Here is a 213,545-nt window from a genome sequence, read left to right on the forward strand (position 1 = left end):
CACCACCCCCACCACAGAGTGGCTAAAATTAGGGACTGATAATATTAAGTGTGCATGAGGATATAGAGCTTTGTACAACTGCTTGGCAGTTCCTAATGGAGTTTCACGTGCTCTGTGATCCAACAACCCCACTCCTAGATGCACACCTAACAGAAATGCATGCACAAGGCACTCAAAGACACATACAAGAACGTCCTCAGCAACATTAGTTACAATAGCAAAACAACCGAAAACTTCCTGAATGCATATCAACAGAGAAATGGATAAATGAATTATGTTATATTTATTTTATTTATTTATTTTTGAGCTGGAGTCTCACTCTGTCCCAGGCTGGAGTGCAGTGATGCAATCTTTGCTCACTGTAACCTCCACCTCCTGGGTTCAAATGATTCTCCTGCTTCACCCTCCTGAGTAGCTGGGATTACAGGCATGCACCACCATGCCCAACTAATTTTTGTATTTTTTAGTAGAGACAGGGTTTCAACATGTTGGCCAGGCTGGTCTCGAACTCCTGACCTCAGGTGATCCACCCCCCCCTTGGCCTCCCAAAGTCCCAAAGTGCTGGGATTACAGGCGTGAGCCACCACGCCTGGCTGGTATATTTATTAATCAAATACTACACAGCAATAACAGTGAACTAACTGTGGCTACAAGCAATAATGTGGATAAATTTTACAGGCATAATTTGAGGAAAAAGAAATGAGATATGATAGAGAATATGCTATATGGTTCTATTTACATAAGGCTCAACCACAGGCACAATTCATATACAAGTGATACAGCAGTTTACTTTCTGGGGGAGGGAGGAGATAACTGGAGGAGGCTGAGCTGGGGGCAGAGGTGCATCTGAGGTTCTGAGAATGTTCCAGAGCAGGCTATCTCCACCTTGGCACTAGTGAAATTTTGTTGGGGAGACTGTCCTGGGCACTGTGACATTCCCGGCCTCTACCCACTAGTGCCGGTACCACGATGTCCACCCCACCCACCACCACCCCCGCCTCATTTTGGAAACAAAAATGTCTCCAGACATTTCCAAATGTCCCCTTGGGTGGAGGAGGTACAAAATTCCCCTGGTTGCCCTGTTTGATTTTGGGTCGTGGGGGAATTAGGGGTGTGGGCTCATTTATGGAAATTCCTTGAGCTATACACATATGATTCATCAACTTTTCTGTACACATATAAAGCTTTTAAAGTTTTTAAAATAAAAAAACAAGTCAATGAATGACTGAAAGAACCAGTAAGTTTTCCAGCAATCCGAGACAATAGATAGAGTGGGGTTTAATGTCTTGTTCACAGACAAGGAGACTGGGATCCAGGGTGGGTCAGGGCAGGGGGCCAGCAGGATCCAGGAGGGAACTCATTCCCTGACTTCTCCTCCGCTTCCTTCCCCCATGCTCTCACGCATTCTTGCTCCCGAATACTAGCCAAGTCCCTACAGAGGCTGATCCCGTGCAGGGGCTCGGTTGGACCTTTAGCCTCAAACTCCCGTGGTGGAAACAGTTAGGATTGGTGGACGCTGCACCCAGCATCCTGCAAACAGAATTCTGAAAACTGATATCTCATGCAAACAGGATATCAACTTTTGTCAGAAAGATCAAAAAGAGCTTGAGGTTTTTCTTCACAGCCTCAGCCTTGCCTCTCCCCCTCTTGCTTTATCTCCTCATTTCTGTGTGCAGGCGAGCTTCTTGGCCTAAGGGCAGGAAGAGATGGCAGCGGGGGAGACGCAGCTCTACGCCAAGGTCTCCAACAAGCTCAAGAGCCGCAGCAGCCCCTCGCTCCTGGAGCCCCTCCTGGCCATGGGCTTCCCGGTGCACACCGCGTGAGTACTGCCCAGAGACCCCGGGGCCCAGCCAGTAAGGCTGGTGCCAGACCCTGCTGCGGCCCCCGGCATGGAGCTGCAGGGGTGTAGGGTACGGCTTCCTGCCAAAGCAGTGCACCTTGCAGGGTAAGACACTGCCTCTTCACAGGGCCCTCTTCTGCTTCTCGTAAATGAGGTGATCTTGACCAAGCTTGTCCAACCCACATGAGGCCCAGGACAGCTTTGGGCTTAAGCCATCATCCCACCTCAGCCTCCTAAGGCTGCCCTGTTCAATTTGTGTTGGCTGCCCAACACAAATTGGTAAACTTTCTTAAAATATTATGAGATTTTTTTTTTAGCTCATTAGCTATTATTAGTGTTAGCGTATTTTATGTGTGGCCCAGGGAGGCACAAGAATACCCCTGATATTCTTGACCTTTTAAAGACCAGCTCGGCTGGCTGACTGGGGGACCCTGAAATTTGTGAAAATCAGAAGCCATGTATTACTCTGGGTGCCCCATTTTGGGGGTTTGGAGGAGATTGGGGCCTGGTTGTAATCTCTTTGTGTGCAGCTCAGTGACTCTGAAAGTGGCGTTTCAAGATATTCAAACTCTAACGTGAAAGGCCCCAAAGCCCGCTGAGTCTCTAACACTGGGACCAACTGTCAGCAGGGCTGTGCTTCCACGCTGCCCGGGGAAAGTCACTTGTCCTCAGAGACAATCCCTTGAGTGTCTGATAACGAAACAAATGGGTAGGAAACTTCAGACACAGTGTGAGCGCGACCCTGCTTACCCAAGGGAAAGGCCTGCATGTGGAAGAGCTTAGCCTTCAGAGTTACCACTCTCGGAGAGGGAGGCCACGACACCAACATTGGGTTACAGCTTTCATGGCAAACCAGTGCCTTAAATCTGACCCATTCATTTTTTCACATGGAAAAATGTATCAGAAACACACTTTAAATCTGACCCATTCATTTTTTCACATGGAAAAATGTATCAGAAACACACTTTAGGTAACTTTGGGTTGGGGAAGGAGCTAAACTTTCCTTCCACACTATAACAAAAGCTTGGCCAAATTGGGTGAAGTAACTCTGAAGCTAGACAAACCCATTTCTTCTCCCCAAATCAGGGCTTTGTCGTCACTGTTATGTTCAAGCTAAGCCAGGGGCCTTTGAATGGGGAGTGGGGTCAGGCATGTGCAGGGCGGCCACCGGGCACCGTCCAGGCATTACAGACAAGGCAGCTTTTGTCCACTGCTCACCACCCAGTGCAGGCAGGACACTGGGCCCAGAGAGTGCATTAGTGGCGGAGGTGGAACCCGAACCAGCTTTCCATGCCTTTGAAGGAGTCCACGCTGGATTTTACTACTAAACGTATAGCATGGACTTCTACTCAAAATTCCTTCCAGTTTAAACATTAAGCACATGTTGGAGGAAGAGAAATGTGTGTTAATTTCCCCACACCAGAGCACCTCATAGTAAGTGCCCTGCACCAAGGCTGCCTTGTTCAAACCTCTCCAGGTGGCCACAGCCCCATCGGTGCCCACCCAAATAGCAGCATTCGGCATCATGTGGTGGGTTCCTCATGGACGCCCGCTGTTTCCAGTCTGCATTCCTGATAAATTACCTTTGCTATATTCCATTCTGTTTCATTTGGTCCAGTTCTGCCCAATTCAATGCAATGTACTTACGTCCCGGGTTACCGTGATGAATAAGACTCAGTCCTGTGTTCAGGGAGTTCTTGGTCTAGCAGGGGAGAGCCGTGGGTGCAAGGGGACTGTGTAAGCCGTAACAAGTGCCTGCCTGGGTGCTTTGGAAAGGGCTGTTTCCCAGCAGAGAGGTGTGGGAGGCGAGCCTGGGGATCAGGGTCGCTGATGCTGGGGTGAGGAAAGCGTGTGTCCGAGCCAGGGGCACGTTCCGCAGGGTGGGTCCATTTGATCTAGGCAGTGGGGGGGGGGGGGGCAGGCCAGGGAGAGGGATTGCAGGAGCGGGCGGAGGTCAGGTCCTCAGCCCTGAGACCCCGTGCCAAGGGCTGAAGCGGGTAGCCAGGGAAGGACAGTGAGGGGGAGGTGTGAGCTGGTCAGCATTGTCCAAAACCACGATGGCAGCACTCAGGGGACAGGCGCTAGAACTTCCAGCTGGAAGTTCAGCATCAGGCCCTCTTCAGAGCACCCCCCAAAGATCCTGGGTGTGCAAGGCCACACCCTGCCTCTCTGACCCTTTTCCCAAGAATGGGCGACGTGACTTTGTGTCTGTGTCTGCTCTTCTGCAGGCTGAAAGCGTTGGCAGCCACGGGGAGGAAGACGGCGGAGGAGGCCTTGGCCTGGTGAGTGCAGCTGCTTCTGTAGACCCAGGGGCGTTTGGGCTGAATTCCCTGTGCCTAAGGACTCCCTCCCACCAGGGCTGATACCAGGAAGAGCCGGGCGCCTCTGGGTGGGATGGGGCCACTGCGGAAGTGAAACAAAATAACCTCCCTGCCTACCCATAGTGCACTGAGGGAGGGGCACAGGGCTTTGGTTAACCATGGAAAGAGAAAGAGAGAACTCTGAACAAGGCTTTCTTCACTTACAAACCTGATTCAATCCAATTTGACTGCCAAGAAGAACAGGTTCATGTGCTTTGTTGAGTAAATGGGGAAGACATGATTGTTGTGTTGTGATAAGCACGTAAATGAGGGTAATTGTTAGAATAAAGTAATTAGGTTAAAAATGGTAACATTTGGGTTTATATTAGTACTGCTAATATTCAGCCTATTTCAGTAATTGAAGAGCAGGCTGGGATTTTGCATACTTGTGTTTGATTATGTCCTCCTCAACTGCCTACTACGATGGATAAGATTGAGATAGATAGGAGGATGTTTGTGTTTATTGATGGAAAGATTTGAGACATAATTGACATCTTTGCTGATAGAGACTAGCGGCCACCATGCTCTCGGGCTGCCTCTGAGGGGAAGGGAGTTTACTGGTGGTCATGAAGCCAGGTGTGTGGGTCTAAGGGTGCCAGGTGTGTGGGTCGGGTGAGGGCTCTGATTTGAGGTGACCTCACCAGGTACCAGCTGCGTGAGTGATTCTTCAAGCCACCCACTGCCATGGGCCTGTTCTCTGCTCTGGGGATGGAGAGGAGGGCCACCGTTTCTCTAAAACCCTCTCCTACCCGGATGTGCTGTGGGGAGTCCTTCATCCTCTGCCCTGAGATAGCCACGGGGAAAATCAAACAATAAAAACCAGGTCCTGGGAGGCTGGAGTGTCCTCTCCAAAGCAGGAGGGCAGATACTGATCCTGGGTCTCTGAACGTGCAGTGTTCCCAATGGGATGCCCCCTCCTCCTCCAGAAAGTGTAGGCCACGGGCAAAATGGGCAACCCCTTCACAGAGTCCACTAAAGCCAGTTGCCAATTTTGGATCAGAAACAAGCCCACTGCTGTGAAGGGCATGGCCAGCACCTGCCCACTGCAACCCAGTCAATAAGACTAGGAACCCCACCAAAAAATAGGGAGGCAATGGGGTCCCCTAGACTGTCAAGAGCACCCCAACCTCTCACTAGTAACCAGGGAGGTGGTGCAAATTAAGATATCATTAGAGCAAACAAGGTAACTCCAAGTGTTGATGAGGGTGAGGGAAGCAGGGCCTCACACGTCACTGGTGTCACTGAGGAAGGCAGTGCTGGGTATCTGCCAACCTTGGCAATATGCACAGCCCACCAGCCTCCGTCGTGCGTCTAAGCAGATTCCCTGGAGAAATGCAAGGAGCCTAAAGAGACATGTACAAAGATCTTGATTGCAGGGTTATGAAATGGTTTTAAAATAAAATAATTTAGATGTTCATCAATGCGGGAATGAACAAGTGCAACATTGTATATGTATACATGAACTATTACACAGCCTTTAACAAATTCGCGCTGACAAACTTCACTAGACACGTGTGTATCAACAGGGATTAATTGAAAAGACATGGTAGAGGAAAAATGCCAGTTGTAGAATAATTTGAATAACAGCTTATGATTTATGTAAAACAAGTGCTATCTATAAGTCCGTTACTTAAATTTCTGGGAGAAGGCAAAGCAGCTTCACCCTCTGGGTGAACCCTGGAAAGGGGGAGGGTGGGAACCACGATGGAGAGGAGTGGCAACTTCTTCTGTGATTTTTATTGAAGAGAATATGGTCTTGCGTAAGTTCTGTTTCCTCTAGTGATTGAATACTACTTTCTAAATTGAAAATTATATCACAGGCACTTTGCTGAGTAATTAGAAATTCTTCCAAACCATGATTTCTAATGAATGCACGGTAAATAGATTTGCTATCAGTTATGGAGTTTTTCTTCTTTCTTCTAAATAACCCTAAATAACCTTCTAACTTTCTTCTAAATAGCCCTAAATAGATGGTTCATGTGCAAAGTTTTGCCTATACAGTACTTTGTGCTCTTTCCTCGGGAGAAATTTCTGGAAGTAGAATTATTAATGCAAAGAGTGTGGGCATTTTAAGACTCTCAATACCTATTGGCAAATTGCTTCACATAAAAGTTGAAAGGTCTGTCCTTAAGTCCTGCTGCATCTTTTACACATTGAGCAGAACTTTTATCCTTTTTATTGAAAAAATCTTTGTGAACTTGACAGATGAGAAAAATGCCGTCTCGGAGCTATTTTATTTCCATTTTTATTGTTAGTGACAATGAACTCCTATGTTGGGTCATCCGTCGTTTTTCCTTTAATTTAAAATAACTGTCTGCCTGAAATCCCAGCCAGTCAGGAGGCTGAGGCAGGAAAATTGCTTGAACCGGAGAGGTGGAGGTTGCAGTGAGCTGAGATTGTGCCACTGCACTCCAGCCTGGGTGACAGAGAAAGACTCCATCTCAAAAATAAAATAAAATAAAATAAAATAAAATAAAATAAAATAAAATAAAATAAAATAAAATAAAATAAAAACTGTCTGAATCTAAAGAAACGCAGCAGCTACCTAAATTTTGTCTAGGTTTTTGGTTTTGGTTTTTATATGTAATTTGAAGTTTGAGGTAAAATACAAATGTGAGGTTTTTCCACAAAATTTTCCCACACCATCAAGGAGATGCTGGGCCCACGGATCATTGGAAGACCAGGTTTTAGGTCTTGCTGTCAACTTTCTTTCATTTTTTCTACCTTTGACTTTGGAATCAGACTAAGGTGGGTCTGAGAGCAGGACTTACACTGACCAGGTCTGTGCCACACACAGCTGTGCCGCAGTGCCTCCCACCAGTAGGATGGCTGTGAGATTAATTTATGTCATGAGCATATATGATGTCTTCAGTGTGCCCTATAATTCTGCATTGCTGTCATTGTCATTCTGTTGTGTATCCTCAAAGGGGAAAACTCTTTTTGTTGTGACAGTGGGTGATGCCGGCTTGCTCTCTGTTGCAGGCTGCATGATCATTGCAATGACCCTTCCCTAGACGACCCCATCCCCCAGGAGTATGCCCTTTTCCTCTGTCCAACGGGGCCCCTGCTGGAAAAACTTCAAGAGTTCTGGAGAGAGAGCAAGCGCCAGTGTGCAAAGAACAGAGCTCATGAGGTCTTCCCACACGTGACACTCTGTGACTTCTTCACGGTGAGTCAACCCAGTGTGCCTTCAATGCTCACGGCAGCTGGAGGCATTTTTCTGTGCTAACTAGGCCATGATGGGACAAAGTTGACTTATTTAAATGGGATAGTCCAGAACTGCATCATTAGCTGGCACCTTCATATGAGCTGTCCTTTATTTTCCTCTTTGCCTTCATCTGGTCAACTCCTATTAATCCTTCAGAACCCAACTCATTTATCCTCTCCCCTTTTTGAGTCTTCTCCAGCTCCCCAGGCAAAAGGAGTTGCTGCCCATTTTCTCGTTCATGTGTCTAGTGGCACTTTTGTATCATACGGGCCATGTGTCTGGTGCAGCACCGCATCCCTCACCAGACCGAGTCCCTCAAGGGAAGGCAGATACCTCACTCATCTTTGCACCCCCAGAAACTAGCACAGCCCCTAAAACAGAGTTTGTGCTTCCAAAATGTGTGGTAAGTCAACTCAAGGATGGGTGATTGTTGGCTACCCACAAATGCAGAACTTTTCCCTGTCTCAGGGACCAGCCGTCTGATTCAGAAAAAAAATGGCCCAGTGGGTAGCTCCACAGCAAAACACAATGGCCCAGCAGGCAGCTCTACAGGGGCACCGGGAAGACAAGAAGAATGTGGGAGCTGCTCAGGAGAAAAGAAGGAGAAGGGAGAGACAGACAGCCACTGCTCTACTCAGCTCCGCCAGAGGGGCTTAAGGAAGGGCACACCCACTTCTGCTACCGCGGCCTGGCCCCAACTCTGCTGTTGGCAAACTGATTTGTTCCACCCATTTCAAGGAATTCCATCAGGGCCCAAGGAACCCTCCATTCCAACACCAGGCCCCTCGGTGCTGGATGGAAAGGAGGAATGCAAACCTCTGAAGGGAAAAGATTTCTGGAAGATGTCCCAGGAGAAGCAGTACCTTCCAAAGCCTCCAACCACCACCCCGGATTGCCCGAGACTTGCAGGGATCCCCAGAGCACAAGACTAAACCTGGAAAAGCCCCAGAAAAATCGAGAGAGTTTTCCCCCTACATCGACATCAATGGTACTTGTGACAAGCTGACTCCCTTCTGGTTCACCCTCTGGAGCCAACGGGGAAAGGCAAGGCAGCCCAAGCCATGTGACACAGCTCAGAAATCAGAGCAGGCCTTGGCCCCCCACTCCTTCCCCAGCCCACTGAGGTGCAAGCACACACACACACACACAGATAGACACAGAGACACACACATAGCTCACACACATAGACACACACAGATTGACACAGAGACTTACACATGCACACAGATACACACACATACATGCATACAGACATACATAGATATAGACACACAGACACACACAGATAGACACAGAGACGTACACACGGCACACACAGATACACACACATACATGCATACAGACATACATAGATATAGACACACAGACACACACAGACATGGAGACGTACACACGGCACACACAGATACACACACATACATGCATACAGACACACACAGAGACACAGATACACACAGACACACACAGATAGACACAGAGACGTACACAGCACACACAGATACACACACATACCTGCATACAGACATACATAGATATAGACACACAGACACACACATATATACATGCATACATGGATACAGACATACACAGACACACACAGATAGACACACATACACACTACATGTACATAGGTACACATGCAAACAGATACACACAGATATACACACACAGGAATACACAGATACATGCACATAGACACACACAGACACACACAGAGACACACATTAGATAGACACACATGCACAAACACAGACATGCACATACATGCACATACATAGACAAATGCACACATACAGACACACACATAAGCACCACATGCACACATATGCACACAGATACACACATGCATACACACAGACACACATATAGACATACGCAGACACACAGACACACATAGACATACGCATATGCAGACACACACACAGACACACACACATATAGACATATGCAGACACAAACACACTCACACACCTCCCTCTGTCGTTAGCTCCTCCCAGTCCCCCACCCCAGTTCTGGCCTGGCCGTGGTTAGTGGAGCTCCCCTCACAGGCAGAAGAGTGTAACGGAGACTCACTGTGTACCTTGATGCTGTAAAATGAAAACACTAATCTTCCGAAGTGTGATATTGATCACAGCTACACTTATAACATGACTATTCTTGAAAATTACATATCTGAGGCCAAGAAACACAATGTGAGACGGATTCAGGAATGGACATGTGTTCACTGGGTGGTTTTGTGTTGAGTGCCGTTGAGGGTTGCAGAGAAAACAGACAGGGAGGAATGTCAGGCCGGCCTGTCCATGGGGAGACGGAAGCTGCATTAAACACTGTGATCTGGCCTCATACTTGGGCTTGTAAGAAGCACTGTGGGAAATTCCGAGGGCAGCCCGGTGCTGGGAAGAGAAGGGATCAGGCCAACTCCCGCCAGGAGGGTGTGGTGTCTGGGTTTCCCCTGTGGTCCGATGTGGCCAATGGCACTGGGAAGGTTTTCAAGCCCAGGAAGCAGCCTCCCCAGGGCGGTAGGCAACACCGAGCCCAGATGTCAGGAGAGGCTGCGTCTGGCTGGAGGATGGGGGTGGGAGCCCCGTGGGCAAGGCTGTCGGGCCAGCACCTGTCGGGCTCCGTGGGCCTGAGGGATTCTCCAGGTGACAGAGAGCCTGCGGCCTCAGGGGTGGGAGCTGCATCAGAAAGAGGGTCCTGCAGCCACTCAGGGGGCATCAGGGAGGCCGGGCCAGGGGCTGTGCAGGCTCAGGTCCTCCAGGGAGCAGACCCCAAGGCAGAATTCCCAGTGCAGGAGACGCACAGGGGAGAGACTGCTGGTGAAGGCAAAAGAGGAGGAGAGGGTTGGAGGCAGGCAGAGCCTCAGTGCCTTAGAGGAGTCCCTGTGGAACCCGACTCAGTGCTCAGCCGTGGAAGAGAGGGTGGCCCCGCAGCTGGAAGTGCAGCTGAGTCCCGCTCACTACAGGCTCTGAGCAGTGCCTGGGCAGCCTTGGAGTCTGCTAGAAACCTCCAGAAGCCAAATCATGCAAACCTGAGCAAAGCAGTGTGCCATGGGACTGAGGAAAGGGCCTGGCAGGTGATGAGCACGTGCCATGGAGGGAGGGGATGCAGTTCAACGACCAGGGGATTTCCAACCTGGGCACCTAAAGGAGACTCCAACCTGCAAAGAAACTTACCTGAAATATTTGAAAAAACCGAGGTCCAGGTATAGAACAAATCCATAACCCCAGACACAAAGGGACGCAATAAATTATGTTACAGCGCTTTGAACAGAAAAGAATCTCACTTTAATTGCTGCCTGATTGTTATTAATTAAATTAATAGATGACTTCTGATGAGAGGTGTGGAAACACAGGCTCTGTCTCTGTCCCCTTAGTGTGAAGACCAGAAGGTGGAATGCCTGTACGAGGCGCTGAAGAGAGCTGGAGACAGGCTCCTGGGCTCCTTCCCCACGGCCGTGCCTCTGGCTCTCCACTCCTCCATCAGCTACCTCGGCTTCTTCGTCAGTGGCAGCCCCGCAGACGTCATCCGGGAATTCGCCATGACCTTCGCCACGGAAGCATCTCTCTTAGCAGGTGGGCAGCCCTGGCCAGTTGCAAACACAGGGCTGGATTCACAGTGAGTGAGCCCTCTGTGGCAGGGACTAGCCCCCGGCACATGGATGCAGTGGGTGGGTTCCAGGGGAGCAGAGCCCAGCAGCAATGGTGGGATGGCTGGGTGGGCTTTCTTCCGGGCTCAGTGGCTGCACCTGTCCTCACCCAGGCACTTCCGTTTCCCGCTTCTGGATTTTCAGCCAGGTGCCTGGACATGGCCCTAACCTGAGGCTGAGCAATTTAACTAGAGCCTCCTTCGTGAGCCACTACATCCTTCAAAAATGTAAGCCATTAGAAAGCTTCCGGACCAGCTTTGGTCTTCTCTTTAGGCGGGAATAGCCTTGTTCTCATTATGTGGTTTTTAAAATGCTTAGCTATATGCCAACAGCCTGGGAAAGTGCCCCAGAAGGGTGTGCCAAGCATCAAGCCTGAGTGGGTGACTGTGACGGGGTTGGAGGCTGGTGCACACAGGGAGTCAGGGCCTCCCCACCCCAGCCTTGAGTGGGAGACACACAAGTCCTACGTGACTTATTTCTGTATTTTCAGTATGAGCTTAGTGCTCTCTCCTTGGCCTCTCCAGGGAAAGATTATTTAGACTCATATTCAGAATCATCAAAATTCCCTTCTCTCCAAACACCAGCCCTGGCCTGGAGACCAAGGCTACCATTGGGGTTTAGTGGAAAGGATTGTGGACTTGACGTCAGAAGATGTGATTTTTTTCTGTGTCCCTGATGAGTGGCATGACCTTAATCAAGTCATGTCCACTCTCTCTGTCTCTTTTTCTTTCTCTACAAAACAATGAGGGCTCTCACTCTTCAAGAACAATGTTGCCTGAGTCTGTGGCCCATCCTGCCATAGTTCCCGGGACACAGAAGGCACTCAGTATTGCTGAGATTTGCCGACTCTAAAATCTGACGAGGCCGCAGTGCCTTGGTGGGAGGGCTCCCCACTTTCTCTCTCTGGGAGCGTGTCTGTCTGTGCTCAGACATGTATGAAGCACAGATCCTGGCCTGTAAATCCATCCCTGAATCCTGGGCTTCCACTTGGATGGCAGCTTGTGAGTCTGGAGATCGAATCTGCTGAATAATTAGAAAGTCGCCCCCGGTCTTTGTGGATTAGTATCCTTTATCAAATGATGGCTCTTTCACACCCAGGCCCTCCCCCAGTGAACCTCATTGGCAGCATCTTAAAAACAGGAAGACTGAGGCTGCAAAGGGTGAAGGGCCTGCCCAAGGTCCTGTGGTGTGTAGAGCGGTGTCCCCTAAAAATGTTTGTCCACCAGGAACTTGGGAATGTGACCTCACTTGGGAATAGGGCCTGTGCAGATGCGATTGGTTGGGAGGAGGTCACACTGCATTAGGGTGGGTTCCCGTAAGGGTAGAGGCCGCACAGAGACACAGAGAAGCCATGTGCCGACTGAGGCAGAGACTGGAGTGATGTAGCCACAAGCCAAGGGACGCCTGGGGCCACCGGAAACTGGAAGAAGCCAGGAAGGACCCTTCCCAGGAGCTTTCGGGGAGAGCACAGCCCTGCCAACACCTTGATTTTGAACCTCTAGTCTCCAGAAATGGGAGGCAATACATTTCTGTTGTTTGAAACCAATCTAGTCCCCTAACCAGGCTGGCGGAGCAGGGACCTGAACCCACCTCTGTCCTGCTCCATGCTGCCTGGGTTCATGCTGGGCAGCCCCACTTCCTGTGGGAGCCAGCGTTGACCTCACATCTACGCCCCGACCCTAAGCAGGCTGTGTCCTGCCCTTCCATGGCCCATGCTCTCAGCCTGACACCGAGGGGGTGGAGGGGACTCTCTCAGTGATGAGTGACCAGTCACTGCTCTGAAGTGGCCGAGGTCCCTCTTGGGGCAAATGCATGAGGCCCCCTTGCCCGCGTTGGTCCTCCCCAGTGAAACGTGCCCATAGGCACAGGTCCGCAGAGAGAAGGAAACGCAAGGACCCGTTCAGAAGTCGGTGTGACTCACTCTGACGTCAGCAACCTGCAGTGGGTCTTTCCCAGGCCACACTCACTCGCATGGCAAGGCGGTCCTCCCCGACTGCTAAAAACAAAAGTCAGGAAAGGAATTTCCCCACCACCTACACACTCATGCTGCTCCCCACCACCTACACACTCATGCTGCTCTGGGCTGTGCAGCCTCAGTGCCCCAGCTTTCCTAGAGACCGTGGGAGCTTCCCATTTGCCTCTAAAGGCTCACCTCTCACGTGGGAGACAGCAGTGAGCCCCAACTTCGGGGCTCCAGGGAAAGGCTTGCATCAACCTTGACCTTTTTTAGGGGGTGAGCAGATCCTGTTTGTAAGTGCCCTGCCGTGGAGTGGGGGCAGGGTACGTCTGTGCACCGACACGGCGTCTCTAGCAGGAAACTTTAGGTTAGGAGGCTGATTTCCCACTGCAGCCTTGGCGAGCAGGCGCTGCCGTCCTCCAGCAGATGCTGCTGAAGCAGAAATTGGGCAGGCCCAGAGGCTCAGTCAAGGTCACCCTGCAAAAGGGGGCAAAGTGCAGCCTAAAACTAGGTCTATCTGACACCAAAGTTTGTGTTGTTCCCGTCAAGACACAGACCGCCTCCCTAGGACATAAAATACTTTGTGGCTCAACTGAAATCAGATCCTGGCTGCTTTGGTGATGCCAGCTGCTCTGCTCAGACTGACCTGAGAGCCCCTGGCAGGACCAGGGAGGGCTAGGGCCACAGGGGCAGAGGACACCCAAAAAGACCTGAGGCTCAACCACTCCCAGGACTTCCTGCTTCACCAAAACAAGGTGAACCTTAAAGACACTGTGTGTTTTATAGTTTTGTTGCCTAAAGAGTTTTCTTCTTGAAACTCTACGATTAAACAAAAAGCCGTTGAACTGGAGCTCGGGCCTGCAAGTCCAGGCCACTGGGTAACGTGCACACCCCGGGGAATGGAGGAGCCGTTTACTCTGTGCATCTGAATCGTGCATTCGGGCAGCTAGCCTGCAAACCGATAGGCCCCCGAGACCCTGAACCCACATCTCCATATCGTCCTCTTTCCTACTTCCTGGAAAAATCTACAGGGATCCAGCCATCTCCTTTATGATGTGAGTTCTGAGCGGGCCAAATGAGCTCTGAGTTCTGAGAGCCCTTGCCTTGTGGAGGAAGCATGGAGGTCGGAGGAAGGAGACATTTAGGTAACGGTGTCCTGGCACCCTCTGTGTTTCCCTGATTTCACAGACTGCTCCGTGAAGCCTTGCACCAAACAGCTGCATCTGACCTTGGCCCACAAGTTCTACCCCCACCACCAGAGGACGCTGGAGCAGCTGGCCAGAGCCATCCCCCTGGGCCACAGCTGCCAGTGGACCGCAGCACTCTACTCCCGAGACATGCGCTTTGTGCACTACCAGGTGAGAGAGCTGAGCAGGGGCTCATAAGAAGCAGATGAATGGGCTGGGCTCGGTGGCTCACGCCTGTAATCCCAGCACTTTGGGAGGCCGAGGCGGCGGATCATGAGGTCAGGAGATGGAGACCATCCTGGCTAACATGGTGAAACCTCGTCTCTACTAAAAATACAAAAAATTAGCCAGGCACGGCGGCGGGCACCTGTAGTCCCAGCTACTCAGGAGGCTGAGGCAGGAGAATGGAGTGAACCCGGGAGGCGGAGCTTGCAGCGAGTGGAGGTAGCATCACTGCACTCCAGCCTGGGCTACAGAGCGAGACGTCTCAAAAAAAGAAGCAGATGAGTGAACGGCCACTCACCTGACAGCATGTACCCCCTGGAGCCCTCCAAGGGAGATATGTTAGTAGCAAGGAAAATTTCTATTGCTTCTCTAAAGCCATTCTCTTTCTTGTGCAATTTACAACCAGCATTCTTTTATATGTGAGTTAGAGATGCACAGACAACAAAATAGAAGCATTTCCAATATTAGAAAAGGAAGCTGGGTGTGGTGGCTCACACCTATAATCCCAGCACTTTGGGAGGCTGAGGCAGGTGGATCACTTCAGGTCAGGTGTTCGAGACCAGCCTGGGCAACAGGGCAAAACGCTGTCTCTACTAAAAATACAGAAAATTAGCCGGGCGTGATGGCACGAACCTGTAATCCCAGCTACTCGGGAGGCTGAGGCAGAAGAATCACTTGAACCTGGGAGGTGGAGGTTGCAGTGAGCAGAGATCGTACCGTTGCACTCCAGCCTGGGCAACAGAGCGAGACTGGCAAAAAAAAAAAAAAAAAAAAAAAAGACAGAAAGGAAAGGACTATTGTAAAGATCTATGAATACATGTTTTGCTTATTAATTCTTTTTTATTTATTTATTTTTTAAATGTAGGGGCCATGCTAATCTTCTCTGCAGCATTCCAATTTTAGTTATATGTGCTGCCAAAGTGAGCACAATTCACTTTAAAGAATGATTTGAGTGAAACCTCATTCTGGGACTTCCTGCCCATGAATCGATGGGTTTAGAAACGAAGTGTGTGATGCTCCTTTCAGACCCAGAGAGCACGTGTGAATGAATCCACCATGTTCTGTATCGTATGAGGTGTCAATAACCTCACACCGAGGAAGGCGGATGTGAAAGTCTGCTTATGCCTTCAGATCTTTTGTAGACAAAAAAGTACCTAGATGGATGGATGATGGATAGATCCCAAAATGTATCTCTTTTTTTTTTCTTTTTTTCTTTTTTTTTTTTTTTTTTTTTTGAGAGGGAGTCTCACCCTGTCACCCAGGGTAGAATGCAGTGGAGTGATCTGCGCCCACTTCAACCTTCGCCTCCCAGGTTCAAGTGATTCTCCTGCCTCAAGCTTCCCAAGTAGCTGGGACTACAGGCACCCGCCACCATGTCCAGCTAATTTTTGTATTTTCAGTAGAGACGGGGTTTCACCATATTGGCCAGGCTGGTCTCAAACTCCTGACCTTGTGATCCACCCACCTCGGCCTTCCAAAGTGCTGGGATTACAGGCGTGAGCCACCGCGCCTGGCCCCAAAATGTATTTCTAAATCTATCCAAAGAATTCTATGCTGCGTTTCATTACATTCTGTGCTATATATTGCCAGACAAAGCTTTGGATGGAGTCTTGGAGACACAGAACACATTGGAGGGGCAGAAAGCAGGAGGTGGCAGGTGATAGGCCTCCTATTGCTGCCATTTTCCAATGTAAATCTTTGCTCGAGACGTGAAACCCCTTTGCCTCTTTTCTAGACCCTGAGAGCCCTATTCCAGTACAAACCCCAGAACGTGGATGAGCTGACGCTAAGTCCTGGTGACTACATCTTTGTGGACCCCACGCAGCAGGACGAAGCCAGCGAGGGCTGGGTGATTGGGATCTCACAGCGGACGGGCTGCCGGGGCTTCCTGCCGGAAAACTACACGGATCGAGCCAGTGAGTCTGACACGTGGGTGAAGCACAGGTGAGTGCTGCCTCTGGCTGCAGCCCCGTCATCTCTCTCTGAGTTACTGTGTGAGAGTGCCCACCTGCCAACAGTGTGCTTCTAGACCATTCCATTATTGGTAAAATTGCATTCTGTATGCTGACAAAATTATTCCTGCAGGTATATAGTAAACATCTTGGTTCGTCCCTGGTTTTCTGATGATAACATTCAAAAAAGAATGAATTACTCTGCATTAGAGTAATTTGAGATGGTAATCCCCAAATTACTGCAAAATACTACTTCTTTATCACACACATAATAAATTATACTCAGAGGTCCTGAGCTTGGGTTTATTTATTCTTCTGCTCCGTGTATGAAATGTAAAGTCCTAGGTCGTATTATTAGTTTTCTATGACTGTATAATAAATTACCACTAAAACAAAGTGCAATTATTATCTTATGGTATTTATGGGTTGAGAGTCAGAGTCCAGCTTCACTGGGTCCTCAGCTCGGGGTCTCAAGGCTGTAATCAAGGTGCCTGCCAGGGCTGGGCTCCCCACTGAGGCTTCACACCCTCGCCTGAGCATACACAGTTGTTGGTGGGAGTGATTTCCTTGAAGCTGTAGGGCTCCTGGTGAGTTGCTTCTTCATCAGCTGAAGAATCTCTTAATTTTAGCACCTTTTAGCATCATCTGGTGAGGCTAAGGATTTTCAGAATCATCAGATACTGGTTCTTTTTTGTTCGATGTTCTTCCCTCAATTTATCTCTTTCCTCTCCCGCTTCACTATAAATAACATGAAGAAACCAGGTGATACACTTAACACTTTGTTTGGAAATAGCCTTAGCTATGTGACCAACATCATCGCTTACAAGTCCTGCTCTCCATGGACAATTTCATTAAACTCTCTGGCACACATGGGAAGGATCCTCCTTGCTCCGATTTCCTGGAACACCTGTCACATTCCTTTCTGAGTTCTCCCCGGAGGATTCACCTTTAGCATCCCTATTTCCTCTAGCAGTCTGTTCATGGTGATTTGGGCTTTCTCTGCTGTGCTACTCAAAAGTCTCTTAGCCTCTACTCGCTGCCAAGTCCCAAAGTTGTTTCCACATTTTAAGTTCAGAAGGTTTCCAACTTACAATGGTTTGGCTTAGGATTTCATAATGTTACGAAAGTGATATGGGTTCAATAGAAACTGTACTTCAAGTGCCCATACAATCATTCTGTGCTACATTTTCAGTACAACATTCAACGAATTACATGAGATACTCAACACTTGATTATAAAATCGGCTTTGTGTTAGATTATTCCGCCCTATCATAGGCTACTGTAAGTGTTCTGAGCGTGTTTAAGGTAAGCTAGGCCAAGCTGTGATGTTCAGTAGGTTAGGTGCATTAAATGCATTTTCAATTTATGATGGGTTTGTTGGAACATAACCCCATCTGAAGTTGAAGAACATCCACTGTTTGTTAGAGTAGCACCCCATTCCTGATACCAAATTTAGTAAAAGTTTAACCAGAGATGCAGAACCAGTCACTTTCATACAATATATAATACATATAAGTATATGTACAGTTGTCCCTTGCTATCTGCAAGGGATTGGTTCCCGGACCCCCACAGATACCCAAATCCTCATGTTCTCGAGTCCCCGATATAAAATGCTGTAGTATTTACATGCAACTTATGCACATCACCCTGTATCCTTTAAATCATCTCTAGATTACTTGTGATATGTAATACAGTATAAATACTATGCAAATAGTTGTTATACGGTATTGTTTTTTATTTGTATTTTTTAAATTGTATTGCTATTTTTTAATTGATTAATCTTTTGAATATTTTTGGCCTGCAGTTGGTTGAATCCACAAATGCAGAACCTCCAGATACAAAGGGCTGACTATACATACATAGTATTTTATATTATATACACATGTATCACACACATATATATATGGAAAGGTATATATGTATACACACATCTATATTGATTTACTACAATGAATTGCCTTATGGAATTACTGGGGCTAGCTAAGCAAGGGCAGACAGGCAGGAAGGGAGGAGCCTACTTAGGCTGAAAACCCATGGGCAAGCTGAAGCTTGTTGTCCACATGTGGCAGTTGGAAGGACCACCCGGGTGATGGGAGAGCAGTCACAGACACAGCTGCTATTGAAGTCTCTGAGTGTGAGGAAAGCCTAAGTTTTTAAAAAAAAATGCCTTCCAACTGCATAAGTCAGACCTGCTCAGAATAACCTTGCTTTTGATTAATTTAAGCTCAACTGATTAGGGGTTCTAGTCACATTTGTAAAATCTCCTTCCAGCAGCACCTAGACTAGCATTTGATGGGATAGCTAGGAAGGCTGTGTGTGATGCTTAGGATGGCTACTGCCTCCCTTCCATCCTCCAGCTCTCATGAGAATGCCTCTTGTAGCCCACCCTGATCAGACATGTGCTAAAAAGGAAGTCTAGGAACTGTCGTTCAGTCTGGCCAAGTTGCCACACCATAAAGCCATTGCAAAGTGTTAAGGTGGCTCTTGTGAGCTTTTTCACTCTCTTCTCCCAGGTTCCAGTTAGGAGAGTGGAGAGAGCAGGCAGAGGTCAGAGTACACATGGTGAAAAAAGAGAAAAGCTGCTCAGCCTCATGGGTGTGCCTGTTGGGGTGGAGCTCTTGCAGGTGTCAAGACTGATGGTTGGAACAACTGAATGATGAGAGTGGGAGGAGAAGGGCAGAAATACACAGAAAAACCCTATGTTGTGGTTCTGGGCTTCCTGGCACCTTCAGAGCTGTGTGGCTGGGGAAGAGAGCCTGGAAAAACACCATCGTGGCCATCCCTCTGTCTCCAGGCAGGAGGTCTTAAAACCATTTTATATTTCACTCATTTGTTTAATTCTCTCCTAAAATGCTCCACAGCTTCTCTAGGGTTCCCCTCACCACCCTGACAAATAAATAAATCATTAAGTTGAACACAGATGTATCAGCATCTACTCAATCTATAGATTTTCAGATCTGTGCTGGACATTTGCTGTGGACTTCTATTTCCAGCATCTATACATCCAGGGAATTATTTTCTGTACCCTTCCTAATGAGATTCATGCACATGGCAAAACTATGAAAATTGTGACGTTTTATTTGAGTAGTCATTAAAAGCTGCTTAAAAATTGTCAGAGGCTATATGGATAAGCCTCTGTGTGGATAAGACTAGCATTTTAAGTAAATTAAGAAAGAACGTATTTTGAAGAGCTGAAATAAATGATTGCATATTGGTCATTTTTATCCAAACCCCCAAAAAAGAAAAGAAAAGATGGTTTAATAGTACCTGATAGAAGCTCTTGGTGAAATGATTAGAATTTGCAAGAAATAGTAGTAAAAATAATGGAAGTATTGTCTGAAATATTTATAAAAGGAGATTTGGTGACTATGGCTGATTTCTTTAAGTATTATATTTCTTTTTGCTAATTATTCATACACTGAGATTTGTATAACAAGCCAGGGACAGTACCTATGTCCCTGGGCTCCCCCACTAAACATAATAGCCACTTGACATTCAAGGAGAGCAGATTCCAGCCAAAGCCCCACAGCTGTGCATACATGACATTCCATATCATCTTCTCTTGAGGCCATTTAACTTCTTACCCTAATGAATAAGAACTTAGGACCACAAAATGCAAATGTGGGATGAAAAATGCAGCCGTAGTCACACGTCTTTATTTATTGATGTGTTGACTCCTAATCCACTTAAATCTATTTTAAGGCAGCTTAAGAGATGTCCAATAGCTTTGCACACTAACATCACCCCCTGTGCCTGGCTCTGTGCCATGCATTTCCCTTACTAACTGATTTACTTCTCCAATACCCCCTGGATAGGCACTTTTATTGATCCATTTTATAGTTGATGAAACTGAGACACAAAGAGATCAACTCACTTGCCTGTGTTCACACAGCAAGTGAGCAGAGGAAGCCGGATTCCAGTCTTATACCTAATCCCACGCTTGGGCTTTCAACTATGACCTCAACTGCCTATAGAAGAGATCATTAAAATTTAAAAATAAGTCCATAAATTAAATTATGACACATCCATACAATAAAATATTTGCAGCTTTAAAATAATTAAAAGGGAGAATTTTATATATTGATTTGAAAAAATATGCAAGATTTATTGATAAATGAAAAAAATAAGTTGCAGAACGATGTGTATGGCATGATATACTTGTGGGGGAAGGGGAGAGAAACACATAACTGTCTGTAAATACATGTGCACAATATGTATTTCTATACATGTGTATGCCTAAAGGTTCCCTGGAAGGGAGAGTGTCTAGAAACTTCTAACCATGGTTACCGGTGGGTGTTGGGAGTGGGAGCCAGGAGAATGGAACAGAAATGGGAGGGAGTCTTTTCAAACACGACCATTTCATAATGTTTAAATGTATGAAGCATATAAATGCATTACTTACTCAAAACATAAATTAATCCATTTTAAATTTCAAGAAGAGAATGTAAGAAAGCTGGGTCAAAGGGAGAGTAAAGGTGGAAAAGCTAGACAAAGCCAGGGCTGAGGTTTGTCCATACCATGGCGTGCGCTGTGAGCTCCCAGCTCCGAGCTTTCCCACATCCAGTGAGAAAACAGACACACATTCAACCAACAGTCATGGCCATCCCAGATGCGTGCAGACCAGCGGTTCAGGAGAAACACAATTTGCTGACATAGACATGTCCGTGGGTCCAGGGGCCACATCAAAATCACAGGATGTGGGTGCCACAAGGGATTGTAGAGATAACCGAAGGCAGCTCCCCTGCTTGAGAGGTGAGAAGACTCGGGCCCAGGAGGCCAGGTGACGTTGTACAATCAAGGAAGCTCTTGCTTTCTTGCAAGCTCAGTTCACCACCTGATCCAATCAACAGTTTAAGGAATAGAGAGGAGATGCTGGCTATGCCCTAACTAACCATCTCAATTTCAGGAGGGTTGGGGCTCCCCTGTGGCCCCGCATCATTTAGCATGTCCTTCGCTCTCTGCCCGGGATGGGAGAGTTTCACAGTCACAGAGGAACCACAAAGACTCTGCAGAAGATGAGTCAGCGGCTATGATACTTTTCACTTCACAATTAATACATCAGACACCTGCCATCAACATAACCATTCCAGCTTTTATGCCTGACATTTCTGGGACTATTCTTTCCAGAGGAACTTTCTCTTGAGAATTAATCAGTATTAACAAAAATTGCAATGAAAGGAAAGAGAAATAAGCACTGGGCTAGGTGCTGTGGGTTGTCTGATTGGTCCTGCTTTGGAAGCACCCTCATTGTGGCTGGGGGAGCATCAAGACACCCTGACAAGCTGTGATCTGTGCTTATGGGCCAGTGAGGCAGATGACGGGAGCTGTTGGACTCCACTGTGCTGGCTAAATCTTTTCAAACTGCTGAAAATCCTTATTAAACATCTAAAGCTTTCAAAATCGGAAAATGATCCTTGAATGTCTCCACACATCACTGACATATTCATTAGTGGAAAATGGGGTCAGACAGCAATGTCCAGAGGCCAGCTGACCCACGGACTGACAGATAGCTGTGCAGATGTTGAATAATTACTTCCTACGAGCCCTGGTCAGGACTCACACTTGCACGATCCAAGCAGCAGAACCACTGGCATTAGAGTGCCTGGAAACAGACCTGCAGGCGCACCAGGAGGAATCCCCCTGCCCGCCACAGAGGGCACCTTTCCAGGTAAGAGTCTGCAGCTCTGATGAATAGTACTTGTCAATTAACACACCAGTCACCCATCACCACTATAATGACCCCAGCCTCAGCCTCCGTGCCAGACGGTGCAGGGATTCTTTGGACTTATCTACCGCAAAATCACACTGTAATGTTTGTCCATTGCTTTGAAGATCAGAGATGGCCTGGAGAGACTGGTGATGGAGGACCGTATTCACAAACCACAGCAGCTTCCAATCCTCTGTCCAGGAGAGCAGAGGGGAGCACCCCTGTGGGACAAACAACAGGGGGGCTTGAGTGTGAGGGCTCGGGAGAATAAGTGCCATCCCCCAGTCAAGATGAGGACTTTCCCAACACTGAAGACAGACACAGCAGATTACTTCAAAAACCTCAGAGCAAGTTTACAGCAAATATCTCAGACATAAGAAAGGTACAATTAAGGGCTAAATTGCATTCTGCCAACATTCATATGTGGAGGTCCTGACCCCTAACACCTCAGAATGTGAACTTATTTGGAGACAGGGTCTTTAAAGAGGTGACTAAGTTCAAATGAGGGCATTAGAGTGGGCCCTGATCCAATATGTCTGGTGTCCTTATAAGAAGAAATGAGGACACAGACACACACAGAGGGACAGCCTGTGAGGAAACGAGGAGAAGTACCTGTCTACAAGCCAAGGAGAGAGGCCTCAAGAGAGACCAGCCTCAATGGTGGCTTGACCTCAGACTCGCAGCCTCCAGGACTATGAGGGCATCTGTGGCTGTCGTTGAAGCCGCTCAGCTGTGGGACTTTGTTATGGCCGCCCCAGGAAATGAACACAGGGACGTAGTGATGCAACCCCCAGATGGCAGCTATGTCCTTTTAAGAACCAGGGAGAATTCAAACACATCTGTTTCATGGTGTAAGTTACTGTCAAGAGGCTCTCTTAAGTCAAAGAGAAAAATGGAAATGTGAAAATGCTAAGCTCTTTTCTTTCTCCTTCCGTCACCCATGTTCACAGCATAATCTTGATTGTATTTCATTTGAAAGACTAGCAAAATGCACTCCGTTTCTCTCTGTAAACCTCACAGATGTCATCAGTTGATAGCAAAGCCCTACTGTCTGCAGAGCGAGCCGCAGGGAGGCTGTGGGTGCCCTCGCCTTGCCCTCAGGAAGGGGAAACCAACCAATATTTCCTGTGCTAATGTGGGGCTATGAATTGTGCCTCACTGCTCTGAGCATGTTAATTTGAAGAGGAAACTGTCGATTGTTCCAATGAGACTATCTATATTCTTGGTCTACTTAGGATCAACTCAAGTGTGCATTTCCTATCTAATGGCATCTGACAGCTTGAGAAGATGCAAAGTAAATTGGCCTGGACCTGCCATAGTTTATAGATGGAGACAGGGCAGGTAATAGTGTGAGAAGATCATGTGTAACGCAGATGCTGAGATGCAGAAGAAAAGATGCCCTTCCTGGCTCTGGACGGGTCTCGGTGGAGGAGTGGGAGCTACTGCTGGTTTTATGAGAATGTGGGGACTTGAGACCTCTATGGGAGAAATGCAAACATTTGCAAATGGGCTGGATAAATAGAAACATGCCCTGTGCATGGCTGAGAACAGTAAACTGTGGTGGTGTGTCAGTTCCTCCCAGAGTGGATCAAAGGGGATGGTGTATTAGTCAGGGTTCCCCACAGACAGAGACAGAGACAAAGACAGAGAGACAGAGAGTGACCGAGAGAGAAAGAGAGAGAGAGATCTAGTTGAAGGAATTGGTTCAAGACTGTGAGCCTGGCAAGTGCACAATTTGCAGGGCAGGCTGGCAGATGGGAGACCCTGGGAAGAGTTGAGGTTACAGCTCAAGTCCAAAGGTGGTCTGGAGGCAGGATTTCCCCTTCCTCATGGGACCCCAGTTCGTTTCCTCTTAAGGCCTTCAACTGGTTGGATGAGACCCACTCACAGTGATGTGTCGAGACATTCAAGGACCATTTTCTGATTTAAAAAGCTTTAAATGTTTTTAATAAGGACTTTCAGCTATTTAAAAAGATTGAGCCAGCACCATGGAGTCCAACAGCCCCATCATCTGAAGGGTGGTCTCTGCTTTACTCAGCCTAGTGACTTAAATGTTAATCTCATTCTAAAAAAATACCTTCACAGTGACATCTAAAATAACATTTGACCCAATACCTGGGTACTGTGGCCTAGCCACGTTGACATGTAAAATTACCCATCATAGACGGTGATCATTGTAATAAAACAAACACATCATCCACACTTCCTGAGTCCTGAGCACTTTGCACACGCTACTTCATTTTGTGCTCATGGGAACCTTTCTGCTGAGGTTGTCCCGGACATTCTCAAGTACATACATGACCAGATGCTGGGTCTCCATGGCAACAACATGGTCTCACTTCTGTTCAAGCCGTGCTTTCCTTCCCCTGCAGGATGTACACCTTCAGTCTAGCCACAGACCTGAACTCCAGAAAGGATGGTGAAGCCAGCAGCAGATGCAGCGGGGAATTTCTTCCACAAACGGCAAGGAGTCTTAGCAGCTTACAGGCCTTGCAGGTAATAGAACATTCCCTTTTTTCTTTTAAGTAAACTAAGCAAAACTACACTTTGTATTAACTTCACGGTGGACACAGCTTCGTAGGTGTAGCTTTTGTTCCATAGACACATCCTCCCTGCCCTAGAGCGTGGTCAGCAAGGGGGCCTCCCAGGTCTGAGGGTGCCGGGGGTCCTGCCCTGGTCTGTCTGCTCTGGGCAGACAGGGAGCCACCCCTTCATGGCAGAGTGCCCCACCTTGAGCTCCTCAAGGCAGCTGAATCCCGAGTTCTCATCCCATTCCCTCATTCATGAGCCAAGAGGTCCCCAAGACGTCACCTGCCCCGGTGCCTTGGCCCCTCATCTTTTGAGGCAAAACTCTCCATAACCTGGGGGTCAGCAGACTCAGGCCAGGGTCCAGGGCACAGCAGGGCACCCCGAGCTGGCCACCCTCATGGGGCACATCCAGGAGTGCAGGCTGCCAGGCAGGGACACCAAGGAGCAGGCAGCCCCTCCCTGAACGCAAACAAGTGACATCACATCCCTGATCCCTGTCCTGTGATCTGAAGCTTCACACTCCTTACAGAGGAGCCCTCAGGAAGGGGCTGTACCTGCTGCTGGCCTTTGTCTGGTTGCCACAGTAGTGAAAATGCCTCTCTGTCCTTGTTCTTCCCAAATTCGTCCGCCTGTGCCCTGCCATGTGCCGCACACGTTACTTTAGGATCTCTCATCCTTGCTATCCCCAATCGACACAGGAGGCGCTATTCCTGCCCCCTACCCATTTTACAGATCTGAAAACTGGGGCTCATGGAGGCTAGGAAGCTTGTCGGAGAGCACACAGACTCCTAACCACCCTCCCATCAGATTGTTGGAAGGATTATGTGAGATGGGCCATCCAGTGCCCACCACGGCCAGGCCCCTGGTGCGGAGAAACTATTGTGCCCAGAGGGTGGGGTCACAGTAGCCAGGCTTATTCCCTAGTCCCCAGGGCCCATCCTGGTGCCTGGTCCATAAATCTCCAGAACAACCAAAGGAAGGCTCTGCCGGGACTTGTCAGTGGCTCACCCTAAGGTCAACGCTCACCCTCTGTTACGGATTGAATTGTGTGCCTCCAAAATTCCTATCTCGAAGTCCTAACCCCCAGTCTCACTGAATGTGATTGTATTTGTAGACAAGGCCTTTAAAGAGGTATTTAAGGTTAAATGAGGCAACACAGGTGATGCAATCTGATCCAATCTGACTGCTGCCCTTATAAGAAGAGGGGATGAGGAAACAGACACACAAGAGGGATGGCCCTGTGAGGACACAGGGAGGGGACACCACCGGCAAGCCCCAGAGAGAGGCCTCAAAAGGAACCAGCCCTGGCAACACCATCATCTCTGACCTCCAGCCTCCAGGACTGTGGGAGAGTAAACTTCTGCTGTGGAAGCTAAACAGTCAACCCACACGCAGCGTCCCTGTCGCCATTTGCACCTCCTGGCAGCTGGTGCAAATCAGCCCAAAGCTAAGTGGCCTTGGCAGGTCTTTGCAGCCTTGGTGGCTAGGTGAGGAGGCCTTTTCTTGAGAAATCAAGAATGTGTCTCTGAAGCTGGGTCCATGAGAAATGGCGATCAGCGTTCACCATGTGAGAAAGGCCCAGACTTGGGAGAGCCGAGACTCCCCAGGGCTGTGGCCTGGGGATTATTTAAAAAGCTTTAAATGTTTTTAATAAGGACTTTCAGCTATTTAAAAAGATTGAGCTAGTACCATGGATTCCAACAACCCTATCATCTGGAGTAAAACAGAGACCATTCTGTTTTACTCAGCCTAGTGACTTAAATGTTAATCTCATTTTTAAAAAATACCTTCACAGTGACATCTAAAATAACATTTGACCCAATACCTGGGTACTGTGGAGAAGTACCCAGGTATTGGGTAGGGGGAGAGCCTGGAATGGAAGTCTCTGCTCGTAGCTCAGCCTGTGTCTAAACCGTGCTTTCAATGGCTGAAAACAGAACATGCATCTGCCTGTGAACTGGCCCCCCTCACACGGTCTTCTCTATAGGGATTTCACCCCTTCCCTACAGTAAGAAAAGACAACTGGCCACAGGTCTGGTAGAATCATGGCCCCAGAGATGATGCCCTAATCCCGGGAACTTGTGCATGTGACCTTATTAGGAAAGAGAGTTTCTGCAGATGGGATTGAGTGGAGGGTCTTGAAATGAGGAAATGATCCTGGGTCATCCAGGAGGGCCCTAAACCCCATCACAAGTGTGCTGATGAGAGAAAAGCAGAGGGGATCTGATACAGCAGCAGAGGAGGCCATGCAGCCAGAGAGGCAGAGACTGGAGCAATGTGGCCACAAGCCAAGGAACACCTGGGGCCACCAGGAGCTGGAAGAAGCAAAGAATAAATTCTCCCCTAGAATGTCAGAGGGAGCATGGCCCTGCCAACACCTTGACTTTGGACTTCCAGCCTCCAGAGCTGTGAGAGAATAAATGTCTCTTGCTTGGCACCGCCCAGCCTGTTATGGCAGCCCCAGGACACCAATGCAGCACCTTCTGTCTAGAGAATTGGTGCAGCCCTGCCTCATTCCATAGATCCCAGGGGTCAGTCCATTCCACTCCCCACAGGGCTTTCTTTTGCTTTATCATCATATTCCTGTGGCAAAGCTCCACAGAAGAACATTTAAAATGCTCTGAGCTCTTCCAGGAAGAAAATACCCCAAATCCAAAACTTCAGCCCGCAAGTTGAAAACTTCAGGGACTTTGTTACTAGGCAGAATGAGTTTCCAAGAGCATGCATGCTTTGCAATCTACTTGCAGATCAGCTCTCTACAGCTCTCTAGGATGTTTTAATATTCATTCTGGGATAGGGGCGGTGGGTGCTGCCTCTTGGTGTCAGTGTAGGCAACCTCTGCATAACCACACTTCACATGCAAGAGAGCAAGACAGCAAGACAAACCTTCCCCTGAAGCTGTTCCCCAGGAGATGCATGTTTCTATCCTGAAACAAACAACTGAAGTTTTCCAATAAGGGAAAGCAATACTATTCACTTGGCCTTACCGTATATCCGTTTTGAAGACTCAGCCCAGTGACCCTAAGAAAGTGTTTGCATGGTGACTGCAAACGTTCTCACTGGCTCACCAATCCCATAGTTTATGCACCTACCAAATGTAGCCAGGGCCACCGAGAACTGTCTGGTCCTGATAAATTTCAGCAGCTGGAAATTCTGCATCGTCCGGGCCAGCGTGGACTTCACAAGGGATCCACAGGATCTGGCAGGAGCTGCCCGTGGTGCTGACCCCGAGAATGCTTTCAAGGCAGGTGAAATTGGCCCCCACCCTACTTTCTGGTGTCCCTTCCTTCCCAGTAGTTTCCAATCACTTCCCTAGGTACAGGGACACCACGGGGGACCACTCTTGCCAGAGCGAGTGGCCAGTTAGTGCAGACCCTTGAGACTGGATCACTGTTCACAGAAGAAAGTCCAGACAGGAATGATCAGCTGCACTGGCCAGGTGGAAAATGAGTCCCTTCCTCCCTGAGGGTGTTTGGATGTTAAAGCCATTTGCATTTTCCTCTCTAGGATTTGGAGGGAATCAGGGCGATGCTGGGGCTGGTGTATGAGGGTTTATGCAGACAAGGCTTACCTCTCCTCACCTCTCTTCCTTACCCTGCTCAGTAGGAAAACACACACAAGAGCTGCCCTCTCATTTTAGCCCAGAGAGAGCTGTGTGGCCAAGAGGGAGCAGGGCAGGGATAGTGCCTGTCTGAGCTGCCTCCTGCCCAGGGGTCCTCCCTACCCCGTCCATCCCTGGTCGCCTGGGCTCCAGGCAGGATTTGGTCCCCAGAAGGCCCCACAGCCCACCTCCCGTGGCAGGCCGTGTTCGCTCTGCCCCCACCATCTCTGTTAATGACTCATCTTTCCATGTTCATCCCTTGGCCCAGGGAGACCTGCAGCTCCCTAAAGCAGGGATGCTGTGGACTGCAGCTTCATGGACCAGCATGTGACATGCTCCCCCCTGCGGTGCCATGTCACAGGGAGGTTGAGGCATGAGTCCTGGGTGCCAGAGGGCAGCACCACTGGGCCTGTGTTGCTGCAGGGTTCCCCACCTCTTGCTCTGAAATGGACCCCCCTGGATAGCCTGGGCCTGGCTCTGGGGCTGGGAATGTAGGTGAAGGGCCGATGTCAGCTGGCACATTAGTGCCCTCCAGGGAAGCAGCCGAGCCTGGTGTCTCCCTCCAGGGTCCTGGTGCAGGGCTTATGCTCCACGCAGCTGTCCTGGTGGCCTCTAGCTGGCTCGGCCCCTAGCACTCTGCTCTCTGGTCCCAGGGGGGGCATCCTCAGCTCTCATTCACTCTCTTCATCTCATTTGCTGTGGGTTCCTCTCAAGGCCAGTCCCTCAACTTGATCAGCCCTGCACAGCATGGGGAGAAGGGTGGCCTAGCCCCTGAGGACAGAGCCCCCCACAACACCATCCCACACAGTGGAGGCCCCTCCCAAAGGGTAGCCAGCCTCGCTGCCCCAAGCATGACCTTTGGGCTACTTCCCCAAAGCACAGGCTCCCCAGAAAGAGGGCGGGCGTGAGCCCTGTAACTGCAAGGCTCCAAGGCCATCCTGCGGCTGCCTGAGGCTGGGGAGGAAGGTGCCAGAGAGCTGCTGTCCCTGGCTCGAAGCTGCTGGCCACCGCCAAGGCCAGTCTCATGCCGAGAAGAAGTAAATAAACTATAAAGTACTGTTTTCCTTTAGCATTCAGCCAAACAGAGAATGACCAGCTATGGGAAAACAGCAAGGGGATGGATGAGGGCTTCTCCCCTTGGTGCTCAGAAGCAGAATTCATACCTGGGAGCCATAAAAGGACGGCCCCTCAACAGGTCAACACCAGGGCAGTCCTGGAGGGTTTCTCAGAAGAAGTGTGCCAGCAAGAGAGGAGACTAGATATATAGATAGGTAATCTATACTATAACAATACATATTATAATATAGATAGGGATAATGTCCTAAGACGTCTCTATGGGAATGATAAGGACTTAGAAAAGACAGAAAAGTAGAAAAACGGATGTGTCATGATAGGGGCCAATCCTGTCTCTTTTCATTTTCTTGATGTTAGAATGCCCAGAAAATAAAACATTGGAAGAAATTGAAGAGATTGTCAATTTCATGTCCTCTTTCATTCTAATGATTTGGGCAAAATGGGCTGAGCTATTGACTAACGAAGGAAAAGATTCCCTCGCAGTTGCTGGGTGACTGGGAGAGCTGCCATTGGTGCAAGTCCAGTGAGTTGGATGTTAAACTGCATGTGCCTTGCTTCCTGCCCCACCCCCCAGGCTACCGTTGCAAGGAAGAGCGTGCTGGTGGTTCGCCACGGGGAGAGAGTGGATCAGATCTTCGGGAAGGCATGGCTGCAGCAATGCTCCACTCCTGATGGTAGGTCACACTCAGGCGGGTCTACGGACAGAAACACTGTAGATCTAACCAATGAGATCTCCTTCTTAATGACCTTACATGGCACCAGATCCCCTGAGGCACCATTCTGTAGAATGACCATGTGTAGACTGTATGTGTGGAAAACGTGCCTGCTACATCTTCCTCCAGGGGTGTTCCATGTATGCATTTGAGTGTCTGTGTTGGAACCTCTCCAACCTAATCTTAACTGATGTAATTTTTGGCTATGCTGCTTAACAGATGGACGTATTCTTGAACATGCCTCTTGCACACCCCAGCTTTTCTCCTCTGAATGCCAGGAAGTAAGAATAGTGCTTATAAATACACATACCCACAAGCCAACCTCTGTATTGATGATCAATGTCCACATCAATGCTAATCTCCTAATAGGAAGCCTGTAGTGTCACAATTTCTAAGCCATGACCCATTACATAAATTAAGGCATTGAATGTAGTGACAAAATCAATTCACAGTTGCTAGGTTAGCCGAACCCTTTTGGGATCCCCCTCCAGAAGCCCAGCAGACCCAAGAAAGTGGTAAATGAGTAGGGAAAACCATTGGCAGATGACAATCACACACCAGAAAAGATTCTGAGCAGATAACATCATGATCAAGCATATTTCCAAGAACTCACAGAGCTAATAATATGGTCACCTCTATAAAACAAGATCAAGTAAAGATACAAGAGCTTAAAGCAACAATAAGACAATAGGTGGCTATCAGGATGCATTAACAAACATATAAGAAACTTTTTTTCAATAAAACAGTTTTTTTAGCTATTGAATTACTGAAGCTATAGATTGAACTGACACACCTTGTCCATGGTGGGGAGAACCAATACAAAACAATCAACACCAAAAATAGTTATTGAACTTCATAGAAAAAGAAAAAATATTTGGTCATCTGGACAAAAGATCAAGTCACTTATAAGGGAAAATATTTTAAAGGCACTGGAAATCCCCATCTGAAAGGAAACTCCTGGTGGATCTTTTCCCAAGGTAGAGAGGCCCTTGATAAAGTGAAGAATTACATCTAGTTTGTCTGAATTTTGTATATTGCAGGGTTTAATAAATCACAAGGAGGTATAGCCACGTCCTCCCCCAAGGTGACCAACCTCAGGGAACACAAGGGAGATTTGGGGGGCTCTACTGGCCTCTCCCCAGCTCAGCTCACTTTTGGCCCAGGCACCCACATCCTCACAGGGCCCCTCACCTCACCCCATATTCCACACAGACTCTGCTCCCATCAGGACCTGACCTTGCCCCACATCCTTGTCCTCTCCTGAGCTCTGCCCTCTGCCCCCAGAGTGATCACAGCTGAAGTGTCAATGACAGCAAAATACCTAAATGGAGTGTCTTGACATTTTAGAGGGGGATCACAGATGCCTTTGAGAACACAATGAAATTGATGGACTTTCTCTCTGATTTTAAAACTGCCTTTCCCAAGAGCTAATGTTGGCATTGAATAAACACCTCTAAAATGCAGTGTTCAAACAAGAGTCTCTGCCCATGGAAATCCCAGGGAGGGAGTCTTCAGAAAACTCCTATATGGAAACTAAAATGCAGGCATGAAAAATTGCCCCCCGCTGACCCCTGCTGCCCCCCACTGCCCCCTGACTCTGGGTTTGTGCAAGGCTGTGGGCCAGGATGAAGGGGCCTGGCATATTCTGGGGTGCAAAGGGCAGGGCCTGCTATGTATGGCAGAGCAGGTCTCAGGAAGGTCAGTGTGGCTGCTGGAACCTCCTAATAACCAGGAGGCTTGGGGTCCCTTTGGAGAATGTGAAGGCAAACCAGAGTGCACTGGAGGGAGCAGTGTGTCGTGGTGTCCTGTGTGAGGATAATCAGTCATCCTGACGTGGTGACATGAGACCAGTGCCCCGACTCGTTGACCACTCCCTCTTGAGTCAGACTCTGGGCTATGGGTGTTACCTCACTGACACCTCGCAATCGCTACTCTTTCCCTGTTTTTTACTGATAAGAGAGATGAAGTCATTTATTTCTGGCTGCACAGTGAGGAGATGGTGATGCCAGGATTTGCTACCAGACTGTCAGATCTTAGAACTCAAGGTCAAACTCCACGTGAACCCTGGCACCGGGCAGCCTCTGGTGGGAGACAGTCCCAGTGAGCCCACTTCCAGCCTGGCTTCAAGCAATTGACTAAAGAATGCACAACACAGGCATCTCCAGCTCAAGCACTCTGTCCCCTGAGCAAGAAGGATACGTTTAAAGCTAGGGGGATGGATCATTGATGCCAACTTCAGATTCTTACCGAGTTACACTAAACTAGTCATAGAGACACTTTATCAGGTTCTTCATCAGGAAAATGTAAGAGTGAATCTTCATGGGGCATTTTGGGAGGACAAAGAGGGTTGCATAGTTCCTGGGGCTGAAACCTAAGTTGTCTGCATTTGAGAAAATGTTGTGTGCACAGCTGAGCAGCACTTTCTTCTCAAATTGAAGCCACGTTGCAGAGAATGTTCAGAAACAACACAGTTGACAATAATTTCAATAATAACATTGCTGTTAGAGTGGGTCTTGGTCTTGGGAGTTTTGTGGAACAAATCTGTACTAACTTGATGAAACTGAACGTCTGATGCTTATTTATACTTCAGGGAAATACTACAGGCCAGACCTGAATTTCCCCTGCAGTCTGCCAAGACGGAGTCGTGGGATCAAAGACTTTGAAAACGATCCCCCATTATCATCGTGTGGCATTTTCCAGTCCAGAATTGCAGGTATGTTTGAGGACTGTCTAGTAGGAAAGGTAACAATAACAGCAACACTGATTATGGCTAGCAGGCATCCAGCCTGAGCCCTAGCTACACACCCTTTGATACAGTGTTAGCTTTGTCTCCAGTCTGCTGAGGAGGCTGGGGCACAGAGAGGTTAAGCAACTTGCCCAAGGTCACACAGCAAGAAAGTGGCAATGTAGAGGTTTGATCTAGGAATGGATGATTCAGGAAGTTGGCAGGAATGAAAGAAAGGCATGGAAAGAACAAGAGAGGGGAGGAAAAATCAACAACCAAGGAGCTCCAAGGAGCTCACTTTTCAAATGGAAAACCACATCCTCTCATTCGTTGGTTTTATTTCAAAATCTGTCACTTTGGGCTTTTGTTTCATGTCTGGCGGTTCTGCTTCTACGTGACTGAGTTTATGTAAACAGAAGAGACCATTGAGTTCATCGAGTCTTCATTTCCTAAATTCAGAAAATGGAATCCAGAGAAGCAAGTTACACCAATGGTTAACTGCAGAGACCCCCACGGCCCACTCGCCCAGGGCCCCACTCAGAGGTGTGCTCAGAAATGTTTACCCACCTGCTCCAGGCAGGGTGGGAAGTCCGAGTTATAGAGTTATAGAGTTAGTTATAGAGTTATAGAGTCATGGAGTTATAGAGTTAGTTATAGAGTTAGAATCATAGAGTTATAGAGTCATAGAGTTATAGAGTTAGAGTTATGGAGTTATAGAGTTATAGAGTTGTTATAGAGTTATAGAATTATAGAGTTAGTTATAGAGTTATAGAGTCATAGATTTATAGAGTTATAGAGTTAGTTATAGAGTTATAGAGTCATAGATTTATAGAGTTATAGAGTTAGTTATAGAGTTATAGAGTCATAGATTTATAGAGTTATAGAGTTAGTTATAGAGTTATAGAGTCATAGAGTTGTAGAGTTATAGAGTTATAGAGTTATGGAGCCATAGAGTTATAGAGTCATAGAGTTATAGAGTTAGTTATAGAGTTATAGAGTCATAGAATTATAGAGTTAGTTATAGAGTTATAGAGTCATAGAGTTATAGAGTTATAGAGTCATAAAATTATAGAGTTAGAGTTACAGAGTCATAGATTTATAGAGTTAATTATAGAGTTAGAGTCATAGAGTTATAGAGTTATAGAGTCATAGTGTTACAGAGTTATAGAGTTAATTATAGAGTTATAGAGCTATAGAGTCATAGAGTTATAGAGTTAGTTATAGAGTTATAGAGCTATAGAGTCATAGAGTTATAGAATTAGAGTTATAGAGTTATAAAGTCATAGAGTCATAGAGTTATAGAGTTAGTTATAGAGCTATAGAGTTAGAGTCATAGAGTTATAGCACTTGCTGAGTGCAGTGGTGAGAATACTGCACTCCCCGACAACTGATTCCAGACTCCCAGTGTGAGCTCCCAGGACACTGAGTCGGGAGGAGATGGTGGTCCCAGGCCTCTGTCCCTGGCTTGCAGGTGACATTTTCTGTCTTCCTCTTCTCTTCTCTGCATGTCTCTGTGCACAGATTTCCCCTTTTAGAAGGGCACTGTCACACTGGATTAGAGCCCACCCTAATTTAATTGATTGAGGTGCATACCCTTATTTTAACTTATCACTCTGTAAAAATCCTGTTTCCAAATGAGTCACATTCTAAGGCACCAAGGGTGAGGACTCTAACATGTTTTTCAAGGGAGGGGATACAGTTCAACCCAGAAGAGCCTCCACTGAAACCTCGCTCATCAGCTTTCAGGCTGTGCAATTTTTGTGCTGTAGGGACTCCCATATTTCCCTGAGAGCAGGGCTTCCAGTATCACAGGGGGAAAGGCAGAGTACAGGCTTTTCCTTCCACGAGCTTCAGTGGGTCTTGAGTTTTCTCAAACGACCACAAATGTGAAGCCCCGCCCATTTCTGAGCTCACAGTGGTGCAGATCCAAAGCCCAGGCCCACGAGGCTGCTTCTCTGCTGAAGGTCTTAAAGCCTGAAGTCAAGGTCTCTGCTGGGCTGAGTTTTCATTGGGAGCTCAAGTCTCCTTCCAGACTCATTCTGCTGTTGGCCAAATTCAGATCCTTGCAGTGGGAGGACTGAGGTCTGTTCCTTGCTGGCTGTTAGCTGGGGGCTGCTCCCAGCCCTAGTAGAGGCTGCCCACATTCCTTGCCATGTGGTCCCCTCCATCTTTGCAGCCAGCAATGGAGAATGTTTTGCTGAATCCTTCTCACTTCACACTTCTCTGACTTTTTTCCATGACTGGCTGGAGATAATCACTGCTTTTAATGGGCTCACCAACTTGTCAGCCCCACCTTGGATCCCTTCCCTTCTGCCATAGGATGTAATTGTCCCAGGAGCAACAGATCATTCTGGTCATGGGTTCCACCCATACTTGGAGGCTGTGCAGGGTGTGTCACACCAGGGGGTGGAAACCCGGGGCCCTTTGAGGACCCTGCCTACCACAGGGAGCACATGGCTCATCTGCCATCAGAGGCTAGAATTATGAAGGGGCATTTTCTGCCTTTTTCACTATTTTCCAGGGGACGCGCTACTGGACAGTGGTATCAGAATCAGCTCTGTGTTTGCCTCCCCAGCCCTCCGCTGTGTGCAGACGGCCAAACTCATCCTGGAAGGTCAGTGAGAACCTCGGTGAGCCTCTCCTACTGCCTTGACCTTGGGGCTATTCTCCAAGGGGAGTGGGAAGGGAGTGGAGGTGGAATTGGATGACTGGCAATGAATGCCCACACCAAAGTCATCAGGCAAGTACGAGCCAGCCCTCCAAGGATGCTGGCAGGCATGCTGGGTCCGTGAGCGTGTCTGGAATACCAGGACCGTCAGACCAGTAGGGGCTGGTGTAGCTAAATGCCAGGGCCTGTCCTCATACCGTTTCTCTTTGGCCTCCGTCAGCTAGGCATTTTTAAAATACACCTGGAAAGCGGCATTCGAAAACCTTGAGAGCTGGGAACTGCTACGGTTCCTTGTAAGTCTGAATTGCATGACCCTTCCCAGGGCAATGCACTGGGCCAGTGGAGCTGTCCAGCGTCCTCAAGGGCTGATGTGTGTCAGGAAGTCCTGGGCAGACCCTTCTGCAGCTCCCATCTACGGGAAGAAGAAAGTTCCTGCCCATAGGAGAGCAGCTTGTTCCAGAGGCCTGGGCTCTGCCTTCAGCCTGAACCCTGTCCTGCTCCTCTTTGTCTGGGAAGAGGGATAAGATCTCGGTCCCCAGGCAGGGACTGGCCGTGGCCAGGAGCATGGGTGACATGCGAGAGAGCATGTCGCCTCCATGGTGACAAGGGAGAGGGCAGAGCACACAGACACAGATGCAGCAGGAGGGCAAATGTGGGGGACAGGGCTTGCCTCGACTTTCTCAGAGACCTAGGAAGTAAGGCCACCAGCGGAAAGTGGGGGCAGGGACTGTGGGAAGTTTGGGGTGCGCCGAAGGAATGAATGGCTGTCAGGCAGAGGGGCCCAGGACATGGGCTGGGAGATGCAGAGTGACCGCTGGGCAGCACTCAGAGCCCACCCACAGTTCATGAGCATGAGTTTAAATGGAGATGCATCAGCCGGGCTAGGGGGTCTCTTCCAGCTTAGACCGGGAGTAGGTGGAGAGTGGGATGCAGGTAAGGGCAGGGTTGAGCTGTGAGTACGGTGGAGCCAGAGGGGACAGGAAGACTTGAGGGCATAGTGAGGGGGTGACCGTGCCCATGGACTTTCAGCTGGGTCAGCGAGGAGGCCGAGCACGGGGGAGGTGAGTGCAGGAGAAAGGAGGTGATCTGAGTGAGGCTCAAGGTCCACGAGGGGGCTGCTTGGAGACAGCAGAGTTTGGCACTGCACCATGGCGGGGCTGCAGTGGCTAGAATGACAAGTCCCAGGTGGAAGGAATGGATGCTCAAGGCAGGGAGGAAGCCACGTCCTGCAGGAGGTGGGCAGGAATGGAGGGGCCATGGAGGAGCCATCCCGCAGATGGTGGTCTTGCTGGGACTTGCACATGGGGCCACATCAGAGCCGGGGCCACGAGGGGCCGGGACCTTCACAGGAGGAGCCGTTGGGACAGCAGTGGATTCAATGCACACATGTGCATTGCCGGTTCCCATGTCCTCAGATCCCCTTCGCCCCGTCAGAGACGCTCCCTCAGAGCACCTTCAAATCCAGGTGCCCAGGAAGCCCCAGCCAGGAGCGGACCTGGTTCCACCCCGGAGCCTCTCAGGCTCATCATTCCTGTCCTGTGCTCTCATGAACTTTCCATCCCATAGTCCAGTCCTAGTTTCACGAGGCACAGAAATCCATTGTATCAGCATGGAGCATCCACGATCCACCTTCCACACACTTAAAAATGTCAAGACACTTTCTGCCCACCTCAGTCTTGCAGCTTCATCCTTTCATTTCCCACCCAACTGTGGCACAGGACCCCACCCCTCTGCACGGCATCTCGGGTCACAAGACAGAAATGCAGACTTACTTCACTTTGCCTTGGAGGTTCCCATGTTGATTGCATCACGGCACCTCTGGGCTCTCAATGAGCCAGATGAAGATCAAAGAACAATATCAGCTTCTTTGACCAAACCACGAAAGGACTCGCGAATCCCCAAAGGCCTGACGGCAGTGTAGCCGGAGGCCAGAGGCAGCTCCACCCGAGGGCAAGCAAGGCTTCCACAATCCTTGTCTCTCCTCACAACGCTGGCATGCACATACACAGCACACACATCCACACACACCACACACACACCACACGCCACACACACACTACACACACCCACACACACACCATGCACACCCACACACCACACACACCCACACACACCACACACACCCACACACACTACACATACACACCACACACCACACACACACCACACACCACACACACCACCTACACCCACACACACCCACACACAACACACAACACACACACCACACACATAACATACAACACGCTGAACACACATACCACACACACACCACACACCTCACACACACCACACACATACACACACCACACACACGACACACACCACACATCCACACACACACCACACCCCACACACACCCACACACCACACACACAACACACACCCACACACACACCACACACACCACATACACCCCTTGGGGTTTCACTTGGGGGCTGAGTCACAGACCGCAGAGGAGGAGGCTGTGATCTTTGAGAGCCATGACCCCAGCCCAGGTGACAGGGTCCCGCGATGTCCGCCTCTCCCTGTTCCCATGCTCACAGCAGCAGGTCCAGCCTTCGTGTTTTCAGGAAGGCCTGAGAAACAGGACGTGGCCTTTCCAGCTCTGCGCTTTGGGAGGGACGAGGGTGGCAAGATCAGAAATGTGAAGGGGCAGGGTCTCCGAGTATCTGGGGACCCTTCAGTGTGAGGGTGGCTCTTAATAACTATGATGGAATAAAGCAAAATTGATATATAGCAATTTCATCCCTGGTTGTTTAGGATCAATGTATTTATAATTAACCAAACACCTATAATCATAAGATGTGAACCAAGCAAGAAATGCACACAAATATATGACAAGAGGGGAACAGGCCTGTGCCTCAGTTTCCCCTCTTCTCCCCTGTCGCTGGTCTTTGCACCCCACCACTCAATGAGCGCATTTTGTTGGAAACCACCTAAGATGCTGCTGTTCTTCCACTAAGTTTCAGAATCACTTTGGTTTCTGCCACTGGCTGGCCGCCCACTAGCAGGCCGTGCGAGAGTCCCCAGGTCGCCTGTGCCTGCCAGGCCAGCAACAACAGTCTCCTCTCACTGGGGCTTTTACTGCCTCAGCCTGCAAGTTTCCCTTCTAGTGAAAACCTTCGTCTTTCTTTCCCTACCCAACCTCTCTCACCACGATAACAACAACGAATAAAAAAGGAATCTCTTGGCCAGCCTTTGTAATAAAAGAATACGACTGACTGAAAACACTTCATAATTTTATCTTTTTTTTGTCATTGTTCGTGGTTCCTCATTAACACACTTATTCCCATTTTTGGTGGATTTTTTTACTTCTATTATTTGGGTCACTTGCATATAAAAAGCTTTCAAAAATGTCTTTTGCCAGCAATAATGTCAAAATCTTTAATGTGATCTCTCAGTGACCTTTAAGTGCAGATGATGATGATGGTGATGATGATGGTGATGATGCCTGTTTAAAGGGCATGGGTTTATAAATCCTCTGTTAATTCAGAAAAACAAGGACACCCAGTCTTCTTTACAAGGCCTCAGACATGATCAACCTGCTTATCAGATGGTGTCTGAGATGCTAAGGTGCTCAACTTTGTTTAAATTCAATGTCAGAGAATGTCCACATGAACCATTTCACAGCCAAGTCCACAAAACACTGGCCTGCAAGAGGTCTTCAAAGGAAAGAGACCCATGGCCACACCTGTCTGGGAAGCTCTCACACTGTTCCTTCATCTTATTTGTTCACAATGGAAATGAGCTCTTCACAGGCTTGGGGGAGATTTCGGGGGCCTGGTTTATCAGGGAGGACTTGGGGGCCCAGTTGATGGGGGAGGACTCGGGGACCTGGTTGATGGAGGAGGACTTGGGGGCCTGGTTGATGAAGGAGGACTCGGGGGCCTGGTTGATGGGGGAGGACTCAGGGGCCTGGTTGATGGAGGAGGACTCGGGGGCCTGGTTGGATGGGGGAGGACTCGGGAGCCTGGTTGATGGGGGAGGACTCGGGGGCCTGGTTGATGGGGGAGGACTTGGAGGTCTGGTTGATGAAGGAGGACTTGGGGGCCTGGTTGATTGGGGAGAACTTGGGGGCCTGATTAACTTGCTTTAACTCTCTTTTCTAAGCATGCTTGATGAAAGAGCTCCTTCCATGGACCTAAAACACATTTGAGGAACTGATTTTATGTCCAGCATTTGAGTTCAATGACATCTTCTCCATTCCCAGTGAAAACATTCAGGTCTTTTTTTCCACTCAAAAAGAGATGGCCTTACTTTATGGCTCTTCCTTTAATCAAAATATAAAATGCCTGGGAAATGTGAGTTGCAGGGAGTCAGAATATTCCAGAAGATGGCTCCTTCCATTCTTCACCTCTTGCCCCGTCTGTGTAAGTGTTTATCAGGAAAGTGCCTCATGAGGCCAACATTCTTCATGATGGGTCACATCTTGTCCATTGATCATTGGATCTGCCATGTTGGAGGATGCAGCCGGTGGGCTGGTTTCACGGTGGAGCTGTGCTGGGTGATCAGGTGAGCCCCAGCCTAAGCCTGCTGCCTGGGACACTCACCAGCTCCTGGAAGACTCTGGCCCTTCCTGGCACACAGGGGGCCATCACTCCTCTGATACCTTCCCACTGCTCGTCAGTTTTGACTTCAGAAATAGCACAGCTATGCCTAATCACAGAACGGTATTTGCCAAGAAGAAAATCACACTGTTTAAAAGGCATGATTTAGACGTGTGTGTGACGGTCTGAGATCTAAAAGGAGACTTATTTATGCAAAGTCAGGGTGGATGTTGAGGATGATAAACACTTGTATTCTGTTGAATCCAGAACTCAAACTGGAGAAAAAAATCAAGATACGAGTGGAACCTGGAATCTTTGAATGGACAAAATGGGAAGCTGGCAAAACCACCCCAACCCTCATGAGCCTGGAAGAGCTGAAAGAGGCAAATTTCAACATTGACACTGATTACAGGTATGCTGTTCTAAAGTTCTCTGCCACTGGGGCTTTTCCAGTTATTGTTAAAGAAAAATTTCATGACACTGTTAAAATGGTAAGAAAGACTTTATTCAAGAGGGACCACTGCAGTGGGGTTTTGCAGCAGGGGAGAGAGGTGGGGCTCAACTCCTAATACAAGGAAAAGAGGGGAGTTATAGCCACAGAGCAGGGTGGGGGTCAGTGGATGGAAAATTCCTGAGAAGGTGGGTCATTCTTGCTAAACTGACCTAAATGGAGACTCTTGCTGAAGGCAGGCCAAGGTGATCAGACATCACCTGGGGGGTGGTAGAGGATAAGGAACTTGATCAGATGTCGAAGGTAGGAGGTTCTTGCTAAACTCACTCTGCAAGAACAGACACAGAAGCCCAAGGGTCAAGACCTCATTGAGAAGAAGGTTCAGAGGAGCTGGACTGGAGTTTAGTCAAGGAGAGAGTCTTTGTCATTCTCCACCCATGTCTGACTCTGCCATCACAGAGCCCTCCTGGTGTTGAGTAAGAATGTGTGCTGGAGATTGACTGTCAGTGCTTTGCCAGTTTTCAGCACAAAACTGGAGCCTGCCTGTTGACCATGAGCCTGCCTTGAGGCAGAGCCATCCTGGAAGAACGTTCTCCTTCCCCAGCTAACTGCAGCTGAGCCTTCCTAATCCCTACGAAAGTGCCAGGGCAGCAGCCTCTCCTTCTCATCCTTCCAGGCCCGCGTTTCCCCTGTCCGCCCTCATGCCGGCCGAGAGCTACCAGGAGTACATGGACAGGTGCACGGCGAGCATGGTGCAAATCGTCAACACCTGTCCACAGGACAGTAAGTGCCTCACCATCCTCAGTATGAACAGCCCCTGGGGCTTGGGGAATTATCTCTGAGATGGAAATTGGCCAATTTTCTGAACCTATGAATGCCCCTACTTCTCCTGCCTGCCCCCGCCCCCATTCTCCAGCAACAAAGTTTTCATCACTGCTGCTGCTGCTGCAGTAACCGGGTGCACAGACACACACTCCCCTGCCGCCCAGGCCCTGGGACCCCCCATCCTGGGACTGAGTGCTGATGGGAGGGGAATGATCTCTGAGATGGAAATTGGCCGATTTTCTGAACCTATGAATGCCCCCACTTCCCCTGCCCGCCCCCCACCATTCTCCAGCAACAAAGTTTTCATCACTGCTGCTGCTGGTGCAGTAACCGGGTGCACAGACACACACTCCCCTGCCGCCCAGGCCCTGGAACCCCCCATCCTGGGACTGAATGCTGATGGGACCCAGGCCAGCAGGGTCACACAATCCACCCATGTCCAAGGGATTTGAGTCAGCTTCCTGGGAAACAAAAGAGACAGAGAGAGAAAGAACAACCAACTTCCAGGTGGCGCCCCCTTCCCTGACCCATCACACGGGTCTCCTAACCCTCCCGTGTTGCTTTGTCCTGGATGAAGCATGCACAGAAGCGCTGACTTCCCACGCCTTCCCCTGAGCTGGCAGGGACAAGCGTGTCTCCTGAGGGAGACCCACTCGGCCTGTGGTCTCCAGGTGTTCTTATCTAAAGCAGGAGTCGTAGCAGGCTCGTGTGACAAAATAACCGGCTGACCTTTCTAAAGTGAATCAGGTCTGGCTTGGGCGTCAGCCACCGCTACATCCCAGTCTGTGGCTGACGGGGCCCAGGCAGCCAGCGACCACAGGGGGTGGCTCAGCTCACTTCCTAGGCCTCCCTGAGGCTGGTGGGCAGCTGCTGCGTGCAGAGGAATCCATGAGCGAGGGTGGGACGCAGGCATCACTGAGCGGTTACCAGCCACACTACTTCTAGCCCGGGGGTCTCGCCAGGCTTCGGGGCACTCTGAGATAGCTCTGCCCCCCACCACTTTGGGGACCCCAGTCTAATAAAAGGTGCTCTCTGGGGCTGCTTTGACCTGGAGGTGTTCTTGTTTTCCACAGCGGGTGTCATCCTAATTGTGAGTCACGGCTCCACTCTGGACTCCTGCACGCGGCCACTGCTCGGGCTGCCGCCCCGGGAATGTGGGGATTTTGCCCAACTCGTGAGAAAGGTACGCGCCCACTCTTGGCTCTTTGGGCCACAAAATCAAGCATCCCGAAGACACAGGTTTATCTCATCCACTTCTCGGAATGAAAACAAGTGTCCGGCTGACCCAGGGCCACCAGGATCCACGTGCCCCCGGAGACTGTGCCCACCGGCTCTTATGCGAAGGGTGACTTCGGGCTGGGGCTGGTGGATAGGTCAGTCAACCTCATCATCATTGGCCACTTGCCAACTTTTTACCAGTCAGCTCATGCCATGACCCCTTGCAGCTCTCGTAGAAAAACAGACGGTCCAGGAAGGAGTAAGCAGTTTAGATGAGGAGGGAAGAAACGACTGTGGGACTCGATTCTGGCCTCTTCTGGGGACCTGGGGCAGGGCGGCTGATGGATGAAAAGGAGCCCCTTGATCCTCTTGCCCTTGGAGTCACCCAGCATGGAAGAAGCTTGAGCTGGTTGTAGCTGCCAGAGTGCTCAGGCTCTGGCAAGGGCCTTGTGAATGACAAACAGAGGATAACGCACACGTGACATCTTGGACAACCTTGATTATCACTCAGCAAAGCCAGAGGGTGATGTCCAGTCCATGGGTGAATTGAGGCAGGCAAACTCAGGAGTGCAGATCCCACCCCAGTCCCAGCCCTTCCCTGCAGATCTACTCAAGGCTGGACTCACCACAGTCCTGACCTTTTTATGAAATTCATCAGTCCACTGGTCAGTGCCCAGGCAGCACGTGCAGCATAGACAATGCCTGTCATCGGAGGTGCTTGAGGCCCTGACCTGGTTTCTTCACATAGCACTGCCACAGGACCACACTGGCCACAGCTTGTTTGCCATAAGTTGTGGGCAGCAGTGGGGGTTGCTGAGTCCCCCCAAGAGGTCAGGGGCTTCAGAGGAGCCCAACTCCCGGGCCCAGCCCAGTGACACCAGCCAGGTGCCTGCAGGAGGGCTTAGCTCTCTAGCTACGCCTGCCTCAGCAGCCAGATGAGAGGTTACGCACATGAAGAGCATGCCTGCCGTGGGTCATTGTCACTCAGCAATTAGGCATCAGACACCCGAATCTCCCTTTCTTGCTCCATTTTCCTCTGCACCTGAGTAGAAACATGCTTCCCCTGCAAAATGTCTCCAGGGTGGTGTGTCCCAATTATGATCCAGACATTTCCGAGCGCCCTGGATTCTTGAGCCACCAGGTGAGCATTGTCCAAATAGGGCAGCTCAACCCCCCTGGGCCACACTGGTAGAGGTCTGCATGGATTTTCCTGGGGACTGTCCGGGGCAGCCCCGGCACCACCTGCTCCCAAAATGTTGCTCTTGCTTCTGCAAATGGGTCTCCCACACATGCGCTCTGATGCATTCCTCCTGTCCCTGCCCCGCTTCCCACAGTCCCATATACACATACCAAGCCTCCAGCCCCAGGCGCTCCTGGGGGCCCACGTAACCAAGGGTGGCAGCACTGCACACACCAGCTGCTGACAGTTCCTCAAACCCATGAGCCTTTGTGGCCAAAGCTCCACCCACTCCTTGGACCCTTCACCCCCTTCCATAGATGCCAATCTTGAACTTCCAAACTCCTGGACTTTCTTATGCTGGTCACGTGGCGTTCACCCTGCCCCTACCCCAAAATAAGCTGGACTTGCTCATGCATATCAGAAAATACAAAGGGGGGGCTCTACCAAATGATGGGCCCCCAAATCAGGGCAGCTGGAAAGGGAGCACTCAGGACCCTCCCCGACCAGCCCATCACCGCCCCTCGCCCACAGCCTCTGCAAGCGTGAGGAAAGAATCACCCTAGGGTCAACACCAGCCTCACTCAGACCCCCCTGCCAGTTGGCATTTTTGTAAATTTCATCTGCCTGAGGAATTTCTAGACATTAGAAAGAGGAAGGAAAGAAAGAAAAGAAAAGACAAAAACAAAAAAGGCTTCACCACAAAGCTCTGTTCTCACACATCCATTTCACAGATGAAGGGATGGAGGTCTAAAGGTTCACTTTGTGCTTTTCTTTTGGGTCTGAAAACTCAATGTCTGTGTCTTTTTGTGATGCTGAATATGAGAATATGAGTCACTCCTTAAGTGGTGGATGGCAATCTCCACCTCAGCCTGCAGACCTTTGTGGTGGGGGCTGTTCTACTCATTGTAGGATGTACCACCTTGTAGGACCTCTACCTGCTAGGTGTCGGCAGCACCTCCATCCTCAGTTGTGACAATCAGAAATGTCTCCGGAATTACCCAGTGTCCCCTGGCTAGGGGACATCCCCCACGGGGCACCGCCAGGGCAGATGTTGGTGCCATTCAATGGTGGCAGTGCCAGCCTGGGCAGTCGCAGACCCTCCAAAGTAGAGGTGTGCCTGACAGTTGGCTTTGGAGCTAGTCTGAAATTGATGGACTTGCTATAAGATATTAACAAGTGATTTAAAACTCTGTTCCAGATCCCTTCCCTGGGCATGTGCTTCTGTGAAGAAAATAAAGAGGAAGGAAAATGGGAGTTGGTGAACCCACCGGTGAAGACCCTGACCCACGGGGCGAACGCAGCATTTAACTGGAGGAACTGGATCTCAGGCAACTGAGAGCCACGGTGATGTTGTCATAACCTCAGAGTGGAGAGGCAGAAACCATGTGCAGAGGCTGGGAGATGCTGCTGTTTCCAGAGGCGTCTTAGTCTCACCCAATGTGATTTGTAGAAGCACGAGACGCACTTTTATATCCCGGAATATTTCCCTCCGGCTTTCGCCTTTGTAACTCCCATCTGTGGACCCATCGTCCACCAGCCCAGCTGCGGGGAGCACAGGGCAGGTGGCTGGGTGAGGATGCCGCCCTGCAGCATGTACACCGAGTGTCTGCAGCTGGGGACACAACTGCCCGGGACTCTAACTTCCAGGAATTAAAGACTCACCACACACGAAGGATCTAACCACTTCATTTTCCATGGTCTAATCATTAAATTCCCAATCGTTTTTTCTTTTTCTGGGTCCATCACTCTTTAGCCATATCCACATGGGCTAAAACAGGTGTAATAGTCAATAAAATGGTCCCAGAAAACCATCGACCAGGTCAAAACTGGGTTGCTGCTCCGTGCTGTCAACATTCATGTTACTATGTCTCTGTGGTTGCTGTAACCAATGACCACAAACCTGGGGGTCATGGAAAGAACACAAACTTTACACACACACACACACACACACACACACAGGCACATACACACATGCACATATGCATACAAAGACAGGCACACACGAGCATGCACACACACAAACACGTGCACATACACATGCGCACACACATGCACACGCACATGCACACACACGCAGGTACACAAGCATGCAAACACACATACACATACAAACGCGTGCATGCATACATGCACACATGAGCACACAAACACATGCACACACTTGCACACATGCACACAAAGGCATACACATGCAATGCACACACACAAACACACATGCACACACAGGCACACACACGCTCACATGCACACACACACACGCTGACTCTCCTACGGTTCTGGAGGTTGGCATTTTCTCAGCAGGCTATGTTTCTTCTGGAGCCTCCAGGGGAGGATCCTTGCCTTTTCTCACTTTTAGAGGCCACCTGCATCCTCCCTCCTCAAGTACAGCGGCGTAGCAGCCTCCAAGCTCTCTCAGTCTCTGCCTTCACAGCCACATCGCCTTCTGCTTCTGACTCTCCTGCCTCCCTCCTACAAGGGCCCTTGTGTTGACACTGGGCCCACCCAATAACCCAGGATCAATTCTCATCTCAAGAGCCTTAACCACACATGCAAAGTCCCTTTTGCCACATAAAGTTGCATATTCCCAGGTCCCGGGGATTAGGACATGAACATCTTTGGGGGTTATCCTGTAGCCTGCCATAACATACCCCAATCCTTCCAAGCACAGCGGAGCTGCCCGTACAGGGCCTCGGACATAGGGATTTGAGACACTCCCCTTGCAGGCCTTTTTTGGCTTCTCCTATTCTTGTTTCTGATCACGTAGAGGAGAGAAGAGGACTTTGCCAGTGGGAGAAGTAGGCTCCCCCGATTTAATGGGGCCCCAAAAGAAGGGCCACGAGCAAAGTGGAGTCTGTCCATGATGGTGATGCTGAGGAAGCTGGTCCAGCAGGGGATGGGGTCTCCCCAGTGGGGAGTCTCATGCCCCAGCCCACAGGTCACACCTGCTCCCACAGCCCACACATGTGGTGCCTCATGCTGCAGGCAGAGATCCCAGCACGGTGTAGTGACAGTCCATCGGTCTTTCATCTCTTCTAGCCCCCTGATCCAGTGCAGGTGTTATTTCATGATTGCAGTTTGGGGCTGTGGTGGTGGCTCTGTGAGTGCCTTTTATAGTGTGAATGCAGAGACAGGGCAGGAAGGACCCATGCTGCACCCTCAGCCTCCCCTGTGAGCACCCAGGCAAGTGGAGGGCAGAACACAAAGGGAGCTCTTGTAGAAATAAAGATGGTGAACACCCCGGGCTGTGACAAAAACGGCCCACATTGTGTAGAATGCACAGGAGGCCAGACCCAATAAAAGTTTCCTTGCTGTTTTAGTCAATCAAACACGACCTCCTGAGAAAAAGACGCATCTGTCTGTCCCTTGTTTTATTTCACTAATGATGTAGTTTTTCTGTGTCCAAACATAAAGAAGTTTGAAGTTGACACAGCCACAGAGAGCAGAGCATGCACCCCACTCACAGGCCTGCTTCGAGTCCAGGCCATACCGAAATGACGTCTTCAGGGAGATTGTTCTAGACGCATCCCAGCAGATACCGACTAGAGAAGAGATGGATTCACTGGGATGTAGGTGGCTGGGCAGTACGTCCTGCAACAAATACACCCCACCGCTGGGCACCTGGGTGGTTGTTCTTTCTCCTCGGCAAGTGTGTGGTTGGGTCCAAGTCCCTCCTGGATACCACAGTGCCACGCTCGCTAATCATGATGATGAATTAAAGTGCTGCAAGTCAAGGTATGGCATTGAAATCACAGTCACGTGTTCAGGTGGTCTGTAATGAATCTCTGGATTCACCTTCTCAGGGGTGAAGCTTCCAGGTCCTCCACCCTGGGCAAAGCCAGACACAGGTAATTCCCCTCTCATCCTGCTGGGCTGCTCACAGGTTTTGCAAGGAGAATGAGATGGGTTTGAAACTCAGATCTCCAGATCTCCAGATCTAGTGTGCAAGAAATAGCATTTTCTCGATATTCTATGCTTCTGGTTCTGTCAGACCCTCATTCCACCCCCAAGGCAGAGGACCCCAGTTCAGTGGTTCTGTTCCTCCAGAAGGAACCATTCGCTGTATGGACTGAGCCTTGCGGACAGAGCTGGGCTGGAAAAGGGCAGAGACGGAAATGCCTGGTGGGATTATCATGATTGGGTGTAAACTGTCTACTCTATGAACCAATAGGAAATCCCAAAAAAAGAAAACAAAAGACACTCTTTTTTCCTTCCTCTCCCTGGGTGGGTCGCTTTGGTGTTTGTGAGCCAAGTCTGACCCCTGCTGACACCGTCTGGAAGTGGACGTCCTGTCACCAACGCCATCCCAACCCATGCCCCACCCACATTCTCTTGTTGACTTCCTCACTGTGTGCTTGAAAAAAAAAACAAGCCTGGGCCAGGCATGGTGACTCATGCCTGTAATCCTGGCACTTTGGGAGGCCAAGGCGGGCAGATCACGAGGCCAGGAGATCGACACCACCCTGGCCAACATGGTGAAACCCCGTCTCTACTACAATACAAAAACGTAGCCAGGCGTGGTGGCGCATACCTGTAGTTCCAGCTACTCAGGAGGCTGAGGCAGGGGAATCGCTTGAACCAGGGAGGCGGAGGTTGGAGCAAGCCGAGATCGCGCCACTGCACTCCAGCCTGGCGACAGAGCAAGACTCCGTCTCAAAAAAAAAAAAAAAGAAAAAGAAAAAAACAAGCCTGAAAGGGAATTCTACCAGCGTTCCCTGAGGCTGAGCGGATGACAATGTTGTTTTGCAGCTTAATGTTCCCCTCCGAGACCTGGTTCTTTGGAAAGATGGAAAGTGGTGAGAAGGGGGCGGAGCCGGCCTCAAGCTGGGCAGCCAAGGGGGCCAAAGGCCTAAGCCAGTGCCTGTCTCCAGGCTGCAGCCTGTGGTGCTGAAGAGCTTAAGGACAGGCCTGGGACCACCAAGCCAAGCACTGGCCCTGGCAAACACTGCTGCACTCGTCTAAGAAGAAAGAGCTATCATAACCGTCCACCAAAGTACATCTTATTTTAGAACCAAATTTGAGACTTTTTTAAACGTGATTCATATTGGTGCATATTATGGGCTGAGTTGAATGCTCCCTCCCCCACCCAAATTCAACCAGCCAACAATTCTGCAAGGATCAGAAGTCGGAAGAAAGGAAAATGGCAGCATCGAATGCACAGCCACAAATCCCAAGAAGGCCCCAGGAGCCTGGGAGTGGCTGCGGAGGAATTTAGGGCTGGATGGCCCACAGGACATGGTGAGAACCACTACCATGGGCTGAATTGTGTCCCCCTGAAAAGCTATGTTGGAGACTGATATGGTTTGGTTCTGTGTCCCCACCCAAATCTCATGTTGAATTGTAATCCCCAGTGTTGGGGGAGGGACCCTAACCCTAACCCTATAAACATGGTATTTTTTATATCCTCATATCCTCATACCATATTTAAACCTATGGTAAGCACCTGCTCTTCCACAGGAACAGCAGATAACTGGAAATCTTAGAGGCCTTCCCAGAACTGGGGTTCATCAGAACATGGGTGGCTCCTGACCCATCACTCCCAGACCCAGAGCTTATGCACCATAGGGGAGAGGTGGTTCAGAAGGGATGTGCAGGACAACTAAAGTACAGTAACATCGAGGTCGCTTGACCTGAGGGCAGGACCTATGGTAAGTACCTGCTTTTATGTAGGTATATACAGTAAAGGGAGCAGTCATAGCAGTGGGGGAAGGAAGGTGATTAAATAAATGACACTGGGACAACTGGATCACATTTGGGGAAAAGAAGGTTGGAATCACTCCTCATTCCTCATACCAAAAAAAAACATCAAAGATTTAAATATTTAAAAAAAAAGAAATCATGGGCCGGGCGCAGTGGCTCACGCCTATAATCCCAGCACTTGGGAGGCCAAGGCAGGTGGATCACTTGAGGTCAGGAGTTCGAGACCAGCCTGGCCAATGTGGTGAAACCCTATCTCTACTAAAAATACAAAAATTAGCCAGGCATGGTGGCAGGCACCTGTAATCCCAGCTACTCAGGAGGCTGAGGCAGGAGAATCACTTGAACCTGGGAGGCGGAGGTTGCAGTGGGCCGAGATCACACCACTGCACTCCAGTCTGGGCGGCAGAGTGAGACTCCATCTCAAAATAAATAAATAAATAAAAATAAAAACTATCATAGAGTTAAAAAGTAAAAGGTAAGCTGGGAAAGCTCTGTGCTTCTCATGCCGCCCAGTTCCAGCCCACCCCCTCCAGGAAGCCCTCCTGGCCGCCAGCCCACCTTGCTGCCCCTGAATCCCAGCTCAGGCGTCCTCTGCACAATTCATGTCAGTCGTGTCTGCCTTGTCCTGTTGTTGCGGTCTCTCATCGTCTTGTCTGTCACTCCTTCCCAGGGGTTGCAATAGTGACCGTGTGCCGGGCTTCCAGGCAGCCCCAAGTCCAGTGGGACCAGTGACCCCCCTGCAAAGCTTCTCTGCTCCTATAGGCCAGGATTTCCCAGCCTTGGCACTATTGACATTTGGGGCCAGATACATCTTTGTCAGAGGACGCCCTGTGCATTGTGGGATGTCCAGCAGCATCCCTGGCCCTCCCCTACTGAAGCAGCAGTACGTCCCTCACCCCAGCCCACCAGTTGTGATAAACAAAGATGTCTCCACATGCTGCCAAATGTCCCTGGGGGAGCAGGATCATCCCCAGCTGAGAAGTACCGATGTATTCCCTTCACAGGTCTGCATGGAACCCTGGCCTCAGGGCTCCCACCAGGGCACTCAGGCATAGCGCGAATGGGCACAGGTGTGTTAGGAGTCTGGAGTCGCACATGTGCACTCCTGCTGAGCAGACAGACCTTTATGGAGACGAAGGTTGGAAAGGAATCGGTGCACATCTCGAGCTGAACACTTGTGTGATGCTGCTACGGAGGAAGTCCGAGCAGAACTGGAACTTTGCGGACACTGCCCCTGGACGTAGGTGTGGGCCTGGGCAGGGGGAGCCACGCGGAGGTGCGACCAAGTCCTGCACGGACCTCACTGCCTCCGTGTGATGTGGTGGCTGTGCTGTGAGGGCAGCTGAGCCCTGTGTCCAGCCTCGTAGTCCTCTTGGCTGGCCCCACACTCAAATTCTAGAACATTTAAGTGCAGTGCACCGTGGACACCACGAGGCTCCACACTGTTGGACTCCAGTCCTTTAGCCCAGCTGGGAGCAGCCCTGACACAATAATTCTTCAACAGAGGCTTCTCCTTAACCCTGTCTCATGCTTCTCCTCTCCCCTCATCCCCAAGGCCGACAGATGGTGGCTGCACACACATTCAGGAGATTGCAGGAAATAATTTCCAACAGCAAATGAGACATTAATTATTCAATGCAGATAAACATCAACAACAGCGCTTCATCCAAAGGAATTCCACTGGGATCCAGGGGCTCTGAGTTGGAGCCCAGTTCGGTCCTCTACTCATGGTGACCTCAGACACAGTCTCTGTGTCTCGGGCTCACTGCTGTAAAATCATGCGGCCTGTCGATGGGTCCATGTCACTTGCAGCATCTTAGTCCTCATTCTGGAGGACACGTGCCCTCTTAGCAGTGAGCCCTGGAGGGGCTGACTCGCAGTGTCTGCTGTGTTTTCCAGTTTCCATGATGTAAATGCACCAGGGCTGATTCTGGGCTGCCAGTGTTTTGACAATTGATTTGCAGACTGCGTGAAAATTTAAAACTCAGCTCTCTTGAGCTGATATGAGCCACCCCAGCCCACCCCTGCAGCAGGCACGAACGTTAGTTTGCAGGGAGAGGCCAGCTGAGCTGCTGCACAGACCTGCTGGGATCATCACAGCTGTGCGCTTCAGGCCAGTGCCTCTTCCTGTAAAAGGAAACAACATTCTCTCTACAGAGGATGGAAGGACAGAAGGGCTGAGGCCCATGTGCAGGCGGGGTCAGGAGAGAGAGGAGGCCAAGTCCCTGGGTCTAGGAAAGACGGGTGGGTGGAGCCAGGCCAGGGGCACTAAGTGGAACGCTGTCTGCTCCCTGCGGAGCACTGGACAGACTTTTGGTTCCAGGGATTCATCCCGAGCTGTGTCTCTTCCGGGATCCTTGGCCAGCAGCGACTCTGGCACCTGGAGCACACCTGAAGAGAGCCCCCAAGCTCTCGCCTCTCTCCAGCCCTGCTATCCAACCAGATGTTCCCACTCCTGCTCCTCCCTGCCTCATCGCCTCAGCCGCCCGGGGTGAGCCACCTACTCTCCCAAGGCAAGACACAGCCGGCATGCTTCACACACTCACCTTGAAGTTCAGGGTTGGAAGGTCAGTCCATCCAGCTGAAGTTCACTGCTAGAGATGTAATTGAATCAGCCCTGGCAGGAGCATTTGGACCACAGGAATAGGTAAACACGGCTGCGAGTCAGCCCCTCCAGGGCTCACTGCTAAGAGGGCACATCGTGTCCTCCAGAATGAGGACTAAGATGCTGCAAGTGACGTGGACCCATCGACAGGCCACATGATTTTACAACGGTGGGCCCGAGGCACAGAGACTCTGTCCGAGGTCACCATGAGTAGAGGACGGAACTGAGCTTTAACTCAGATCCCAGTGGAATTCCTTCGGATGAAGCGCTGCTGTTGTTTATCAGCATTGAATAACTAATGTCTCATTTGCTGTTGGAAATTATTTCCTGCAATCTCCTGAATGTGTGTGCAGCCGCTGTCTGCCGGCGCGTGGGGGGTTCTTCATGAAAAGTGAGAGGGGTCCAGCTGTGTGAAAGGCCTTTGCAAATTGCCACAGCAAACTCCCAGAATTATGATGTACTTCTTCCTGTGTGGTTCCAAGTAAATGCCACTTCCGGCTGTCCAGTACCATTTTTTCCTAGGACTTAAGGCCACAAAAATGGATTAAGAAACACACATGTATACATGCAATCTTCCTGGTGAAGTCTTCAAACAAAGTTCTCCAAGAAGTCATTAAAAAATTAATCATCTGGAAATGTCATGTTTCTCCTTCTCTCTCCAAAATGTATTTCTTTCAACCATTAACTCATTCTCTTTCATTGTGTCCCATAGTGAGACAAAACTGTGTTAGGACAATAAACCAAGCAATTTTCCAAAGAAGCTATAGCACGAAAGCAACGTAAATCCCGAAGGAGAAACGCCTGCGAATGAGCTCACCGAAGGCACACTCTCCTCCCAGGAGCCTCCCCGGAGAGGCAGCCCGTTTATTTGAGTTAGTGATTTTGGAAGACACACTGCACTTTCTTTGCCTCCAGCTATCCTTGAGCCATTTTGTTCTCCTTGCGAGGTACTGATAGCACTTATTATCTAGAAAATATAACCAGACTTTGAGGAGAGGCAAGGGGCCCTATAAATTATTTATTTTTTTGCTTCTCAAACTCTGGACCGAGGACCAGGATTACAGGCATTGCCTGGAAGCTTGTTACAAATGCAGGGCCTCAGGCACCCCCGTCTCCGTGTCAGCAGCTGTGTCTTAGCAGGATCCCCAGGGCATTGCCTCACAGTCAGGGTGGTGCAAAAGTCCCGCCTGGCATCCTGGTGAGTGGACCAGGAGGGGGCAGGTGAAGGCGATATTATTGGTCCTTCGACTCCAGACAAGAACTTGCAGCTTAGCCTGAGGAAAGAAATTAGCCCATATGATGAAACACAATCTGATGACGTAAGGATTTTTGTACTTATGCCCACATGTTTAGACATGGCAGCCCGCATCCTCTTAAACCTGAACTTTAACATACCGTGACTTAGAGCCACAAACAACAAAACAGAGGGCAGGAACCAGAGTTCTCCAGAGAAACAGCCAGTGGGAAACAGGACCCACATCCATACGGATACAAACATACAGATACAGGCTGGGAGAGGGAAGGAGAGAGGGGCATTGGCTCACACTCTTACAGAAGCTGAGAAGCCCCACGATCTGCGGGAGCTGTTGGCCTCCCGTCTGGAGGCCAGTAGGCTCGAGACCCAGAGAGAATCGATGTTTTCATTCAAGTCCAATGGCAGGAAAAAGCCAATGCCTCAGTTCAAAGGCCGTCAGACATGAGGAGTTTCCTCTTAGCCTTTTGTTCCATTCAGACCTTCAACTGATTGGATGAGGCCCACCCACCCTGGGGAGGGCCGTTTGCTTGACAGTCTCCTGATTCGAATGTTCGTCTCATTCAGAAACCTCCTCACACACCCCCAGAGTGACACTGGGTCAAAACGTCTTTGCACCCTGCAGTCCAGTCAAATTCACATGTGCAGTTGAGCTTCACATTGGGCATTTCTGCCCTGGTAATGTCCTCCCATTACCAAAAACCTGGTATTTGTCCTTCTTTTCAGTGGGTTTCACAGCCCAGCAGCAGCTGGCCCTCTTGTAGAGCAGCAGTTCCCAGCCTTTTGGCACCAGGGACAAGTGTCGTGGAAGAAAATTTTTCCACAAACCAGGGTGGGGTGGGGGTGGGGAATGGTTTTGAGATGATTCAAGTGCAATTACATTTATTGTGCACACTTTATTTCTATTATCACGTTGTAATATATAATAAAATAATTATACAACTCACCATAATGTAGAATCAGTGGGAGCCCTGAGCTTGTTTTCCTGCAACTAGACAGTCCCATCTGGGGGTGATGGGAGACAGTGACAGATAATCAAGCATTAGATTCTCATAAGGAGCTCACAACCCAGATCCCTCACATGCACAGTTCACAGTAGCGTTCACAGTCCTATGAGACTAATGCCACCACTCATCTGACAGGAAGCGGAGCTCAGGCAGTAATGAGAGCAATGGGGAGTGGCTGTAGATACAGACGAAGCTTCACTTACTCATCCACCCACTGCTCATCTCCTGTTGTGCAGCCTGGTTCCCAACAGGGGTTGGAGGCCTCTGTTACAGAGGACCCTCTCCTGACCGCCAATGAGACCCATGAGCTCACCGTCTTGTCTGCCCTTCCACAGCCCACGCTCCCTCCTCAGCCCACGCCCCCTCCTCAGCCCACACTCCCTCCTCAGGCTCAGCACTGGGAAGAGTTCGTCCTTCCTCACCTCAGCCCTCAAGTGTGGAGTCCGGCGCCTCAGTCATCCACTCAACAGACATTTATGAGGGAATGTTTGGGTGCCATTAACACTGCTGGGAAAGCAGCAGTGGATCAGATACAAGCTCACTCTCAAAGAGCTTATATTTCAGTGGAAGGTGGTGAGCAATGGACTAATAAGCCAGTGAACACGTAACACCTCCTCTGCCAATACGTGAGGTGAAGAGAAGACAGCAGAGAGGGGGACAGAGGCGGAATACAAATGTTATGTTAGCAGTGAACAATCAGTAAGTAAAATAAAAACATCACTTATAGTAGCATAAAGAAACCAGAAGCAAAAGAGGATGTACTGCATGATTCAATTTATATACAACTATTTAGAGACAAATCCAATCTGTGGTGACAGAAAGCAGCACATCAGACGCTTAATGCTGGGAGTAGGGGAATGGATTGCAAATGGGCACGAAGATATTTTCAGGCTGACGGGAATCTGTGTGCTGATTGTAGGGTGGTATATTAGTCTGTTCTCACGCTGCTAATAAAGACATACCTGAGACTGGACAATTTATAAAGGAAAGAGGTTTAATGGACTCACAGTTCCACATGGCTGGGGAGGCCTTATAATTATGGCAGAAGACGAAAGGCACATCATACATGGCAGCAGGCAAGACAGAGAATGAGAGCCAAGCGAAAGCAGAAGCCCCTTATAAAAATCATCAGATCTTGCAAGCCTCATTCACTACCACGAGAACAGTATGGGGAAAACTGCCCCCACAATTCACTTATCTCCCACCAGGTCCCTCCCCAACATGTGGGAATTATGGGAGCTACAATTCAAGATGAGATTTGGGTGGGGACACAGCCAAACCATATTAGGTGGTCACATGGTTGCCTACATTTGTCCAAACTCATTGAACTGTTCACTTAAAATGGATGTTTTACTGTCTACAAAATATACTTCAAGAAAGCTGATATAACATGTTTTTAATTTTTTAATTAGATTGGGATATTAGGCTACTGGTACCAATGCCCAAGGGCTTCCCGTGGGCCCCACGGAGGGCCAGCTCTTGTCACACCCACCGGGTGAGGCACAGAGAGGCCAGTGTTCCCTGAACCCATAGCCAATGGCAACTGATAGAGCACTTTACATATATCTTTATGATGGTTAGGGTATTTGGATGATTCTGTTAATTTCTGAGTTGTCTACATTTTGGGGCGTTGGTTGAAAGCGACACTCTTACCATGTTCGCACAACACAGGAGCCAGATTTCGAAGTGGCACAGGCAGTCTAGGGTTGTAATTACATGAGCTCAGGTTGGTTCCTCCGTCCCTTAGCCACCAACCCCCTTCCAGTCCCTCTTCCACATACCTCTCTTCATTCTGCGCTGTATTATTATTATTATTATTATTATTATTATTATTAAAGATGGAGTCTCACTCTGTTGCCCAGGCTGGAGTGCAGTGGCATGATCTCCGCTTACTGCAAGCTCCGCCTCCCAGGTTCACACCATTCTCCTGCCTCAGCCTCCCGAGTAGCTGGGACTACAGGCACCCACCACCACACCCGGCTAATTTTTTGTATTTTTAGTAGAGACGGGGTTTCACCATGTTAGCCAGGATGGTCTCAATCTCCTGACCTCCTGATCCACCCAACTTGGCCTCCCAAAGTGCTGGGATTACAGGCATGAGCCACCACACCTGGCTGCTGTATTATTATTTACTCACATACATATCTTGCCATGACGTTGCAGGGATGCAACATGAGTTTACTACTCCATGCTCCTTCCACATAGCCACCCCCACTCCTGCCCAAGCCTGACTCCATACGCAGTGTTTGATCATAGTCCCCATTCCATAAACTGTGGTCATATTAAAAGTGAATAAAATAATCCCCAGAGTTTAGTTGTGTATCATTCTATTTCAATAGTTGTTTTTATTGTGGTGGTAAAACTAATATAACCTAGTTATAACACTCTTTATGATATTAATATAGCCTCTAATCTGTCAAAGTTTCTAATTTTGTGGGCACTCCTTTTTATTGTATTTGCAAAAAGCAGTAAAATCCGGGAATGCAGTGTACTCTTGTTCCCGGACCAGGCTGAGTGTCGGGCAGCTATTTCTTGTGGCCCAATAATGAGATGCAGATGAACTGGGGAGGAGGAGAGTTTTTATTTCTGAAACCAGTTACAGGGAGAAGGCCTGGAAATTATCACTAGACCAACTCAAAATTACAAAGTTTTCCAGAGCTTGTATACCTTCTAAGCTCTATGTCTACATGTAAGTGTGCATTCATCTGAAGACTTAAGTGATTAACTTATTTTAATCTGTAACTAATGTCTGAGTCCTGAAGACCTTCCTCTGCAGCCTCAGTAAATTTACTTATCTAAATGAGTCCAGGTGCTGGGGTGATTACCCTTATCTTGACTTCTGCTAAATCTTGGAGGTCTGGGGAGTTCCTTCAGACTTCCAATAAACTTGTTTGTGGAAGCCTGGGGAGTTTTTTAACCCCAGTAAAACTTGTTTAATCCTAAATGGGTCCTGTTAAGAATTCTTTCATTATTTTGTCATGCGTTAAGGCCCAGGAAAGGCCTGGGCAAAACCCTTGGTGGGCTTTTGTTACATTTCAGCCTTTGTATAGGGGCACTGGCTTTTCTTAGCTTTTAATATTTAACTTAACTACTCGGTCAGTACTGAAGCAGTTGTTATGGAGGCCTGCGTTAGTGAAACCTGGCCTTCCACACTCTGTTTTACATACTCTTACAAATCCAAGTTCTAGAAAATTGTTTTCAAATAAATTTATCTTACGCAGCAGCTGTGTTCTGGATTGCAAGTGGATAAAATGAAACTGAGTGGATTTAACCATGCAGCACCAATAACTACCAGGTAGGGGCTTCCCACGTGGAGGTGTCAAACGAAGTTCGTTCCCTGCACTCCCTCATGCAATCCTCAAGGCAACATGTGAGATTTGCAATGAAGAAATTATACAACACGCAGAGATCACAGAGCTAGCTAACTGTGACGCTGATGTAACCTGGAAGTTACCAGTCTTTGAACTGGACGACTGTTACACTGAGCCGTGAAAGCTGATGGTTCTCAAAATGTGGCCCCTGGACTAGCAGCACCTGTCCCCACTGGAAACTTGCTGCAAATGCACATGCTCAGGCGTGGATCCGAAATTTGGGATGGGGCCCAGCCATCTGTGATTGGACAGGTTCTCCAGGTGATTCTGATGCAGCTCAACCTGAGAATCATTTCTCTTGGGGAAGTGGCTTTGTGGAGGAATGCCACTACAGATCCAATACAAAGAATGGCCCTGGGAGGTTGGCAGTCAGGTGTTCAGGTCAGGTTTCCTCAAAGGCAAGACTCCTATATGACAGGAAGATGATCCTGCGACTTCATAACTACAGATGTGTGTGTGTATATGTATCTATGTGTGTGTGTCTATGCCATTTGTATACACGTGTTTTTTTTTTTTCTTCCTACAATGTGATGAAGAATCAAATTGCAGGCTCTTCATCCACAGAAATTCCCCCTTGTGATCTGAGGCTCTGCCGAGCAGTGGCCCCTCCCCAAAGCAGCCCCAGTTCTCCACTTCCCTCCTGGCCCCCACCCTTGATCATGGCTCCTGAGCATTTTGGGTTTTGTCCAGGGGCTCACTAAGAGCTCTGAGTAGGAAGTTCTCGCTACAAAGATTCAGCTGTGGGCGAAAACCGTATCATTTCCCCAGGTGACGTGGGGTGTGAGGGCAGGGCTGGAGTGCCCCGGGTTCACTGGGGAGCTGCAGAGACTATCACTTGCCTTCCAGGAACCCTTACCGTGTGCCAGCTTCCACAGGACTGTGGTGGAAATGTGGTCAAGGTCTTAGGAGCAGGCCACACAGGGATGGTTCATGCACTGAGGGAGGGGTGTGGAGCCTCTGATTCTGATGGGACTCCCAGGGGTGCTCACAATGGCAAATGGGCTGCTGTTACCTCCTAGCACTGGACTCTGGGTCACCCGCAAGTGTAGGTCACTTCCTTGCTGGTCAGTAATGGGGCACAAGTCACCACAGCAGGCGCCGCTCCTGAAACTCTCTTCAGGGATAGCACGGGCGGAAGTGCAGGCAGCAGGCAGAGCGTGGAGGTCCGTGTGGTGCTCAGTCACTATGGCAACTAGAGATCACAGAGCCACAGTCACCATCCCCCTAGGGCACCTGCCCAGGGAAAAGGAGAAATGTAAAACCACAAGCATACAATTAAGAACAGGTGCAGAGACCCAGCGGCTTCCAGGGCAGCTTTGAAGGGATCCCTCATCTCTCTGGTCCCAGGACATCTGTGCCAAGGGCCAAGCATGGGCCTGATTATAAGGAGCAGCACTGAGGTTCCGATTAAATGCTCAACCCTGCCTGATCTCTTACCAGGAAAGGGTGTGATATGTCCCCACCCAAATCTCATGTTCAATTGTAATCCCAAGTATTGGAGGTGGGGCCTGGTGGGAGGTGACTGGATCATGGGGGTGGATTTCCACCTTGCTCTTCTCGTGATAGAATTCTCACGAGATCTGGTTTCAAAGTGTGTGGCACCTCCTCCTTCTCTCTCTTCCTCCTGCCCTGATCTTGTAAGAGGTGCCTGCTTCCCTGTCGCCTTGCGCCATGATTGTAAGTTTCCTGAGGCCTTCCCAGCCATGCTTCCTATACAGCCTGCAGATCCCTGAGTCAATTAAACCTCTTTTCTTTATAAATTACCCAGTCTCAGGTAGTTCTTTACAGCAGTACAAGAACAGACTAATACAAGGTGTCCATGGGGAAAGACACATGGAGAGATTTGGGCAGAGAAGAAAGAGAGGCTGGAAATTTGGAGCTGCCAATTCCCCTGAACCCCTGTTGTCTACAGAGGCAGCTCCCCTTTGCTCTCCCTTCTCTTTCTCCCCTCCTCTCTCCTCCTTTCACCTCCCATCCCCCATGGAACCCAACACTCCTCTATTAAAAAGCCTTGCAATGACTGCACCTGGGGAAGTTGCCTCCTGAGCTGATGCCACTTCCCCAGGACCCACATCACACCTCTCATTGCCTCCAGTCCCAGAAAACAGTTGAGACCATCAGAGGCAGGGTGAGGAGGGCCCAAGACCCCCCTGGGAGGAGATTGCCTCAACATGGAGCTGCAGGTCCACTCTAGCAGGTAGCAGCTAGAGCCTGGGAGCAAGTGTGGGGTGGAGTCTGACAGTGCCTGCCCCACATGGAAGAGAGCGAGCCTGGATTAGGCTGGGTTTCAGGGTTTAATATGTTGGCTCAACCCCTGAGAAAGTGGTTAATAATCCTCCAGGTTGGCTAATTGGACAAAGTTAATGAGATTGAAAAGCTTGAAATCCTGGCACGCTCTAGAGAACAGAGCTCAAAGACTCAAGGAAATAGAAATGTAGAAAGGTGCCTACTATTTGCAACTGACTCAGACCTTCCCTAATATGCTTCTTCCCCAAGGGGCCCGGAGGAAGAGAGGAAATGCATTGGTGAGTCCTTCACCAGCTCTGTGGGCCGTCCTCTGTGGGCTGGAGGCAGCGCCACTCTAAGCACCAGAGTAGGGGCGGCTCTTAACCATCAGAGACAAGGCAGGTCTCAATGCCCCAAGGAGCGAGGGATCGCAGGTAACAGTATTTTGACCCATAATTGTCTATGGCAATGGGTCCTTGGTCACAGGCACCCCAGACATGAGACAGAGACCTACTAAGTGCTGCTTGACATATTTAGGTGGGGAAAGCCCAGGTCTGCTAGGAAGAATCCTGCCTCATGGCTAAATCCCAGGTACCAGACTTAAGGCGGTTTGCCACCTTTATCACAGGGTTCCAACATGAGGGCCCTTGAACTCTCCTATGGCGAGAGGCCATCTGTTTCCTGCTGGGATCCTGACTGAGAGGATGGTGCCTTCACAGACCTCACATTTCAGTGAGGGGGAGGGTCAGCACAAAGGTAATTATGCAAATTAACACAGCAGGAAGTTCTCCTTATCAGGAGATAAACAGTACAAAGTCATGCACAGCATATCCTGTTAAACCAAAATACAAAGTAAATAGTGAGAAGTAGGGTTTGATTTAGAGTCTATCTTGATCAATTAAAAATTATGAACATTGGTCCATTTTACCTTGTATTTTGAAAAGGTAAATTAGGCAAAATTGCAACTATGCCCAAATTCTTAAAATAATAGTAAGTCAACATTAATGGTGGCAGTAGAGTTCTTATACATTTTCTGACTATGTTTTATGATAGCAGAACGCAACATTTTTAACTTCATGTTTGACTTAATACATCATGTGTTCAGCAAAAGAGTCATTTTTACAAAAATATGTATGGCCTTTAATTTTCCCAAGAGCTCTTCATCATCCTTTGAATTAAATTATTTGTTTTGTCAGGGCTGGTTTGTTTCTGTTTGTTTGTTTTTTCTTTTATCCCCCTAAGTAAGGAAACAAAGGACTAGTTGTTGACAGTCTCATACCCTATTGTTACTTAGTCTCATTTTTCCAGAACCTCCTTTGTCAGTAGCTTTGTGTATAATTTGAGTAGTCCCCCACATAATGTTAATCAATTCCATGAAACCTTACAGCGTTTCCAAGATTGAAAATTTCCCTTTGCCATCCATTGGTGTTATATTTGTATTGTGTTGTGGAAAATTTGACAATCAGAAAAACTGATTGCCAAGGGCGTGGACACAATGGTTAGAGGCAGAGAGATGCTCAGGCTAAACAGGGCAGGTGTTCAGTGAGGGTGCAGCCTTTAAATGGTGCGTTTGTGGCAAATATTTTCAAGGCAGTCTGACCACTTTTGCTTCTCTACCAACTTTCTAATACGGGGTCCGAATAACGAATGCTTGGAGGGCATCCCTGGCCTACCCCAGCCCCAGGCACAGTGCCTGGCACACCCTTAGCTTTCCAGAAATAGTTATTGACTGGATGAATTGCTAATTATGGTAAATGGCATTGGTAAAAAAAAAAAAAAAAACTTCAGCCAAATTAAATTTAAAGGAGTTTAATTGAGCAATGAATGATTTGCGATGCGAATCAGGCAGCCTTCTGAGCCAGGGTAGGCTTAGAGACTCCAGCTACGTGATGGAAGCATATTTATGGACAGAAAAAGGAGAGTGAAGTACGGAAAACAGAAGTGAGGTAGGGATGCAGCTGCATTGTTTACAGCTCGGCATTTGCCTATTTGGATACAGTTCGAACAGTTGGCTGCATTTGATTGGCCAAAACTCAGTGATTGGCACAGGTGTAGGCCAATCTGCTTACACCTCCACTTGTTAGTGTTCACGACTTACAGAGAACCCTTTAGGCTGAACTTAAGTATGTACGGAGGCTAAACCTGGTTTAACAGCATAAAGAAAAACAAAAGAGCCAGGAAAGAGGACACCAGAGAGGCCTTAAAGAGTCTAGAGGCAGGGAAGGCCTCTGTGCGGGGTGAAGTGGGAGGAAGTGGCTGAGGAAAAGAGGAGCATGGGGCAGGAAGTACGGGTCAGGTCGGGCGAGGGTACCACGTGTGAGTGTGAGGCAGGAGCGCAGCAAGGTGGAGATGGGGAAGGCGCGATGACGTGGGCCCTGCAATGACGCTTGTCTCTGTAAACCACAGAGCAGCAGCGGTGGACAGGGACAGAGGCAGTAAACACAGGGCATGGTCCCCTCCCCACCCCAGGGCCAGCAGCCCTAAGGAAGAGTGACTTAGGAGAGTAGTGGCTGACCAGCTCCAGCAGGGCCTGGGGTCTGTAATCCTGCTTGAGGGCTTCCAGAATTCCAGTGCTGCATGCTACTTTAGGTTTAGAAATAAAAGTATTCAGCTGGGTTTGGTGGCTCATGGCTGTAATCCCAGCGCTTTGGGAGGCCAAGGCGGGAGGATCGCTTGAGCCCAGGAGTTTAAGACCACCCTGGGCAACATAGCAAGACCCTGTCTTTACAAAAAATAAAAAAAATGAGACTGGCTTGGTGGTATTCACCTATAGTCCCACTACTCAGGAGACTAAGGTAGCAGGATCTCTTGAATTAAGAGGTTGAGGGTATAGTGGGCTGTGATTGCACCACTGCACTCCAGCCTGGGGAACAGAGTGAGACCCCATCTCTTAAAAAAAAAAAAAAAAAAGAAAAGAAAAGAAAGAAAAGCATTCTCATAGTGTGATTCCCTTGTACCTGTAATAGGTCCATTGCCTGATGCACTCTGCAAATCAATATGCTAAGACCCTGGGCTGCAGCAGAGAAAGAGGCTTAATCATGGGGCTACCAGAAGAGGAAATGGCAGGAAACCTCAACTGTATCTCCCCAAGGAGTGTGGGGCTAGGGTTTTTAAGGGTTTTGGCGTAGGCTGCAGTGTGGAGATGGTTGATAGGTTGGAGAGTGGAATGAAGCCGTGGACAGGGAGATGGAAAAATGGTGTTCTCATGCTGACTCGGTTCCTGTTGTGGGGATCTTCAAACCGGTTGGCAACAGCTGTTCTGCTGGAATTCAGGATCTGCTTAAGCAATTCTTAAACAGAAGCCTTACGATTCTAACAGCAGGGAAGTTCCTGTCTAGAGGAACAGTGGGGTGCAGATGGTTGGTATCTCATGCTATGGGACTTTCCCTTACAAGGAAGTGGGTCAAAGTGTAGCCTGATTAATGTTTAATTGTAACGATATTTCTGTCCAGAACTATTCTTAACCCTGAACCATGGCTCCACCATGATTTCAGATAGCAGCAGCAGCAGCTCCCTTCACCCTCCGCCTTTCTTTCTTTCTGCACCCTTTTCTACCTTCTGTCCCTTCCCTGCCTCCCTCTATTAATGGTGCCCTGACCACAGTTCCTCCCCTTTCTCCACTATCTACTTGCCCACTCAAAACCACCACCATAACCACAAAATGCTGTGTGCAGTCCCAACAAGAGTGTCCTCTGAGGCTGCGATCTCAGGGCAGGAGAACAGAGAAGTCATCCAGGGTCAGGGCCAGCCCTCATACCAGCTGGGGGAAGAGCAGGTGGAGTTGAAGGGTTTCTCCAAGGTGGAGGTCCCAAAACCCCCTCTCAGGAAGGCATTGATGCAGGGCGGTGCTAGACATCCCCTAGACAGGCTCCGGTGAAACTGCCTTTGCAGTATATTATGACAGTAAGAGAAGTCTGACATCATTGACTCTATCTTGCTTCTGACTACCACGCCATCCTTGGTCATTCCTGGGCACAGGCCAAGCTAACTTTGGGGAGAATTTATAGTTTAACTTGAAAGCAAGGATGATAACAGTCCCTTCCTAAAACTAACCCCATCCATGCTCAGGAACTGAAAACCACCTTGTAAGACTAATGAAAGGCCACAAGAATAGGATTGTAGGAGGGACCTGAATTCTGCTAAAATGTAGGCATAGTGGCCGGGCGCGGTGGCTCACGCCTGTAATCCCAGCACTTTGGGAGGCCGAGGTGGGTGGATCATGAGGTCAGGAGATCGAGACCATCCTGGCTAACAAGGTGAAACCCCGTCTCTACTAAAAATACAAAAAAGCCGGGCGCGGTGGCGGGCTCCTGTAGTCCCAGCTACTCGGGAGGCTGAGGCAGGAGAATGGCGTGAATCCGGGAAGCGGAGCTTGCAGTGAGCCGAGATTGCGCCACTCCAGTCCGCAGTCCGGCCTAGGCGACAGAGCGAGACTCCGTCTCAAAAAAAAAAAAAAAAAAAAAAAAAATGTAGGCATAGTTTCTATAATCCCTTCTTTCCAGGGGCCATATGGGGATTTGTGATTTTTCCCAATTGCTTCTATAAATAACATCACTATTGTAAAACCTAAGTGTTTTTTTTTTTAATTATTATTATTTTTCCAGACTGACCCTTTGGGGATCTGGGACTCATGACTCAACCGGTCTTGTGGCCCCACCCAGATGCAGACTCAGTACATGTGGACCATTTTCTGCACCCCTGTGATTTCATGCCTAACCAATAAGCAGCACCCATTCCCTAGCCTCCTGCCCACCAAACTGTCCATAAAAACCCTAGTGTCCAAGGCTTTGGGGAGAATGATTTGAGTAGTAACTCCAGTTCTTCTGCGTGGGCCAGCCTCGTGTCAGTGACACCTCTTCTCTACTGCAATGCCGTGGCCTCGGTAAATTGATTTTGTCTGTGCAGTGGACAGGAAGAGCCCATCGGACGATTACACTGGCCGGGGGCCTGCTCTGAGGATGCTGACGCCAAGGAGACTCAAGAGAGCTGGCAAAGGCCGGGAACAGCCCAAGGTGGTAAAGATACCTGAAATAAGAATCACGCACATCTTGAGATCAAGATGAATATCTTAATATTTCAGCTTATGATAAAGACATTTGGTGATCGAAACTTTTCTCTACCCAGAGTCAGTCACATGCTGCAGTCAGTCTCCATATCTGGTCAGCTCCTGCCAGAGCCAACCCTTCTGCAGACAGCAGCTGTCCACGCTGGAGAAATTACAAAAAATAACTGCCTGATGCCAGCGGAGAGTGAATAAGATGAAACCAATTCTGGAAGGGCGTTGACACTTGGAAGAAAGGAGGGCAGCAGGGAGCTTCTGTCATGAAGGCTGTGGTGGTGGCGGTCGTAGCCATGACAAATGACCAAAGGAAAACAGAAAACCGCAGGCTTTCTGGTCTGCAGAGCCAGCAGACTAAGCTCATGGCAGCCGCAGCTGATAAAAAGCAAGTGAGCACCCAGGACAGAAAAGGCCACAAGGAGGAGCCTCAAATCCTGTGGGTAAACTCTGCCCAAATTAGATCATCAGAGCTTCAGCCTTTGGTGACAGAAGCCCTCATCTGCACGTCTTCCCAGCAAAATGGAAAGCGAGCATTCCCCATACAAAAACCAAGTGCACTAGACTTCCAGCCACTGGGCTGAGCTCTTCCCCCAACTCCGACTCTCCACCGCTCCCAGCTGTCCTAATTGAAACTCAGAGTGGAATACCAAGGTCTTTTTAAAACAAACAAACAATATTCAAACTTCTCATCAAGGACGCAGTTGAGAAAACAGCAACAGTTTGTTGTTGAGCCACAAATTAAGCAAAACCTTGCTTCTGACAAAGGACAGAAAATGTAGAGGATTTCTACAATCCAAAGAACAAAACAGCCCAATACAAACTTGAAACATATTTGAACAGGCATTTCCCAAAGGAAGATATACAAATATTCAATAAGTACATGAATGAATGCCCAGTGTCATTAATATTAGCTAAAAAGGACATGATGGGGGCAACTGGTACAATGTGAATATGCACTATGGATTACAAAAATTATATCAATGTGAAATTTCTTAATTTGATAATTATACTCTATATAATATCTTGTTTTTACAAAATAGATACTGAAATAGGCCTATCATACTCAAAAGGTTGTGAAGAAATGGTGTATGTCTACCGTGTATTTATACCTTCTCTACATGCTATTCTCCCTCTGTCTCTCTCTCTCTCTCTCAGCAAGATGATAAAGCAAATGGGGCAAAACGCAAATAATTGCTGAGTCTAGTTAAGGAGTATAGAGGAGTTTCATTCTCTATTCTTGCAAGTTTTCTTTAAGTTTAAAATTATACAAAAATAAATTACAAAACATCAAAAACACTAAAAAGTACTGAAGTTTTCAAGGACCAATGGGGTCTTGTCAACCGGACAAAACAGTGGCATGAAGAAGCTACCACTGGCCAAAGTTGTGTCTGTCTCTGCATCATAAAGAAAAGTGATTGGAGTGGATTGAAATGCATTGACTCAGTGACATCCACAAGCCCATGGTGACTATGCAAAAAAGATCCAGAACAAAGGGACTTGTCACCTTTGAAGCATCTGCTAAACTAACACCTCGCTTATAAAATTGGTCATACAAGGGAAAGAATGAAAGGTTTTATTCTGTTTTTCTAGGAGGAGCTGCATTTCATGGGAACCAAATAAATCCATGATTTACAGCCTAATAAATTCAGAAGGAACAGTGGAGTTGGAAAAACACCATCTCGCAAACCATACTTGTAGTGGGCTGAATCATGACCGCAAAGATATCAGGCCCTAATCGTTATCTGGGGTTAACTAACAGTGGATCAACCAGATAGGCTATGCCTTAGGCTGTAATGAAGGAGGAAGTCTGTAACACCACAAATGTGAATTCCAGCTAAGAACATTACCGTGAATCCACCAAACCTTTAGCTCCAGCTTCTTTGGCAGTAAGAAGTGCCCAGAGCTTAAAGAACAAGAGAGCCCAGACAAGCCCAGAAGATGAGATATTCTGCCAGGCAGCCCGCCCAGTCCCTTCAAAGCCAGCAACATGAAAGGGACTGCACTGAATGAAAAGAATGGGGTGCAGGGATTTCCATGAAGCTGACAGCCTCCAGCTTCAGACTCTGCACAGGCACAGGCCCCTTGCAAGGTCCAGACAGGGTGTCCACCTGGCCCTGTGTTTCATCTATTTTGCATTAGTGAAGGATTTTAACCATAATCGTGCCTCTGCCACTTTCCCCTCTAATTTCAATCAGACATGTGTCCCCTCAGGTGGAAGGGCATTGAAGTGGCCACAGGCACTTTTAGAATCTGTTTCAGGGGCACTAATTGAATTGAATCAAGGGTGGATGTGGTGGTTTGGGTTCCAGAGAGTATTTGTGTATGCCACTGGTTTGCAGTAATTTTCATATGTAGTACAGTTTCTGCCACCTGTCCTGGAGTAGTATCACTTCCAGAAATACTTCTAACACTCATTTTGCTACTTACCTAGAATTGAGACACGTAAGTGCAGGGTCAAACTTCAAATCCCAGTATGAACCTGTCCTCCAGCTCCAGCACCATTGCGTGTGGGAGTGCAGAAGAAATTAGGTTCAAAGTGCACTGAGTCAGAAGCTGGGCTATGGAGATCATTTCAATCATCAGAAGTGGAAAACTGTAAGAGTGCGCTGATGCCTGCTTCTAACCAGAATATCTCCTGTCAGGGGCGTAATGATATATCATATATATTTTTTTCTTTTTTTGAGACTGGGTCTCAACTCTATTGCCCAGGCTGGAGTGCAGTGGTGCGATCACAGCTCACTACAGCCTCAACCTCCTGGGCTCAAGTGATCATCCTGCCTCAGCCTCCTGAGTAGCCAGAATACCAGGCTAATCTTTGTATTTTTTGTAGAGATGGGGTCTTGCTATGTTGCCCAGCTGGTCTTGAACTCCTGGTGCTCAAGTAATCCTCCACTCAGCCTTCCAAAGTGCTAGGATTACAGAAGTAAACCACCATGACCAGCCCATCATATATAATTTTTTTTTTTTTTTGAGATTGAGTCTCGCTCTGTCACCCAGGCTAGAGTGCAGTGGCACGATCTCAGCTCACTGCAACCTCCGCCTCCCAGATTCAAGCGATTCTCCTGCCTCAGCCTCCCGAGTACCTGGGATTATAGGCGCATGCCGCAACTCCTGGCTAATTTTTGTACTTTTAGTAGAGACAGGGTTTCACCATGTTGGCCAGGCTGGTCTGGAACTCCTGACCTCAAGTGATCCATCCACCTCGGCCTCCCAAAGTGGTGGGATTACAGAAGTAAGCCACAGTGCCCTGCCCCTGTCATATCTAATTTTGGATAAGAATCCATGCAATTGGATTCATCAGCACACCTGTTTGTCATTTGCAATCCTGTAGCAGTTTCGTGCACGGTGTTATGTTTGTATGTGAAGATGAATGTTTTATGCCCCTCAATTATCAGTAATGAACAAACCACACTAAAGAAAGAGTGTAATTATCTTGCTAATATCCCTATAGAAAATATTACAAAATAGTTGTAAAAAGAGGCAATCAAAGAGTATGCTGGAAAAAAATGCAGGAAAAGACGTATTACAGAGTTGTATTAAGCAGTGAATTCATAACAATATTCTGATAGTTTTCTAGATTTTGTGCTGCTTATCCACTTTTCATTTGTAATTTTATTATAATTTATTTTCCTATTCTAAATAAACATTTGTTTTAATCTAATTTTATATTCATAATGCTGTATGTGCTTTCTTTTTTAGATTTTTTTTAAATGTATTTCTTTAGGCTGGGCACAGTGGCTCACGCCTATAATCCCAGCACTTTGGGAGGCCGAGGCGGGCAGATCACCTGAGGTCAGGAGTTCGAGACCAGCCTGACCAACATGGAGAAACCCTGCCTCTACTAAAATTATAAAAATTAGCCAGGCGTGGTGGCAGGCGCCTGTAATCCCAGCTACTCGGGAGGCTGAGGCAGGAGAAACATTTGAAACTGGGAGGCGGAGGTTGCAGTGAGCCAAGATCACGCCACTGCACTCCAGCCTGGGCAACAAGAGTAAAACTCCATCTCAAAAAAAAATGTATTTCTTTAGAGATGGGTATCACTATTTTGCCCAGGCTAGACTCAAACTCCTGGGCTCAAATGGTCCTCCGGCTGCAGCCTCTCACGTAGCTGGGACTACAGGCTCGCGCCACTATACTCGGCTTGTGTGCTTTGTCTTAAAGAGGCCCTGCTCCATGAAAGGGCCGTGTATGCAAAGTAGACCCCAAATGCCAAAGGAGCCAAGAAACCAAAGGAGAAGGCAGACAAATCCAGTTTGTGGATATTGGTTGATGTATTGGGGAACTTACACATGGAAGCGTGGCCCTGGGCGGCCACAGGACAGGTGGCTCTCTGCACTGTTACTCCCCAGACCTGGGGCTTATATACTGCAGGGAAAGGGCGTACACGCTCCAGCAAGACAAAGGCAACTCTCCAGGACAGCAAGAATGCCATGTGCACTGTGGCCTCTAATTTGTGCGGCAACGTCAAGGTTGACAGGTTCTTACACTAGAGACAGTAGATAAAGCGGACACCAGGAGGCATTCAAGGGACTGGGGCCGATCAGACGTGAACATGGTGGGTTAGCATCCAAGAAGGAGCCACTTTTGTCTCCAGGGGCCCCCTGTTTAGAGACATAGCCCCCAGATTATGTCTCTAGAGGACATTTTGGGGTGAACTGATAGTGTCTGGGGTGAACTGTTTCGGGGTGAACTGAAGATGTCTGGGATGAACTGAAAATGTCCTTGACATTTGTTAAACTAACTCTAAAGGACATTTTGGGGTGAACTGAAGACACTTGCCCTCTGAGTAACCCAGGGGAGGGGAGGATACATGAAGCAGAGCCATGAGAGCCATGCACGATGGGGAGTCGGGCTCCCCTGGGAGGTCCTCGCTTATCTGCCCAGGAACAAGGGGGTGGCCTGGCATTGGGGAGAGAAAGGAGAGGCAGAGTCTGAGACAGTCCTCAAGAAATAAGAATGAGGTGCAGGTGGCAGCCTCCAGTACACTAAGAAACGGAAGCGTGTGCAAAACAGGCCAAAGCCTGGCCTGTGGGCAGCCCTTCTCCCCAGCCACCTGCAGGGCCCCCACAGTGGGCCTGGGCTCCACATGGAGAAGCGAAGGAGTGGGAGGGAACCCTGCGGGGCAGCGGGCGGTCTCCTACCCAAGCCGGCCGTGTACCCATCACACTGCATTCGAGGAGCATTGCACACAGCAATCCTCATGTTCTAAGTGCTTCCTACCTCCCTTGTGGGAAATCTGAGAGAGGGGTTTGGGTACAGAACTACTCTCCCAGCTCAGCCAGAAGCCAAACTTCCATTCACCGTCTCCCGCAGATTTACAGTTTTCTCTATCCAAGGAGAAGACACCACTGAAAAACCATGGCAAAACCACGTGGTAACCTTCAGTTTACAGAACTTGAAGCAGAGGCTATTTCAGAAAGAAAGGATAATAAAGACGTTTATTTGCATTTGTCAATCAACTTAACATACAGCTGAGAAAGAAAGACTAAAAACCCTCTAATAAAGATTGTTAACTGACAGAAGCATTTTGTTTTTGTTTATTTTTTGAGACAGGGTCTCGCTCTGCCACCCAGGCTGGAGAGCAGTGGCGCGATCTCCACTCACTGCAACTGCCACTTTCTGGACTCAAGCAATCCTCCTGCCTCAGCCTCTCAAGTAGCTGGAACTAGATACACACAGCACTGCACCCGGCTAACGACAGAAGCATTCTTATGATACGATCTCCTCTCGGCTCACTTCATCTTAGTCCTGGAGGTCTGACTGTCTAGTTTCTTCTTCTTCAGAATTAATGTTTCCTGAAAAGAAAAGAGAAACATGAGTATATCTCATATTTACTTTGTTCTATTTTTAAAGCCTTTATTCACTAACAGATCTTTTGCCGAAAAAAATTATTGTAACTATTAAGCATTCATCAGTCAAAAATTGAATGTTAAATTTTATCTCATATGCACTTCAACAGTTTTTTCTTTTGGTACCCGACATAAAATAAGCAAAATACGTACTCAAAGTAAATGCTAAGACAAGACTATCCATGTAACATCAGTAATTCTCTTATGCCTGCACACCTGTCCAAAACAGCCAGCTTTGTGGCTAAAACATGTAATTGCTTGGCTATTAATTTAAAAGAAAAGCAGGCCGGGCGCAGTGGCTCATGCCTGTAATCCCAGCACTTTGGGAGGCCAAGGCAGGCGGATCACTTGAGGTCAGGAGTTCGAGACCAGCCCGGCCAACATGGTGAAACCCCGTCTCAACTAAAAATACAAAAATTAGCTGGGCATGGTGGTACATGCCTGTCAACCCAGTTACTTGGGAGGCTGAGGCAAGAGAATCGCTTGAACCCCGTGGCAGAGGTTTCAGTGAGCCGAGGTCACGCCATTGCACTTCAGCCTGAGCAACAGAGCAAGATTCCATCTTAAAAAAAAAAAAAAAAAAAGCAGAAATTTGCCACATTCTTATAAGACGCTATATTTAAATGTTTTGTGAAAGGTAGAGCTATTTTTTATTATTAATTAAACTCTATAACTTTCACTGTTGGGTATATTAAAGAAGAAATTAGCAGGGTAAATCTCCAATGTAATGTGGGATTCATGATGAATACATGCTGAACTTGCATTATTTTGATAAATGTTCTGCCGACTAAGCCTATTTTGTATTACTCCCTTTTCACTTAGGGCCCTCCTGACACTGTGGCCTGGGTGACCCTTTGCTGGGGGCTGTTCTGTGCCCTGCAGGGTATTCAGCACCGTCCCCGGCCTCCACCCAGGAAGATGCCAGCAGCACCTCCCTCACCAGCCTCCCAAGTCTCCAGACATTGCCAAATGTCCCCTGGAGCCCCAAAACCACTGAGTTAAGGGGGTGTTCCCTCTGTCCAAGGCTGGTGCATGAACCCACAGTCTCAGACGCCCGCTGGTACTGGGCATCGTCCACTCGGCCCCATCTCTCCCAGTCCGGTTTTCAGGATTCCTCCTGCTCCATCCCCTCCGTTATCTCCCCCACCAAGTTTCTGGGGCCTCCTGCCTTGCCTGGCTCCAGGGCACCCATCCTCATTGCCCCAGAGAAGCTCAGAGAGCAAGCCTGATACAGGCAATCCCCACAGCTCCCAGAGGTCCCGCCTACTGGGCTCAGGATCAAGTTCAAAGGCCATCTGGTTCCAAGGGAAAGGGGCCACCTCCCCACCCCCACACTCTTCTGCTGTCAGACTCTGCTCTCTGCCTGGAATTTCCTTCCTGGTTTCACCCATTCCTTGCCACCTCCCTCCCAGCTAACCCGGAGTTTCCTGGTCCTGCCCCAGGTGAGTCATCACCTCTCCTGGGTACATGGTAACACGTCCCTGTCACTGCAGGGAACTCACTGATTCCTTTATTCCAGCTTCCCATTAGGTGCTAGAGGGCGAGAGCCCAGCCCCTCACTCCCACACTGCCTATCAAACCCAGTGTCTCCCCCTCCAGCTGTGCTCCACAGTGACTAAGGACTGACATCTGTGGGCACAGCTAGATGCTGCTGTAACACTGTGCATACTCTAGCCACTCAGTCCTAACAGAATCCTGTGGACTCCCTACCTACCAGGGCTCACTCTATCCACCCTCCCTGTGCAAGTCAGAGAAGCAGAGACGATGCTCACTTGTAAAGCCAGGTTTCCACCTGACCCCACGTCCCACCTCAGCACTGCGTCACTGGGTGCATTGCTACAGCGCTCAGGGGAATTACCGATCACGAAAGTCTATGCCAGCGCTCAGGGGAATTACCGATCACGAAAGTCTATGTGTGCTTCAAGCATCTAAGAGAAAACTGCTTTATGTGATTTCATTATTTCAGGTATTATTTTCAAAGGAATGGGAAGTATATTCTTAATTTACAACAGAGACAAACTAAGTGGAATGGGACTGCAGACCCCGTGCCTGAGGCCGCCGTGCCCAGGCTGTTCCCAGATGGCCCTTTCCCTCACAAGCACGACACCCTCTTTCAGTCAGATGTGAAAAGTGCGTTAAGGGAAGCGAGTCCTCTCTCCAGACTTTCTGCAAGTGCCCACAAGCACTTGGGGAAAGATTTTTAAAGATTCCAGGAGCCTGAGGCTTCAGTCAGTCAGAACTGAGGTCAAATCCCTGCCCTATGAGCTGGCAGAGGCAGAAGTTTCTAGATTAATCTTACATCCAAACCCATTGAAAAAGAGCTAGTTCCCGACACCACTAGTCTGAAACCATACTCCTGTTAGTCAGCCCTGCTAAAAATCATGCAAATCCCAGCACTTTGGGAGGCCGAGGCGGGCCTCCTGTGTGAGGTCAGGAGTTTGAGACCAGTCTGTCCAACACGGTGAAACCCACCTCTACTAAAAATACAAAAAAATTAGCCGGGCATGGTGGCATGCACCTGTAATCCCAGCTACTTGGGATGCTGAGGCAGGGGAATTGCTTGAACCAGTGAGGTGGAGGTTGCAGTGAGCCAAGATCGCACCACTGTACTCCAGCCTGGGTGACATAGCAAGACTCCATCTCAAAAAAAAAAAAAAAATCATGCAACAGAAGAAAGCCAGGCTCTGCATGTCTGACAGGGCTCTCCAGCCTGGGGTCGGTCCTCCTGTGACAACGCGCATGGGCACCGCTGCACACCCAGGCCTCTCCCACTGCAGCCAGGCTTGCAGGAGGGCCTGCCAGGGAGCAACGTTCTGAGATGGCTCCAGTGAGCGCTCACAGGGGGCCCCCTAAGCCTTCCTCGAGTCCCTGGGGCCCAGCTGAAGGCAGGCCTTGGTGAAGGGAAGGGGAATCCCACTGTTCGTGGCCCCTAAGTGCGGGCCCTCGCCCCACTTCCCTGCGCAGGGACCTCACCCTCATCCATGTCATAGCGGAACTCCTCCTGGTCATACTCCCGGCTCTCTTCCCGGAGGACGTCTGCATCTTCATCTCCAGGCCTCATGTCCATCTCACCCTCGAAGCCCTCCAGCAGAGCCTGGGCCTCCTCCCCGGGTTCTCCTGCACCTGAGATAAAACACAAGTCAGAAGCCTGAGTTCCTGGGAAAAATGGAGCCTGCAGACCTGTGCAGGGCAGCTGTCCCCTGGGCTGCCGTGCCCCCACCCTCCCCCTCCCACTGGCAGCACCTCATGTTCCCCATCTCAACATCCACCCAGCCCAGCCTAGGCCTGGCCAGGGGAGCAGCCCAGTCCCCACTGTAGTCAGTGGCTTGGGGATGGGAGCAGGTAGTCTGATAACTTTCATTCCTGAGGGTGTTGATGAGACTCTTGAGAAAGAGAAGTCCCCTGGGGTTCCTGAGAGTGCCAGCCAGGGGAGCCAGCAGAGAGGAGAGCTGGGACAGAGGGCAGAGGCTGCCCGGCCATTCTGGGGGCTGTCCCGGAGCTTCCCAGTCACATGAGCCAAGAAATTCTTAGCAGCATGAGTATTCTTTCACGGAGGCCAATCGGAGTTGGCTTTCCTCCGCTTGCCATGGAAGGGATCTCACCCGGGGTAGCCACCTTCAACTTTCCCCAGCACATTAAGGACTTCCAGAAAGACCACTGGGTTGGACATGGAGGTGCCACACGGACCCTTCTTCAGGGAAGGGCTGTCCCCTCAGCTGCTGTCAGTGCCAGCCCGGGGTCACACCCACATTCACTCACTGACCTAGGTGAGGGGATAAGGGTCCCCGAGACGCCACAGTGCTCCCCATGGAATGAAGCAAGGTTGTGGAGGCCACACCTCCGCCTCTGTCCAATCAACTCTGTTTCTTTCCTCTCCCCTCCGCTCTCCGGGAGTGTCCTCCAATCCCAAAGGCTCTCCCTAATAACATCCCGCACACTCAACTGACCCAGCATCTGATTTTCAGAGAGTCCAACCACACCTGGCCTGAAAACAGGATGTCCACAACTCCCACAGCCCAAAGGCGCCCACACCCTCCATCCCACAGCCTGGGGATGCCCCACACCCTCTGTCCCACAGCCCGGGGGATGCCCCACACCCTCTGTCCCACAGCCCGGGGGTGCCCCACACCCTCTGCCCCCTCCACCCCACAGCCCGGGGATGCCCCACACCCTCTGCCCCCTCCACTCCACAGCCCGGGGATGCCCCACACCCTCTGCCCCCTCCACCCCACAGCCCGGGGATGCCCCACACCCTCTGACCCCTCCACCCCACAGCCCGGGGATGCCCCACACCCTCTGTCCCACAGCCCGGGGGTGCCCCACACCCTCTGCCCCCTCCACCCCACAGCCCGGGGGTGCCCCACACTCTCAGCTCCTGGAGCGTCTTGGCCAGGTCCATCCGTAGAGGTCGGCTTTTTGGGGAGAGTTGGTGTCCACAGGGCCAATTCAGTGATTTGGGTAGCTTTCCATTTTGGAACAACAGTTACTAATTCTTCCTCCTCTTCCTCTTCTCCTCTTTCCTATTTTAAGTGCAAAAATGTACATTTACCAACATTTGTGTCATCTTGGTCTGGAATATTAAAAGTGAGGGAGGAAGGACAAGTTTTGAAAGACAGGTTTTGGCTTGTGTTTCAGCCTTTTTAGGACGTCACTCAGGAATCAGACCAGTTGCTGACTATCCATGGTATAATCTCAGGGTTGAGAATGGATCTTGAAAGAGCCAGGGTGAGGAATAAAGTCTCCAGAGCAATGCTGGGCCAGCGAGCTTTATAATGGGTGCCACAAAAGGCTTTCAGATGAGCATGTCGCAGTCGCCTGCAATAGCTAAGACATGGCCAGGACTAAGTGGCCAGAACTGAGTGACCAGGAGTAAGTGGTCTTTTCAATTGTTCGGCCACATTTTGCAACTCTAATATAAAAAATCGTGTATTATATAATTATATGTCTATTGAGCTTAGTAGAAACATAATTATTTATATTATTCTTTATATAAATAATAAAAGAAACAGCCATTTGTTTTAGGCTTAGGCCTAAGAAGTTCCTAAGATGTCCATATGATATGGATTTGCATAAACGCAAAAGCTCAAGTGTCAAGGATTATGGGGAAAAATAAAATTCAAGGAAAGCAGAATGAGAGTTCATCAAGTCTGAACATGGAACACTTTGTAATAAAAAATGTACAATTCCGACAATGGTGAGCAGCCAACATGTGCCAATTTTGCCAAGCATATTTGCCTACTTCTCAGTTTTGTGACTATCACAAAATTCCAAAGATCTGAGCATCAGCACTATGACTATGGAACACTTCGCTGCCACATAGGTGATAATACCGATGACAGAGAGGGGCAGACACCTGCCTCTTCCACTGAGTCACTGGGAAATCAATTACTCTCTATTTTGGTCTCAGAGTGTTTGAATATGGCCACCCATGAAGGGTGACACCAATGCTGCAGGACAGGGTCCTCAAACTTGACTTAGATCAGAATCACCCAGAAAGCATTAAAAGACAGATTGCTAGCCCCACCCCCAGAGTTTCAGATTCGGCAGGTCTGGGATAGCGTCCAATAAGCTGCATTCCTAACAGATTCCCAGGTGAAGCTGACAGCACTAGTTTGGGAACTGCACGCCACTTTATGTATAAAACCAAGAGGTGGAACCCTTTCACATTGCTGGTGGGAACGTAAAATGCTGCAGCTACTGTAGAAAACATTTGACAGTTCTTCAAAAAGCGAAACAGCATCACCATATGACCCAGCAATTCCACTCCTCGGTATATAACCAAAGGAACTGAAAACAGAGATTCGACCAGATGCTTGCACACCAATGTTCACTGCAGCATTATTCATAATAGCTAAAATGTGGAAGCAACTCAATTGTCCATCAACAGACAAATGGATAAGCAAGAACCTTGAAAACGTCGTGCTAAATGAAAGAAGCCAGACACAAAAGGACAAATACAGAATGAATTCATCTATATGCGACATCTAGAATAGGCAAATTCATAGAGAAAGAAAGTAGATTAAAAGCTATCAGGGGCTGGGGGAGGTCGAATGGGGAGTTGTTGCTTAATAGGTACAGAGTTTCTGTCTGGGATAACGGACAAGCTCCAGAAATGCATCATTCTCACAGCTGCACAACACTGAACGTACTGAATGCCACTGAAAGCATGCTTTAAAATGGCAAATTTCAAACTCTATAAACGTACATATAAAACCATAATTTAAAAAGAAACAGGGAGTGAGCCGTGGGCTGCAGCTTGGCAAGCCCTACTCTAGAAGGGATACATTCCCCTTACTAGGGAGAGAGAACACGGAGGCCCTTCTGTTCCACCACCATCCTAATCCATCCCCACAGCACAGTGGGAGGCCTTCCACAAAGCCCTCAGGTTGTTGCTGCATTATTTCATGGGTGGTTTTTCCTAAACAGCAACAGGACTTGGGGCTTATATCAGTAATTCTCTCTTAGATGTTACTGATGCTCCTTCTACCTTCTTCTCATCATCCTGAAATACTGACTTCTAGGAACTTTTTCCAGTAGAGTCTAAAGCTGCAAAGCACTTAATAAGATGGGCTTTATTTTTATCACTACACAAATGTAAAAACTTGCTCAATCACCAGTAACCCTAAACAGTTATTACCAGTGCTGACAAGATATCAATTTAACCAATAGGTTCCTTCAGGGAACAGATGAGAGGTGTCCAACCCCATGGAAATCCCAGCAAAATACTAAATACCTCCCTGTCACAATCAAATCCTAAAGCCGACTGTCTTTCTTAGGCTTCTGACTATGTGTGTAGGAGGTTACACACACACACACACACACACACACACACACACATAAATGAAGTGGAACCTCGGGGGAGGACAGTATGTCAAATTCCTCTACGTTTTGTTAGATGCAGGTGACTTACAGGAAGCTGCCTTCCACCCAGACTAGAGCACCCTGCGGTCCATGAAGAATTCGTGCTCAGAGGAGGTAGGGCCTCTTACTTAGCAACAAAATCAAGCATTTTGGCCATTTCATTTTCTGGTTTTCTAGGGACCTGCCCCTAGCCAGTGGTTCCTTTTAGCTGGAGCAAAGCAGGAGAAGAGGCAAGGAAGACAGATCACTGTGAGGCCACACAGGATTCTGGTCAGCCAAGAAGGTGGACCATGAGCAACCATGGGCTGTTTGGGGAAACTAAATAACCATGGCCAGAGTGATGTGCAGAAAGTAGAATATCACAGGAGCGGGAATCAGGAAAAGAGGGTGGCTGAGGTCAGGGCCGAGAGCCCCGGGGATGTCCAGACTGTGGCCACTTGGGAAGCAGCAACGGAGCACGGACAGTCACTTGATCATGGGAGGTTAAGGGATAAAGATTCAAAGACTCCCTTTGGTTTTAGAATCTAACAAACTCTAGGAAGAAAAATGAGAAAAGTTAAAAAACTGTCTGGAGGGCTGGGCGCAGTGGCTTACGCCTATAGTCCCACCACTTTGGGAGGCTGAGGCAGTGGATCATCTGAGGTCGAAAGTTTGAGACCAGCCTGACCAATATGGAGAAACCCCGTCTCTACTAAAAATACAAAATTAGCTGGGCGTGGTGGCACATGCCTGTAATCCCAGCTACTCGGGAGGCTGAGACAGGAGAATCGCTTGAACCCGGGAGGTGGAGTTTGCGTTGAGCCGAGATCACGCCATTGCACTCCAGCCTGGGCAACAAGAGCGAAACTCCATCTCAAAAAAAAAAAAAAAAAAAAAAAAAACCTGTCTGGAGAGCATTGAAGAGCATTGAATTGAAAAATTAGTGATGAGTTTAGACTTAGGATTCAAGGCCAGGGCCCTTGGGGTGAAAGGATGGAGCATTAGGTAGAGACAGCAGTGGGCGGCACAGAGCAGGTGCGGGACAGGCCCTCATGCACAGGATCTCCCGCAGCCTTCCAAGCTCCCCACAGTGTGGCTTCTACCTCCTGTGACCAAGGATAGCTTTCCACAGCCTCACACCTGAGCCCAAGGTGACGAGGAGTCGGTTTAAAGCAGGGCCTCTGGGTGATGCCAAGGGCTTGACGAGGGACACAGCAACAAAAAAACAAAACGAGGTGACTTGGCTCAGGTTGTGACATAGTTTGGGTGTTTGTCCCCTTCAAATCGCATGTTGAAATGTGACCCCCGGGGTTGGAGGTGGGGCCTGGTGGGAGGTGTTTGGGTCACGGGGGCAGATCCCTCATGAATGGTTTGGTGCCTTCCCTGTGGTGATGAGTGAGTTCTTGCTCTATTAGTTCACACAAGAACTGGTTGTTAAAAATATATATATATATACCTGGCACCTCCTCCCCTCTTTTCCTCCTCTTTTGAGCTATGGTACCAGCTCCCCTTCACCTTCCATCATGAGTGGAAGCTTCCTGAGACCTCACCAGAGGCCAGGCAGTTGCGGGTGCCATGCTTCTTGTACAGCCTGCAGAACTGTGAACCAAATAAACCTCTCTTCTTTATAATCTACCCAGCTTCAGGAATTCCTTTATAGCAGCACAAAAAGGACTAACCCAGGTTGAAAGGGCATTGATGTGATGGTAGACCCAAACAAGCCGTTCCCCGGCTTTCTTCAGAAAGAAAGTATGCAGACATGGGAGAGTTTGTGTACGATAATATATTCTTAACTCACTAGGAGGGGACACCTCAACAACTTCAGAGACCAAAAAACAAACAAAAGCGTGATTCCACACTCCTCCTTAAAACTCAAAACTTCTTACAGTGAGAATGACCTCATCTAAACAAATAAGTCAAAAGGATCAAAACCAGTACCAGGGTCAGGAAATGTTGCTGAATTGCTAATTATCTAGAGGGATTGATCAGACATTAATAATGAGAGGAATAGGAACACATATATTCCCACCTCAACACACATACGCATCTCGATGCCTTATAACGGCAATATTAGCTGACTAGCTTTACTATTAACCAGGGAATGTCAATGTAGTGTTAATATTAATGTTAGATATTGGAAAGGAAAAAACAAGAGAAAGACTTACCAACGGCACGTTCAGAGGAGCATGCTGCACAACGGACAAGCTAACAGTCACTGGACAAACTGTGGCAACACCAGTTACAGATTCAGTTTTCACTTGCAGGACCTAACACTGTCTAGAACCCTCCCACTCAGGATTAGTTTTTTATTTATTGGTTGTTTGTTTGTTTGTTTTTGAGACAGAGTCTCACTCTGTCGCCCAGGCTGGAGTGCAGTGGCGTGATCTTGGCTCACTGCAAACTCCGCCGCCCAGGTTTAAGCGATTCTCCTGCCTCAGCCTCCTGAGTAGCTGGGATTACAGGCATGCGCCACCATGCCCAGCTAATTTTTGTATTTTTAGCGGAGACAGGGATTCATCACGTTGGCCAGTCTGGTCTCAAACTCCTGACCTAAAGCAATCCACCGCTTCGGCCTCCCAAAGTGCTGGGATTACAGGCGTGAGCCATTGTGCCCTGCCAGGATTAGTTTCTATCAACAAAAACGGTATCTATCAACAAAGTCTAGAGTTCTGCAATAAATGGGAAATGATATTGTTTGCTTCTGGCAATTTAGTTCTGTACTAACACATGCAGATAAGGAAAATGAAAATGTGAAAGTGCCTAAGAGTTGGCATAACTTTTAGGCGAATCACCTCCAACCTTGCAGGATCAATATTTTTGAGCAGCTACTTCCCTGTTAATGTAACAAAACCCTACATGCTCCGCAACTTACCATATCTGTTAAACGATATTCACCATGTTGTTCACACCCAACATCAAATACATACTTTCCAGGGCCAACAGGCTACGAGCAAAGAGAAACCATTCTTAAGTGTCAACACCCAGCAGAAAATACAAAATACAAATGTCACCACCACAATACCCACCTCAAATCACCAAATTGGGTAAAGTGTAACATGGATTAAGGAATGCTTTTGTGAACTCGTGGCTGATGGGATTGGAACTTATATGCCCTGTTTTGTTTACTTTTGGAAACTTTAACCACATTTTACTTTTTTATAAAAGTGATGTATTCATTTTCAGAAAACCTCAGTGAATCAGTATCCATAGGCAAACTAGCTACCGATGGAACTACTACTAATATTTTGATGCATTCTTTGTAACTTTGCTTCTAGTATACATGGTTAAATAAAAATCTGATCATAATTATACATACTAACTCATACTCTATTTTTACTGAGAAATATGGCATGAACTACTTCCCGTATTTACAAATATTCTTTCCTAATAACAGTTGCCACCTGGTACTTTATTTCATCTATGGATTGCAACCTATTTTACTCAGTTACTATTGTTGGTATTTGGGATACTGATTTTTTTTTTTTTTTTACAAAGAACGCTCCAGCAAACGTACTCTGAGTTAAAACTTTATGTACGCTTTTGATACCATCCTTAAATTCTCAGAATTTCTGGACAAAAGCATACATGTGCTTTGATTAGATGAGGCTCTAATCGTTTCATTCCCATAACTGCACTTAAGAGTCCCAGATCCTCAAACTCTTGATTTTAGGAGTGTAAAAATGGTCTATTTTTACATGTTTTTTTATATAAAACAACAGGGTCTCACAATTTTAATTCACTTCATTTCAGTTGTTAGTAAGCCTGCATTTTTTTCAAGATTTTTAGCCATTTAAATCACATTGATTGATAAAACACTTTATATATTAAATGTTGCAAATATTCTCTCCCCATTTAACAGTCATCTCTTAGATTTTCTTTACAGCATTTTCTAATCTATAAGAAGTTATTTTTATAAAGCTAAACCTATTGGTTTTTCCTTTCTATTTCTGTTTAGAAAGTTCTCTTTCCTCATTTCAAGGTTAATATTCATCTACATTTTTTTTCTATATTTCCTAGGGTACATTTAAATCTTTACTTCTTCTAGAAAGTATCTTCATCTGTGTGAAGGCAAAACTATTATTTTCCTCCCAAATAATTGTCAAGTGTTCCTAGCACTATGTCTTGACTCCTCCCATCATCCCTTTGTTAATTTGACACGCTTATTGTGTGTGAAATTATTTTATATACTGGGAACTGTCTCTGGACTTCCTAATTTGCTTCATTGGTGTGTGTGTGTGTGTGTATCCTGGTATCACACTGTTTTAATTATTGAAGTTTTGTGGTATTGATAACTTGTCCACAAGGACATGTACAGGGAATTTTCTGAGGAAGAAACACAAACCAGCAATAAACATGTGACAAGATGTTTGACCTCACTAGTAATCAGGGAAGTACACATTAAAACAATGAGATGACATTTTTTACCCATAAGATTGGAAAAGAACAAAAACAACATTAAAGACTGAGAATATCCAACATCGATGAGAATATATGATAAACAGACTCATATTCTATTGGCAAGAGTATAAACTGACACCACTTTTTAGGAAAATGGGCACTACCGATTGTGATTCTAAATGCCAATCCTCAAAGGTTTCACAATTCCATTATCTAACCTACACAATAGTCCCAAATGTGCAAAATGACAAATATGTATCTTTATGTATATTTTTGTATCCTGACACAGTATGATCCTAATTATGTAATTAAAACCCCCAAACAATAATTCTGTGTCAGATGACTGTATTAGAATGTGCTTACATGACACACAGAAATAGTGTGGAAGGATTGGGCCCAGGGTGGTGGGGCAGGATCCTAGTGTTTAAATGCTTTACAATTGGAATGTACTTGTGTATTATTTGTATAATTTAAAGTTTTTTACTAACTAGCAAAACAAAGCCTCCATTTTTACCCCGATTTTTCAGACTGGTTTAGGCTGGACAAGCTGATTGATTCTTCCAGATTCATTTTCATCAAATTCTCTTCCTCTGCAACCACCTTCCCATCTCCTCCAAAAAGACCCACAGAAAGTTTGCTGGGAATTATATAAACAATGTATGGGTTTGAGGGGAATGTGCTGTTTTGATGAAGACTAAAAGTAAAATCTGTGGTTAGGGCATGAATTATACGTAAATGAAAACTGGGTTCTAAGAGAGTCTGAAGAGACTTCGTTGTATCAGCTAAACATTCCCTCTGTCAACTTCTAACACCATCAATTTGCTCCGCAAATTCTCTCTTCAGGGAAAGTTTCTGCTCAACCCCTGATCAAAGCTACCACGATGGCCTGAGTATTAGCTTCTGAATTATTCAAGGTTTCTCTGTACAATAAGGGCAAGAGGAACCACCGAGTCTTCCAAACAGAAACGGCCCACCATGGGTGCTAGAAGCTGGCAAGCCTCCAGACGCAGGGCCAGGCCCTTGGCAGCCTTAATTCCCACCACAACTAGGAGCACGCAGGCTGGCCTGTAGCATGAGGAGGGAGCTGGGGGTCTTCCTCCCCAGGGATGTCGCACCTCCCCTTCCAGGGAAACAAAACCCAAACACCTCTATGCTCAATTGCAGGAAATAGATATTTGGTATCTGATTTACCCATGAGAAGGAATACACACAAGAGGTTCAGATGCCCTCTCGTGTTATATAACAATGCAACAGGTCCCCGCTGAAAGACAGTGGGAATTTGTACTGAGATCCAGAGAAACGGGCCAATCCCTCCCTTCCCCCAATTCTGTGCTCTGTGGGTACCAGAGGCTCAGAGAATGGCACAGCTGTCCTGTTCTCCACATTTGAATAGGCCGGACTCAGTTTTCTCTGAGTTTTTGGTATTCTCTGGTCACACATTTGCACAGGCTGCCAGAGGGGGTTATTTTGTACTTCATTGGCAAATGTCACTTCCCATGGACTTACATTTTTGTTCAAGAACTTGCCCTGGTACCTGTGGTTCAGGTGAATGAGCTCGGCCGTGCCCTCCTGCTGTCCGTTCACCCAGGTGCCAACATACTTACTGCCCGTCTCCGCGTATAAATAGGTGCCTTGCCCATGCCTGGTTAAGACAAGGGGAACATGGTATTTCGTTCCAGCACAGTGAAAAATCTCCCAGGTTTAAAACACAGACATTGACATTGAGGGAGGCCCAGGCTGTTGCAGGCTCACAAGCGATGTAGCTTCTATATCTGTGTCCAGTCAGAAGGTGCCCCTTGCTCAGTGTGCCCCAAGCACAGGACATTGCCAGAGGCACAGAGGACAGGCCAGCTGGACAGAGGCAAGCCTCCTGTGTGTCAGCTGCTTTCCCCAGGGAAGAGGCAGAGCTAGTGGGAGCTGTGGCTCAGGTCCCCCAGTGGCTCTTCTGTGCCCTCCACTCCCTGGGACTCTTGGGTGAAAGACTCACGTGCTCTGCCCCAACTGAGGTGCAGATGTCAGATACTTGAGTCTACACTTGCACAGAAAGGCATCCTTGCCTCAAAGCCATAGAAAGATTGGACCTGCCTGGCAGAGTTGGTAACTGGGCTTTTGTTATGATTCTGTTCCTCAGTAAGTGTAAACAATCTGCAGACATCATGTTCTCATTACATAAGCAAATCCCGTTAAGACCCAAGATAGAAACCGAACCTTTGATGAGCAAACCACTCTCCAGTGTAGGTGTCATTATTGATGTAGTAGTATACGCCATGGCCGTGCCGCAGGTCATTTGCCCACTCTCCTGAAAGGAACAACACAAAGGCAAGCCCAGGTGAGAAGAAGGGATCGATGCCCTGTACCATGTCTTCAAATTGTTAACCATGGCAAAGGCAGATGTGTTGTGAAGCAAATGAAGCCCATGCACACACAGGCCCCTTCTGCTCAGGAAATCCTGCAGAAGAGAGATTTTTAACAGCACCGACCAAGGCTGCTATCTGTTTCCACTCTGACATCCCTCCACCCCTTCCTTTTGTGCCAGATGGCATAGGTGCTGAGCCACGGTGGACAGTGGGCTAAGAGAGGGCTGAGTCAGGAGTTCACGGGGTACAGAGTGAGGTGTATGGATGTGGGCCACAGCCACCTGCATGTACTGACAAGCACATTTCACAGGTTAGTCAGAGGCACCACGAAGATGCAACGAGGAGGGAGACAAACCAAGGTTGTCTGACCCATTGCCAGTGATCCTAACACCACACTTCATTTACCTTGCAAATGTTTAGAGATCCAGCAACAACTCCAGGGCTTGACCATCTATCCTCAGCCACCTGGCAGCATTTCAGTCTATCTCCCACCCAATCATCTGACTCCAACATGCCACTCTAACCCCAGCTGCACACCAGCTCCATCCGCTGGTGCCATGCCTCTGTTTGAACTCTTCCCTCACCTCCTCACCTCCATACGGCTTCTGCTAAGTCCTTATAGGCTTGGTAGGCAGTACTGAAATTGGCAAGGATATCATAAAATTCATAATACCACTCCATGATGTGGACAACTGCAAACTACTTTTGTCAACCACAGTATGAATCCCTGCACTAGAAAACTCAAAACGTCCTCAAATCTTACAGCTCACTTAGGAAAGAAACTTAATAGAGGTCTCCCAAAGGTGACTGCTCTTAAAAACGTGCATATTACACCAAGTCATTAAGCTAAATGATATGTTTTGAGACTATGAATAATAAAAAGCAAATGTTGATCAATTTGTTGATCAAAGAGAAAAGAAGGAATTATATTTCTATTCTCTCTATAGAAAACATTACAAAATGGTTGCCATATGGAGAAGCATTCAAAGAGTATTAGCTAACAAAGGTAGAGAAAAGCTATTCTAGAAGTATGTCAGACATTAAAACTCAGGCTACTTAGATTCTGTGATGTTTGTGGTATTTTTAAATTTTTAACTTATTTTGATTTATCATTGCAAATGAAAATTCACTTTTATACCAACTTTATATTTTCTTTTTTTTAAAGAGGTTCTCAAAACTTACATAAGCTTCTGGCTTACACAAAAACTGGACCCACTTCCACATGAAGATAAAGAATACCCAATAGGCTAAGAAAATGCTAATTATTCAAGTAATATTTGTTTATGTGAATAACCCCAAAATTTATCTGCAGAAGGAACTTCTACATATTTATTTCCTCAATCATCCCATTATTTACTCAGCACCTACAATGTCCTGGGCACTTTGTGAGATGAACGAAGAGCTGTACAAAGGACAGTGCATGTCCCCAGGGCGCGAGCACCAGCCTGAGGATGGAAGGTTGGCACCTGAGCAGCAGCTGAGGACAGGGAAGGCAGCACGAAAAGCTGCATGGCACAATTTCAAAAAGTGGGTAAGTCATTCAGAAAAGAGCAGGCTTACCAAAAATTCATGGAGAGAGGGAAGGTGGCAACTGCTAACAATTAAGGAAGAGGACTAGGTCCCATGATGTGATGTGTGACAGGAACAATGTGAACAAGAGAGATGAAGATCCCCAAATTGAGATAATTCAGTAAAAAATACTTCAGGTCCCTGAACCTAAATTAACCATGAGGATGTGCAAATACCTAGAGGGATTTGTCTGGGTCTTAAGGGGCAGTGATGTGCCTGGATTTGTAACATTTGCCAGGTTCTGTGGTGTAAATACTCACACCGCGGCCAATTTCAAGCTACACATGGAGCTGGGAAGAGATGCACAGAATGGGTTTTTGTGAGCTACTATGAGGGGGTTCCAGCACAGCCCTGGGGCATAGAGACCTCAGCTGAAACAGGTACATCATTTGGTTTCTTCCCAACAAAACTTCATGACAAAATTATTACATCCCTCCTCTCTTGGCCATGTCAGAGGATCTCCAGGGTGTCATGGTGAGAAAAATATATTACATATTTTGCAGAAAAATTTCAAAAATAAAAGAGAACAGTTAAGTTGCAAAAGACACTAAATTTTGCACCAAGAGGACGGTGAGCAAAATTTTTTAAAGTCCCAATCTACTTAAAAAACCTGTTAAGAGGCTCGGCCCAGCATTTTGTAATGCCACCACAGGGACCCTGCACAAATAGAGAAGGTAATTCAGAGAAAAGTCACCTGCTGAGGCACATCTCTAACAGCTATAAGTCAAGTTTCCTTTTTTGAGGTGAGTGACATTTGTAAACTTTATTATTGTGGCTTTAAATTTGCACTTAATTTTTTTTTTAAAGTCTTTCTACCCCAATCCTATACTTTCTGATCATTCTTGAACTTGTCAACTGAGGTTTTTTCCAACTATATTTCTTCTCAGGAGTAACTCCCAGTTGGTTGGTTGGTTGGTTGGTTGGTTGATTTGTTGGTTAACTGGTTGGTTGGTTGGTTGGCTGGTTGGCTGGTTGGTTAGTTGGCTAACCGATTGGTTGGTTGGTTGGTTGGCTGGCTGGTTGGTTGGTTAACTGGTTGGCTGGGTGGTTGGCTAGTCAGTTGGCTGGTTGGTTGATTGGTTGGCTGTTTGGTTGGCTGGTTCGTTGGTTGTTTGGTTGGTTGGCTAGTCAGTTGACTGGTTTGTTGATTGGTTAGCTGTTTGGTTGGCTGGTTGGCTGGTTGGTTGGTTGGTTGGTTGGTTGGCTGGTTGGCTAATTGGTTGGTTGGTTAGACAGTTGGTTGGTTAATTGGTTGGTTGATTGGTTGCTTGGTTGGCTAGTCAGTTGGCTGGTTGGTTGATTGGTTGGCTGTTTGATTGGCTGGTTGTGGGTCAGTTGGCTGGTGTGGAGCAGGTGCTCCTTGGGTAGAGCAGTTTGTCTGGCACTTGGGATTGAAGACAATTTAAAATGAGAAGCTCTCCAAGATGCTCCTCCCCCCTCAAATGCTGGTTGGTCACTGGTTTGCCATGCTGGCCCATGGTCTTGCCAAGTTGGCTCCCTAAACTGCTGGGTCAGCCAAACACAGGAGAGAAGGAGCCCACACTTATGGGGAAACACTCGGTGTCAGACCCTGGGCAGGGTTCCGTGCACTTGCCACAGCATTTGGTATGTGTAATCGCTGAAATATGGTTTTACAGATGCAGAACCTGAAAAGCAGAGAGACTGCATGCATTCCCCAAGGTCCCACAGCTGGTGGGTAGCAAGACTGAAATGAAAATTGGAGTCTGTCTAACACCATGCTCTCTTCTCCACAAGCATCCCAACAGTCAAGTGCTCATTTTTTCCAGCTCCTGCCATTCGGGGGCTTCCAAAAAACCCAGGTTCAAGTTATCATGTCATTCTTCTTTCTCCACAATGTCATTCTTAAACTTCTTTGTTTTGATGAGTTCTGTTTGACAGGCAACAAGGCCAGCAGGGAATAGGGATGCTCTTTCTCCCCCTTAACCTCAGAGTCCTCAGTTGGCCCTACACCCCCAACCCTCAGCATCAGTACATGGGGTCTAGGCCTCCCCCACATCTGGCACCCACCCTCCCCTCCATCTCATCCCCCACTACCCCTAAAAACCTCGGCCTTCCTGCCTGTATCCAAGTCACCCGCCACCCAGGACCGTCTCCCCACTCCTCTCCTGCAGCACTATAGCCTCTGCTGGCTCCTGGACTCCCTAATTGGACTTGTGTGACCATCTGGGAGACAGGTAGGGTACTGGACTTTATGCCACAGGGTCCTGACGTTGAACACACTGCCCTGCACAAAACCATTCTGGCCCATTGTGATGGCAGCCAGCCAAGATACACTGTTATGAATAACTCAGCCATACATTAACTGAGATTTTGTGATTGGAAGAGTATTGGCTTACTATGTTATAATTAATATTATAACTTCTGACCTCAGTTTCCATTGCTGCCTTCATGAAGTAAGACACTTATTTAAGCTTTTGTCAGAGAAGAAATCTCTGGGTAGTGGCTAAATCTTGCACCCTTTAAGATACAAAGCCATCTGGAGAATCAAAAATCCCAACTGTTACCAGAAGAGCTTTATATGTTAGTGTGGCATAATAAGAAATATTGGTCTTTATTCATGGTTCCCAGCACAGAGCTCCTAAAACCCTTGACATTTCCTGACTGATAGAAATGTTTTTGTTATTCAAAATGAGACTCTTTTGACCACACCTGAACTTATGCAAATGAGGCCCAGGATGGCCTCAAGATGGGACTGAACACCAGAAAGACCAAGTGATAAGAAGGATAGAACCTCCAGCCCCACCCACCAACTTTTGGTAAAGAAGAAGGAAGGGGCCAGAGATTAAGCTCTGTAAAAACTCTTGAGCAAGATTTGTTGAGCTTCTGGGGTGATAAACATATCATGTGCCAGGAGGGTGGTGCACTCCACCTCCACAAGGACAGAAGCTCCTGTGCTTGGGAACCTTCCAGGCCTTGCCCTCTGTACCTCTGAATCTGGCTGTTCATCCATATTCTTTATAATATCCTTTACAGTAAACATGAGTAAAGTGCTTTCCTGAGTCCTATGAGCCGCTATGGCACATTATCAAACCTGAGTAGGGTGTTGTAGGAACCCCCAATTTGTAGCCGAGTCAGGTAGAACTGTGGGTACCCTCCGGATCCACAACTTGAGGTTGACATCTGAAGTGGGGCAGTCTTGGAAACTGAGCCCTTAACCTGTGGGGTCTGTGCTAACTCTGGGTGGTGTCAGAATGGAGTTGCATCATTGGAAACTCAGTTGGTGTTCACAGAAGACTGGAGAAGTACATAGCATGGAAAATCCATGCATTTGGTGTCAGAGAAACAGTTACCCATTTTTAACCTTCATATTCAAAATTCCTTAAATCCCTTATCCTAAATATCTTCGTGTGTGTGTGTGTTGTTCAAATTGTATCAACATCTACACTAAAATCAAAAGTGACAAGAATGAGATTAGGTGCATAAGGATTTGGAAAGAATTAAATTAAGCCCCAAATTAAATTGTTTAAAGTTGATTTAAAAAGCAGATGGTGCTTCTTATAGAGCAAGCCTTCTGGGATTTATGAAACAAAACAAAACAATTTCTATCTAACAGGGATGGTATTAAAACCCTCCATCTTGGTCTCAGAATTGGACAGAATCATCACTGACATCTATTAAAATAAGAACCACCTACTGGTTCTTATTTTATCTAGGAGCAAAGCAAGCAACTATAGCTCGCACTTTGTAAGAATATGTCCTCCTCACTAAGAAGTGATGCTGTCACAAGTGGTACATCACAGTCCTAGCCCCAGTTACTGAGTGCTCACTATGGATCAGGCAAGGTTGCAGGTGTCTCCCTGTGTTTATCCATTGAATCTTCATGCTACAGATGAGAAACTGAGGCAAGGAGATGTGAAGTCACCTATGCAAGCTCACACCTATTGTCACCAGAGTCCAAGGTTAGGGTCACAGATCTTTTTGGAAATCTGAAGAAAACTAGACAATTTCTTTCTTCCTAGGGAAAAAACAAAAAGCCCAGAACACAGAATTTTATATACACTTTCTGAAGACTCACAACACGCTCCCTGCCGGTCCCCCTGCCCAGGTTTGGGATATCACTAATGTGGTCACACCAGGTGACAACGGCACAAGGGGCGGCAGGGAGGTTCTTGGAAATAAAGGAAAAAGAATCCTCCTCAAACATAACATTGGCCTGTAAGGACTTATGGCACAGGTAGGAAAAGTCAGTTTAACAAGGCAGGAAGACTCCCAGACAGGAAGCCCTGATGTAAGGAAACACTCGATCTGAAGAAATAACACATCCGTCAGATGGCGGGGTTGGTCAGAAATGGAAAATGCAAAGACAGGTTCAGGAAGATGAATGCCGCAGAGCAGCTGAAGCCGTGGGTCCACCAGCTGCGAGGCCTGCGTCCACTCAGGAGCCTCCCTTTTGTCTGCTCCCAGGACATGGACATGCTGGCCACAGGGACAGATTTCCCACTACAGATTCATTAGTGAGTTAATTAATTACAAGGCTTTCCTATTTCTGCATCAACACTGTGAATATAGTAACACGATCTGTGTTCGTTGAATGAGTAACTGGAGAACTTTAAGCTTTCTCATACATGTCAGTATTCACAGACAAGTTCAGTCATAAAGAAAGAAAAACTTCTGTAACACGAAAATCTGCTTAGTGATAACATTTTACCTTCATATCTGGATCCATCTGGATATATAAAAGTGCCTTGACCGTGCTTTTTATTTCTAACATATTCTCCGATATATCGAGCACCATTTTTAAATTTGTAGATCCCCTGAAACACATTGATTATATCATTCATATCATTGCTGAATGTAGCATTTGCTAACAGAGTATTAAATAGAGAAAACCATCCAGTCAAGTCAACGGTTCTGACCTGGCCATGTCTTTTACCGAATTCGTAGCTCCCTTCGTAGGTGTCCCCGTTGGGTAGCCGTGCCCTCCCACGTCCGTGCCTTTCGCCTGCCTCATTCCGACCCCCCTCATATTCCTGGGTAATGAAAATTGACACAATTACAGCTACCATTCATTAAGCGCTAACCAGGTGCTAAGCATTTTGTAAATATCATACCCTTGAGTCATCCCACTATGCTAAACCCCCGGCACTATACTCAATTGTCCCACCTTTCCCACCTTAAAGTTGAGGTAGGTAACAACGCCTGGGCTAGATGAGGCACTAGACCAAGGCCACACCCCAGCACATGTCCAGGGCGGAAGCCTCGTTCCCTCCCTCCAACACAGAGCTTGCAATTCATTGTGATAATCCTTTACCCTGTAAGCAAGGTTAACCAATTTGTGAAAAATGCTAGATACTCTAAGCTGTGTTCTTAGTAGGAACATGCTTGAAATAGTACATGCGGGTAGAACAGTTCAAGTCCACACAAATACCTCCCCGTTTGCTTCCTTCAGTAATCCAGGATTTCAAAGGCAAATGCCCAGAGAGAAGCAACTCTTCCCTCAAATGATCCCTGGGGCGGGGTGTGGCCTGAAGAGACCTTTGCCCTGCAAGGAATTTCCGATGGAAGGGACAGGTTGGAGGGCACTGAGGAGTACACAGGGCTCCCTTGCTGATTAAGTTTATCTTATTTTTAAGACCCCTAGCAAGAGACTTAAGGTTCGAACACTCATGACCCAATGCTGCAATAATTATGTATCTATCTGTGGTTTGTTTTTGTTTTTGAGACAGGGCCTCACTCTGTTGCCAAGGCTAGAGTGCAGTGGCACAATCTCAGCTCACTGCAACCTCCGCCTCCCAGGCTCCAGTGATCCTTCCACCTCAGACTCCTGAGTAGCTGAGACTATAGGCATGCGCCACCATTCCCAGCTAATTTCAAAATTTTTTTGTAGAGACAAGGTCTCACTATATTGCCCTGGCTGGTCTCAAAGTCCTGGACTCAAGCGATCCTTGGCCTCCCAAAGTGCTGGAATTACAGGTATGAGCCACCATGCCTGCTCAATTATGTGTCTATCTTAAAAGTAAATAAATAAAAAATGTGATCAAAGCTTGCAATTTTCCTATCCTTCAGAAAATAAATGTTCCTTAGCACCTAATACATGGGTATAGAGTGAATATAGTAAATAATAAAATGCTGAAAGCATCCAGTAATGATTTAACATGGGTATCTCATAACATCACACTGTATTTCTTAAATATACATAATAAAATTTATTAAAAATTAAAATTAAGAAATTGAATTGGATGTATATAGACTTATTATAACACAAGTACTGACACACTACATTGAGGACTTCAGAAATAAACGTCTGTGCAATTCTTGCCCTTTTCTAGCACTGTTTGGACCACTAATTCCTGCCTAGAATATAAGGTAAAAATCTGCGACCTCACAGATTTGTTTCAGGGTTAGTTTACATCAAAATGTACAAAAGTCCCCTCCTTCTATCCAAGAGGCTTCCCAATACACCCAACACTGAGCCGCTGGGGTGGCTGAATAAGACAGAAATCCTTTAAAATGACCCCAAATGTGATCTGAACCTAAAAATTATAGGCACTAAAAAGTTACAAATCAGTGGGGCCATTTGAGGAGACAAACTAGAAATCTTGCTGGTCAAGTGTTGCAGGTTGGGTTCACCTAGAAACAGACCCTGAACAAGTGATTTTTTTTTTTTTTTGAGACAGAGTCGCTCTGTTGCCCAGGCTGGAGTGCAGTGGCGTGATCTCGGCTCACTGCAACCTCTGCCTCCCGGGTTCAAGCCATTCTCCTGCCTCAGCCTCCCGAGTAGCTGGGATTACAGGTGCCCGCCACCATGCCCGGCTAATTTTTTGTATTTTAGTAGAGACAGGGTTTCACCGTGTTGCCCAGGCTGGTCTCAAACTCCTGAGCTCAGGCAATCTGCCCACCTCGGCCTCCCAAAGTGCTGGGATTACAGGTGTGAGCCACCGCGCCTGGCCTGATTTTTTTAAGTGCTCTCCTGGGAGAAAGTAGTAAAGAGGGCAGGGAAGTAGACATGAAAGGGCAGGCAGCTAAGGAAGGATGCCTTTGCAGGTGAAGTCCCAGACTTGGCCTAATCCAACAGGGACTCTGGGGGCATCAATCGCACTGCAGACTTTGTCCTGCTTCTTGCACTAGCTACTGGCTGTCTGGCCGGATGTGAATTTCAGGCACTTCTGGCTCTCCATACTGGGCAGGTAGTTCCAGCGCACAGAGGTGATAGCTTGAGTAGCAAATCAGGCGGAAGCTGGGAGATGAGTGCCCAGAGCTAGCAAAAAGGTCTGGGCAGGCACTGACAGCACCACTGCAGAGTCGCTAGATTTTTCAGTTAATTCTGAAAGTACCTCAACTCTGTACTGTGCATGCAGACCATAGTGGCTGAGGTTCCCTATCTGTCAGCCATGGAGAGGTCACTCTCTGGAGTAGGGAGGAACTACTCTCTGGGTGATAGAAATATTCCCACACAGAACCCAGCTCACAGGCTGGATGTGCCCTCTTTCTCCTCTCTGCTGCCTAACTCAGGAAATAACTCCAAAGACCTGGGTCAGTTCAGATGGGGACTGAAGAAAGCACATGTGAGGATACGCCTATAAGGTAATATCTTCAGGAACCCTCTCCTGAGCCCAGGGCCTCCTCAGCATTTCTTGGAGGCTGCCAGGAAGCAACTATCCTCCATGCATCTAAATGCCGGGGGAGCAAATCTCAGCTACAGAAATGACTTATTCAAGGGCAGTATGGCAGCGTGGGATGATCTGCTCATCCGAGAAAACTGCCTCGATGGGAATTAACACAGGGAGGAGGAAACTTCCAAAGCCTTCCGCTGGGAAATCTTTGCCTTTAATGGGAGGCAGGATGGGGGTGGGGGAAGAACGAGGCGGCATGTGGTAACCAGACGTCACAGCGTTTCACTTTTCACCATCAACTTCCAGGACGCACGCAGGTGTGTCTGGCGTGGCCTTCGTCCCTGCCGGGGATCCTGGGGAGCTGTGGCTCAGACCTCTGGTTTCTGCGCCTCCTCACTCTCCAAACCCAACCTCGAGGTTCCCCCGCCGCTGCGCACCCTGGGAAGCCCTTTCTCACCAGGAGCTCTCACCCCAATATCATTCTCTCCCTCCTCCTCCAACTCCTCCGAGCCCAGGTCCGACATGGTCTCGCCCCAGCCTGGATCACAGCCGCAGCGCCTCTAGCAGGTGGGTAGCAACCGCCTCCACCGCCGCGTCCCGCGTCGCCATGGAGACGCGGCCGGTCCCGCCTCCCTCCCAGCCCGGAAGATGGGGAGCGGGGACAGGCGACGCGGACGAAGCGGGAGGAGCCACTGGCAGCCTTTGCGTACTGTCATAGCAACGGGAAGGGCACCTCGACCAATCACCGCCCGGGAATACGGAGGGGCGGGGCGGAAGGGACGAGGTGGAGCCAGTGGCAGCACTCTGGTGCCGTCATAGCAACGAGGGGCCGCTTCGGCCAATCACTGCTCGGGAAGCGAGGGGGCGGGGACTGGGCAGGGCCTGAGCGGGTTCTGTGCCTGGCTGCCCACCGGCTCTCTGACCTGGACCTCGCCGTCGCTGGCCCCTGAAATCCATCACTTTTGTCGGCTGTTCTGTGACGCCACAACGAGGAGCCACCTGGGTACTGGGCCCTCAAGAGGAAGGACGCGGGAAACGCGTCCGGGCCAACTCTCGAGAGGGTTTCACCCCTGCCCAGTGCGGGCACTGCCCGCTCCCTTCCGCCCCCAGGCCTCGCAGGCCCCTCCGGGGATGCTGCCCACCCCCACTTACCTTTCTAGGCTCTGCTGACCCTTCGGGATTCGCGGCTAGCTGTGATGTGTCCGCCAAGATCTCTTCTCTTGTCTGTAAACAACTTCACTCTCAAGGAGGCAGCTCTGGCCTCTCAGCAGGTGCGGCCTACAGTGATGTCCGTCCGGGTTTTACATCCTTCCCCGACCTCGACATGAGTCCCAGCCCCCTCGGGCCTCTGACTCTCAGGTGTCCCCTACGATCGCCGTCCTCTCCTCTCGCTCCTGGCTCCCCTACACTGTCACACACCCACACAATCACAGACGCACACGCATGTACACGTGCAGGCTTGGAAATCTGCTTTACCTGACGCACTCCGCCTGCCGAAGGCCCCTCACATCTCCCATTTCCTCTGCCATCATCCCAGACTGCAAAGCTGTGTTATTTGTTGTTGCTGCAGGAGCTGGGGAGGAGTGACTGAATAACTATAGGATTTGGTCTTGATGGGAGAATCCCAGAAGCCAAATCCACGCGGTGAATAAGCTGCTGATCTTCCAGAGCACACATCCCCTAGAGATTCTTCCCAATGCTAATATGAAAGGTTACAACCATAACCCATCATCAGGCCCAAATATATTACTTACTGAATAAATACACAAGTTACAACAACACACGAGATTCCAAAATTATGTCGTTTTTTAGATGCAAAGATAAAAATGTTGTAAACACCAAAATTTAACAGCTTTTCTTATGGGGAAAAGTGGGGAGTTAGGGATAACAGATGATTATTATTTTCTTCTCTACATATTGGCAGTTACCCAGTTACTACAATTAAGCATGTCCTATTTTTATAATAAAATGCCAGAAGCATTTTAAATGTTAGAAATCTAGAATGGTAACATAAGTATATGCAAATAAATACTCGTTTTTTACATTTAAAATGTCAGAAATTTAGCTTTCAAATTTGTCCTAACAATGACAGTAACCAGTGTTTACTAAGTTCTGACACTGTGTGTGGGCACTGTTTTAAGAATTTTATGAGTTATCTTATTAAATCCTCACTATCATTCCTCCATTGAACATCTAAGGAAAGGGAGTTATAGGGGGTTATAAACTAAAAATAACCTCCTAAGCCCCACCACAGCCAACTGAATGGACCCCTCTTGGCCAAGAGGGCCCCAGAAACCTTAAAAACTGCGTTCTCAGCCATGATGGGAAGGGAGGTCGAACATGCCTCACTAATACCCTTGTGCAGTTTAGACACAACAACTAACAAGCATTAATGTTAAAATAGAGATCATAAGACTGACAGAATGGACGCTGTGGCAGTAAGATACCAACTTACAAACAGGACCTAAGGCCATGCCAGGCATGAGTTAAGTCATGCATCCCTACACTTAAAAGAATAAACTATATTTTAACTACCTGGAGAAGGTCTTATGACTCGTGTTTTACATCCTGTACTTGAGCAAACAATCTTACTGTGAATCTCTCAAATCGTATCATGAGTTCCTCAGACTGTTGATGTACTAATTAATACGTAAACTACTGACACTGAAAAGGATACTGATTTGTTTCTGAATCATGACGTTTCACTGATTGTCTTGTGCATATGCAGAAAACATTTTAGCCTGTATGTTGTCATCTGTAGCCAATGACTGTAACCTCTATATTGTCCCTCCAATGAAAAAAGACAACTGCAATATGAGGAGTCCCCTTCCCATTCCTCAACTTTCTTATAAAAGCACTGCAACTTGTAACAGACTTTGGAACACACCCAACTTTGTTGGTGTGTCTTCCCCATTCAATCTTCAAATTTGGCTTTCAATAAGCCTTTATCAATTTCCGCCTCAACAGCCTTAACTTTGGTCGACAGCAGTTAAGATCCTTACCCAAGATCATACAGCTAGTGGGATTCAAATCAAGCCAGCTGACCCAAGAGCAACTGTTGCCCATCACTATACTGCCTCCCAGATCTGTGATATAAAGAAATAACTATAGTTTTCTGGCAGTGACTAAACCATCTACCAAGCAGAGGACCACTAGTTCAAATGCCTTGGATTGCAAACACCAGAGAGTGGCTTAAGCAAACCACATGGTTAAGCAAACCCTGTTCTGGATCACATCATTAGCAGCTAGACGTCTAGCTATAGCTATTAAATCCTAAGGTTTACAATTTGATTTCTATCCCATACGAATTAGCCAGGGTCTTCCCTCCCAAATCTTTCAGTCAATCTATAGTAATTTCACCACACTGTGGGTTTGGCAATTATCCAAATAATTGACACCAAAGGCAAGAAGGGGTGAACAACAGGATGGGCCTCCCGGCATCTCCTGCAGCAGCACCTGGACTGGATTCTAAATTCCTCCTTCCAGAAAGAAGCTGCATCCCAGCCCAGATCCAGCTGAGAGCCACAGCTGCCAAGAGGCAGTCGGAGCTCTGGGCACCTCTCTGTGCACCCAGGAAGCCCCAGGAGGACTTCATCAAGCCAAGTCGATGCCTCACTCAGAGCCCCAGGATCCCTGACTCCTAACCCCACAGTGACCTGGAAATGCCTGGTGATGCCAGAAGCAGCGCTTTCCAATTCTGAAGGCCCTCAAAATGCTTGTTCAGCCCACCTTCCTCCTTTCCTGGGGCGTGGGAGTGGTGGGGAGATGAGAGGCAGAAAGATGAGGACATCATCAGGAGGTTTTTCCTTACTGGAAAATGAGAGGAAATCCTCTTTCACTACTTAAAAATCAAAAGGGGCTGTCCATATTCCTCTGGCAGGGGTCTCCCATCATCCCCCGCGAGGCATTCCCATTATCCCCTGCGGAGCTTTCCCATCATCCACAGAGGCCCTTCCCATAACCCCCAAGTGGGAAGTTCGCGCAAGTGCGGCTCTGCAGGGAGGAGGGAGGGCCGAGGGGAAGGCCCTCGAGAGAGTGGAGGGCAACAGTGGCCACGGTTCCTCTGTACTTCGTTTCTTCCGTAAGAAATGATCTTCTTGTCCTTCTTAAGTATAAATGGAGCGATCCATTTCCTTTTACCCATTAACCCCTTCAAAAAGAAGAAAAACAGTCCCAGGCTGGCCATGGTTGATCTCTGCAGGGGCGCTGGTCAGGGTGCCTTCTGCTTCCTGGTGGGATGGCCTAGGCCGGGGAAACTGTTGAAACCACCCTGGGGCTGCCTTCTGTATTTTCCACAACCTTCCAGGCCCACCTCCCAGCTGGAGGCCCTGCAGCTTGGCAGTTGCCATGGCGACTGAGTCCCTAAGTGTGTCTCTTCTGAGCTCTCCTGGACAGTGTGGAGAAAAGGCCTTAAGAACTGAGGGGCTTCAGTAAAATGCAAACAGATTTTTTTTTTGTAGGCACTGTTCAGATAAAAAGCAGGGACTTTCAACAAAATGAGTTCAGGTCCATCTTAACTATAGAACTATGAGGTTGTTTATTAGAATAATTGTACTCTGGTAAATTTACCAATTTCATATATATGCATATTTATAAACAAACATATTAGAGTATATAGATAGAAAAAGTTCTATCTACATGTAGAATCGAAAACTTTTTAAAATAGTGTTGGTAGTATCACACATTGCCATTTAGTGGATAGAGACAGACCCGAGATTGGAGCCCTAGCTCCGTATACTTCTTTCTGAAGTCAGTCTACTCATCTGTAAAATGGGCTGTTGTGAGGTCAAAATTAGATATTCATAATGAGAGTAGCATAGTGCCTAGCACAAAGTAAAGCACTTAGTAAATGGGAGCTATTACTATTAATTGTACTGCTGTTAATCTTACAATAGGTTAAGCACCTTTTGTCTATCAGTATGTTTGGGGGGGAATTTTAACTCAAGTTTATCTTAATCGTTTTCAGTCGTGTTTTTTTCTTGAAAAGAATCAAACTGCCAAAGATGATTCTGTCAGTTGTTTGTGACAATCAGAAGTTAGTCTGTGACGAACAGATTAGTTTTAATGCTCATATTCATTAGCACTAATATACATAAGGGTGGGGAGAGACTGAAGCTTCTGGAAATATATAGACAGGTAGATTCTTAAGCGTAAGTAGGTATTTGAACTGTTTGTGGATTATGTCTCATAAAATTGGCACCCAGCAAGGAGGAAAATGCCAGATACACACACGCCCATACCTGAGGTATGTAGGTCAATGGAAGGCTATTGAAACACAGTTGTCAAGAGAGAAATGTAAAGTATTTTTCACCCAGGAAGTGAGATTATTCAGTGATGCATCAAAACCAGTAGGGAAAACAGTTTAGTGGACACCAGTGTGGAGACGAGATGTCAGAAAATTGGATAGACTCGAATTTCACGTTGGGTAGCAACTCAAGGACATAGCTCAGTGCTTGGCACATAGTAAGTGCTCAACCAACACAGGTTTATCAAATTAAATGTTAGATATTATTTTGCAACAGAGCTGTGCTTTATGCAGCAGTAGGAAAAGAGAAAAATTGACGTGAAATTTTTTCTTTTTCTTGTTTTTTTATTCTTAAATCACACTCCATTTTCCGAGGGCTCTCTCAGGATATCAGTTGCTTAACTACGTCTGAGTGTCTTCTAGGTCGAGTACTAGGGGATTACAAGGAAATGAGAAAGAAATTACAGACCCATTGGGGGGCAAATTCTACATTAATCTACACTGTTAAAAAAATTTACCAGGGCCGGGAGCGGTGGCTCACGCCTGTAATCCCAGCACTTTGGGAGGCCAAGGTGGGTGGATTGCCTGAGCTCAGGAGTTCAAGACCAGCTTGGCCAACATGGTGAAACCCTGTCTCTACTAAAAATACAAAAAATTAGCTGGGCATGGTGGCGGGCGCCTGTAATCCCAGCCACTCAGGAGGTTGAGGCAGGAGAATCGCTTGAACCCGGGAGGCAGAGGTTGCAGTGAGCCGAGATTGCACCATTGCACTCTGGCCTGGGCGACAAGAGACAAGAGTGAAACTCTATCTCAAAAAACAAAAACAAAAACAAAACTATTATGCCTTCTGGCTACATGTTAATCCTTCATTCCAAAGTGGAGGTCACTCTTTCCTACTGGTGGATATGTAAGGCTGGTTCTAGTTTTGATGCTGCAGATAGCCTCACTCTAACCAGCAGTTGTGGTGGGAGATCCTGTGCTACATGGGGCTGTACTTTTCAAGGTCTAAGGGTGGATCAGATTTTCTAGAAAAGGGACAGGGAAAAAGGTGGCATGCTGAACCACGTGTCCATGATTTTCCCAGAATAAGGCTCCCCCTACCCAACTTACAGGAAGGTCATGATCAAATAAGATAACGAGGATGAAATGATTTGGAAGTGCTATAGAAATGTAACGTGTATATTTAGCTCAGGTTTTAAAATCTTTTAATTATGTAACATTTGATGCATGCAAAAGAACACATATTCACGTATGCCAGCAAAGTAATACAGTGAACACCTGTGAACCCCTGCCCAAAGTAAATAGATGAATGAGTAAATGAAATAAATATTAACATCTGAATGCATAGATCTTTGTCCACATCTCAAATTCAGCTCTTTGGATTGCAGCTTTATAGAATTGAGAGATTGCTGAGCCTAAATACATGTTGCTGCATTGCCTCCGAGAATGGCCGGACCTATCCCCACTCTCACCAAAACAGAGTGTGGGACTCACTGCTCCCTCGCCTACTGTAAGTCCTATTTTTCTTCTTTGCTAATCTGATGGACAGGCAGTGTCTCATAGTGACTTTAGTTTGTATTCATATTTTCTCGATTATTTGAGAAGATAAGCATTTTTCCCCAAATGTTTATTCTTCACCTATGATAACCCTTGTTAATTATTTAGATTAGTTTTTTGCAGGCCACTTTCATATATCTGTATATGTTGTTTTCTCTTTCTGAAATGTGATGCCCATGTTTCTCTACCTGGTGAACAATTTGTCAACTTTAATATCTTACCAGATGTAACCTTCCTAGGGATGCTGTTTCTAACTGCTGCCGGCCCCTTCTTACCATCTCTCTGGTTGTGCTTCTGACGCATTCCCTACACAACTGGAACGTGTTTCCAGGTCAGCCTCCCTAAGCACCTCCCAAGGCCTCCACCCCACAGTGTCGCACAGAACTTGACACATACCAGATGCTCCAATTATTAAATATTACTGAGTACTTTTAGAAAATTGGGAACATACAATAAAGTATAATGAAGAAAATAAAGAAAACCAATAATCTCACTTCCCAAAGATAATAACTACTGCCATTTTGGTGTGAATCCTTTCATGCTTTTAAAATGCATATATATGTCTATTTAATTGAAATCATTCTATTTGTCACTTACATTATCACATGTCATTATATGGTGCACATGTCAAAAAAAATTTCCAAAGTGTTTTAAAGACAATAGTATTTCACCTTAAGGATATACCAAAATTATTATGTCACAAATGTTGGATAAGAGAATGAATGAAAATCTTTAATATGAAGTTGAACAAGGTAAGGGGTATTACTTAAGGAAATTATACTCCTTTTTTTTTTTTTTTTTTTGAGACAAGGTCTGGCTCTGTCATCCAGGCTGGAGTGCAGTGGCATGATCACAGCTCACTGCAGCCTAGACCTCCCAGGTTCACGTGATCCTCCTGCCTCAGCCTCCCGAGTACCTGGGAATACAGGTGCCTACCACCACACCTGGCTGATTTTTTGTATTTTTTTTGTAGAGACAGGGTTTTGCCATGTCGCCCAGGCTCAACAACATGTGGATCAAGAGATCCACTCACCTCAGCCTCCCAAAGTGCTGGAATTACAGGTGTGAGCCACCACACCCAGCCTCCATTTTGTTTTTAAGAAAACAATGTGTCGGGTGTCTTTTCTCAGTATGTCATTCACTCATGTTTCTTGGGTGACTACCAGAAGTTCCTCAGCTCTGGGTACTGTTGCTGTCCTCCTCTCGTGGCGCTGGCATACCTGCTTGTTTGAATTGCCTTTCTCCTCTCCTCAAGCCCATTTTTAATTATCTAGTTACTAGGACAAGCATCTAAATAGTTGTGGAGCAAATACAGTTATCGGAAGAGCTAAATGAACCATTTCCCTCTCCCTCTACAAACAGGAAAGCCAGAAAGGTTTTAAACTGGACTGGTAATTTTAGGTTCCCCAGAGCTGGCTTTGTGCTATCTGACCACTGAGGCCCTGCACTGGGAGGAACCAGACGGGGCCCCTGGCAACCACATCCGGGTGGTACTAGAACATCTCAGTGCTGTTATCTATGACCCCAGAACAGAGTCTCAGTTCAGGGGCCCTAAAAGAGTTTCCCCACTGAACAAGCATGGAAATGTGAAAATACGTATTTATTAAACAAGATAAGTGAAGATTGTTTCATTTAGAATGTGATTCACTAATGCATTTCTTTGATTACTTAGTTATCTTGGTATGTTCAAAATATTGTGGCTTTCTTTTTAGCAGTTCTTTATATTAATACATTTAAAGAGGGTCCCAGAAGGGCACCAGGCTTTAGGATGGCTAGAAATGGGGACATGGCCTGGTCATTTTGGGTCATCTTGGCCCTGGTCTCAGTTCCAAGGATGTGTTGGAGAGAGTATAGGGGTGATAGCTTAGGAAAACTCTCCGGAGTGAAGAGGCAGCTTGGCTTTATTAGGTTGTTTTCTTCACCTTAATCCTGAAAACCTTTTCAAGCTAACTGGCAGCAAGTTGGACATCGAGGTATGTGTTTAGTTCTAGAAACTTCTCTATGTGTGTCATGATATTTTCTTTTGTTACTATCTTAAGTCATGCACATATATGATATGTATTACAATGTAGTAGAAAAAGTAAAATTTATACAGTAAAGGGAGAAAAAGGACCCAGAAAGCAAGAACTCATTAGCCTGCCTGTGCCCAGCATGACCCTGCAAGACAGGCGTCTTACTCCCAAGTTCACTACCAGAATAAATGAATTAATTGACTCTAAAAGGGTTTTGAGAACAGTTTCAAGTTATTATTGCTTATGCTTCCTCCCCTACATTCCAGATCCCACAAAGAAGCCACTTCTTGGGCTGACCTTTTTATCATCCACCTCAAACTCAACAAGGGCAAAACTGAACTTCTTCTCTCCGCTTTATTTCCTTATCTTAATGAAGGGCCCACTTGCTACCGGTTTACTAAGCCAGAATCTGAACATCATCAATGTCAGGGACCAGTTCTTTCCTTCCCCCTTCCCCAACCAATCTCCAAATCCTGGAGAGTCTTCCTTCCAAATTATTCCAAATCCATCTACTTTTTTCCATTCCCACTGCTTCTTCCTTAGTCAGGACACCATCATTTTCTGCCAAGAAGACGCCAACAGCCCAGGTGGTCTCCCTGCCCTTAGTCTCACTGTCTTCTAATCTATTTGCCACACTGACCAGAATAATCTTTTAAAACCACACATCTAATCACGTTGTTCTTCAGTTTAAAATCTTTCAGTAGTGAAGTCCAGACTCCCTCATTCGATTATTAGGCTCTGAATGATGTGGCCACTAAGTCCCTCCCCAGCCTCTTCTCTTGCCTTATGTTCACACACCACACTCTCTGCTGTGGCCATAATGACTTTCAGTTCCCCAAACCCAACTTTCTGTAGGATTGCTGGGCCTTTGCCTATGCTGTTTGTTCTCTGCTTGGAACACCTTCCACTCTTCTTTTGGGTAACTCGATGCCTTCTCCAGGTCTCAGCTCAGCTGTCACTTACACAACCCCATAGGCAGGCTTTATCCCCAACCCTTGTCCACAGTATCCTCCAGGTGACTGTGTCTCCCAGGTGGGTAGCCCCTGAAGTAACCCTCTACACTCCATCACTGTCAGAGAGTTGGAAGGCTGGAGAGGCATGACCCCTCAGAGTCAACCTAGATCCTTGTGGCTTCAGCCCCCAGCAGGTAGGGAGCCCACCAAGCTTCAACTCTACAGCAGAGACACAGCCAAGGCTACTGGTATGTGCAAAACATTGGCTTGTGAAAATTACAGTATCCAAAACATGATTTTTTTTCTAAAAGAGCTTTTTAAATTTTGTTTTCTAAAAGTTAAAACCAGAAAATTTCTGATTTCTGACAGGTTAAGGATTTAGGGGAATTTTTAAGTTATGTGATGTGAGGTTCTCTGTAGTTTTGTACCAACTAGATTGTTCATTTCCTAAGAATGAGGACCTCTCCTATTCATCTTTGTAATAGGGACAGTGTCTTACAGATGAAAACATTCAATGACCCTACATTAGAGGAGAAGAAACTGGAGCACAAATTGGTTGAATGTTCCCCCATGTGACACATTTAATAAGGCTAATGTTGTTGAAGTGGAGGCTGGGCAGGCAGTAAGAGGATTCCCTTGTATACTTGCACGGTGAACATGAGTACTGGCATCGCAGGCCTCGTTCAATGTTGATACTCTTGAATTTAAAGTGGCATTTCCATGTACTCTTACAGATGTTCCTTCATTTGCCATCAGAAGGATAGCTGTGAAGTGATATATAGGAACTTTGTAGGCATATTTGATTTTTAAACCTCTATTAACTTTGTGTCAAATAATCAAAGCTTAACAGGATTTATATTAAGGATGGTGAGAGGGAATCAAACTTCATTTTTAGAGAAAAATAGCAAATCAAAATAAGCTGATGAAAGGGACTTTGTGGTTCTCTCCTTCCTTCAGCTCCTGATATGAATCCTAGACTTTTTACATATTCATACTAATTAGCTGTGCTTTCCAATAATTAGAGTAGCCATAAGCATTTGTACACTAATTCACAGTTCCTAAAGCATTCTTAGGAATATTAGCATAAATGTTTATTGAATGTCTCCTGTGTGCCAGGCATGATTCTATACATGATAAGGATTCACTGATGAATAAAACCGGTTAAAAAATCTCTGCTTTCATGGTGCCTACATTCTAACACCTTACTTTCCCCATTCATCCATACATCAACCCCACAGAATCACACTAGGAAAACTGGAGTTCAGGAGAGTAAAGTGACTTTCACAGGGTCCCAAAAATAGTAAGTTTGGGGTCACAATTTGAACTTGTCACTCCAGATTCCAAGTCCCATGCCTTTTTTTTTGCTAGGTCAGTATTCACTGTGGAATCATAACTGATACTCAAAAACATGATCTTGAGTAATATTCAGGAAAGAATATCATATTCAATAAGTTGCTTTTTTTTTCTTTTTGAGACAGACTCTCACTCTGTCACCAAGGCTGGAGTGCAGTGGTGCGATCTCAGCTCACTGCCACCTCTGCCTCCTGGGTTCAAACAATTCTCCTGTCTCAGCCTCCCAAGTAGCTGGGATTACAGGCACATGCCACCACACCCAGCTAATTTTTTGTATTTCAGTAGAGACGGGATTTCATCGTGTTGCCCAGGCTGGTCTTGAACTCGTGAGCTCAGGCAATCCACTTGCCTTGGCCTCCGAAAGTGCTGGGATTACAGTCATGAGCCACCACACCCAGCCCAATAAGTTGCTTTTATTATTGAGTTACATAAGTCTTTTTTAGAAAAGATTTAAGATACAAGAGTTAAATACTAATGGTCTTAACCATAAGAGTTAAAACTATAAATTAACTGGAAAGGAGCAGCTGCCTAGAGGAACCCAGGGCATGCGCCTTCTGATGGCCACAGTGAGTGCTGAGGTCTTCAGTGTAGGCTGTGAGGGGGACTGGCTGCCTAAACTGTCAGCCTGTGGTAAGTAGGGTAGATTAAGCTGATGGAGCAGAAAGCCTCACCATCCAAAGCCATCCTTTCCCAGACTCCATGTCTGGTGGGAATAGATAGGCAACCCGGGAAAGAGTACTAAAGTGTGTGTCTTAGTCCTTTTGGGTTGCTATAAAGGAATCCTCGAGGCTGGGTAATTTATAAAGAAAAGAGGTTTATTTAGTTCATGGTTCTGCATGCTGAACAAGAAGCATGGCACCAGCACGTACTTCTTACGAAGGCCTCAGGAAGCTTCCATTCCTGATGAAAGGTGAAGTGGAGCAGGCCTCACATAGTGAGAGGGGAAGGAAGAGAGAGAGCATGGAGGGAGGTGCCAGGCTCCTTCTAATCAGTGCTCACAGGGACTGATACAGTGAGAACTCACTTACTACTGAGAGGATAGCACCAAACCATTCCTGAGAGATCTCCCCCGATGACCCAGACACCTCCCACTAGGTCCCACCTCCAACAGTGGGGGTCAAGTTTCAACATGAGATTTGGAGGGGACAAATACCCAAACAATATCAGTTTGATAAAGAGGATATGAGTAATTTCATTCTCCCATCAGACAGTGTTTGTTTAGAAGAAAAGTACCATGTCCATAAATCATCAAATGCTGGCCCAGAGGGAACTTTAAAGAACAGCCCCTTGATTTAAGCCACACAGTTTACCAAACTATAACTGGACTGAAGAGTACGCTCTTTTTTTTTTTTTTTTTTTTTTTTGAGGCGGAGTCTCGCTCTGTTGCCCAGGCTGGAGTGCAATGGCGCAATCTCAGCTCACTGCAAACTCTGCCTCCCGGGTTCAAGCAATTCTTCTGCCGCAGCCTCCCCCGTAGCTATGATTACAGGTGCCCGCCACCATGCCTGGCTAATTTTTGTATTTTTAGTAGAGACAGGGTTTCACCATGTTGGCCAAGCTGGTCTCGAATTCCTGACCTCAGGTGATCCACCTGCCTCAGCCTCCCAGAGTGCTGGGATTACAGGCATGAGCCACCGTGCCTGGCCTAAGAGTATGTCTTTTTGCAGACCCCATAAAAATTTTCCAACTTGCTTATCTCATGTATTTGCACTAGCTCAACTGCAAGAATGACTCCTTAGTTGATGGGTCAGTTTCCTATTTCCACATACCTGACCTCATTCTACCTATAGGCATAAACTCAAGAGGAATTTACAACAGATGGGCTCAGGCAACAAGTTAGCCCCAGAGTGGAGCTCAGCTACAGAGGAATGCTTCACTGAAAGAAATGTGAGTCCCTGAATCTGATTCAAGCCTTTATCAAGTCCTACTTCAGTTAGAATCCAGTTTACTCCCCAAATACCCGTGAGCACTCTCTCAGTTACTATTTCCCTTGCTACACATATAGAAGAAAAGCAAGAAAGTTACTCTGCTGGGAAACACTGCCAAGGGGTCTTAGAAGCAAGAAAATTTGCCTATTTTATACAGGTAGTTTAAAGAGAACCACCCTTATAAATGGGTGTTTGTCCCCTTATTATTTCAGGACACTTGAAAGCTCCTCTCCTCCAATATGTCTCTAATTCAAGTATCACAGTGTCTAAAATTCTACCACTAAAATGCCATTACCTAAATTAAGCACAGCCTTCTGTCTTTATGTTGATATTTCTTTAAATATCATGCCAATAGTTTTAAAATCAAATGATACTAAAGGTATATAACAACAAACAGTCGGGCCTGGCTTTATCCCTTCAACTCCTCTGTCTCATTCCCCTACCATTTTCTACTCTTTTACCCATTTCTTCTGGTAGTTCCCTATATTTCTAAATAATATGAGTAAACTATGATTTTTATGTCCAATTTTAAAGCTTTTCTATGGACCTCTGGTTTTAGAGACAACATCTAGTTCTCTTACATCCCTTGCCACTTCCCCTGATGCTGTAGGACAGACAGGTCTGTCCCACCCACGGTGACTCAGTCATTGTTGTTCATGGCCGCTGCCCGTTCTTCACGATCAAGGAGGAGAATTCTTTGGAGGAAACAGAGCTTTCATACGTGAATCGACTGGGAAGCGAGTCAAAAGTACTGCAACTGGAAGTGTGGCATGGGGAGGGGGCCGTGGCCAGTCTCCTCACTGGGCTCCTGTAGGACTGGGAACGCCTACTCCTTCACACCTAATTATGTTTGCTGGATTGGGTTATAGTTCTTCAGTGTGTGGACTCTTGTCAGTTTTATATCCGTAGGCCGAGCACAATGCCTGGAATACAGAGCATGCTTAATAATCAGAGGCTTTTCATTGTATTTCTTATCAACAACACTAGTAACTGAATATAAATCACCCTTCCTCGCCAGTCAGTGCACCATACCATTAGAATTCTTGCTTTTTGATCAGTGGAGATAAAATGAGTTTCTTTTCTCCATGTTAAGTAATCAGGTTCTGATTTTCCCTTTTCTTTCTCTCTAATAGTGTTTAATGCTCTAATGCTTTCTAAGCATGAGGTATTTTCTTGAGCTCTGAAGCCCAGTATCTTCAAAGCCCCCTTCAGGGAAACCTCAGTTCCCTGTCAGTCAAGGCCTGTCACTGGCTTTGCCTTGGCCTTCTCTGGGAGAATGTCTGCTCCTTAAGTTGATGGCATACAAGTTGAGGTGGGGAAAAATTAAAGTGTAGGATTTCTGTAGGCAGCTAATGTTTTATTACTGGAGTGCAGTGATGCGATCTCAGCTCACTGCAACCTCTGCCTCCTGGGTTCAAGCAATTCCCCTGCCTCAGCCTCCTGAGTAGCTGGGACTACAGGCACACACTACCACGCCCAGCTAATTTTTTGTATTTTAGTAGAGATGGGGTTTCACCATGTTGGCCAGGATAGTCTCGATCTCCTGACTGCATGATCTGCCCGTCTCAGCCTCCCAAAGTGCTGGGATTACAGGCGAGAGCCATAGCGCCTGGCCTAAAATGTATTATATAAGCATCATAGTGACCACAAAACAAAAACCTGCAGCAGATATACAAAATGTAAAGAGAAAGGAATCAAAGCATACCATTACAAAAATCATCACATTAGAAAGGAAGATAGTAAGGGAGTAACAAAGCAACAAAGGAACTACAAACCGCCAGAAAGCAATTTTTTAAATGGCAGTAGTAAGTCCTTATCAATAATTAATGTAAATGGATTAAATTCTGCAATCAAAAGATAGAAGTGGCTGAATGGATATTAAAAAAAAAAAATCTAGGTGCTGCCTGCAGGAGACTCAGCTTTAAGGATACACATAGGCTGAAAGTAAAGGCATGGGAAAAGATATTCCATGCAAATGGTTACCAAATAGAGAGCAAAAAAGATACTTATATCAGACAAAACAGACTTTAAGTCAAAAACTTCATAAGAGACAAAGTCACTATATCATGATAAAGAGATAAATTCATCAAGAGGATATAACAATTATAAATGTATATGCACCCAACATCAGAGTACCTAAATATATATTAACGGAACTCAAGAGAGAAATAGCAATACAGTAATAGCAGGGTACTTCAGTACCCCATTTTCAACAATGAATAGATGATCCAGACAGAAGATGAATAAGGAAACAGTGAACCTGAATAACATTCTAGAGCAAATGGACCTAACAGACATACAGAACACTCCTTCCCCCAGCAGCTGAATGCACATTTAAATGTACACAGAACATTCTCTAGGATAGATCATATGTTAGGCCACAAAACAAGTTTTAACAAATTTAAGAAGATTAAAATCATATCAAGTATCTTTTCTGACCACAATAACATGAACTAGAAATCAGTAACAGGAGGAAAATTGGAAAATTCACAAATATGCAGAAATTAAATACACACCTGAACAACCAGTGGGGTCAAAGAAGATATCAAAAGGGAAATCAGAAAATTCCTTAAGACAAATTAAAATGGAAACAACATACCAAAACGTATGGGATGCAGCAAAAGCAGTACTAGAGGGAAGTTTATAAAGAAAATGTGGTGTATAGCTGTATCTACACAATGGAATACTATTTAGCCTTAAAAAAGAAGGATTTCCTGTCATTTGCAACAACATGGATGAACCCGGAGTACATTACACTAGGTGAAATAAGCCAGGTACAGAAAAACAAATATAGGCCAGGCATGGTAGCTCACTTCTCTAATCCCAGCACTTTGGGAGGCTAAGGCAGGAAGACTGCTTGAACCTGGGAGTTCAAGACCAGCTTTGGCAACATATCAAGACCCTGTGTCTACAAAATTTAAAAAATTAGCTGGGCATGGTGGCATGGGCCTGTATTCTCAGATACTCAGGAGGCTGAGGGGGAGGATCACTTGGGCCTGGGAAATCAAGGCTGCAGTGAGCCTTGACCATTGCACTCACGCCACTGCCCTCCAACCTGGGCAACAGAACAAGACCCTGTCTCAAAACAAACCAACAAACAAACAAAAAAGAAAAATATGCATGACCTCACTTATTTTTGGAATCTGAAAAACTTGAACTCAGAGAAGCAGAGCATATAATAATGGTGGTTACCAGGGGCAGTAGGTGGGAGAAATGGGGAGTCGCTGGCCAAAGAGTACAAAGTTTCACTTAGGAAAGATGAGTAAGTTCTGGAGGGCTAATGTACAGCTCTAATGTATAGTTAGTAATAATACATTGTATACTTGAAATTTGCAAGAAGAATAGATCTTAAATATTCTCACCACCAAAAAAAAAAAAATAATGTGAGGTGATTGGATATACTAGCTTGACTGTGGCAATAATTTTACAATGTATTCATATATCAAAACATCACATCCTATACTACAAATTATGTAATTTTTATTTGTCAGTTATACGTCAGTACAACTGGGTGGGGGGGAGGGGGGGTGGGAAGAAGCTGTCTCCATATGAGGCCGAGGTGTCCTATATATCCTGAGCTTGTATTATCGCCTTTCAAGTGTAAAACCTGTAGGTGATGGGATGCCCGAAAGGTTTGAAAATCAGGAATGACAAGATCAGATTTTGCTTTAGGAGGGCAACTTGAGGCAGCTTAAAGAGTGGATTGCAGGAGGTAGAACTTGGAAGTGAGAACGCTGTTGCACAAGTGCAGTGAGAGAGGGGTAGCCTCGAGCCGAACCAATGGCAAGGGCCAGGGCTGGGGAGACCATTGGAGAGAGGGGTGGGAGCCACACTGGGCTATCACCGGGAATGGAGAGCTAGAAAAGAGAGGAGAAAGCACTGGCACAGGGGGCCTGCGGAGAGAAAGAAGGTCTGAAGAAAACCTGGCCAAAAGGAGAAGACTGGAGCCCTGGGCCATCCCGCTTGCGGAATGAGGGGCCGGCGGGCTTCCTGGGGCTGAACCCTGCGTGGCAAAGAAGTGGGCAGGTTTTCTTTCTGCCTGCAGAAGGCTTCTCAAATGCCTAACAAAGTGATGGATTTCACGCAGCCCAGCTCAGCAAAGAGAGACACAGACATCAGAGTGTTCTAGAAACAAAGCAGGGCCCCAGGGGGAAACTGCGAGGCCTAGCAGGGCAGGGGAGCCAAACACAGGGAAGAATGCCTTCTCCATTCTCCAGAGGGAAGCTCAACGTGCCTGGGGAAGGGTGCGAGGGGCACTGGCCTGTTGGGACATTTACAGCCAGGCCTCGGGTTGGTTTTATCCTTAAACATTGTTTTATCCGGGGGCAGGCTTTTTCCCCGGAAAATTTCCGCTCTGCCTCACTTTGCTCTTCCCCGAGGAGTGGGCTGGGAGCCCCCTCTGCTCTGAAGCCATCCTGGGGGTCCACTGTGGGTGTTCGGCAGTAGCTTCTAGGGGACTGGCCAGGCCCCTCCCTGGGGCTGCCTAAGGAGAAGAGTTGTTTCTGGGGTGACGTGGGAGCCTGTGTGCCAGGGCACTGGCCCGCAAGGGTAAGAACCCGGCGGGCTCCCGCAGCCTAACAGGGAGCTGCCTCTGTCACGTGCCTGCGAGGTGGGACACAAGTTGGCTTACAAGTTGGTTCGACATAGCCAAATCCGCGTGCCGCATTTCCACGCTATGGAGTGCTAGTCTTCATGATTGTGCCCCTTGACATGACACAATAGGAATAGAAGCCGGGAGGCCAAGCAAAGGCCCTCTTTGGGGGTGGGGGCGCGGCGGCATGTGACCCTCGCCGCCTGTGGGGAAGACCTGCCTTGAGGACAGAGCGCCAGGGGTGCAGAGGCCGCCTGGGACTGCCCGGAGGCCGGTGGGGAGCGCGCCAGCGAAAGCCCGTGCGCCCTCGGAGCCGGGGAAGGCGCGGGCCATGACCCGGGTTCGCCCGCAAAGGCCGGGCAGTGCCGCAAGGCGTGGGGGCGCCCCCGCCCGGTGGCCCCGGGGCTGGTGCGACCCTGGGCACGCCGGGGCCGGGGCCGGAGCCGGGGGTCGCGGCGGCCGGGGAGGGGGAGGAGCCGCGCGGCTCCGCCGGCGCCCCGCGGGCCAGGGAAAGTGAAAGGGCGGCGGGGCCTCCCGCGCGCCGCTCCAGGAAGTCGCGAGCAGGAAGCGCCCGCGGCGGCCGGGCCGGGCTGGGCTGCGGAGCGCGGGCCTCGGCGGCGCAGGTGAGGCGCGGGGCCGGGGCCGGACCGGGAGGCGGGGACCCCCCGCCCCCCCGCCCGCACCTGCGGGGCAGCCGGCGCTCAGGCGCCGCAGCCGCTCAGCACCTGCGGCGCCCTCAGGGAGCCGGGCGCGGGGCCCTGCGCACTCGGAGCTCGGCTCCTCTCCTTCCTTTTCTTTTTTTTCGGGGGGAGGTGGGGGCTGGTTTGGATGTTTTCCGAGAGCCGGGGACGGTCTCAAGCTATTTTCGCGGAGGGAAGTCTTTGAAATACGACATCTAGAAGAGTGGCCCTCGGCGACAATGCCGGGCGTTCCCGGACCGGGGCAACGCTGGGATTCCGGGGAAGTGGAGGCAGAGGGAGCGGGCACGGGGCCGGCAGCCGCTCCACGGAGTCCCCGGCAGGGGCGAGCTTAGCTGTCCAGCCGGGTCCCCTGCCCACCCCGGCCCGGGCCGCGGTGACAGCTGAGGGTCCAGAGAGCCGGCAGGAGGGGACCCTGCGCATTGTCTGCCGCGATGGGGACGTGGGCGTGCCCGCGGAATTCACCTCCTCCGGGGACCAGCCGCCCAGGGAGGAGCCGGCACAGAACGCTGGCTCGGAGCGCCGGCACCCTGGGCCTTTGCGTTGTTTGTCGGCTGAGCAGCTGGTTCCCGGAGCCCGTGGGCCTCCTGGCCAATGCGAGTGACAGCGACCTTCTGGGTTTATAATAAAGGGCTTGACGCGCCGGAAAGTCCCCTCGCCGCTGGCCACCAGCCTTCCAGCCCTTACGGCCCACGCCGTAATCCTGGTGACCGAGAAGGTACGTTCAGTCTAAGGATTTGCATTTGAACGAAGGATACTGGCCAAGCCCCTTACCACCCCCACTCCCCGCTAACACCCCAGCCCGCGGCCCCAGGTTTGAATTTCCAAAGGAGGAATTGCTAAAGCCTGCCCTTTCCGGGTCTCCCTTAGCTCTTTGCCTGGAAGGTGCCTGCCTGCCTGCCTGCCGGCCCTTGAACTTAAATCGTCTGAAGTTGTGTAAGTGGATAAATATTTTAGACTTCCCCCGTTGTTTTTTTATTAATCCCCTTTGAGAGCAAGCTTGAAAACACCTGGCCCCAGACCTGTGATTCACCAAGTCATTTTGGACCTGCATTTACACGTTCTGTTTCATGCAGCCCACCTGTGATGTTCTCTTTGTTGGGGGTTGGAGGCAGGTAAGGGAGGTGGTGCAAATGGAATTCAGGTTCCTTGTACTTCAGCCAAGGGGAAAGAGATAGTGACCATTTTCATTCATCTTTAATATGGAAAGCGCCTTTAAAAGCAAAAAGCCATAGAAAGAGCACACTCTGGACAGGAAGTTGTATTCTATCTCGTAATTTAAAAAAAAGAAAAGAAAAAATGCATGAAAACTTTTGGAGGAGAATTGCATTTCTCACCCATCTTTGCCTGTAAAGTGAGACCCAGTTAAAAAAAAATGTCATAAAGTAGATTATTTAAAATATCTGTGGGGCCGCTTTGATTATGTGTAATGCCACCTCAGCCCTAAAAAGACTGAGGAACCTTACTCCTGCTATTGCTCACTTCCTATCCCCATTATTTGAGTCTCTGCAGATTACTTGGAACCTTCTAGGCAGCGCAGATCACATGTGGGTGGGTCTGGGAGTGGAGCTTGTGAATGTTTCTTTCCTCAGCTTATTCTGTTTTACAGTTGCCTAGGGTGGGTTTTTTGAAGAAATAGGTATAAAACCATGTGTCTTTCAGAGTCTGTTTGTTTTTTTAACTTTTAGTTTCAGGGGTACATGTGCAGGTTTTACAGGTTGTAATAAAGATGCTCTAATGGGCTGTTTCCTAAGTTACTATCTTTTTATATTTTTTTAAGACAGGGTCTCGCTCTGTCGCCCAGGCTGGAGTGTAGTGGTGCAATCTCAGCTCACTGCAACCTCCGCTTCCCAGGTTCAAGTGATTTTCATGCCTCAGCCACCCGAGTAGCTGGAATTACAGGTGTGCACCACCACGCCCAGCTCTTTTGTGTATTTTTGGTAGAGATGGGATTTTGCCATATTGGCCATGCTGGTCTCGAACTCCTGGCCTCAAGTGATCTGCCTGCCTCTGCCTCCCAAAGTGCTGGGATTGCAGGCATGAGCCACCATGCCTGGCCTAAGTTGCTGTGTTTGACAGTGCAATGAAACTGGACATTCTGCCGCTTTTCCTCCCTGGAATGGTAAGTTCCAGGGGGGCCTGTAGAGAGTGACTTTTTAAAAAAGTATCTCTTCTTTTTATGTACTTGGGCAGTGTGCCAAAAACTGGGTTTAAACCAAGTGATTTGCTCCCATTCTGCTGCCCTTTCTCTGCAGGGGATGGGCAGGAAGAAGAGTGGCTGGAGGGAGGAGGTGGCTCAGAGAAACAGGACAAACTGGAATCTGCCCCACTTATCCAGCTGACCCAGGCGAGCCGCCTAGCCTCATTTTTCTCCCTTGTGAAAAGAACGCCCTGCCTCTTCAGGGTGGTCACGGGGCTCAAATGAGAGCATGTCAGTCATGGTTCGTGCTTCCAGAGGTCTTGACCCACTCAAAATGAAGTGGTCTTTAGTGGTGCTGCACAGGCTAGGGAGGAAGGGCCTCATTAGTTGAGCTCTTAACATCCCAAATGTAAAATCACTGTCTTTGCACATCTTAACTGCACTCACTATGAGAATTTATAGCACTTTTCTTTCACCCATTTTACAGGGAAAAGAATCCATCATTGTTTTAAAAAGAAATCAAAGAGGTTTTTTTTCCCTTCTTGATTTGTCAGTGCCTTCTGGGCCTTTGATGTTGTTGTCACAGGTTTTATCAGAGTTGGAGGTTTTTGATTTATTTAGTAGATGGCAATGGAATGTTTCCAGACACGCTGGACATGGAGAAGCAGCACTTGAGAGGAAGACGTTTGCTTCTGACCATCCGTTTCCAGACACTGTTGAACCAAATTCTTTACTCTGAAGTTGTCATCACAAAGTCATTTCCCAGAGTAGATCCAGACCCATTCTGGAGCCCACCCATTTTGAGCAAAATATTGCTTAAATCTAGAGGTTTGAGCAGACGTGGTTTTGAAGTATTTGTGGCTGTTCATTCAACGTGAGTTTCTTGAGCACGTGGTCTGTGCTAGGTTCTGGACAAGGAGATGGAAGTAGGACCTTGCCCTGCAGTCCCGGGCCTTCCTCTTTTGAATTTACAATGAGGATAATATCAGCTAGTGTTTGTTGCGCATTTACTACGTACCAGGCCACTTATCAAGTGCTTCCCATAGGTTATCTCATTGCATGTTTATAACAACATGGATGCTATCATCCCCATTGTTTAGCCTTGAAGGAGAGGGAGCAGAAAGGTTAAGTGACTTGCCTCGGCTTACACAGCCCAGGGTCAGCCTTGGAAGGAGGAGGTATTGGAGTGGGGTGAATCCCACCTATTCAGGCCCTGTAGGACCTAGGAGAAAGGTGTAGTTCTGGCTGGAGCAGATAGAAGAGATGAGGGGCGGCTCCTGGGACGAAAGCTCAGCAGGGATTTTGAATCTTTTTGTAAAAGGTGGTATAAGGGAAAAATCCTTGGAGAATGTGCATTTTTGGAAGCTCACTTTCGAGGGAGGCAAAAGTGAATGTGGGGAACTGATTGGCTTTGGAGGACGCAGTGACTCAGGAATGTCATGAGTTTGACATTGGGATGGGAGACCAGGCCTGCCTGCTGTGCTGGGCCCCTTCTCAGTTCTCTGGCCTCCCTCCCCATTCCTTCCTATATTGCTCTGCCTTCAGCCCTGACTTCATAATCAGGTCATTTTCTGTGACCTCTGAGGTGACCACAGGAGATGAAAAATGAAGAGGCAGACGAGGCAAATTCATTCCTCCTTTGGATTCAAATGGCAAAGTCACAATTAAATGATTGGTTTGATCTGCCCTCTTGTCTAGGCCCACATTTCTCTGTCACTACGGTTCAAAGGTGGCCTGGTCCATAGGGGTGGAACTGAGGCAGTCCAGTGCCCTGGCATGCCTTGATATCTGGGCACATAGCGTGGCTGCTGGACACATACTTGGTTTTGTGAATGGGTTGATCTCTAGATGCCTCCCAGATAGAGATGAGTTCCTTGGTTCCTTTTTATCCACCATCAGAACATTATTTGAAATTCATTTCCAGGTTCTCAGAACAAACCGCCTCAAGGGTAGATACTCCACCTCACTCCCCCTCTTCCTAGTAACACTGCTGGTGGGGGCCCCTGCTTGTATCAGACGTGCAGCTTTGATCAGGACTGGGTACTGCTACTGTACGTGTGTGGTTACTTCTGCCAGTAACGCTGAAGGTGTGAATGTCACGACACTGGACTCTGAATGCCTCTCCTCCTCCTTGTAGAGAGCAGAGCCACTGCCAGAAGGAAGGGGACAAGACCCAGCAGGACACCTTCTTTCCACGCTTTCCAGCCTGTGGGAGCGGCAGGGGCAACAGAGAGAGGATCTGGAGCCAGGATTAATGACTCATTTATGAAGCATCTTATTCTGCGACCGAGGCTCAGTGGTCAGTGGCGACGTAAATGGCTCGACTCCCCGCTGGCATTCGCTTCATCATCTCATTCTCCAGGGATCAGTGGTGAGTCCTGGTGGGGCAGGCCCTTGGCATGGAGCTGTGTATAGGTGAGGGCTACTGTGCAGGTAGTTGTGTTGCCCCAGTTTCATTATAAAACACATAAAACTTGAATCACTGACCTCACCCATAACCGTTGAATTGCTTTTTGGTGGTGGAAGCCGTGACCCAGAACAGTGCTGAGGTGTCCTTTGTCCTTGGTACTGGCATTGTCAGATAGTGTTTGGGCTCCCGCGTGGTCTCCAGTGGTTTCTCTAAGAACCATGGTCCCTACAGAAAAATGACCACTGACTACCAGCAGGGTTAGCAAATGGCTGTGGTGAAATAAGCACATAACTTATATATAAGTTACACAACTCTGAGATCAGATGAGTGGCCTTGCCGGGGCAGAACTTTCAGAGAGAAAATGAAATGTTCTGGTGCAGCCCAGAATGCTGCTTTCCGTTCAGAGAGTGCCTCGCCTTGCATATTCTGAGAATCCTTCTCTTAGGTGGCCTCATTAATTCCATTCTCCTTGAAGGAAACAGTTGACAAGCCCAGAGTCTGAAGCTGGGCTCCCTGGCCTCTAACTTGTCCTGCTGACCTCTTCTGGGAGAGGAAAAACTTTGCTTCTACCCTCGTAGGTTCTGTTTTGGGGGACCTGGGAATTAAACTGACAAAAGACAGACTAGCAAGAGAAAAGACAGATTTCACCACTTATGTACGAGAGGTCATAGAAAAGTGTCCCTCAAAGGGGCATTTAGAATTCTGGGCTTATGCACCGTCCGTCCTTCACAGGGGAAGGGGAGTGAGAGAAAGGTACCTGTGGGCAAACGAATGGCTTTTTGGAAAGACAAGTGGGCCCTCAAGAGAACAGAGAACAGATGGGCGATGTGGTAGTTTTGTGATCATTCCTGTTTCAGTGCAGTGTGGAGGCTTCTCATCTCCAGTGGTAAGAGTCCTGTTTCCCTGGCCCCTCCTAAGGGACAGGATTTATAGCAGATGGATTCTTTTGACTTCTTTTGGGGAACTCTGCTTTTCAGTAGCTAAGAGAATTCAGGAACGCAAATGCCTTCTGCTCAAAATGATTTTGATGCCACAGCGGCAGATTCTGGGCCCATTCATCTCCTCCACGCCAACCCCCTGGCAGCCCCCAGCCCTGTGCAGCTTCTCAGCCCTGCTGGTTGGTGGAGCATCCACAGGGTGTCTCAGGTTTGATTTGAGGGCATCTGTGTTCTTCAACCAGATTGCTTCTCTTCTTGACTTATTTCATGTCTGCTGTGAGTCTAGCCACAAGTGCCTGAACACTTAGGTTTTATTTAGTGAATGTCTAGCTTCTTCATTTTGTAAGTTTATTTTGATATAATTTCAAACTCACGTAACTTACTAACATCTGTAAGAATGTTCCTGTAGAACCGCTGTATGTCAAAGATTAACATTTAGCCTCATCTGCTTCTCTCCCTGCCCCTCCACAGTGTGTTTGTGTGTGTGTGTGTGTGTGCATGTGTGTAGATGTATGTTTGTACACACACACTTTTCTGAACCACTTGAGAGTAAGTTGCAGACATCATACCCTCTTATTTGTAAATACTTCCGTGTGTATTTCCTATGAATAAGACATTCTCTTATAAAACCACAGCAAAAAGATCAAAATCAGGAAATTTAACACCGATAAGATACTGTTATCTAACCCACAGTCCATGTTAAAAACAATATCAAATGTCAAATATCTGTGATAGCATTTCTTCTTCTGTTCAGGATCTAGTTCGGGTTCATACATTGCGTTTAATTATCCTATGGGTCTCGTCTCTTCATCTAGCACTGTTCCTCGGCCTTTTTTCATCTTTTCTGACCTTGGCTTTTTTTCCTTCTTCTTCTGAGACAATGGCCTTGTTGTGTTTGAAGAGTTCAAGCCACTTATTTTATAGAATGTGCCACATTTTAACTTTGTTATTTCCTCATCCTCATGATTAGATTCAGATTATGCATTTTTGACAGAAATCCCATAGAAATGAGGCAGCTTTCTCTTTAATGGAGAAGGAGCTATAGGCATGGGAAGAGGGAGGGGAACTGGAAGGAACTGAGTGAGGTTGGATTGGAATGAAAGTTCTCGGGATAAACTGGTGATGGTCGATATAGAAATAGAGAAGGGTGTGTGTGTGCGTGTGTGTGGGTGTGTGTGTGTAAAATGCACCCCGCTAGGAGGTCCTGGGAACAGTAAGAGCACTAAAGTGAGCACACTTTGGTCCGGGATCTTGGTTTCTGCATGGCATCTCCCACTAAAAGGAGCCAGGAGTCCTTGGAGACCTGGCCAATGCCAGGACTGGGGCAGGGCAAGGAATAGATGAGCCCAGAACATCTTGTGCCAGAAAATAAGGAAGTACTTACAAACAAAGGGACTCTGACTTGTCAAATCTAGGACAATCTGAGATTTACAATAAATGAGACTCATGAATGATAGCCCATTGAATAGCGTAAGATTCGGCGAGTCCTACTGATATAACTAAAGAAGTAGGAGAAATGCACGCTCGCCGTACAGTGGAAGCTGGCCGCTAGGTGGAGCGGGGATGTGGAGCCGCTGCAGGGTACCCAGCGCAGGCACAGAACGCCATGGATGCACCCCGTGGGGCGGCAGCTTGAGGAACAGGATATCTACATTATCTCAAAGCAGGTTCCCAGAAATTCCATATTCATTACTTAGAGGGAAACGTAGTGGTTTCACTGAGGAACTATGAGGCAGACAGCACTTTAACCAATGACCAACGTCAGTGTCACTGCCCTCCTGCACCTTCTGACGGGATACTCTGAACAGGACATGGCATCGCTTCTCTGTCTCAGAAAACATAGACAGAATTACAAAATAAAAAAGGATTTTGGGAGGGCTGTTTGGCTTCTGGGGGTTTGAGCCCATCCATGCTGCAGAGTGAAGCAGAGGATGTCTTTGGACTAATTTCTGCACCAAATCATATCACTCAGTAATTCTCAAAAGTGTTTCTTTATTCCTTATTTGCATGTGATTGAGGTAATAACAGTCAAACAAGGAGACAGATATTTTGCATGGAGCCTCTCACCCTAAGCAGGCTGCCATTCACCTGAGAACACGTGGTCTTCCAGAACATCTCTGAGGAGGCCCAGAGGGGCACCCCCATCTGGTGCTGTCATTGCTGAGACCTGCTTTTTTGCTAGAAATGTGGGATTTTTCATATTGGTGGAAGCCAAGCATGCTATAAGTAGTCATAACTGCAAAAAGTAAGCAGAACACTGAGGAGCAGATAGATTAGATCATTTATTTTTTTATTGTATTTGTTTTATATTCATAAGTCTAAACATAACACAAAACAAAAATGAAAGGATTATATTAGCCTCCTGGGGCTGCTGTAACATGGTACCACAAGCTGGGTGTCTTGAAACAACAGGAATTTACCCTCTCACATCCCTGGAGGTCAGAAGTCCAAAGTCAAAGTGTCAGCAGGGCCACACTTCCTCTGCAGGCTCCGGGGACAGACCCTTCCTTGCCTCTTCCAGCTCCTGCTGCTGCCGCCGTTCTTGGCTGGTGGCTGCATCACACCAGTCTCTGCCTGTGTGGCCACGTGGCCTCCCTTCCTGTCTCTGAGTCTTTGCGTGGCCTTCTGGTGAGGACGCCAGTCATTGGAATGAGGGCTCACTCTATCTAATATGACCTCACCTGAGCTAATCATGTCTACATGACCCTATTTCCAAATAAGGTCACGTTCTGAGGTTTTGGGTGGACATGAAATTATGGGGGATGATATTCAACCCAGTACAAAATGAACAAAAGGAAACATATCATCCAAAACATCTGCTTTATAAATGATAAAGAAAACGTAGATAGAATTACGAAATAAGAAAGGACTTCGGGAGGGCTGTTTGGCTTCTGGGGGTTTGAGCCCATCCATGCTGCAGAGTGAAGCGTCTGCCTACCCAGAGGCCAGGCGTATCGGGGTGACAACCAGCAAGGCAGCGGCCCGAGTGTGGCTGCCGCGGTTTAGCAATAGTCACGGGAGCTGAAGTCAGACCTTTCAAAGAGGAAAGTCTAGCCTCCAGCCACTGCGTCCCCCATCCCCAAGCCCCAAGTCCTAAGTACAGAAGATGAAGAAATGAGAGAGGAAAGACGAATTTGGAAATAGAAGTAGAGTTGGCCTGACACCAGCTAAATAAATACAGCGTTTTCCTCTTCAGTCTTTAGGAACATTCCAGTTTGCTGTGTAAATGGACCCTTCACCCAATTCTACAGGACGGCTTCTGTCAGCCTGGCTACACCGTGGCAGTGACTCTTCCCAAAGGGTCTCATTCATTAAGGTGTCTCCCTCCACACAAGGCTGAACTAAAGGTTCCAGAGGCATGTGCTGCCCCTTGTGTGCTCCTCAGTGTTCTCAGGGCATCTCTAGGCGTGTGCTGTGAGCACCAGCCGGGAGTCACCCCGCAGAGGAAGGCAGGAGCCCAGAACGCATCACCAGGGCCTGATCACCCAAGCAGCCCTGACCATTGGGAACGCGGTGTGTGTCGGGGCCTCAGCACTCTTCAGACCTCAGCCCGACAAAGGGAGACAGCCTTCCTTCTGGGCTGTCTGGGTGGAGAGTGGAGATGTGAACCCACAGCCCATAGGACAGAGCTGCTCTTCTCAAAATCCTTCCTAGCTGGGTGATAACACCTGTAGAACTGGCACTGTGGTTGGAGAATCCTCCTGCATGGAGCAGGAGAGATGGTCCATGGACTTGTCTGAGACTGGGGAGGTGCTGGAGGCAACTTGGCCTGAGAACTTTGTTCACCTGTTTTGAGGAGATTGGAGAAGGAAACCCTGTACTCCAGTGAGGGCCGATCAGGGTCACCCATCAGCCTTACTTGCCCTAGTCAGCTCCAGCAGGTGGGGTGGAAGTGACCAGTTTGTCAAGCTGTGGGCTGGACAAGTGAGCATTGAGGGCCGGTGAAGCCCAGTGGCCTGGAATCTTCCTGCACCAGCAGTCGAAGGCGTGAGAAGCAGTGGTGGCCTAACAGAGAGCTTCATCCAAAGCGCTGAGACTTTCTTTCCTTGCCAGAAAGGATGGTTTTCAGAAACACGAGGACAGAGGCCGGGGCTTCTGGAGCAAATCCACTGTACCCACATAGCCTTTGTTCTTTGGGCTTTGGGATAAATGATAGGCTCGCCTTTTAGGGTTTCGCTTTTTTCCCATTTGGCCCTTGCCATGGGCTTGGAGAGGAAGAATTGGAGAAAGGCCATTGGAAGATAGTTCCCTGATGAAGAAGAGAGCACTGGGGAATTTCTGTCTTCAGTCAGCAGGTATTCTGCGAGTTGGTTTGGTTTGGTTCCTTCCCCAAAGGCACAGGCATTCCAAAGGTTGTAGTTTTGTGTCACACGGAGCCACCAACCTTTCTTTCCCACCTGAAATATGGCCTTTTTTTTTTTAAGAAAAATCTGGAAATATTTATTTGACCCCTACTTTAGCTGGTGACCAGAGAAGAAGGCAGCTCTGGGATCCTAGGATTTTAGTTACTTGTGGAAAGCTTCCCTCGGAGTAAATCACAACATTAAAAATGTAGATGCGCAGCTGGGAGAAGCAACCCCTTATCCCAGGGACTCTCGGAAACGCTGCCTTTCTTTGTCCTGTGTAGGACGCCGCCTTAGGTAATTATTGATTCAGGTTGTTGGTGGCGCCATTTGAAGTCTCTTCCCAGGCCACAAGCAGGACAGGTTCTCCAGGGTAGGGAGATGTGCCTAGGACACAGAAGAGCTGCCCCTCGCCTTCCACTCCTGTCAAATACTTCTTTCTCCCAACCCATTTTGTTGCCCCAAAAAGTATTTTTCTATGCGGTGGTTGAGACTCTTAGACTGGAGTTGCCCTTTGTCTTCTTTCTAAGGCACCTTCTTTTCTTCTTTCTTCCTCACACTCATGCTGACTCTTTCGGCTGCTTTTCTCCCAGCCAAACTGAGCGAGGGGCTTTGTACCAGTGTTTCTGTCACTGGCCTATTGAGAGCCTGCCAGCGTCACTGCCTTTTTCTCTTTGAGGGCCGTGAAATATTTATATGTCTGCCTTGCTTGTGTGCTTCTGAAAAGTTGCATAGAAACCAAAGAGCCAAAAATAAATATGATCTTAATTGCCCAGGATAGCAGGCTACGCCAGAAACTTGTGGTTAGTTTTGTTGTAAACTAAACATTTCATCGTGCTTGTTCTGCTTTGTAAACTCAAGTGTGCATCTCGAGTCCCAGGTTTCCCTTTGGTTACGGTTTCTTTAAATAGATGAATGCTTTTGATATTGTGACGTAATAATAAGAAACATGCTTTTGGTCTCTGGCCCTGGTTCTGGGCACACAGCTCCTACAACCTTTAGTGCTGAGTGTCTTTTTGTTTGCTAATGAGGTGACTGTGGCGGGCCCCAGGACAACCTCCTGGGGGACTGGTTGCCAGGGCAACCGACCACGTGATTAGAGGTTGGGACTCCACCCGTGGACCTCTGGGGAGGGGAGGGAGCCCGCAGAGGTGGAGTGGATCACCAGTGGCCGGTGTTCTGCTCGATCGTGCCTGTGTAATGAGGCCTCCACAGACTCCCTCAACGACAGCGTTTGGGGGCTTGCAGGCTGCTGAGCACGGGGAGGTTCCCGGAGGGTGGAGCCCTGGCGAGGGCACAGCAGCTCCGAGCTCCCTGCCCCATACCTCGCCCTGTGCATCTCTTCATCTGTATGTATTCTTTGTAACATCGTTTATAATAAAGCAGTAAATGTGTTTCCCTGAGTTCTACGAGCTGCTCTGGCAAATTAATCGAACCTGAGAAGGGGTTCTTGGGAACCACCCTGAGAGCCAGTTGGTCAGAGGAGCAGGTCACAACCTGGGGCTTGTTGCCATTGGCATGTGAAGCGGGGCAGCCTCGGCCGGAGCCCCGCCCTGTGGGGGCTGATGCTGACTCCTGGAAGACAGTGTGAGAATTGAATTCACTTAGAGGACATCCAGTGTCAGCTGGAGAATTGCTTGGTATATGGGGAAAACCCCTACACACGTAGTGTTAGAAGTATGGTATGTTGTGTGTTGTGCATGAGGGTAGGAAAAGCAGTCTGGTTTTTCCTGTCTCTTACAGTGTTCAGTTTCCATTTGGACAAAGCAAACGTGGCAATATTTTTTAATGTTCCAATATTATAGTGACATAAGTAATATTGATAATGGCTGTAGAACTGAATGAATAATACACAGCATAAGAACGTTTCAGAACACAGTGATATGTATTCCTAACATAACTTCTGTTATTTCATATCATCCTCTCCCACTGTTTTGTGTTTCAGGTACAGAGCCTTCATTTTTATTTTGACATTTCTGCTGTATGCAAGTTTTCACTTATCTCGAAAGCCTATCAGCATAGTTAAGGTAAGAATCATGGAAAGCACTGCCTGTCGTCTCTGTGAGGAGTTCGTCACTTGAAAAGCTTGTGGGGCAGAGGATGGGGATGGTAGCAGGTACATGGGGAAACAGATTATGTAGAAACAAGTTATTCTGCTGCTTTGGCTTTTCGGTTTCCCTTTGCTAAAATTAAAGTCTTTTAAATGTTTTTTGGATTTATACTTTCAGAGGTAGTAGACTTTTAGTTTTATTAGTTGACATTTCCAGAATTTGAAAGCTTAGCTAAATATTTATTTTATCTTGTGTGACTGTTCCTTCCAAATGTATCCAGTCTTAAGTGGTTCCCCAAATTCCAGCTCTTCGTGCGATCCAACCCTAGGTCTGGCTGCGGAGGTGGCTCTCCATTGTTCTTGGAACGCTGCATTTTTGTCTGAGTGATGGGTGGGCAGGAAGTTGTTAAGCAGGTGTTCTACTAGACTTTGAGAAAAGAAGATTAAAGCAGACAAGCCTACATAATCACCAGTTATAACCTGGAGAAAAGCAGGAATAATTTTCTTACCCTCATTGGGATTACGTCACCCGGCCTGTAGACCATCAGGGGCCTGAGAGGCATTAGAGTCTCTATCGTAGAAGAACGAGGAAATCATCCACTGCCAGAGACAGTGCATTCACAGCCCAGTGGCCCCTCGCTCACTCTCCGGGAGTTGGCAGGGACCCAGCTCCAGGACTGCAATTCTGTGACCTTTGGAGCTGTGCTTCCTCCACTCCTGCCGGTGGCTGAGCCCTGGGTGGCTGCCCTCTGCAGCCCTGGTCGGCAGAGGCAATGCAGAGGCTGGCTGTTTTGTGACGGTCCTAGGTTCCCCACTCTCCAGCAGCTTTCAGGGGATGTTAAACATTCATTTACCCAAAAGATTCTAAAATTCCCCCTTGGCCCCTGATAAGCAAGAAACTTCCATGCCTCTCAAGTTGTTGACTGTGGAAAACGTTTGCAGACCTTTGAAAATGTGGTTTTTAAGAGAGAAGAATATGAAAAGAGGTGGTGGGCCTTAAACACTCATCCGCTTGACAAGAAACTCTCAAATCAGTACCAGTAACCAGTCATTATAAATCTGAATACTACTACTTCTTGTCTTTCTGGTTAGAGAAATATACAAACAGCTCAAGAAAATGGTAAATTATAAAGATGGAAGTGACTATTGAAGAGACTTGGTGAGCGTGTTGGAGTTGAAGGATCTGGTGTAGTTGGGGAGCTTGTGTGGGGTTTCAGGATTGACCTAGAAAGGTTGGGTGTGGATTGTAGGGGAAGAAAAACAGCTTTACAGGTGGGAGAACTGCCTTGAGTGCTACGTGCAGGGATGGGCATCTCCATGAAGGCACCACCTGTTGGGCTGGGGGGCTGTTGGGGCAGATGTAGCGTGTAAGGTGGGCTGGCCTTTGGGGGAATCTTTGTCAGGCCACAGCTGTTGGGGTCCACCTGATGACTATGAGGGCCCCTGTGAGCCAGGAGCAAGTGGGAGCCCTGTCCCGGTCCCTCTCCCGGCTTTCCTGGTGGTCCATCTCAAAGCCCCCGCCCCTGACTCTCGTGTGTAGTGGTGTCCAGGCCACTCAAGACTTAGGGCTTCTGAGGAGGCGGCGTCAGGGTCAGCTCTTAGTTCAGTGTCATAAGTAACAATATAAATAACTGCCGCTTACAGAGCCCTGGGGTATGACAAACTGCCACATACATTACCCCTGTGATCCTCACAGCAACCCTGCGAGTGCCCCTGTGAGGAAATTGAGGCTCGGGTCTTCGTTCCCCAGGCAGGGCTGCCACACACTCGAGAATTCCCTGTGGGTCAGGCTGCCTCCAGGGCCCCTACTCATCCTCTCTGTGCCTCAGGGTTTGTCCGGGTTTAATTACCTGAGTACAGTCCCAGCATCACCCTCAGAGCCTCCTAAACGCACAGATTTCCTGACCTAGCAGCTGCGATGTGCCTGGGCATGGATTGGCTTGACGCTGAATCCTGTGGGTTTCTTTACCTTTCAAGATAGATCAGAACATCACACCACATCAAAACTAAACTTTATAGTGCCTTCTGAAGCGCCCGTGTGCTTGAGCTCATGATATAAATGGCATCAACGAAACTGAAAGTAGTAGTGATTCTGTTGACCCACAAAACAGTTGAGTGATTATTTATAGCCTGCATTTCCCAGAATATTGTAAGCAAAACCAAAGCAAAATGTATTTGCTTACTTGAAATTGAACCAGAGGCTGTGAATTAGAAAGTGAGTCTTATTCTGTTATGTCATTTATAGAATGACACGGCACACCAGGTCACATTTAAGTTAGTTAAATGGAATGTTTAGACTTACCTTTGATCACTGCTGATTAATTGTATTTTTCTCGATGATGATGATAAAACCAGGGCTGGGAGGATAGTGGTGTTATAAGTGCAACCCTGTCCCTTCTATCTGCTGCTCCAGCTGTGGCCTAGCCTCAGGACTCAAGGCAAGCGTCTGCCCAAGCTGGTAGACAGGTGAGTCTGACTCCCAGCAGAGATCTTAGTGCGAGCTCTTTTCACCTGGACTGGGCCAGAAAAGAAACCTGAAAGCAGAGGCTTCCCGGAGAAGCTTAAACTGCAGGGGTCCCTGGAGCCAGGGGGATGGCAGCATTGATTTGAATGTGAGTGTGCCCACCCCTCTCTGGACACACAGGACTTAAAAGGAGAAAACTGGCTAGGCGCAGTGGCTCACGCCTGTAATCCCAGCACTTTGGGAGGCCGAGGTGGGCGGATCACCTGAGGTCAGGAGTTCAAGACCAAACTGGCCAACATAGTGAAACCCTATCTATACTAAAAATACAAAAAAAATTAACCAGGCATGGTGACAGGCGCCTGTAATCCCAGCTACTGGGGAGGCTGAGGCAGGAGAATAGCTTGAATCCGGGAGGCGAAGTTTGCAGTGAGCCGAGAGCGCACCATTGCCCTCCAGCCTGGGCGACAAAGTGAAACTCCATCTAAAAAAAAATGAAATAAAATAATCCTCAGTGGCAGACAGAAAACAAAGTCTGAAAAGCTGGAAGTATGTACTATGGGTGGGAAACTTGTTATTTGGAAAGTTCCAATTCTCCCAGTGTTAATATTTAAATAAAATGCAACTCCAGTGAAAATCTTAGCAGGGTTTTTTTTAATTGAATAAAATAATCTTAAAGTTTGTATGAAAGAATGTCCAGGAATTATCAAGAAAAGTGTAAAGATAACATTTTATGATATGAAAATATGCAAAAGATTAACATATTTTAATACCATAATCAAATTATGATATTACATGAGAATAGACAAAAAAGTCAGTAGAATAGATTAGAAAATATGGAATATTTGACAGAGCTTATTTAATAAATTTAATAAATGGTGTCGGCACAACTGGTTATTCGTCAGGAAGAAATAAATGTTGAATCCCTATTTTATAAAAACAAATGGCCCGGGCACTGTGGCTCACACCTGTAATCCCAGCACTTTGGGAGGCCGAGGCAGGTGGATTACCTGAGGTCAGCAGTTCGAGACCAGCCTGACCATCTCTACTAAATGTACAAAAGTGAGCTGGGCATGGTGGCGGGCACCTGTAATCCCAGCTACTTGGGAGACTGACGCATGAGAATCGCTTGAACCTGGGAGGCGAATGTTGCAGTGAGCCGAGACCACACCACCGCACTCCAGCCTGGGTGACATGAGTGAGACTCCATCTCAAAAAAGTAAAATAAAATAAATGGATTAAAGACATGAATGTAAAATACAAAAAGTACAAATCCAAGAAGAAAATTATGTTTATCGTAGGAGTGAGTGTGAAGTTAGGAAACCCAAAGAAACAACGGGCAAGGGGGATGAACAAGCAGTTTACAGACACGGAATTCAGATCGCCAGGAAATATGTGAATGGTGTTCGAGTCTGCCGGTATTCCATATGCAAATTAAGGCAACACTGTGCTCAGTGGCTGGCACAGCATTGCCCAGGGCAGTAAGCGCTATTCACTGGTCGTGAGGGGAGAGGAGTTTTCATGCGTTCTTGATGGGATGTCAAGCGTTAGCGCCTTTTGGTGACACCCAGTGAAATAAAAAACACTACAGCCTTCAGACATACTTCTGGGAATTTCACCCTAAAAATAAAAGCACCTTACTTAGGAATATCTTCATAAGCATCTTTATGGCAGCTTTGTAGTGACCAAAAAAAGCAAAAAGGAAAAAAAAACAATGCTGGATATCAAGGGAACCTAATAAGTAGGTAAAAGTTTGAATAAATTATCACAAGTCCGTATTATGAAATGTGCAGGTCCCTAAAAGAATTCATCACAGGCAAACCAGTTGACTCAGAAACATTTCCAGGAGGTACTTTGAGTAAGAAGTTAACATGTGCATAAGGATGTATAGAATGATTCCATTTTTGAGAAGTAAACAATGACCAAGAAGCTCCTCCATCTATTTCTGTATCCTTCATGAGTGGAGCATTTGCGTGTCTGTCCCTGAGTGTGTATAATGCATTTCACGTGGCACCTGTGACTCATCGCAGGAGGCTGGCCGTGGGCAGGTGCTGTTGTCTGTGGGGGAGAGCCTGGCTGGTCGCTCCTACTTTTGGTACCAAAACTGTAATTGCTCTTCCAGGACTTAGATAATGCTTTGGAGAATTCTTGTAGCCTTATAAAAGGAATGTGAAGGACTGGTTAGAATCAGTGCACCCACACAGCCTAATGAGCCACGTAAAGTTGACTAGACAGATCGTCAAATGCAGATGATACACACACACACACACACACACACACACACACACACACACACACACACACACACACACACCCCCTCTGTGTTGGCTGAAGGTGGAGTGAAACTGGCCTAACCCCACTGTCCTCCAGGGGGATTCAGTGAGGCCTGAATCCCCTGCTCCTGTCCTGTCCTCTCACTGTTGCCTTTCAGTGGCTCCTGCACCCTCCAGACTGCCTGATAATCTCCTCTATTGGAGGCCACGTACCTGCTGCAGAGAATGTGTCGCGTGGCTGTAGTCTTAGGCAACTTAGGTGGGGCTGAGAACCCAGGGCCACTTCTGTCTGCGAAGTGGCTCAAATTCAGCATGGAAAGAACGGAGCCTTCATGGAATGCAGGCGAATACAGTGAATGTTTGTGCCTAAATGACTGCGTGGGGCTCTGCAGGTGTAGGATGAGGGAGGAGTCCAGTCTTTTCTAGTGTCATGAAATTCCCACCGCAGCTGCCTGCTGCTCCCCGGACGGGATTTCCTCTCGCTGCCAGTGGGAGGGGTGGGGAGGGCTGGATGTGGCGAGGGAGTCTGTAGACAGAAGACATTGCCAGCTCCCAGCCCCACCGCCTTCCCCGCACACTCGTCGCGCTGTGACTCCCGGCCCCGCCGCCTTCCCCGCACACTCGTCGCGCTGTGACTCCTGGCGGTTTTCTGTGTTCTTCCAGAAGATTGGCACCTTTCTTCTCCCACCCCCACCCTCCACCCGCGATGGCATCTGCTGTTTATTTTTGTTGCTGTTCTGTGTGTTGCATGGACGCTTTAGCAGCCGTGACGCCCGCGTCTTCACAGGGCCCACTCAGCCTCCCGCCTCACATAAGTGTGGAGTTCAGTTGCTGCAGAGGCTTTTGCCTGATCAGTTTTTAATATCTACCTGATGTCACAGGTTGATTTTGTATGTAACTTGTTGAAAGGCACTTGTGTAAAAAGGTGTAAAGAAAGCTGCTTTTATGAAAGCAGACGTTTCCCAAAGGACTTGACCCCCTCCCCAAGTATTTCCGCAGGGATGGTGTGGCTATGCAGAGGTGAGGGTGCTTCCCTGAAGTGCTTTGGTGAGAATTTGCTCACCTGGCGAGGGGTTTGCTTACCAGTTCATCTTAACCTAATTAAGTTTGCATTGTCTCTGGAACGCCACGTTTGGGGGATAAAACTCATAGAAATACTGAAATATAGCAATGTTGTTGAAAACCTGTGGTTATGTAAATATCCTCAGAACTCTTTGTGCTGGAGTAATATGAAATCTCGATGGCTTTGGCAGCAGCCTTCCAACAGGTCTGCGGGGTGCGGGTGAAGGTGACCTTTCCAACATCAAGGAGAAGGGCCAGAGAGGCGCCCGGACTCACAGTGGCCCTTTCCTGGACCCTTCCCAGGGGCGGAGGGCCAGAGAGGCACACTCCGATTATGGTCCATCTTTATAGTAATGCTGGGACACAGGCATTGTCATGCCAACTCCATAACTGATGGCCAGGGAGTGTAAGTGATGTCACCAAGGCCAGAAGCCACAGAGAGGCACCAAGATCCCAGCTTAGGCCTGTCTGCTGCCGAAGCCTATATCCCTAACCAGGATGTGAGACCCCCACTCATTACATAACAAAACTAGGAAAACTTTTCTGCTTATTTATGAAAAAAAGGGAACATTTCTAATCGGATATGTTTTCCACAGGTGGTTCCTCCCCAGAAATATTAAATCACAAAGGATATAAAATTCTGTTTTAAGCGGCGGCCTGCAGAATCTCTTTTTCCTTTCTTCTGCACCAGGTTAATGTTAGAAACTTCAGCTTCTCCCTGCACATGATTCTCCCTCAGCCGGGGAATGTCCTGTATTCCTGCCCTAGCTGTGGCTTTCTTCAGTCAGAGGTGAATTGTAGTGGCGATGCTTAGGCCCTTTGGGCGTGGCCAGATTGACTTCCATGGGAGGCAGCAGGGAAAGGTGGGCAGAAACACCTGGCTTCTGAAGGTGCCAAGGAGAAGTGTTCAACAAGGCGGCGGGTGAACAGAGAAAGGCCACAGATACCAGCTTGATACAGAGAGGAAGGGCTGCAGGCACCCGCCCTGGGTCTCACGATCACACTCCCAGCCCCTCACGTCCACCTTGGGTGGAGAACTTAAAACACAAGCAGGAGCAGCCAGGGGGACCCAAGCAGTTGGGGAGCAAATGAAAGCACTCTCTTCCTGAGATGCCAGGAGGTCAGCATGGCGCCTCCAGGGAGGACCAGCTCTGCCAAGGGAGCTGCTGGGCAGATGATGACTTTGCATTGTAAAGTAGAGCCCTTGGCTAGTTTTTGGGGACAGTGTTTAATTATAGCAGAACAGCCCAGTGATGACGGCAGAGTCACGTGACCGTGGAGCAGCTGCATCACGTGTGACATGCCGGGACTCAGTGACGTGGCCCACGTGCTGCCAGCTGTAAATCAGGGTGTCTAGCTCCGATTCAAAAGCCCTGGCCTTTTGAAAGTGGCCAGCCTTGTTGGCCACTCCCTCCTGAAGAGGGGGGGCAGGACTTCCGGCTGCTGCCTGCCTGGGCACTGGGGTGGCTCCCTGCCCAGCGTTCTGTGCCCTGACCTGGAGCCAGCTTTGTGCACTGCCCTCCAGACCCCTGGCCTCTCTCAGGTTCCAGCTCACGAGGACACCCCTCTGGTATCACGGGCACTGAATGGGCACTCGATCCCCCTAAGGGACACCCCTCTGACCACAAGGACTTCACTTGCCGCCATCACTCACGCTTGATGGGGCAACTCCTTTGAATCTTGAATAGTGCAGAATGATCACTACAGAGACCCCTGAGAAGAGAAGCATGGGAGCGACAGAGGCCACCAGGGAGGGACACACAGTCACAGAGCACATTCTGTCTTCCTCAGTTTCCCCCGCAACAAGACGAGCCCCTGCCACATGTGGCGCTGTCCTGGAAGTGTTGTTCCTCTTCCCAAGGAATGCCCTGAGGAAGAGCCCACTTAGGCCCCTCTGCCTCCCAACGAGAAGCACCCACTCAGGCCCCTCTGCCTCCCAACAAGAAGCACCCACTCAGGCCCCTCTGCCTCCCGACACATGAGCTTTCCTCTCTGCCCAGGGTTTGTTTCACAAGGGCCGTGTCATCCTAAGCTCTGTGCAAAAAGCCTGGTGTTCAGCGTCACGGGTCCCAGTGACTTCTGTAACTGGGCAGCAGCCTTGTCTGCAGAGGGGGAGACCGAGGCAGGGGCAGCAAGTAACATGCTCACACAGCCAGTCACCAAACTCCAGGGCGATGGCTTTCCCCTCCTCCCACCTCCCAGACAAGTGTCTCCAACCCTGGCCCTGCTTGCTGGTTCTGTGGACAGTTTGGTGGGTGGGTGGTCCCCTGCCCCAGGGATATTTTTAAATTGAGGTATGATTTACACTTACTAAGTATACAAATCTTCAGTGTACAGTTTGGCAGATCTGTACATGCCCATAGGGGTAGTCATCCTCTAGGTTAAGGGATGGACCCTTTCTGGCTCCCAGACAGCTCCCCATCCCCTGTCCCACATTGTCCCCCTTTAGGTAACCGTGACTCTCACCTCTAGCCGCATGGATTCGTTGCCCATGCTTGGACTTCCTATGAGTGGAATGCTGCAGTCTGTACTCTTTCATGTCTGCCTCCTTCTGCTTCATGTTATGTTTGTGAGGTTCATCCTCATTGTTGCCTGGACCTGTAACTTGTTCTTTTTCACGGGTGTGTAGCATTCAGTTGTGTGAATCTAGGAAAATGTACCCCTTCTTCCTTGTGGACAGGTGGTCAAGGATGACAGGCAGTCGGCTTTCAGCTTGGAGCTCTTAGAACTAAAACTGCTCCCGAGGCTCGTCTTCTGGTGGCATATGAAGATGGCTTATGTTCGTCACGTGCTCAGGAGTGGGGTTGCTGGAGAGTCCTGCTGAAACGTCACCAGCAGGCATTCTTGTGGGTCCTGCAGACACACCGCCAGCAGCGCCTTGTGTCCCTCTTAGAATGCAGGGTGCAGGTGCCCTGGGCAGGCTGCTGGGAGAGGAGGGGTGACTGTTCCTCTCTGTGCCCCATGCTGAGCCTCACTGAGGGCACTTCCTCTCCCTGCTTCTGCCCTCCCATCACGTCCCAGGGTGAGCTCCACAAGTACTGCACTGCTTGGGATGAAGCTGACGTCAGGTTCAGCAGCCAGAACAGGAAGTCTGGGTCCGCTGCCCCCCACCAGCTCCCTGACAATGAGACCGACTGTGGCTGGGCACCGTTTGGTAAGTCGATTATCGGTCCGTCCAGGAGCCGAAGCGGCTGTCCTTCCAGCCTTGCTATTAATCACTTTAGCAGCAGTAATGCTGTTCCCAGATGTAACTGCATTTCCATGACAGCCCTCTCCTACCAAAAAGCACATGACTTCACCGCCACGGTGTCCACAGTGCCTGTGCGCAGAGCTGTTCCTCCTGAAAGAAGGTTCTCTTTATGGGGAAATGTGCTGAAGATCATTTGCATTTTGTATTTTGGACTTGCAGGGCATAGTTCTGTGGGTGAGAAGAAGAGAGAGACACGAGGCGCTGGTGTGGGTGCTGGCCTAGGCAGGTGTGCTGCAGAAAAGCCAGTGGACACGTAAAAGAAAAGGCATCAATCAAATGTGCAGCCACCATGCACAATGGGGATTTTATCTCATCTGAATGACGCCTGTATTATATTTAGTGATTATTTGAAACTGCGGTGACTTCATTTTCCTTTGCAAGAAACTGAACAGAAAATGCACCGCCTTGTTTTCTATGTGGAAAACCACGCGTTTCACTAAGTACACCCCGATTTCGGGAACAGATGCTTTGTGTTTTATAGCCGTGCTCTAGAACATAAACTAAACAATACTGAGCTTGTCCTGCTGGTTTTCAAATTCATATAGATAAGAACAACTATCAGCAGCTGCTTGGGGCCCTGGACTACTCCTTCCTGTGCGCCTATGCCGTGGGGATGTACCTCAGGTAGGTCTCCTTCAGTTTTCCAGACCCTTCCTGGTTACCTGGCCCCTCCGTGCAGAGAAGACATCCGCTATGCTGAAGTGCACAGGCGCGCGGGATTGAGGCCCCCGCTTGCCACTGGCTTCCCTGCTGTTCCCTTCCCAAAGACGAGGCCAAGCTTAGGAGAGAGCAAGTGCGTGTGCTGTGCCCACAACACAGGACCTCGAGGCAGAGGATTTCCGTGTCCCGGGCACTGTGCCAATTGACACAGGCTGCCCTCAGCTTTCCTGGCCCTGAAGTTTAGGACCTACCATGAATCCTGCCAATCCTGGGACGTGGTCATTCAGGAACAGAGGACTAGTTTCCTGTTCAGCAGAGCCCAACCTCTCCTGTGGTTCAGAGGTTGCCATCTGTTTATATGCCCCAAATAACGAATTTCACCTGATGATCGAAACAGTTGACACAGGATGTGCTGAACAGCTCTACCTGGATGCCCAGCTTGGCCCCAGAACTCTGAGCACAGCAGAGGCAGCCATGCATGGCGGGTGGGGAACTCCAGAGAGAGACCGGCTCGGATCTGAGTCCCAGCTCTGAGTACAGCAGAGGCAGCTCTGCGTGGTGGGCAGGGAACTCCAGAGAGACACCAGCTGGGATCTGAACCCCAGCTCTACCACCTGCTAGGATGTGGCCTTGAGCAAGTTACTATACCTCTTTGGGCCTCAGTTTCCCCTTTGCAACATGGAGGAAATAATAGTTCTTATGTCATAGGATTGGGGCAAAGATTGAGTTAATGTATGTAGAAGCTCACAACGGTGCCTGGCCTGTGCTGCCAGCCCAGCCCATTCTTGATCCCACTTTGAACTGACCAAGGCAGGTGGTGAATATTATATGGGTCATAGGACGTGTGATTGGCTGATTAAAAACTGCTATTGTGTCAGTCCAGCCAGGTTTTTTTTTAAAGGCAGTATAGGGATGTTCTAGCCCATTTTCTGTTGCTATTAGCACAATATCTGAGCTTGAGTAATTTATAATGAAAAAAGGTGTATTTAGCTTTTATCTAACTGGGAAGTTCAAGATTGGGCAGCTGCATCTGGCAAGAGCCTCGTGCCACATTGTAATGTGGTGGAGGGCGTCACCTAGCAGAGGCCCCTGTGAGATGGGTTAGCAGTGAGCAGGGCATACAAAACAGACACAGCACAGGGGTGACGTTGCTTTATAGCAACCAGCTCTCACCTCTCACAATAGCTCATCAGTCCTGAGAGCGCGGCCACTCACTCCTGCGGATTCATTCCTTCGTCAAGGCGGATCCCTCATGACCCAAATGCCCTTCAAAGCTCCCTGTACCTCTCAACACAGTTATACTGGGGACCAAGCCTCAACACAAGTTTTGATGGAGACCAACCATAGTCACACCACAGCCAGAGACTGAGGCATGTGGTCCCAAGAGGCTTTTGTTCAGAGACAGAGGTCTTTACCGCCTGGAGAAACCCAGGGATCCCCATAAATGTTTAGCTGCTTCCCTGAGACCTGCCCAGAGTGTAGGATCATCAAGACCTGGGCCCCCCTACCCCGCTCAGAGCCCTGGTGGGTGGTTGGTGCCCAGGCAGGCAGTGTCTGCTGTTGGAGGAGAGTGCATAGCTCTCCCTTTATTGAACGTGTGTATTTGCCTCCTGCTGCAGAACTTGTCTAAGTGAACAAATGAATAATAAAGATTTGGAATCCCAGAGTGTGTGGTGTGCAGCAGACCAGGAGCCTAGCTGGAGAGTGTGGTGTGTACCTGGGGCTTCCTTAGCGCTTGGGTCTCAGCCAGGCTGCCAGACCTTCTCCACTTTGAGGTCAAATGTTTATATTCCCCACACTGCAGTCTTACTGAACACAAATAATCTGTGGTATAAAAAGACCCAAAGTGGGAATGTGTTTTTCTCAGTTACTGGAAAACTGCATTTAAATCTGGTTCTCAGCTGGGGGCAGTTTTGTCTCCTAGGGGACATTTAGTAATGTCTAGAGACATTTGTGGGTGTCACAGCCAGGGAAGGGATGTTGCTGGCATCTAGTGGCTAGAAACCAGGGTGCTGCTAAACATCCTACAACACACAGGACAGCCCCTAACACCACAGAATTACCGGAGCCAAAGTATCAATAGTGCTGGGGTTCAGAAAGCCTGCTTTAAGTAAATAAACTGGTTTCTTGTTGCTTATTTACGGTAAAGATAATTCTTATGCAACTTGTCAGTAAGGTTATTAAAACAAAATTTGGTCTAATGTGACATCTACACAGTAAACTCATGACTGAAAACAAGGGCACATGCTGCTGCATTGAAGGGGCCTTTTTGTGTGACAGTCCCTACCTGAGGTCTCAGTGATGGGTGCTGTTTTGTTCGCTATGTCAGATGAAATCAGATCTGATAGGGTACAGCCATTCAGCCCAGGTACTGCCTGGTGGGTTCAAGCAGGTGCAGCGTGGACTTGAATCCCTGTATGAGTCCCATGTAATGTGAAATGGTGTTTGTTCAATTAGACCTTTTCTTTAAAATTTTTCAGTAGAGATCAAAGTAGGCCCAAATCATATAGCAAGATTAGAGAATACTTCTAAGCCTAGCCAGCAGCACCCAGCTCTCAGGAGCCCATCTGGTTGTGCCAGCTGTGCTGTGACCTGGGCAGGTCAGCCAGCCTCTCAGGGACCTATCTCCTGGTCTCTGAAGTGGGCAGGTTGAAGTCAGTAACTCTCTAGCTCTACAATGCTCTTGAGTCTGTGTGTGGTGAGGTTTTAGCTGAAATTTTCACCTGGATGTTGTCTATAATTTTAAGTTACTTTCTTCTGCTTTAGTGTTTAAAAGGTCATTTGCATGATCCAAGGTAGATCTTTTTTACTTGGTGAATTCGGAAGGAAAATCTCTCTGGCGTAGGTTTTTGAGATGAAAGCTGAGAACATTGGAGCTGACTCCCGGAGTGGGGTTCATGGCAGGCAGGTGTCACTGTGTGTTAGGTTTCCTGTTTATCTGACTCCTAGAATGACCCTACAGAAGAAAGTGAGACCCATAGAGTCTCTAATGCTTGTGAAGGGCTCACGTCCATCCGTGATACTCTACAGCTTTTCTGTTTACTTAATAAGTCACAATGTTAAGTTGGTCCATAGTGACATTTCCCATAAAACAGTAAGGGATGTTTTGGATGGCATTAGGTATTGTGCTGTGATGGCGGCTAAAGACTGTTAAGTCTGTTCCCTGCTGTGAAGCTGGAGACTTTTTACCACCCCCCTCGAGGCTGTTTTAGTGAGGCGCTAAGCATCCCTTATGCCACCAGGTCCCCAGACAGCTCTAGAAGATAAGACACCAAAGAGGGTAGCTGTTTAGTGAATCGCATTGCTGTTCAGAAGGATCAGAGAGATGCCACCCCAGCATTTCAGACCTTACCATAGAGCAAATCTTCTGCCTTTAAATCAGGTCAAAGTGGTGTGGCAGGAGGCGGTAGTGGCAAAGCAGCTGAAAGCCACTTCCCCACTGAGCCCAGCCAGCCAGGTGTATTAACACAGGTGACTTAATTACAGCTCGTGGGGCCGAATGACTTGCTCAGGGTCATAAGTGATCTCATGACATTTGGTGTAGTTTGACAACTGGAATTTTAAGACACTATATACATTTACTGGATATGGTTTATGTGAAAGCAGGATTAACTAGCAAGACGAGTTCCTGTTTCCTTTCATTGGCAGCTATCATAGATAAGTCCTAGTGTTTGAATTTTATTATTTGACAGATAGGACTTCTACTAGAAATAAAATCTTCTAAGATGTTGCCAGTCTCTGGTTTCTGGTGAGTAAGCGCTCCATAGGGAAATAAGTGTATGAAATCTTCCTGGAAATTGTAAGGCTTGAGAGTTCCCCAAGCTCAGAGAACAGCATGAAAGCATCCGGCAAGAAACAGCCACGAGGTTGCTAACATTCGGGCGTGTTTGTTATTCCTATTTGTCTTTCCTTCTCTCCACCTCAGTGGCATCATTGGGGAGCGCCTGCCGATTAGGTATTACCTAACTTTCGGGATGCTCGCCAGCGGAGCCTTCACCGCCCTGTTCGGCTTAGGGTATTTCTACAACATCCACAGTTTCGGATTCTACGTGGTAACTCAGGTAAGGGTTTGGATCCGTGGCTCACCATGTACGGGGTTTCCTTGGTGAATAGGGTGGAGTGTTTATGTCACGTCACCTCTGTCAAGGTGTTGGGAAGGGGCAGAAGTGCGTCCTGTCGGAAGTCAGGGTCAGCTGACGTAACAAAGTCCTTCCCTTTCTCTTCTGCTTAGAAATTCCAGCAACCAGGAGGTTTTCCTTAATTTCAGGAGTTGCCTCGTAAAAAATGCTGTCTGTCAGTGCCCCGGCAGGGAAACTGACATGCAGAGCCCTTGGGAGTCACTCTGTCTTCATGTGGATAAGTTTGAAATGTTTTATCTTGCGAAAGATTTGACCACTTAGGGGTTGGAGGGTGTGTCCTCCAGCTGAAGCCCCAGCTGCAGTCACCCTAACAGCGGTGGCAGGGAGTTCCCACCAGGGGAGCGCCCCAAACCATCCCAAGATGGGGCTGGTTGGGATTCCAACGAACAAAGCACTAAATGCTGGGTGATCAATTTAAAGCATGTATTAGGGGAACTTACATACTGAGGGCTGCAGTGTATGGTCGCAACACACAGCGGGACAGGGCGTTCCACCTAGGTCTGTCCACAGTGAGGGGTTGGCATATGGAGTTTATTTGAGGGTTTAAGGAATTTGGCTCAGGGCCAGGGTTAGTTTCTTTCCATGTTTTGGGTCAACAACTGAAACACCTTTATCAGTGCCTAGGAGTGTTCAGGGACCAACTTGGGTCCAAGCCTACAAAGGAAAACCTGCAGCTGGTTGGGTCACAGTGAGAGGAAAAAGGGGGAGACCTGAGGAGTCTACAGAGGGATGCAAGGGCGGAAGGAAGGGCCGACTTTGGAGTTGGGCAGCAGGAGGGGGTGTGAGGCAGTCAGTGGAGAGAACAGGAGAGATCATGAAGGTGCTAGAAGGGGAGAAGGCCTGAGGACAGCGCGCGCTGGCTTTGCCCTTGGAGCTGGAGCCCTTCCGGAATCTCCTGGCTTCTGCCCTTCCCAGCAGTCCTGTGGATCAATATTCAGCAGCCGAGGGAAGCTGCTGAAATAATGATGCTCATCTCGGGCTTTGTGATGCTTCTGGGGCTCCCCAGATAGGTCAGGGGAATGCTATAAAACCATCAAGCAGATTGTATTTAATTTTGCTTTTCAAGATTTTGCCATAACACTTGAAAAAGTTTGGCTATTTTAATTACAAAAGCAATTCACACTTGTGTAGTAATATAGAAAATTAGAAGGGAGGAGAAAACAATTTTCCAGAGTCCCAGCATGTTTCTGGAGTGAAGGCCCAGCCCGGTCAGCCCAGAGGCAGCAACAGTTAGACCAGCGGCTCCCAGGCGTCTTCTAGAGCAGCAGTTTCCAACCTTTTTGGCACCAGGGACCAGTTTTGTGGAAGACAGTCTTTCCACTGGGGACCAGGGTTGGGGAGAGGAGGATGGTTTGGGGATGAAACTGTTCCCCCTCAGGTCATCAGGCATTCGATTCTCATAAGGAGCGCACAACCTGGATCCCTCACATGTGCAGTTCACAGTAGGGTTCGCGCTCCTATGAGAATCTAACGCCCCGCTGATCTGACAGGAGGTGGAGCTCAGGCGGCAATGCTTGCTCTCCCACTACTCACCTCCTGCTGTGTGGCCCGGTTCCTAATAGGCCACGGATCAGGACTAGTCTGTGCCTGGGGTTGGGGACCCTGCTCTAGAGAGCTGGCTTACTGCAGTGAGGTGGTCAGAGCTGCCAGGCTGGCCCAGGGTTGGGGACCCTGCTCTAGAGAGCTGGCTTACTGCAGTGAGGTAGTCGGAGCTGCCAGGCTGGCCCTGGTTTCGTGCAGTCTTGTAGAGCCACCCCCGAGTCTCAAGACGCTAGAGCGTCCTCAGCAATACATTCCCCAAGTCCCTTCATGAAACTCAAGTCAGGGATTCTTCAAAAGTGCAGAGATACTTTGTCCAGGCGCGAAGTCAAGTTCGTGTTCATTCCAGAGAATGATTAACAACAGTACCTTCTCCATGGCATGGTAAGGGAAACATGCAATTCACAAGCCATGTTTATCATACAATTCTATAAACAGTTCATAAAGAGAAGAAAGGTTTTCTCTCTTTAAAAAGTTTGTATTTGTTTATTTTTTGAGATGGGGTCTTACTGTGTTGCCCAGGCTGGAGTGCAGTGATGCAATCACAGCTCACTACAGCCTTGACCTCCCAGGCTCAAGCAATCCTCCCATCTCAGCTTCTTGAGTAGCTTGGACCACAGGTGTGCACCACCACACCTGGCTAATTTTTAATTTTTTGTAGACAAGGGGGTCTCTCTATATTGCCCAGGCTGGTCTCAAATTCCTGAACTCAAGAGACCCTCCTGCATTGGTCTCCCAAAGTGCTAGAATTACAGGCATGAGCCGCTGCACCTAGCCTCTTTCTATGAAGTTTTTGGATTCAAAAGAGACCGGGAAGCTTGGCCCCACACTGTTATGAGGTGTGATCTGCTGGTGGTGGGGTTCTGGCTGGGTTTTTTTTCCTCGCTTTTCTCTGCTTATTCTAAAATTTCCACAATAGGCATGCATTGCTTTTATTTTGAAAAATATATAGATACCTGTATACATGGTTTTAAAATATATATGTAGTTTAAACTGTATATAAATATAAAATTGACAGTCCATCTCTGGCTGTCGTGCCCCCTGCTTTGTGTAAGTGGAGCAAGCTCTGTGCACCTCCCTGCAGCGCTGTCCCGGGCCTGCTTCCCACAGGTCAGTCTCTCCTTTGGCCTCTCCTGCAGGTCATCAACGGGCTGGTGCAGACCACCGGCTGGCCCAGCGTCGTCACCTGCCTCGGCAACTGGTTTGGAAAAGGAAGGTGAGAAAAAGCAGCCCTGTTTCCAATAGCAGATGAAAACTAGACCATTTTACTTTTAGTTTTTCTGTAGACTGATTACAGCAAAAACACTTTAGTATCCTCTTTAAAATAAGATGGCTGAAACCTCTGGGGCTTGAATTGCTGAAATTCAGATGGCCTGTGTCCCACGAGACAGGGGAGCTCCGCCCTCCCACTGTGGGCCTGGTGAAGTCCGTGTCACTCGGCGGCTCCTCTGACAGCTGCATCTGGCCTCCCAGGTGTTGTGGGAGATGCAGAGTCCAGGACCCTGCCCCAGGCCTTTTGAAGCCAAAGCTACATGTTAACATGGGAGTTTGGGAAGTCCCGACCTGGGTCACCCAGCGCACAGCACCAAAGTAGCAGAGCTGGGACCCAGCCTGGCGAGTCCAGATTTATTTGTAAATGGCTTTTATTTTATACAGATAAAATTTATTTATTTGTAAAATTCAGCTCAGCCAGGCCAAAGGCTTATTTATGGTGGACGATCGCAAACAAGATGCGGAAGCTAAAACGGGAACACCAGCGTCATCAGGTCTTAAGTCTTAGATACTGTGCCTCATTCACCTGGTGTGTGCATCCATGAGTTTTGTTCAAATGACAGTTCATCAAGTGACTGTATGTATTAATTGATTGTAGAGGCACAAATTTTAATTTCAGGCCTTCCAAGACTTTCAGGGAAAGGCCTCTTTCTTCTTCTTGAGTACAGAATGCGCTCAGAGCAAGAGGTAGAATGGGTGATGGCACAGCCTGAGGCCACATAAACACATCAGCTCTCGTGAGCATCGCGAGTCCTGCATGGCACAGAAGCAGGGTCTGCATGGCCCCCCGTTGATTCTGCGCCGACTCCCTACTTTGCAGGCACTGCTGCGCCCTGCACTGCTGGACTCGTTTCAGCTTCTCAGCTCCATCTTCTGTCTTCTGTTTTGTTGTGCTGCAGGAGAGGTTTGATTATGGGGGTCTGGAACTCCCACACCTCCGTGGGCAACATCTTGGGGTCATTGATCGCTGGCTACTGGGTGTCCACATGCTGGGGCCTGTCCTTCGTCGTGCCTGGAGCCATCGTGGCAGCCATGGGGATAGTGTGCTTTCTCTTCCTCATTGAACGTAAGTGCACGTGGCCTTGGAGACCACCCACCAAGGGAGGCCTCGGATTTCCCTGCCTGGGTGGGCCTTGGGGGCGAGTGTGAGAGCTGCGTGGCCTAGCGCCCTGTTTGCCCGTGGCTGCCTCAGCGCTCTTCTTACCAGGGAGACTTCCCCGGGGAGCCGGTTCTCTCCTGGTTTTGCTGGATTTCCTACTCTCCCCTGATTCTGGAGTGACCCATGTCCCCATTCCTTCCTCCCGTCCTCCTGTCCTCCCTTGCCCCGGCATCAGGAGTTCATGCATGGGAGTCTTCCATCTTCCCACAGGCTGTTCCTTCTCATGCCCATCTTGCCACCACAGCCTGAATTGGACCCAGTCAGCTCTTTGCCTTCTGATAAGATATATCTTGGACAGTGTTATAAAAGACTGACTTAATATCTTAACTGGGTAAAAAGTATCTCTTGGAAAATCAAATCTCTTATTCCATTTCAGATTCAATAGCAAACTCTTTATTTAATTGAATTTGAAATTCATTTCTGAAGTAGAGATCCAGCAGGCTCTGGTGCTGAGAAGATTCAGGACAGTTACAGCAAGAATAGAGATGCCCGGGTGGCCCTGGCGGTCACACGACAGGGGCTCGAATCCCGCAAGCCATTCTGATAAGCTGTACTCAACTCTTAGTTCTTTGACTGAGTTTAAACCATATGGCAGGAGACAGCTCCCTCATGCTGCCTGCCAGGTAGGGACACTCAGAGCCAGCTCCCTCCAGCCACACTGGGCATTGCTGATCACTTCAGCTCTGCATGCAAAAGTTCATCCATATTCCATTTAGTCGCTCACTTTTTTTGTCTTGCAAAAGCTAACCTTTTAATTTTTAAGGTAACCATCATCTGGCCACACTGTGAGTTTGGAGACTCTCACCCCATGCTTCTGTGTTGGTGAAAATGGAAATAAACATTCAGATGAGGAATGTCCAGACACACCCATTGGTGTGAGCAAAAAGTGGGGGCCCCGGGCTGCACTCCGCTCCCCTTTCCCCGCTTCTGCAGAGGCTGAGTAAGCCTTCGGCCACACCCCAAACAGCCTGAGCAGGGGCCTCCTGGGATGGGTGGGGGTCTGGATCCCTCCCAGTGGGCCAGCATGTGGCTTTCAGCTCTGGCTGGTGTGTCACTGCAGTTCTGAGAAAGGCCATTTCCACCACCTGTTTTCTTCCGCTCTGGTTCCTAGAACCTGGAGTTCTGTGCCCCTGCGCTCCAAGTGTTTGAGACACCAGCCACCCGGAGAACAATGTGCCTCTCTTTGTTAGCGCACAGGGGCCCCTGGGTGTCTCCTGCCTGAGGGTAGAGTCCATGGGGTCTTCTGTTCTCTTCCTTAACTGGAAAGGGGCTGGCTCTGGGGAGAAAAGGACATGTGGAAGGGAAAGGAGCTTGCTCAATGGCCGGGACCTCAGCACCCGCTCCAGGCATTCACGGCCCTATGTTGATGTTTGTCTCTGTAAGCAGAGAGAGCTCAGCTCTTGTGAATAAGCCTCCCTGATCCAATTTGGGCAGATAGCAATGAGCCAGATGCCCCCTGTCCCTGGGTCCTCTGGCCACAGGCCCACTCACCTACAGGAAGGCTGCATGCTTCATCTCTAGCCAAACAAAACCAAACTACCAGAACCTCCTGCCCAGGGAATCTTTCTGACACTCTTTCCCCTTGTGCCTGGGAGGTGCACTGTGTCTGAATGATGAGACCCAGCTGTGACAACAGTGGCTGGATGCTGAGTCTGAGAACAGGAGCTCTTTGCAGATAGGGAGGAAACATCAAGTGCCCCTTGGTTTGTTTCTGCCCCTCCTTGTCCCGAATCACTGATCCTGGGCAGGTACTAAAGGCATCAGATGTGCCATTCTTGCGGTCAACAGAGGATGTGGCTTTCTCTGCTGCTCCTTCACTCTTGTCTCCTGCCCAGGGTGAGCCCCAAAGGACAGGGCGTCCCCTGCTCCTTTCTCAGGCCTCTCTGAGTCTCCTTTCTGAAGCTGTTCTCAAATGTGTCCCAGCCAAGGGACGTGTGTGCCCAAGTCCCTGAAGGTGAAAGTCCAGGAAGAGCCATATCAGGGGAAGCCCCTGGCTTACCCCTGGGGGCATCACACTGTGAGTGGATACCGATGGGGTGAGTTGGCTGATGTCCTTTAAATTGGTGACCATACATCACAGGTGGACCATTGGGACTGCCCAACATGCCGACCATGTGTCCTTGGTCAGTGGCCTCGCCCTATGGGCTGTGCCCAGGACAGGAGGGCGACGCACCCCACAGCCAGCCACGGACCTCTGGGTGCAGACCCACCTGGCCCTACGGCATGTTGATAATAACCTTATCAACAAAACCCAGACAAGAGGTTTGATGCTGGCCTCGAGGCCAGCAGGAGTGTGCTCGGCAGCTGCATGTCCCTCTATGATGTCACCCTGTGTTGTATGGGAATGGACTTGGCTGTGGGGAGCCTGCAGCCCTGTAGCTCAGTTTGGGTTGCAAGGCAGTAACCAGTTTCATCCAAGGTGATAAAGAGACCAAGGTGCTTGGTAGTCAGAGGGGGCTGCAGAGGTGGAGCGAGAAGCAGTAGGGCTGGTTTCCCGCAGCACCTAGAGGCCTGGGGTCTGACTCTGGGTTCCCGCATTGCTCGGGGCAGGTTGCTGGTGTCTGTAAAGGACACGCTGAAGCCTCACTTCTGGTTCTGTTCCTTTTCAAGTTTCCTCCCTTCCTTGCATTTACACAAAGATGTTTGTTCCATATCAAGATAGATGTTTTATCTCCACTCATTTTTATTTCTAATGAATTTCATAACATGAAATACCTCATTACAGACATTCTTCCAGCCTCGCTCCCCTGATGTGCTTTTCCTGGTTTTGCTTTTCTTCTGGGGCTTGTCCTCTGAATGAGAGTCGTGGGCTTGTCCACACAGCGTCCGCATGCTCTGCTTGTGATTATTGGCCACGCTGGGAAGTATTTTCCATATTTAAAGTAGCGTTCACGTTCACAGTGTTGGCACTGGCTGGCGGTGATCTGCCATACCCCCCTTGCACACAAGTGGGCTGCCAGGCCGAGTGACTGGGGACAGGCCGGGGCGTGTGCGGGAGTCACTGGTGGGACAGCCAAGCTGTGCCCTTGCCCTCACCTGGCATGCTATGGCGATGGCTTTTTTCTGAAACGAATGCCAATTTAGTAAAGGTATAAGATGGCATCTTGTGTTTTATTAAATTTTATTGTGTATATTTAAGGTATGCAACATGGTGTTACAGATACATAGAGATAGTAAAAAGGTTACTAGTAAAGCGAAGCAAGTTAACATAGCCATCGCAACTCACAGCTGCCCGCTTTTGTTTTTGTGGCAAGAGCAGCTCAAATCCACTCATTTAATGTGAATCCTGCATACAGTCCAGTTTCACACCCGGTGCTCCCGTGTTGCCCTGTCCTCGGGTTACGTAGCTTACTTGGCATTGCCATGGTGGTGGACCTGCTCAGCCTCACTCATGTTTGCTCTTTCAGATCCGAACGACGTCAGGTGCTCCTCCACCCTGGTGACGGTAAGGACCCTGTTTTCTTGTCCTTTTCTAGAACAGTGTGCGGTTCTGACCACTTCCCCAGCCTGCTCCTGCCTGTGCGGTGTCAGACAGAAACACACAGGGTAGACAGAAGTCCCACCCTCAAAACATTGGCAGTTCTAGGAATAGAGAATATTCTGTTTTGGGTTTCGCTGATAATAACCTTATCAGCAAAACCCAGACAAGAGGTTCAATGCTGTCCAGATGAAGGACTTCATGCTAAGGGGAACCAAAGGCTGGGCCCTGGCCAGGCCTCCTCAGGAGTGGAGACCTCCTGGTTTCCCCAGGGGCCTCAGTGTGACGGGGAAAAACGCACGTGTCAGCTGCCTGCCATCACTTAAGTTGGTGGCTGCACGTCTCAGGTGGCCGAGAGGTCTGCCCAGCACGCCATTCCTTCTCTTCTGTACCCCTGCCCAGCTCAGCCAGCGTAGGCCCTGCAGGCAGGATTGCTGACCACGTTGGCTGCCATGAATGAGCCCTGCCCTAGCTGCCTCCACCCGCAGCCAGTCACCACTGGCCACTTTCCCACCTGGCTAAGGCCAGCCCTCCCGCGGTACCGGTCCCCTCCCTCTCATGGCCCAGGGCTTGACTCCCGCAGACACACCCCCCGCCCCAAATACCATTCCTGGCACACTCATGTAGTATTGGTGGCTGTCTTGGAAGAAAGTCCCTCTGGCCCTCATGCCTGCTCCCAGCCGCCCCGCTCCCCATGTCCACTGGCATGACACCCCTCCTGTCTGCAGGCCACCGCCACCTCACGGGAACAGCCCATCAGATCCCAGCAACGTCACCCGGACACATAGGGTGGTCAGCTCTCTGGCCTCACCCTGCTGGGCCCGTCGCCCGCGTCTGACCCAATGCTTCCCTCCCTCTGGGGGTCAGCTCTCTTCCCTCCCTCTGGGAAAGGCTCCCCTACCCGGGCTAACATGTTAGTCACGTCTGTGCCGAGTGTCAGACCCCAGATGTGGGGGTGCCCCCAGGCTGCCCTGCGGCCTCCTCTCTCCTTGTCTGCCCGCTCACTGCAGGAGAGCGCGCTCGGGCCTTTCAGCGGCTCCAGGTGCGTTGATGTCGAGTCACCATGCTGTCCCCAGAGTGACCCACCCCTGAGCTCCGCAATCTGAGGTCTCACCACCACTCAACCTTCCCACGGAGATGTCTGAGTGTCCTTCAGACTTAACACGACTGGAGGAGATCTCTTGATTTTACCCCTGCACAAGCCGATCCCCCAGCATCCCCCATCTCAGTCAGGAAGCTGCTGTCCACCCTGTGGACAGGCCAGACCCGAGGAGCCAGCCCAACACCCCCTCCCTTCAGCCCCGCACCCCATCCTTGGCCATGTTCTGTCAGTTCTGCTCTGTTCTGTGAGGGGATGTGGAATGGAAACCCTCTCACCTCCTCCGCCTCTACCACCCTGGTCCCCGTCACCACCGTCAGCTCTCCTCCGAGCCACTGCTCATCAGCCTCCTAGAACGATCCACTCTTGCTCCCCAGAATCTCTTCTTCACACCGCACTTGCAGAGACTGTATTGATACAGACGCCAGAGCACATCAGCCCTTGCACAACACAGTCCAGTGGCTCCATGTCGCCCCGTGTGAAATCCTCACCAGTCCATCTGGTTGGTCTCTGTCACCCTCACAGAAGGGTGCGAGCCCCTCGGGCCTGGATCATCACTGGGTCCCGGCACCTGGGGCAGCACCTGGCCTCGTGCGGGAGGGGGGCCAGAGTCCTTTTTCTGTCTTTTCATACCTCGGGCTCCTGGGTGTGATTCATATGGAAAGAAGGGTTCTGATACTTGATGACAAAAACAAAGAAACAAAATGAAGTTTGAAAACCAGTGCCTTCAGGAAGGTCAAACACCATATGATGTTCTTAAAACTATGGTTGATATTTTAAAATGTTTTAAAAAGCCGTGTTCCTGCCCTGAGCATGAATTTCAGTTTCCAAGCTTGTACAGTCGTGCCGTGAAGTAGCTTAAAGCTGCCCGGACCAGCCGTCTTGAGACTGGGGAGAACTTCGCACACACCTTCCGCCCTGGAACACCTTCTGTCCTCTAAGAAGAGCTTTTCTCACCCAGGGGCGGCCAGGCCTGAGGATAGGAAGCAGGCGTGCAGGGGGTTTTGGGGAGGAGCAGCTCTTCCTCACACACAGCTTTTAGGAATATGAGAGCTCATCTAGGCGAGAGGCATTGCTTCTGCTCCTCGTGTGTATGAGTTTGGGGCTGAAGCCTGTGTTTCATTCTCCCCGTTCAAATCCTCTCCGAGCAGTTCACTGAGATCTACTGGTGCCCAGGTGTCCCCGACGTGCCCTGAGGCAGGTGGTCCAGAGAAACAGCTTCTCGTCCTCTCTCCTCTCCATGTTGGCTGGTCGCAGAGGGAGAGATGGCTGATATCTGGGGATATTTTATCAGCTTCTGCAAACAGCCCCAAAGTTCTTTTTCCTGCAGGAATGTTACCTGCTCTGTGCAGGACACCAACGAGACCCTTGTCACGGGCCTTCCTGAGGGAGCTGAGGGCAGTTTGGCCAATGTCCCATCAGCTGCTGTCCTTCTGTAGTATCTTCCCTTTATCACAAATGGGAGCTTTTGGGCAAAGCAAAATGCATTTGTAAGAGATTTCAGATGTGCTGACTTGTTCTGGGAAGTTCCCATGTGGAAGTGTTATTTTTAGGATAAAATTCTAATTTTTTCCAATATTTTAAAGTTCTTGTTATGGAGACTTTAAACATATAAAAAGGTAAAAATAACAGCATAACGAACCCCTGTGTACCCATTACCCAAGTTTCCAACAGTTGGCCAATCTGACTCTATCAACGCCCCTTCTAATACTATCCCTTCCCACCTCCTGCTGATGTATTTTGCAAGCAAATAGCAATCATCTTAATATTTTGTCTCTGACTACTTCAGTATGTTTCCAAAATATAAGGACTCTTTTATGTGAAACAAAATGTACTATACCATTATCACACTTAAAAACCAATGGCAAAGAATAGAAAAACAGTAGAGAAAATCAATGAAACCAAAAGTTGGTTCTTTGGAAAGATCAACAAAATTGATCATCCTGCACCTAGACTGACCAAGAATAAAGGAGGACTCAAATTACCAAAATCAGGACCAGGAAAGGTGGCATTTCTGCCACATTTACTGAAATAAAATGGATTATGAGGGAACTATATGCCAACCAATTAGAAAACTTTGAATAAATGGAAAAATTCATAGAAGGACAGAAACTACCAAAACTGACTCAAGAGAGGAGGAAATCTGAATAGATCTAAAACAAGTAAAGAAATTAAATTGTTAATTTAAAAACTTCACTCAAAGAAAATCCCAGGACCAGATGGCTTTACTGGTAAATTCTGCCAAACATGGAAAGAAGAGCTAATACTAATTACTCACAAACTCTTCCAAAAAATAAAAGTGGGGGGAAACTTCCTAATTCATTCTATGAGGTGTTATCGTAATAACAAAAGACTAAAACCTCTTAAGAAAACTGTACAACAGTATCTTTTATGAGTGTAGATGCAAAACTCAATAGCAGCAACCAGAATTCAGCCACCTACAAAAGGATTATTTACCATGATCAAGTGGGATTTATCCCAGGAATACACAGCTGGCTTAACAGGTAATGTTAATGTAATACACCATTTGAATGGATAAAGGACAAAAGCTGCATGATCATCTCAGTAGAAGCAGGCAAAGCACTGGACAAAATCCAGCACCCTTTCATGTGAAAACACTCAACAAACTAGGAATAGAAAGCAACTTCCTTGACCTGACAAAGGGCATCTAATAAAACCCACACCTCACAGTGTGCTTAATGGTGAAAGACCAGGTGCTTTCCGCCTGAGATCAGGAACAAGACTAGGAGGCCTGCTCTTGCCGTTTCTATTTACCATTGTAATGCAGGCAGGCCAGTTAGGCAAGAAAAGGATATAAACGGCATGCAGATTAGACAAGAAGTAAGACTACTTCTCTTTGCAGATGACATGATCTTTTATACAGAAAATCATAAGGAGTCCTCAAAAAAATGGTTAGAGTGAATTAATAAGTTAGCAAGGTTGCAGAAAACAAGACCAGTATACAAAAATCAATTGTATTTCTATACACTAGCAGTCAACAATCCAAAGATGAAATTAAGGCCGTTTCATTTACAATAGCATCAAAAAACATTACGCGAAGCAGAAGAAACCAGTCACAAAAGGTCACATATTGTATGATTTCATTCATATGAAATGTCCAGAATAGGCAAACCTAGAGATAGAAAGAAGATGAGTGGTTGTCAGGGACTAGGGTGGGAAGAAAGGGGGGATGACTGCTGACAGGTATGAGGTTTCTTTTTGGAGGTGATGAAAATGTTCTCAAATTGTAGTGATGGTTGCAAAACTGAATTTAAAAACCACTGAATTGTGAACATTAAATGAGTGAATGGTACAGTATGTGAATTCTGTCTCAACAATGCTATTACAAATTTTTAAAATCTATAATCCTTTCTATTATCATACAGCTACTCAATGGTCAGATCTGCTGATTGTCTTATAAATGATTTTGCACTGTGTTTGAGCAAGGCCTAGGCAAGGTCCACTCCTTCTGATTGGTTAATTTAATGTGCCTCTTAAGGCTCTTCTAATTTATAGGACCTCAATGGTTTTTTTTGTTTTGTTTTGTTTTGTTTTGTTTTGTTTTTTTGGTTTGGTGTTATTCTCCTTTGAATTGCTTTTGTCAAAATAAAAAATGGTCATTTTTTCTACCAAGTTTCCCACATTTGAGGCTTTGCTGACCTTGTACCTGGGGTGTGTTTCACGTGTTCCTCTATCCCCTGTATCTCCTGTAAACTGGAAACCTTCATCTGATCCAGATTTGATTTTTCTAATTAGTTTTTGTTTCAAATGAATCACAATTAATATGAAAGAGAGTATTCAATTCTTTACCATTTGCCTTGAGTCTGAGGGTGCTAATAAGAATGTGTCTCTTTATGCTTCTGCCCTGTGCTATTGAAGAGCCATGGGAACTTGTTCTTTTGATTTGTATTTGATTCCTAGGTTACTTAGGTTTAGGATATCTATTTTGTGCCCTAATCTAGGACCTCATTGGGTCCAAAACCCTGTATCAGTTGTGTCAAAATTAATGTTTTTATTAATATCTTCAGATTAGTTGGGGTTGTGTTCAGCAGCAAGCAATAGAAAAGCCCACAGGCAGTTACTAAAACAAGATGGGAAGGTATTTCTCTCTTCTATTCAAGAAATCTGGAGAGAGCCAGCCCAGGATGATGTGGGGTGTGCGTGTTGAGTGTCAGGGACACAGACTCCTCTTGTCTTTTCGTTCTTCCCCTGTGCATGGCTTCATGCCAAAGGTGATATATTCCAACCAATTAGAACAGTGCCAGGCACAGAGTTGATGCTTAATAATTATTTGTTGAATGAGTGAATGAATGATTGGTCAGTGGCTGCTGGAGCTCCAGCCATTACATCTGTATTCCAGCCAGCAGGAAGGAGGGAAAGGACATTAGGGACAGGCCCCTTCCCTTTCAGGAGACTTCCTAGCATTTCCTAACATCATTTCTGCTTAGCTGACCACATCAAGCTGAAAAGGAATTTTAAGATAGGCTTTGCCTGAGCACCCACGTTCCTGGCTGAAAAGCAGGAAGAAGAGGGCCCGGGTGATGCTGGCAGCCTCTGCTCACTGCGGGGGACGGGGGGCCGAGTGCTGGGGAGCAGGAACCCATCTCTGCTTCTGCCTGGAATGGTCGGATGATAAACTGGCCAGATAATCACCCCTAGCCTGGCAGGCTTTGCCCTCCCTCTGAGCACAAAACAAATGTATTTTTAAAGGTGTTTTGTTACATTTTCAAGTAATAAGATCAATAGTTTTTCTTAACCTTCAGAAACCTTTTCAGGGGAAATGCCTCGAAATGTAAAGGGTGGGATCCAACTGTCCATCTGAACGGAGTTTAACCCATGCTCTGTCTTCCCCGTGTTTCCCGCCTTTTGGAGGCCCCATAGATCTCTACTTGCAGATCTCACAGTTAGCGTGCAAGCCTGGTGGTTTTTCTTCTCAAATGCATCCAGCACTAGTGCCAGAAATCTAAATCATCTGGGCCTCTCTAAGCCTTAGAAATTGTTTTGTTATCATTTATACTAGAGTGAGTGAATAACATCTTTCTAAGTACAGACTGATTCCTTATTTTAAAGGAAGTTTGTTTGGACTATTTCATCAACAAACAACAACATTTTACCACTGGAGAATTTCAACAATTATTTTTATACCATTAATTATCTTCAAAAGGGGTTCTACATAGAGCCCTGTAGAAATAATGATTAGGAAATGGTACCTTTATTCTAGTGCCCAAGAAACTGCCTTCATTTCTTCACTTTTCACTTGGTAACAGGAGATAATTTTGAAATGATTTTGAGTTTTGGAGTGCATCAGTGCAGTCCTTCCACCTCCCTGCCCTCTAGCAGCAGGTCCACATTCTGGGGCTGTTGAGCAAGCCACACTCTCCTTCCCTAGAGACGGTTTTTTTTTTTTCCTTCAGAAGCATTCGGCTGACCTAGGGAGGGCAGGTGTTCCTCACATGTTAAAGGGAAAGATTGGTCTGTGCCTTTTCATTTCAAAACCATTGAAACAATCTCACGGCCATTCAGAAAAGTTAAGTTGGCTTAATGGGTATTTTTACATTTGATTACACCTCTGTCTTAGCTCTTTCTTCAAGAGAGGATTTTATGCTCACATTCTATTATCTGAGAGTCTGGAGTGTTGAGATCAACCATTATTCTGTTTAAATCAGTTGTCTTATGTCCTCTTGGTAGCTTTTTTGGGACGATAGTAAGTATCCTTGCTACAGTAAAGCCAGGTTTAATTTCTAGCTGTTGAATCAGTATCGCTCTAATGAAACTTTTTTTTTTACCAGCACTCAAAAGGCTATGAGAATGGTACAAACAGATTGAGACTCCAGAAGCAAATCTTGAAGAGCGAAAAGAACAAGCCTCTGGTAAGTCACACACAACTTCCACTTCCTAGAATGTCGGAGCTGCAGGAAAACTCCTTTGAGCCACGTCGGCTCTCTGTCCCTCTGCCTATGTGACATGTGTCACAAACATCCAGGTCTTAAAAAAATTCTGTCTCATTGTATTTCTTCAGTAAAATTTGAGTTTGCCCTTATTGGCTTTCTTTGGATTTTACACTTAACCAGTTCATTCATTCAGCAGCTCCGCACCTTTCAATGTCCCAGGCACTATTCCAGGTGTTGGGGGCGGTGCTGGTGTAGACGGAACGCAGGCAGAGACATCCCCCAAGCGGTGCCAAGCGGCAGGAAGACAGGCTGAGCAGGCTCTATTTTCAGCTGGCCTTGGGAGGCTTCCCTAGGCAGGCAGTGTTGAAACAGAGCTGTGAGGGACTGGAGGGAGAGTCTGCAGGTGCCTGAGCACAGAGGGTGTCAGGGTGAGGGGCGCACGGTGGGCTGGCCACGTGAGGTGCACACAGAAAACTGACATCATGGGACCAAGAAAAGGGAGAAGCAGGTAACAGAAGGAGGCATCTCCACCTCCCCTATGTCACAGATGAGGAATTCCGGACACAGAAATGCTAAGTTAATCTGCCTTGTCATCCGCGGTAGCAGGGAGGCCTCAGTGCAGGTCTGGCCCACCCCTAGCACCTGAGCCTCCTGTGCCCTACCCTTCCCATCATTGATCCTTGTAGAGGCTCCTCACATTGCTGCTGCTTAGCTGACCACACCAAGCTGCAGCGGGCATTTTAAATTTGAGTTTAATCATTGAAGTTATAAGCTGTTCTCTTTCTAGATCAGGTTTTTGTTTGTTTGGTTGGTTGGTTGTTTTTTTTTTTTTTTTTTTTTGAGACAAGATCTTACTCTGTCGCCCAGTCTGGAGTGCAGTGGCATGATCTCGGCTCACTGCAACCTCCGCCTCCTGGGTTCAAGTGATTCTCCTGCCTCAGCCTCCCTATTAGCTGGGATTACAGGCACCCACCACCACACCTGGCTGAATTTTGTATTTTTTTAGTAGAGATGGGGTTTCACCATGTTGGCCAGGCTAGTCTTGAACTCCTGACCTCAGGTGACCCACCCGCCTTAGCCTCCCAAAGTGCTGGAATTACAGGCTTCAGCCACCGCACCCGGCCTCTAAATAAGGTTTAACCTTCTACAGCAGACACAGGGCCTCTCCTCTGTCAGAAAGACCCCTCCAGCATGTGTAAGGGGCTGCTCTCCCTATCTTTTTAAATTAAATAGCTTAAAGGATTAATGTACTAAACATGCATCTCACTTTTTTATTGACTGCAGAAATTTATTTGTAGTGGCTGAAATATTAGAAAAGGGAAGAATGATGTCTCGTGCATCTGGGTTCTTGGATTTTAGGGAGACAGTAGGCAGTGACTAATTCAACCAAAATGCTTTAAAATCTGTACTTACTTCTGAATTCACATTTAAACAAATCATGTCCCAGTGTCCAAAAGGCTGTCACCCCTCTCTGATGATACTGAAGCCTGCCACTTCTTCTGAATCAAGACCACAGGCCCTTTCTTCTGGTGTAGTAACTGACCCATAGAACTAGCCTTGGCTTCTAAGTATAGTTTCTCTCTTTCCTTTTCCGGCCCTCTAAGAAAGGCTGTTTACAGACTTGCCATCAAGGAGCCAGTTATGTAAGTAAAGGCACTGGCAGGCCTTATTTCAGGCTGAGGGTGACGACCACAACCGGGCGCATGCTGACCTCGCTTACGTGGCATCCCCTTTCGGCGGGCCTGCCATTGCTCTTGGGTCAGGGTAGGCGGGGAGAGTCCCCATGAGGTTGGCTGGACACCCTGGATGTCCCCTTTCCCAGAGTGACCGCTGGGCTCAGTGGGGTGTCACCCAGCCCCTGACCTCCACTCCTTTTCAGACAGAGCTGCTACACTATGTCACGTAGCAGGCAGTTTCTCAGTGGCCTCTTGAAGAGACATGTAAAGAAAGCTGGGGGGCGGGGAGCAAATGTGGGAAAGAGAATGAGGCGCTGCTGTCACTTGGCCACGTGGCGAGCCCGCAGGTCCCCGCGGGCGTTTTAGAGGATTGTCTTGGGGACGGTCGCACTTGCCATCCCTGTAGTCACTTGTCACTTTTCCTCCTTGACGTCTCTGAGGATCCTTCTGATTGGCTGTGGCTCAAGAACTGTTGGGCCCACCAAACGCGGCGTGAGCACGGAGTGGGTATTTGGAGGTTGAATGTGACTCCACCGTGCACTTTGCACGCCAAGTGGGGACTCCACAAATCTCTCTTGTGATGGCCTTTCCCAAAGGGAAGCTGCAGACAGCATCGGGTAGCGGGGTGAGCTTAGCATTTTTAGATAAAGCGATCGTTATTACGCAGTCCCCCCACATGCGTCTGTGTGTATTTTTGTTGTGTGTGGGGGCATTTTAGTAGAGGGAACCCTTTTCTCTTTGAAAGTGTAAGCCCTAAGCGTGGAGTGCACTGGCCACAGAAGCCCCCACACCCACCGGGGGCTCCACAGATCCCATTTGGGGCTCTTGGGACACAGACTGGAAACTGCTTGTTTAGAGGCAGAGGTGCCTCTTGGCCTCCAGCCTTGTCTTGGTCCACCCAGTGGCTTCTTGTTTGCTATGTAAGGAGGAGGCAGCAGCAGCCCCCTGTTTGTTTTGGAAAACCAGCCATGGCCCCACACTCTTTCCCATCTCCTCCAGGAGCAAACAACTCAGGTATGGTGGCTACAAGTCCTGTTTAAGATGAGTGGCTGTGAGCACAGGGCCCGTTCTCAGCAGAAACAGAGCCTTCTGTCTGTCTCGGGGGCTCCTTGCTGCTTAGATAAGGAGCAGAGGGTCTGTGTCTGTGGCTTTAAACCAGCCCAGCAAGTGGACCCTGAAGCACTTTACAAATCCTGCAAGGGCCGTGGGCGGCCTTTGGGCATCTGGGTCCTACCTGAGGCCAAGTAGGTCTTCTGTGTTGACCTGCGGTCACTTCTCTGCGGGTCAGAGGGTGCGCTTCTCCTGGCTAAGCGGCCTCGTTCCGCTTGACTTTTCTCCAGCTGGCTGCATTTCACCCACTGCTGAGCCTGTTTCCTGCGGAACGGCCTGTGAAGTCCTGTAGCCCTCAGCTTGCTATGAGTGGAACTCGCCTGGGGCTGCCCCAGGGACTGCTTCCGTGGGGCTGGGGGAATTCGAGGCTTCTCAAAGCCCCCCGAGGAGATTCCAGTGCTTAGCCACAGTAGAGCATTACTGATGTAGTTTTCTAAACTGGACGATTAGCAGAATTCATGAGAGAAAAGTTTATTCAGAAACTCAAGTCGCCATTCTTTGCTTTCACGTGCCGTGATGGGATTATCATCGGGAGCATGTTAGGCATCTGCACTCAGCCTTGTCATCTTCATTCCAGAGCACCTGACTATGTGGCCACATGTGAATATCTTCATCAGAGACCCGCTCTCCATGCCAGAGTCCTAGCTGTGAAGCCGGGCTTCCTGGGGCACGTAGACGCTGGGCTGCCCCCAAGGCCACCCACTGGGTGCCCACACTGGGCTGCACTCGGTGCCACCTGCCACCCGGTTTCCAAATGTCTGTTTTCCACTGGAAGAGAATTCTAAATATTCTAAATATCAAGGGGCAGGGGAATGTGGAATACATTACCATTTTCTTTTTTTTTTTTAATTAAACTACATTTTTAGTCCAACTTATAACAGGTTATAGTGAGATAAGTACCACAAAGCCTGTTTGATTTTGTGAAAGGTCTGAGATACCTAGAAGCATTTCTTTGTAAGACCTTGAACCTCATAGCTCACTCATGAAGAATATTTTTATTTTATTTTCATTCTTTTTTGAGACAGGGTCTTGCCCGGGCTGAAGGACAGCCGCACAATCACAGCTCACTGCAGCCTCCACCTCCTGGGCTCAGGTGATCCTCCTGCCTCAGCCTCCAGAGCAGCTAGGACTACAAGCGCATACCACCACATTCCACTATTTTTTTTTAGGTCTTACTGTGTGGCCCAGGCTAAGATTATTTTTATGTTATCCTTGCTCTGACTTGAAATCCCACTCTAGGTTGGGGAATCACTCTTCTTTGCTTTAATGAATGTACACTTTGTCCTTTAGGAACGTCTAGACAATCAGAATTCATAAATATCAGAATAGGTGTATTTTAAAATAATGTTGGTGTATTTTAAAATAATGTTATTTCTGGTCATATATGGCCATTGTGAACTCCTAAAAAATGCAGGATCATGTAAAGAATTTCTTATTAGCATTTCGATAAAAATTACACATAATTCCACCACTCGCTGACAACCATTGTTGGCTTAGATTTTAGCTTCTTTCTTTCTAGAAATAGATCCTATAGTTGCCTAGTTACATACGTAGATATTTAAACATTCTTTGAGGTTATAATGACATGCAGTTTTGAATGATGTGTTATTTAATGTGTCATAAGCATTTTCCGTCATTAAAATCTCCCAACCTTTTTTTTACAAGATGTCATTCGTATGGATGTATTTGAATTTTCTATTTTTTCTCAATGATGATGTGACATCCATTTTACTTTATAAGTATCTTTTTACTTTTCAAATTATTTTTTGCCAATAGATTCCTAGAATTTCTGGATCAGAGGATCTGTGTACCTAGCCGTTCATGAAAATGCATGAATGCTAATCATTCTAACACAGTGGCCAGGTGGGAATGTCACCCAGGATGTCTCCAAGGCAGTGGAAGAGAGAGCCGCCAGGCACCCTCGTCATTAGGAAGCCTGGCCCCACTTCACCCAGACTGCCCGGCTGGTAACACCTTTCCTTTTTGTTCCCAATGGATTTGCCTCCAGGACCCAGAGATGCAGTGCCTGCTGCTCTCAGATGGGAAGGGCTCCATCCACCCGAACCACGTCGTCATTCTCCCCGGGGACGGTGGGAGTGGCACGGCCGCCATCAGCTTCACAGGGGCCTTGAAAATTCCAGTAAGTAAACGTGCCCAGGAGGAGTTTCAGAAAGGGCTGCTGTGCTGGCTGTGGGAAGTCTGGTCGGTTGATGATTAAGCTTAAAAAGACATCTGTGGTTGTAGAACCCGGGGATTCGAATCCATAGCCAAAGCTAGACGCTGCACAGTGCTAGCTTCAGGACTGAATATGGCTGCAGTGATATTTGTTCGCCTCATACCATGTTTAAATTTTTTTTGAAATTCGTTTTCTCCATTTAGAAATTCAGGTTCATAGAAAAATGGGGCTCCCTGCCTTCACTGGAAAAACGGAAAGCCTGGCACCCTGGGCCTGCCCCCATGTGACAGGTTGGGGAACTGAGGCCCTGACTACTGTGCCACCTGGCCCCTGTGGCCCGGCCCCTCCCCAGTGCACTTGCCCTCCCACAGGCCTTGAGCGTGAGCCCATGGGAGGCGCTGGCACTGAGTGCTGCGCCGTGGCCTTCGCGAGCCCGGCTGGATTCTCTTTCCCTTTAAAGTGCCTTTAGGCTGGGCGCAGTGGCTCACGCCTATAATCCCAGCACTTTGGGAGGCCGAGGCAGGCAGATCACCTGAGGTCAGGAGTTCAAAACCAGCCTGGCCAACATGGCAAAAACCGGTCTTTACTAAAAATACAAAAATTAGCTGGGCGTGGTGGCAGGCGCCTGTAGTCCTAGCTACTCAGGAGGCTGAGGCGGGAGAATCGCTTGAACCCGGGAGGCAGAAGTTGCAGTGAGCCAAGATTGTGCCACTGCACTCCAGCCTGGGTGACAGAGCAAGACTCTGTCTCAAAAAAAAAAAAAAACCCAAAAAGTGCCTTCAGTGCCACAGCCCGTGGTCTGATTGCCCGTGTGTGTGAGCAGAGGATGCCAAGAGTGAGGGGGAGGATGCAGGGACCAAGGGAAGAACGAGTAGCACAGGCGGGAGAAGCCCTCAGAAGCTGGACCGGGCTGGTCCTCGGTGGTGCTGCTGGCCTTGCCTCCAGACTAGAAGGGCGTGATCAGCGGGTGATCAGTATCGGGAACAAGGTGACTTGGAGCAGATGAGCGGGAGGGGCACTGTAGGGAGATTTCTTGCTGCTTTCAGTTTTTATTACATTGATGGACTCTCTCAGCAGAGAATCTAAGGAGCTGTGCACAGGGTGTGGAGACACTGTGTTCTTCCGATGGGGGCAGAGGGCTGAGAGCAGGGGCGTGGGAGGGAGACCAGACCCTGCTGTGTGGGCTGGGCAGGCTGTCCAGGGTGGGCTGTCCAGGGGGCGCTGTCCAGGGTGGGCTGTTTGGCGGGGCTGTCCAGGCCGTGCTCTCCAGCACTGACAGCCACAGCACCAGGGAGCAGACACAGCTCTCGCTTGTTGACACAACCTAGAGAAAGGCAGAGGGCCAGGGGCACAGGCCCGAGGCCCCTCAGCAGGTCAGGGCTGGAAGTATAAACAATGCAACCCAGACCTCAAAATCATATCACAGAAATTAAAGACTGGGGAGAACCTTGGCTTCAGAACAGAAAGTATTCCAGTGCCCAGGAGAAACTGGGTCTGCAGAGGTGGACCCTGGAGCCAGTGTTCAGCCAGAGGAGAACGTCCCAGCCCAGGGTGGGCACCAGCTTATGGGGAAAGGGCTGTGCATGCTGGCCTGTGGAAGCTGCTGGGTTTAAGTAAAAAGATTTGTTTTTAATTGTGTCCTTAATGCTAGTGACCTTTTCTGCTGTACCTTCCTCTGTAGCTACCCCCAAATACTTGTACCAAAAGTAGGGTGCACACTAGCATAAAAATACAGGTTTTTATATAGTGGAGGTATAGACAGTATGGGCTTCAGAGGTCCCGCTCAAGCCTCCCCCTGCCACCGCCAGGCTGAGTGTTCAGGCAAGTGTGGCACACTCTGAGCCTCCATGTCCTCATCTGTCACACGGGTTCCATCCCTGGGGTAATACCATATGTTGTTCTGAGGATGAAGTGAGGTCATTTAATGACAACTAAGCACAATGCCAGGCCCATGAAAGGCATACGGTAAATTACACGTACACATCCTCATCAACTGTGAAGACATCAACTCGTTTCATTTTAGAATGACTTGGCAAAGTAGAGCGCTGGGTTCCCCCGGCCCCCATTCTGATTGATTTCCAGTGCACAGACGGCTGGGGGATTCAGTGCCACAATGTTACTGGATTTCTCACTCTGAATTTTCAGATGGCATCTGGAATTTTTATCTCACAAGTGCCACCTCTTTCTAAAAGTAGACATAAAACAAACACAAACAGGCATTTTACAGAACCCACCACTCGATTTCCTCACTCATACCTACGTGTCTCTTTTCACTGTTTTCCCTGATACGGACTGGTCTGTAGTACTCACAAGGCGGGATGCGGTAGCCTGTACGCCTGTGTGCTGACACAATGGTCGGAATTGTTTCATCTGTGTGTTTCCAGGTGGCTTGATAATGTACAATGATTTCAGTTCCAGGGAAGAAGAAGGAGCCATTCGATACTCAGTCCACTGCACCCGGCTATACGAGAACTCTTTTAATAGCTAAGTTTTCCAGGCGATGTAGTATGAAAATCAAACCCGTCCATGTTTGCATTGACTCGACTCTGATGTAAAGACACTGGGTTTTGATCCTGAACTCCATTTCGAAATTCAGAAACGCCGTAGATAAACAGGGCTTCCTGTCTTCACTTGAAAAGTAGAAAATCTGGCCACGCTGGGCCTGCACCCCATGTGACAGTGGCCGAGGAGCTGCAGCTGGGGCCCCACCCTTCTCAGAGGCCCCGCCCCTCCCTGGTGCCCCTGCTCGGGGTGAGCGCTCCACTGTTCCCGCGTCCTCACTACACCACACAGCGGTGCAGCACCCTCCCCAGTACGTGTCTGGAGGTGCTAAAGCCAGACCAGAGACAGGATGTCTTTATGGGAGCGAAGTCATATTTAACTCTGTTGCATGTTTACACACACCTGCTGACTCCACATTTGGAGGAGACGCCTGACTGCTCTCTCTTTCAGGGCGTGATAGAGTTCTCACTGTGTCTGCTGTTTGCCAAGCTGGTCAGCTATACTTTCCTCTTCTGGCTGCCCCTGTACATCACGAATGTGGGTGAGTATCCACGCTAGAACACATTAAATTCCGCACAGTGACTGGGGTCCGAAGTCTCTTCTGTCTGCTGGTTTCTAGAGTATTGAAAACACAAGGTCATGAAGGGTGATTTGAGAGGTACACCTTTGAATAAAGTACTATGATGAAACATAGGCTAAAAGAATTCAGATATGCACATTGTATTGCCATAATGGTAAACTTTATGGGGCTTCACGGTTGACACGTTCTATCCCAGCTAGGGCTACCAGTTCATGAGGTACTTCCTGTTCTGGGGCAGCCTGCGTTTAAACGTGGGCTACACTGAACTTTGGATCATAGCAGCCAGTGAGCAGAAGCAGAGCCTTTGGGGACCTGAGAAAAGAAATCTCTGATACTCTGACCTGGAAATGGCTTCTGGGAGATAGCGTCTCATTTTTGGCAGGGCCGACAGTTTGCTTTATGTTTCAGAAGCCCCGCAGTGGCTGCAGCTATAGATTATCAGAAAACGTGCCAGTGAAATAGTAACATGCCCCCCCCATGTCATGTGTGAACACAGGACAGACAAGAGGAGATGAACAGTGCTTAAGGGAAGGAGCCGTTGAGTGGGGAAATTGGAACCCTGGCTGAGAGGAAGCGGGGATGGTCCAGGAGCACGTGGAGGGCTCTTCGCCCCGGGAGCCAGAGAGAGCGAGAGGAAGGAGAAGACACACGCTGGGCCGTCAGGGAGGGGCAGAATCCGGCAATGTCTCAAAGAGGAGGCCTTTGAGAATGGGGGAGGCTGAGGAGCACAGACCACCTATTCTGGGGATGCAGATCCCACCAGAGGAGGATGCTGGCAGCACGAGGCTGGAGACTGAATACCCTGGGAGGGAAGTTGAGGAGGCGGTCTGGGGACTGTCCCACAGCCTAGCAGGGACAGGGCCTGCCCCAAGGGCCAGTGACTGGGGAGGCAGCAAGGAGCACCCTTGGATCCTGAGGTTCCTTCCCTGCCTTGTGACCCCCGCCTCACTTTGGCCAGTGAGCTGCACACAGCTGGGCCTTCTTTCTCCCTTCTTCCCCTGTGGTTGCAAAAGGGGTGACGTTCTCAGGACTTGAGTCTTGAACTGCTGACATTTCCAGTCTGTTTGAAAAAAGCAAAATTTTCTGTCCATGCCATTGATGATTCGGAACGGCTGGGTTTGACCCACAGCCCCAGATGCCGTGCAGTTTCCTCTCCCACACCCGGCTGGCTCAGTCCACCTTAAAGCCCAGAACCTGTACAAAACCTCATGGAGGGCACCCTGAGCTGGTGCCGGGAGGCCTCTGTGTCCTCATCTGCAGTTCTAAAGCCGTGTGACAGGATGATCGAGCATCCAGGCGCCTTCCACACCTCCACTTCTGTCCTGTGTTAATCTAACTTTATGGCGGAGGGGCCCCTGGGGGGGTCTCTGAACCAAAGGTGGGATAATTAGACTGAGCAGAGGAAAGCCACGGTTTTTGGTTAAGAGTGTTTTCATCCTTTCTGTGTTACTTGTTTTTTAAATCTGAGTTAACTACTAATTGCTCCTCGGTATAAATCAAGCTTATGAAGCCAGAGTCCCGTGCACGGGTCCTGTTCTGCCATGGTGTGTCGCTGCGATGCGTGAAGGAGATCCTCACTGTTTCACACTCCGTTGTCATTTCAATAGATCACCTTGATGCCAAAAAGGCGGGGGAGCTCTCCACCCTGTTTGACGTGGGCGGAATCTTTGGTGAGTTCATTAAGACTTGTTCTGCTGCAACAATAATTTCGCAAGGCGCATGATCTCTGAGTTGATTCACTGCTCAGGGGAACAGGGTTCCCCAAGGTCTCATATCCCCTGAGTGGGCCCAGCCCAAGAGGGTCAGGCCGTCACCTGGGGGTGGTTTTATTGTCTCCCGTCCCTCCCCAGGGCCCTGACTCTGCACTTGAACAGCTTCCCTCAGAAATAGCATGCCAGCTGGACTCAGGGGCTCATGCCTGTTATCCAGCACTGTGGGATGCTGAGTTGGGAGGATCGCTTGAGGTCTTCTTGTTATGAAGACCAACCCAGGCAACATAACAAGACCCCTCTCTACAAAAAAAAAAAAAAAAGCATAGCTGGGTGTGGTGGCTCGAGCCTGTGGTTCCAGCCTTGGGAGGCTAGGATGGGAGAATGGCTTGAGTCTGGGAGGTTGAGGCTGCAGTGAGCCATGATCATGCCATTGTGCTCCAGCCTGGGTGACAGAGTGAGACCCCATCTCAAAACTAAAACAAAAAAAGCAGCAGCATGTCTCCTGGGCAGGTGACAGACTGGCCACCTTAGTACCTTGATAGGTAAAGGGGCTTCGAGGCTGGCCTAAAACCTGAACCTGCAGATGTCTCCAAGACTCTCACATCTGACCACAACCAATGGAGGCCTGTGGGGAGGTCAGGGCTGTGAGAAGGCTGCCTGCCCGTGATGCATGGAGAGAGGGGCTTGGGAAAGGAGGAGGCCGTTCTCCGAGCTCCTGCAGTTCTGCTTCCTCCCCGTGGGCTCATGCCCTGGGACGTCAGTGCCTGAAGCCCGCCTCTCCGTTGCAGGTGGGATCCTGGCAGGTGTGATCTCAGACCGACTGGAGAAAAGGGCCTCCACCTGCGGCCTGATGCTGCTGCTCGCGGCCCCCACGGTCAGCCGTGCTGCCTTCCCTGGGCCCCAAAGCCTGCAGACAGTCCCCCACTGTCCTCCTCGCCAGCCAGCATCCTTCCATCTGGCCCGTGCTCCACTTTCCTGACAAGCCCGCTTCATTCCCTCTCATGCCTCCTGTCCCCCGACCCCTCCCTTGGCACCTGCAGGCCTCCACCAGGCTCCCTCTGCCACGTGCACAGCTGCTGCTGGTTTAGCATGGGCCGCGCGCAAGCTGCTCCTCTCTTTGGGGTGCCCCCTTGCCCCAGACAAGCTCCTGCCCATCCTTTGGGATCCGCAACACCTCCCCAACCTCTTAGGCATCGTTGACACCTCCCGTCATGATGCATGGTGCATAGTGCTTTTCAGGCATTTCGTAGCTCCTGACCTTGGGCTGTGACACCCCCCTCTATGCCCCAGTTCCCTCATCTGGAAAATGGGACGTCAGTATCACCACCTTGCAGTGGGTTAGAAACAATGCACATGGTTACTGTTTTTATCATCGTAACATTAGAGGTAACAGGCTTGTCAGTGGACGCTGTAGCTCTGCGCGTCTGCCCCTCCGCTAGCCCCAGAACAAGGCCTGGCTTTCAGCCATCTTGGGGTTCTGGACATGGCCCAACACAGAACATGAAAGAATGCTGAGTGAAGAAATGCTTGGGTGGGCCCCTTGCTGCCACTGGGGGGTGGGCAGCCTGAGGACTTGGCAGTCAGACTCGCAAATCAGGAGCTCAAGAAGGCAGCCCCTTGGCTGGGTAGGAGCTCAGGAAGGCTGCCCTTGGCTGGGGGTGTAAGGTGGGAGCACCCTGCAGACTTCCCCAGGTCGCCTGGGGTGCTTGGTCCAAAGCCCTCGTGGTGGGGACAAGGCTCAGTACCTGAGACGGGAGGGGGCGTGGCCGTCACGCTTTTTTAGGGGTTTCCACTCTTGGGATGGCTGCCTGAGAATCACCCGCCGGGTTTTTGAGAAGTAGATTTCCAGCAATCTCGCACTGCTTGCAGCCAGCCATGGCTTTGACCTTGTGTCTTGATGTCCACAGCTCTACATCTTCTCCACCGTCAGCAAGATGGGGCTTGAGGCCACCATCGGTGAGTATGGAGGCCTTCCTGCTTTTCTTCCACACACGTTTTTAAAGTTCACACAGCTGGCAAGATGAAATACTAAAATCAACAGGCGCATTGAGCTGGTTTAACTGGAGCACATGGTGTGGCTAAAATTGTCCGTGTCCTCCTTTGGGCAAGACCATCTGGAGAGGCCGGGGTCTCCTCTCCCCAGTGCGAGGCTTGCCATTCTGTGGGTTTCACTGTGAGCTGGAAGTGTGCAAGCCTGGTCTGGGGCAGTGGCCCTGGGCACTCAGTGGAGAAGCCAGATGTGACCTTGAGGGCAGCCCCTCCTGGGGCCTTGGTGGGGCTGGCGGGGCTGCAGCAGCCTGCGACCTGCCACCTGCACCCTGCACCCCTGGTGGTGAGAGCAGCTCAGGCTGGCTCTTGGGCCACGTCAGGTAGCCAGGAACCTGGCGGTGTGACCTGAACAGGGTCCGGCCAGGAGCCAGGGCAGGTGGCCCCCCAGCCACCTCCTCCCAGCTTTGTCAGCTGCCCCTCCAGGAGCGGTTGCGTAACCTTGGAGGACTATTTTGAACACCCTGCAGGCAGCGCTATCAAACTATGCCTCCAGCACTTAGAAGTATGCTTTCTGTCCTAATGAGCCAGCAGTGGGGATGTGTGGTCCCCTTAAATGTTATCCAGAAGGCAGCTTGCCCACAGGAGAGGAAGCGGAATTTCCTGTGACCCCCCCTCAGGCCAGAAGCTTCCTCACCTGAGTGTGAGCCTAGAGGAGAGTTTAGGAAATGACCTGGTCCGGAGAGAGGGTGGGGGTCTGCCCTCAGCGAGCACCACAGCAGCTGTGGGTGAGGAGAGGAAGGCCTTTCTGCTGCAGATGAAGCAGGGGTCAGCCCAGGCCCAGGGTCCGGCCTGTGATCGCTCCCTCATGGTGGCAGCTGCTGCCCTTCGAGGGTGGATGAGCCTGAGTCTTAGGGAGGGTATGATTTGCTTTAGCTCCTCACTAGACAAGTTTAGAGGAAGCTGTTTCTGCTGCATCCCCTCCCTGTGCTCCCCAGGCGCCCACCTCAGGCTGCTCCTATGCATGCGGGGCTCTCTGGAGGGCACATTTCCATTCTTTGCCCCTCTGCCTCCCACAGCCATGCTGCTGCTCAGCGGAGCCCTGGTCAGTGGGCCCTACACACTCATCACCACCGCCGTCTCCGCCGACCTGGTGAGTAGAACCGGGAGAGACACCAGCCCTGTGGGCACCCTGCCATGTGCCATTCATGACAAAAGTGGCCTCCATTACTGTTAGTAAAACTGCATTTGCAGAAGCACGTTTTTGGCAGCTCACCTACACCTGTGGTCTCCAGCCTTCCCGCACCTGCCCCGCTGCTCACCCTTCTCCTAAAATCATGGGCAGGTTGGTGCAAAACTCACCGTTCAGCACAACAAAAGGCTCTTGGGCGCCATCCTCATGACTCAGGCGCCTTTTCAATCCAAGGGGGCAGGGGAGAGGTCCTGTCCTGGACGCCTCTGCAGAGAGAGAGGGGCCACGAAGAGGCGCTGGGGGATTCGGCCCTTCTCATCCAGGTACCATGCCCTGCCTTGGTCACCTTTGTATTGGACGTGTCCTGAAACTGCCTGAGTGTGCGTGAGCATGCAGACTTGTGTCTACATGGGCATGGAAAATTCTGGAAGGATCCACATCAGACCATTAGCAATGGTCAGCCTTCACGGGGTAGAGGCAGAGGAGAGACTTTCACTTATTTTTTAGACTTCAAAATACGTAGGTTCTGGATGATTTTCATATTGTGTGTTCTTTATTTTATATACATATTACGTGCATATACAAGCATTTATTTTTTTGAACGCTGGTTCATTTTTATAGTTTTAGGCTTCTAGGCACTGTTTCCCCTGATCTTTTTCCCCTCCTATTGTCCTCATTTTGGCTTTTTTCCCATTGTCTATGCAACATTTTCAAAACCAGAGCTCCTGGCGGCTGCTCACCGAGGACCTGCGCCAGCCTTGGTTTCTCAGCTCTCCCCTCCTCCCTTCTTCCCCTGGCGTTTGCTATTGATCAGGTTGAATTTTAGGTCCTGCAGAGACATCTGACAGGGGTCCCAGGAAGGCCCTGGCTGTCGAGGAATCCAGCAGACACGTGGATGTGTCTGGGAAGGAAGGCCGGCGCAGCTCAGGGCAGGGGCGCGCGTTGCGCACCTTCACGCCTCTCACGCTGGCTGCTCTGGGGCCTCAGGGAGGAGCAGGACTGTGCGGAACAAACGTTTTTTATTTGAAGAGAATCCTAAGAGTTCTTGTAACTAGAACCAAGCATTTCTGATGACTTTTGACTCTTAAAAACCCTTGAAGTTTTAACTCTCCAAGGCAAGCTTGGGGTGGAGTTTAAATAATGGGAAACACCCTCACGATGAGTTGTTTTGCAGAGCAGTTTGAGTAAATGGTCATACAGAGGCTTAGGTTTACTTCTCATGCTGTGGCGATAACTGCACGTCTGTTTTTCCTCTCTTCTAGGGGACTCATAAAAGTCTGAAAGGCAACGCGCACGCCCTCTCCACCGTGACGGCCATCATTGACGGGACGGGCTCTGTAGGTGCGCAGAGAGTTTTAGCTCTGGGAGGTTTGGTGTCTTAGGGGAAATCACATTGTCACATGCTCGTGAACAGGTACCCAGGGTTCCAACTGCATCTATAACATTGGGTGGGCCGGCTTCTTACTATACGAGCAGATGAGCAGGGGACATCGGCACACAGAGATGGTCACGCATGCCTGGGTGGCTTCAGAGAGACGGGCGTGTGACTAGCTGTGCGTGTCCAGGTTTTCACCCGAGGCAGTGGTTGGCAAACTACAGCCCGTGGGCTAACTCAGGTCCACTCATTATTTATCGCCTTCATCTCAAGAAAGGCAGAATCTTATTTAAATTACAGAAAAACCAATTGGTCCAAAATCATACAGGGTTCTGAGTGTTACCAGCATCGTCGAAGCTCTTGAAGAGAATTCAGTGGCATATTCTGGAATTTAAAAAGGTGGCAGAATAAGCAAGCCATCCCCTTAGGGAGCAGGCAGGTGGAGCTGGCAGAGTGCCAGTCTCCTCGCCCATGTGCAGCCTGACGGCACGGCTGTGGCCTTCCCTGAGCCCTTGTATGGGGAGCACGCACAGTGGCTGCACCTGCCAGGCGAAAATCAGGAGTTGCCACACCTGCCAGGTGAAGATCAGGAGGGTCCTTCCTACATGGGGGACGTTATGGGGGGCTGCCTGGTGTGGCTGTCACAGCTAATAAGGAGGACCTGGGGTGCCAACCTGTGTGTCACTTGCTGCGTGGGGGTCTCCAGTAAAGCCGAGTGTTTGGTAGATGAAGGTGGCTCGGTAGACCCAGGTCAGCCAGAACCTGGTGCTGGAGCCTTCCCACTGGCTCGTGCAGGGAGCTGATGTTGTTCTTGGCTGCCCCTGGCCTTGGTGCCAGCAGGCTGGAAACATCACAGCACGTTTCTGGGTGCCCACTGCTGTCTCAGTGATGCAGAATGCAAAGCCCTCCCGCCACATGGCCTCCCTGCTGCTCCTCCGAAGGCCAGGCTGGCCCCCGTGCGGGCTCTTTGCTCTGGTCACACCCCGTGCCTGGGAAGGTCCCCACAGGTGACCTCGTGCCGCACTCCCTCGTGCCGCACTCCCTCGTGCCGCACTCCCTCGTGCCGCACTCCCTCGTGCCGCACTCCCTCGTGCCTTGAGTCTTTGCCCAGATATCATCCTCTCAGCAAGACTTCCTGGGACCACCCTGCTGAGAACGCGTGAACCCTTCCGACTCGGCCTCCAGGCCCCTCTCCCGGGTCTGTTCTCTGGAGCGCTCTCCCCATCCGCAGTGGGATTCGGTGCACTCCTCTGTTTTGTCTCCTCTGTCTCCTGCCACTGGAACGGAAGCTCCAGGAGGACGGGATTTGCCTGATTCTTTGCTGTATCCCAGTGAACTGAATGAGCTGCTCCCAGACAGTTAGAATCGCAGCCGGGGCCCAGGCGGCTGACTGCACAGTGAGGAGCCAGGCCGGACAGGCCCCAGGCGCCCCCGCCCAGCCCTGGGTGGCGGGAACCCCAGCTCCACGCTGCTGCTGCTGCGTTTCCTTGTTCTGCGTTTCCTTGTTCTGGCCTTGTTCTGAGAAGCGGCGGGCAGGGTGGCCGTTGCCATGTGACACACGGCCTGATTCTGAGAAGCGGCGGGCAGGGTGGCCGTTGCCATGTCATGCGACACACGGCCTGGTTCTGAGAAGTGGTGGGCAGGGTGGCTGTTGCCATGTGACACACGGCCTGGTTCTGAGAAGCGGCGGGCAGGGTGGCCATTGCCATGTGACACATGGCCTGGTTCTGAGAAGCGGCAGGCAGGGTGGCCGTTGCCATGTCATGTGACACACGGCCTGGTTCTGAGAAGCGGCAGGCAGGGTGGCCGTTGTCATGCGACACACGGCCTGGTTCTGAGAAGTGGTGGGCAGGGTGGCTGTTGCTCAGAAAGCCACACTTTGGCTTTTGCTGTTCACCAAAGTGAGACCAGACCAGCCTCGTCTCTGCCCTTCATGTTGGTTCCTTCCTTTCACTGGATCCAGAGGGGCTTTGAGTGTATTGGGTGGCGGCAGTAGTCACCCCTCTGATCTTCTGTCTTGGGCATCTCAGTAGGAAGTCGGGGGACTGCGGGGCTGAGCTCAGTTCTGGTTGACGTTGTGACTGCGTGGCCTTCTCTTGGCCTTGTGCCTCAGTGGACTGCAGTCTGCAATTCGGTCTGACTCTGCTGTGAAACCCTGTTCTTAAAGCTAACTTGGCGCTCTACTGGCAACCCCGATTGCTGTTTTAAAAGCAGAGGATCAGCATAAAAAAAGAGAAGGAAATCATGAACTAGGTGAAAAAACACATTTTTCTTCATATTCTCAAAATGAGAGGGAAGCAGAAGTCTGTGGCTAAGGGTGGAGACCCTGCGTCTGTGAACAGAGGCCACTGCCCACCACTGCCCCCAAGCAGGTGGAGGGAGGCACAGTTCTGAATGCCTTTGGCCCCTCACAAGGAAGGTGGCACACACACCGGACCCCCTCTGGCCTTCTGTTAACCTGCACCAAGTCCTGACTGTCCGCGGAGCTGCCGCGCCCACCTTGATGGCTGCTGCGTTACACCAGAGGCAGGACCAGGACCTGACTCCTCCAGGCTCCACTGCCCATCAGTGCCTGCTGCCTGCTCAGTGAATGGTCACCATGGAAACGGCGCTCAGGCCTACCCACCCCCACCACCACGCCTTGGTCATTGTTCCTTCCATGAGTGAGTGCTGCCCAGCAAGACAAAGTACAGGCTCCAGTGGGAAGGCCACCATGTCAGCCAAGTCCCTTCCCGAAGGAGGTGCCCGCATGCTTATTCAGTGTCACTGTCCACTCCTTGGCAGTGACTCGGGTGGAGGCGAAACATGACTAATCGTAAATCACCCCTGCCTTCTCCCAAGTGCCACACGGTTTGTTGACACGGTGTGCGCCTGGGGCGTTCACAGTGCTTAGAATCGCAGAGGTTGCCGTTTCTGTACATTTCATGCAGAGCAATTAAATAGGGCACTGCATTTTTCTTCAAGTTAATTTTTATTTATTAAAGTAAAACATAATGTACCTTAGAAGCTAGACAGTCCTACAAGCTTATTATGTTGTACAGCGGCGTTCCGTCCCCCTCCCCAGCCCTCTCTTTCTAGAGGCAGCCAATTTCAGCTGCCTCTCTCTGCTTACCTACGTATTTCCATGTTTCTTGGTTCATCATCTGAACGTCATCAGCTGTGCTCCTCTTACGGAAGAGGGGACCTGGCTCCCTTCCACCCCGACATTGCCCACCCCTCCTCCTCCTCAGTTATACCAGCCATGCTTCTGCCCTTCACTTTCCAGCCAAGAAACAAACTTTAATTATGCACCCTCAATAGATACATCTTGTTTTTTCCCGGGTAAGTAAACATCTCTTTTCCTCTTTTTCACATTTCCGACAAAGTTCTTCCTTCCCTGCACCGTGGTCGCCATCCTGCCCTGCCCCACCCCTTTCACGCCATCAGCCTCACTCCGCCCACTGCGCGGCTTGGCCCCAGAGCACCTGTCACCACGGTGCTGGGAGTCCCCCTCCTCTCTTGCCTGCGACACAGCCCTAGCAGTCTAGACCCCTGTTTACCACTCCTGTGGTGGAAACTGGCTCCTAGCAGCTTCCTGAGTTAGGGGAGGTGGGTTCTGCAAGCTTACAAGTGCGTGATGGCTGGATTCTGCTCTCGCCTGAGGCAATGTGGACGTGGAAACACCTTCTCTTCAGAACCCCCGTCTTCCAGCCTCCATTGCTGTCACTGACACGTTCACAGACATTCTGACCCCAGCCCTTGCTTTCTGACCTTCTCTTTTTTCTCTTAGATCTCCAGGTTCCCTTCCTTACCCCGGGAGCCTTTCTTCATCCACCGTCCTGGGGCACCTGGTGGCACCTTCAGTCTGGAAACACCTGCCCTTCACTTTAGGGGAATTGGGCCCCTGTTCGTTTGATAAGTTTTCCTACCATTTTCTGATTTGTTTTTTCTTTCTGGAAAATGTATTAGTCAGATGTAGGCTTTTCTGGATTAATCCTTCAACTTTCCTTTCTTTCTTTCCCTTCCTGCCTGTCTCCCTGTTCTTTCTTACACTTTCTCAGGGAGATTCTTGACTGTATTTTCCAACTTTGTATCGACCATTTTACTTTTCCTGCCATATTTTCAATGTTTACTGATGTTTCTCTGCCCTTTCAGTGCATCCTGTTTTATTTCATGTTAGACTGAATCATGTGAAATTGATAACAGGTTTTCAGCCACACACACACAAAAAAAAAAAAAAGAGTGTGTCCTGAGGTTCAGCTTAGTCTTCTGTTGGCTCTCTGGGGGGAGGTTCAACTTAGTCTTCTGTTGGCTCTCTGTGGGTGCTGTGAGCTCTGGGAATGTTCTTCTCCTCCAGGCTCCCTCCTGCCAGCTTGCTTGCTTTCACGTTGGGGTGTTCCCCAGACACAGGGCAGACCTAGGTTGCCCCTTCATCACTTCCCATGGAAGAAGGGGCCCTGCATAGTGGTTTGAAGTCTCTCTGTGGGGACAGTGTGCTGGCTGCTGGTCTCCAGGCAGTGGGACCCTGCGGAACCTGCAGGAGGAGACTCCTTCAGTGCCCAGGGGAGCCTGGGTCCAGCTGCCAACATCCTTGCCATGGCATGGAAGCTTGGTGGAAGCTGGTGTCTTTCCCCAGATCCCCTGTCGCCTGTTAGGTGAGCATCCCTGTCCTGCACTGGGCTTAGTGTCCCCACGGGTTAAGCTGCGCTGTCCTGCACGGGGGCATCAGGAGGAGTCTCTTTATCAGTGAGGATGAGAAAAGAGACCTGGGATCCGAGGTGCGGCAGAGGGAATGTAGCTAACAGTTTGTGATAAAAGACTCAACCCATGCACCTTTTTTCTCTTGCTGACCCCCTTCCGTTCCCACTGCGTTCCTCCTTCCTTGCCTTCCCCTCCCCTGTCTCTTGGGCTCCGCTGGGCCTCGCTCTGCTCCAGGTGTCCCTGTGCTGTCTCCCTCTGAGGATGCTCAGTGGAGCAGGGAACACTGGAGGCTGTGTTAGCTGTCAGCCCTTCTGTGTCCATCTTCCAAAACTACGTGCCCTTCGGTGGGAGGATTTATCATCTTTAGAAGTCAGTGATGGCGCAGTTCATGTTGCTTGGGGGTGTGGAGATAACACATGAGTAGCCGACCATGTTTACCTGGAAGTTCTGAGAATTAAAAAAAAAAACATACAATTGCTCCTGGGATTATAAAATAGTAAGTGCACTTTGTGAACACTTGAAAAAAACAAGTGCCTAGGGCATGAAAGACCCTGGTTATCTTACCTCTCAGAGTTGAATATGTCAGTTCATAGGTTGGTGGAAATTCTTCATGCTTTTTCCCATGCATCTACCAAAACAGGCCATCCTACATGTGTATCAGAATTCATTTCAGTCCCTCTTGGTAAAATGCACCAGATGCTACAAAACACATTCTTAAACAGCAGTCCTTGGGCATTTAGGGGGATACGTTATTTGTTTTCATCATTTAAAAACACATCTTGACATAATTTCAGACTTTGAGAAAGTTGCAGAAATAGTACAAAGAATTCAGACATTTTAGTACATGTGGTTCATCATGCACCCGTGTTTTTACACACACACATGCACACACACATATATGCACACACACATGCATAATTTTTCTGAACCACTTAAGAGTAAGATGCACACATGCTGCCCCTTTCCTCGTAACTATTCAGCATGTACTTCCTAAAAACAAGGAGTTCCATGACAGACCACAGTGCATGATCAGAATCAGAAAGTGAGCATTGAAAGAATATTAGTATCTACAATTCTTATTCAAATTTTACCCAGTTACATTTTTATAGCATAAGAATATCTAAGATTGTGCATTGAATTCAGATTTCCTTACGTGTACTCAAGAAAATAATGGGAGTGTTGGATGAAAAGAATGAACATTGCAATGTCAACACACATTTTTAGGATGGTTCTGGGAAAAGGCTGTGCCAGCTCTGCCTTCCCAGTACGGAGGCGTACAGGTGGAGTATCCTTATCTGAAGTACTTGGGACCAGAAGTGGTTATGTCTTTTTATTTTTTCAGATTGTGGGATATTTGCATTACACTGGTTGAGCATCTCAAATCCCAATTCTGAAATGCCCCAGTGAGCATTTCCTTTGAGTGTCAGCACTCAAAAAGTTACAAATTCTGGAGATTTTGGATTTCAGGTTTTCAGATTTGGAAGGCTCAACCTATACTAGGCCTTGTACCCGCTCCCAATCTGATAGGCCAGGATGAGGTAGTGTAGTTCCATATGTGTTCCTTTCATTGTGAGTGAGGTGTTGAGCCCCATTCTCTGTGGCTGCTAGTTATGTGCTGGGATTTTCTCTAAACAGCACCATGTGTGTCCATTTGCCTGATTTCAGGAGCAGCCCTGGGCCCCCTGCTGGCTGGGCTCCTCTCCCCGTCCGGCTGGAGCAATGTGTTTTACATGCTGATGTTTGCAGATGCCTGTGCCTTACTGGTAAGTCGGCCTATTTTTAGTCCAATCCACCTTGAATGCAGATCTCTGTGGTTGTGTCCAAACACTGGTGGAACTTTCTCCCATGCATTCCTGAGTTATCAGAGAGGTTTGGGTCTTCCCATCTTTTCTAAATATGCGTGGTCTAAAGCTCCTTCTCTCTCTGATTAGAAAAAGTCAGAAACAGAAGCAGGACAGTCTTGCTCTGCAGCCTTGGGCGGGATAGCACAAAGGCCAGGAGCGTGGAGCTCCGTGGCTCTAGATCCTGCCTGTCACCTGTCATGTGTGTGACTTGGGCAGGTTTCGTAACCTCTGCTCCACAGTTTCCACAGCTTTAAAATGGGCATGATAATGGCACCCAGTGACAAGATTGTTGTGGGAATTAAAGCAGATGATACACAGAGCCTGGCCTCCCAGTGGTCATCAGTGTCCTGGTGTCCCTCCTGCAGCCATGCTGTCAGACGGCGGGAGCGGCCCCAACTTCTTTCACCTGAAGGGATGGGAGAGAATAAAGGAGCAAAGAGGTTGCCAGTGCAGACACTGAGTCGCCTTCTGGCTTCTGCCCCCTTTTCTCTGGGCTCCTGCTTCTGTGCCCTCCTGTGTTGAGAAAGTTTGAGGTTTTCCCCTGGGTAAGGAAGACCAGTGATGATGTCACAGTCACATAGATGTGCAGCTGTGAGGGGTGCATACACATCTTTACAAGTCACCTGGCCACAAAGTCCCCAGACCCACAGCCATGCCTCTCCTCTCACTTCACCAGACAAAACCTTAGGCTGATCCCAATAAAAATGAGTTGAGAATTTCAGAAATATCAACTCACTCAATTAAATGAAAGTCTTATATTTTAATTCCAGGAAATTCTAAAACTCAACTTCCCCACCACATACAAAATCAAATACCGACTCTCAACCTATGAACTTACTAGGTTTAAATGGCTGTTCTTTGGATCATCTGTGGGTTCTTTTAATGCCTGAATGTTCTAATGAAGCCTCCAGATGGATTTCCACTAAGTAGCAGTAAAATTCCTGTCATTACAACTGTTCAGAGAATCTGAAATATCTTCTTTAGAACTATCTGGTAATATATATTGAAAATTGTTTTGATGCTTAGCCAAACTCATAAGAAAGTAAAGGAACTCCCCAGGAGCCAGAATTGTAAAGGCAATATAAATACACAAGCTCAGGAATCAACGGGTTGGGGTGGTTGTGCCCACACTGGGTAAGAGACAAGGCGTTAGGCTGGCACAAGATGAAGATTTGGAACTGGAGACTTCGTCATAGAGCCAGGACCCTCGAAGAGCCATGCTTGCAGTGAAAGAGTATACTAGATGATATCTGCACACTGGCACAGGAAGACAATGGGAATCTGCCCATCTTAGCCAGATTAGGGGGAAGAAATCTCCCTTGAAAATTTTTAGCCATAGACCTCCCCACAGTCAGCTTTAATCTTTGAGCTTATATAAATATATTTTAAATGAGCAAAGTTGGTCCTTAGGCAGTAATACAGAAGCAAATAGGGACAAATCTCAACCCTGCAGCATAGGATTTCTGTAGCTAACACCCTACAAAAGATGAGCTCACAATCCAAAATAATGAAACATAAGGAAGCAATCCACATTGAATGACAGTAACAGACATAAAAAATGGTGGAATTGGACTCCCCCAAAACTGCAGATAAAAGAGTTATGTAAACTAAAAATAAATATATGCAATGTTACTAATGACATAAGAAAAAGGAACTGACCTCATGAAAAAAAGAACAAGACACTATTGAAAAGACAGAGCAGGCTTCAAAAACAACCAAACAGGAGTTATAGAAATGAAAAATGTGATCTTTAGCCTGGAAAAAGACTCAATGGATGGGTTAGAAAAGCAAATTAGATACCGCTGAAGAGAAGATTACTGAAGTGAAATATAGATATGAAGAAATTATCCAGAATTCAGCACAAAAAGAGAGATGGAAAATATTAGAGAGAAATTAAATATAAAATGGAGGACCAAATGAGATGGCCTAAAGTTATCTGAAAGTAATTCCAGAGGAAGATGATAGACTGGATTTGAAGCAATATTTTAAGACAAAATAGCTGAGAATTTTCCAGATACATGAAAGACAAACATTCTTAGATTCAGGAATCAAATGACTTAGAATTCTGTACCTAGATAAACTTGCACACAAGAGTAAGGGTGAAGTGAAAACATTTTTAACCAAAGATGCTCCCAGCAAAAATTGCTAAACAATGTATTTAGAGAAGGAAGATAGATCCAGAAGGAAAGTCTGAGATGCAAGGAGAAATGCAAGCAAAAAAAAAGTGATATTCCTAAGGATGAATCTAAAGGAGTATTGACCATATAAAATAGGGGCCAGCTAACTGTGGCCTATTTTTGTGTGATCCTCCAGCTGGGAATGGTTTATATTTTTAAATATGTCTTTAAAAAATCAACAAAAGAATGTGCAACAGAAACCATATGGCTGCAAAGCCTGAAATATTTACTATCTAGACCTTTACAGAAAAAGCTTTCTGACTCTCAGTTTAAAACAACAGCAATAATGACTAATTTGGGCAATATAAAAAAGAACTGAAATACTGAAAATGTAAGGTACAAGTGGGACAATGAGAGTTCCAGTACACTGCAGTTCTTATGTTGTCAAGCCAATAGCAATAGAATGTGTAACCTTCAAGGCAATACAGGGAAATGAAGACTTAATCTAAGAGAACCTAGGGTCAGGGGAAGCATAGAAAAAAACAGGGTAAATACAGAAATACAGAGCAACATGGATGAAAATGATCCCAGCATGCCAGCAACACAGTGACAATAAATGGACTTAAACTCATCAGTTAGGAGCAGAGATTGTCAGGTTGCTTTTAAAAATACAGGCACTGGTTATTTACAAGAAACACACCTGCTACACTGGAATTCCGAAAAGACAAAAGTAAAAGAATGGGAAACTACACGACAGGTAAATAATAACCAGAGGAAGCCGGATTTGCTGCGTTGGAAGAAAGAGACCTAAAGCTGAAGCACTTGGGAGACGGGGGCTTGTCGCAGTGGAGAAGGAACTATACCAGGATGTGCAGCAGGTCCGTGAGCTTGAGTTGGGCTTTTCAAACCTAAGAACTAGACATACCTTTTTCTCTTCACTGATCAACATGCTTTTTGGTATCTTTTCACCAAAATAGACAAGTGTTTCCTCCCGAGTCTGGAGCTGAGAACCTCCATGATCTGAGCAGGTGTCCTGGGGGGCCAGAGGGCACCATGCTTCCTGCCTCACAACACACACTGATGGCCAGCTCCAGGGCCTGCAGGACTGCCTGGCGCACGACCGAAGGCCTCAGGTCTCCAGTGCGTGTCGCCTGGGCTCCTGGAGTTGGTAGGGCCCCTCCTTGTTGGTCATTCTTGCATGCGTGAGCCAAACACGTGGGCATGTTTTGAAATTGGATCTCTGTTCTTCAGAACTGTCACCATTTACAGTTCATCCCGTACCCACAGATAACACTTGCTACTATATTCTTCATCTTTTTCTCTCTTAATGATCAGCTTTTCATAATCATAGGCCTCTTCGGGCTAGCACTTTTCATACATCACACTTGGCAGGATGTAGATGTGGGTAAGGTACCAGCTCAAACACAATAAGCCTGTGCCGGTAGTTGGAGCTAGAGGTTCAGATTCACACAGATGGATTTATTTAACAAAAATCTTGCTATTGTCACCAGCACTATTGTTCGTACCTGCCGTGTTCCCACGACCTTTACCACCTAATTGTCGCAAACACCTTTCATGCACCAAGCAGAGCAGCTGGATGCATCTTATCTGTAGGAGGGGCCCCTGTTCTCTCCAGCTTGAACTCACCTCATACAAGGGACTCCTAAGCTCCTACTTGAACCACAAGCACCTAAGAAAATAGAAGAGTTTCTGCCTTCTAGAGCTCTGGCCTGAGGCTTGGTGGTGGGGCCATGTGTTTGGTTTTTAAGTAGCCCCTCGAGACCCTCCAGCACCCCTTCCCTGCCTCCCCTGGACCAGTGATCCACCCTGGGTCTGAGGGCATCTGCTGCCCTCTAAGAACGAGGGGCCACGTCCAGGGAGAGCCCTCCTGTGGGCTGATGTCCCACTTGGGGAGAGACTGGATCCACACTGGAAAATGCACTAGTTAAATTGGAGGTAGCACAATCATTTGTCTGGATTTGTAGGCTGGCGTTGAGCCCTCAAACATGTGAAGGGCACGGAGTTAAAGCTCTGGGTCCGGCGAGGAGCCAAGGCTGAGGCAGTGATGTTGGTGGAAAGCCCTGGGCCCCGGCCAGGCCTGGCCTCCAAGGGGCTCCCAGTGGGGTGCGGCTGTCCTGTGACAGCCTCTTCAGACCCCAGGGCTGGCGCCAGAGGAAGTGCTCACCTGGCTTTAGAGTCACCTGAGAAGCTCGCAGGTCCACCCACTGGGCCACCCGCATTATGGTCCTCTTGTCTTTATTTCCTTTTTCCCACTGTGGACATTTCATGATTGGATTAATTTTAGTCTAAACGTGACTTGAACCCAGAAGTAGTTCAGGCTGCATCTCTCCCAAAAGCCTTGTTTTCAGGGCAGCTCCTGGTTCTTCGTGGGCCTTCATCAGACAGCCCTGCCCTCATCAGACAGCCCTGCCCACAGGAGCCCAGGCCTCCGGCTGAGCATGCAAGCCCCGCTGCTCTTGCAGGGAGGCCACCCCAGGGAAGGTGCTGTGGGGAGAGAGCCACCCGCCCAGGCCTTGCGGGCCAGGTCCTCATGGTGCCCACGGCGCGGGCCGCCCTGTGCCTGCTCCAGTAACAGGTGGGCTCACCTTTGTTTTGGTGCAGTTCCTGATCCGCCTCATACACAAGGAGCTGAGCTGCCCAGGGTCAGCTACGGGGGACCAAGTTCCGTAAGTCCCACTCGGGCCCTGTCTCCGTGCGTGAAAGCCGGCTCCAAAGTGCCTTCTGTCCTATCTGCCTTCTGCACCTGGCTTTCCTGAAAGAAAGAAAACGCGTGGCTTATCTTTTCACGGCACGCCACCTTCACTCTCACTTTTTCTTTTCTAATAAATACCTCTGGATGGGTTAGTGGTAATCTCTCCTCAAACCCTGAGTGGAAAATGTGAGGGAATTGCCGTCTTTGGCATTCTGTTGGAGCTGCAGCCCCCCGAGCTCTCCTTGCCTTCCTGCTCGCCCCCTTCTCCCTCCCTCCTCTTTTCCCTCCCCCCTTGGTCCTCCCTCGCTCCCTTCTCACTTCTTCCTGGCCCCCAGAAGGCTGCGGGAAAGGTGCAAGGGTTTATCCAGCATCCAGCACCCCTGCAGGAGAGGAATCCCTGCTGGGCCGGGAGGGCAGCTGGCTCCCCATAGGATTTGCACATGGTGTGTGAAGTTCAGCATCTCTTGCTGAGCCACTGCTGGCTGTTAGAGCAGCTCTTCTTTCAACCTTTCTTTCAGATTTAAGGAACAGTGACACCCCACCCCAGTCCCGTGGAGGGGGTCTGGGCCCACCCTTCACAACTGCCTTTCAAGGACAGTTCAGACAAAGGGCCCTGCATGGAAAGAGTGACCTCCCTTTGCCTTTTGCACACGCACCTGGAAAAGACACAGAAGCCAACCTGAGAACCCCTGGTGCTATTTTAAAGGAGACATATTGCTGAACAGCAGTGAGAAAAGTCTGCAGGAACTGCTGCCTGAGCCAAGCCAGAGAACCGAAGACCCGGCCGGCCCTGGCCTCACAGGCGTGTGCCCATGCAGCCACCCAAATGCACGCGTGACAACAAGGCCGGGAGGGTGGGGGGGGTGCACAGGTAGCCCCGACCCTCTCAGGCATTCCAGCCACAGAACATCAAAGTGAGCGAGTACTGCGCTGGCTGTGGCTTCAGAGAACCTGTATGTGCCACATGGAAAAACAGGACACCAGAGCCCACCAGACAGTGCCGGCCAGCAGAGAAGCAGAGAGCCAGCGCCACACAACATCAAGAAGGCCGACAACCAGGTTGGAAACCAAGACGGAGCTCAGACCCACCACATCGCCCCAGAGGCTTTTCCAGCACCCATGATGTTTCGGACTGACCTAAAAACTAATTGTCGAGAAGCCAAGGGTGAGGAGGCAGGAAGCACCTCCGGTTGGAGGCACCCAGGCTTGCCAGCCACAGAGCGCCCCAAAGTCACCGTCATCCCAGCCCCTGGCCTTCCTGCTGCCCTCCGGGGCCATGGCACTGCTGTTCAGCTCAGGCACAGGGGCACAGCAGAGGTTTGGGAAGCGGTCTCCCCACCGGCACTGGGATTGGCGGGTCCAAGCCCAGCAACCGGCTTCGCTCCACAACACACACCACACCTGGGACTGTTTTTAATACATAGCAACAGACTGGGTTATTTATTTAAGATGTGTATTGTGTCATATGAAGTTTAAGAGACATAAATGGCATTTTGTTATTTATTAAGACAAACTCCAATTGTTCTCTGGCTGTTTTTTTCAGTTGTGTCTAGCAAAATACTTATCTGCCCTTTGAAATAAAATGTTTTTGTTTAAAAAATCTCAGAACACTCAGAGAATGTTGATGATTTCTGCTTACATTTCCATTACGCTAAAAAAGGGAACTTCCAAATCGTGTTGTGTGTTTTGGGTTTTCTCAGGCTTGGACACATTGAGGTTTCTCGGGTTTGGACACATACTGGGAAAAGACCATTTCCAGCAGAAAAGGGGCCTACCTCTCGGTCCCTTGTTTGCACAGAAGGCCAAGCTGAAGTAAACAGCCATCTGGGTATTTTATAAATCACGCAGTTTAAAGAATATCCTAAGATTTGTCCTTGACGAGGAGGTGTCACACCCCGTGGTGGTGGGGAAAGGTGCTGACCTTGGGAACTACATGGTGGGGTCCAGGCTTTCAAACGTCCTCAGAATGCTGACCGTCCAGATGTGCATGGTGCGGGCTTTCTCTGGATGGAGTGCTGTGGAAGTTCACTTGGGGACCTCTCACAGCAGCAGGGCAAAGGTCAGAAACAACACACTGTGTGTCCCGCAGTTCTCAGGGGCCTCCTGCTTGAGCTCTGCGGAGAAGCCCACAGGAGGAACAGACCTGGCTGTGGCGGCTTCTGTGTGCCAGCTGCCCCACTAGATTGGCTCACTCTCTTTTTAATGGCAAGTTATTTATACATTTAAAAGATTTCTGCTAAAAAAGAACTTCCCTAAACACCAAATGGATGGAGTGTGTTTCCCACACACGCAGCGCACTCAGCTTGTGCTGGCCTTTCCCGGTCCTCCACCCAATGCTTCCCGCTCCTGGGAGCCTCCCACTTTCCCTCTCTCCCTGACCTGGCTCCAGGCACCAGTCCAGCCCTCTCCCGCTGGTGTCACAGTGGCCTGGGCTGCCCTGAGCCCCTGCCGGCTGCCATCCCTGAGGACGGGCACCAGCCCCGTGCTCACCACAGGGCACCTCTTCCCTCTGGGTGTGCAGCACTCGTATCCATGGGGTGAACAAGCGAGGGATGACGCAGATGGCACAGTATCATTACAGGATGCACAGAGGGCTTTTTCCATAAACAAAATTCTTTGCATTCACTGCCCCCTGCCTCTCCAGAACTGTCCCCTCTGAGGCCTCATCTAGTCAGAGGCCCAGGGCTGGTGGGCCGGAGCGGACCTTCCTCACCCCATAGCCACCAGCCAGCATTCAGCACAGCAGCTTTGAGGTGGCGATCGCTATTTCCCCAACTCAATGAACTAAAGTACTAGAAGAAAATCTCCCACAACTCACAAAGGAAGAGCAACTTCCCATTTCTGAACCCTCTGAGCTAAACCCTGAGAACTTTTGGAAATGGAGAGTCGATCCTTTTTTTAAAATGAAGAGTATACACACAGCTATTTTTTTAAAGCAATTTAGCGGAAATTCACCTTGATTCATGGATGGAAGATTTCATTATGACTTTTAAGGAAAAAAGTACATGATTTCAATATAAAAATACATCTTCATTTGAGCATAGCTGAGGTATTTTCCATCTGCAAACAGCCAGCTCTGAGACACACACACTTGCCGTCCTGTGGAAGCGTGGCTCTGCCTGTCACGCACGTCTGCGCTTGCCGTCCTGTGGAAGCGTGGCTCTGCCTGTCACGCACGTCTGCGCTTGCCGTCCTGTGGAAGCGTGGCTCTGCCTGTCACGCACGTGTGCGCTTAGTGCACATCACTAAGACTCTCCTATTCATGTTGACAAAAAAATGCCGGATCATGGAAACACAAGCTGGTGACAGGGCCAACAAAAGAGCTCAAGGTGGGACTCCAGCTCTCCAGCCTGTCTGTAGGTAGGAAAAACTACTCCTGGAAGCTCACCTCAGTGAATGCACCTCAGAGTCCAAGAGCTGCCGCGAATACAGGGCCTGGTGGCTGCTATACTGTGCGTCTCAGAGCAGAGCCAGCTCTCCCATCGCCAGCTTGTAAAATCCAAGAAAACGAAATTGCTTGATAAACTACGAGCTGAAAAAAAATGAGCCCTGATTTATTATTATTCAATTCAACAGACATAAAAACCACTCTGCTAAATGGCCACAGGACCACTCCAGTCTTGACTCAGCAGAGCACAGCTGGGCCAGGTGAGAAGCAGGTGTGAGGGCACTGTGTCCCTTGCAGGCTGTGCCCACAAGGCACCCAGGCTGTCCCCCACAGGGCTCCGATGCGCCAGGTCACCTCCATTCCCAAGGCTCCGCATTGACCCACAGTCTCTGCACAGGACACCCCAGGTCCCTGGAGGGCAGTAGAAGAGGCTGTAGCACTGGCTGCCAAGGCAGGGGCAGCTGCCAGGCCCACCAGAGACCACGGGCAGTAGGCAGGTCACTTCCCAGGGTGGGGGGGGGGCTGAGGTGGGAGCACAACCTAGGCCCCTCCTGGGGAGGTGGTGGAGTCAGAATCACGTAAGAGCCAAAGTTCCAGTCCCTCAGTGCCGGCTCCATTGTCCCCTGGACTTCCCTTACAAACCACAGATGCAAAGAGAGCACTTCTCAGAATCTCCACACAGCCACGGTGGAGCACTCAACCCACGCGACCCTCGGGCGCAGGTGCTGGGTGACTGCCCTGGCCATGTGCCCTGTGGCCCGCAGAATGACACCTCATCCAGGATGGAAGCGGGAACCAAAAGCCTGGCTGAGAGACCCCAGGGGCCTGAGTCGGGAGGAGCGATGGTTCATTTGGAACCCAGTGGTGCCCTTCACTGAGTTTGGGTTAACTGTCATCACTTCCCTGTCCCGTGCGTTCCAACGTGCCCTGCCCCTGAGAACAGATCCAAGGGACTCTGAAGAACGCAGTCCTGAGCTGCTTGCTCATTCTGAAGCCAGCTCTTGTTGCTGGCCCCCTCCAAGGGGGCCTGTGAGCTCCAGACATGGGGATAATGTGGGGTCTGGGCCACCCGTAGTGGTGGCCAAGTGCAGCATGTTCCCCGCCACACCCCTTGGGAGCTGGAATTTAACTCCAGCTGCTGAACACAGGCAGTGTTTCTGGCACCCAGGGCCTCACCCTCCCAGGAGAGTCCATCATTGCTGAGCCAGTCGCAGGTCACCATGAAGCATCGCCCTGGGCAGCAAGTGGGATGCAGGGGCACAGCAGGGCACGTCCCAGGCGGCTGAGAAAGTCCACGGAGGGCAAGGGCAGGGGCGTGCGCCATCGTCGGAGACAGTCGGGGTGGGCAGCACCCTGGACTGCTGGGAAGGACAGTGGGGGGAGGGTGGAAGGCAGGGGAGCCCTTGCCAGTTGAGAATTTCTTGATCCTTGGAATTGGTCCCCAACATCCTCTGGGACACGCTTAACAATGGTCAGGTCTGGTAACTGAAAGAAGCAATTGAGGTAAATATCTCAATCAACCGAGGTTTATTCTGCCAGCGTTAGGGCATGTCCAGGAAAACACAAGCCACAGACACATCTGTGGCTGTTTTTCTAAAGAGGCTTACAAGAGGTTTGGTATTTAGACATTGAGGTGAGGTGAATGGTGACATTCTTGTGAGACTTCAGTTAGCACCCAGTAAATCTGCATTTCACATAAGGTAAATATTTGAAGAAGAAAAGGGAGCAAAGGAGGAATCCATTTTGCAGACTTCTCTGGGTAGGTGGAGGAACACTTGATCTCGTCTTGTCTTTGGCCTGCCCCTGGGAGGACAAGCTTGTAAAGGACATTATCAGCATAGAATGGAACAGACTCTCATTTTAGGAGCTGGACTTACATTGCACACCTAAATTTATGATTGGCATGTCCTTGTTTATGGGAGGCCAGCAAAGAATGTACTGATGAAAGATCTGTGGGAGCACTTGCAGACGGCTGTGGCCTCCACCTTTCTGTGGGGACCTGGCTGATGTATCCTATTCATGACAGCTGTCCATACGGATGCAGCGTTGCATGATTCTCACTCCAGGCTTAATCTTCCCTTTGGCATAAGAAGTTTGGGCATCCTGTGATTTTTACGCCCACAGCCACTTTTTTTTTTTTTTTTTTTTGAGACGGAGTCTCGCTCTGTCACCAGGCTGGAGTGAAGTGGCGCCATCTCAGCTCACTGCAACCTCTGCCTCCTGGGTTCAAGCAGTTCTCATCCCTCAGCCTCCCAAGTGGCTGGGATTACAGGCACGAGCCACCACGCCCAGCTAATTTTTGTATTTTTAGTAGAGACAGGGTTTCACCATGTTGGCCAGGCTGGTCTCAAACTCCTGATCTCATGATCCGACCACCTCGACCTCCCAAAGTGCTGGGATTACAGGCGTCAGCCACCAAGCCCAACCAGCCAGGCCAATTTTTGACCAAAACAGGATCGGTGAGTGGATGTCATGTGTCATTTGGGCCAACAGTGAACACGGACTTTGAAGGCATCTTGATCCAGAATATTCCATTCCCTTCTTCCTTGACTTGGTAATAACCAAGACGGTTCTGTCTCTCTTTGAAATTCTAAAATGAGGCAGGCATTGGACATTCTGTTACTGTTAAAATCCACACCCTGCCTGCCTCTAAAAGGAACTTGGAGTGGAGATGCAGAAAAATGGCAGGTGCGTTTAAGGAGTCCCTGCACCCCACGACGAAGTGACAGCCACACCCAGACATCCTGGAGCCCAAAAGGAGGAGCTAGTGGCTCTGGAGGGGCAGCCTCTCCGGGTCTCAAGGGCTATTATTATTATTTTTTTTTTTTTTTTGGAACTGAGGTGACATTTACATAACATGCAAATAATCATTTCAAAGCATACGGTCGGTGGCGTCTGGCGCATTCACAGTGCTGTGCAGCCACCAGCTCTCTCAAGGTCAACACGTCTCATCACCCCAGAAGATCACTAGAACCTGGTAAGCGATAGCTCCCCTTCCCCTCCCATTTAAAATGAGAGTTTTCAAGGAGATTGGGTCCAGGGTGGCTGTGAGCACTAAAATTCTGGAGCAAGGTGAAAAATAGACCCCACTTCTCCTTCCATGCTAAGCCACTGATTCATTAAAGAAACACAGGGAAGGAGCCTATACTCAAAATTAGCATCTCCAGTGGAAACATGGCTTGAGAATTATGCGTCCTTACGGACCAGAGACCAGGCCTCCAAGAATTCTCCCAGGAAACAAATGTCCAGCAGGACCATGGCTGGGCTGTCACGTCCAGAAGCCACCAGGCCACAGCAGGGGCCCCGGCAGGCAGGCCACCGTCGGAAGCCGGCAGGCCACCGTCGGAAGCCACCAGACCACAGCAGGGGCCCCGGCAGGCAGGCCACGGTCCAGAAGCCACCAGGCCACAGCAGGGGCCCCGGCAGACAGGCCACGGTCCAGAAGCCACCAGGCCACAGCAGGGGCCCTGGCAGGCAGGCCACGGTCCGGAAGCCACCAGGCCACAGGAGGGGCCCCGGCAGGCAGGCCACGGTCGGAAGCCACCAGGCCACAGCAGGGGCCCCCGGCAGGCAGGCCATGGTTGGGGCTGCTTTGGCCTCTCTTTCCCTTTTGCACCAGCTTTCAATAAGGCTTTCTTCTTCCACGTCCCCACGACCCCTTGATCGTCCACCTGCTATTGGCAGCGAAGCCTTGAGGCTCTCATGGTGTGTCCCCACATGTCCGCAGACGGGAAGGAGTCACCCCAGCCTCCTGGGGCAGCAGGATGCAGCATATCTGACTCTCATCACACTTTCTGTATCTCAGCAAGTTACCAACATTTCTTTGTATTTACTTCTGGTAAGAACAAAAACCTTAGCTGGGGCCTTGGCTGCCCTTGGAGCTGCTGGGAAAGTTACATGAGTAGAAGGGTTGGGTTAAAGCATGGAAACACCTCTGTCTACACCAGCTCACGATAAGCCTGAAGAGGAGTTTGGAGTCCCTCAGACGCTTTCGGCACCACTTAGTCAGCGGGGGGAATAATAGCTTTCCGGGAAATAGGCCCGAGACGCGGGAAGGGAAGGGAAGGGAACCCCGTGGGAAAGACCTTACTCATTCTGCCCCTTGCAGTCAGCACCTGAGGAGAAGCAGCGGGGAAAAGAAGTGCCAAGCTCGCCGCGTTGACCAGTGTCAGGGCCGAGTAGCCACAGGACAGAACTGAGAAGCGAGTACCAACATCAAGCCTGCCGCGCCATTTATATCCACGCATGCGTTTCCCCTTACCTGCACCGAGCCTCCCGCCCCGTTTACATCCACGCAGGCGTTTCCCCTTACCTGCACCGAGCCTCCATTCCCGTTTATATCCACGCAGGCGTTTCCCCTTACCTGCACCGAGCCTCCCGCCCCGTTTACATCCACGCAGGCGTTTCCCCTTACCTGCACCGAGCCTCCCGCCCCGTTTACATCCACGCAGGCGTTTCCCCTTACCTGCACCGAGCCTCCCGCCCCGTTTACATCCACGCAGGCGTTTCCCCTTACCTGCACCGAGCCTCCCGCCCCGTTTACATCCACGCAGGCGTTTCCCCTTACCTGCACCGAGCCTCCCGCCCCGTTTACATCCACGCAGGCGTTTCCCCTTACCTACACCGAGCCTCCCGCCCCGTTTACATCCACGCAGGCGTTTCCCCTTACCTGCACCGAGCCTCCCGCCCCGTTTACATCCACGCAGGCGTTTCCCCTTACCTGCACCGAGCCTCCCGCCCCGTTTACATCCACGCAGGCGTTTCCCCTTACCTGCACCGAGCCTGCCGCCCCGTTTACATCCACGCAGGCGTTTCCCCTTACCTGCACCGAGCCTGCCGCCCCGTTTACATCCACGCAGGCGTTTCCCCTTACCTGCACCGAGCCTCCCGCCCCGTTTATATCCACGCAGGCGTTTCCCCTTACCTGCACCGAGCCTCCATTCCCGTTTACATCCACGCAGGCGTTTCCCCTTACCTGCACCGAGCCTCCCGCCCCGTTTACATCCACGCAGGCGTTTCCCCTTACCTGCACCGAGCCTGCCGCCCCGTTTACATCCACGCAGGCGTTTCCCCTTACCTGCACCGAGCCTCCCGCCCCGTTTATATCCACGCAGGCGTTTCCCCTTACCTGCACCGAGCCTCCATTCCCGTTTACATCCACGCAGGCGTTTCCCCTTACCTGCACCGAGCCTCCCGCCCCGTTTACATCCACGCAGGCGTTTCCCCTTACCTGCACCGAGCCTCCATTCCCGTTTACATCCACGCAGGCGTTTCCCCTTACCTGCACCGAGCCTCCATTCCCGTTTATATCCATGCAGGCGTTTCCCCTTACCTGCACCGAGCCTCCCGCCCCGTTTACATCCACGCAGGCGTTTCCCCTTACCTGCACCGAGCCTCCCGCCCCGTTTACATCCACGCAGGCGTTTCCCCTTACCTGCACCGAGCCTCCCGCCCGGTTTACATCCACGCAGGCGTTTCCCCTTACCTGCACCGAGCCTCCCGCCCCGTTTACATCCACGCAGGCGTTTCCCCTTACCTGCACCGAGCCTCCCGCCCCGTTTACATCCACGCAGGCGTTTCCCCTTACCTGCACCGAGCCTCCCGCCCCGTTTACATCCACGCAGGCGTTTCCCCTTACCTGCACCGAGCCTCCATTCCCGTTTATATCCACGCAGGCGTTTCCCCTTACCTGCACCGAGCCTGCCGCCCCGTTTACATCCACGCAGGCGTTGCCCCTTACCTGCACCGAGCCTGCCGCCCCGTTTACATCCACGCAGGCGTTTCCCCTTACCTGCACCGAGCCTCCATTCCCGTTTATATCCACGCAGGCGTTTCCCCTTACCTGCACCGAGCCTCCATTCCCGTTTATATCCACGCAGGCGTTTCCCCTTACCTGCACCGAGCCTCCCGCCCCGTTTACATCCACGCAGGCGTTTCCCCTTACCTGCACCGAGCCTCCATTCCCGTTTATATCCACGCAGGCGTTTCCCCTTACCTGCACCGAGCCTCCCGCCCCGTTTACATCCACGCAGGCGTTTCCCCTTACCTGCACCGAGCCTCCATTCCCGTTTATATCCACGCAGGCGTTTCCCCTTACCTGCACCGGGCCTGCCGCCCCGTTTACATCCACGCAGGCGTTTCCCCTTACCTGCACCGAGCCTCCATTCCCGTTTATATCCACGCAGGCGTTTCCCCTTACCTGCACCGAGCCTCCATTCCCGTTTATATCCACGCAGGCGTTTCCCCTTACCTGCACCGAGCCTCCCGCCCCGTTTACATCCACGCAGGCGTTTCCCCTTACCTGCACCGAGCCTCCATTCCCGTTTATATCCACGCAGGCGTTTCCCCTTACCTGCACCGAGCCTCCCGCCCCGTTTACATCCACGCAGGCGTTTCCCCTTACCTGCACCGAGCCTCCATTCCCGTTTATATCCACGCAGGCGTTTCCCCTTACCTGCACCGAGCCTCCCGCCCCGTTTACATCCACGCAGGCGTTTCCCCTTACCTGCACCGAGCCTCCATTCCCGTTTATATCCACGCAGGCGTTTCCCCTTACCTGCACCGAGCCTCCATTCCCGTTTATATCCACGCAGGCGTTTCCCCTTACCTGCACCGAGCCTCCATTCCCGTTTATATCCACGCAGGCGTTTCCCCTTACCTGCACCGAGCCTCCCGCCCCGTTTACATCCACGCAGGCGTTTCCCCTTACCTGCACCGAGCCTCCATTCCCGTTTATATCCACGCAGGCGTTTCCCCTTACCTGCACCGAGCCTCCCGCCCCGTTTACATCCACGCAGGCGTTTCCCCTTACCTGCACCGAGCCTCCATTCCCGTTTATATCCACGCAGGCGTTTCCCCTTACCTGCACCGAGCCTCCCGCCCCGTTTACATCCACGCAGGCGTTTCCCCTTACCTGCACCGAGCCTCCATTCCCGTTTATATCCACGCAGGCGTTTCCCCTTACCTGCACCGAGCCTCCATTCCCGTTTATATCCACGCAGGCGTTTCCCCTTACCTGCACCGAGCCTCCATTCCCGTTTATATCCACGCAGGCGTTTCCCCTTACCTGCACCGAGCCTCCCGCCCCGTTTATATCCACGCAGGCGTTTCCCCTTACCTGCACCGGGCCTGCCGCCCCGTTTACATCCACGCATGCGTTTCCCCTTACCTGCACTGGGCCTGCCACCCTGTTTATATCTATGCCTGCGTTTTCCTCTTGCCTTTTCAATCCAGAGGCCTCACTAGCTTTGGCCTAGTCATCCTTTCTCCTTGTCTTCTCTTCAGGTATTTTATTGATGACTTCCTGATAGCACCAAATGGCTCCCCGAGGGCTCTGAGGCATTCACACGTGTGTGAGAGTGTGCAGGGATTCCCTGGAATTCAGAGGGACTGCCTTAGACTAATTTGACTGCTTTTGGGCAAAATAAGCTTATGGCCTGAAACTTGCCGATTATCCTGGCCCAGCCGTGCCTTGCCAAAGGTGTCTCTGGCCTGGCTAGCGGGTTGGGGCAGCAGCAGCAATCACCAGTGTGACCTGAGGGCGCCGTGTCACAAGCGCAGGGTACTTTGGTGGACACCTGAGAGGCAGGAATCCTGCTCAGGAGGATGAGGCTGCAGGACGCCCCCACAGCCTGTTGTGGTCAGACCCCGAGGATCCAGTGCCAGCTTGTGGTCCCCCTACTCGCTTACTGAGAACCCAGAGCCTGCCCCCAGGGCCCCGAGAGCCTTTACGCACAGTTTAATAACTAGCTGTGACTGCACACCCATGCAAGCGCTCTCCCGGGCAGGAAATCAAATGTCACCAGCACTCCGGAAACAGCCCTTATGAGGAAACGGCATTCTGGCCCCGGGGGTTTTAACTGACTTTACCTGGTGGGCCATGTGGATCCCCTCAGCCGCGCCTCTCCTCTTTACAGCCTTTGCCCACTGTCCTACTGGGCCGTTTGTCTCTTTCTAACTAATTTGTGTCAGTACCTTCTGAGCTCCGTTCATGTCTGTGAGGGTTAGTTTTCTGCGCCCTCTTGACCAGGCCTTAGGACCCAGTTATTCAAGTGAACACTACTTAGGATGTTGTCGTGAAGGCATTTTATAAATGTGCTTAACATCGCCAATCCATCAACTTTAACTAAAGGAGATTTATCCTCCATAACTTGGGTGGGCCTGGTTCAGTCAGTTGAAGGGTTTGAGAGCAAAACTGAGGCTTCCCCGAGGAAGGAGAAATCCCACCCGTGGACTCAGCCTCAGCTCTGGCCTGAGAGTTTCCAGCCTGACACCTGCCCTGGATTTCAGACTTGCCTAGCCAGCCCCCACAGTTACATAAGCCAGTTCCTTGAAGTGAATCTGTGTGTGCACATGTGCATGTGTGTGTGTGTGCATGTGTGTGTCCATGTGTGTGTCCGTGCATGAGTGTGCATGTGTGTATGCATGCATGTGTCCGTGTGTGCATCCATGTGTGCATGCACATGTGCATGTGTGTGCATGTGTGTGCACGTGTGCGTGTGTGTGCGTGTGTGTGCGTGCATGTGTGTGCACGTGTGCGTGTGTGTGCATGCATGTGTGTGCATGTGTGTGTGCGTGTGTGTGCACGTGTGCGTGTGATCTCCAACTGGTTCTGTTCCTCTGGCTGAACCTGGAGGATGCATCGTCTTTCTGCATTGTCTACCTGTTTTACAGGGACCTGCCTTATCTTTAAAATCAGAAGTAATTAAGTTCATTTTAAAAGTCAAGGCGAGTACCAAAAAGAATGTAAACACTCTATTCCAAGGCTGTTTCTTCCTGGGACAGTTGTATTTTTAACACATTTTCCCAAGAGTTGCTGCAGCCACTCTGTGTGAGCCCCGCATCCTACCACAGCCTTAGGGACAGCAAGGTCACCAGCTCTAGAAGCTCTGCCTTCAGAACGGCCCACTCTGCAGCCAGCCCCATGAAGACACCTCTTGGGTGCCTGGTGTTGTAAAATTTACCCAAATCCAGAGCCATGATTCCAAACCTGATGGTAGAAGAGCAGCATTCATTTGCTTGTTCATTCATTCAGCACACTCGTATTGCCAAGCCCTGAGAATAAGCGCAGGGATACGGTAATAAACCGGGAGAGCCAAATCGGCCCCATGGAGTCGAGTCTAGGGGAAGCAATAGACGACTAACAAAGGAACAGTAAACAGTCTGGGGCAGGAGCGGGGGGTGTATGATTGTGTATTGACGGTCGTCTTCGAGGATGGGATAAGGGTGTGATGGAATGAACCCTGCAGATCTAAGGAAAGGCCATTCCAGACCCTAGAGGAGGTCCAGGAAGGAAGTTCAGGAGCACAGGCCACAGAGGGTCACTGATTTCACCAATTTCACCAGGATCAGGGTTTTCCATACCACTAAGGCTGGAGGGACAAGGGACAGGAGCGTGAAAGGAGAGGCGAGGCTGGTGCCCCAGGAAACCCAAGCCTGGTCTCAGGCTGGTGAAGAGGTGGATGATGGAGCGAGTGGGGAATGAGTGGTCCCAGTGGCCGGAAAGCTTGCTGGGGGCTGATCTGGACAGATGGGAGGTGGGTGAGGTCCTGGGAGCGGAGGTTCTGGAGACCGGCGGGCATGGCCAATGATGAGCCCTAGGACGTGACTCTCACAATGGGGACTGAAGGGGTTGGAGGGAGGTGCCGTTGGAAAATTGCAGTAAGTGAGAAGAGTCAGAAATGGGAGGACCAGAGGGAAAGCCACTTCTCAGAGAAGAGTAACAGGTTCAACTTTGGTCCAATAATCACAATTTAGAGCTGACAGCAGCTTCAGAGGCCATGTGACAGATAAGGAAACTAAGGCCCCAAAAGCAGCCGTGGAGACCAGACCCAGGGGTTCCGGCCACGGCTCTGTGCCTTTTGTAAAGGCAGCCTATGTCTGCACTCACCTGTGCTCTGGCCCAGGCCGGCCCTGCACTTCGATTGCCGGGAGCCCTGCACGCGGAACTGTGTCTGCAGAAGCTCCTTTTGGCACCTGGGAGGGCACCTCTCATCAGTACTCCAGGACCTCGGCCATCGCCACGGACCGCAGGGTGAACGCTGGGTGGGCTGTACCATGGCCTCGGCCACCGCCTGCAGATCCAGGCTCCCTGCAGCCTGCTGGGCTGGTGGCCTCAGGGGACCGGTGAGCTGCGTCTGCCTGGGCTCCCGAAAGGCCGCTCCCAGATTTTGATTTTGCTTTGTTACCTAGAACCCAGGCCCTCTGTTGCCACAAGAGGGCCCCCCAGCCCCGGCTCACTGAGGCCCTCCCCGTGGAGGAGCGTATCCTGTCCGGTCCGCAGCTCAAATATCCAGAGATCGGGAGACCCCGGCCCTGGCCCCACCCCCGCCCCAGCTGGGCCACACTGCCCCCTCCACCACACCCCGGCAAGCCCCTCCTGGGGCTGCACTCAGTCCTGGGTGTCAGAGGGTCCTCTGGCTTCGCTTGTCACATTTAATGACAAATCAGAAATCAAATGTATCCAGAGCCAGCCTGGGCTTTAGGATAGAAGGGGAGGGCAGGAGTGGGGGCTCCGGGGACAGGGGCTGGCCGAGGAGGGAGGATGGGGGCAAGAGGATATTCGTGGGGCACCCACTCCCCACCCATCCGCCACCCCCTCCTCCCAGGGCTCCTTCTGAGGCCTCGCTGTCCCCGCCTTTTAGTAAAAAGTGGAGAAACAGCCTCACAGGGTGACCTGCTTCAGCTCCCAAAGCCATGCTGTGGCTGACCAGGGTCAGGACCCAGGTACCAGGTCCACGGCTCAGGGGTGGGAGCCAAGCCTCACTCGACTCCACGCTCAGGGCCGGGACCCAGGCCACAAGCCCGACCTTTGTCCTTTCCTCGAGCTTGCTGGGAAGCCTAGACTCACCCAAATCCAACCCAAAAAAGGCTGCAACAAACCAGCCTTGCTTGTGATTTCGTTTTATGATTTTCTTTTCACATTTTCTTACTATGGGAATTCTCATGGGTACATAAAAATAGACAGCTTAATATGCACCATATCCCATCCCTCAGCCTTGACAGTTGTCAACAGCCTGCCTTTCCTGCTTCAAATCTACCATGTAAGCCTTCATTTTATCTCATATGGTTTGCTTTTTTTTTTTTTTTTTTTTTTTTGAGCTGGTGTCTCACTCTGTTACCCAGGCTGGAGTGCAGTGGCGCCATCTCGGCTCACTGCAACCTCTGCCTCCCAGGTTCAAGCGATTCTCCTGCCTCAGCCTCCCGAGCAGCTGGGACTACAGGCTCACACCGCCATGTCTGGCTAATTTTTGTATTTTTGTAGAGATGGGGTTTCATGATGTTGGCTTCACAATGTTGGCCAGGCTGGTCTCAAACTCCTGGACTCAAGTAATCTGCCTGCCTCAGCCTCCCGAAGTGCTGGGATTACAGGCGTGAGCCACCATGCCCAGCCTTATTACGTATTTTTAAGCAAATTATTGGATCATACCATTGCACCCAAACAATGCTGCCGTGTTACACAGCCATTTGTCCAGCCTCCTGTTCTATGGATGAAGATCACCAGGGTTCTCCACTTTCCAGACGAACGAAGCCACTGACGACCCGACAGGCCACGTGACTTGGCACAGCGCAGCCCTCAGGATCAGGGTCCTATCAGAGCCCTCTGGGGATGCTGGTTGTGCCTGGTGGCATTGCAGGAGGGAACGAGCCCTGCCTGGACTGTCCCCAGGTGATCACACACATGCCACCGGGATGAGGCAGGAGGGTGGACCCTTGTGAGAGGAACAAGCCACGGGTGCTCTGTCCCCTGGCATCCCCTCAGCAGCAGGACTCTAAATCCCCTCGCCTCCTACTGAAGGAGGAGAGAAATGAGTAAGAAATTGAAGTTACCACTAACGTTATTTTTAGAAACTGCAGTACGAAATGAAAAAAAAATGTCTCCAGACTGCCGAGGAAACGAGAAATACATGCCTCCAAATTATATGAAAGGCAAGAAAACCACCCAAGTGCCAGTGACTCACAGGAGCTGGGGTGGGTTCAATCAGGATAGGGAACTCCTGGAGGGCCTTCAACTGGGCGGCAAGTTGATGGCACTGCTGTCACCCTGCAGGAAAGACCCGGCTCTCTTCCAAAGCCTCCCCAGCCATTTGCAAGCTCAGCGTGGGAAGCAGGCTGGGCTGAGCACGTCCAGGGCTCCCAAACTACGCTGGAGCCAAAATCCAGGACTCCCGCCTGAATTGGGATCCTTGGAGCGGGGTGCTGGAGGGAATGCTGCGGCCTCTCAGGTCTGTGACCGCGTCCACGCCAAGGCTTGCTGCATGCAACCCGTAAGCTGAGAGTTGCCACCATCCAGACACCACCCTGTGCAGCGGAGTGGGGCAGGGCAGGACTGAGAGACGGTGTCTGCCCTCCAGACCACCTTGCAGGCCCATGCTGTGGGGCTCAGTCTCCCTCACCCTGGGGCATGGATCAAGCAGGCCTGTCCCCTCTAAGAATGCCCCATCTCTGTAGTCCTCTGTAAAAGTCACTAATGCTTTCTGCCAAGTATTTCCAATTCTTGCCCCTTCTAGGCTCCTGCAGCAATTCCGCTCCCAGCCTCCTACCATGTTGGCCAACATTTTGACACGTGAACCTTCTGGGCTGGGCATGGGTCATGTGGCAGAGCCATTTCCCCTTGGCCATGGGGACTGGCAACATCCGACACGTCGGCTGCTCAGTGAGCCTGGTCCAGGCGTGGCAGTGTGAGGCAGAGTCCCCCAGCCCAGTAGCCCCCCAGTAACTGGGTAACCAATGTGACAGGACGGCCACGGGGAGGCCGGGGTGGTGCTCAGTGGGCAGAGGTGGCTCATTTACAGCACTGTGCCTGTGACGCTGTGGGAAGCCGACCTCACACCTAACAAAATCGCAGCTCCAGAGGAGGGGCCTGGAAACGATGTTAGTAGTAATGGGTGTTGCTTGCCTTTGGATTGCTTTAGAAAGATATTATAAGGAAATGATGCACTCAGAAAGTAATTATGTGGTTTGTAAGCCAGGATGAAAGGGAACGGAGAGTTCAATTCAGGAACGTGCAGGACTAAACAGAAGCTCCTCAAATACCAACAGCAAAATGGTAAAATGGAAAGATGCCTGAAGCAACAGCTGCCACAAAAGCTCAACGTCTTCAAGAGGGAAATCAAGCCATGGCCTCATGTCCACTTCCACCACATCTCTTAAGAGAAAACTCAAATCTTTTTTTCTCTGCTCTCACACAACTACAACAATCAGCACAGAAGACTTCTGTGACCCCAAAATATGTGGAGATTTCTCCCCACCAGCAAGCAAGCAGTCAGCACTACAGCAGACACCGTCTGGGTGTCCTGTAATTCCATCCTGACACTCTACCTGGAGAGAGCTTGTATTCCATAGGATGGGGGCTCCGTCCCCAAGACTGCCCCCTCCCACCTCAGACACCAGTTGCAAGCCTGTGCCTCTGGAACTTCTGACCAACTGGCTATAAATCAGGGTTCCCACAACCCCATCTCTGGGTTCAATTAATTTGCTGGAGCAGCTCATACAACTCAGGAAAACACTTATGTTTACCAGTTTGTTATAAAAGACATTGCAAAAGATACAGATGAAGAAACACATAGGGCAAAGTATGGGGGAAAGGGTGCAGAGCTTCCATGCCCTCCCCAGGGGCCACCCTCCAGGAGCCTCTGTGTGGTCAGTGTTCAGCCATCCTGAAGAGCCCTTTCCTCTTGGGCCTTTCATGGAGATGCATGGGGTGGGCATGATTGACAACCATGTAGAAATATGATTGGCCCAAAAGGATATGGTCTAAACCCGGCGAGGCTGTCTGGCCACATTCTTCTTGGCTTTTCTGGGCAGCATTCCCTCCTCCAGGGTGTGGGGTAGGACCCCCTCTGGAATGAGGGGCTTATGACCCACAAGCAGATTAGGGTTCCACCTGCCCAAGGCAGGTGAAAAGAGGGCAGAAGAAGATCAGGGAGAGAGATTCTGTTTGTTAGGGCTGTGGGAGTTATAAGCCAGGAACTGTGGACAAAACCCCATATATATATATATGTATATACATACATATATGCATATATTAAGCCATATGTGTATGTATGTATATATACATATACATATATGTATATACATCTATATGGGGTTTTGTCCACATTTTTTATACATTTTTTTTATATATAAGATAATATTACAATGTCTGAATGGACCGAAGTGAATCATGTCAGGTGGACACAATGGCTCGGGAAAAACAGACAAAGGGTATGGCATTCCTATGTAAGCTCTGTCGCCTCGAGAGGCCTGCAATCGTCTCTCTCCATAATTTCAGTAAGAAGCCGAACAAACGCATTTTTAAGAGGATGGTAACACCAAAGGACCTATAAACCTAGAAGAAAATCATCAATTATCATTATCTGTAGCAGTTTATGTTCTAAAAAGTCACTGTAAACACGGATTTAGAGATGAATGAACCATGCTCCTAGGAGAAAGACAGGGTTAAGGTTCCTGAGAGCTCTGGTCACTAAATTTTCATCAATCCACACACGATCTTGTTTTATGTGTGTTTCTGTTTAAAGACACCTGTGTAATATTGTTGACTCATTAACATTGAAGCTTTCTCTAAGATGCCTTTTTTCTCTGTCTGGCACATGGCACCCGGCTTCCCAGTGCTTAGGACCACATCATCACTATGCTTGGGCCAACTTAGACAGCAAAACCACCCAAAAAAAAAAAAAAGTCACTAAGGAGACCATGGAAAGACCCGTGTTTACAGGATGAGCTAGAACGAGAAGGCAGAACGTCACTGTGTGCAACCTCAGCTGGGAACATGCACATCCTATGTCTTAAACTTTCCCCCTCCCTGTATGTGTCCAGTGACCCGGAGTGCCCCAAGTATTGATGTGGGGGTTACAAATACATTTTCCCCAGCGGGTGAATTCACAGACTGCATTTGTGATCGTTTGAGAACTTGAGAATAACCCAGGGCTCCCATTCTTTGAGGAGTGGCAGAGAGGCTGAGAAAGTGGGGACTCTCCAGTGCCTGGGACGCAGGTGGCCCAGGGGACAGACCAAAGGAAGGGCCAGTCACTGCCACCAAGAACATGGACTGGGGCCTGCCTAGGGAGGAGAGCTAGGGCCACATCAGGGAGTGTCCCCTACCGAACTGGGATCTCCGGCTGGCCGCACTCCACGATTGCCATGTGCTTGCCACTCTGCCCCTCTCTGAATGGGGGCTGGTTGCTATTGTCTCTGCTCCCACATTTCATAGTAAACAGGTAGGAAAAGTGAATGACTTGTCTTTCCACTTCATAGGTCTCCAGTCCAGAAAGGGCCTGTCCAGACCCGCTGAGGACCACTGGACACCACCCACAATGGAGAGACCACCTAGATCGCCAGGGCAGCCGTAGCACTTCCGGCAGGACTGGTGGGAACTTCAGGTAGGACTGGCGGGAACTTCAGGTGGGAGAGAGAGAATGTTCTTCATACGTGAGGGGAAGAAGCTTGACCTTGGGATGGCCATGTGATGTCAGCACTGGTCAGTTACTTCTGGTTTCTCTACTCTGGGAGGGTGGCAGTGTGGTAGGCGGGTCCCCAGGAAACAGACTCAGATTCAGACCCTAGCAGGCAGGAGGCTCATCGTGAAGTTCCCTTGGGGTCAAGGGTCATGGAAAGGAGGCAGCAGAGGATGGCACAGGGAGAGAGACGGCAGCCTTGAGCCCCCATGGAGAGAGAGAACCATCCCATCACGCTTGGCCCAAACAGCCATGCCTGACCTTCCCTAGGGGTCGTTCAGGCCTCCTCTGCGGCAGGTGCTCTCTGGGAGCACCTGCCTGTTACACACAGATCTTTGCACCTCCTGCCCACTCCCCCACGTCCAACCCATGCCTCATCCCTGACTGCCCATCCCCACTCTCCACATCGCTCCCATTCTGGGTTCAGCCGGCAAAGTCGTTGGCCATTGCCCATGGGTTCAGAGATCTTCTAACCTCACAGCCACTTACACAGAGGGGATGACCACTGGGAGAATGTTCCCTCATCACCCTCTGTGTTAGTCCGTTCTCACATTGCTATAAAGATACTACCCAAGACTGGGTAATTTATAAAGAAAAGAGGTTTCATTGACTCACAGTTCTGCATGGCTGGGGACGCCTCAGGAAACTTACAATCATGGCGGAAGGGGAAGCAGGCACGTCTTACGTGGTGGTGGGTGAGAAAGACAAGTGCAAGCAGGGGAATTGCCAGACACTTATAAAACCATCAGATCTCATGAGAACTCCTTCACTATCACGAGAACAGCATGGGGAAAACAGCCCCCATGATCCAATCACTTCCCATCAGGTCTCACCCTCATCACCTGGGGATTACAGTTCAAGATGAGATTTGGGTGGGGACACAGAGCCAAACCATATCACCCTCTTTAAAGGGCAGCTTGCTGAGACTGGAGTATGGCAGCCAGGCGATTTGGGCTGGCCCCACAGGCAGAGCAGACACCTCCATGAACTGAGGCCGGGCTTGTCCCTCCCTCCTCAGTTCACCAGAAGGTTCCTCCACTGGGGCTGTGGGGACTGCTGTGGAGGGTGGGGGGGGGTACTGGGCAGCTGCCGCTGCTTGGCCTCCTGCTCCTGCTTCTGCTGCTGCCACACGCACACTCCCACCTGTGATGGGTTATTTCTGAGTCCCCAACCTCATGACCCAGGGGTGAGACAGAATCCAGCTCATCTGAGCAGTTCCACATGCACAATCAGGTATTCCATCACCCCAGGCCCCAGGAGCACATCAACAGGGACTTTTCAGAATTTTTCGCAGAATCCTCTGCCGCAGATGGCACGGCTTTGTTTCTGAATCCCAGGGGCCTGCACTGTGATTCTGGCATAGTGGTTTGCCATAAACACACAGCATTGCTTTCCCACGTCTGATACCTCTCATAACACAGGGTCCGACCAGCTGCAGGGCCTGAGTCACAGGGCTGCCAGCACTGCAGCCTCGACCTGCTGCAGGCTCAGGGAAGGCCGACAGCTTCTCCTATCAATGGTACATAGGCTGGAGTAGTCTTCATGTGTGTGGAACGTGCTGCCTCCAGAAGGCGTACTGGCATTGTCTGTCTCTCTTGGTCATGGGAGATGCAAGATGCAGTAATTGGCTCTTTGCTGTGGACAGGAGGCCCAGTATGCTCCTGGTTATGGGATATGGGACCTCCCCACCAAGAGTGTTATTAGTGGCAGTTCCCAGAATCTTTGTAGGATTTGTCTGCCAGCTGCAGGCACTCAGGCATCTTACCAAGACTCCCAGTGTGTTAGCTGCTTCTTGGTTAGCACCCGGCCAGCGCAATGTAATCAATGTGGTGGGCCAGTGCCATGCTCTTTGGGATATCCAGCTTGTCCAGTTCTCTCTGGGCTTCCTTAGGGCATAGAATACATGGTTTATTAGCACATAACACTGAGGCAAAGCCAAGGTCCACTGTTATTCATCCTATGTGAAGGCAGGCTCTTTCGGATGCTCTTTCCTCGTAGGAATAGAAAAGAATGCACTTGCCATCTCAGTGGGGCAGAGCACACACCTGAGGCTGTGTTGATCCACCTTGACCGAGATCCCGCGCCTGGCAGGGCAGCTGCCGCTGTGGATTCTCCTTGGTGCAGCTTGCTGAAGTCCACTGTCTTCCTCCAGGAGTCTCCTATTTCTGCAGAGGCCAGCCTGGTAAATTAAATAGAGATACATTGAAGACCACCACCCCTATCCTTCAGCTCCTTAAGAGTAAAACTGAGTCACAACAGCTTGCATAAATCCTGTTTAAACATTTCAACTTACATAATCCTATCAACTTTTCATTTGTATGCTGTGGTCCTATTAGGGGTGGAAAATATCTGAGTCTCATGGTACCACATATGTTACCAGTGGAGGTATCCGAGTTATTGGCAGTGAATCCTTATGGGTCTGCAGCAACCTCAATTCTTGCCTCCTCAGAAGAAAGAATTAGACTGAGGGGCATAAGGCAAAAAAAGACACCAAGGCAACTTTCAGAAGAGGAATGGAAGTTTCTTTCAAAAGGCTTTAGAACAGGAAAGAGGCCGGGTGTTGTGGCTCACGCCTGTAATCCCAGCACTTTGGGAGGCCGAGGCGGGTGGATCACGAGGTCAGGAGATCGAGACCTTCCTGGCTAACACAGTGAAACCCCGTCTCTACTAAAAATACAAAAATTAGCCGGGCGTGGTGGTGGGCGCCTGTAGTCCCAGCTACTCGGGAGGCTGAGGCAGGAGAATGGCGTGAACCCGGGAGGCGGAGCTTGCAGTGAGCCGAGATCGCACCACTGCACTCCAGCCTGGGCGACAGAGTGGGACTCCGTCTCAAAAAAAAAAGAACAGGAAAGAAAGAAAACACACTTGGGAGAGACCCAAGTGGAAGGTCGAGTGCAGTGGTCGACCTAGGTTAACCATGATCCTAGGACTTTCCAGGCTGGCCCCTTTCCCATGGTTCTTCCCTTAGGATGGGCTGCCCGCATGCACATGCCCCCCTTACCCTTGGGAGGTGAGCACACACAGTGTGTTTAGGAAGTGGTACGCATGCCCCTCTGAGGCTTTCTTCCCTTTTCCTGTGGTGTGCCCCTGGAAGGTCACATTCTGCCATTTTGTTTCTTAATGCACATGGCTGGGAAGGTGCTTCTCCCTGGCGCCTGCATTCAGTGAACACTTTAGTGCAACAGGTGTAGACCATCAGGAAATGGCCTCTCACTGGTGCCGGCTGCCAATTTATCCCTTTTAGAGAGACAATGTGATCATTGCCAAAGCATCACCTGACGTTCCTAGTGGGTGGGAGAAGAGCTCTCTCCTCCCTCTGCTCATGAGTGTCTAACTATACCTGTAACAGCACCAGGAACTTCTTTTTTCAACCCCCAGACCATTCTTCCCTCTCTTGTAAAAAAGATTTAGGTTCCCAGCAGGGGCTGAGCCAAGGGTCTCTCTTGCCAAACTTTAATCTGGACTTATCTGCATCAGCGTTGCCCTAGGTAACTATTGCTCAGCTTTCTCATTGCAATCTTTGCCCTCTGATTTTTTTTTTTAATTTATCCAATCTGGGATAAATACAGAAAACTGGTTTGGGGCCCTTTAACATTGTGGGGGCCAGTGGAGGCTTCCTTTGGTTCACCCAACTTTTGACAGCATTGATTAAGACCTTTGTTTCTGCTGGGCGTGGTGGCTCACACCTGTAATCCCAGCACTTTGGAAGGCTGAGGTGGGTGAATCATTTAAGGTCAGGAGTTTGAGACCATCCTGGCCAACATGGCAAAACCCTGTCTCTACTAAAAAATACAAAAAAATTAGCAGGGCATGTTGGTGCACGCCTATAGTCCCAGCTACTCGGGAAGCTGAGGCAAACGACTTGCTTGAACCTGGGAGGCTGAGGTTGCAGTGAGCAGCTGAGATTGTGCAGTGCCAGCCTGGGCAACAGAGCAAGACTAAATCTCAAAAAAAAAAAGAAAAACTTTTATTTTAACTCCATCAATTTCCATTTTATTCTTTTGCCGCTATAAGATATTTGAAGAGATTTATTCTGTGCCAAATCTGAGTGACCATGGCCTGTGACACAGCCCTCAGGAGTTCCTGAGAACATGTGCCCAAGGTGGTCGGGGCACAGCTTGTTTTTATATATTTTAGGGAGGCATGAGACATCAATCAAATACATTTAAGAAATACATTGGTTTGGTTCAGAGAGGCGGGACAACTCAAAGCGGGGCCTTCCAGGCTATAGGTAAATTTAAACATTTTCTGGTTGACAATTGGTTGAGTTTATCTGAAGACCTGGGATCAATGGAAAGGAATGTTTAGGTTAAGGTAAAGGATTGTGGAGACCAAGTTTTATTGTGCAGAGGAATCGCTCAGATAGCAGACTTCAGAGAGAGAGAGAGCAGGTTGTAAAATGTTTCTTTTCAGACCTAAAAGGGTGCCTGGCTCTTAGTTGATTATCTCCGGGATCTGGAAAAAAAGGGAAGGAAAACAAAGTGGGAAGGGCATTCTCTATAGAATGCGGATTTTTCCCACAAGAGACTTTGCAGGGCAATTTCAAGGTATGGCAAGGAAATATATTTTGGGGTTAAATATTTTTTTCCTTGTCTCATAATGTTATGCCAGAGTCAGATTGAAAGTAAGTCACAATATATAGGGTTAAATAAAACCCACCTGATAAGAATTTATGGTTTGTAGGGCATGATTCCCCAGACCCCTTAAGTAGGAATTTGGGCAAGATAAAAAATAAGAAAAAATAAGTCCTCCATTCATTCCATTTCTTAGTAATTATCTAAAGATTGCCACCCTGGGATAAGCCCCAAGACTCTCTCGTCTTTCCTCTTAGCCTCATCTATCAATTTTTAAAAATTTATTTACCTTATTTTTATTTTATTTTTTATTTTTTATTTTTTTGAGACGGAGTTTCGCTCTTTCACCCAGGCTGGAGTGAAGTGGCGTGATCTCAGCTCACTACAACCTCCGTCCCCCCGGGTTCAAGTGATTCTCCTTCCTCAGCCTCCTGAGTAGCTGGGATTATAGGCACCTGCCACCACGCCCGGCTAATTTTTGTGTGTGTGTTTATTTTTAGTAGAGATGGGGTTTCTCCATGTTGGCCAGGCTGGTCTTGAATTCCTGACCTCAGGTGATCCACCTGCCTCGGCCTCCCAAAGTGCTAGGATTACAGGCGTGAGCCACCACGGTACCTGGCCTATTTACCTTATTTTTAAATAACCATTTAAAAATGTCCACTTCCCTTTGATGGATTCTGACTCTTCCTTTTGCCTTTCCCCTGCTCTTAACTAACCTCATGTTTTTATCAGCATCTGTAAGACCCATGAGAAGAAACCAGCTGCTTCATCTGAGGTGCTGCACTTGGCATTTATATTGGAGTCAGACCGTCCCTTCTCAGGGTAAACAGACCTTCCAGTGCCTTTTATCCGGTTCCCCAGGCTGGCTGCTCCCTCAGGAATACTCTCCTGTGTGTCTGGATTGTGTATACCCAGCTGCATTGTTCAGTGGTGAGTGTGGGTCCTGCATCAACCCAAACATGCTCTTTCCCTCTGCAGCATTTTAAACCAGAGACACTGCTCCCAAATTAGTCACTCTCACAATCCATTTTCATAAAGGTTCTTCAGGGAGCTGATGATCCAGATCTACAAAATGGAACAATTCCTTCACACGCCCCTCTAGTTTCAATAGTCGCTTGCTTTTTCCCTTCCCGAACATTGACTATCTTCTTGGTAACTACAGGTCTCAAAGGTAATTTCTTTTGTTCCTGGCATAATTTTCCCGTTTGTGGGTAGCTTTGAGGCTGGTGATCTGAGCTCAGACAGACTCACATCTGAGCTCAGACAGACCCAGATCTGAGCTTGGTCCAGCCCCAAGGCCCAACCCAGCATTCTCTTCCTTTCATTTTGAAACAATCTTTAAATATCCTCTATTCTACATAAAATTGCTTTTCCTTTCAGCAAAAACCACGTTTTTATAACCTTTACCAAACACACTCTGAGTAATCCCAATTTCTGCTGAAAACCCTAGGATTAATTTAACATAACATGACTTTAAGATCTTAAATTCCTGAAGAGAATTTTGAAACTGGTTTTATTTACCATAGATTACCAAAATCACATGTGCTAAAAGGCATTCGAGCTACCATCTATTTTTCTGATAAAATATTTGATTTAAGCATGTAAATGTTCTCCTTCATATATTTTGGTAGTGCTGGGAATGCAAAATGCTTGTTCCCTGGTGCCATAAAGAAATAGCACTTGAGGGCTGGGCGTGGTGGCTCATGCCTATAATCCCAGCACTTTGGGAGGCCGAGGGGGGCGGATCATGAGGTCAGGAGATTGAGACCATCCTGGCTAACACGGTGAAACCCCATCTCTACTAAAAATATACAAAATTAGCTGGGCATGGTGGTGGGCGCCTGTAGTCCCAGCTACTCAGGAGGCTGAGGCAGGAGAATGGTGTGAACCCGGGAAGCGGAGTTTGCAGTCAGCCAAGATCGCGCCACTGCACTCCAGCCTGGGCGACACAGCGAGACTCCATCTCAAAAAAAAAAAAAAAAAAGAAATATCACTTGAACATAAATTTAATTCTCTCAGCAAGGCAATTTTCACTTTCTGCAGAAAGGGTACACTCACCAGCAGTCTTGCCACAAGAGTACACCAAACAAAGGAAAAGCAGATGTATTTATCCCTTACGTATTTGGGTCATCCTTACTGCTGTGTCCTGCATCCATTGGCTGGAGCCGAACCTCACAGTCTAAACTGACACTCGACTTGCTAACAACCTAAAACTTTCTTAAATAGGTAAAGGCAAAGGGAGAACAAAGGAAAGGAGGAAGTTGCTTATGAAAGATTTAAAGAAGCAATAACATTTCCAAATAAGGAAGGGGCATAGGCTGTGAGCTGGAACGTGCCTGTGAGCATGTCCAACAGCTACATAGGATAGGGCTTAACAAAGAGTTATTAGCACAAAGCAAGGAGGCTTGAAGAAAGTCAGTCTTTAAAAGAAACTATTATTTCTAACACTTATGATTTATTCTTTAACAGGAAGGGAAACTTTGAAGAGGAAACTTTTTACTTTCTACAGTAGCGAAGTGTCACATACGCATGACACATATGTAGACGTAGCAGACACAGCAGCAGATCTTATACATTTAATAAGATTTTTCTTTTGCCATTTTTTAAAGATTCTCCCTCACTTTAGACTATTAATCTCTTGATTTCCTGTTTCATGCCCTAAACAAATGTTAGGGAGAAAATTCTAAATCTGCATCTCCCAAGACAGGACTCTGGGGAAACAGGTAGAAAGGAACAGAACTTCAATCTAAGCAAAAGCAAGGTCTGTTATGTAGACTTTAAGCCATTGTCTTCTCCATAGAGAAAGTTTCTAGTGGTTTCAGTACGGAGACAGACACGCCCTTACAAATGGAGATTCCCTCTAAAGATGTACATTTCCTTTACAAAGCGTGTTGAAGGCTGATTCGTTGGATAGGCGGTCTTTTCAATTTAGCTTGTTTCTTAATTAGATTACTGGCTTTAAGGTAGAGCCCTTTAAGGACCAGGACCAAGAAAGCATGCAGGTTTTAGGACCTAAACCACGACTTTCTTATTCAAACGTGCAAACACCCAAGTACCCCCGTATCAATGATCGTTTCCATTGCACGACTGTCCTGAGCCACCTCCAACACTATGGCTTTCACCCGCCATCAACCACCAGCCATCACACACATCAAGGTCAAGTCCTCTCACAGTGCCAAGCAGTCTCTAGTGCCCTACAAACAGCCAGCGAGCCCAGTAACACAGTACAAGAGAGCAGAGCCCTAGACCTGAGGGGAACCTGTCTGCTTACAACCTAGGATGCCACGAGGAAAAACAGGTTCCTCCCAAAGAGAGGAGACTGGTGCCTTTTCCCTGTTCCCCAAGGATCCTAGGCTGTCAGAAATTTCCTTGTTTAGGTCCTCATGTGTCATTGAAGGTTGCAAGAGGAAAGAGGGACAGACAGAAGCAAACAGAGAAACAGACAGGGTTCTCGACTGAGAAGTTTTACAGAGAGCAGAGGCCGTAAAGCAATAAGCAAGCCGGGCGCAGTGGTGCAAGCCTGTAATCCCAGCACTTTGGGAGGCTGAAGTGGGTGAATCACCTGAGGTCAGGGGTTCGAGACCAGCCTGACCAACATGGTGAAACCCAACTCTACTAAAAATACAAAAATTAGCCGGGCATGGTGGCGGACGCCTGTAGTCCCAGCTACTCTGGAGGCTGAGGCAGGAGAATTGCTTGAACTTGGGAGACGGAGGTGCAGTGAGCCAAGATCTCACCACTGTACTCTAGCCTCTAGCCCGGGTGATGGAGCAAGACTCCGTCTAAAAAAAAAAAAAAAATAGCAATAAGCAATAGGCGTGAACACATATACAACCCACATGGCAGATTGAACCAAGTTACCTTTTGACTGCCAAGCTCTTTTAAAAACCTTTTCCCAGTTGTAATTCCTACCAAAGCCATTTTACTTTGCCTCTGCTGCTGGCTGGGCTCCATCACCAAACAGGCAGCCCCTAGAAGCAGCCATCCACAGCAGTAGCTGCTCACCACCCTTCCTTACCGCTATGTGATGGATGGCTCTCAGCTAATGATTGCTTTAAGCATGCCAGCAGTTTAGGGACATCACTGCATTCACACACATGCACCTAAAAGGCGAACCATGCTGCTCCACGTGGAAGTGGCTGCTGCCTGGGATTTCTCCCACAGATGCTTCATTCCCTTTGCACATTTCTTGGTCTCTCAGTCCACGTTTTACAGTGGGCAGGTCTAGGCAAACCAGCCCCAAAGTCCAAAGAAGCTGAGAAGCTGACACATTGAGTTTCTTAGAAATGTTTCATACGGACTTACAAAGAGAAGCCATGGCTGTGTCTCAGGTGGCAACGAGATGAGATGGTGGATCCCTACCCCTCAGCCCCAGACCCAGAGCTTATATAGCACAGGGAGGAGTGGTTCAGAAGGAATGTGCAGGATGATTGAAGGATGATAATGTCAAGGTTGTTTGACCTAAGGGCAGGACCTACAGTAAGTAGCTGCTCTTACACAGGGAGTGGTAGATAAACTGGAAATCTTAGAGGCCTCCTCAGAATGTTAATCATAAGCCAATGTAAACCAAAAATAAAATTCTAAGTCCCCCAGCCATCTGAATGAATGCCTCCTCTTGGCCAAGGGCATTCCAAAGTTAACCTGAAAAGCTAGTTCAGGCTGTGATGGGAATCAGGAGCCAGACATACCTTATTATCCCCTCCTCCCTTTTGGCATTACTAATAGAACTGGTGAACAAAAGGAGTCAAACTCTGTAAAATATTTGAAGAGATTTATTCTGAGCCAAATATGAGTGACCAGTGGTCCGTGACGCAGCCCTTGGGAAATCCTGAGAACACGTGCCCAAGGTAGTCAGGGTGCAGCTTGGTTTTATACATTTTAGGGAGACATGAGACATCAATCAAATATATTTAAGAAATATGTTGGGGCTGGGTGTGGTGGCTCACACCTGTAATCCCAGCATTTTGGGAGGCCGAGGTAGGGGGATCATCTGAGGTCAGGAGTTTGAAACCAGCCTGACTAACATGCTGAAACCCCATCTCTACTAAAAATACAAAGAAAAAAAAAAATTAGCCGGGCGTAATGGCAGGCACCTGTAATCCCAGCTACTCGGGAGGCTGAGGCAGGAGAATCACTTGAACCCAGGAGGCGGAGGTTGCAGTGAGCCGAGATTCCGCCATTGTACTCCAGCCTGGGTGACAGAGTGAGACTCCGTCTCAAAAAAAAAAAAAAAAGAAAGAAAAAAATAAAAGAAACACATTGGTTCAGTCCAGAAAGGTGGAACAACTTGAAGCTCAGGGGTTGGGTGGTTATAGGTAGATTAAACATTTTCTGATTGGCAGTTGGTTGAAAGAGTTAGCAATAGAAAGGAATGTCTGGGTTATGATAAGGGGTTGTGAAGAACAAAGTTTTTTTATCGTGCAGATGAAGCCTCTAGGTAGCAGGCTTCAGAGAGAATAGACTTAAATGTTTCTTATCAGACTTAAGGTCTGTGTTGATATCCATGCTGGCGGGTACAATGAGGCACGTCTGACCCCCACTTCCTGTAATGGCCTAAACCAGTCTTTCAGGTTAAATTTAGAATGCCATGGCCTAGAAGGAAGTCCATTCAGATGGTTGGGTGGCCTTCAAATTTTATTTTTGGTTTATAGAACAGAATTTTTAAGTCTAATAAGAAACATTTACAATCTATTGTCTCTGAAGGCTGCTACCTGGAGGCTTCACCTATGGTCTCCACAACCCCTTATCTTCACCCAGACATTCCTAAGTCTTTCAACAGTAACTTAACTCTTTCAACCGACTGCCAATCAGAAAATCTTTGAATCTACCTATGACCTGGAAGCCCCCACCTTCCAGTTGTTCCACCTTTCCACACCAAACCAATGTACATCTTCCATTTATTTGAATAATGTTTCATGTCTCCCATGACCACCTTGCACCCAGACCACCTTGAACGCATGTTCTCAGAACCTTCTAGGGCTGTGTCACAGGCCATGGTAACTCATATTTGGTTCAGAATAAATCTCTTCAAACATTTTAGAGTTTGACTCTTCATCAACACCAATATATTAGTCCTTTCTCACACTGCTATAAAGATACTACCTGATGCTGGGTAATTTATAAACAAAGGAGGTTTCATTGACTCACAGTTCCACATGGCTGCGGAGGCCTCAGGAAACTTACAATCATAGTGGAAGGTGAAGGGGAAGCAAGGCACAACTTACATGGCAGCAGGAGAGAGAATGAAGAGCGAACTGCTACTTATCAACTATCAGATCTTATGAAAACTCACTCACTATCATAAGAACAGCATGGGGGAAATTGCCCCCATGATCCAATCACCTCCCACCAGGTCCCTCCCTCAACACGTGGGGATTGCAATTCGAGATCAGATTTGGGTGAGACACAGAGCCAAACCGTATCAACCAACATGGCAGATTAGCATCCAGGCTGGAGCTGCTGTGGCCTCCACAACCCTCTGTCTCAGTGCCATAATCTCTGGTGTATAAGAAAGATTTATGTTATTTCTCATTCATACTCCATGTGCACTGCGGTAGTTTTGGGGGCTTTTCTCTCACTCTGGGATCCACCCTAATGAAACAGCCACCACCTTAAAGGTTGAAAGAGACCACGCCTCAGGGAATGAGACCTCTGATGCACATTACCTGTGCTCACAGCTCATTGGCCACAGCAGCCATGTGACCGCACCCAACCACAAAGCTGCACAGCTCATTGGCCACAGCAGCCATGTGACCACACCCAACCACAAAGCTGCACTTGTATGAGGGCAAGACCAACTTCTTCAAAGCCAGTCACTCAAAGGGGATTCCTTAGAAAGGAATTCCCCAGGGTTGGTTGTCAACACTGGCTAGGACTTCCAGTACAATCTTACTCAGAAGCAGGAAGAGCAGCCATCATTGCCTCAAAGGAACATTTCACTTTTAATTATGATGGTTTCTGTAGGTTTTGGGGCATATATTTAATCAGATTAAAGAACTTCCATTATAGTCTAGTTCACTAAGAGTCCTTTTTTAAAATTACAAGTGTACATTGATTTTTTTCATGCCTTTTTCCTAATCTGAGATGGTTTAATCCTGCCTTTAATAGTTATAAAACTATTCACATTTCATTTATTATTAATTTTGGTAAGTATATTTCTGTTGTATATTTGTTTTCTATTTCAATAATTTCTGTTTTTTTCCTTCCTTCTACTTTGTTTGTATTTGTTTTTGTTCTAACTTCTTTCTTTTTTTGAAACTAGGTCTTGCTCTGTTGCCCAGGCTGGAGTGCAGTGTCACAATCATGGCTCACTGTGGCCTCCACCTCCCAGGTTTAAGCAATCCTCCTACATACCTATATATGTGTGTATATGTATAATAGAATGAAAATATAACGAATTTAGAATTGTTATATCTTCCCGGTGAATAAAGCATCCTTCTTTGTCTCTAATATATTTGTCTCCAATAATTTTATGCCTAAAGTCAATTTTGTCTGATATTAGCATATGTACATTAGCTTTCTTTTTCTGAGTATTGCCACATTATGCTTTTTCCATTATTTTATTTTAAGTCACTTTTATTCTTACGTTTTCGGTATTGTGGAATGCAGCAAAGCAATGCCTAGAGAGAAATATTGATCTTAAATGCATTTCTTCAGTTTAAAATTTTTTCTTAATCAATATTTTTTCAAGTATTTTTTCTGAGCATTCTTTTCCACTTCTCCTTTTCAGACTCCAGTAAATAGTTTTTAAAACTTCTCACAGTATCTTCTATGTTTTTTACCACCTCTTTTGAATGTTCAATTTTTATGTCCCTATCCATGCTTGATTCTGGATAGTTTCTTTTTTTTTTTTTTTTTTAAGACAGAGTCTCACTGTCGCCCAGGCTGGAGTGCAGTGGCATGATCTCGGCTCACTGCAACCTCCACCTCTCAGGTTCAAGGGATTCTTTTGCCTCAGCATTCTGAGTAGCCGGGATTACAGGCGTAAGCCACCACATCTGGCTAATTTTTTAAAATATATTTTTGGTAGAGACAGGATTTCACCATGTGGACCAGGCTGGTCTGGAACTCCTGACCTCAAGTGATCCACCCACCTCGGCCTCCCAAAGTGCTGGGATTACAGGTGTGAGCCACCGTGCCAGGCCTGGATAATTTCTTTTATCCATTTTCAAGTTCACTAATTTTCTTATTAGCTGGCCCAATGTTCTGTTAAACCCATCCATTGAGTTCTTAATTTCAAAATTATATATTGCAGTTCTTAAATTTGTATATGAACTTTTTCAAATCTGTCATGTCTTTCTAAAATAGTTTAACGGTCTTACCTATTTAAAAGCTTTACCTGGTTGGCTGGGCACAGTGGCTCATGCCTGTAATCCCAGCACTTTGGGAGGCCAAGGCAGGCGGTCTCAAGTTCAGGTCAGGAACTCCTGAGGTCAGGAGTTCAAGACCAGCCTGGCCAACATGGCAAAACCCCATCTCTAGTAAAAATATGAAAATTAGCCGGGCATGGTGGCATGTACTTGTAATCCCACCTACTTGGGAGGCTGAAGCAGGAGAATCACTTGAACCCTGGGGTCAAAAGTTGCAGTGAGCCGAGATCACCCCACTGCACTCCAGCATGGGTGACAAAGTGAGACTCTGCCTCAAAAAAAATTAAAATAAAATAAAAAGAAAAGCTTTACCTGGTTAATTTCAGTATCTGGAGCCCATGATGGTTGAATTTTATTGTCCTCGTTTCTGTGGATTCTTGTCCACACTGTCTTTTCTTTTTGTGTGTTTGCTTATTTTAGATTGTGTGCTAGACATTGTATTTGGAAAAAAAAATACATTTTGTGGACACAATCTGCTGATACACTCTTTCTCTGCAAATTTTTTGTAACTACCAAGCAACTGGGTATATTCACAATCTGGAATCATCTTAATCTAATTTTAGAAATTGAGATTTTTCTGGACCCTCGAGATATCTAAAAACTGAAATAAAGTTATTGAAATGATTTGTCTATTTCCGGCTTTTTTTTTTTCCTTAGATGTAATTCTTCAAAGTCCTAATGTGAAGAAGAAGGGTTGCTAAGACCCCCACCCTCAAAATTGGAGTGTCTCAGATGCTAAATTTTGTCCTTTATTCCTACAGAATGGCAAAAACATATGGCTCCACCTCTTAACCATCTCTTCCATGACTAAAAAAACACTCCCAAGGAAAAATTGCCCCAAATGCTGGGTTCATTTGCCTGAATTTTTATCTTCTTCCTCATGTTGGCCCAGTAGTTTTTTGCTATCTCACTAGCCCATCAGTATTCAAGTATTTTTTTTTTTTAAGTATTTTGTTCAAAAGTTTCTGGCTATCTGCCAAAAGAAGGTTGGTCCATATTGCTTAGTTCACCATTACTAGAAAGAGAAGCTTTATACTGTCATGCTCAGTAGAAATTTAAAAATAGCTCATCTTCTTCTGACACCAATACATCATAGCTTCGTATTTTCTCACTTTGACAGCCTGGTTATGCTGTTCTATACTCTTGAATACAAGTGGGAAAAAACAATTTGGTCAAACTTTTTAAAAAGTTTGGATGCTTGAGCACAGACTAACCAAAAAGTCTGAATATGATGCATTCCAAAGATTCTGAGTCCACGGGTTGTCTAGAGTTCAGAATGCATGTTTCCATGCCTGACAGGCCAACCCACAGGAACCCCTCATGGGGCTGAGCTACGGAGGCTACAGCAGTGGCCCAAATTCTGTGTTATGGAAGCAGCAGGTACAGATAGAAAGAGAACTACAGGAGAAAGAAATGTGCCCCCTCTCATGCTAGGGCCCTCACGCATGAAGGACCCCAGGAGAAAATGTCAGACAGGCCTTCCCTGGGGTTGGCATGTGCCCGCTGTATTAGTCTGTTCTTACACTGCTATAAAGAACTACCTGAGACTGGGTAATTTATGAAAAAAAGCAGTTGAATTGACTCATAGTTCTGCAGGCTGTATAGGAAGCATGGCTGGGAGCGCCGCAGGAAACTTACAATTATGGCAGAAGAGTGAAGGGGAAGCAAGCACCTTCTTCACGTGGCAGAGCAGGAGGAAGAGAATGAAGTTGGGGGCTGGTCGTGCTAGGCACTTTTAAACAACCAGGTCTTGGAAGAACTCTATCAAGAGACAGCACCGGGGGATGGTACTAAACTATTAGAAACCACGCCATGATCCAGTCACCTCCCACCAGGCCCCACCTCCAACACTGGAGAATTATAATTCAACATGGATTTGGGTAGGGACACAGAGCCAAACCACATCACCCACCTCTCTGCATTCTGAGCACACTGCTTCCCTTATTCCAAACTCTCCAGGTGCCCTGGGCCTTCCTGAGGTGCTCGGGACCCAATGAAGGGTCCCCATCCACCCTGTCCTCCCTGCTCAAAGTGCCCCATGCTCCCAAATCCAACCGTTCCCTCCAATAATAAAACCTCAAATTCTCTCCTTGCTGGCCACCTCCGTTCAGAGTTGAGGGAGGGAAGAAACTGCAAACTCATACTAATCCCCTGCCAGTTTGTCTTAGTTTTCAAAGTGACTCTTCTTATAACAGGTGTAACAAGTGAATTGATCATTTCGGGCAAGGAAACAGAGCAGAGAGGAAGCCTGAAGGCAAAGTTGGGGAACCGATGTGGAGGCAACAGTTAGAGAGAAGGTCATTGAGGAGAGGGCACTTCCACTGCCGCCTCCCTCAGCGGGGTCCTGCCTTTCCAGCCCCTCTCCCTCCAAATCCCAGGATTCTCTCAGCGCCAGGGCCAGGGATTTACTTCCAGTGGTTCTGGGGGTGTCCATGTGGTATTAAGGAGCCACAACTGACAGAGGAGATGGGATAGGGGCACTTGGGGGCTGCCCTGAGGCTCCTGGGACTTACTGGATTTATGAGGATTTATGAGAATTTAGGAACTAGGCATCCATAACCCTAGGAGTCTCTGGACTCATATTTTTAAGATTTTTGCCTCAGATAAATAAAATATTTTTATAGGCTACAACGTTGCTGCTTTTTTTCTGTTCTTTAAATCATCAGTTTAAAAATAAATTGCATTCAAGTTTTCATTCCTGGCAGGGTGCAGGGTTAAGCCGCCTACATTTGACTTTAACAGATGATTTCATTGCACTCAATTTTTTTATAAAACAGAAAACCTTCCTAGGTTGTTGCAACCACAAAGAGGAGGCTACTATATAAGAAGGTAAAGGATTCTTAACACACCGCAGAGCCGCACAGGTCTTTGTCGTTAGCCAAGCTGGATCCTGGCAACCACCTAGGACAGTCAACGTGGGGTTTTCTATTTTACAGGTGAAGAAAATGAGGCTTTCCGGTCTGGCTGCTCATCCAGGGCCCTGGTTCCCAGTACAGCGGGCCACGCTGGGCTAGGGTATTATCTGTGTGTCTGCATAACCCCCTCCCGTGGTTGACAGAGTTTGTCTGATCAAAGCATCTTTAGTGGAAAACCACACTCACCACAGGGCTATTTTCACACACCCAAACTTCGGAATACATTTTTTTTCCAGAGAGGACTTCTCTGGGACAAAGTAACACTTTTACATCCCACTGCTGGTCTGGGCAGTCAACTCCCTGATGTCTCGGTTTCTGAACATACCTTGGCAAACTCCAAGAGGAGTCCAGGCGAGAGGAATGGTCCTGTGTAGGCAGAGACGCCCCAGGCAGTGCCGGAGCTGAGCTTCCCAGGCAGACCCTGTTGCCCTGGATCTCACCCCGGGTCTAGCCCTGCTGGCAGACCTGTGAGGTGTTCCTGAATTGGGTTCAGATGTCCCCCCAGACCAGCCCTCTTACAGGCAAAGCCTGTCCCAATGCTGGCCCGTACCTGTTGTCACAGGACCTGAGCTTTAGGGGATTTCGCAATTTCAGATGAGGAAGCTGATTAATGAGTGGCTCAGAACATGGAGGACGCTGGGAGCAGAGCCGAGCAAGGCAACCTGCAGCCCGTTCCTGCCCCATCAGATGCGCCTCGGGGCTTGGGGCTGCACGTAGTCACACGCAGTACACACACACACCACACATACATCACACACCACACACACACTACACACACATCACACACCACACACCACATACACACACCACATACCACATACACCACACACCACACACAGTACACACACACCACACACCACACACACATCAAACACCACACACACTACACGCACACCACACACCACATACACACACACCACACACATACCACACACCACACACACCACACACACCACACACCACATACACACACCACACGCACCACACACCACACACTACACACCACACACACACCACACATACATCACACACCACACACACACTACACACACATCACACGCCACACACCACATACACACACCACATACACCACACACCACACACAGTACACACACACCACACACCACACACACATCAAACACCACACACACTACGCGCACACCACACACCACATACACACACACCACACACATACCACACACCACACACACCACACACCACACACACCACACACCACATACACACACACACCACACG

General features: G+C 48.7%; 3 protein-coding genes, 4 long non-coding RNA genes and 1 pseudogene across 44 annotated transcripts, besides 44 other annotated features; 3 read left to right on the forward strand and 5 right to left on the reverse strand.

Moving 5' to 3' along the window:
- UBASH3A (ubiquitin associated and SH3 domain containing A) lies at positions 1,663–45,445 on the forward strand. Of its 15 annotated transcripts, none has more exons than XM_047440831.1 (15): positions 1,663–1,819; positions 4,069–4,122; positions 7,183–7,369; positions 10,785–10,983; positions 11,171–11,284; positions 14,203–14,372; positions 16,162–16,370; positions 24,458–24,581; positions 29,864–29,963; positions 32,593–32,744; positions 35,249–35,357; positions 40,213–40,357; positions 41,073–41,179; positions 42,295–42,404; positions 44,818–45,445. In XM_047440831.1, exons 1-15 carry the CDS (start codon positions 1,707–1,709, stop codon positions 44,953–44,955), a joined length of 2,031 nt encoding a protein of 676 aa, XP_047296787.1. In that variant the 5' UTR covers positions 1,663–1,706; the 3' UTR covers positions 44,956–45,445. The 15 variants fall into 15 exon arrangements, 14 of the variants coding, with proteins under 14 accessions (XP_047296787.1, NP_061834.1, XP_047296789.1 ...); NM_018961.4 differs by having other exon boundaries at positions 32,593–32,715; positions 35,249–35,341; XM_047440833.1 differs by lacking the exon at positions 11,171–11,284.
- Positions 12,417–13,616: an enhancer, noted in NCBI's record as "P300/CBP strongly-dependent group 1 enhancer chr21:43834765-43835964 (GRCh37/hg19 assembly coordinates)". NCBI's record gives its function as "activates an origin of replication core promoter dependent on BRD2, BRD4, P300/CBP, MED14 and CDK7 cofactors, with strong dependence on P300/CBP, by STARR-seq in HCT116 cells {active_cell/tissue: HCT116}" and the evidence as "EXISTENCE:reporter gene assay evidence [ECO:0000049][PMID:35650434]".
- Positions 12,552–12,641: an enhancer, noted in NCBI's record as "active region_18514". NCBI's record gives its function as "activates an Ori minimal core promoter by ATAC-STARR-seq in GM12878 lymphoblastoid cells {active_cell/tissue: GM12878}" and the evidence as "EXISTENCE:reporter gene assay evidence [ECO:0000049][PMID:35858748]".
- Positions 12,732–13,201: an enhancer, noted in NCBI's record as "active region_18515". NCBI's record gives its function as "activates an Ori minimal core promoter by ATAC-STARR-seq in GM12878 lymphoblastoid cells {active_cell/tissue: GM12878}" and the evidence as "EXISTENCE:reporter gene assay evidence [ECO:0000049][PMID:35858748]".
- On the reverse strand, positions 15,258–15,354 carry RNU6-1149P (RNA, U6 small nuclear 1149, pseudogene; annotated as a pseudogene).
- Positions 20,938–21,207: an enhancer, noted in NCBI's record as "active region_18516". NCBI's record gives its function as "activates an Ori minimal core promoter by ATAC-STARR-seq in GM12878 lymphoblastoid cells {active_cell/tissue: GM12878}" and the evidence as "EXISTENCE:reporter gene assay evidence [ECO:0000049][PMID:35858748]".
- Positions 35,549–36,236: an enhancer, noted in NCBI's record as "H3K4me1 hESC enhancer chr21:43857898-43858585 (GRCh37/hg19 assembly coordinates)". NCBI's record gives its function as "activates a minimal SCP1, AML or CMV promoter by ChIP-STARR-seq in naive H9 embryonic stem cells {active_cell/tissue: H9 hESC(naive)}" and the evidence as "EXISTENCE:reporter gene assay evidence [ECO:0000049][PMID:30033119]".
- Positions 36,237–36,923: an enhancer, noted in NCBI's record as "H3K4me1 hESC enhancer chr21:43858586-43859272 (GRCh37/hg19 assembly coordinates)". NCBI's record gives its function as "activates a minimal SCP1, AML or CMV promoter by ChIP-STARR-seq in naive H9 embryonic stem cells {active_cell/tissue: H9 hESC(naive)}" and the evidence as "EXISTENCE:reporter gene assay evidence [ECO:0000049][PMID:30033119]".
- Positions 37,699–37,888: a silencer, noted in NCBI's record as "silent region_13343". NCBI's record gives its function as "represses an Ori minimal core promoter by ATAC-STARR-seq in GM12878 lymphoblastoid cells {active_cell/tissue: GM12878}" and the evidence as "EXISTENCE:reporter gene assay evidence [ECO:0000049][PMID:35858748]".
- Positions 38,199–38,408: an enhancer, noted in NCBI's record as "active region_18517". NCBI's record gives its function as "activates an Ori minimal core promoter by ATAC-STARR-seq in GM12878 lymphoblastoid cells {active_cell/tissue: GM12878}" and the evidence as "EXISTENCE:reporter gene assay evidence [ECO:0000049][PMID:35858748]".
- Positions 61,638–62,149: an enhancer, noted in NCBI's record as "H3K27ac-H3K4me1 hESC enhancer chr21:43883987-43884498 (GRCh37/hg19 assembly coordinates)". NCBI's record gives its function as "activates a minimal SCP1, AML or CMV promoter by ChIP-STARR-seq in primed H9 embryonic stem cells {active_cell/tissue: H9 hESC(primed)}" and the evidence as "EXISTENCE:reporter gene assay evidence [ECO:0000049][PMID:30033119]".
- Positions 64,922–65,081: an enhancer, noted in NCBI's record as "active region_18518". NCBI's record gives its function as "activates an Ori minimal core promoter by ATAC-STARR-seq in GM12878 lymphoblastoid cells {active_cell/tissue: GM12878}" and the evidence as "EXISTENCE:reporter gene assay evidence [ECO:0000049][PMID:35858748]".
- Positions 65,618–66,817: an enhancer, noted in NCBI's record as "MED14-independent group 3 enhancer chr21:43887967-43889166 (GRCh37/hg19 assembly coordinates)". NCBI's record gives its function as "activates an origin of replication core promoter dependent on BRD2, BRD4, P300/CBP and CDK7 cofactors, and independent of MED14, by STARR-seq in HCT116 cells {active_cell/tissue: HCT116}" and the evidence as "EXISTENCE:reporter gene assay evidence [ECO:0000049][PMID:35650434]".
- Positions 66,941–67,030: an enhancer, noted in NCBI's record as "active region_18519". NCBI's record gives its function as "activates an Ori minimal core promoter by ATAC-STARR-seq in GM12878 lymphoblastoid cells {active_cell/tissue: GM12878}" and the evidence as "EXISTENCE:reporter gene assay evidence [ECO:0000049][PMID:35858748]".
- Positions 70,247–93,985, reverse strand: RSPH1 (radial spoke head component 1). Of its 4 annotated transcripts, NM_080860.4 has the most exons (9): positions 93,894–93,985; positions 90,727–90,840; positions 90,519–90,624; positions 84,132–84,222; positions 83,430–83,565; positions 80,398–80,469; positions 75,052–75,205; positions 73,659–73,808; positions 70,247–70,631 (listed from the first exon to the last, which is right to left on the reverse strand). In NM_080860.4, exons 1-9 carry the CDS (start codon positions 93,945–93,947, stop codon positions 70,579–70,581), a joined length of 930 nt encoding a protein of 309 aa, NP_543136.1. In that variant the 5' UTR covers positions 93,948–93,985; the 3' UTR covers positions 70,247–70,578. The 4 variants fall into 4 exon arrangements, with proteins under 4 accessions (NP_543136.1, NP_001273435.1, XP_011528088.1 ...); NM_001286506.2 differs by lacking the exon at positions 90,727–90,840; XM_011529786.2 differs by lacking the exon at positions 80,398–80,469.
- Positions 74,470–74,549: an enhancer, noted in NCBI's record as "active region_18520". NCBI's record gives its function as "activates an Ori minimal core promoter by ATAC-STARR-seq in GM12878 lymphoblastoid cells {active_cell/tissue: GM12878}" and the evidence as "EXISTENCE:reporter gene assay evidence [ECO:0000049][PMID:35858748]".
- Positions 76,226–76,295: an enhancer, noted in NCBI's record as "active region_18521". NCBI's record gives its function as "activates an Ori minimal core promoter by ATAC-STARR-seq in GM12878 lymphoblastoid cells {active_cell/tissue: GM12878}" and the evidence as "EXISTENCE:reporter gene assay evidence [ECO:0000049][PMID:35858748]".
- Positions 90,121–91,320: an enhancer, noted in NCBI's record as "CDK7 strongly-dependent group 2 enhancer chr21:43912470-43913669 (GRCh37/hg19 assembly coordinates)". NCBI's record gives its function as "activates an origin of replication core promoter dependent on BRD2, BRD4, P300/CBP, MED14 and CDK7 cofactors, with strong dependence on CDK7, by STARR-seq in HCT116 cells {active_cell/tissue: HCT116}" and the evidence as "EXISTENCE:reporter gene assay evidence [ECO:0000049][PMID:35650434]".
- Positions 93,942–94,061: a silencer, noted in NCBI's record as "silent region_13344". NCBI's record gives its function as "represses an Ori minimal core promoter by ATAC-STARR-seq in GM12878 lymphoblastoid cells {active_cell/tissue: GM12878}" and the evidence as "EXISTENCE:reporter gene assay evidence [ECO:0000049][PMID:35858748]".
- Positions 94,092–94,331: a silencer, noted in NCBI's record as "silent region_13345". NCBI's record gives its function as "represses an Ori minimal core promoter by ATAC-STARR-seq in GM12878 lymphoblastoid cells {active_cell/tissue: GM12878}" and the evidence as "EXISTENCE:reporter gene assay evidence [ECO:0000049][PMID:35858748]".
- RSPH1-DT (RSPH1 divergent transcript) lies at positions 94,300–95,204 on the forward strand. Its single transcript, NR_135518.1, has 3 exons — positions 94,300–94,426; positions 94,584–94,694; positions 94,994–95,204. It is a non-coding gene; the product is annotated as an RSPH1 divergent transcript (long non-coding RNA).
- Positions 97,067–97,567: an enhancer, noted in NCBI's record as "H3K4me1 hESC enhancer chr21:43919416-43919916 (GRCh37/hg19 assembly coordinates)". NCBI's record gives its function as "activates a minimal SCP1, AML or CMV promoter by ChIP-STARR-seq in primed H9 embryonic stem cells {active_cell/tissue: H9 hESC(primed)}" and the evidence as "EXISTENCE:reporter gene assay evidence [ECO:0000049][PMID:30033119]".
- On the forward strand, positions 97,383–179,187 carry SLC37A1 (solute carrier family 37 member 1). Of its 19 annotated transcripts, none has more exons than XM_047440843.1 (22): positions 111,613–111,685; positions 112,392–112,478; positions 112,631–112,696; positions 116,038–116,271; positions 123,537–123,618; positions 132,459–132,591; positions 133,233–133,311; positions 137,273–137,408; positions 140,165–140,241; positions 141,197–141,363; positions 144,864–144,901; positions 151,823–151,903; positions 156,719–156,850; positions 159,839–159,929; positions 161,576–161,638; positions 162,469–162,554; positions 163,588–163,636; positions 164,746–164,819; positions 166,121–166,199; positions 172,579–172,676; positions 177,232–177,561; positions 178,106–179,187. In XM_047440843.1, the coding sequence occupies exons 4-22, from the start codon at positions 116,216–116,218 to the stop codon at positions 178,109–178,111; spliced, it is 1,857 nt and encodes a 618-aa protein (XP_047296799.1). In that variant the 5' UTR covers positions 111,613–111,685; positions 112,392–112,478; positions 112,631–112,696; positions 116,038–116,215; the 3' UTR covers positions 178,112–179,187. The 19 variants fall into 19 exon arrangements, with proteins under 19 accessions (NP_061837.3, XP_047296799.1, XP_016883868.1 ...); XM_017028379.2 differs by having other exon boundaries at positions 177,497–177,561; NM_018964.4 differs by lacking the exons at positions 111,613–111,685; positions 112,392–112,478; positions 112,631–112,696 and adding exons at positions 97,383–97,504; positions 100,057–100,178 and having other exon boundaries at positions 177,497–177,561.
- Positions 110,017–110,739: an enhancer, noted in NCBI's record as "H3K4me1 hESC enhancer chr21:43932366-43933088 (GRCh37/hg19 assembly coordinates)". NCBI's record gives its function as "activates a minimal SCP1, AML or CMV promoter by ChIP-STARR-seq in naive H9 embryonic stem cells {active_cell/tissue: H9 hESC(naive)}" and the evidence as "EXISTENCE:reporter gene assay evidence [ECO:0000049][PMID:30033119]".
- Positions 110,740–111,462: an enhancer, noted in NCBI's record as "H3K4me1 hESC enhancer chr21:43933089-43933811 (GRCh37/hg19 assembly coordinates)". NCBI's record gives its function as "activates a minimal SCP1, AML or CMV promoter by ChIP-STARR-seq in naive H9 embryonic stem cells {active_cell/tissue: H9 hESC(naive)}" and the evidence as "EXISTENCE:reporter gene assay evidence [ECO:0000049][PMID:30033119]".
- Positions 110,740–111,733: a biological region, named in NCBI's record as "H3K4me1 hESC enhancer GRCh37_chr21:43933089-43933811".
- Positions 111,374–111,733: a silencer, noted in NCBI's record as "silent region_13346". NCBI's record gives its function as "represses an Ori minimal core promoter by ATAC-STARR-seq in GM12878 lymphoblastoid cells {active_cell/tissue: GM12878}" and the evidence as "EXISTENCE:reporter gene assay evidence [ECO:0000049][PMID:35858748]".
- Positions 111,954–112,033: a silencer, noted in NCBI's record as "silent region_13347". NCBI's record gives its function as "represses an Ori minimal core promoter by ATAC-STARR-seq in GM12878 lymphoblastoid cells {active_cell/tissue: GM12878}" and the evidence as "EXISTENCE:reporter gene assay evidence [ECO:0000049][PMID:35858748]".
- Positions 112,044–112,143: a silencer, noted in NCBI's record as "silent region_13348". NCBI's record gives its function as "represses an Ori minimal core promoter by ATAC-STARR-seq in GM12878 lymphoblastoid cells {active_cell/tissue: GM12878}" and the evidence as "EXISTENCE:reporter gene assay evidence [ECO:0000049][PMID:35858748]".
- Positions 112,304–112,533: an enhancer, noted in NCBI's record as "active region_18522". NCBI's record gives its function as "activates an Ori minimal core promoter by ATAC-STARR-seq in GM12878 lymphoblastoid cells {active_cell/tissue: GM12878}" and the evidence as "EXISTENCE:reporter gene assay evidence [ECO:0000049][PMID:35858748]".
- Positions 118,352–118,853: an enhancer, noted in NCBI's record as "H3K4me1 hESC enhancer chr21:43940701-43941202 (GRCh37/hg19 assembly coordinates)". NCBI's record gives its function as "activates a minimal SCP1, AML or CMV promoter by ChIP-STARR-seq in naive H9 embryonic stem cells {active_cell/tissue: H9 hESC(naive)}" and the evidence as "EXISTENCE:reporter gene assay evidence [ECO:0000049][PMID:30033119]".
- Positions 118,854–119,353: an enhancer, noted in NCBI's record as "H3K4me1 hESC enhancer chr21:43941203-43941702 (GRCh37/hg19 assembly coordinates)". NCBI's record gives its function as "activates a minimal SCP1, AML or CMV promoter by ChIP-STARR-seq in naive H9 embryonic stem cells {active_cell/tissue: H9 hESC(naive)}" and the evidence as "EXISTENCE:reporter gene assay evidence [ECO:0000049][PMID:30033119]".
- Positions 122,957–123,046: an enhancer, noted in NCBI's record as "active region_18523". NCBI's record gives its function as "activates an Ori minimal core promoter by ATAC-STARR-seq in GM12878 lymphoblastoid cells {active_cell/tissue: GM12878}" and the evidence as "EXISTENCE:reporter gene assay evidence [ECO:0000049][PMID:35858748]".
- LOC107987299 (uncharacterized) lies at positions 123,361–132,413 on the reverse strand. 3 transcript variants are annotated; one of them, XR_007067878.1, is made up of 2 exons: positions 131,904–132,413; positions 123,361–126,586 (listed from the first exon to the last, which is right to left on the reverse strand). It is a non-coding gene; the product is annotated as an uncharacterized LOC107987299 (long non-coding RNA). The 3 variants fall into 3 exon arrangements; XR_001755068.3 differs by having other exon boundaries at positions 123,361–128,257; XR_002958640.2 differs by lacking the exon at positions 131,904–132,413 and adding an exon at positions 128,589–129,042 and having other exon boundaries at positions 123,361–128,257.
- Positions 132,999–133,178: an enhancer, noted in NCBI's record as "active region_18524". NCBI's record gives its function as "activates an Ori minimal core promoter by ATAC-STARR-seq in GM12878 lymphoblastoid cells {active_cell/tissue: GM12878}" and the evidence as "EXISTENCE:reporter gene assay evidence [ECO:0000049][PMID:35858748]".
- Positions 133,509–133,558: an enhancer, noted in NCBI's record as "active region_18525". NCBI's record gives its function as "activates an Ori minimal core promoter by ATAC-STARR-seq in GM12878 lymphoblastoid cells {active_cell/tissue: GM12878}" and the evidence as "EXISTENCE:reporter gene assay evidence [ECO:0000049][PMID:35858748]".
- Positions 133,609–133,798: an enhancer, noted in NCBI's record as "active region_18526". NCBI's record gives its function as "activates an Ori minimal core promoter by ATAC-STARR-seq in GM12878 lymphoblastoid cells {active_cell/tissue: GM12878}" and the evidence as "EXISTENCE:reporter gene assay evidence [ECO:0000049][PMID:35858748]".
- Positions 133,829–133,878: an enhancer, noted in NCBI's record as "active region_18527". NCBI's record gives its function as "activates an Ori minimal core promoter by ATAC-STARR-seq in GM12878 lymphoblastoid cells {active_cell/tissue: GM12878}" and the evidence as "EXISTENCE:reporter gene assay evidence [ECO:0000049][PMID:35858748]".
- Positions 138,203–138,868: an enhancer, noted in NCBI's record as "H3K27ac-H3K4me1 hESC enhancer chr21:43960552-43961217 (GRCh37/hg19 assembly coordinates)". NCBI's record gives its function as "activates a minimal SCP1, AML or CMV promoter by ChIP-STARR-seq in primed H9 embryonic stem cells {active_cell/tissue: H9 hESC(primed)}" and the evidence as "EXISTENCE:reporter gene assay evidence [ECO:0000049][PMID:30033119]".
- Positions 139,884–140,814: an enhancer, noted in NCBI's record as "H3K4me1 hESC enhancer chr21:43962233-43963163 (GRCh37/hg19 assembly coordinates)". NCBI's record gives its function as "activates a minimal SCP1, AML or CMV promoter by ChIP-STARR-seq in naive H9 embryonic stem cells {active_cell/tissue: H9 hESC(naive)}" and the evidence as "EXISTENCE:reporter gene assay evidence [ECO:0000049][PMID:30033119]".
- Positions 143,018–143,555: an enhancer, noted in NCBI's record as "H3K27ac-H3K4me1 hESC enhancer chr21:43965367-43965904 (GRCh37/hg19 assembly coordinates)". NCBI's record gives its function as "activates a minimal SCP1, AML or CMV promoter by ChIP-STARR-seq in primed H9 embryonic stem cells {active_cell/tissue: H9 hESC(primed)}" and the evidence as "EXISTENCE:reporter gene assay evidence [ECO:0000049][PMID:30033119]".
- Positions 143,042–143,265: a silencer, noted in NCBI's record as "fragment chr21:43965391-43965614 (GRCh37/hg19 assembly coordinates)". NCBI's record gives its function as "represses an EF-1alpha promoter that drives an FKBP-Casp9 reporter gene in an ReSE screen in HepG2 liver carcinoma cells {active_cell/tissue: HepG2}" and the evidence as "EXISTENCE:reporter gene assay evidence [ECO:0000049][PMID:32094911]".
- Positions 143,556–144,091: an enhancer, noted in NCBI's record as "H3K27ac-H3K4me1 hESC enhancer chr21:43965905-43966440 (GRCh37/hg19 assembly coordinates)". NCBI's record gives its function as "activates a minimal SCP1, AML or CMV promoter by ChIP-STARR-seq in naive and primed H9 embryonic stem cells {active_cell/tissue: H9 hESC(naive and primed)}" and the evidence as "EXISTENCE:reporter gene assay evidence [ECO:0000049][PMID:30033119]".
- Positions 159,987–160,116: an enhancer, noted in NCBI's record as "active region_18528". NCBI's record gives its function as "activates an Ori minimal core promoter by ATAC-STARR-seq in GM12878 lymphoblastoid cells {active_cell/tissue: GM12878}" and the evidence as "EXISTENCE:reporter gene assay evidence [ECO:0000049][PMID:35858748]".
- Positions 163,453–164,373: an enhancer, noted in NCBI's record as "H3K4me1 hESC enhancer chr21:43985802-43986722 (GRCh37/hg19 assembly coordinates)". NCBI's record gives its function as "activates a minimal SCP1, AML or CMV promoter by ChIP-STARR-seq in naive H9 embryonic stem cells {active_cell/tissue: H9 hESC(naive)}" and the evidence as "EXISTENCE:reporter gene assay evidence [ECO:0000049][PMID:30033119]".
- Positions 169,483–170,226: an enhancer, noted in NCBI's record as "H3K4me1 hESC enhancer chr21:43991832-43992575 (GRCh37/hg19 assembly coordinates)". NCBI's record gives its function as "activates a minimal SCP1, AML or CMV promoter by ChIP-STARR-seq in primed H9 embryonic stem cells {active_cell/tissue: H9 hESC(primed)}" and the evidence as "EXISTENCE:reporter gene assay evidence [ECO:0000049][PMID:30033119]".
- LOC101928212 (uncharacterized) lies at positions 170,845–171,571 on the reverse strand. Its single transcript, NR_171773.1, has 2 exons — positions 171,478–171,571; positions 170,845–171,360 (listed from the first exon to the last, which is right to left on the reverse strand). It is a non-coding gene; the product is annotated as an uncharacterized LOC101928212 (long non-coding RNA).
- Positions 184,401–184,450: a silencer, noted in NCBI's record as "silent region_13349". NCBI's record gives its function as "represses an Ori minimal core promoter by ATAC-STARR-seq in GM12878 lymphoblastoid cells {active_cell/tissue: GM12878}" and the evidence as "EXISTENCE:reporter gene assay evidence [ECO:0000049][PMID:35858748]".
- Positions 188,523–191,973: an enhancer, noted in NCBI's record as "VISTA enhancer hs2248". NCBI's record gives its function as "enhancer in: neural tube[5/14] | limb[8/14]" and the evidence as "EXISTENCE:transgenic organism evidence [ECO:0001131][PMID:17130149]".
- Positions 189,014–189,961: an enhancer, noted in NCBI's record as "H3K4me1 hESC enhancer chr21:44011363-44012310 (GRCh37/hg19 assembly coordinates)". NCBI's record gives its function as "activates a minimal SCP1, AML or CMV promoter by ChIP-STARR-seq in naive H9 embryonic stem cells {active_cell/tissue: H9 hESC(naive)}" and the evidence as "EXISTENCE:reporter gene assay evidence [ECO:0000049][PMID:30033119]".
- LINC01671 (long intergenic non-protein coding RNA 1671) lies at positions 197,165–212,856 on the reverse strand. The gene is made up of 2 exons (NR_131192.1): positions 212,614–212,856; positions 197,165–198,609 (listed from the first exon to the last, which is right to left on the reverse strand). It is a non-coding gene; the product is annotated as a long intergenic non-protein coding RNA 1671 (long non-coding RNA).
- Positions 207,666–207,866: a silencer, noted in NCBI's record as "peak4415 fragment used in MPRA reporter construct". NCBI's record gives its function as "represses an SCP1 promoter by STARR-seq MPRAs in K562 erythroleukemia cells {active_cell/tissue: K562}" and the evidence as "EXISTENCE:reporter gene assay evidence [ECO:0000049][PMID:32103011]".
- Positions 212,857–213,545: the final 689 nt, after the last annotated feature.

The sequence above is a fragment of the Homo sapiens genome, chromosome 21 (genome assembly GCF_000001405.40).
Source record: "Homo sapiens chromosome 21, GRCh38.p14 Primary Assembly".
Taxonomy (NCBI): Eukaryota; Metazoa; Chordata; class Mammalia; order Primates; family Hominidae; genus Homo; species Homo sapiens.

Coding starts and splice junctions, on each gene's coding strand:
- SLC37A1 (XM_047440843.1), top strand. CDS start 116,216: ATGGCTCGACTCCCCGCTGGCATTCGCTTCATCATCTCATTCTCCAGG. Junction 132,592..133,232: donor CTGTGGCTGGGCACCGTTTG/GTAAGTCGATTA, acceptor AAATTCATATAG/ATAAGAACAACTATCAGCAG. Junction 172,677..177,231: donor CAGATGCCTGTGCCTTACTG/GTAAGTCGGCCT, acceptor CTCTCCCAAAAG/CCTTGTTTTCAGGGCAGCTC.
- RSPH1 (NM_080860.4), bottom strand. CDS start 93,947: ATGTCGGACCTGGGCTCGGAGGAGTTGGAGGAGGAGGGAGAGAATGAT. Junction 90,625..90,726: donor TCGGTAAAAGACATGGCCAG/GTCAGAACCGTT, acceptor AATGTGTTTCAG/GGGATCTACAAATTTAAAAA. Junction 83,566..84,131: donor GAGTGGTTTGCTCATCAAAG/GTTCGGTTTCTA, acceptor TGTCTTAACCAG/GCATGGGCAAGGCACCTATT.
- UBASH3A (XM_047440831.1), top strand. CDS start 1,707: ATGGCAGCGGGGGAGACGCAGCTCTACGCCAAGGTCTCCAACAAGCTC. Junction 1,820..4,068: donor GGCTTCCCGGTGCACACCGC/GTGAGTACTGCC, acceptor GCTCTTCTGCAG/GCTGAAAGCGTTGGCAGCCA. Junction 11,285..14,202: donor CCACTACATCCTTCAAAAAT/GTAAGCCATTAG, acceptor CTGATTTCACAG/ACTGCTCCGTGAAGCCTTGC.